The sequence below is a fragment of the Thamnophis sirtalis genome, unplaced genomic scaffold (assembly GCF_051295495.1).
Source record: "Thamnophis sirtalis isolate CommonGarterSnake01/CBP01778 unplaced genomic scaffold, rThaSir2_p1.2 scaffold_3, whole genome shotgun sequence".
NCBI lineage: Eukaryota > Metazoa > Chordata > Lepidosauria > Squamata > Natricidae > Thamnophis > Thamnophis sirtalis.
In genome coordinates this window covers 81,470,351-81,717,218 of record NW_028261383.1, presented here as the reverse complement: position 1 = coordinate 81,717,218, position 246,868 = coordinate 81,470,351, and the positions used below count along the sequence as shown (strand labels likewise).

General features: G+C 40.7%; 6 protein-coding genes across 15 annotated transcripts; 3 read left to right on the top strand and 3 right to left on the bottom strand.

Annotated features, from left to right (window-relative positions):
- The first annotated feature begins 18,631 nt into the window (after positions 1-18,631).
- Positions 18,632-42,895, top strand: FGFR4 (fibroblast growth factor receptor 4). The gene is made up of 18 exons (XM_087709341.1): positions 18,632-18,915; positions 20,349-20,494; positions 26,821-27,087; positions 28,315-28,404; positions 28,853-29,019; positions 29,799-29,922; positions 31,212-31,402; positions 33,229-33,367; positions 35,137-35,330; positions 36,102-36,247; positions 37,453-37,574; positions 37,703-37,813; positions 38,073-38,263; positions 38,849-38,971; positions 40,010-40,080; positions 41,556-41,693; positions 41,816-41,921; positions 42,049-42,895. The coding sequence occupies exons 2-18, from the start codon at positions 20,401-20,403 to the stop codon at positions 42,193-42,195; spliced, it is 2,421 nt and encodes an 806-aa protein (XP_087565467.1). The 5' UTR covers positions 18,632-18,915; positions 20,349-20,400; the 3' UTR covers positions 42,196-42,895.
- A 58,451-nt stretch (positions 42,896-101,346) lies between these two features.
- NSD1 (nuclear receptor binding SET domain protein 1) lies at positions 101,347-172,598 on the top strand. Of its 8 annotated transcripts, none has more exons than XM_087709333.1 (23): positions 101,347-102,021; positions 104,964-105,551; positions 135,568-135,703; positions 139,835-140,007; positions 140,788-142,930; positions 146,741-146,862; positions 148,146-148,437; positions 149,992-150,098; positions 152,173-152,248; positions 153,456-153,574; positions 154,460-154,600; positions 156,739-156,862; positions 157,326-157,526; positions 157,690-157,869; positions 158,806-158,962; positions 160,241-160,446; positions 161,076-161,188; positions 161,905-162,174; positions 163,119-163,235; positions 163,766-163,907; positions 165,664-165,770; positions 166,407-166,608; positions 168,379-172,598. In XM_087709333.1, exons 2-23 carry the CDS (start codon positions 104,973-104,975, stop codon positions 170,193-170,195), a joined length of 7,524 nt encoding a protein of 2,507 aa, XP_087565459.1. In that variant the 5' UTR covers positions 101,347-102,021; positions 104,964-104,972; the 3' UTR covers positions 170,196-172,598. The 8 variants fall into 8 exon arrangements, with proteins under 8 accessions (XP_087565459.1, XP_087565460.1, XP_087565457.1 ...); XM_087709334.1 differs by lacking the exon at positions 101,347-102,021 and adding an exon at positions 103,960-104,049; XM_087709331.1 differs by lacking the exon at positions 101,347-102,021 and adding an exon at positions 103,960-104,049 and having other exon boundaries at positions 104,647-105,551.
- Positions 172,599-176,898: 4,300 nt separating this feature from the next.
- RAB24 (RAB24, member RAS oncogene family) lies at positions 176,899-186,109 on the bottom strand. Its single transcript, XM_014056172.2, has 8 exons — positions 185,975-186,109; positions 184,560-184,628; positions 184,305-184,383; positions 180,960-181,027; positions 178,881-178,980; positions 178,343-178,393; positions 177,772-177,831; positions 176,899-177,379 (listed from the first exon to the last, which is right to left on the bottom strand). Exons 1-8 carry the CDS (start codon positions 186,089-186,091, stop codon positions 177,312-177,314), a joined length of 612 nt encoding a protein of 203 aa, XP_013911647.1. The 5' UTR covers positions 186,092-186,109; the 3' UTR covers positions 176,899-177,311.
- Positions 186,057-199,315, bottom strand: MXD3 (MAX dimerization protein 3). 2 transcript variants are annotated; one of them, XM_087709338.1, is made up of 7 exons: positions 198,988-199,315; positions 198,717-198,816; positions 196,584-196,613; positions 193,564-193,678; positions 192,259-192,427; positions 191,540-191,725; positions 186,057-186,197 (listed from the first exon to the last, which is right to left on the bottom strand). In XM_087709338.1, exons 1-7 carry the CDS (start codon positions 199,055-199,057, stop codon positions 186,184-186,186), a joined length of 684 nt encoding a protein of 227 aa, XP_087565464.1. In that variant the 5' UTR covers positions 199,058-199,315; the 3' UTR covers positions 186,057-186,183. The 2 variants fall into 2 exon arrangements, with proteins under 2 accessions (XP_087565464.1, XP_087565465.1); XM_087709339.1 differs by lacking the exon at positions 186,057-186,197 and having other exon boundaries at positions 190,077-191,725; positions 193,564-193,681.
- PRELID1 (PRELI domain containing 1) lies at positions 187,043-190,527 on the top strand. Of its 2 annotated transcripts, none has more exons than XM_014056170.2 (5): positions 187,043-187,379; positions 188,911-189,136; positions 189,244-189,357; positions 189,534-189,612; positions 190,198-190,527. In XM_014056170.2, the coding sequence occupies exons 1-5, from the start codon at positions 187,288-187,290 to the stop codon at positions 190,314-190,316; spliced, it is 630 nt and encodes a 209-aa protein (XP_013911645.1). In that variant the 5' UTR covers positions 187,043-187,287; the 3' UTR covers positions 190,317-190,527. The 2 variants fall into 2 exon arrangements, with proteins under 2 accessions (XP_013911645.1, XP_087565466.1); XM_087709340.1 differs by lacking the exon at positions 187,043-187,379 and adding an exon at positions 187,535-187,668.
- A 3,411-nt stretch (positions 199,316-202,726) lies between the features above and the next one.
- ZFYVE28 (zinc finger FYVE-type containing 28) lies at positions 202,727-239,629 on the bottom strand. Its single transcript, XM_087709329.1, has 13 exons — positions 239,479-239,629; positions 219,514-219,654; positions 217,949-218,086; positions 216,756-216,958; positions 215,752-215,841; positions 215,243-215,332; positions 211,302-211,403; positions 209,903-210,055; positions 209,259-209,395; positions 208,151-208,264; positions 205,583-205,669; positions 204,744-204,856; positions 202,727-204,258 (listed from the first exon to the last, which is right to left on the bottom strand). Exons 1-13 carry the CDS (start codon positions 239,518-239,520, stop codon positions 204,127-204,129), a joined length of 1,542 nt encoding a protein of 513 aa, XP_087565455.1. The 5' UTR covers positions 239,521-239,629; the 3' UTR covers positions 202,727-204,126.
- Between the last annotated feature and the right edge of the window lie 7,239 nt (positions 239,630-246,868).

Here is a 246,868-nt window from a genome sequence, read left to right as displayed (position 1 = left end):
ACTTTGCCCCCTCTCCTCCCTCCCCAATTGGGGAATCCATTTTTTAAATACTGACGGACTACCAATTAAACCTCATTCCTATTGGATTATCCATCGGGCCCCCGCATTCCATCACATTCCATCACATGCTCTGCATCCTCATCTCCATCCCAACAGAAAAAGGATCAATAGTACGAGGGAGAAAGGTCTTAAAGAGCTCTCTGTGCAAGCCTTTCTGGCCTTTGCCTTCCCTCCCCCTCCTACCAGTTGCCTCCCCTCCCCTAGCTGTTTACTCTGAGCCACCCAAATCAAACAAATTCCACCCTACTTAAGATGTTCTCCTCCCACAGCCTCTCAGCAAACACCAGGGCATGGTTATTCCTCTTGTGTTCCCTGATTAGTAGAGAGACCCACAGCAACTCTAACCAGCTTTGTTTGGCTTTTCAGGGCAAACCATTGGGAAGGACCAGGTCTTCATGGTTGGCTTCACCAAGTTTCGGAATTGACACTCTGGGGAAAATCAGAGCATCATTAGGCTGTTAATTCCAACTCTCCCCAGGAGAAGCCTGAAGTCTGAGTTTACCAATTGGACTGAATGCAAGTCCGCAATGGTGCTTTTAGATGTACAAAAATATTGCTGGATTCAAACATTGCTTTAAAACTTAACAATTATTCAATGCTTTTTGGAAAATCAAGACTACAGCTCTCACAATCCCTTGGTTTTTTGCTCTGAGTGCAGTTCATGGAAGTTGCAGCCCGAAACATATCATGCAACATATCATATTAAGCCATACCATGCAATGAGATGCAGCGTCCTATAACAGAGAATATATTGCACCCTCCTGAATTTTTGCTGTCCGTTCCAAAAAAAAACCTTCCTCATTTGCATGGTTGGATGACACCATGGTTGAGGAATGGAAGAGCAGTCATTTCTCCTTGATTGGCGACTCACAAAAAAAAGGAAAATAGCTGAAGAACATTCAAACTATAGTTTTTACATGCATTCCTGTTCATTTAAAACTTCCTTGTGTGTGGACGATAAAAGCAAGCTTGCCCTGAGATCCCAGGCACAAATATTATCAGCCTTGATTCCATCAGATCTAGGATACAAATGCAACTGTAGTAATCCTCACATCTATATATAGGTCTATAAATAGTATATTTATAAATATAAACCTGGCCTCCAAAATATCTTCTCCAGATTACCCATTCTGCTCATTCTAATAAGCAGCACCACTTTAAGATAAAGGTAAGATAAAGGCTCCCCTCGCACATATGTGCTAGACGTTCCGGATTTTAGGAGGTGGTGCTCATCTCCATCTCAAAGCTGAAGAGCCAGCACTCTCTGAAGACGTATCCATGGTCATGTAGCCGGCATGACTAAACGCTGAATATGCACGGAACGCTGTTACCTTCCCACCAAAGGTGGTCCCTATTTTTTCTATTTGCACTTTTACATGCTTTCGAACTGCTAGGTTGGCAGAATCTGGGACAAGTAACGGGAGCTCACTCCGTTACGCGGCGCTAGGGATTCAAACCTTTCTGATCGACAAGTTCAGCATCTTAGCCACTGAGCCACCACATCCCTAAGCAGCACTGGTTAGACCACAGCAATAACGTTGTGTTCGGTTTGGGGATGCCTTGCTTACTTGAGATTAAAACCCCAATTAAAGAGTATGATAATAAAGAATCTACCAATCACGAAAAGTATGTGAGAGCTACATATATTTAAGGCACATTAACCAAGAAGTACTTTTCTCCCACTGTACAATAATCACTCAAACTCTCTTCTGTTAGAAGGTTGTTGTTTAATTCCTAATATAAGTATAACTTCAGAAGGCCAAAATGTTCGACACTCTTTTCTGACATGGCTGCCCTCCAGAGGTGTGGTCTTCAACTCCTCTAATTCGGAGGATGAAAAATGACCCTACGAGCAAACCGGAAGTCCGGTTTGTCCGTAGGGCCATTTTTAGTCCTCCAGTTTTTTGCGCTCCAGAGGCTTCAGGGAAGCTTCTGAAGCCTCCGGAGGGCCTCCAGGGGAAGGGCGGGAAGGCTGTTTTCGCCCTCCCCAGGTTCCTATAAAGCCTCTGGAGGGAGAAAAATGGCCTAAAAAAAAAGGGCTAAAGTCAGCTGGCCAGCGTGCGAGCTGGCCAGCTGATAGGGCAACGCCTCTCGTGCCCTGACAAATGGCTCCATGTGTCCCCTGTGGCACGCGTGCCATAGGTTCATCATCCTGGGTATAGGGTTTCCTACCTAGACAGAGGGTTGGACTAGAAGACCTCCAAGGTCCCTTCCAACTCTGTCTATTCTATTATGTTCTGTTCCATTCCATTCTTATTCTAGTCTCATTCTATTCTATCATTATTCTATTCTCATTCTCATTCTATTCTATTCTAGGGTAATTTCAAGGTATGTGAAATCTGTTCACATAGGTCCTTCGTTATTTGCAGGGAAATGAAGGGACTGCAGGGGTTTGGGAGAAGCAGAGGCTGTGGAAGAAGCATGGGGACTGAATTGAATTGAATTGAATTTATTATATTTCTATGCCGCCCTATTCCCAGAAGGGACTCGGGGCAGCTCACAAACCAAGTCAGGGTGGGAAGGGAATACAAATAGGAAAAAAAAGACATGGACAAAACAATACCACAATTTAAAAACAATCAACAGCCACACCATTCGAGCAGGGACAAGAACTCATCAGCCCCAGGCCTGTCGGAACAGCCAGGTTTTAAGGGCTTTGCAGAAAGCCTGGAGGGTGGTGAGGGTCCGAATCTCCACGGGGAGCTTGTTCCAGAGGGCCGGAGCAGCCACAGAGAAGGCCCTCCTCCGGGTGGTCGCCAGTTGGCATTAGCCAGTGGATGGAATTTGGAGGAGGCCTAATCTGTGGGATCTAATCAGTCTGTTGGAGATAATTGGCAGCAGGCGGTCTCTCAAGTACCCAGGTCCAATACCATGAAGGGCTTTATAAGTGACGACTAGCACCTTGAAGCGTATCCGAAGACCAATAGGCAGCCAGTGCAGCTCGCGGAGGATAGGTGTAACGTGGGTGTATCGAGGTACACCCACAATCGCTCGCGTGGCTGCATTCTGGACAAGCTGAAGTCTCCGAATGCTCTTCAAGGGCTGCGAGAGGGAAAGCAAACATGCTGACGTATCATCTTCTACTGACCCATAGATATTTCAACTCTGTAGAAGGACCAAAGGGCTTTGAAAAGAGAAGCCCATGGGCCTCCTCAGGGGCTACGCTTCTAGAAAAGAAGAGGCCACAGCCCAGTGGCAAGACACCTGCTTTCATGAAGAAAATCCCAACTGAGTCTGCAGCATTTCAAGGTAGGAAAGCAAGCAGGTACCAAGTTGAAGAGCCGAGGTGGTGCAGTGGTTAGGGTGCAGTACTGCAGGCCACTTCAGCTGACTGTTATCTGCAGTTCAGCGGTTCTAATCTCACCAGCTCAAGGTTGACTCAGCCTTCCATCCTTCTGAGGTGGGTGAAATGAGGACCCAGACTGTGGGGGCAATATGCTGACTCTGTAAACCGCTTAGAGAGGGCTGAAAGCCCTATGAAGCGGTATATAAGTCTAACTGCTATTGCTAAGTGATGCTAAATACTAACCTTCAGTCCCTGCAGAGCTGCTGCCAGCTGCAGGAAGGGCCCCTATGGGCAAATATCCTGACCAGCTATCAGGTGATTTCCTGTCCTTCAACAAATAAGAAGATGTTTCCCCCCACCTCTCCCTCCCTCCCTTTCTCTCATTCTCCTCTAGAAAGGAATGTGTGAGAGAATAGCTAAATGTGTTTTTCTGCTGTGTCGCATGTTGGATTCATGCAATGCAACACCCAGAAAAGAGGTCCGCCTGTCTGTCTCTTAGAGGTCTGTGCAAAACTACTCAATCAGGGCTCATTCTGAAACTCCGGGTTGAGCGAAATCTTGGCTTTGCATGCCCCATAAACAGAGCTGTAGCATCTTGGCGCAGAGTTTCATTCACCTTGGCATGAAGGCTGCAGGGCTGCTGCTGTACTATTTCATATGTTCCAGAACAAATACATAATTTATTCTTATTTGCTGTCCAGACTCCTACTCTTACTACCTGTCCTGTTGATAGATCGGAGAATGTTCAGCGTAAGATTTCAGGGATTTTTTTTGATTTTAATTTGATTTTATTTAACATTTATAGGCCGCCCTTTTCCCTGAGGGGACTCAGGGCGGCTTACAATAGTAAGGGAAGGGGAGTGAAAGACAAATACAGGAAAAAAAAATGTGAGATAACAAAAAGTACTAAAACACAACATTCACTCAGCATTCGGGAGGGGCAAGAAAATTTATCCCCAGGCCTGACGGGCTAGCCAGATCTTAAGGGCTGTGCGGAAGGCCTGGACTGTGGTCAGGGTACGAATCTCCATGGGGAGATTGTTCCATAGCGTCGGAGCAGCAACTGAGAAGGCTCTCCTCCGGGTGGTCGCCAGTCGGCACTGACTGGCAGATGGAATACGGAGGAGGCCCGCTCTATGCGATCTGATGGGACGCAGGGAGGTTATTGGCAGGAGGCGGTCTCTCAGATAGTCAGATCCACTACCATGGAGCGCTTTATGGGTGGTAAGTAAGACCTTGAATTGCACCCGGAGATCTACAGGCAGCCAGCGCAGCTCGCGGGAGACTGCCTGTCCCAGGTGATTGCTTCCAGATAAGTTAGATTCAGCTCCCTTCATCCATTGTTGGCTAGGAATGATGTGTGCTGACACCCAACACATTTAAGAGCATTTGTTAAATCTTCAAGCCCCATCCTGCTACTTTTAACAAAATAATGCCTTTTTCCTAGTCTGCAGAAAAGTGTAGTTAAAGGAGCCACCAGAAACAATTCATCCCCTCACACCTCCATTGATGTCATATATATGTATCTTGGATATGCAGTGGCATTTATAGAGGCAAGCAAGCAATAGTCTTGAATTTCAGTGCTATCTCAAAGAGGCCACTGTTGGAAAAATTTTAGTAACACAAGTTTTCCGGTCATCTAGAACATTTTTTTTCTTTGTGGGTCCTAACCCACAAATATCTATTAAGGCCACAAAAATAATAGTCCAGTTTGAAAAGAATATTTATGGATCTTAAAGAGGACAAACCTTTATGTATGAAGATACATGATACAGAGTAATCCAAAGTTTATTTTTAGGACCAGAAACATATAACCTTCAAAATACTTAATTGCGGCCACTCATTCAGCTCTGTTTCAAATTTTAAGAGTTATTTGAACTTTTGACTTCTAAATCCTGCATTGTAACTGCTACTACACATACTGGGTTAATCTTACTGAGGGAGAGAGCAAGATTAAGTTCACATCCTGTGCTTAGCTATGGTTTGCTCAGCCATGATTTGTTGAATAAACCATAATTTATGTTAAATTATTAATTGAAACCCATAAACATAAGGTTCAGTCAATAAGATAAATGAAAACCGAATCAGTCATATTGTGGCTTAAAGCAAACCTGTGATCTAAATTATGAGTGAATTTCATTCTTTCTCTACTGGCAACTCAACCTGCATTCCATTTGTTTTGCCTGCAGAATTCCAGAGATAAAACTTAGCAGAGCAATTGTGAACTTGGAAACTCAAAGAAGCAGAGAAGGCAGGAAATATTTAAAGAAAAGCAATAACAACCAACAGTTAAGCTCAGACTTTTTTCTCCAAATGCTTCATTTGGGAGATATTTTTGGGAGGAGGAAGAGGAAGAGGAGGAGGACAAGGAGTGAGGAGAAAGATCTGCTATCTGTAAAGATCTATGTATAAAATGTACCATAGTTTGATCCTGGGTGATTAATCCCAAAAGAGTAACTCAAGTTGGCATTTTTTCAGGAAAAATAAAGAAAAGTATTTCCAGAATTCTGAATGCTAATGATTGCCTTGACACAAGAAGGCTATATTTATGTTCTCTGTTATTATGTAATTCTTACTTTTCAACATTTGTCTTATATCAGATTTGTTTTTATATCCCAAATGATCTGAGCAGCTTTATTAAAACTATACACAAACACTTCAGTTATATGAATATTAAACAATTGGGCTGTACAAACTTAGCCAAACTACCAACTAAGTTTTGTTCTTAAGTCCTTCCAATGTTTCAAATCAAATAAATCAAGTGAATGAATCAAAACAGTGTATTATAGCATTAAGACCAGACAGTAAAATACCTAAGACTAGAACTATTGCAGATATACATGTGTACATACATATATAAAGCAGAAATGAATGAATAAATAGGGTCTAAAAACAAAAACATATATAATAAAATAAAATAAATATAATAAAACTGTTGAACAAATGCATAATTAAACATAATTAATGATGCAAAATATTGTGTAGATGGTAGCACAAAACTGGAGGATTTGAGAGGATATTTTGAGTCCTTGTCCATAAGAAATGCTACTAAGTAGAAATCATTCTTCCTGCTTGAAAATTTTAAGACTGGATAAATGAAAGTCTGTCTAGAGCAGTGTTTCTCAACCTTGGGGACTTTAAGTCCTATGGATTTCAACTCCCAGAATCCCCCAGCCACTGGCTGGGGAATTCTGGGAGTTGAAGTCCACAGGACCTAAAGTTGCCAAGGTCGAGAAACACTACTCTAGAGTCCTTATACACAGAGTACAGTAACATATACATAGAGCAGCAGAATTCCAATTGAACTGTTACCACATGGACATAATTGAAGAGACACGGGAGTATTCTTAAAAACATCCCAAAAGGACTGCTAAGGATAATGAATCTGGTCTTGCTAAAAGTGAAGGCTTTATGAAATTTTAGAATTACGTGGATGATAAATAAGAAACTGGAGCAAACCCTTTTGGTAGAATCTGGCAAATAATGAGATCTCCATTCCCACCCAGCTCCAGGGGAAGGTTACTGCAAAATCTCCACTCCCACCCCACTCCAGGGGAAGGTTATTGCAAAATCTCCATTCCCACCCTGCTCCAAGGGAAGGATACTGCAAAATCTCCATTCCTACCCCGCTCCAAGGGAAGGATACTGCAAAATCTCCATTCCCACCCAGCTCCAGGGGAAGGATACTGCAAAATCTCCATTCCCACCCCGCTCCAGGGGAACGATACTGCAAAATCTCCATTCCCACCCCACTCCAGGGGAAGGTTATTGCAAAATCTCCATTCCCACCCCGCTCCAAGGGAAGGATACTGCAAAATCTCCATTCCCACCCAGCTCCAGGGGAAGGATACTACAAAATCTCCATTCCCACCCCACTCCAGGGGAAGGATATTGCAAAATCTCCATTCCCACCCCACTCCAGGGGAAGGTTACTGCAAAATCCCCATTCCCTTCTGATCAGCTGGGACTCGGGAGACAGAGAATAGATGGGGCGGGGCCAGTCAGAGGTGGTATTTACTGGTTCTCTGAACTACTCAAAGTTTCCACTAATAGTTCTCTAGAACTGGTCAGAACCTGCTGAATACCACCTCTCATATGAACAAATAAGTACTAAATGGGCCAAACCTATAGGATTAACTTTAGCCAAGAGTTTATTAGAAACTATGCTGTAGCATCCAATAAGACTATACCTGTCTTTACATGTATGAGAGTATTTTTGATACTTTTTGGAACCATCCCTATGGCACTAATAAATTTATTTTGAATAGTTTCAAGACTATTAAGCTTTCTTGAAAATTTCAAGAATATTAAAGTATCTGATCTGTTTTTAATATCCTAACTGGGCAGTTTTATTAAAACTGCACTTAAAAACTTCAGTTGGATGTAGTGGGTATTAAACAAGTGAACAAGAACTAGCTAGGCTTCTGATTCTTCTTAAGCCCTTCCAAAGTTTCAGGGCAGAGACAAAGCAGCTCCCTGGGGAGCACAGGAATAACAATTCCAGGATATTTCCTTGCAGTTTAGACGCTGCTGGGAATAGAGATCTTGATACTGAGCCAAGAGCCTACAAGATCTTGGTCCTTTGGGATCAGAAAGGATACCATTATTAATTCATACCCCATATCATTGGTTAAACCAGGAAAAGTTTGAAGAGATTGGATGAAGATTATACATAAAGCAGCAACATTTGGAGGAAAAAACCCCACATAATTTATATTTATTCACTGACAGATGTCAGGAATAAATATCTCCAGTTTGGAACAGCTGAATAAAAGCGAAGCCTGCTAGGAGAAAACAAAATTTGCGTTGCATTCCAATATTTATCTCTGCATTTAACATCATGTATTTTTAATGTAACAGCTGCTGATTTCATGGCAAGCCAAATTCAAAGTAGAACATTAAAAATGAGACTGATTTCAGATCAAACCACTGGTTTCAATATTATCGTCACTGAACACCAATCTAAAACAGAGATTTCAGCTCATACAAAGCATAAAATCTTTCACTGAGCTATGGTCCTTTTCCCAGGCAATGGTTATCAGCTTCAAGCCAACTGTTCCCTGCCCAAGAAGATTAATTCCAATATCATCACACACCTACACATTGATACTGTACATAGAGTTGTCTTCCAGTAAGACAACTTTATTAACCAGCTAAGTTGCTGATTTAGTACCAAAGTGCCAAACGGAGCAAATTCACAATCATACAGCAATCTTCCCTACTATGGCAAATTGTATTTTTTTTCTTAAATTACAATAATTATGAATCAGCATGCATGGATCTGTCTCTTCTTTCCTATAAGTGCAATGTGTTCTTTTCAGGCAACGGGAAAATAGTCCATCAGCACACAAGAAATACTGCTATCTCTAGTCATGAAATTATATTCGGACAAACTAGAGTGGGAAAACAATTCTCTTATTTCAGCACTCACATTCCACCAAACCAGTGGTGGGTTTCAATTTATTTTACTACTGGTATGGTCATGCACGCGCATGCGCAGAAGCGTCCGGGTGGGTGGGCGGAGCCTACTGCCGGTGCCACTACTGGTTCACCTGATCTGGGTTGAACCAGCAGAAACCCAGAGCCAAGGTGGCGCAGTGGTTAAATGCAGCACTGCAGGCTGACTGCTAGATCAGCAGTTCAGCGGTTCAAATCTCACCGGCTCAGGGTTGACTCAGCCTTCCATCCTTCCGAGGTGGGTAAAATGAGGACCCGGATTGTTGTTGGGGGCAATATGCTGACTCTGTAAACCGCTTAGAGAGGGCTGAAAGCCCTATGAAGCGGTATATAAAAATCTGCTATTGCTATTGCTATTAAACCCACCTCTGCACCAAACATTTACCAATTTAAGTTAATCTTCGTCATGCTGCATTCTCTTATCCTCACAGAGCCTCTTTGATTGCCACGTAAAGAGCAAAAAAAATAAATTTCTCAATAGCACAAAATTCAACTCATTGACACCTATCCAAAAAGTCAACGAAACCCAAGATAATGAATTTATTTACAAAGAATGGGGAGGAAGTTAGTTAATCCAAAGTTCAGATTTAAAAAAAAATTAAAACCCCACCTCTCCTAAGGACTAATCAATAGAATGTTTTATACCTGGATGAACTTTCCTGTTTATTCAAAACGAACTTTGTTGTTTTCCTTGAAAAAGATTGAGAATAAAAAGATAAAGATGCCCTTGAATCAAGCTTATCTAATTGATAACTACAGAGAAAAGTGTCAGTCCCATTGTATAGATCAAATCAGCTTAGCTATAATAATAGAATCTTGCAAGTTAAGAACCTTCTCTCTCTTTTTATACACTAGTAAATCAGGCAGTGGCTATCCAAACCACTTCCAAATATTATCTAATTTCTCTGAACCTAAAACCTGTTCCAGCTCCTTTTGCTTGGAAGTTAAAATGGTTATTGTATATTGCTTTGAATATCATTTTCTTTACTCTCTTCAAAACTGCCCATACAGTTTTCCTGACAACATATAAAAGGGATCCCACCTTTCCACCATTTTTTTAAAAATTGTTTTTGAGCCTGGAATTTGCTACTGTTCTGCCACCCAAAAACTTGACCCAATTTAGTTTCCAAGACCAGACAAGCCAACCATGTGCTCTGCTTTTATATTTCTGGATCTTACATATTACAGAATTTCAAGGGATTCCAGCGTGAAACCTTGCTTTTGCACAGCAAACCGGTTTCCCCCTCTCCTCTAGCTATTTGTGCCTTTGCTCCTATTCAAGGATGGGCTTCAAAAATTTCAGCAATGGGTTCTCTGCCCAGTTTCTGTGTGGGTGTGGCCATGGTGGGCATGGCCTAGTCGGCCTCCTGCACCATGGTGGGGGGGCATTTTTGCCCTCCCCAGGCTCCAGAAGCTTTCCTTGAACCTCTGGGAAAGCAAAAACTACCTCTCCTGGGCTCCGGAGGCCTTCCAAAAGCCGGAAACAGGGCCATTTTGGGCATTCTGCAACTTCTGGGAGGCCTGTTTCTCCCTCCTCCTTGAGCCTCTGCATTGTCCCTACACTTAATTTGCATCCAAAACAGGCTACGTGGAGACTCCTGGGAGGGGATGGGTGGGAGGAGCCAGCCAGGAGTGGGATTCGGAGATTTTCCGAACCTGCCATAACGTTAACTATGGTTTCTTCTGAACCTGGTCAAACCTGTAACCCCCTTCTCCTATTAAACTACGGATGCTATTTCTGCGGAACACTAAGAACAGTTTACCAGCCAGACTTGACAAGATAAAAGGTAATATAGAACGTAAGGAAGATGAACCTTGTCACAGATATGCAGGAACTGTTACTCAGGCAAAAGGGGCTGATGTATTTTTTAGGTCCAGAATGAGATAACATTTGGAAGCAGCTTAGGAAGAGGCCTCCTAATTGAAGGAACCAGAAGAAGGGGGAGGACAATCCAGCACAATCTGATTTGCAATTTTTTTTTTTGTTATTATAGCCAATCTCAATAAAAGTAGTTCTAGGCTTCCTTCGGAGATGGAAGTCTCATCTACTTAATGGAGCTGATATGTAAACAGCTTGATTTGTTCAGACTATAATTCTGTGAGATGTGCATTATGCTTCAACAGTACTATTTCTTGACCAAAGTGAGACTCTCTGGAAGAAAATGTATGCTTCAGTTCAGCTTTCCTAGACTCGGGAAACTTGAAACATCTACTCCCGCCATTTGCTGAGGTAGTGAATGAGCCCGTCTCATTGATTTTCCTTATTGGATCCTTCCCTAGCCTCGCCCTCTCCAACCACATTCAAGTACAACCACTCTCTGAAGTGGTTGAGGATGGGAGTAGTTGTAGTCTTAAGCATCTGCTGGGCGAGAGAGGAAGAAAAACTGTTTTGTGACATGCAAAGCCAGTGCAGAGGAGACTGAACCATGGGCTTCAAGGGTCGAAGCCCATGGTTTCAAGGGTAAAAGGCTCCAAGGCCATACTCTTATCCAATTAACCCAAGCAGGGAGTGCTAGCACTAGGTGCAGGGACAGCAAATCGGCAGTGAAGTGTTGAGCGTGTGGGGGAACTAGAGGTTCTTAACCTCAGGATTCCACATTTGCCTGTTTTTTTTATGGCAGCCTTTAAAGGGCTCTAATGAGGATTGCAGCCATTTTATGATCTTGCTGGTGCTGATAACCCTCAGCTAATTACAGCGGCAATTTGCAAGCAAGCTGGCAAGGACACTCAGTTAAGGACAGGCAGGCAGGCGATAGCTGTATCCAGCACAGGAGACCTTGAACCAGATCAAATGAGCAGGGGAGTGAGGGGACAGTCTGCTCTACCAAAATCATGCCTCCTGCTCTTGTTTCCTTCCTCTTCCTTGACAAAACCGGGATGAATTATATTGGTTCTGAAGTAAAATTTAGAACACAGCTAAATTTGGATTGTAGCTTGGCCCCACAACTTGATCTCAAAGCCAGGCTGTACCCCAGCCATATCTAGATGGAACTCAATTAAGCATGCAAAATTCAGAGTGACTATCCCTGGCCTTTACTTTTGTTGGGCTGCTTCACCTAAGCTGTCCTCATTTAAAGGCCTTTGATACGTTTCTAATAATCCACCTTGACATTCAAGCCGTTTTGCTGGCCTGATCCATTTTCAAGAAATGTTGTGTATGCCTACGGGGGGGGGGGGGGGACCGTAGCACTTTACTCTGGTGGACAAAGATGCCTCTGCACCTCTCAGCTTTATAGTACCTGTCTATCAGGTGGCTCATTTTATCTAAAATAGTGTTTATTCTACTGTATTATTCAAGCTATTTCTTTTTAGATTTTCCCATCAATGCCAGAACTTACATTATGGATTTTTGGAAGCATGCTGGTTTCACCTACTTCTTGACTATATCACATCCTCATAAATAATTTGTCAGTCCTCAAATTTTCCTCATTTTTGGATTATTTCATTCCATAAGGGCTGGGCAACTTCGAAAAGGATTAGGGACTGCAAAAGTATCCAGACGTTTGGCTGCAAAAATGCTATACAGCATGGCTGAATTTTTCCAAATAATTTGGAAGGGGAATGTGAGGAATTTAAAAGTGGGTCTCTCAAAGGGCCGCTGAAAGGCAAATTGCAACCATCACCCCCCAACCTTCGCAAACAGGACAAACTCACCCTATCGAAATCACGTGGCTGAAATGGGACTGTTTGCCACTCAATGATTGGCATGACTTCAATGTGCTGGGCCACAAACGTGAAGGTGGGGCCAGTGGTGAAATTCAATTATTTTTACTACCAGTTCTGTGGGCTTGGCTTGGTGGGTGTGGTGTGGCTTGGTGGATGTGGCTTGGTGGGCGTGGTGTGGCTTGGTGGGCATGGCTTGGTGGGCATGGCTTGGTGGGCGTGGCAGGGAAAGAATACTGCCAAATCTCCATTCCCATCCCATTCCAGGGGAATGATATTGCAAAATCTCCATTCCCATCCCACTCTGGGGCCAGCCAGTGGTGGCATTTGCTGGTTCTCCAAACTACTCAAAATTTCCACTAGCGGTTCTCCAGAACCTGTCAGAACCTGCTGGATTTCACCCCTGGGTGGGGCCCACGGGTTGCTCACAATTTCTCTAAAATAAACTGCACTGAAGGGGTAGCCAGTCTGGTGTCCTACAGGAGCTCTGAACCAGGATAGTGTGGTGGTTAAAGCATAGGACTTAAGTTTATGGTTCGCTGTGTGATTTAGGCTATTCACTGATTTAGGCTATTCACTGATTTGGGCTATTCACTGGTAAGCTCTCAGAGCTCTGCACATAATTTCCTGGAAATTCAGGAGTCACACAGCACTTCAGATCTGATTCTTAGGTAGAAACTGCTAACACCAGCAAATGTATAGAGCAAAAACTGCAGTGGTGATTTGAGCAATATCCTATAACATTATTTACACTGAAAAGTTTATTTTGTTTTGTCCTGGATATGGACAATGCATTGCAGGAGCCAAATGAAGCCGGGTTCCAAAAATGTGTTTGCTGACATTTTTGCCCTCCCATTATCTATATGAAGAGGACCCACCAGAGGCACTGGCAGATGATCAAGCTCAGATAGTCCCTTTAAACATCTGTACCTTTACATGCCTGATAACAATAACAAAACACTGACTGTATCTGACAGGGCTTCCTGTGTGCAGGTCAGCCTGCTTTTAAAGATCACACAGCCTTGCCTGCCAGCAGAGAGCTTGCCTAGATAAGGCTCCCAACTCCGGGGCCCTGCCTGGAACATTTCCCTAAATAGTGCTTCTATTCTGGAGGGAGCAAAGCTTGCAAGCAGCACGCCTGAAATCTGCATGCGAGTAAGAGGTGCTTAATTTCAAAGTAATTATAGCACTCCATATAAATGTTTGCTCAGGAATATGCATTTGCTGATGTGTTGCCTCGCTCCAATGTCAAACAGTTTGTGCACTTAGGATTTTCCACCCTAATTACCTAGCAAGTAGCGGGAAGCCTGGTCTTCCTGCGATACAGCAATTGCCATTGCAATTCTCTTTGGAGCCCATCCTTCCCTTTCTGTGCTGTCTGACATTGATCCATTCAATCCCTCCTCTGAATTAATGTTCAGACCAGTGGTGGGTTCCTATTGGTTCGGCCCGGTTCGGCTGAACTGGTAGTAGTTTGGCAGCCTGGGTAGCTAGAACCGGCAGAGACCCACGCCTGCGACATCCCCAAACCGGTTCTCCGGGTAGCACTATAAGCACTGCCATATTGTTTTTTGTTTCTACGCATGCGCAGAACAATCTTTATTGCACTGTGCATGCACGCACAGCGCATGGCGCGCCCATGACCGAACCAGCAGTAGTGACTGCCGGAACCCACCCCTAGTTCAAACCCACCATATTTGTCTTTTTTCTGCCCTGTTTTGATTTGATCTGATCGCTCTATTGCTGTTCTCCATGCTTTTAGAGTTCAGTGCTGTGCCAGTCTTGGGAGAAGCCCCCAAAGTTGCCACTATGTTTGCATGTCATCATAAAAACTATCCTTGAGCTGGACCAATTACCCAGTGCCAGGCCCAGACTGGCCAAGTAGCACTTCTGATGAAGTCCAGGTGGCGTGTGCTTCCAGGAACACCATTTCCATGAACTGCAAGGTGATTTACATGGTAAATTCCGGTGGCCTTGGGGGCAACTAGCCCAAAGTGACATTGCACCAAAGGAACTGGAGCTGTCCTGGGTTTCAGATGCCAACTCAAACAGCAAAACGGAAGAGTTTTGCTCTCCTGATGCAATGGAAGTTTTTGAAGCAAACAAGTCCTGGTGAAGAATATGAGCACGTTATACGCTTCTCTGCCTCCGTTATTTCTCTGCCTAATTACACCATTGCCCTGGCCTAGGATCCCTGTTCGTCAGGCAGCTGCTGTAGTTAAAGACTCATATAGAGAAGGTTTCTCCCTCCCAGAAAATGGGAGACTTTTGTTCTTTTGGGGGAAGTGAGCATCGAAATCTGCTAGAAGCAGTTCCCCTTCCCCAAAGTGGTGCTTAAGGAATGAAATGATGCATCGGATGGAATCCAAATTTGGCCCCTGAAACCCTGTTTTAAAAGAGCAATTCGTACAAAAGGTATGAAGTCTTTTGCTTGGTGATCCCTAGACAGTTAAAATAAAGTAAAATCTACAGAAAAAGCCAATAGCAGGAATACATGCACTCCTAGGGAAATACAAGCAAAGGGGCTTAAAAAGTTATCATTAAACACATAATGCTTTATCTACAAATTTGTCCAATGTTAGCATGCTTGAATCTGCACCCTTAATCTGTTCTTATTTACTAACTGGTGAAAGAAGGCAAGAGTGACAACCTGGAAGTTGCAAGTACTACAGGAAGAGCCTCATATGCAAAGTTGCCAATGCAGGCATACAGGTAGTCCTCGACTTATGACCACAATTGAGCCCAAAACCTATGTTGTTTAAGTGAAAAATGTGTTAAGTGAGTTTTGCCCCATTTTTCAACTTTTCTTGTCACGTTTGTTAACTGAATCACTGCAGTTGTTAAATAGGTCACACGGTTGTTAAGCAGATCTGGTTTCCCCATTGAGTTTGTTGGTCAGAAAGTCTACAAATGGGATCACATGACCCAGGGGCATTGCAAATGTCAAAAATGTGAGTCAGCTGTCAAGCAAATGACATGACTATGGAGATGCTGCAATGGTCATCAGTGTGAAAAATGGACAAGTCACTTTTTTCAGTGCCATTATAATTTCGAATAGTCACTAAATGAACTGTTGTAAATTGAGGACTACCTAGATATGATGAAAAACACAGTGGCCTTTTCTGTTTCAGGGCATCTGTTTCACCCCAAATATGCTATGTCAAAAGACAGCAACAACCTGCTGGTAAACTGAGAATTTATTAAATCTATGTGTTTCGTGCTAATACACACTCCGAAGGCACCTTCTATTAATACAGTAGCCTCATCCAAATATTGCCTGAGAATTTAGGAGTGTATGAAGCAGAAAGAAAGAAAAAAAATCTTTTCTTCCATATTATTTTCAGTTAAAAGTTATCGCTCTGTTTTAGAAACAAGAAATCTAATCCGTGAGGCAAGTTTGATTCCTGGTAATTTAAGGGACATTGTTGTTTTCTCATCAAGGCTACAGAAATGGTTTGCCATTGCCTTCTTCTTCCAGGATGTTTGCCTACACATTTTATTTCTTAATATTTATTTTCTGCCTTTGGTTCAGTTGAGACTGTATTCCCTCCTCTTCTCCACAGCTAGCACTTCATGACCTGATTGTGCTGAGAGAGAGTGACTGGGCCAGTGAGCTCTTGTTGGAGCAGAACCTCCAGCTTAAGATATTAACTGGTCTTAGTCCAATATCGTAACCAACATACCACGTTGGGTCCCATCTTTGCTTTTCATCTTCCCGATCTGATCTGGGGATTCCCATTGGCTGGAGCGCTCTGCTTGTAACGTTTACCAGCTCTGATTATTTTAACTTCTAAGCCTACAAAGGAGAAAAACAAGATGAGATATGTCTTAGTAGAAAGAGGAGGATCCTGCAGCTTCAGGAGGAGAAAAACAGGATATGAACAGAGAAGACCACAGTTACCTGGAGACAGAGCCAAAGCTAATCCCCCATTCTGGGAGCCTATTGATATGGAGAGTTTTATCTGAAAGGAAGATACTCCACTGTGGAGGCTCAGGCTTGGTGGAGGGGTGAGGCTGTGCTTGCTTTGGAATGTGAGTTTGTTTGGATGCAGTTTCATTTGAAGGAGGAGGTTTTAATCAGCAGGGTTCAATAGCCCCCGTTCAGCATGGAAAATTGGCTTGGGAGGTGCCTGCCATCCATTAATTAGCCCTTTTTGGAGCCTCTCTGTAGATTTTTCCTTGATCAATTGGCGTGCCCTTCCTGGTTCACCATCCACATCTTGATTGCATCCACATCTGTTCATGCAGGGCCATGAGACCATATTAGAAAGAAACCCAAGAAGATAGCTCTCTTGTAGCTAGCTTAAAAAGATTGGCCATTGTCAGGGCCTAAATGTTTTCTTCCCAAGATCGAACCCATCCGTTCCATCTTGCAGAGGAAAATAAATCACGGAGCACTAAAATAAAAAAAGCTTGTTGCTGGATGGTATGGAAAGAGAGAGAAGCCCAATGTGGATAACCTTCCACAAGTCCTGATAACATGCGCAGACAGTGTGGCTCCTCGGAAGATTGTTGGGTGTGACAGAGCCTGAGGGAAAACTTCTGCTATTGTTCTTGGTTTTTTTCAGTGGGCAGAATAAGGAGGAATGACCATCCCCACTATCTCACTATCTCCTTCAGCAAGCTTACATCTGTTTCTCTTAGCCACTTTCCTAGACTCTCTTTTCCCAGTTGCCAGAACTGGCATACTGCTTAAGAACAATGAGGGGGAGGGGAGGTTGGTGGGGAGATGTCTGTAGGCAGAAGAAAAGGTTTCCAGAGAGGTTTTCCAGTAAAAACAAACCAAAGTTCCTGGGATTCTCTAAATTTTCTCTTCTATTTTGATAGTTGGGGAGGGTGTGAACCTCAGCACCCAGGTTTATCTTGTGCATATGGTTAAAGCATGCTCATAAAAAAATTCTTGAAAAATATACAGTATAGAGGTAATCTTCCTTAAATAACTTTACTTAGAATTTGCATGCGGTTTTTAAAAGGGGGGGGGGAGGGAGATGAAAAACCAACATATATTCTGATTTTATCTCGGTTGCATGTCTTGTTATTAGATCTTATTAGAACACCATCTTGAAAATGCTGACTTTCCCACGTGCGTGTACGCACACACCCCTGAAAGCTTCTTTCACACATTCGCCTTACATTCTACCCACTTCCTTACCATCTTTTTCTCTCGCAGCTCTTTTATCTTGTATAATCTAGACCAGTGGTCACCAACTGGTAAGCTACTGGTGGTCCATAAGAAAATTTTGGTGGTCCGCAGAAAAATTATTTCCATTTTTATATTGCTCTAAATAGTATTTATCTTTTTAAAATATATATATATGATATTAGTGGTCCGCAGGATTTAAAAATTTGAATTTAGTGGTCCCTGAGGTTCGAAAGGTTGGTGACCCCTGATCTAGACATGTATCATAAATCTGTATTTCTGATACATGTTCTGTGACAAGTCTTCTGAGTGTGATGCAGTAAATCAGACCCACTTTTTTTTTGGTCCTTTTTCTGCCTTTTCCTGGAATAACATTTAGAAGTCTCAGTCGGATTGCAGACATTAGTGGATCACGCTATTTCCCAAATTACCTATTATTAAAATGAAGTTTCCTTATTGGATTATAGAAACTGATATACCTAAAGAATAATGAAGCAAGCTAATTTCAAACCCACCCACCCTTTATCGGAAGCACTTCATGCAGCCGTGGGTTTGGCAGGTGCAAAATCATGCCTTTTTACATGAATATTCATTTTGTCAGATGCACTCAAATAAATTAAAAATCTGCATAATTTGGATTAAAGTGTTCCTCCTCTTTCTCCTTCCGCGGGCTTTTAATTTCCCCCCACCGGCTCACTTTTTGTCTTCGGATGAAAAGTTCTCCTTGAGCCGAAGTTTAATGAGTCGTATCTCTAGTTGCCATTATAAGCAGAGAGGAAGCAAAAGGCTGGGCGAGATTGAACTCTGTTTAATCCCCTTTGCCGAAGCTTTGGGGGAGAGAATTTAGCTAATGTGAGTGTAAAAAGGCCCCGGCGCTGGCGAGGGAAGCGGCAGAAGGAGGGGACGGGGCGGGGGCGGGGCAGGCCCCTCTGATCCTCCCCCTCCGGCCTGGCTCTTTTCGCGGCCCATTGTTGGCTCGGAGCGGGCCGGCTGTGCGCTTCGCGGGGGTGTAACTTGAGAGCTTTCGCTACAAAGTCCCAGCGCCTATTGCAGAAGCCGACAGAAAGCTCACGAAGTGGAATCCGGCTCTGGACGCGGCCGCGTTTTTCGCTTGGGGAAGATCCAGAGAAGAACGCTGAAGGTTGGCGGCGGCGGCGGCGCCTTGCCGGATTTATGCTTGCGCGGGACGAAGCGCCGCGGCCAAAGACCGGGACCCTGGCGCATCCTTTTCTTCCTACCCTCCGAGGGACGGAGCCCGGGAAGACGGAGTAGTTGGGGACAGCTTTTAAAGCCGGCTGGAGGAGGAAAGGTAGGTGCCTGGTTGGTTGCCTTGAGGCACCGAGGATGGAGAGGATCGGCGCTCTTCTCTCCGAAAGCGGACGGCGGGGCGAGAGGCAGGCGCGGAATGCCGAGGTCTTGCCCACGGGAATCCGGAGACCTTCCGGGGTGGCTAATGTAGCCGACTTTGACCCGGAGAGTCTGTAAATCTGTTACTAAACCGTCCGGCTGCTTAGAAACTTTTTTTTCCCGTCTCCCCGGTTTAAAAATTAAACTGTTCTCGGGAGGACATCGGTAAGCGCAACTTGTTCCCTTGCCTCACGTCCACACCGTGGGCTGCGAACGTGCATCGTGCCCACCCGCGCCGCGCGTAAGTGACAAGGCAGATCCGCGCTCCTTCCACTCTAATCATCCTCTTCACCTGCGGCTAGGCGAAACTTTTTCATAAACACAACCCAAAACCGTGCTTAAGCGAAACGGGGTTTGGGTTCTCACATGCCACTTAAATCCATTCATTTCAATAGCAGTAAACCTGCGTTATTGGAGCGCGCGCGGAGGACGGGGGGGTGGGTGTTATTTGCGAATGCACACGTGTGCTTTCTTTGGACAAGTAGTTTAAATCCTCGCAGTTGGATGAAACTTCGCCCGTGTTTCTTCCATTTACAACCCGAACATTGTCTGAGATAATTTATGAGGCCCATATTTTCTTTCAATGGCATGGGCCAGTTTCCCAAGATCCGTTCAGCACAACTTCTGGGGAGCCACATGAAAATGAAGCATTGTGGTGATGTGCGAAGGAGGAGAATTAGGTGGAAGTGTTCAGTGTGTTGCAGGATGATTGCCAACGGTGATCTTAGGGGATCGATTCCTTTGTCTCTTGAACTTTGAGCTCAAAAAAGTACAGCTTGGAGTGACACCTTAAACCTTGTGTTGGCTGTCTTTGCAAGACAGAATGAACTGTAAACAAACTACACCCTCCCCCCCACCCATGTTAGTTTACTAGGTGAAGCCAGCCTGATTACTTTATGGTTGTTGTGTCAGATAATTATCTCAGATAATGGATTAATTGCATTTACCAAGGTTCAGTTAAGCATAGATAATTGTACAGTGAAAACACGATTGCTGGGAACTTTCAAAGTGAGTACTGTGTTTCAAAACTGTAATAAGCTAAAGACCATTAGTTACTAAAAGGATTTCACTTCTTTGGTGGCATTTCATAAATAGGTTGGTTGTATCTAGTGTTGAGAATGTTTGAATATTTGGATTGTCAAATGAATGTATTCCGTTCCCTGCCACTTCTTTCTTTTGAGATAATGCGAAGTAATACTTGCACAGTCTAAAGCTTTAATAATTGTATCTGTACACTGTCCTACTGACCTTCTAAATGTTTGGATAGTTACAGACACATATCGATAATGTGTTACAGGACAAAAGAGTGACTTTTATTTTTTCTCTTTAATCAAGTATCTGAGCGTTCAGTTGGGAGCCAGAGTGAAGAAGAAGAAAAGGCAACAGGATGAGAGCTCTGTGGTGTGATCTTCTTAGGGTTCTGGTGGTCGCAACAATATGTCCTAGGATATCTGCTTCCCCAGAAGGATCCAGGGATCCAGGTGAGAGTTACTGGGAACTATTGCTATTGATAGAATTAGGAAAAGTGTGCCTGAATATGAAAAGTGGTATTAATATGCTTTCTGTGGCAAAAGAAGACACTCTGATCTTTTGAGGAGTATGCCTTACAAGCCTCAGCCATCATGGCAAGTGATGAGGTATTTCAGATTTGCTCTCCAAACTAGTGGACAGCAGGAGACTTTTGCTGCTCACTTTTAATCACTCCTACTTTATTGAAGATTTCCCATGTCCTCAGCAGTCTTTTTGACAAGAAAAATATGTGATGGAAAACAGAAAGCTATCACTAATACAGTTTGTCAAAGGCATGTAGTAAGTCAGTGGCAAGAAATGGAATATCTAAGATCCAAGCCCAACTCTTTGCCTAACCAAGGTTAGTTCTGAATATTTTGTGCAATAAGAGCTTGGGTATAAATCATTTGGAATTTAAAATAAATAAGTGGTGTAGCAGTTAAGTAAAGAGTTGGACTACAGGACCAGGGGGATGAAAATTTGAGTACACATCCCCAGGCATGGAAACACTGAGTAACCTTGGACCAGTTGCTAACTCTTAGCCCAACCTGTCAGGGTTGTTGTGCAGAAAAATTGTCATAGGGAATGCTATGTATACTCCTTTTGTCCCTTAAGGAATGGTAAAATATAAAGCTATCTGTTTATAAACTTTGAGTGATTAGACTTCCAAAGGCCATTGACTCCCATCTTTTAATCTAAAAAGCCTATTAACATGAAAGAAAATGCAAAAGAAACAGATGGAGTGTATTTCTGCATAACTAAACTATAAGCTGGTACCAAAAGCACATTGCTTTGAGGCATGGCATTCCTACTGTATATTTCAAAAAGATGTTCTTCACTCACTCTCTTAAGATTACTTTCCATCTGTTCCAGCTGGTAGATCTCAACTTCCAGTTAAAAAATAAAAAAGGAAAAGTAAAATGCCATAAGTCTAAAAAGTCTTCCCATTCCCTGGAATTTAAGAATCACAAAGGTACTTTCTGCCCATAGGAAATTCCTAATTCTGACTGCAAGTGTAAAATTTACAGGCGGATTTTCTACAGTCAGCATACAATTATACCTCTTTAAATACTGTGCTAAAGTACTTTTGTTCACAAGCAAGATCTTGATAGTGTCAAATTTCTGCTTCTTTGTCATGGAGATATTGTTAATCTTCTTTCCCATTTTACAATAGGGATAGTTATCTTTTAATCTAGTTCTCACTTTTGCCTCTTAATTATCTTAATTCTTGACTGTGAAAGAGCTACATATTTTAATTGTGTGTAATGTAGGAGAGAACTAAGCACACTTGAATCATGGAAAGATGTAGATCTCTCTGAAAACATTGCAACATTACACCACTCCTATCATATTAATAAAATGTAATGCACATTGAAATGCACATTGTAAGTTTGGTTGTGGACCGATAGCTTATGCAGATACATTTTAAAATTTGTCCCATGTATCTCATATATGTCTATATCTGTATCACTATATCTATAGTACTTTCTCTGTACCTATACCTGTCTGTACTGTATTATGTATATGTTTATATATTGCTATAGTTTGACATTTTTTGAGTTGCTTCTACAGCTAGCATCCTTGCAGATTGTCTTACTGACCTCACTGAATAATCTAATTCATTTAAGTTTGCATTTCTGGGATTCCTTAGTGGAATAAGAGTAAAGAGCCCTGCCAGGTGCTTGGCACTATCACTCATGCTTGAAAAAAGATGCTTCTTCCCTGACTGGCCCATCCATGAAACAGATGGGATAATTGTTTTTTTGTGCCAACCAGCTGCCTGAGTGCCTCTGAGCCTACTGTCACATCATGCTAGCCATAGCGCTTTGCTGCTATCCAACAACCTGCATTAATGGACTGAGAAAGCAATGTGATGGTAGATATATAGAGTTTCTGCTTTGCTATCTCTTCTGAGATTGGCACCATAAGCCCCCCAAGGAAAAAAAGATCAAGAGAATAAGGGGTAAAGTTTGCAGTTTCTGCCTTTAAAGTCCGGCTTAATGAAATTACCTAGTTTTGTAATCAATGCTGCTTGTGAAGAAGAATAAAATTAATGTTTGTTAGAACCTACTGACAAACTCGGTGTTTCTGAATAAGTCGTCTCACAGTAAATGTGAACTTTACTCCCAAGTAGAAAGTATTTGTATAGCACTGATTCCGCTTGTCAAAGTCCATTGCTTGGGTGGCAAGATGACAGGACAGCTTCACCGGTCCCAGGAGCGACATTGTTAAGAGTTGTCAGCGTCACCAGATTTCATATTAAGTTTCAAATTATTTTCTTGCTCAGTAGAAGCATTTTGAATTACTTGGAAAGATCTTGAATGCCAATCTGAAATGGTCAGGAATTGGAAAACAAGGTGATAAAGAAGAGCAACTTGAGAATAGAGTCTTCAAGTGGACTTTTCTAGATTTGCGGGAGGTCCAAATTACACAATTTGTACATTGTTTTTCAACATTTGAAATCCCTCTCTGGATAGTCACTGCTTGCTGTGAATTGGTCACCGAGGCCCCTTATCAAGCTGACTTCATCATGTTCCTCTAAAGCAGTGGTCCCCAACCTTTTTATCGCCGCGGACCAGTCAGCCTTTGATAATTTTACCGTGGCCCGCTGAGCGCGTCGATGACCAGCGCTAGTAGCGTAGCCTTGTGCAGGAGCAGTTCAGTATGGCTAGCGTAGATAGCGTAGCACAAACTGCGCCTACGCAAGGCTACGCTACTAGCGCTGTCTACGCTAGCCCTACGTAGCTGCGCAGGCGCTCTTAGGTTTTTTTCAGGAATCGGCCGGCCGCTGCAGCGATCATGGCCCCCGGCCGCTGCAGCGATCATGGCCCCCGGCCGCTGCGCGGCCCGGTGCCAGGTACTCCACGGCCCGGCACCGGTCCGCGGACCGGGGGTTGGGGATCACTGCTCTAAAGGATTGGAAAGGTTTTCTTCCTTTCCAATCAGAATGGTTTCCTCAGTCAGGAGTATTTATAGCAAATAATTTAATTACCTCGGAAATTACATTAAATGATTTTTTTTAAAGTAAAGAACAGCTGCAAGGGAATATTCCCTTCTGCACAAAACCAGATTGCTACATTGTGGGTAAAGGCCAGCAGTTGATTTATACAGGCATGCTCTTTAATTGGCAATTCATTAACATTCATCTTAGCTTAATAGACTTAGACTTTAACATGGACCATCTATCTAATGAATGTGAAGCAAATCACATTCAACAATGTGATTATTGCATTCAGTTGTAATTCTTACTTCCCAGTTTGTAAGGCTTTTGATCTCGGGGCATTGATATAATATAGATCACTTTACCCTTTGCAAAGGAACAGAAGGCCCCAGTGGCCATTCTGCCTCAGGCGGGAAAAGTCTCAGGGCTCATCCTGAAGTTCAGATGGGAGGGAGAATGAACTGGACATTCCTGCAATTCACACCATTTGCAGGAATTCCTTCCCCTTGTCAGCTAAGGTACTAGGAGGGAAGGGAACCAGTGGGCTATCTAGAATGGAAAGCAGCAGGCTTCCGCTGCTGCTACTACTGGTGGAGCAGGCTGGGACACATTGCTTTGTGGTGGGTCACCCCTGGAGCACAGTCCTCTCGGAAAAAGAGGGGAGCAACGTTATCAGCTAAGTGGGTTGGCATTAACCAGGTTTCATTGAGGGAGAGCCGGCTTGCTTCAGGAGTGAGTTGGTAGAAGGGGTTGCTGGCAGTGCTCCTACAATTGGAGCTAATGTTAGAGGAGGATGGGTCACCAAAGCAATTATAGTTCAAATCCAGGTTAGACAAACAGGGAGGCGGGAAGCTGTGGAGTCAACTGAGTGTGAAACCTCTCACTCCCGCTCACGCAACGGAAGAAAGGAGGGAAGCCTCTGGGCTGAGGGAAAGCTGGGTGGGAGGGAGCTAAAGGGGAAGGGAGGGGCCAGGAGAGGACGGGTGCAGCTGGGGACAAAGTTGCCTCCTTGGGTCTCACAGGCAGGCATGTGCCCAACTAGGAGTAATGGGGAAGGCTTTCTGTCTCATTTCTTCTCCCCACCCCCGCCCCATCCTGGGATGTAGAAGCAGAGGAAGAGCTAAGAAGAGAGCCAGAGTCCTTTGCTGAAAAAGGGGCTGGCCCCTATTGTGAGCCGGGGCAAGGAGAGCGCGGGAAAGGAGCTGTGGGGCCAGGACAATGGGGGAAGGGGCAGTGGTCCCGGGCTTCCTGACATGTTCATTTTGGAATCTGTCAAAACAGTCACCTTGGGCTCAGGGACTGATCACTCAATTGAGAGCTCCCACAGAGAGAATTTAGGAGGGGGGGATGTGAGCTGGAAAGTCATGCTTCAGTGTTCCTGTGGATCCTTTCTCCAGCCCAGGACTGGCAGGAAAGGGGCTTTGATGACATCATTGCCGGGGCAAGGGAGGGAATGCAGAACAAAAGGGATTATGGACAGGATTTGGAGAATCCCAAAGTGGAAAGAGTGGAATTGGGCAACTCTTTTCCACAACTCTATTACTTTAAAGTCCTGTTTAGCCTGTGAGCATAAAAAACAACAGTAAAACACCCAGTAAGCCTTCAGCTTTTATATGTGTTTACCTGATACTGTTTTCTCCTTCCAAATGACAGATTTGCAGAAACCTGTGCACAAACACAGGCTTGTGCGCTTAATTCATAGTCAAAAGAGAAGAGACAATTTTTCCAATGTAACTTAACATTTTGGCAAACTGTACCCTGTGGTTTGCTGTAGAGCAAGCCAGTAATTGAGTGTGTGCCTCTAAAGTTAGAGCGACTGCGAAGATTCCTGAATATCTTGCATATTTGTCTGCTCCCCACATCCCAAATTTTATCTTCCAGATCTGTTAGAAATGTTCTAAATTAAAGTTTTAAAACAAATCAAGATTCTCAAAAATGTTTATGCACTTGGGTGGGAACCTATTTGAATAGAAGATTCTGAAGAAAACGGAATGTAAGAATGCAAAATATGAATGAAATTTAGCATGTAAACAATATTGCCAGATTAATGCTTTTATTAAAACAATACTTACAAATATGTACCAAGTTTAAGCTGTTACACCCTAAGAAACCAAGCACATCTTTAATACCCATTTTTTAAAAAAGAATAAAAATAAATTCAGTTCAGTTCAGTTCTTTTATTTATATGCTGCCCTTTTCCCTGAGGGGACTCAGGGCGGCTCACAAGTCAGGGGAGGGGAGGACAAACAAGTCATGAACAAGATACAATACATTGTTAAAAGATAACCCAACAGTCATACCATTCGGGTGGGGGTTAGGTCCTTAGCCTAGAAGGTATGAAGAGGTCTCTCTAGTCACGTAATGTATTTTGCGCTTTTGCTCTGAGCTCTGTGGATTTCAGAAGATGAAAGGTTTACATGAATTGAAAATAGTAGATTGACACCACTCGCTACTTTTGAAATCTTTGTACTTTGCTTAGTTTTCAAACATTCATCGGATTATTCCTCAGCACAGAAGACAGGAATCTCTGAAGGCAGTGGTGTCAAAGGCTAAATTGTGAAACAATTTTGCTCTGAGGTTAGGAGTGATATGTTGGGCAACTTCTCAGATTGGACTGAACTCCTTGATCAAACTGCTCCTTCTCCGTTCCAGAGCAGAATCTTACTCTGTTGATCAGTTTCACTCAGGGAGGTCCTCGCGGAACTCTGAGCTTTACAACTAGCAAACTGCATTTTAACATAGGCTGCTGTGTGAACCCAGCTCATTTTGCTAGTTCATGGTTCAGAATGTTCTGAGGGCACTTGAGTAAATCCCAGTTCAGTTATGCCTGGACAAGCGTGACATACTAACACAACCAGTTGAAACTTTTTTTTCTGTACCAAGTTAAATCTGGGACACGGACATATTTATAAGTTGCTGTTTTAAGTGCAGCTATACTTAAGATCTTCCATCACTCCTAAAGTTGGAATTGGTGATATAACAAAAAGTGAGTAGCTAAGCGGAGTTTCTCCAGCCTGCAGCTTTCCTAGTGTGTTGAGACTGTAGCAATTCAAATTTCCACCTTGAGCTTTTTGGTCGCACTATTTGAAGATGGTTATGAGAACAATATTTCAGGTTAAACACGTCTGAAGGGTACCTGCCTGAAGAAGTCTGGCATATATAATGGAAAATCTTGCTACACAACTATTGTGCCTTAATACACTAGGGATGTAAGATTTGGATGCTGGGATAAAAATAGCTTTGCTTTGTAGAGTTTGTTAAATGGCTCATTCCATTGCTCAAAGTATTTGTAAGATAGCAGGGAGAGCAGGGAAAACTTATCATTTGTATTGATCATTCATTCTTTATATTGGGCAGAGATATTTGACAGTCACATGCTTGAGACAGAAGAGGAGCATCTGGTTTTGGATCCTGGAAGCCAGCTGAAGCTCTACTGCAGCACCAATCACAGTCTTGCTGTCACGTGGTATAAGGAAAACAAGCAACTTTCCCCTAGTGAGCGCGTCCACATTCAGCAAAATTTGCTGGAGATCCCTGAAGCCACCTATGAAGATTCAGGATTATACTCATGCCATGCGTGGAATACTGGGAAAAGTCTGCGTAACTTTACTATCTCTGTTGTAGGTAAGAGCATAAGACTAGGAAGGATTGCAGTGGTCTAACTGGTTTCAAAATATCCAAAGAGATTTACTGTTTTCAAAGAAACACAGGGAGCAGCTTGAGGTATGCTGAATCAGATCACATGATCCACTGAGCTCAGGATATCAGCAGCAGACATGGTGCAATTTTAAACCAGAGCCTTTCTTACTCTTGCTTAGAGGTGCTTAGGGGTTGAGATTGTGCCCTGTCACACATCATACCATTTAACCAGAGGTGGATTCTTACCAGTTCGCACCTATTCGGTAGAACCGGTTCATCAAATCTACCTAACTGGTTAGAAGAGGTTCCACCAGTGGACCCAGAAAGCAGGCCACACCTACAGAAGAGGTTCCAAAATTTTTTGAAACCCACCACTGGTCCTTGGATATGATTATTCTACACTATCATGCTCATATTTATAAAACTCAGTGCCTCTGTGAAAGGTAAGGATGACTACTGCGTTTGTGATGCAATCAGAACATTGTGTGTGTTGAAGTTGTTTTAACGCAAACCAAAGATGCCTTTTAAAAAACAAGTTTACATCATATTCTTATGCATGCCAGTGCTGTGTGTGAGGTAATTTAAGGTGGTTCTGACAAGTGTCGTCGGCATCTTCACATCCAGTCACATGGGCGGCAAGCCACTCCCATCTGATCACATGGGCGGCAAGCCACTCCCACAAAGGAAGCCACACCCACAGAGTAGGTTCAAACAATTTTTGAAACCCACCACTGCATTTAACAATCATAGTGTCTCAGATTTTTGGGTATTAATTTATTAAATTTGTTATGGCTGCCCAATCTGGGCAGTTTATAATATTGAATTACAAAATTAAAAACACGATAACAAAGTAATAACCGCTCAGATTAGAAAATGACCATAACTAAAGAAAATGCCACAGGGCCTCCACAATCAAACTAATTCCAGGCCTTTGGAAGACATCTTCCAAAACACAAGGATGGCTATAAAAGTGGAGCTTCCTTTGCAAAACAACATCTACAGTGTAAACCCTGGAGTAAAAATCTAGCGCTGCAGTGCCAACTCTCTTTATTTGCTGTTTGTAAATGCCCTTCCGCCTAACATTTTGCCTCTTCTCGGAGAGTATAACAGTAAAAAAACCAAACCTCTTAACATGTGGCATCTATCCACTGTCCCATAATTACTTGGGGGAGTTTTAGTACAAAGCGTCATCTGTGCTCATTTTGCTTTTAGATTCATTGGGTTCAGGAGATGATGATGAAGACAGTGATGTGGAGAATGCTGCTATTGAATCTAATGAGGAGCCTGTACACGCCCGTCGAGGTTAGTATTGGGGTCATTAATCTATACTTATTCAATCTTGTGGACTGTGGCCTTTTAGGAGCAAAGACAAGGAAAACAATAGCCAGATATCTTCCCTCCATTGTAAATATCTCAAGGAACTCCAAAGTGTTGGTCAATTATTACCACCACTCTGCTACCAAGGATGGCGCATAACTTGGCCTACAATTAGTGTCTTTCAGAATGTTGTGTATTCCGGGCAGAATGAATGCAGTGCTGTCATTCATTTTGGCACACCGTTGAGTGCCCGTGTAACATTTTCTCTTCCTTAAACTCTTGTATTTTGTTTTTTTCTCTTCTTGGAAGCCAGTTCAAGGTTCATCTCCTCCCTGCCTCAGTTATAGCACAAAATCCACCTTTGTTCCCAAGAAGAGAACACTTGTGAAGCCTTCGCTAAAACCTGAATGGATCATGTCATATTTTTTTTTAGCACCCTATTGGACACATCCTCATCGAATGGAGAAAAAGCTGCATGCGGTCCCAGCAGGAAATACGGTTAAGTTCCGCTGTCCAGCTTCAGGAAATCCCACCCCTTCAATAATCTGGCTGAGGAATGGGCGGGAATTCCGTGGGGAGCATCGTATTGGAGGAATTCGGGTAAGACCTAGATGGATTGGATTGTTCTTTCCTCCCCTACCTTCTCTTTCCATTCTCTTGGTTAGCCCACCAGGTTTTGTGAATTAGGGCTTTGGGTAGAGAGAACTATAGAAACATGTAATGTAGAGGAAATGGAAGTCAAACTATTCATGATGAAAGCCATGTGCAGAGCTACCAAAGCCTTAAATACTAGCTATAGCCCTGGTCTCTTTTTAACTCTCCCTGTCCTAAATCACCCAGAACAATACAGGTAGTCCTCAATTTACAACAGTTCATTTAGTGACAGTTCAAAGTTACAATAGCATTGAAAAAAGTGACTTACAACCCTTAACAACTGTTGCAACATCCATGTGGTCACATGATCAAAAGCAGATGCTTGACAACTGACTGGTATTTATGATGGTTTCTGTGTCCCGGGGTGTGTCTGTGTGTGTCATGTGATCCTCTTTTGCGACCATCTGACAAGCAAAGTCAGTGGGAAAGCAAGACTCACTAATTTTAACATCTGCAGAGATTCACTTAACCACTGGAGCAAGAAAGGTTGTAAAAGGAGCTAAATTCATTTAACAAATGTTTCACTTAGCAACAGAAATGTTGGGCTCAATTTGTGGTCGTAAGTCGAGGGCTACCTGTATTTCCTAAGTTTGCCCCAAGCTTGAAGTAGCCATGTTTGAGATATGAGATTCTGTTAGACTTACGCTTAGGAAAAATTGACAGCTCTGAAAAGCAAAAGATGCTCCAGTGATAATGGTAGCTTGCATCACTTTTTCTGTTCCCAGCTCAGGCATCAACACTGGAGTTTGGTCATGGAGAGTGTGGTACCTTCCGATCGAGGCAACTATACTTGCTTGGTGGAGAATAAATTTGGCAGCATTCGCTACAGCTACACTCTGGATGTGCTGGGTGAGAAGGCCTTCCTTTGCCAAACCTTGAATGGGACCCTAGTATTCTTTAATGGAAAGCAAACACAAAGCAAGGGGGAACATGTCGGCCATAAGAACACAGTCAGACTCTGTATTAAGGAGAACAATTCAAAGATATAAAATGGAACACAGTTGAAAATGAAATGGACCATTTCCATTTTCAGAAGTTCCTAATTCCTGTTCTGATGAATGCTTGTGAGTTGAGGGCGGGAGGGGCAAAAACTCCAGGTATTGGCAGCCTGCCATTTTCCTTAGGAAGGCAGAGGCACCGCCCTGACCTCAGACTCCCCAGATTGGTGGGGGGAGCCCGAATCCTCTGCTAGCTTCAAAGGAAGGCAAAGATCTCTTGGGCCATAAAGTCAGATGAAATTAATTAACCCTGCCTGAATCACTAGACAGGGCATTAAGCACTTGCTTTCTTATCTCTACATTCTTTATTATCAGTCTCCTCTGGGGTTACTCTTAATCGGCCCAGAGTCTCTGGAGCCAGCCCTGGCTGGGAGGTCTTCCTGTGGTATTATGAAATATCAGAAGGATAGCAAGTTCTGCTGATCTATGGGTGGGGAAGAAATTATGAGTCCCCAAAGTTTTGTGGCAAGGCCATTAATAGTGCTGTGTTAAGAAAATTGCAAACTGCTTACTATTAGAGGGCGTATTTTAGCTGATTTTGCTTTGTGCTGTTGGCCTGCTCTGAATCACGTTGAGTGATTGGCAATAGCAGTTAGACTTATATACCGCTTCATAGGGCTTTCAGCCCTCTCTAAGTGGTTTACAGAGTCAGCATATCGCCCCCACAGTCTGGGTCCTCATTTTACCCACCTCGGAAGAGTGGAAGGCTGAGTCAACCCTGAGCCGGTGAGATTTGAACCGCTGAACTGCTGAACTAGCAGTCAGCTGAAGTGGCCTGCAGTACTGCACTCTACCCACTGCGCCACCTCGGCTCACTTGATGTACATGGTGGCTAAGTGTTTAGAATGCAGTACTGCAGGCTCCTTCTGCTGATCACAGGCTGCCAGCAGTTCAAGTCTCACCGGCTCAAGGTTGACTCAGCCTTCCATCCTTCCGTGGTCGGGAAAATGATGACCCATATTGTTGAGGGCAATCTGTTGACTGTAAACCGCTTAGTGAGGGCTGTAAAGCACTGTGAAGCAGTATATAAGTCTAAGTGCTATTGGTACTGGAGACTCCAACAGTAACCTGTCTTGAGAGTTATGGTGCCGTTCAGCTGTGCTGGACAATTGAACATTTTTCCTATTTGTTTCTTGACAGAGAGGTCTCCACACAGACCTATCTTGCAAGCAGGGTTGCCTGCCAATACGACAGCAGTGATGGGCAGTGATGTAGAGTTCTTTTGCAAAGTATACAGTGACGCACAGCCCCACATACAGTGGCTTAAACACATCAAAGTGAATGGCAGCAGTTTTGGTCCAGATGGAGTCCCCTATGTTCAGATCCTTAAGGTAAGCAGATCTAGTTTTAAAAAAAAAATGGGAGTGGAACAGAATAAGTCATGTTGCTCAGTGATATTTATATTTATAACACGGCAGGGCTATAGAGACCCCACCATCTTCACTATTTAGATGTTAATCAGCAATTGGTCTTCCTCAAGAGGAAGATGAGAAAGAAATGAGGGGTTGAAGGCAAGGATCTTACTGTCTATCCATGCTGAAGAATTCTGTTAACACCCAGGTCACTTTCTAAACATCCCTTTCAGTTCAAGGGTGGACATGGGTGTTTTTGCTTTCAGTGGTTTTAGTTTGTAAATGGTTGCTGAGCTATGACCTTGCAAATTAAGGCATGCTCAAATGAAGACGGCACCTGGTAAACATACAGCCAATGCAATACAGTGACTTTTTAAAAAAAGAAAGATATTATAGCTTTGTTGGTCCCCCAAAAGAAAGATGAGGCCCAAACATAATGATATTTTCATTTTTATCAACTGTTGGTAGAGTGTATTGAAAAATGTAAACTCACCAGTGGTGGGCTGCTCCCGGACCAGTTTGGCCCAGGTTGGTTGAACCTGTAGTAGCGGCAGCGGGAGGCTCCACCCACCCACCCAGATGCTTCTGTGCATGTGCAGAAGTGTGGCGCATGTCCTCAATCACGCACAGCAGCGCGATCGAACCAGTAGTGAAATAATTGGAAACCCACCACTGAAACAAACCCTTTAATGGCCAAAAAAAACCCACCGTTAGTTTAACACTTTTCCAGCTAGAAACTTGAATCTCATAGGGTTTTTAATTTTAAAAAAAAATCAATTATAAGCAATAAAAGTTAGCAACAAGTATAATGAATGTATAGCATACCTTCCTCAGAAATGTGGACCTTTGCATACATACGATAAGTTTTGTTTATCAAATTTTAAAACTGCCCATCTCACTCACGGAGGGACTCTTGAGTGGTGTGCAGATAAAATACTAAAACATAAAAAGTATATGATATTTAAAAGAGGAAGGTTTATTAAAATTTAATAGTAAAAATTAATTATTTTTTTAAAAATTAAAAGGTGAAGGGAGGGGTTTCAGAGAGCTAACCCAGCTGACAGCTCTGTGCTCCTCTATGCAACCCACCCAAGGTGGGTTCATGTCTTTTCCAGAAGGGCTGGAAATGGGGACTCACCTCACCTCTGGGGGGAAATGTTCCAGAGGACAGGGGCAACGGCAGAGAAGTCTGTCTTCCTGGATCCTGCCAGTTGGAATTCTTTGATTGATTGTTTGTTTGTTTGTTTATTATATTTATATGCTGCCCTTTTCCCCCGAAGGGGACTCAGGGCGGCTCACAACTCAAACCAGGGAAGGGGGATACAGACAAAAAATTAAAAAATGAAACATAACAATGCATAATTTAAAACACACAACAGTCATACCATTCGAGACGGGGGCAACAGCTCTTTAGCCCCAGGCCTGTCGGAACAGCCAGGTTTTAAGGGCTTTGCAGAAGGCCTGGGGGGTGGTGAGGGTTCAAATCTCCACAGGGAGTTCGTTTCAGAGGGTCGGAGCAGCCACAGAGAAGGCTCTCCTCCGGGTAGTCGCCAGTCGACACTGGCCGGCGGATGGAATTCGGAGGAGGCCTAATCTGTGGGATCTAATCGGTCTAGTGGAGGTAATTGGCAGGGTCTTCTCTGCCTGACCAAGTGGGAAGAATTGAAGTAATATTAGATCATTATTACATATTAATAGTAGAAGCAAGCAAATGATTCCTCAACCAAAGAGATGCTTGGACACCTCCTTGTGTTGCCCACAATTAATGATTATCTTTTGCCCTTGTTTGGCATTTACCCTGGTAGACAGCAGATATTAACAGCTCAGAAGTGGAAGTCCTCTACTTACAGAATGTCACCATGGAGGATGCTGGTGAATACACCTGTCTGGCTGGAAATTCTATCGGCTTGTCCTACCAATCCGCCTGGCTGACCGTGCTTCCAGGTGAGAAAGAGCAGGGGTGGCACATTTCAAGGCTTGTAAGAAAGCTGTTTGTGGTTGCTTCGTTAAAACTAAACTCTTGATAGGAACAGAGTACAAAATACACACAGACACAGACATACACACACTCAACTTTAGATAACCCCAAGACCACTTTACCAGTTCTACCTCAAGCTATTACTGCTCAGGAAAACAGTTTGCTCTGCTTTCAGCAAGGCAGTGCACAGATAGCCTTCTGAAAAAAGAAATCTGATTAATTCTTTTTGTGCCCTGTCAGAATAAGCTGATATCATTAAAAAAAATTGAGAGAAATTCTAGTGGCAACACATTGAAGTAGCAGACTTCTAATTGATTTAGTTTTACCAACTACCCAAGGCAGTTGCTATCACTTTAAGCAGGGGTGGGGAATGGTGGCCCTTTTATGACTTGTGGACTTCAATTCCCAGAATTCCTGAGGCAACCAAGAGTTGAAGTCCACAAGTCATAAAGGGACCATCGTTCCCCACCTTTGCTTTAATGAAAGATCTGTTGGCATGACAGCTCCTTCCTCTGACCTATGGAAATATGCAGATTATCAATGCAGAGTCCTCTGGAGCAGATCCAAATTCCTTCCCTCATCCTTGTCAAAATAGCACAACATATAGAAAGTTAAAAGAATAAAAAGCTGGATGCTGCTGATAGACAGGAGGGAGGTTTTGTCTGCCTAAAACCTTGGGAACCATAATAGGAGCCAGATGGTTGACCACACCAAGAACATTGCTCACAGCGAGATGGGCAGAAAACAAATAAATAAAAAGAGAGAGGGGAGGGAGGAAAGAAAAAAAGAAAGAAAAAGAGAAAGAGAGAGAGAAAGAAAGAAAGAAAAAGAGAAAGAAAGAAAGAAAGAAAGAAAGAAAAATAAAAAGTAATGGACATTTGCAGCTTAACATATCCAATAGCGGTCACATGCTCCAGCCTTCCAAGCAAACCTTTGTCTCAGGAATCCCAGGAAATCATGAAAATGGCAGCCCCAGAGGCAGGAGACATCACCATCCAGTGCAAACCAACCCTCTAACAAATTATAGTGACATGAAACAACAACCAGCGAATATTCACCATGTTCAATACAAACTACCACAAAATTTATCTGACTCCATACAGGAGCACGAGAACATCAAAGACAGGCCAAATTACAATCAGTGTGTCTTTGAAGCAACTTTTGAACTCATTTCAACTCTAGGAGGAGGCATGAGTCATATCATTCATTCATAGACTATAATACATTGCCAAGCACCCCTCTGATTGAAAAACAGTATGACAACAAAGGAAATGGGATAAAACATGGTGTTATTCTATGAATAAATAATGTTTTTTTAAATAATGTGAAAAAAAGTACAGATAGTTATGGGTTGTTGTTGTTGTTTTTTGCCAGTTTCATTCCTCAAACTGAAATGAATAACATCTGAATGTTAACATATATCAGGGGCCTTTTAGAATACATTTGCCGAGAAATGATTGGTAGCAATAATAAATGTTATATGTGAATATGTGCACATTTTGGAGTTTTTCTTAAAATGTAGATTTGTAAATAATTTATTATGTAAGATCACATTCTTAACAGAAAAAGAGAATTATAAGTGGCTTCCGGATAGCTGCCTTTGAAGAAGACCAACCACGCACTAAACAATTCAATATTTTCCCCTCTGCTTTAACATCTCCATAAACATCTTCAGGTATTGACAGTTAGTTTAATTATAGAATTAATTAACTGAAGATTTATTTGCTATTTGCAGATGAAGAAGAAGTTGAAGAAGCATATGCTCCTGAAATCAAATACACTGATATAATTATCTACACTTCAGGGTCTTTAGCTATTGTTATGGCTATTGTCATTGTTGTCTTATGCCGCATGCAAAGTCAGTCAAGCAAGCAACCTTTAGAACCAATCGCTGTGCACAAACTCTCCAAATTTCCTCTGATCCGACAGGTATGTTGTAAAAACATTGACTTACTGAAATAACAGGACAATTAATCACTGGATTAATTATAAAGCTCCCCAATCATGAGTAAAGCTATCTGCAGGTAGCCCTTGACGTACAACCACAATTGAGCCCAAACTTTCTGTTGTTAGGTAAGACATTTGTTCATGAGTTTCACTCCATTTTATGACTTTTCTTGCCACTGTTGTTAAGTGAATCACTGCAGTGGATCGGCTAGGGTAAGGTTGCAAAATGAAAATGTGATCACATGACCCTGTGACACTGCGACCATCATGAATATGAGCCAGCTGCCAAGTCTCCAAATTTTGATCACTTGAGCATGGGGGGGGGGGAATGCTGCAAAGGTCATAACTACAGTCATAAGTCACATTATTCAGTGCTGTTGTAACTTTGAACAGTCACTAAATGGAATGTTGTAAGTCGAGGCCTACCTGTGTAGCATGGAACAAATGTCGGTTGTAAACAATAGGGATCTGTGGTGCACCAATGATTGCAAAGTACAAGCTCCCTACATCGTTAAGGGCTCCAAAAGAACTCTCGATATCTACTAAGGTGGATCTGCTACATTTCCCATATGTAGATGAGTCAGACCAGTTATGGAAAGACAGAATATTACCAGATGCACCTTGGATAGTGTATTAGAGACCTGTGGCATTTTGTCTCTTGAAACCAGCAGATTTAGACCCCGTCTCTTGCTGCTCTGGAACAGAACAACATTCGGGGAGAAATCTAATGTGTGTCTTCGGTTTACCTCACAGTTCTCCTTGGAATCGAGCTCCTCAGGGAAGTCCACAACGTCACTAATGCGTGTTACTCGCCTCTCCTCAAGCTGTACTCCCATGCTAGCTGGAGTGATGGAAGTGGAACTGCCACTGGACTCCAAGTGGGAATTCCCACGAGACAGGTAGGCATATAAGGAAGTGGTTGTTTTTTTATTGCATTTGATACTGAAAAAGCACAGCTACTTTTACAATATCTTAACCAACTGAAGCTGTTAAAAGATGAAAAATAGGGGGGAAAATGCTTATAATTTCTTATTGAGGTCTCTGCTTATTATACTACAAGGAGCTGGTTCCCACACTTTCTGCTGTTACCGAGTTTTTTACATCCACACACTAATGTTTTCTGAGTCTGTACAGAGATGGAACTTAGTAAATACTGGTAATATGATAGTTCCAAAACGGCAACCCCATTCAGAAAAAACAAAGAAGGAATATGACACATGTACCTTGTTATACATCTGCGAGGCTTCCATCTTCATTTTACAACAAACCTCCACAGGCTAAGGCCTCCCAGATGTGTAGGTTTACAGCTGGATGTTGTGAAACACTGCTCCACAAAGAAGTGTGCAGCAGACAAAAAAATCAAAGTATCACAGTTACCCTCAGGCCAGTCAAATATGCCATATTTGTCTGTGTCAAAAATGCCCTTCTGGCATCCTTTCTGGCATATAGGACTATCTGCTAATTGAAAGGTATGGAAAAGGAATTGCTATAGGTAGTCCTCGACTTACGCCCACAACTGAACCCAAAAGTTACGTTGCTAAACATAACAGTTGTTAAGTGAGTCTTCCCCATTTTACAACCTTTCTTGCCACAGTTAAATGAATCACTGCAGTTGTTAAATTAGTAACCCGGTTGTTAAGTGAACCTGGCTTCCCCATTGACTTTGTTTGTCAGAAGGTCACAAAGGGGGTCACATGACTCCAAGATGCAACCACCATAAATATGAGTCAGTTGCCAATGGTCTGAATTTTGACCACATGACCATGGGGATGCTGCAATGGTCATAAGTATGAAAAATGGTCATAAGTCCCTTTTTCAGTGACAGTAACTTTGAGCGGTCACTAAATGAACTGTTGTAAGTTGAGGACTACCTGTAAATGTTATTGAAAGCTAATCAATATCCACACTAGTCTGACCTCTGGAAGAATAATATTCCACTGCTAAGAGGATCCATTGTGACTTTAGTAATGCATAGAGCAGCCTAAGACACAACGCTCAGAATCTATTTAGGGATGTTTTTTTTAAATCAAGGTTGCAGCCCTGCAGCACATTATTAATTTTGGCACATCTTCCCAATTCTGAAGTTGTCCTTTTTTGTTCCTAGGCTGGTGCTAGGCAAGCCCTTAGGTGAGGGCTGTTTCGGGCAGGTGGTGAGAGCAGAAGCCTATGGGATTGATCCTGAACGGCCAGAACGGCCTCTCACTGTGGCTGTCAAAATGCTGAAAGGTAAATTGTATTTTATAGGGCCCAAAAACTCATCCTTCTGAATTTTCTCATTATTGGTGGTATTCTTAAAAAATGGGTCTTCATATCATTTCAGGAATCATTATAAGCTTATTTCTTTGCCTTATTAGATAATGCTACAGATAAAGACCTGGCTGACCTCATCTCAGAAATGGAGATGATGAAACGAATGGACCAACACAAGAATATCATAAACCTATTGGGTGTCTGTACCCAAGATGGTGAGTGACTTCATTTCTGGCCAGGAAGCAGTGGGCATTGGGGGAAAGGAGAGGATGTTTGGGAGGCAAAAGATTGAGAAATGACGACTCAGAATGGAATGGAAGCAGAACTCATCGGGAGGGGGGGGGGGTTGGGTATTGCTGGATCTGTCAGGATACTGAACTTAAATATGGGCATTTGTGGAATTGGGCCAGAAGTTAGGACATTTTGGAAGCATTTTCTGAGGCCAAGTGTGATTCATAATATCTGACTATATAGGTCCTCTCTATGTGATTGTGGAGTTTGCTGCCAAGGGGAATTTGCGAGAGTATCTGCGAGCTCGCCGACCTCCGACACCTGATTACACATTTGACATTACCAAGATGCCAGAGGAGCAGCTTTCCTTCAAAGACTTGGTTTCTTGTGTTTACCAGGTGGCCCGTGGCATGGAGTATCTGGAGTCCAAAAGGGTAAGAGGGATCTGGGCCAAACAGTGTCCACTGCTGTCTGCCATGATGGTGCCCCGAGAAACCCTCTTGGGTGCATTAGTCAGCTCTGATTCAGAAATAATTTGAGTTCAAAGCTTTAGATTGGGCCCACAATACTTTTCTCAAAATGGTGACTAAATTATCATTTTTATTGTGACAGGAGAAATTTAAAATCATAGGGTAGTGTTATTTAGTTCTGATTAATTTAAGATATTTAAGATCAATTAAATTATCATGTCCAGCCACTTTGGGGAATGAGACCACTTCTTAGAATAAGACTCAGACCAAATATGTTCTTTGGTCCAGAAAAAAAATATATTGATTGATTGATTGATATAGATTGATGCTCTGGCATCTTCATTCGATTCCGTATTAAGTTTGTTATTGAATTGCCTGAGATCCAACAACAGAATGCTGTATATATCAGGCCTGACAAAAAGAAAATTAGAAAGATGTAAAAAGTCCCTGCTTCTATTTATGTTAGAAGGAGTAATAAGATAATCTATGGTGACATCAAGGTTGTAGCAGAGTCCTTGGAGCTTGATGCAACTCTTGTTTTTCTTCCAGTGCATTCATCGGGACCTGGCCGCTCGCAATGTTCTTGTTACTGAAGAGAATGTGATGAAAATTGCTGATTTTGGTTTGGCCCGTGGAGTTCATGACATAGACTACTATAAGAAAACCAGCAATGTGAGTGAAAAGATCATTTGATGGCCACAAGGTTGCGAGTGGATCTAATGTTGCTCAGGTGCTTTGGAAATGCAAAGCATCACGGGGGGGGGCATGGGTAAATTAAGAATATTGTCCCCAAAACAGCCAGAATAGCAAGAAGGGATCCGTTGATCTAGTCATCTAAACCCAAGGGATTTATTCTAGATTTATTTCTTTTGAAACAAGCCAGTTTTGCATAAGATTAAACCAATTCCATCCAGTCACTCCTCATTAGAACATTAAACCCAGCAAATCACCCAATTCTGCCTAATAGCCCTGCAAAGAAAGAAACAGAGTGTTGCTGAATAAGTAAGCTTTTCCATTACACAACTCACCATCAAGGCCCAGCAGCACGGAATGCTCTCAGACATTGACTGTGCCATGCCCATTGGCTCCTGCCTAACCAATGGAGTCAAGGGTAGTGATGCAATGGAACCCCTCCAGCACTCTGTTGATGCAAAGAACTGTGTATTGTGATGCCTTTATGATGGCCTTGTAGAAGACAATGGGTGGGGCCTATTCTGACTATTATGGCTGTTAATGTGACTGTCTACTGCCAGGACCACCCATAAGATCTAGCTGTCTAGGCAACTGACAGTATTTTTAAGAGGAACAGGACCAATGGTAGGGTAACAAAGTCATACGGTATCTATCATTTAACGACTCCCTCCTTTAGCAACCGTTCACAATTACAACGATGATAAAGTAACTTTACAACCAGCTCTCATATTTATCATTTTCACTATCTATAAAGGAAAGGAAAGCTGAACTAAGTTCATAAGCCCTTAGGGAACCACTTGACTTGACAATGGAGTTGCTGGTTCCAATTGTTGCTAAATAAGGACCACCTGTACTTTTGAAGTATAGAGAGTGATTTAGAAAATAAAGATTTGATAGGGTTGTGGTACCAATACTATTCATTGGAAGGAGAAGGAGAGAACTTGTCAGAGGCTGTTTGTCACCTCCCCCCCCAAAAAAAGCATCAATGAACTGACAGCTTCTCATGTTTACCTGCAGGGTCGCTTACCTGTAAAATGGATGGCACCAGAAGCTCTGTTTGACAGAGTGTATACACACCAAAGTGATGTGTAAGTATGACTGTGCAAGATTAGATGGTTCTTACTATCTAATCACCCTATAGAAACATGCCTGGTAAAATAACTTGAGTAATGTTCTGTAGTATTTTGGATCTGCTTCCAAAAGTGTTTTGGAATCTAAACGTGCCTGCTACATCTTTAAAAAGGCATCTAGGATATTGCAGCTTCTGCCATACAGTCCCAGGAAAAGAGGCATAGCTGTTTAGGGTGTTGAACATAGATTTTACGGTGGTGTTCCCATCAAATTGTGTGGATCAAATCTAAAGTTTTCACACCTACAGATAAATATTGCAAAATGTTTCAGATGCATCTTTTTCACCTATTAAAAAAACAGAGGAAATCTGCCTTATTTTTTGGGGGGGGGAAACCTGTTGGTCTACCTAAATCCACAATATCTACACTGGCTGTAACCCACTTTTGAGTCCCAGACAAGGATCCCTCCCAGCTGTCCATGGAAATGGTTGAGGCGTGGACCTTTTGCACATTAGCTGTGTTTCTAATACAGCATATTGCAACTCTTCCCCAAGTATTTTAGAAATATGGAGAATAACTGGAATCTATTATATATCACTTCCTTAATGTTCCTAGTGCATGAATCAAAGTTTTCATTGCAAAGCCAGAGCAATGTTTCTATCCAACTGTCTGTAATTGATTTATTCAGTAGTTAGTTCCTTCCTGAAATAGATGTTTATTTTCATCCTGGTTTTTGCATACTGGATACTTAATATTTACCGTGCTCTGCCATTTGTGGTCACAAATAATTTTGGTAAATACCTGTAATAATTTTCATTCACATTTCATTGTGAAGGACCTCTTCTGAGGTTTGCTTGCCACATGGATTGGGTCTTTTCCTGTGTAAGATTGAGATTGTCTTGGCAACGTTTTGGCAAGGTCCCACTCGCCATCTTCAGGCTGGTGTTTTCGGCTTCGTGTTTGTGCGAGTAAAGCGTGGTCGGAGCTGCCGTCTCTCTATAAATCTTGGTGGGAGGGGGGAGGTTTACCCACACAAGCACGAAGCCAAAAACACCACCCTGAAGATGGCGAGTGGGACCTCGCCAAAACATTGCCAAGACAATCTCAATCTTACACAGGAAAAGACCCGAATGCAACAAGACAAGCATACCAACACCCGTGAAATCTACGAAAACATACATATATATATGTATATGTATATAGATCTTTATATTTAAAGTAAATATGATAAGGAGTCCTGATAAGGAGTCGAGTTCTGTAGCTCAGTGGTTAACACATCTGCCTAAGAGGCAATACAGCACAGGTTCGATTCCCAACAAGGGTGTGGCTAGCTGATGAGAGCTAAATAGCTTGAAATAGATCTATACTAGTCTCCCTTTATTTATTTATCAGCACAAATACAACATATAGATCTTTTTATATATATTTGGAATATATATTCTGAAGATCTTTATAGCCTTCTTACTTTCCCCCTGCCTCTTGCTCACTTTAAGGTGGTCCTTTGGTATTCTCATGTGGGAAATTTTTACATTGGGTGGCTCTCCCTATCCTGGCATCCCAGTGGAAGAACTTTTCAAACTCCTGAAAGAAGGTCATCGAATGGACAAGCCCTCCAACTGCACCCATGAACTGTGAGTAGCAGCCTAAAGCCACATTTCCCAGCCTCCTTGTCTTCCAAAGGCATTGCGTCCATGTCCATAGGCTACAGTCCAGTGGAAAATAGATGCCTGAAGCTTCTCTTTTCCCCAAATAGGTACATGATGATGAGAGAGTGCTGGCATGCTGTACCTTCCCAACGACCCACCTTTAAGCAGTTAGTGGAGGGATTGGATAAAGTCCTGGTTGCTGTCTCGGAGGAGGTAGGTTTGAACTCCCAGGGGATGGTTCCACTGAAGATATCTAAACAGCTGGTTGTTGGTAACAAAATGTAAGGATTTTGCCTTTATCCCTATGAATGCTGATTATGTATTTTTCCCCCCTTTTCAGTATCTGGACCTGTCAATGCCTTTTGAACAGTATTCCCCATCCTGTGAAGACACAACCAGCACCTGTTCCTCTGATGATTCAGTCTTCACTCATGATCCTTTGCCAATCACCCCTTGCCTTTTTCCTTATCATAATGTAAGGACATGAAGAGAGAGACAGGCCGTGGACACTAGGGAAGGTGGCATTTTGGGGATTCCCCCCCACCTCCATTCCTAAAGGATTACCTAATTTGAGAACCGAAGTCCTCAGAATGTCCCTGGTGGAAGAAACTGCCTGGAGCTATATTAGCAAGAACTAAAAGTCGCATCAAGCTTCTGGAATCTGCTGGACATCTGCTGCCCAAAGTTCACCAACAAGGACCAGATGGTTTCCTTACATCTGTCTGCCGATGCTCCGGGCACTAATACTGATGCTTCAATACCTTGTAATCTCAGGTCCCCTCAAAGATGTTGTTCTAGCTGAGCCTTCAGTGCAGCCAGCTGACTGAAGACAAGTAAGACCAGATTAATAGGAAGTAACTTAGTCCTGAAAAGAAGGACACTCTGTAACGGCAGGAGCTCTTGGGAGCATCACAGGGTATCCTGCTTATTTTTCTGATACCATTCCCAATTTAATTATACTTTAAAGAGACTTCATGATTTTGGCAGGAGTCAGCCAGCCAGCTTTCTCAGGCTGTCCCATCCTTATCTGGACATACAATCCCAAGGATGTCCTATCTGGGACACGGACCTTTCCTTCTGGCTCCTGATGTCCTCTGTACATAACCCTAGAGATAAATATTTATGTACATATCACTTCTAATGCACATGAATGACCCACACCCATAAATTATTTTTTTGGAGTAGAACCTCTGCCTGGAGGTGTTTTTTTCCCCCCTGCATCTCTGTTTGGAATGATTGTTAGACTAGTCTGGCCTCAGTTGGTATGCCTAAATCTCTGTGTTTGGTTCTTGTGTAAGTGAATATCTGTGGGGCTTTAGAAAGGAAGGAACTGTGTGTCTAAACTCCCTTTTTAACAGCTAGTCATAATCTGCCTCCCCAATGATCTGTAGGAGAGAAGTTGATTTGATTTTTCAAGTCGGGACACTGATACTCTAATGCAGCTAAAGCAACATAGGATCTGCTGGCACTTCGAATTCCAATATATTTATTATAACATTTGTGAATGTAACCCATCTCATCCAATGAAAGAATTGTTATCTTCAGCTATTTAACTGAGGAAGTAGAGCATCATTCCTCAAATCTTTTGCTCCAACAATTTTGTGATTCTTAAAGGCCATAAGACCCTTTGTCTCTGGCCTGATGTCATGTCCGGCAGGGTCCTTGCTTCACATTTCCCATCCAAGTCAGATGTTTTGTCAGGACATCCCTAAGCACAGTATTCCTAAATTTTGCAATTTTCCCCAAAGTTCCCAAAAGTTCGTCATTTATTGAAAAACGTGAAAGGAGAATAGAAGGACGTTTCAGGTGTAGTATACTCAACCCATTCAGTAATACTGTAACTTTACCCAACTTGGCACTCTCCAGATGTGAAGCTCCCTGCAATATCCAGTATCTATGGGCAATGCAATTGTGCTGAGAGTTGCCATCCGGAGTGTACCAGGTTGTGAGACGCTGGATGCATAGGTGCCATAGTGAGAGCCATGGAAGAATTTTACATGCTTTGTTTTGCTGGACACACACTGCTAGGCAAATTTCAGTTTAGGGATAAAAATTAAGGAGACCAGCCCTTAGAAATGTAGTTGTTTTTGTGTTTTATAAAGAAATAGATTTTGAGCGCAGAAAGGACTAAACACACTCACATGCACCTGTGTGACTTGCTTGCACGCACAACATGTGCACCTGTGTATTCCAACATCGTATGGGAAGGCTAGCGGTGGAGTGTCCATTCTTCCGAGGTTTGCTCATGCACAACATCTGTTCTGCATTAGCTGCTGTTCCATTTAAGCCACCATGAACTCCACTACCAACATCTCCCTGAAATTGATCTAGCAACTGGCCACTCTTTCAGAGCCTGGGAATCTATCTCAGGATATTGCAAAGCCCAGTGGGACTATTCCACCCCCACCCGCCGAGCAGCCACCCTATTTTCTTCCTAGCAATTGGTCGAAGCCCCTCAAATGTCAAAAGGAGTCCCTTTCCCTGCTTACAATTCCAGAGGATCTAACATACCAAGAAATAGAACAAAGATATTCTGGGGAAAGATTAAAGCGTGCATTCCTTCTGGTTGTGTCCCCTTTCTCCGGTTAAATATTATAATTGCCTCCTCCCCCTTCCACCACTGAACTATGGCAGAAAACACACACGGGATCATCCCCAGGAGGTAACTGCAGCTGTCTCTCTCCTTCCTCCCCAGCCCCCTCCCCCTCCCAGCCATCTACTGGGTTTAAAGTTTCACAAGAGATCTTGTGAAGGAATTGTAGCCCCTGCCACCCCACTGGGGATAGGGTTTCAGTGGGCCATTTTCCCCAGTGGTGCTTCCTCTCTTCCCAGCTGTAGCCCATTCCAATCCAGCTGGGTGAAGGGATAAAAAAGAAGGCCTCTTCCACCCACCACCCACCCAAGAAATTGTTTGTGCTTCTGCATTTCCTTTTTCTGCAAAGTAATATATAGCAATGACATGGGGCAAGTGGTTATAGGCTGCAGCCAGTGTGGTGTGCAGCTGGTGAGAAGGATTTTTTTTTATTATTATTATCTTAGTGTGCAAGAGTTTTCCAAGGACAGAAGAGATGTTGCAACAGGTGCAATAGACACGAGTTGTTGCTAATCCTTTTGGTTCCCTCTGTTATCCGCTTAAAACTCAGTTCTGCACGTTCATCAGTATAGACCACTTGCACTTTTAAGATAATATAACCCAGGCTTCTCTTATTAGCAGCTTCCAGAATCACATTAATCCAAGGATTCTTTTAGCCCATTCATGGAGACTGATATTGCGGATGTTTCAGCTTATTCTATTCCATTTTCCAAGAGCACAACACTGCAGAGCCAACTTTTATCAATGGATCAGAGGGCAGCATAGAAGTCTGCATAACAAATACTGTCCTTCATACATGGTTGCAGCAATATTATATGCAGACGTCTGTGAATGTTTACATTTAATTAGAAAAATGCTTATTCCGTAGTAGAGGAATGTTTTTATTCCCCTATAGGAGACAGGGTTTTGTAAAACATATTCAGCCAGATTTCTATGACATTCTCCTGCCTTCCAGTCATTTACCCTGTACAATGATCCTCTCATTTACTTTTGCCCAGTCTTAAAATCAGAAAAATTCTCAGTATTATGATCAGAATAAATGAAGTACTTTTGTAATTGACTGTGCTTCTATCATTCCAGTTGCAACATTTCATAAAAATAAAATTGAATTGCTTAGTTTATTCTGGGGAAAATATTGGGGATTTTTTTCTGATGGCTGATTGTACCTATAGCGGTCCAGTTGCAGGCCTTTAATTTACTCTGGATAATACGTTCTCACACAAACATCCCAGTTTCTATCATCATCATCTCGGGGTTTTGTGGGGGCTTTTTGTTCTGTTTTTCAGTCAGTGTGGACTCCTAGCAACTTCCTGGAGCAGTCCCTGTAGTTTTATTAGCAAAACCTTCGAAGTGGTTTACCAGTACCTTCTTCTTCGGCTGAGAGAAAATGATTGGCCAAAAATCAGCCAGCTGGCTTTTTGCTTAAGGCAGAACCAGAATTCAGTTTCCTGGATTATCCAAATATTTGCTTTGCTTGTCCATTTGCAGCAGCATGAATACTTAGCACCCATCAATAAGCAGTGGTCCAGAATACTAGAATGGCCTTACTTAACCAAGACAGCTAGTCCACAATAGAGTAATATCACACATCTGCCTTCTTGTGCTACAGAGATTTGACACTTCTAAATCATTGAGGTCAGTATAGGATTTGAACAGAGGATGACCCAAATGTCAAGCATTGCTGTTCCTGTGACTTCTCCTGCCATTCATTAGGGATCTAGTTTCTACTGTTCCTTGGAAGCCTTTTCTTCAGATGTCAACATCTCTTACATAGTTTTTTCCACCAAAGCATTGTAATTAATCTATAATATAACCGACTTCTGAAAGATGAGCTTCCTTCCCTGCTCTCTTGGGGCAAGAGCCTGAAAACTAATGTAGAGAAGCAAGTCTAGCATCCTGTGCTTGATCAATGCCAATCCTTTAAGACCACAAAGCCATTCCAAAGGCCATCTGGGACTCATAGGTTATGGTAGGTTGTCAACCTGCCAGCAAGCAGTGGGTGTTTCAGATGACACAAGGGCTTTGGTTTGGGGCCAATACTTAAAATTGGCAGCTGAATGCTAAATCAGGACCACAATATATTGATGGGTTTCCTTGGCTAAAAGCCTGGGAATCATTGGCATTGGAAGACATTATTATTATTGGAAGGGATGGGACCTAAAATAGAATGGCACAAAATCATCAAAGATGTGAGCACAACAAAACTGATTCATACAACCCACACGTTAATACCACCCACCAGGAATTTTGAACCTGTGTGGCTGGGTGGCATCCAGGTTGAGTGTTTGCCAACAGGTTTCAATACTCAAAGCAAGATATAGCAATATGCTAAGTCAGTCAGTCACATGGTACAAATTTCCAATTGGAAAATCTCACCGTAAATGAGCAAAGCTAATAGGCTCCTACACAAACATTCCACATTAGTTTTCTTTCCACTTAGTCGTAGACCCATGCATCCAACTTGGAAGATGTAAAGAGCTTACATCTTCCAAGCACATTAAATGTTCTTAAAAACAGATATATACTTCATGTGCTTTGTTCATTTGTTTGGTGTTTATCTTGACAGAATCCTTTCCAGAATCTGCGTATTCCAAGCTCCACAATAAAAATTCTGATGGGTTGTAAGCCTTTTACTGTATTGATGCTGCAAGAAGCAACTGCATGCATGCATGCATTGCATCACGTTCTGCAGAGTGGACGTACAATACAACCTAGTAATTCCTATTGAATCCCTGTGTTGGAAAAACAAAGTGTAGAGCAGATTTCTGGATTCTAGAGTTTTGCCAACAGTACGGAAGGTGATGCTACTACTATCAGTAACAATAAAGCTTTGTAAATAGCTACCAGAATAAAACTCTGCCTGATTTCAGATTCCCAGAAAAATACTAACCTTGTGGACAGACTAGTACATAGACAAAAGGCAGGAAGGAACAGCTTGGAGCATCTGTATCTGTAGGACCATTCTGACTTAGGAATGGATCCATAATATGGGTCCTTGTGGATTAAAGAGTGTCCCCTCTGGACCCAAAAGTCCTTCCCCTACTGCCTCTTATAAGCAAATAGGCCACCAGCAGGTGTGAATCCTACCATGCTCCAGAAGTCTTAGTGGCCCACTGAAAAAGGCCAGCTGCCTGCTAATATGCCAGAACCAATGAATTCATCACAGCTAGTGAATGAGCCCATTGAGCAGAATTGGAGACCCTGTTTGCCAGTAGGGGCTTTCTCGATCCATACCAAACAGCTTGCTCCAAACTCAGGCACTCAGAATTGTAGGAAGGGAGTTGGGGCTTTCTGTCTCATTTCTGTATAAATAAACTAATGCACGGAGAGGAAAGAGGCAGTGGGGAGGGAGGCAGCTTGGTATGCATCTCACTCAGCACTTCATCTTTGCAGAAAATCCCATCCTAGTCCCAGGGCTATTCACCTAGTCCCACACCTTCCCTGGTGCCACAAAATACCGGTAACACACACACACACCCCAGTGCCTTTGGCCTCTGTGCCGTAATGGTGCCTTGTCCAGCCTTGCGTGGGTCCAGCTGAATGAATGATCTCTATTTCAGGGAAGGATGTGGTTTCAGAAGCTTGTTCCTCTCACCCTGTTGGTTTGTGTTATTGCTTTCTTTTCCCTGTCTCCCCTACCCCCACCCTGCACATTCCCTTTCTCTCTGCCTTGCCAAAATTCCTTGAAAACAGCGCCACAGTCAATTACAGAGGCAAGGAGGAGTTCATTAATATTGAACACAAGCTCTGAGCCAGGTGGAGAAAGACAAGGAGGAGATTGTATGTGAGAAAACTTGTAGGCCACCTAAACTGAGCAATTGGACTTGTGTGTTTACACTTCTCCATTCACCCTCTTAGCCCTCACAGCCAGGCCTTTCAAGAACTGCATTGACGAAAGAGCTCCACTGAATATGGTGGAGCCACCCGGCCCACCCAGGCCTCAGGCAGCCATTTGAGACTGAAATGGAACCTGTGTGCTTGCGGGACCCGGAATAGAAGGCAGTTTGTCACCGGCCCAGGAATAGAAATACTATCAAAGCTCCTGCCGGCGCCATGAAACCTGCCCCCTGTGCACAGATGTGAAGTATTGACTTTGGCAACGGAGATCCTTTGCCTTGTCGTGCTTGCAAAGAGTGAAATGGAACAGAGAGACCAGTGTGGCCCTTTGGCATGATAAAACAGGACATAAAACCTTAGCATTCGACCCCCAAAAATAGATAAAGTTAAGAAAAAAGAATCCATGGAGAAGGAAGAAAAATCCCAATGACACAACGCTCAAAATGTCTTGGCATTTTGAATATTTGTTTTCTCTCAGTATACAAAACAGAGGCTCGCTTTTTATTCTTATTAAATCAGATTTTCTTTTATCCCTCTCCACCCCTGAATTTTTTAACTGTTAAAAACCAAAGGGCGTTTGAAGCATCACCCAACCATTACCAAAGAGATCTGATTCAATCCCTAAGTGAATGTGAGTCCTAATCCAAATATTGAAGCCACGTGCCAATATCACCTGGCATTAGGTAAAAATTCCATCAGTTTGTTCTTTCATTAAGAAAACGGTCCCCTTAGAGAGGATATGTTACTTTAGTTGTTAGAGTTCTCTGAGATAGGAAAGAGCTCTTCCTGATCTCAGCAGGGCAGGATTGGTGCTCACAGAAATGGAGCAGATGTTCCTTCCTTGAATTCTTGACCCTGGGCCACATCTAGAGCAGAGGAGAGGGAGCCCCAGCTGCTCTAAGCTGGGCATCGAATTAGCTTCCTTGTTCAAAGTACCTTTGCCTTTGTTTCTGCACCAAGGCAACACTTAGCTCGTTTGGAATATTAATGAAGTGTGAAAAGTAATTTCTATAAATAAAAGTAGTACTCACATAAGGGGGAGGAGACAGGGGATGGATTGAAGAGCTAATTACAGAATTACCAACATATTGCTTACTTTTTAAGAGTTTGGCAAATTCAGTGTGAGAAAGGACACCGTTTCAAAGGCTATAGCTGTATGCATGGAAGATAAGATACAGTATCTCTGCAGAAAAAGTGTCCAATTTCTGGAAGCCAGGTACTAAGAGCAAAGGTACCAAATTACTCTACCCCTTTCATCAAATGATGTTGGTGTAACATTCAGCCAATTTTGCGATTTTGTCTTCCTTGTAGAATGGGAGCCTTCAGTGCGCCAGAACACTTGCTCAAAACACTTCATATTCTACAGAACCTAGTCTAAAAAAATCAGTTGATGTGGTTTCTGCCTATTCCACTAATGCCCTTAGCCAACACTATTTTTGTTGAGGGGTCCTTGGTGCTCTCTGAGCTTGGTTGTTTTCTTTGCAGAGGTTTCATTACCCAAAGTAGGTAACACTATCAGTGCTCTGAAGATGATGACTGCTTATGTTACCTAGTTTGGGTAATGAAACCTGTGCAAGAAAATAACCAAGCTCAGAGAGCACCAAGGACCCTTCATTTCAACCCTGAACTATAGATTTCCCCTCTCTCTCCTCCACAAATTTTCTCCTCTATCCGTAATATTTTTGTTTTTAGAAAATTACAGGCTTCGGTAGAGCTATATAAGTCTAAGACTGGAAAAGTTTGCCAAGTTATTCAGTTCCTTCTTGAAATAGAACCGCTTGCAATTCTGCTACTCCTAAATTCTCCCTAGAAGCAAGGAGGAGAAATAATGCCAGAAGACACCAGGCTGAAACTACAAATGATTAATGACTAGCTGGTATGAAAGACGGCTAGAAAAACTCAGCCTCAACACAGCTGGAATTTCTTCCCATGAAACCACTGACTCCAAACAGACCTAACTTGTTACAGTCCACAAATAATTTACTAGTGAGGGCACAATTATCTCCCAGTCCAAGGGTGTATTATCTGTTACTCACAATTTGGGAGGCTAATATATCTTCTTGATTTGTCTTGGCTGTGAATAAGTTCTAGGGTACTATTAGGTATCCATTTCAACTGAGGAAATATAACATGAATTGTTAAGTCAATAATTTCATTCAATTACTATATTGATGCTTTTAAAGCTGTATTACAGTTTTGTATTATTTTACCAATATGCTCAAAGCTCATCACTCCAAGTTGAACAACTAGCTAGGAATCAAGAAGAAAATGACTCTTTATAAAGGCAACTAAAATTTTCTTGAATACATAATGCTGCCAAATTTTGAAGAGGATCTAATCTATTCATTTGTGAGTTTTCACTAGTAGGCAAACAGATGCTCACAGCGGTATACTCTCCATATTCATAAAAAGCATAAAACAGGCCACCAAAGGTTTATCAGGTCTAACTTTCTCTACCACTATGGTCGAATCAATTCTTTAGGAAGCCTGCAAGAATGACAGAAGAATAGTAGCTCTCCAAACCCCATTGCTCAGCATCCACTGCTAAGAGACACATTATCTTTGATATTGAAGGTAAAATATAGTTATCATGACCAGCAGCTGTTGACAACTTCATTCTCTATTATTTTGTATCACCTTCTTTTAAGGAAATCCATAGCGATTGTCATCATTACATCTTATGGAAGCGAATTCTACAAGCAAACTACATTTTATGTAGCATTCCTTTTCATCATTTCAATACAGGTGCCACTTTTAGAGCCAGAGGGTTTAAGGCTACAGTTGCTTAGTGAGATAATCCATCTTTTAAGATATGTTTTCTCACTGTCACGATAGCTTCTACGCTCCCTCAGTGTGTTTCAGTAATGGTTTATTACAGTGGTGGCTCTCAACCTGTGGCCTCTGTGATGTCATTAGAGGGAGTCTGTGAAGGCTTCAAAAAATGCTGTGATTTAAGTCTTGAGTAAAGCATTGGGAGTCCGTGGCCAAAAATGATATTTAAAGGGAGGCCGTGGTGAAGAAAAAGTTGAGAACCACTGGTTTATTGAATAAACCAAAATTGAATGGGCTCATACGGCTAAGCTGCAACTACAGATATTTTGTTTGACAAACTGCATGACCCTAATCCCAGTGAGCCACTTTATTGTAACTTCAATTCAACATTGCACTCCTGTGGTTATGAGTGCCTTAAATAGACACCAACATTGTCCATTTCCATGATAGGCTTATTTGGGTTAAGGGAGGTGGGATTAATGTGCTGTGAAAACCTCCAAAGGAGTCAACCGACACAATCTGCAACTCCTGAGTGGTTTAGATCTAGCTCAAGAAACCCTATCTTGCACAATCTTCCAAATTACTCCTGGTAAGTTGTATCGTGGGAACACCAACAGCAAGTACATTGCTCTGTTTTGCCTATCTATTCTTCCAAGAAAAGGAATTGATTAGAAGAAGGAGCAGTTAAAAAAAAAATGAAACTTCCCAATTCAGGTCTCAATGGCAGCAGAGAACACCTTCCCAAACAGTGACTGATGGCAGTGTCTATACGGCACCTTCTGCTGCTGGCCTGCAGGGATGTTATCAATATTAGGCAAGTAGCATTTCCAACAATTGCTCCCTGCTTCTCTTCTTTTCCTCCCCCTTCTAGTTTGCAAGGCGACCACAGTACTTTGCTGAAGTGTACATCTCCATGCCTCTTTAAAGGAAATAAACCCTCCTGGGGCCTCATCTCTCCCCCAACCATCTATGAGCACAGAAAGCCAACAACATTGCTTATTCATCCTACCCCACCCTGCCCCACACTTAACTAGGAAGCATTTGAAAATTCTTTTGTAAACCTAATGAAAGCATAGTTGCTCCAGGCCTTCTATCACAAAGGATCTTCCTGCAAGAAGCAGAAGAGACATCCCAAGTGCTCAGGCTGCCTTGAGTGCAGATGGAGGCTCATGCCAAGGACCCAGCATGGTACCTCTTGGGGAAAACCGGAACAAAAGTAGCAGCTGGTTTTCGGGAGTCAGACCAAAGCAGCTAGGTCACACTTCTGCAATCCTGGCTAATAGGAAGGGGTTAAGGATGCAAGGTGGATGGATTGAGTTATAGTGGCAATGAGTGCCTTTGTTGGGAGATTTTTGGGGGCAAGGAACAGTTTAGGGATAAATCACCATGCAGAAAAGCTATCTACTGGTATGTGGTTTGAAAATGACTTCATGATGCCTAATCGATCAATCAGTCAAAAGGGAGGCCTCGAGGGAAGGACTCCAGGGTTAGCAGCAGTGGTGAAATGCATTTTTTTACTACTAGTTCTGTGGGTGTGGCTGGGGAAGGATACTGCAAAATCTCCATCCCCACCCCACTCTGGGGCCAGCCAGAGGTAGTATTTGCCGGTTCTCCGAAGTACTCCAAATTTCCGCTATCGGTTCTCCAGAGCCTGTCAGAACCTGTTGAATTTCACCCCTGGTTAGCAGGCACTTCTCAAAGGGAGTGAGTGGAGTCTTTGCCTTCCACAAATGGCGATCTTTGATCTAGTTAATAAGATTGTATGCTCCTGCAGGCCCCAGTAAGGAGGTCTGACTGGGTTAATGATTGAAGTTGTGGAAACAAAGCAAGAAAGTTGATGATTACAAAGCAGAAAGGGAGATCTCTGCTGCTTCTTTTTCCCAAGACTGGAACCGGGATTTTTGAGGCTATTGGTGCAAATTATACTCAAAATAGGAAGTCCAAATAACTGTTCATATTTTTTTGAATAATTCATGTTTGCAGAACTTCTGAATGCAAAGCACACTGTTATATTTTGAAGCAATAGCATTATTAGCACCATCCTAGGGACTGTATTATTTTGGCTGATAATATGCATCTTGTAACTTTGGCATCGCTTTCACAATTTTGTACCGACTCTTAAAAACTAACATATTAAACAGAACATATTGATATTTTTCATCTCTGAGCATTTTTTAAATTCATGACTGTGTAGAAGAGCTATGTACGATGTAAAGGACAAGTATTGCTTCCTTGAATTAGGAAAAAATCCTAAAAATTAACATTTTAAAATTATATTTTGGAAAGCGGCTCCCAATATATTGATTATTTATACTTTGAGTCCATGCTTTAACATGAAAACAAACTTATTTTTCAGTCAGTTTCAGAAAATATGTCTTCTGATTCAGGGAGAAAATTTGATTTGTTCTCATCAAACCTTTTCTACAAATTAGTAGGAAATCTCCTTTTTCATCAAGTTTTTCATCAAGAGGAACTTTGGTATGCAGCAACAGCCTTTGTTCCATCCTTTGCAAAAGAATATACTGATTTATTGGAGGCTAACCATCAAATGGTTAGTGTGGCAGCCCCATAATCTACAAAATAATCGGGTAAACTAAAAGGAATGAATGCAGCCCCGCTTTCGGAGAGAGAAAACTCTTAACTAGAGGCACATGTGGAGCCTGAGGTGGGGGGAGCCCTCCTCCAAGCCCACAACAACTGGAGGCCGTTTTATTGTTTAACATTCCTGATATTTTCTGTCAGGGCTGAACCAATTGTCCCTAATCCACCCAGCTCTACTGGCCAAACAAATGCAGCTGAATCCTGTTCCCACTGAACAGGCATCTTTTGTGAGGGGGGATTTAGAGAGTAGCCCAGTAAATCCATCTAGTTTCCTGAGTTGGGGTTCCCACACACACACTCTCTCCCAGCTGCTAGCCCTTCCCACCCCTTTGGGTTATGAAGATGCCCTCTCCTCCTGCCCTACTGGGCAGTATCCATGGACCCCATGTACGAAATGTAAGTCTTTCTCTCTTTCCTTCAGTTGCTCCTTCTTATATCTGTTCCCCTTGAAAGCAACTGCCATTCTTTTTAAAGTACCCTGCCTTGGAGAAATGGCCAGGAAGCCATTTTAGACCCATAGAAGACTTGTTCGTTGTATATGACAAACTTAATTTGACAGTTCCAAAGGGCTTATGAAAGTTTCTCTAAATGGAGAAAAGAGGAAAATCTTGGGATTCAAGGGCTAATTTCTATTGTCGTTCTGTTCAGTCAAGGTTGTTCCCTTGTCATCAGAAACAGAGGATCAATCTCCTTGGCGGAAGCTTGCTTGGCCAAGATCTCGTTCCAAAATATTGCCAAGGAAAATCACTCCGAAGCTTGCAAAACCATAGGATGATATTAATACAAATAATGTATTTTGATAGTTGTATAAGAAAAATGCATTTGTATTCACTTTGTCTGGTTATTTGTCTCTGTTTTTCCCTATAAGTCATTAGGAGAAAATAAACATGTCCAGTCCACACATGGAAAGCCACTGTATTATGAAAAGTAGCATTTGTGAAGGGTCTGTACAGGAGGCTTAGACAAAAACTTTGGGTCATGTCAGTGTCTCATATCTTCTTCCCTACTTTGAAGGAAAGAAATTACAGAAATCTGATAAATAATTCTGCATGTTGGCACAGGCAAAAAAAACACCAATAATGTATTCTATTTCAATTGTATTTATACTGCCCTTCAGCAGAGCCTGCAAAATAATTTATAATTTATAATACATGGGCAGGGGAAAAGCTGACTAGATTACAATTTTTACATCCGTTCTTCTTTGCACAATCAACAATTTAAAATCTACACACATGTATGCTTGTATAAATTACATGGTGGTATGTAAGAGGGCAACAGCCATTTAATGCTCAGTAGACAGGGTATTTGTTCTCCTCCTTATGGAAGAAAGGGATAACTAAACTATCCACCCTTCTAGAACAAGAACACATTTTTACCCTGGTTTAGAATAAAGGTAATTGATCTACCTATCAGTATCACTTGTGATCATCTTATTTTCTGTCTCTTCTCCCGCTTTGTGCCCCTTTTCTCCCTTTTCCAGTTCTGTCTGTGCTCTTCCTTTAAAGAAGAAAATGATTTTTTTTTAAAAAGTAGGCAGGAAATGTTATTACGCCAATGCCACCATGATTTGTCACTGAGCTAAATGGCAGCATTTCTCAGTTTAGTGTCTTCAATCCCAACATATAGAAGGAGCCGCTGAACAGAAATGAAGGGTCTTTTCCTGATCTGAATTATAGACAAAGATGGGACTTTGGGATGCAGCCTGAGTTATTCTCATCAAATCCTAGCTGAATCATACCAAGCCTTTTACCATCTACACTGAATAATTCTTTTTCAGAAAAAAGAATACAGGGAATAGCATTAAGGACCCAGCCTCATTCATTCATTCCTTCATTTATTCATTCATTCATCATTCATTCATTCACTCAGTCATGCATTCATTCATTCAACTTTTATCCTGCTTTTATTACTTCATAAATAACTTAAAGCAGCAAACATACATCATACTTCTTCCTCTCCTATTTGCCCCACATCGAGAGAGTGACTGTCCCAAAATCACCCAGCCAACTTTTAAGGTAGGAAACTCGACAACTATTACAAGTAAAAGCAGGTAAAACCTGTGTGGAGGCCAACTTCTCATTCACTGAGCAAGCTTCCTCTGGCTCCTTTCTGTCAATTTATCTGAGGTAAAAGTGCAATTTGGGGACAAAGAATGGTATAGTGGACGCCTCAATGAGATTGTTTAGATCAGGGCTGTCAAACTCGCAGCCTGTGGTCTGGATGCATCAAGTGCTGGCCATGCCCACACCCGTTTTAGTGAAGGGGGGGGAAAGTCCTGATAGGTCACGTGACGCCGCCATGACAACACGAGTTTGACACCCCTAGTTTAGATACACAATTCCATAGAACTTTTTGGTCACCGAACAGGTCTATTGTTCTGAGAACTCTGCATTTCACATCATTCTCTCTGCCATGTAACTAGCCTAAGCATGGGCCTAAAGCCATTCCCCTTTCCTATCCCAGAGCTCTGCCTTTTGCCTTGCACCATTGAAGGCGGTGACTTGCACCAACTTCTGAGGCAGTCAACCCTAAAGAGTCCCCGTGTCTGCGCGGGGGGGCGGGGGGATTAAACTGAATCCCAAGGAATCTATCTTGCAAGGGAGGAAGGGGCGCAATTCCCAAACGGGGGGGGGGGGAGGAGGAACAGGACCATTAATCTAAGGAAATAATGCTTTATTTTCCCAGTGTAGAAATTTGAACTCAGGCAGCACCTGGGACAACAGGCTGTTGATTGCTTCAGTTCTGCTTCTGACGCCCCTCCTGTCCCTTTGCTTCAGCAATAGAGCATTAGTTAATCCCACTTCAGTGCTCAATAGGGAGGAGAGAGGTGGGCTATTAAATAATTAAATTCTGAAACATGAGTGAAAGCTTGCTGACCTCTTTTGGGCAGGTAACCCCCAGTCCAATTCCCAGGACTTACCCCTCAGTCAAAACACTGGGGTTTCATACTTTTGTTTTCTTAGCTGGAGGGGCTGTAGTGGAACCACCACCACCCTGAAAAAGCCTTTAACCACTTCTCTCAGTTCCTTCTAAATGGCCTTTCCATAGTTCATGGCTACAGTGATGTACATAGCATGTTAGCTATGCTAGCTGGAGATATTAGGAATTGTAGCCCAACAGATTTGGTGGAATCAGATCAATACTGTGTTGAGATGGCTGGCTTTATAGATGGCCAAATAGAGGCATTTGATTATAATGAACATAGAACAAATATATGAGCACAAACTCATTTCCCAAGGTTTCTTATGTTTCCTTCTTCATGCTAAATTCTATAATGAAATACTCCTTTAATCATTTGTTCTCTCCTCCTCTGTGTTAACATTGATCCAGAGTCATTCTATATTATTCTAAGTTACTTTGTCTTTGAACCTTGAATGCAATTGAATGACCCCCATTACTCTCAGTCTTTCTTTCTTGCCATTGCAGAGAATATTTTATCTCCCCCACATAGTTCCCAGTCCCTTTTAAAAATAACAAATAGATGGAAGCAAAATACCTGTAACTGAAACAATTGACTGAATCAGCTCATCTTGCATCGTGAACAATTTAAACTGTAATAAAACACTAGTATTGTTGGATCGCCCTGACTTCAATGTTCATATACATTTGTAAGAATACATCTATCTTTATATGCATACATACCAGTACTCATACACACAAACACATATACCAGATCTTTTACCAGAGGTTCAATAGGAATCCTAATTTTTAAAATAAAAACAATAGTATACATTTATAGGCTTCTACATCTAATTTCCCCTTGTTGTCTCTCCCTCTTGATATTGATGGATAAGCAGTAGGAAAAAAGTCACAAACATCATTTTTATATGTGACAACTGCAACAAATTATTGTAAACACAAAGATAGAATGATTTTAATGTGTATTTTAAACATTATTGTGTTTAAAATTTTCAATAAAATTATATACATAAAAAAGCTGACCCAAACTGTCTTTGCATGGCACATTGAACTGCATACTGGTGGCTGCATTTCTGACAAATGATTGGGTTAAGTCTAGTTCTTGCAATGTGTTTGGTGTACATTGTAAAAGTCCGGAAAACCGGGTTGGAGAAACTTCAAGTAAGGATAGCCTAATGGTGGGAATATAAAATTACAAAGTTGGAATAGGCTGTTTTTAAGTGAAGTACTTTTTATCCGTCTCCATTAAATATCATCCTGTGATTTTTTTAATCTATCAAATTGGTTTTGAACATTACATCTGTTTTCTACCATATTATTCTTATTTTGAATCTGGTGAATATCCATTTAAAGAGACTCAGAACCATAAATAACACATCATCTTAGAAATGTTCATACTTGATGAGAAAATTAGAAATCACCAGTCCCTTCTTAAAATGCACACTGTGGTAAAGAATGGTAAATAACACTCTTTCAGGAATCCTAAGCTACCTCATGACAGCCATTTAAAATGGATTTCTTATTTTGATTGGGACAGAGCACAGTTGCATCAGGTTTATTCATAGGGACTGGAGATCCTCCATATTTTAATATCATTTGATTTCAAGCTATGTCATAAGCAAACATCTAGAACAAGCATGTAACCCTGCTAAAAAACTTTGGGATTCTATTTTATTGTATTACTCATATTGCAAGAGTTTATAAGGTACTGATGGGATTCCTACTTCATATTCATTCATAATTTGCCTGATTACATTTTAATGAATAAACGACAGTGGCTGGATTCACACAATATGGTAAAACATTTAAAAAAAAAAAAAACAGGCAAGGAGGCATTGAAAGCCAAAAGGGGAGGTGGGGCAGGGGAGAGAATGTGCAAAATATGAATAAGAAAAATACTGATTGCATGAAACTCAGATGCATTTCAAGGACACTACAAAGTAAAAGGCATATTGTACAAGCATCTTGTACAATATAAAAATGATTGTGTAAGATTTAAAAAAGCAATATTAATCACATCAGATTGTGTGGAATTATCAAACTTGAAGAAATATTTTTAAAGTGATAAATTAAACCCAAACATGTATTTAATACTAAAATCAAATTGGTGAAGACATGCTAAGCAATATCATATCTTTTGAGAGATACCAAGACCAAGCAATTTATAGAATGAAAGATTTCATTTTTGAAGATTTCACTGATTAAATAGAAAATTAAAAGGTGCTTATCCTCCTTAATTATTTTTATACTTTACATTCCCTCATAAAAAACATTATACCATATACCGTAAGTTTTTGAAAATATCTACATTTTTACTATTTTTTGTTATTATTAACAAAGCTGGATTCAGATTTTTTTTAAAAAAATTAATATATAGGAAAAACAATGAAGCCACAAAAGGAAAGGTTTTTATGTCTTCTTACTAGCTAAAATATTTCAGCTAAAGGACACTAGAAAACTATATGTGGAGAGAATGCAGCTGTTTTATCTTTTGGCATTAACAAAGGAGGGAGTTTTTTTCTCTTCAGTCTACAAAAATGTTATTCTTTTCTTAAAGAGAAGTTGACTGGAAATATCTAGCTGAACAAAATAATAAAGTCAGTAAGAAAATGAATGTATTTTGTTAATGTTGTAAAAGAAAAATATTTTTGATAAAAGATTTGAGGAAAAAGGGGGTGAGTGGAGTAAAGCTTTCAAGGATCAAATAATAATAAATATTGGGTGTCCTGATGTGTACATTGAACTAATTATTAACAACATTGATTTCATTTCTCCCTAAAATTTTCATTATTACTTTGTTGAATAGCCCAAAAATGTAGTCCTGAAATTTTATTAGTTTTTTTTCCTATAAAATGCTTTACTAAAGACACTCCTGTTATTTTAAAAAAACTAATTTTCCCTCAGTCTAAACTTTAAGGGGCCTAATAATCCTAGCCACATAAATTTGTGATATAGACATTCTACTATATATACAATTTCACATAATAAATCTCCATAAGTGAAGGCTGTGACTATCCCCTGAATGAAATACTGTGGCTGTCACAAAAAAAACATTTTTATGGATTGTAAAATGTTATAATAGTTTGATTTTGCGATAGAAAATGAATATTCTCAAACAACATTTTTTTCACCTAACAGTGGCAAAAAACTGAAAAAATAAACAAGTCTTCAATTCATTTTTAAAATCACGATAATTTATTCAATATTTTTTTGGAAAACAACTATTATAGCAAAATCTAAAGAATAGCTACAGGCTTTACTTGCTTCGCTTTTGAAATAGATGATTTATATATTTGCTCCTTCAAAGAAGTGTATAAATCTGCCACCAATCCCTAAGGAATGCTTTTGGCAGGTTGGTGAAATAGTATTGATGAAAGTTTTCCTATTGGAAAAAATAAATTTGAAATGTGAAGATATTATATGGTTGAAGAGTTTACACACACACACACACACACACACACACACACACACACACGTCCATTAATCTGGTTCTCATCCTATTATTTATACGTATGTATATATTTATTTATATGTATATATAAACACATATACATATACATAAATATATACATACATATAAATAATAGGATGAGAACCAGATTGATGAAATCTAAGAATGTTTAGGGAAACAAGGATATTTAAGGGCAACAAGGATTAATTATAGTTCGCTATTTAGACAATATTTTAAGAATCGAACACAACTGCTCCTTAGAGGAAAATCTTCAATTGCAATCTAAGACTCTAAAGAAACCATTAAGGAAGGATGAATGCCAATTTTGAAAAGCGAATAGTTCACACGAAGAACTTCTTATAACAAAAACAGGAGAACCACATATCACATACAGAGTGTACAGACATCAGCCATGTTTTGCAGGCTAGCACAGTATAGAGAGATATTGCCCACTGCTTAGACCTTTACACTAGGATTTGACACACTACCATATTCTACATATAAAAGAACTAAGAACCTGTAGGGTATACTATTAGAAATAATTTTTGTTCAAGCAATGTGCCCCACAAAATAGAACTGATAAAACCTTTTCCTTTCTCACCTTTTCCCCTAGGCATTTACCAAGAATTTTTTTTTTCATTATCCTCCCTGCCCCCAGCAATAATTTTATTTCCCAATCTTATTTCCTTTTCTCAGCTAGACTAGTGTTTCTCAATCAGTTGGCTGGGTAATTTTGGGAATTGAAGTCCATGCATCTTAAATTAGCCAAGTTGAGAAACATTGAGCTCGACTTATGAAATTAATAAAACCTCAGTGCTAGAAGATAAAACAGCTGTATTATTTCTCAAAGTAACTATTAGTATCCTTTAATTTACTTGTTTTAACTGATAACCACAGATAAAGGTAGATGATAGACAGACAGACAGATGTACTGTATATAGAGATACTCTTCTGAGTTTTTGAACTTGTCTTTTTGTCTAACTAATATCATTTTTTCTGACTCTTCTATCTCTACTCTCTTGAATATGATTCTAAAGCTACTATAAATTCTCTTGGTGTGGCATCTCACACGTTAAATCTCTCATGATGTTCAAGTATTTGTAATTCCTGCTGGCTTCATTGTTTGTTCAATAAATTGTAGAGCGAGTTCACACAGGTTTCAGAGCATTGCTTTAATTTTTGGATATTATCCTCCAACTCTTTCCTTTTTCTCACCTGTTTTTCTTTGACCAGGGTCCTAATAACATTTTCTAGGTGGGTGGCTAGTTCTTCTTCAAGTTGTGATGGCCCTTATGTATATTGAAAGCTGTTTCATACTTGCCCAATCTTAAATGGCAATCATTGATTAAGACTTCTAACATACATTTGCTGAATGCTTTTGCCATACATCTGTCCATCTCCGAGTTGACCGGTGGTCAATATCATAGAATGACCCTTTCCCAAGTGCATTGGTATAGGAAGCTTTCATAAGTGGACGGCTCATCTGATGTGAAGGATTCATAAAGCCGAACTGTTCCAAGAACTATGTAGCTGCCCATATCTCTCATGAATGAAGGCATTTATTTGTTCTGTAGTATGCTAAACGCTGCAGTATGCTAAACACTGTTTTTTATATTTTTTTATTTTATAGTGTCCTTGTCAAAGGAATTTTCCAAAATGCATTGCTCTTAAACCATGAATATACAAACAAATCACATATTTTAACATGATGAGTGAATCCAGCTATTACTAGGTTCGTACGTCATGCTTAGCTATGGTTTGTTGAATAAACCAGAACTTGCTAGGTTTTGTCGTATGTGAAAACTAAAGAAACTGGAAATCTTAACCAATGCACTTTTACACGCTCAGGAGCTCCACCACAGAGACATCCTCTTAATGAAGAATGAAGCAGTTCAATCTGCAGAAGAAATAGAATGGATTCATCTAAATCAAAGCAATCTTACATCACTAATCACCATGAAATGAAACCTATTTAAATAATTGATTGAACTAAAGTACGCTAATTTTCATGCATTTCCTAAACCAGCATGCATTAGTTACTATGGCAATCAGCCTGCAATGCATTTCAGGACTTTGATCATGCAGCCAGCCCATATGCTGTTTGCACTATTGAATTGTATTTAATCATGATGAGGAACATAGGACTCCAAAATCAGTGAATGCCTGTTGGGCTTTCTATATTCATTGAGGAACTTAAACCTTGAGAAGAATTATAAATTGCATCTCTTTTCCTTTAATTAATGGATTTCTTCTTGTTTCTTTTTATACAATGATGCCATTAAAAAAATCTTCTTACGGTTTTCTTTTTCTTTTTTTTCCCTTCTAAAAATTATTCCTTGCAGCTCCCATGGGACAAAAATATAGAACAACAAAATCTTTTCTCCAAGGGAGTAATTTTCAGCAAGAAGAGACTGTTTCACCTGTCAGGCTAAGCCAGCATTTGTTTAATCTACATTTATTGAATAGATCAGAAATGGCTGGGTTCATACAACATATTATAACGTAAACTATTTTATCAACCACACTGTCTTATATATGTGCAGGAAACACCTTAAATCAAAACCAATGAACTTCATTATGATTGAGTGGTTCTCTCCAGGCTCAGGTGAGAGGCAGAGAATTAGAAATCCACGTCAAACGATGACTACCTGCAATTAGAAAGGTCACCTTATATATATTTCAGGGTTCACTGCTTTGCTGTGCATTGTTGTATTTGTATCAGTTTGTGAGGGATTGTAGGGAGGCTTGGAAAAGAATAGATGAGAACACAGACATAAACAGTCAAGAGGTAGAAGTAGGTGAGTTGCATCCTGCCTTCCTTCTGTCTGCCATCACCTCTACTAGGGCACCTCCCTTGCCCACAGCCATTCTCCCAAGACCTGTCAGGCTTTCCTCTCAGCAGTCATACTATGCTCATTAGTTCCTAATAGAAAAAGGAACCCAATACATATAACCTGCTATCTCAATTATGGAAACCCCGATCCTGTTCAAGGCATCGATAACCACTTACTTCTCCTTGATTTAAGCAAGCTAATCCAAAGGTCCCAAAGAAACTCTTGCCTTTATTCCAAAATTCCTTCCAGTGCCTAAACTAAAGCATTAAAGCAACTTCCAAAGGAGTGACCATAAGGCAAGGCAGCCTACTAGCAGCAGGCATCACACGATGTATCCAGTCTCTAGGTCAGTAATGGCTAACCTTTTTCTTGTTGTGTGCCGAAAGCACGCATGCGCACGCACTCATAATGCAATGCACGTGCGAATACGTGTGTGATCCCCCCAGCCCCCCACGCAGGTGTGCGTGTGTCCCACATGTGCTCCGCCCCTGCGCATGCATGGTAGAGACCCAAAAAACAGCTGGCCGGCGACAGAGGCGCGCGCATGTGCGGTGGAGATGAGCTGGGACAACAGCTTGTGTGCCTGCAGAGGGGGCTCTGGGTGTTACCTGTGGCACACATGCCATAGGTTCGCCATCACGGCTCTAGGCCAATAATTAAGACTAGGCCTTACAGAATGTTGTGTTGTAGCTATCGATGGGAACAGATTATTTCAATCCTCCCCCCCCCAAAAAAAAATGTAAGTCTCTTTTAGAGTTGAGATTGATTTTTGGTGGGTTCAGGGACACAGACCTAAAGTTTACTTGACAACTGTATGGAATAGTTTGCTATTGCCTTCTCTCGGGGGCATTTGTGTTTTACTTATCACCAATCTACATACTATTTATTGATAGTGTCCCAACCATTTCCTTAAACCTAAGCACTTAGCTTTCTGAGATCAGCCAAGTTACTAGATGCTACCACTTAGGTGGACATATTCTAAAGAGGAAAAAATAGGAGGGTGAGTGTTCTCCATTAATGATGCTGGGGTGTAATCATATAATTATCCCTTCTGAAAGGTATGTCCTGTATCTATATAGCGTTCAGATCCTACCTCATGCATTGTTTTTTCTGCAATATATTTCCAGAGAAATATATTGCATGCTTACTCATTTGGCAATCACTTCCAGCTTCCTCATGCTTTTGGAGTGACAAAGGTTTGGGAATCAGTGGGTTTTAAGTTCTTTTACTCCAGACCAGCTGTTAAAGCCTCCAGGGAGGGGAGGGTCATCAGGAGACATGTTGTGGCCTAGGAAGCCAAGCCAGCTGGCTTGTGTCATTCCAACATCCCGATCCCATCAAATGCAGGCTGTCACCAGAGATGTAGTCCTCACCACACACTCAGCAGAGAAATCAGACCATCCACTCACACCCCACAGAACTGCTCTGTAATGGAAGGGGAGGCACAGCCTAGTCATTTAGTAATGTCAAGATAGAAGAGAGCTGGCATGTCAACAAATAACATGATTTCCCAGGCTGGGTTCAACCATTCAATTCCAGAACCACAGGATGTGAACAGTTTCACAATTCAGTGACTCAAAGTTGATCCACCCAATTTCTTGAGCAAGAGGTGGCTGCTTGTTAAGGATAATATGCACTTACTGTTGCCCATCTGCCCCGGGGGTGCTGTTGGGAGCTAAAAAGAATTGAAGGTGACCTTATGTCAAGTCTGACAGTCTTACTGCTCCCAGAATAATTAAGGAATTCTGAAACAGATATATAACCCTAGGCTGCCTCTATTTCCATCTTGGTAGTATATGAATATAGTAAACCACCCAGACGTACCTGTGGTAAGATGGGTGGCCAATAAATTTAATAAATAAATAATATAAGTGGGTTCTATATGCCATCACAAAGCAAACATAGAAGCTGTGCATGTCACATAGATCACTATTGTTGGTTTCCACAAATCTTGACAGGTGTTGTGGGTTTGAGGACAATATGTAGCCTCAGGTAAGCTTTTCAGTTAAACGAAGAATGCACATATGCATTTTGGAGAAGGGCTGATAAAATGTAAGCCCACAAAGTCCCCATTAACTTAAGAGTAGAAACCCAGCAGTTGTGTTCTCATGACACACCTAATTGGCTCACCGGCAAGGTTATGGTGTCATGTGAACAGTTAAACCCAGTCAGCTGTTAGGTTAGAGAGGGTCAGTTTTAATCCAAAACAGCCTAAGTAAATAAACATCCTCTGTTCAACTGGGAAGAGAAGAATAACACTCTCTCAGCACAAAATCAAACACCTAAAGCAGCACCCCACCCCTTCACCCCAAAGTGGGTTTCTCTCTTTGTCTGTTTTCCTTTACACCCTGTACTCCCCTCCCCCGCCCCCAACCCCCCCCCACACACACACACTAGAAACAAGAGCAGAAAGCGGGTGTAGCAGGATGGATAAAGCTCTCATGCTAAGGTCACCATGGATTAACAGGAACTAAGATAAGGACTCCCAGGTCCAGAATGCCAACATCCGGATAACCACTAGTGTTTGTCTGCATTTGGCTACTCCTGGTAGCAGCCCTGAACAAGATGGTTGCTCCTCCCTTGCCTGAGGCATCCTCATAGCAGCTGTTTTTAAAATCATTTTTACTGAACTACTCAGAACTGGCTGCATGTGTATAATCTAATAAGATATATAGTTTACAAAACACAGTTTGTACTGAGATGGAATGGAGTGGAAAAATAGAAGAGATCAGGTTTATTGCCTTTGTGGTTCAGAGTTTACATGCTACTAACTACAGGATGGTAACAATGCAAGCTGGATCCAAAGCTACTATACAGAAAGAAAGTTACTTGTTAGCTTGCTAGGAAAAAAAAATTTAAAAATATATCTGGGCTTCCCTAGTTAAATGGGGAGCAATCCAGAGGTCGTATTCAGCCGGTTCTGACCAGTTCTGGAGAACTGCTAGCGGAAATTTTGAATAGTTCGGAGAACCGGTAAATACCACCTCTGACTGGCCCTGCCCCCATCTATTCTCTGCCTCCCGAGTCCCAGCTGATCAGGAGGATATGGGGATTTTACAATAACCTTCCGCTGCCATGCCCACCAAGCCACGCCCACAGAGCTGGTAGTAAAAAATCTTGAATCCCACCACTGGAGCAATCATCTTACCTGGTATCTCAGTTTTGTTTGCAAACGGCAGCTATTCTCCCTTGGCACTTTTAGGAAAACATTCCTTTAAACATGCCTGGTGACCCAACAAGGATTGGAGCTACTGCTGACTGGAGGGAGAGGTATTAGCTTGCCTCCTTTGTATACACAAGCCATCCCACAGGATAAGGAGATTAATTTAAATACACCACCTACTGTAGTACTCGTGTTTTGAAAGGCAAATTTGAAGCTGGCTAGATCTTTATCTGATCTGGATAGGCATATTATGTGGACAGATTCTTAACTGAGCTGGGTAAGTTAATACAGGTTACACCATTTTTTGAAAACTGAATTTTCAAAAGACATTTTCAAAAAGTCCACTATTTACTTTATGTACATCAATGTAGCATCATGCTTACTATTAATGAGTGAAATGTTTATGCCCCTGAATCATTAAGACTCACGGCAGATTATAACAACATAAAATTACAATAGAATATCTGTAGGAATAAAATTAATATAAATATAAAAATAATATCAGAAAACATCCACACTCACAAAAGTTCAGTTTTTAATAACAATGAAGAATGCCAGTTTAGCTTTTAGAGGGAGGCTTTTCCATTGTGATGGTGCCATGAGTCTTGGCCACTTCATCCTCTAGAATTTAGACACCATTGTCTACCATCATTTTTTCCTGATTAGACCAAGGTCAATCAAGGAGATAATATTAAAATGGTGAATGGACATAATTCACTGATCAAGGCTGCCCTTTTTGGCTTCATCGCATGCAAATAGGCAAGTAAAAATGAGTGGATCTTTAATAGTTTGGTCCATTATTTTGATGTTATTCTCTCTCTCTCTCTCTCTCTCTCTCTCTCTCTCTCTCTCTCTCTCTCTCTCTCTCTCTCTCTCCCTCCCTCCCTCCCTCCCTCCCTCCCTCCCTCCCTCCCCCCTCTCTCACACACACACCTATCCATTGGAAGAACTCTGATTTGGAAACACAAACCTCCAGATTCTTTGATGCCAAATTATAAAGTCTGACCTTATAAATCCCAATCAGCCTTTCCAATTGCACAGTCAGTCGTTATCATAACCACTAGCACCAGGCAACAAGTAAGCCACTATGTTTTGGACTAGTTTTCAAGAGGTCTTCAAGGGCACAAGTAGAACAGGTTGTTGTTGTTAGTTGCGAAGTCATGTCCAACCTATTGCAACCCCATAGACAACGTTCCTCCAGGCCTTCCTGTCCTCTACCATGCCCCAAAGTCCACTTAAGCGCACGCCTCTGCTTTGGTGACTCCATCCAGCCACCTCATTCTCTGTTGTCCCCTTCTTCTTTTGCCCTCAATCGTTCCCAGCATTAGACTCTTCTCCAGTGAGTCCTTCCTTCTCATTGGGTGGCCAAAGTATTTGATTTTCATCTTCAGGATCCTAAAGAGCATTCAGGGTTGATCTCCTCTAGGACTGGCTGGTTTGATCGCCTTGCAGTCCAAGGGACTCGAGGAGTCTTCTCCAGAACTATAGTTCAAAGGCCTAAATTCTTTGGCACTCAGCCTTTCTTCTGGTCCAACTTTCACAGCCATACATTGCAACTAGGAAAATCATAGCCTTGACTATATGTACTTTTGTTGGCAGGATGATGTCTCTGCTTTTTAGTATGCTGTCTTGATTTGCCCTAGCTTTCCTCCCCAGGAGCAAGCGTCTTTTAATTTCTTGGCTGTAGCCCCCATCTGCAGTGATCTTGCAGCCCAGGAAAATAAAGTCTACCTAATCTAAAAATACCTCCATTTCTTCCCCAACTATTTCCCAGGAACTGAGAGGGCTGGATGCTATGATCTTAAGTGAGCAGTTTGCACCAGTCTAACAAATGATAAGGGTATGAGTTATTATAACCAGCTCCACCTTTATATGATTTTCACGTAAAGTTATCTATTTAAGGCTACAGTATTTATCCAGAGATGTGACACTACCTTCCTTTCTACAAAAAGCCTTTAAATTAGCTCCTGTTATTATCAATGGAAGCTATTTTAAAGTCACTGGGCAAAGATTGTGACAAGGAGAAAATCAGGAGCTCGTTTACACACGACCTAGAGTTTGTGTGTGTTGGTAGGACATTGGAGGCAGGATCCTTGCAGTAAGATGTTATAATCTCTTCAATATGCTTGCTCAGAGTTAGCCTTTGGTCCAAGAGAAATGCCCTATTCCTGCCTTACATTCGTAATATATATTTAAGCATTTGAACCATTGTATTACCAGGCTCTGTTTGATGAATGGGTTCTAGTCAAAGGGAATTCCACAAGTTTATCCACCACTGCTCAGCAAATGCTATGCCATGCATAACTGCCAGGGAATAAGCCCCAGTGAAAATTTAGTTACTACTTTGGAAGAAAAATACATAGGGTTGTGCCATAAATCTTTTAAATGACCTATGGCCTTGGAGGCTGAACTTGCAATAGATAAATAGGACTGGGGAAAAGTGGCCAAAGTAAATTATGAAGTACAATTCCAATTTATATAATTCCGTTTCATGGGATAAATATAGTCTCCTAAATCTGTTTCATTTCAACTCCTCTTGGACTCGGTCTTGTGTGGTTTTTCAAGGGGAATCAGGCAGGCTGGCCAGGCTGCTGCTGCTGCTGCTGCTGCTGCCTTGGTACAAAAGCCACATCAAGAGGAGGAGGAGGAGGAGGAGGAGGAGGAGGAGGAGGAGGAGGAGGAGGAGGAGGAGGAGGAGGAGGAGGAGAATCACTGAGGTCGCAGCATCCAGAGCAGAGATGGGCAACTTTACGACCTGTGGACTTCAACTCCCAAAATTCCTGAGCCAGCATGATGTCCATGCTTCAAAGAAGTTTGGGTCTAGACCAGAGCACAGATTCTCATTAGCTCCTTCTAAAGCCAAAGTAATGATTTTAAACTCTGTTGGTGTTTTTTTTTTAAATAAACTCAACCAAAATGGACCAAATAATTTTTTGAACTAAACTTTTGTCCCTTAGTGATGGTTGGCTAGAAGCTTCCTATTACCCTTCTCTCCAGCAACTGCCTGCCTTCTTAATGAGCTGATCAAAGAGGGACATTAATAGATAAACAGTAATAAATAGATTCAAGGAACCCCTGATACACTCCAGTGTCTGGTCAGGGTCTCAGGAAACAGGTTAATTGCAGGTCAAAGAAAAAAAATGAGGTGTTTTTTTTTAACAGGAGTTCCCTTCCTTCATCAATTCCACACTTGCAATTTCGACAATTCTTCCATAAGAATCACAATGAACAGGGAGAAAGGCAGTGGTGGGATTCAGCCAGTTCGCACCTATTTGGGAGAACCGGTTGTTAACTTTCTAAGCAGTTCGGAGAACCAGTTGTTGGAAGAAATCTCATTTTGTTTTTTTCCACTTTACAGGGATAATCCTGTAAGGAAGGCAGGAAGGAAACATTCTGGTGTTATTTCTAGCCTAATCTTTATTGCCCTGCTTACAGAAACTGCCTCTCCGGTTAACCTTTATTATAAGTTTAAGTTTAAGTTTTATTTTATTTATATGCCGCTCTATTCCCTAAAAGGGACTCAGGGCGATGAACAACTTAAACGGGAAGGGGAAACATACAAGTACAAAATAGACATTTAAAATGATATTGTAACAGCTAAGGTGAAGAGCCCATCAATGTGAGTGACGTTGAGTTGGCCATGCCCACTCTGTCACATGAACACTGCCTACCCTGTTGGTCATTAGGGCAGAGAACTGGTTGTTGAATTATTTGAATGCCACCACTGGAGAAAGGTCTCTTCCACACAGTCCCGACATCAAAATTGCTGCAACTCCCTTCTCTGCTTACTGGAAAGCAACAGTGCTGTTCCGATCCAGCAAACAGGCACCTCAGAGGGCCCACATTTTGGCCCTTGAAACTAGAGGCATTTTTTTCCCAGCAAGCGCAGAGGGAAGGGAAGGCGCAGGGCGGAGCTGAGCCAGATGGCAGACTGCTTCCGGTTCCTTTGATAGACACAGTGGCTTTGCCTGAGTGCTAATCAGTGGGGCGGTTGAGTGTCTCCATGAAGCTGTTATGGGAAAAATAACAATCTTGGGGAAGGGTTCCGCAAAGTCAATATTCCTTGTGGCCCAAGGAAGGTTTTGCTCTCTCTGACGGCCAAAGCAAAAAAGAGCCATGGAGGCCCAGAGATTGGTTGCTTGCTGCACGGGAAGGGATGCTCCTACTCCAGGCCGATCCAAACCTGCTTATTCGGAAGTTGCGTCATGTATTTCCTTAGACTTTGACTCGGAAGTCTGTATTACAGGAGCGATGATGTCGGACTCTGTTTACTCCAGAATCAGCCTGGGAATCGAGAGAGATGCCTCTTTGCCCATCTTGTCGCGTGTGTAGCGGGGGGGACAACTCCCCCAAGATCTCTCACGCAGATCTTTGCCATTGCCTCTTGCCTAGAAACGCCAAAGTTTGAACTTGCAGCTTTTGGCATGTAGAGTATTCAGGTTCCACTGCCTTAACAGAGTCAGCTAATTCAAGGCAACGTGTTGACTGATAAGTTCTGTGTACATTGAACTAATTATTAACCACATCCATTTTATGTCTTCATTTTGACTGTATTGAATGGCTTTCCTTGAAGATGAGGGGACTTGAGAAGAGTAGGGTGATGATATGCCCAGGTGGTTTCCTAAGGGTAAAAATCATGCTGAGAAAGGGGTGCAACAGTACCGCCCCAACCCAACAAACAAGCCCCTTGGAAAGTCATGTTCTGGCAGCTGCACATAAAATGATTCAAAATATAAAGTGATTTGAAAGTTGATAGAAATATATTACAAATCCCAACATAATATTTTAAAGACTATTCAAAGCAACACCCATGTCCAAATAGCAGTACAAATCATTGAAACAGGAAAAAAACCAACCCCAACCTACCAGACTTTCAAAGCTCCAACTTCCATAAAAGTCAGGGTTTTCCATCAGGTTGCTAATTAGAAATGTATAGTAGGAATCCGGGAAATTCCAGGCTGTTGACTAGATAGTGGGGTCAAAAGCATCCTGGAAAAAGACAGTGCCAAACCATTTATTACTGTGACCAGAAAAATACACTATGTTTTTGCTCCACACTGTATGAAAATTTAGCTATTGCGGTGCCAGCAATAAGTGCAACCTATGCTTGTCACTCCAGGACTGGGGATTAACAGGTCAAGTTGTTACCAACCGGAGCTTTCCTGAATCACATCTCTGACTTTTGTAGCCTGGAGTGCTGCTAGGGTGTCATTGAACTGACCCTTAGCAGAATTGCATTAACAGCCATTTTTCTAGAATTTTGCAATTTAACACGGGTTATGATCTGATGTTTAATTGCTTCCACCTCTATGTTCCCTCATCGATCGTGGTACACAGTGGTGGGATTTAAAAAATGTTACCACCGGTTCTGTGGGAGTGGCTTGGTGGGCGTGGCAGGGGAAAGTTACTCTAAATTCCCCATTTCCTCCCAATCAGCTGGGACTCGGGAGGCAGAGAATAGATGGGGACGGGGCCAGTCAGAGGTGGTACTTACCGGTTCTCCGAACTACTCAAAATTTCCGCTACCGGGTCTCTAGAACTGGTTAGAACCTGCTGAATACGACCTCTGGTGGTACATCGGAATTTAATCAATGGGGCCAAATTCAGAGAATTCAATTATGTCACTATTTGGTGTATATTGCCGAATCAGTCGTAGCTTATGGCAGTTTACCATCCACAGCACTTAGTACATCTACAATAAACATAGCTAAATTAAAACAGCCAATAACTGATCAAAGTTAGAACAATACAAAAGTAAATTATAATAACAGTTATAATGAAGAATCAAATCAAATCAATGTTGCCATCTGCTGGCCAAAATCTAAAACAGAAATAAAAAAACGAAGTCGGACTTCCATCTAAAAAAACTGCCTCACATTTCATCTATGGGGTTCACTAACACATCATCATCACCATCCCCTCTAATTTTGGTATCCTGGGTCCCTCATCGCCATCCATCTCACATCCACTGATACGGGTAAGGCTGTATGGTTTACAGAAAACCCGGCCAAAAATTTCTGAAATTGCTGGCATCCTTTCCCAAGCTTGCTTGCGCATGCGATAAACTCAAAATCTCATCTGCTTCACGGCCAGGGATGATGAGAATTGAACCTGACCAAAAGATATGATTGAGGGCTGGAAAAGGCTGCTTTCAAGTGAAGAAAACCTTATTTGTTGCATGAATTTCCGGCACCTGCAGTTTGCCTCACTCAACAACATAGGATCCTGAATGTCGCTGTGGGAAATAGAGAGTTAGTACCTATTTGATCAGAAAAAAATGCGGTCCCGTCTCTGGCAGGAGCCATTCTGATTCCCCTGCCTAAGTGCTGCTTCCTGAGACATGCAGTTATCTTCTTTCATTAGCGAAGTCCGCCAGTCCTTTCCAAACAGGAAAGTTCTCCTTTCCATAGCTGGGGGTGGGGGTGAGGGGGCAGCGTGAGGATTTTGTGTCCCAAAGATGATAGCCTGCAATAGCTTTGCCATCTGTTGATTTAAAAGGTCAGCAAGTCAAAACCTGGCAACATCCTGAACGAAAACAGAAAATGAAAACAAGGACTGAACTTGGTGCTGGAGGTCATTGGGGTCAGGGCTACAAATAATAACTTCCTGCACCCTGTGTGGATCAGGAAGCATGCTGGCCAGCACATTGATGGGCCAATGACACTATCCTTTGTGTTCTGCACAAGCGGCAAGCAATCGAACCATTGGCTCAGGGTGGAAGGCTTGTCACTTTCTCCTGGAATCCTTGCTGCCTATCCGGCCAACATTGCAAGCCCTCATGCTTCTTTCATTGAAGGAAGCCCCAAATAAAAGACCCTTATACAAGCTGGGTTCACCTATCATATTAAGCCATGGTTTGTTCTGCAATTTCTCAAACCACAAAATGTACTTCGTTTGCAAAACATACTGAGCCATAAAATGTGCCCTGCTTGGTTTTATATACACAACCCAGCCGCATCATGGCTTAGACTGAGTTTGGGTTGCCTCTTCACTGGCAAGCAGAAGCTCTACAAAAATTAAATCTAACATTGTTCCTAGCCCATCAGTACTGGACAGAGATTGAATTGGGGATGTTTTGCATGTAAAGCCTTATTGCCTACCATCCTATTTCTGTGTTAGACATCTCCAGTTGACCAACACGAGGCAGGTTTACCAGTGTAATTGGAAGGTGTGTGGTCAGGTAAGGGTTTGGGTTTTTTTTAAGGATAATATTGGAGTAGGCAATGCTAGGCATACTGTTCTGACCCCCTTCTCCGTCCAGTAATGACTACCGAGACAAGCTTAACTGGAATGTACTTTAATAGCAAGAAACCAAAACCTCGGTGGCTGAAAGCCAAGCATAACAAACAGATAAGGACCTTGGCAGCAACTCAGACAAACTCAGGCAGCAATAAACACAGATAAGGCTTGGCAGCAATCCAGCTTGCCAAGCTCACAGTAACGTCCTCTGACATTCAATCCTGCATTGACTTCTGCAAAGAGGGGCGTGTGTTCAAGTAGCTTTTTATAGTCTGTAGAGGAGCCTAATGACCACCAGCTGAGTGCAATTACCTCCTGTAATTGCATAATTGTTCCTGACACCTAGTAGCTCTTCGATGGCGTGTATCCAGAAACAACTCACTACTGGCCTCCGGCTCACTCTCCCTTGTCTCCTCCCCACTGGTCCAAGGCTCAGGTGTCTCCTGGTGGCCAACCAGCCTCTCTGAGCCCTGCTCGGAGTCGGAACCCTGTCCAGGGACCTCCACATCCTCCAGAGCCGACTCAGAGGGCCCCTCGCTGTTGGAGTCTGGTGGCAGCTCCAACGGCACCTGCTGGGCCACAACAGCATACTGTCCAGAATTCTTGGAGAAAAAGAGAACATAAATTAATAAATAACAATAAATGGGCTCTTGTAATCATTAAATCTTCATTCAGTTTGAATTTATTGTCTCAATTTATTATTCCTTGAATTTTTTTTCATGAAAGCATATAGATTTAGGATTCTAAATAATTGGACAGAGAAAAACACATTAGCTGTTTATCTGCAAGTAGCCTTGCGTTTTATAGAAATGACATTCTCTGAGGTCCCACATCATCCTTTCCATTAAGAAAACAGCATCTTCAATGAATAAGTAAGCAACTATGAAGCACAGATGCCAGTTCCTGATAAGCAACCCATTCTCTTGCAGATACCATTCCTTGAACAAAAATGACTAATTTTTTACAGCTCAGATTCTAGAGCTGAGATTTGACGGCTCATGGATGGGACAGATCAATAAGGCAGTGGTCCCAAACCTTTCTGGCTTGGTGGACTGACGGGGGGAAAGAGGGGATGGTTCTATGTGTGTGGCGGGTGCCCGCATGTTCCATTTGTGCAATCAAGCTTTCTGTGCATAATTTGCATAATTTGTGATATACTCAAAACATATCATAATGCACATGATGTCACTTGCCTTCCTTTGCTCCACACTGGTGGATGTCTGTGCTGCATTGTGGTACATGTTTGTCTATCAGGCAGCAGACTTTCCTGCCTAAAAACATCTTAAAATTGAGATGATAATTTGGGGAGACCAGAAACCCCAAAACAGACAATCACTATTTCATTATTTTTGTACCCTTGTTTGCCTTCAATCCCACTTTAGCCTGCCTTAGTGGGGTCCAAACAGCTCTCAAAGGGGCCACTTCCCTTAAGCAGCTTTGATAACTTACTAAGTTTTGAACTTTACTACTGTGTTTCCCTGAAAATAAGACAGAATCTTATTTTCTTTTGACCCCCAAAATAAGCGCTTGGCCTTATTTTTGGGAAGGTCTTATTATTTTTGAGGTGCAGGAGGTGGCGAGTGTGGCCAACTCATGGTTGCTGCTGTGTTGCAATATTTTTGGGGAGGGCTTATTTTTGAGAGAGGGCTTATTTTAGCGCATGCGCTCAAAAGCCCAATTGGGCTTATTATCTGGAGAGGTCTTGTTTTCAGGAAAACAGGGTATTATGCTTCTTTTTTAAAAAATATGTCTTAACATTGTATAGGAACCAGCCAATAAATGGAGTGGCTTGCTACTAAGAGCAAACCACTTAAACGAATGACTTTCAGCAAAAAAATAATTCATAGATAAATAAATAACAAGACAAAGGGGTTTAAAATATATGTAGTAATGGTTCACTGACAAAAGGGCGAACGACAAAATCGTGCCCGACTAAACCGCGGTGACAAAACCGCAAGTTCTAAAGCACGCCGATGAATGAGCGCTGAAGCGCGGCGACAGCGCGGTGACAGAAGCACGCTGTAAACCTAACCCTAACCCTAAGAGCCAAGGTGGCGCAGTGATTAGAGTGCAGCACTGCAGGCTACTTCAGCTGACTGTTAGCTGCAGTTCGGCTGTTCAAATCTCACCGGTTCAGGGTTGACTCAGCCTTCCATCCTTCCGAGGTGGGTAAAATGAGGACCCAGATTGTTGGGGGCGATATGCTGACTCTGTAAACCGCTTACAGAGGGCTGAAAGCCCTATGAAGCGGTATAAAAGTCTAACTGCTATTGCTATTGCTATTGCTATTGCTATTGCTATTGCTATTGCTATTGCTATTGCTAACCCTAAACCTAAACTAAACCTAAACCTAACCCTTACCTTAACTTAAATCGCGCTTCTGTCAGCGTGCTGTTGTCGCCGCGTTGATGACGTCGCGTTGATGGCGTCGCGGTTTTAGCACCGCGGTTTTGTCAGCGCGCTTTTGTCGTGCGTGCATTTGTCGGGTCACGATAGTAATCAAAGCTACTAAAGTTTTTTCCTCTGAATAAGAAAGAAAACTCTCCCAAACAGTTTACAAAGGAAAGAGGTGACCCACAGAGAATATCCTAAATCAGGAAATGAAATTAATTTTAATGCCTGTAGCTGCTGAAGTTTAAGCACAAAGGAAAGACTCTTAACAGGCTTCTTTTTTGTCCTGGGAAAGAGTGTGGTGAAATGCTGCCCTCTACCGGATTTGGTTTAGTTAATTTTATGTAGTGCAGGCAAAATACATGAAAACATCCCTCCCCTGAATTTCATGAGCCGCTTTTTGGGCTGCAGGCAGGGTCTCCCTAAAGCTACCTTCACCCCCTCATTGGCCTATGGAGAAGACAGCTTTAAGTTATCCTTAGTTGTATGAGAATATATTTTTCCTTATAATTCCAATGCTGCCCAAGAGCAGCTTTGATATATAAAACCTGTTAGGTTTTGCCACCCTTTAGCCTGGAAAGGAGTCAGAAGACTAGTAGGACCAAGGGACAGGGCAGAGGTGGTATTCAGCCGGTTCTCTCTGGTTCGTCCAAACCAGTAGCGGCAGCTGCAGGAGGCTCCGCCCACCCACATATGCAGGCTCACATTTGTGAACCAGTAGGGAAGGTAAGTGAATCCCACCGGTGGAACAGAGGCAGTAAAGACAGGATGGCAGGATGTGTTGCTTTGTTGCTCCTGTTTCTATCTGTTGTTTCCAGATTTAGGGGGTGTTCAGGGATGGGTAACACCTCTGGTGGAAGGACCTGCCACGCTCTTTTTAGGGCTCCTTGTTTAGTGACACTCAGCTCTCACTTGTGGCTCCAAGCAGCTGTAACACATGCAGAAGCCACATCCAAGTAAACTATCTTGGAGGGGCCCCAAACAGTTGAGGGCAGCTGATGAATCTTCGACTCACTGTGAGGTGATGGATTTGTAAATCCGGTGTGTGAAGACTGGCTCTGGCAGACTGAGCAGAGGAAACGGGTCAATTGTCCAGGGGTCAAAAAGGCAGGCCCAGCAGGAGCTGTGGAGCATGGCAAGACACTTAGATTTCCTATTGCAGCAGGAGAAGTCTCCAGCTGTTCTCTAGGCCACTGGACTGCCGAGAGAGCGTGACTGCCCTTGTGCAATGGCCGTCCCACTTAAAACTCCATCATGTACAGGTTTCTATTGTGCAATTTATTGTGTAGCGGGCTTCAGTAGGCAAGAACCAGACCAGCATAGCTGCAACAGCATTTATTGGCTCAAAATTGGAACCGAGGCAAATGCCTGTGATTTATACTCTAGGCTTATGATGGCAAACCTATACATGCCATAGGTGGAACGCGGAGCCCTCTCTGCGGGCACACCAACGGTTGGCCCAGCTCCACCGCGCATGCGTGCACATCTCCCACCGGCCAGCTAATCTTTGGGTCTCTGCCACACATGCGCAGGGGGTGGGGTGCATGCACAGGGGGATTGCATTGCATTTTGGGGCCTTGCACAGCACCCCCGCACCCCGTTTTGGCTTCTAGGTTGATGCAGGAGGCCTTCCAGGTCCAAAATGGGGGAGCAGCCCCTCACTCCATTTTGGGTTCTAGGTTGGTGCAGAAGGCCTTTCAGGCCCAAAATGGAGCAGGGGGGGAGATGCACATGCATGCATGGGGGGGTCATGTGTGTATGCGCAAAGGTCACGCACACATTGCATTATGGGTGTGGGCATGCACGTGCACTGATGCACACGAATGTTTTCGCCAAACCTAATTTGATGAGTTTCCTGCAGCGGTGGGGGAGTGGCGAATCAATAGGTGGAGATGTCCACTGGTAGCTGTGTTCACAAACCTGCATGGGGGTAACACCTGGGCCAGTGGTTGCTTGTCTGTGTACTGTAAAGCTGTTTGGCAGCATCCAGGGTAACTGAGCAGTCCTTCTAGGATAGCAAGCCCACCCTTGCATGAGGAAGTTAAAAAACTAAAAATTGCCTGTCCCATAATATCTGGCTAGTTAATTGCAGCCAGAAGATCATCTCCTTAGTGGTTGAGAATCAAGAGTGGGGGGGGGGAAGAATCAAAGAAAATTCATGTTTGGGAACTTGGAACATCCATACCTGGCTGGATAGAGACAACATGTCAACGTCTGGAAGATGAACAGCCAACTCAGAAAGCTCAAACTGCCCCAAAAGCTGCTGATTCTGTTCTACAGAGGAATTATTGAGTCTGTCATCTGCACCTCTATAACTGTCTGGTTTGGCTCTGCAACCAAGCAAGACAGACATGGACTTCAACAGATAATTAGAACTGCAGAAAAAAACAATTGCTACCAATTCCATTGAGGACCTGTATACTGTACAAGTCAAAAAGAGGGCTGTGAAAATAACTACAGATGCCTCACATCCTCGACATAAATTGTTTCAACTCCTACCCTCAAAACGACGCTATAGGGCACTGCACACCAGAACAACTAGACACAAGGACAGTTTTGTCCCGAATGCCATCACTCGACTTAACAACTAATTCCCACAACAAGGTTAAAAGTTTACTAAGAATATATTACTATTCTTCTCTTCCTTCCTAATATCTATCTCTCCCCAGTTATGACTATAACCATGTTGCTTGTATCTTTCAATTTATATTGTTTTTATTTGTTTCCTAGTATAATTTGATTGTTTATTAGTAACCTTGACTATCACTAAGTGTTGTATTTTTTATTCTTGATGAATGTATTTTATTCTCCTTATGTACACTGAGAGCATATGCACCAAAGACAAATTCCTTATGTCCAATCACAGTCAATAAAGAATTCTATTCTACTCTACTCTACTCTACTCTACTCTACTCTACTCTACTCTACTCTACTCTACTCTACTCTAGCCTAGCCTAGCCTAGCCTAGCCTAGCCTAGCCTAGCCTAGCCTAGCCTAGCCTAGCCTAGCCTAGCCTAGCCTAGCCTAGCCTAGCCTAGCCTAGCCTAGCCAAACTTTGTTGTCATAGTATTGGCATTGCTAGACTCAGTGAGATACCAGGCTGGCAGACAAGAGTTCTCTGCAGGAAATAGTAAGTAGATATAGAGTTTTTTGGAAAGGAAAACCACAGACGGACCACAGGACTTACAGGGTAGGTTTTGCAATCAAAACTGCTCTGCTGAAGAGCATTTCTATTGTGCCCGCTGGAATAAATGAACGCATCACGAAGTTCCACTTTCCTCTTAGCAAGTCTCAATAGATCACCAATCAACACTTATACACCAACTCTCAGGAGTCCAGATGAAGACAAGGAAGCTTTCAACAAGGACCGGACAAAAGTATTCAAATAATCCCCGTCAGTGACCAATTCATCATTCCAGGCAATTTCATTGCCAGGTTGGGGACAGACAGCAAAACTGGGATGGAGTCCTTGGGGAACATGGGGTGGAGAACAAAATAGCAGTGGCCTGCTGCTTCTGAGAAAATCCACTGAGCACAACTTGTGCATCATTAGCACTATGTTCACACTAGTGGTGGGATTCACTAACCTTCGCTATGAGCATGCTTGCACACACGTATGCTTCGCTTACATGCGCCACCTTCTGTGCACCGCATTACGGTGCACATGTGCACCGCTTTACGTCAGGGCGGTTGGGCGGAGCCTCCAGCAGCCGCCGCTACCAATTTGCTCGCACCGGTAAGAACTAGAAGAAAACCACCTCTGGTTCAGACTTGCAAACAAATGCAAAACTACCTAGATCAGGGGTGTCAAACTGGCGGCTCACGGGCCAGATGGATCACACTCAGGCAATGCCCCCCATTACCTCCGCAAAGGCAAAAAAATAGAATAGAATAGAATAACAGAGTTGGAAGGGACCTTGGAGGTTTTCTAGTCCAACCACCAGCTTAAGCAGGAAACCCTACATCACTACATCATGATTCGTCATGTGACATCATGGGCCGTGATCGAGTTTGACACCCGTGACCTAGATGCATCCCAGATCCAAATACTAGCACCTGCTTGACTATTTCATTGTATTCAGCACAGTCTTAAAGATGTCCCTATCACCCGTTACCATGCAAGGTGTTGAGTGATGGACAGATCACAGGCTGGTCCGGTCAGCCCCTTTACATTGTAAGCAACCAAGGTGTGTCAGAATGTCATTTAACATCTGCAGACTACAAGACTCAGACCAAGTCCAAAGCTTAGATATGCTCAATAAAAAAAAAACCTCTCTACAGTTTACCGCTTGTAGGCATCTGTTCTGAAAAGTGGACACAGTTTAAAGATGTCATCACACAGATTGCAACATCCGTACTCCGAAAATCCAGGTGCATCAAGAACTGGTTTGATGAAAAACACAAAACCATTTCAACAGCCTCCGGGTGAAAAGCAAGGCCTACGCAGACTTGCAAAATGATCTATCATGTGTCTCAAAGAAAGACAAGCTTAAGTACCTGCAATCCAAAGTATAGACAGAACTGTGAGAAATGCAGGAGGGATGGGAGCAGAAGAAGGCTGATCAGGTGGCACCTATGCTGACATGCATGCCACCCAAGAGTTCTTCAGTGGAATAAAGTCAGCTTATGGTCCTTCTAAATCGGGATGATGCCCCCTGGCTGTCAGGTGATGAGTCAAAGCTGATCAGGAAGGACTGAAAAAATGGCTGGGCTGAACACTTTTCCAACTTACTCATTAGGCCAGGGGTGTCAAACTCGTGGAGTCACGTTGCCATCACATGATGTTTCACAACATTTTTCCCATTTGCAGAACTGGGGTGGGCATGACCTGCACCTGACACATCCGGCCCAAGGGCCACCAGTTTTGTGACCCGACAAAAGCGTGCACGACAAAAACGCACCGACAAAACTGCATCGCTAAAACCGTGATGTCATCAACGCACCGACAACAACACATCGACAACAGCGCGTCGACAGAAGGGCGTCGACAGAAAGGCGATTTAAGTTAAGGTAAGTGCGTCGACAGAAGGGCGATTTAAGGGCGATTTCAGTTAAGGTAACGGTTAGGTTTAGGGTTAGGGTTAGGGTTAGGGTTAGGGTTAGGTTTAGGTTTAGGTTTAGGGTTAGGGTTAGGGTTAGGGTTAGGGTTAGGGTTAGGGTTAGGGTTAGGGTTAGGGTTAGGGTTAGGGTTAGGGTTAGGGTTAGGATTAGGGTTACGTTTAGGGTTAGGATTAGCGTTATGTTTAGGGTTAGGGTTAGCGTTACAGTTAGGGTTAGGATTAGCGTTAGGTTTAGGGTTAGGGTTAGGTTTAGGGTTAAGGTTAGGGTTAGGTTCACAGTGCACTTCTGTCGCCGCGCTGTTGTCGGCGCGATTCAGCGCTCATTCGTCGGCACGGTTTAGAACTCGCGGTTTTGTCACTGCGGTTTAGTCGGGCAGGTTTTGTCGGTCGCCCTTTTGTCGGTGAACCCACCAGTTTGACACCCCTGCACATGGACATTTGCCATATCTGTCAGCAGACTCCTCAGTTGTCAGTCTTGTATGTCCTAGACCTGCCTCCTTCTAAAGATAAGATCAAAAAAGCAATCTTGCAGATGAGCTCAAATACAGCAACAGGACAGGATGGCATTCCTGCTAAAATCTACAAAGCACTAGACTCAAAGACATCTTGAAAAACATTTAGTCCACAGATGAGATGTCTGATAATTTCCATGATGCCTTTATAGTGATTCTCTATAAAAATAGGGGAAATAAATGATATGGTGGGAACTAGAGAGGTATCTCACTGCTGTCCATTGCAGGGAAGACCTTTTCCCGCATTCTCCTTAACAGAATCGTCCCTGCCTCAGAAAGGAACCTCCCAGAGGCCCAGTGTGGATTTTGGGCAGAATGACAGACATGATACTTGCTACGAGGCAAGTTCAGGAGAAATGCAGCAAGCAGAAAGAATGAGCCTCTTTACTCTGTCTTCATTGACCTGACAAAGGCATTTGACCCTGTAAACAGGGAGACTCTCTGAATCATCCTGAGATATAATGGGTGCTTGAGGAAACTTGCGAAACTCTTTCATAATGAAATGACATGGCAGGTTCTTTGCAACGGTGATATGTCAGCTGCATTTGCCATTTCCAGTGGGGTAAAACAAGGTTGTGTATTAGTCCCAGTCCTATTTTATCTGGTCTTCACTTGCATGTGGTCACATGCTGTCCAGGGTCTTAAAGAGGGAAATTACATCAGGTACTAATTGGATGACTCTCCTTTTGGACTTTGCCTGACTGCATGGCAAAGTGTCTCCCTACAGTCAATCAAAAAGCTCTCTTTATTGATAGGACAAAGTGGCACATGAAGACAGTGACCTAGAATTTATGCTGAACAAATTCTCAGAGGATGCTATGCTCAGGGGCCTGATTCAGCCTGAAATACTTTACCAGTCCATGCCAAATACCGAGTCCATAGAACCCAAAATCACCATTGATGACACTCAGCTGTCAAATGTAAACAGCTTCAAATACATGGGAAGCATCATCTTGAGTGATGGGACTGTGAACAAAGAAATTGATCAACAAGGACAGCCAGGCACTGGGGCAAACTAGAGTGCTCAGTCAATGTAGGATCTAGAGCTCCATAAAGCTAAAAGTCTACAGAGCTGTGGTTACCCCTTCTTTCTTCTATGAAGGCGAGTCCTGGGCTCATCAATGCCAAAGGCACGTCGAGCAACTGAAGAAACTTCACATGTGTGTGCTCCACGACATTCTCAGCATTTATTGGCAAGACTGTGTCTCCAACTTGGAGGTCTGCAAAGTCCACCAGCATTGAGTCTCTACTTATATCAGATCCCAGATGAGATGGGTGGGAAATGTCATCACAGCTGATGACTGTTATATGCCTTGCCAGTTGCTCTGTGGTAAACTGGAGACTGGCAAGAGTCCTCGGGGTCATCCATGCAAGTGCTACAAAGATGCAGTGAAGGAAACTTATGCCCTTGTGACATCCAACCAACAGAACTAGAAGCTGTGGCTGCTGTTAAGATTCACTGGCAAGCCCTGTGCTATGAAAGCTTTGCTGGCTTTGAAGACAGGCTCCAACAAAAACTGATGGAAAAATGTGAGCGGTATTACAGAATACACCCACAGTTATTGAAACTAACAATGGACTTCTAGTGGCCCTATTGTGATAGACTCAAAGCTTCCAGATTGGGACCGCAGAGCCACCCATGTGTTCACAAATGAACTGCACAACAGCATGTCTTCTTCAAACCCAAAGGGCTGCTTATCCATCCATCCATCCATCCATCAATTTATTCTTCAGCTTGGCATGGTTGGCACAATCAATGACCTTTCTAAAAGCAATGAAGCAGATACTGTATTGACTTCTTTTTTATATTCTTTGGCTTTCTCAGTTAAACAGCATACATACCTCTTAATCTTTCATGTATATGCAAAGCTAAGTTACCATACTGTTGCCTGTAATCAATTAGGTTTGAGGGGGAAATTTATTTAATGCAGGCAAAAGCCAAAAGAATGTGTGCATCACGCAAAGAAAGGGGTTTATACTGTATATGTACCATATATAACCTTAGCCTTTCTAAAGCCTCATCTTGGTCTTACTCTTTCAGTATTGTGCAGCAATGAATTTACCATAGACCATTTGAGGATAACGCAAAGGTAGAAGAATTCTGTTCCTCCTCAAGGGGTGGGAAGAAGCTTTCTTGAAAGGAAGATGCAGTTGCTTACTAGCAAGAGAGAAAAAGAAGAATCGTGCCAAAATGGGAAGCAAAGACAATAGCATGTTGGAGGCCTGACAAAAACAAAAGTAAAGGAGGCTTCAGCAGAACCACTTTCCCACTTTGAGACGCAACAGGAACTAATAACCAATGAAATCCTGTGGTGCGTGTTCCAATTTCTTTTAACAAAATCTTTTGCAAAATCCAGGAGGTGCAGTTTCCTTTTGACTAAAACCAAACACCATTTGGCTTTACTTGAGTAGCAGCATTGCTGAGAATCCTGGTTATCTAGGATGGCCCAAGCTACTCCAGCCTGGTACCCCAACTGATAAGGCAGGGCTGTCAAACTTGTGGCCTGCAGGCCAGATGCATCATGCGCTGGCCACACGCATGCTTGATTTAGCGAAGGGAGTGTGAAATCACAATATGTCACGTGACACTGCCATGATGATGTAGGTTTGACACTTATGGGCTATGGTGAAAGACTAGTAGGGAATAATGGGAGTTACCGGTAAATTCCCCAACATCTGAGAAGTCCTTTTGTTCTTCCCTGCCTTATGACAATCAAGACAAGGCCGCAACCTCTGGCATTCTGGACATTTAAGGGCACAGAAGCATGGCCAGTGGAGGAAAATACTTCCCTGATTCAAACATTTTCCTTATTTGAAATAAGCACGTGTTTTTCAGGTTTGAGGACCATTCACTTGGCTGGTAGAGAATGCTTGCTCACTTTCACTCTCTCTTAGCCAAACTTCTTCTCTAGTGTTTGTGAAAATCAATGAGAAAAGGCCCATTTCAATCACCCCTTTTTTAAAGGAAAAAAAGTTAATTATAAAAGTAATAGCAAATATAGCTAAATGGGATATTTCACAGGCATGTAACACAGCTATATACACAATATATCTAGCATGTGTGTGTATATGTATGTGTGTGTGTGTATATATATGTGTGTGTGTGTGTTGCATTTGTGCTGATAAATAAATAAAGGGAGACTAGTATAGATCTATTTCAAGCTATTTAGCTCTCATCAGCTAGCCGTTGTATTAGGCAGTTGTATTAGCCACTAAGCCATAGGCTCTCCTCCTTTATCAGCTAAGCCACACACACACACACACACGCATGCACGCACGCACGAACCATATTTTTGGAGTATAAGATACACCTTTTTCCCTCAAAAAAGAGGCTGAAAATCTGGGTGCGTCTTTTACACCGCCCCTTCACCAAAATGGCCATGAATAGCCTTTAGGAAACTTTCAGAGTGTTCCTGGGGGCTGGGGAGGGCAGAAATGAACGAAAAATGGGCCATTTTTGGCTCAATTTTGCCAGCCCTCAGGAGAACTCTAATAGCCTCCAAAAGGCTATACCGTTTTAAAAAAAAATATTTTGGGGAGGTCTGCAGAGAGCAAAATCTTTTTTAAAAATTTGCTTCTTCAAAATCTTAGTGCATCTTATACTCCCATGCATCTTATACACTGAAAAATATGGTGTTGTATGTGTATATATGTATATGTGTATGTATGTATGTATGTGTATATATGTGTGTGTGTGTGTGTGTGTGTGTGTGTTTATTTGTGCTGATAAATAAATAAAGGGAGACTAGTATAGATCTATTTCAAGCTATTTAGCTCTCATCAGCTAGCCATACCCTTACTGGGATTCGAACCTGTGCTGTATTGCATCTTAGGCAAACATCTTAGCCATTAAGCCACAGGTCTCCTCCTTATCAGCTGAATATATATATATTTATATATAATATATATAATTTATATATATATATATATATATATATATATATATATATATATATATATATATATATATATATATATATATATATATATATATATATAAATTTCGAATCCCAGTAAGGGTATGGCTAGCTGATTATATATATATATGTATGTATGTATGTATGTGTATATATATATATATATATATATATATATATATATATATATATATATACACATACACATACACATACACATACACATACACATACACATACACATACACACATACACACATACACACATACACACACACACACACACATACACATATACACACACACAAACACATATATATATATATATATATATATATATATATATATATATATATATATATATATATATATATATATATATTCTAGTTTTCTGTTCTAGTTTTTGCTTACTTTTAAGCACTTATCTTTTTTCTATAAAGTATATGTGTTTTGTTCCTTTGTTCTTTTTTCTGTTATTATTTTAAAAGCAACAAACTTTTTATTAAAAAAAAACCTTAACCACTTTAAGTTGAGTGGCCTTCAGTTCAATGCTGGCTGGAGAATTCTGGGAGTTGGAGTCCACCCATCTTATAGCAGTCAAAGTTGAGAAACTCCGTTAAACTAACACTTTGCTGACATCTGGCTCTCTGGATTTTTTTCTCAGAATATAGCAGCCCTAGCACAATATCTTGATTTTTTTTTAATGCTTTACAATTCTTATATAGATAATTTCTTGTTGCCAATTGATGATTGATTATAAATAGCTTATTTTAAATATGTTATTTATCTCATAGTTCCAGGAATGATCTCTTGAGTTCCCCAAGATTGTCCTGTTGAAATTAGAAGGCTGATTTTTGAGAGTATGATATTTTAATTTTAGTATGATTAAGTAAAATGGTTGGGTTAAGATTCTGCAAATCATAATGCCCCCATTTCCCTTTTAATTAATTTGATTTTTTTTTCTTTTAAAAACAAAATATCCTTCTCACTGAAATTTCAACCCTCTCCTTGGGTGATATCAATAAGTTGGATTTTCTTTAAAAATGCTTGTGTGTGACAAAGCAGTAATTGAAAAATAGTAGACTGTTCTTTCTCCCAGCCCAAATTAGAAATATAATGCATACCATATCATATTAAGACTGCAGATAAGCAGAGGAGCACCAGATGGCAGCAGAGAGATTGTCTTGTATCTTGTATCTTGTGCACCTCCTTGCTGCCATCTAGTGATCCTCTTGTGTTTCTGCAGACCAGATGTGCCACAGCAAATGTTTATTCTATGGTCTCTCTTTTTCCCAGATTATGCAGTAGTCTGGTTTCCCAGCAGAGACAATTTATTTTAATGTCCTTTTACTTTTGATAGTAAGGTGTTTTAAAATTAGATGAAATTGGTAATCAAAACTTCTGCAGAGGTGGAGATTGGCATGAGGGCAATTAAGAAAGGCCACTCATGGCTAATACTCTGGTCACAATTTCTTTTTAAATTAAAGGCACAAGACCTTGCAAACGTTTGAAAAATATTTTGCCATGAATAACACTATGCTGTTGCAATTGTATTCTACTGTAAAAACAAACACACAAACAAACATATAGTGCTATATTGGCCTAGCTTGGGAAGCTGAGAAAAGTTCCTGAAAAGAAACATGTTGAAATGACTTCTGTGATATAGTCAAAAAATTGCATGGAAGTGTCTGTGAAGTCACCAGAAATCAAACTCAATTGAAGAGATATTTTAACCATTATATGTCAGTGTCCTCTTCCTAATAAAGGCAAGCTGGCTTATAGGTGATTGTCCTATAAATATTACAAACAAATTATTATAAAAAGTTGGGCCTATGTAATCTTCATTTTCCTCTGGTTTGAAGAACAAAGTAAATGAGTAATACTATTTTGCTATCTTTTGGGATCAGTAAGAGCCAAGGTGGTACAGTGGTTAGAGTACAGTACTGCAGGCTACTTCAGCTGACTGCTAGCTGTAGTTCGACAGTTCAAATCTCACAGGCTCAAGGTTGACTTAGCCTTCCATCCTTCTGAGGTCAGTAAAATGAGGACTGAAATTGTTAGGGGCAATATGCTGATTCTGTAAACTGCTTAGAGAGTGCTTTAAAAGCACTATGAAGCAGTATATAAGTCTAAGTGCTATTGCTATCACAAGAGGTTTTTCTTAAGCCCATGGCTGGCAAATCAAGAAATGTGGCATGGTTTTTCTCTCATGTAACCTTGGAAGAAAACACCAGAGCCACTTATAGAATAATCTGAATTTCATTCAGTTAATATGAGATAAGATGCATTTTTGAAACCATGAGTCTGGATGACCAAAAGAGGGGAAAAATTGCAGCCAAGGAGGCAAAAATAGTTCAAATGGTTTAACAAGTTTTATTTTCCTTTTACACATATAAGCTGTGGATATCCTCTGAAGATAGCTAATAACCAAATGGAATATTATACATGGGCATTGTCAGCTCTTCAGGGTGAGCCAGGTCAGTAATTCCACGGTCATTGAACCAGGTTTTGGTGCTTTTGGCAAAAGTTGCTCTCATCAGAAAAGAAGACTTTGGACCACTGTGCTTCATTAACACCAGGGCCAAAACAGCTGTCTACCAGGAGATTTTGGAGCCCTTCATGCTTCCTTCCGCAGACGAGCTTTATGGGGATGCTGACTTCATTTTCCAGCTGCCCACACTGCCAAAAGCACCAAAATCTGGTTCAATGACTCTGGGATTACTGTGCTTGATTGGCCAGCAAACTCGCCTGACCTGAACCCCATAGAGAATCTATGGGGCATTGCCAAGAGAAAGATGAGAGACATGAGACCGAACAATGCAGAAGAGCTGAAGGCCGCTATTGAAGCATCCTGGTCTTCCATAACACCTCAACAGTACCACAGGCTGATAGCTTCCATGCCACGCCGCATTGAGGCAGTAATTGCTGCAAAAGGGGCCCAAACCAAGTACTGAGTAGATATGCATGCTTAAATGTTTCAGAGGTCCGATATTGTTCTATGTACAAACCTTGTTTTATTGATTGCATGTAATATTCTAATTTTCTGAGATGGCGGATTTGGGGTTTTCATGAGCTGTACGCCATAATCATCACAATTATGACAAATCACGGCATGAACTATCTTGCTTTGCATATAATGAGTCTGTCTCATATATTAGTTTCACCTTTTAAGTTGCATTACTGAAATAAATGAACTTTTGCACAATATTCTTAATTTTTTGAGTTTCACCTGTACTAGATGGGATTCTAGCACAGAGCCTGCCCAAATCCTCTGCCTTCTCCAGTTGGTTTCAAGACAAAAGAGACTTTCCCCATTGTGATTAGGCTGAGGCCTCATTGGTGGAATTGAGCTAAGATAAATGACTGTTGCTTGAGATGAGAAAATATACTGCATCCTGTTCCCAGTGACATCTTGCCCAGCCAGCTGATCCTATGAGGAAGAGAAAATGGAAACCAGCAAAACATTTGTCTATTCCACTCCTGTTTACTTTGCCTGGCTAGCTGAGGGGAAGTTGCAAAACCAACCAGCTAGTGTTTCTCTTACAATCCCATAATTTTTCATTGCAGTTGGTGGCAGCACCTGATTCACTTTGTGAATCAGCTAAGCAGGGTCAGACCTGGTTAGGACTTGGATGGGGGCCTTCAGGAAATACCAGTGTTGTAGTTAGACTGGGAAGTTTTAAAATAAGGTTCAGAAGAAGACAACAGTGACAGATTGCTTCTATACAATTTCCTTTCATATTTGCAGTACATGTCCAGAAAATCATTGGAAGTTGAGCTCTTCACACTGTAGGTTTAGGAGCTGGTAGTAGAGGTGAATCAAGAGATCCCCCTCCCATAGAGAAGCATTTGAAATATATCTAGACCTCCACCCAAAACCCAGCTTTGCAGTATTTTAAACTCCTAAATTGTGGGAGAAAAATCAAAGAGCCATAGCAGCTTTCAGCCTGCCACAGAATTCTTGAATGGATGTGCCCCAAGCTACTTGGCTCAAAGTAGAATTTCTTTATAATGGATAAGGGAAGTTAATTATGTGCCATCAAGTGTGTTTTTTATTCCCAGGGATGGGTAAAGGCATACTATCTTGACCTATTTTTGGCAACAATTCATATGCCTTTCAAGTGATTTATTTCATCCATTCATCCACTTTATCCATTGTGTTCCCCAAAACTTGCCAAGCATAATAATTTTTTGATCCATTGTCTGCCTAAATTATGTGCCTGAATTTTATGAGTTTCTGCTGGCTGATCATCACCTCAAGGGAGCCATCAGTTTGGTTCAGGGCCAATTTATTAGTTGTTCTTACTCTCTATGGTTCCTTTCCAAATGCATAATTCTCAGTGGCCAACTTTTGCTTTTCAACCTGGTCACTGAAAACTACTGCTTTAATCATTCTGATTGTTCTTGTGATGTCCTTTATCCATTATTATCTTAGTTTCTCATTGTCTTTGTCCTTCAGCACAATGTTTATCTTTTCTTCAGCCCCCCAAAATCAAAACTGTTTACCATCTTTACTCTTTCATTCTGCTGCTTTCCATGCCAAAGCTACCATTTCACTTTGATAATTCAGTTCTGGCTACTTTACTTGCAGATATTTTTGTGTGACAAAGATACTAGAATTCTAAAAGTATTCTAGAATGTTAATTTACATTAGCTACAGCAAAACAAAGATTAAAGTACTGAAATAATTCGATTATCCTATATTTGACCAGAGGTGAGTCCCATTTATTTTATATCATCTTCCATGTGTTTACCTACTCTTCGTAGTTTTATTTAAATGTGCATACTTTGAGAGTGAGTAAAATGTGAGTTTTAAAGTTTAAAGTTATGTGATTGTTATACTCAGGATAAAGTATTTTCTACATGATTAAAATAAGGATCAATTTCAAAACTTAAATTGTTTTCAGATTCATTAGATGTTTTAAACCACAAGAGAACAGAACAGAATAGAACTACAATCAACATGACATCCTTTTAATTCAAAACCTAGAGTAGTAAAGAAACAAGAGGTAAAAGTAGTATCAAAAGTGTTTGAAATATTGCTGGACTTGGGAGCAAAAAAAGGGGGGAGGAAAGGAAAGGATTGAACCAAACCAGTGGTGACATTCAATTTTTTCCTACCATTTCTGTAGGCGTGGCTGGCTGGGTGTGGCTTGGTGGTCATATGACTGGGTGGGTGTGGCTTGGTGGTCATATGATTGGGCAGGCGTGGCTGCACAACTGACTCACACACAATGTAAAAGCAACTGGACTTCACACAAAATGTCCCCTGCAACAAGCAGGAACCTCACAGTCACAGAGAGTTCAAAAACCAACTATCACACTTTACACAAAAATAACACAAAAGCTGCACAACTGACTCACACACAATGTAAAAGCAGCTGGACAAAATGGGCCCTGTAACAAGCAGAAACCTACAGACAATCAGGCACAGCTGATTATCACACAGCTGATAGTTGGAACTTAAAAAAAAAAAAGCATTTTTTACTACCCATTCAGGTGAATAGGTAGTAAAAAAATGCTTAATAAAGTTTTTAAAAACTATCGAGTGGCATAGCTGATTGTAACACAGCTGATCATCAGAACTTTTTTTTTTACTTTTGGAAGTATTTTTTTTTTACTACTGTTTTAGGTGAACTGGCTGTAATTGGTAGCATTTCACTCCTGAACCAAACTCAAAACCAAAACCAAAACCTTAAAACCTAGGAAAGAATGGGCTCAGTTACCCACATGTTTGATTTGCAAGGTCAGAATCTCCTGTTCTACCCCCAACATCCTGAGATTATTTTGAATGTTACAAATTTGCCCACCCTTATAATTCAACAATATAAACATTTTTTTCCTACTTCTATAGCGGAATTTTCATATTTTATACATTTTGGTTCATTGTGGGCCCTGGCTTATGGTGATGCCCTGTTCCTAATCAATGAATTTTAAATGAGATCGTTTTAATGGATCGATGGTTTCTGACTTGCCCAAGAGTAAGGGATTACATGCGGAAAGGAACAGTGATTTGAACATGATTGACACATCTAAATCTTCAAAAGTTTAAGTAAAAGTACTCACCAATATATGATATATGTTAGCAAGATTTAGAATAAAGGTAGGAATCAGAAAGAGGGAAATGTACACTCCTATATCATGGGAAGGATTAGAAGTTGAAAAATGAGAGTATTATATACCCTCAAATAACATTTTTATGGTTACCATGGTTATTAGCATTGAATAAGATAAAATAATATTGAATAATTAAATTATGAGGGATTATGTATAAGGTGGAGTAAATATGCTAATACGTTTAATTGCATATTTATAATGTTATAATGATGTGAGTATGACTACTGTAAGAAATATAACTACAATGAGATGAAGGATAGAAATAGAATACTGATTAATATAAGATTGGTGTTATCAAGATAGGAAATAGAGGCAGAAATTAGACAGGGGTAAATAATACAATGAATGTTTTTATATAACATGCTAAAAATCAGCAGATAGATGAAAGGATAAGAAGTTGAAAGATGATTGTATTTTATATAATGTGATCAGAAAGATGTGAGTATGATTAATGTAGCTGATCAAAATTGTCAATTCTATTATTGTTGTTGGGTATCAAAACCAATACACAGAAGTCACACTGTCCATGTGTTTAATATTCATACACATTTAAAAATAAAAATAAAAACTTTTTTTAAAAAAAGTCTAGGTAAAAGTTAAATATGAGAGGCTGCCAACAGGAAATTCTTAAATTTTCTTTTGAAGACTTCCTCCTGCATCTTCTAAGAAAAGTTTAGTTTAGTTTAGTTTCACTTTATTTGTATGCCGCCCTTTTCCCTGGGGGGACTCAGGGCGGCTCACAATTCAAAGGGGGGGGAAGGACAAACAATTTACAACATAAAAGCACTACATCATTTAAGAACTCAACAGTCATACAATTCGAGTAGGGGTTAGAGTCTTTAACCCCAGGCCAGCCGGGATAGCCAGATTTTAAGCGCGGCGCGGAAGGTCTGGAGGGTGGTGAGGGTCCGGATCTCCACGGGGAGTTCGTTCCAGAGGGTCGGAGCAGCCACCGAGAAGGCTCTCCTCTGGGTAGTTGCCAGTCTACACTGGCTGGCTGATGGAATTCGGAGGAGGCCTAATCTATGCGATCTTATCGGTCTAGTGGAGGTAATTGGCAAAAGACCAAAAATATAGCATTAACAAAACCTTATGAAATAGAAGAGATGCAATTTTACATATAGGGATATTTTTCCTTCCTTCCTTCCTTCCTTCCTTCCTTCCTTCCTTCCTTCCTTCCTTCCTTCCTTCCTCCCCCCCCCTCTCTCTCTCACACACACACAGTCTCAAGCCTAATCCTATCCCAATGCTATGCTTTTAAAGCAATGAACCAAATCTCCACATATTTTTAAAAAGTTTATTGAGAAAGAGACAATGCAGAAAAAATAAATAAAAGAAGACCACAGAATTCCAACTAACAACATTAAATTAGTTAACTTACATATTGTCTGTTCAAGTAAGATCTTGCTTTTAAGAATATGTTTGGAGTTCACTGAGAGTTGATGGCTTGAGTTAAATTATCTGGAATTGTTTTGTTTCTTACTGTTCCTCTGGCCCCACCCACCTGTTTTATATAATGCAAAGAATAAATGAAAGACAGCCTCTGGACATATGCTTTGCCCAACCAGACAAAATGCTTTAGTGTTGATGTTGTGAATGTAACTAATAAAATGAAAAATTGCCTGATTGCTGAAATGACCATCGTAATAACTCCATGAATGAATTATAAAAGATGCCAACTAGTTTACAGTAATTATGTGTTTTATTTAAAAGATTACTGTACATAGGTTATCTTTTTGCAAAAAAAGAAAAAGATGGACCCTGTCTATTCTGGCCAGTCAGCATGGAAATCAACCACTGTATTGAACTCTGAAAAAACTAGAGATGTCCTATGTCTCATCCTCTAAGTGCATTGAACAGCCAGACAAATTCTTACACAATTAGCAATAGCAATAGCAATAGCAGTAGACTTATATACCGCTTCATAGGCCTTTCAGGCCTCTCTAAGCGGTTTACAGAGAGTCAGCATATTGCCCCCAACAATCTGGGTCCTCATTTTACCCACCTCGGAAGGATGGAAGGCTGAGTCAACCCTGAGCCGGTGAGATTTGAACCGCTGACCTGCTGATCTAGCAGTAGCCTGCAGTGCTGCATTTAACCACTGCGCCACCTTGGCTCTTTTAATTAATTAATACTGTGAAAGAATGGTTTCTTGCCAGCTGATCTTGATTGCTGCTGAGAAAATGTGTACAGCAAAATGCATGCCATACACAAGATGTCCTTTTGGTAAAGGACATCTTTACCAAAAACAGGTGTCACATTTTAAAAATCTATGAAGTATACTATGTAATTACACTTCTACCTTTGTGTTTTCTTTAAGATACATATTATAACTCAAATTAATTACAAGTGTAAAAATAACGAACCACGCTATTGATGACTCTGTAATATAATTTCAGGATATTTTCAATGGTAGAGAAAAAGAGTTCCACTGACTGTACTGGCTGCTGGCTACTTCCAAATATTGCCCTAGTAAAGGTGATTTGGAGAGGCTGCCATCAGACAGGTTCAACCACTTGACATACCCCTAACCTGTGCAGTTGGGGAATCCTTAGCTCTTCTTCCAAAGAAAGCCAGTCCCATCAGCCTAGCTCCAGGAAAAACAAAAAAGGAGTTGGTTTGGATCTTCCTATCCAAAGCCTACAACTGCAGAACTTAACTAAACCTTGTAAAAGTTGTACAATTATTTAGTCTTGCATGTAGCAAAAATTCTAAGAGATTTCATTTTAAACCAATTAAGCTAAAATTACTAATGTAAAAAGACATTTATTGAAAACGTAGAATACGGATAGACCCTATCATCTGGTTTACTGCAGTTGCCACCCTAGCCACCATATATATAATAACAGTATCTATATACTGTTACTGTTATACTATATACCCCCAATTCTCTTACACTCAAGGCCTCATTATCCAGACTTCCATTATCTGTGATTTAACACTGCAATGTAATCCTGGCAAATGCCAAGGTCTGGATGTATAGGTAAAAAAGGGAAAGGATAAATATTCTTTCTGCCTTTCTTTCAGGTTGTTTTTACAGGTAAGGGCCAAAATGCCTATAACCTTGATACACGTTTTTCCAAACATTTTATACTTTAATATATGAATGGGTGTAGGAATATGGGCATGTAAATTCATTCTGTAAATGAATTTTTACATTCCTGTTTGCAAGAAAAACTAGAACTATCAGGAAAAGAGTTGGATGAATCTGATTTTTTGGCACATACTATCTATACATACCATATCTATACATATATTGTCCGTAAGCTAGCTTGGCATATTGGAGAGGCAGTTTGGTCTAGTGGTTAAGGCAGCAGATAGAAATCAGGAGAGTGTGAATTCTAATCCTGTTTTAGGCATGAAAGCTGATTGAGTGATTTCTCAGCCCAACTCACCTCATAGGGATGTTGTGAAGAAAATAGGAGGAAGAAGCTGCCTTAGGTTATTTATAAAATAATAAAAGTAGGATTAAAAAATATTTTAAATAGGCATCAAGCGAGAAACTGGGAAACCCTGAGTTCTACTCCCACCTTAAGCATGAAGCCAGCTGAGTGATCTTGGTCAACTATTCTCTCTCAGCCCTAGAAAATAGGCAATGGCAAATCACTTAAATCTTACCAAGTAAATTGCAGAAACTTGTCCAGGCAGTCCCCAAGCCTGACCTGAAGGTAATACACCTACGTACAAACAAACACAGACACACATACATGTATAGTAGGGTTCTTAAAGCAGGATGCTACGCAGGTTTCTAAGATACAGTTCTAGATTTACTTTTTACTTTTATAACTCAACTCCTAATAACTTAATTCAATGAACTTTACTACAATTCATTTGAATTGCTCTAAATCATGGGTCGTCAACCTGGTCCCTACTGCCCACTAGTGGGCGTTTTGGGATTCCAGGTGGGCGGTAGGGACTTTGGAGGTTAAAACCTCCTTTTGAGCGAGTGGGCAGTTGCAAAATAGGAGAAGCAAACATGTGGGAAGGGGGGAGGGGATAGCAGGGACAGGCAGAAGCCAAACAGAGCAGTTGCAAAATAGGAGAAAGAAAAGTTATAGGCAGGAGAGAATTGTTGGCTAATAATAATAAGTGGACTAACTAGCTCAGCCTTACTTTTGTACGTTGCCCTAAGGAAGGTAAAAAAAAAAGGAGATAAAAAGGAAAAGATAAAAAAAATTAACAAAAAAAAGGGAATAAAAATAGAGAAAAGGGGATAAAATAAAGGAGGAGAGTAAGCAGTGTTTAGTCTGGCTCATAAAGTTAAAAACATTATAAAGATGCATAAAGTAGAAATAAAAAGATAAATGTGTGTACATTTCTTTTTTTAAAAAAAAACACACCCTCCTTTCTAAAAAATATTCCACACTTGCGCAAAAACTGGTGGGCGGCAAGGAAATTTTTCCATCAAGAAAGATCCATTCGTGGGCGGTAGGTAGAAAAAGGTTGACTACCACTGCTCTAAGTAATACGGCTTATGTAACATTCTTCAAGTGTTGCACAGTGGTTAGAGTGTAGTACTGCAGGCTACTTCAGCTGACAGCTAGCTGCAGTTCAGCAGTTCAAATCTCACCAGGCTCAAGGTTGACTCAGCCTTCCATCCTTCCCAGGTGGGTTAAATGAGGAGCCAGATTGTTGGGGGCCAATATGCTGACCCTGTAAACAGCGTAGTTAGAGAGGGCTGTAAAAGCACTATGAAGCAGTATATAAGTCTAAGTGCTATTGCTATTCAAAACTCTTGATTCCATTTTTCAGATAATTCCTCTATAGATAATTGTTATTTCTCTTCTATAGGCTGGATTAAGCAGGGTTTATGCACTATGTCTTTGGGTTGATATTCTGTTCTCAGGCTTCTTTCTTCCTCTGGTAAGATCCATATTAGAAGATGAGATCCAGTTCATTGGCAACTTCAGAGGACTTTTAGTAGCAAAAATCTTTTCCCCATTCCACAGCCTCACGTGTCTGACTGCACAACCTGGAAAATGCAAATGGTAGGTAGGAATTTTTGGAGAGGAACGGTATCCCCATTTTAGTGAAGGCCATATCACCAGTTTCACATATTATTGTAAGTCATAATTGCTAAATCATGTTTTATTAAACACACTACTTGGGGGGCGGATTGGTGTGTCATGGTAAGCCATGAACTATGGCTTTCAAACCAAAATGTGCTAGGCTTCAGACCTCATGTTGGTTTTATGGGTTCACTGACAAAACCGCGCTCGACTAAACCGCGCCTGACTAAACCGCGTCGCTGACGTCATCAATAGGGCGACAACAGCATGGAGACAGAAGCACGCTGTAAACCCTAAACCTAAAATTAACCCCTAAACCTAAACCTAACCCCCCTAAACCTAATCCTAAACCTAACACTTAACCTAACTCTTAACCTAACCCTAAACCTAATCCTAACCCTTAACCTAACCCTAACCCTTAACCTAACCTAAACCTAACCCTAACCCTTAATCTAACCCTAAAGCTAACCCTAAACCTAACCCTTACCTTAAGTTGAATCGGCTTGCTTTCAAAGCGCTATTTAAAGCGCCCTTCTTTCTCCGCACTGGCTGTTGTCGCCCTGTTGATGATGTCAGTGACGCGGTTTAGTCGGGCGCGGTTTTGATGGGTCACGGGTTTTATGTAAACCCAGCCTATCTTCTATCTGACTTTTTATACAACAGGCTACCTCAAACCTCAAGTACTTAACAAAAACACATAGAACCAGAATTAAAATCAGATACATTGACATTAACAGCGTTTAAAAGCTTATTTTATAAAGTGTGTTTTAGAGCTTTTTACAAATCAGACAAAGAAGCCAATCTCAAATTAATAGAAAATGCATTCCAGAGACTTGGGAAGTTAATTTCCATTTCTGAATTTAGAAATTGGGGACTCCCATAATATTTGTCTACTAACCAGATATCAGGCTAGGTTTCTTATGTCCAGGAATAATCCCCTCCCTCCCTCCTTCCCTTCCTATCAGTTTTCAACCCATCTTGTAAACTACAACTCTGGACAGTTCATAGCAGTAAAAACTAAAACCAAAAAAAGCCCAAATGCCTGACCTATCATCCCTAATTCCACCAATCCATATGATCTTCAGGCTCCTTTCCTAGGGGGAAGCCATCTTTTTATAGCTTTCCTGAAAGCTAAAAGGGTGAGGTTCTCCTGGACCTCTTAGGGGAGGGTGTTCCATAGGGCAGGGGCTGCTACAGAAAAGACATGATTCCTAAGTCCTATTAGATAGTAAGAATTAAGGGGTGGGAGCTGTTATATACCCACCCTATGTGCAGCAGGCAGACCATCTCAGACAGAGATGGTCCCTCAAATAAACCTGACCCCATGCTACATAGGGCTTTCAAGGTAATAACCAGCACCTTGGGGGTAGGGGACTGAGAACCAGTGCAGCTCACACAGCAATGGTGTAACATGGGCAAACAAAGGGACAGCCAGCACTGTGCATGCTATCATGACCTGGACCAGTTGTAACTTCCAGATAGTCTTCAAGGGCAGCCCCTTGTAAAGTTCAAGGCAATGGTCTAACCAGGAATGACCAAAGAGTGAGTGACCATGAGTATGCTTCCCAGTCCAAAAATGGATGCAACTGGTGCATGATTTATATGCAAAGATCTCTTTAGCGAGAGCTGCCACATGCTTTCAAGCAGGAGCTGCAAGTCTGGAGGGACTTCCAAATTGTGTACCAGCTCTGTTTGAGAAAAGTCTAACCTACTAAGTGTGAAAGGTAAACACATCACCAGACCCTGAAGAGGAGCAAAAATCAAAGCTACTTTATCTTGCTAGGCTAGAGTTAAAGTTGGTTCCTACCCATCCAGTCCCTCATAGTCTCAGGGCACCAGGTCAGCACTAAAACAATGTCAATGGACAGATCAAGGGTGGATGAATATATTTTATTTATTTGTCAACATGTACAAGGTAACAAGTATTAGTATAGACATGGATATTATTGCATAAGATTGGTACAAATAGATGGATATAAATAAGTATAACATGGCCATGAAATGAGTAGATATCAATGGGGACAGTAGGACAGGGATGGTAGGTAGGCACGCTGGTGCGCTTTTGCACATCCCCTTAGGGACCTCTTAGGAAACATGTGAGGTCCCCAGTGGACAAGTTTAAGGTTAAAGATATGGGGGTTTGAAGAACTAACAATGGAATCAGGTAGAATGTTCCAGGCATTGGCCAACTTCAGTTGCTGAAGTTATTTAATTGTTATTTAAGTTATGTTTAAAAGTTATTTAAGTTATATAATTGTGTATCTTCACATCCTGATGATATTGTAAATTGTGCCATCGAAGAACTTCACCCAGCAGTTTCATACAGATGTTAGAGGAGCAATGAGAGGCCCAAGACCTGTTTACCCCACTTTGCAAGGGCCTAGGCCTTGATCAATCCCCACCCCCAATGCTGAGTGAAATTGGCCAGTGAAAAAGGAGAAGAACTACTGCAAAACAATGCTTCCTTGTCTCAATCCCTGAAGATGGGTGAGAAGAACACTGATGGCATCAAAAGCTGCAGAGAGATCCAGGAGGACCATAACGGTCCACATTATGACTTTGGGACTGATAAATAACCAATGGAATTATTGCCTACCCATATGTCTATGTTTCAAGCATCTTCCTTGAACCTCTTCACATTATCAAGCCGACAGTGAACTAGTCACGTGAACATGATTTCCCCAAGTGAGGTTTGGGGAACTGAAAATGAAACACAATTTACACACCATGGCTCTGTGGTACCTTAAGCAGAAAAATGGAAATGAAGAAAGGCCCCAAAGCTGGTTAGTATGCAGACGTTCTGAATTATTTCGTTCTGTTTACATTCCATATTCCTATTCAAGAGAATGCTCAGGGTTGCTAACCAATTAACAAAAAAGGAGATTCCAAAACTAAAAACGTGTTAATATGAATTTTAATTTAATATTAAAAGCCTGGTGAAAAAGAAGCCTCTTTACGTATTTTTAAAATGTTGATAGTGGTTAGCATAAGTTCTGAGGAAGCATATTTCACCACTTGGGAGTAATGCAGAAGAAGAGCTTTTCCCCAATAGAAGGCCTCTGACAGCAGGAACTTCTTCAGAAAGGCTTGTCCTGCAGTTCTTAGCTGCTGGGCAGGACACGAATAAACTCTCCTGGGCCTTAAGCCATAACCAGTGCAGATCATCTAGTACAGAGATCAGGGATCCAATATGTTACAAATATCCCATAGTTTGGTCTACGTTTAGAAACATTAAGAAGAAAAAAGCAATAAGGTTGCCATTGGAACTGCTCCAGAATACATTGTTTCAGATAATTTACTTACGTTTATTGAGAAATTTAAAACAATATTTTCCCTCTTATATTTCAATTAGAATATTTTATATCAGTCAGGTTGCAGATTCCCAGCTACCAACTGACAAAAAATTATCTTCTTTTGGGTAAGATGGATCCAAAAATGATGGACTGTTATTTCTGTAAAATAAGAGAAAGGTCAATTTGAGCTGGAAGGAAATGCATGTCTAAGGCCTGCAGACAAAAGGAACTGTAGCCAAGATTTTGGGGTAGGTGGGAATTTGAAGTGGATAAAGATGCTGGAAGCTAGTCCGAGGAAACTGGGAGTAGCCATGGTTGAGGCCTAAACAGAAAGGTATAAGAGTCGGGTTGGCTAAAGGAAGTATTCGTTGAAACAATATTTTTACTGTTTTTACCCAGTGAATTCAAGGCAACAACTTTGAGGTTCAATGAATGCTGTCAACTGATTGACCGTGGTTAAAAGAACAATAGCCAGCACACCACTCCTATGGGAGAGAACAGGTAGAAAAAGAGAATCTGAGAGAAGAAAATCAAACTGTGGAAAGAAGAGGTGAAGGAAAAGAGATAGTGAAATCCCAGAGAAAGAAGAAACACCAGCTTGTTGATATGCTTGTGTGTTTTATTAACTCAGCCTTTGCAATCGTTCTGTTGTATTAAAGAGGGAATTGTGTTGAATTGTGGATAACTCAGTCCTAATATTCCTGACTATTGCTGGTCATAATATTGAGCCTGCTGGGTTTTGTGGAGGACAACAGCTAACCTCCACTCTCCCACCTTTCTTTCCGTCTTTCCCTGGGCAGCTTTCCTGGGAATAATCAGGGTCACTTTTGATTGCCTGTCCCAGATGTGCAAACTTAATCTGAACTGCAACTGACAAAGGGATCCTCTTCAGTTATTCTAATAAGCAGCAGAGATACTCATGGATGAACCAGGTTTCCCGAAAGACAGTGATCACCGGAGAACTGCAAATGTTCCTACCTTCTATCTCTCCTGTTAAAAGGACTATTTTCAATTTGGGAATGGTTTTGTTTGCATGATACATCAGTTGCAACTGTGACAACCAGGTTTTAAGCAAGCACCTTCTATGAACTGCCAAAAATTTACAAATTATCCTTAGACCATGATTATAAACAGTTTGGTCTAGAGGTTAAAACACCAGACTAAAAAGTCGGAGACTCTGAGTTCAGGGCCCACCTTAGCTATGAAAGCCAGTTGGGTATCTTTGAGCCAGTCTCTCAGCTCATCCCACCTCATGGGGTTGTTGTTGTGGGGAAAATAGGAGAAAGGAGTGTGGTATATGTTCACTGCCTTGCGCTATTTGTAAAAACAATAAAGATGGGATACAAATAAAATAAACAACCATGGGTAAGCATGTAAGTAAACAAGGCCTATGTAAAGCAGTATAAGCATTCAAAAGCATGAGTATTATTATTACAGTGACCAGGTAAAAAAGCCACTTTTACTACACAAAGACTGGGGAGGAGAGAGTGATAGCTCTTTTTATTCTGTGTGGACCATTCTTTCCCAATTTCTTGCTCTCCAGATACCAATTTCCATTATACTCTTCAGAATCTGGTTCAGGACAGCTTGTAATCAGTAACTACTTCAAAGAACAATACTGTCAATTTCTATTTCATACAGGAATATTTGTGGAAGAGGAGGATTAAAATATTTGTTTTATTTAGATCAGTTTGCATTCTGGCCAAAAATATATAACAGGAAAGGGTGGTTGGTATATTACTGGTATTAGGAAATACAAAACTTCCTTAATCAGATCATTAGTTTATTTAGACCAACTTCCTGCAACTGGATACATCTTCTGCTGGTCCAAACTTTATTGGGGCTGCAACTTTCCAAATTCTAGTTGGTGAGGCATTCTTTGCACTGCAGTCCTGATGTTTCGGGGGGGGGGGTCAGTTTGGAGAAGACTGACCTGGACCACTAGGGCACATTCTAGTTTGTCTATTCTGAGGCCTCATCAGCTGCAATTTAAACAAAATGATGCTCAGCAATGATAAAAGTAGGAAAACATCCTCTTTTAGAACTTTATTTGTGCCAAGGTTCCATGCACAAGTTCCATCTGAGGTGGTAGTTTCAGAATAAAAGTTGGTGATTTGCCCAGGCTTGTTCAAATTGTCAGTGGCAAAATTAAATCTGTTTGTGCAATCTGCGCTGTGCTTCGCTTTTAGTGGGGATATTTTAAAAAGCCCGATCCAAGATGTCAGAATGTAGCAGGTTCGTCCACTGTGGGCATACCCCATCTCCCCCATGCCAGCCTATCCTTGAATGGCAACTCCCCCACACAAGAGTTTTTCCTCTGGAAAACTAGCACTAAGAGCAAGCAAGCTCTTTCAAGACAGCAAAGAGCAGAAGCTGGAAGATGGCCTTGGACACAATCGCCTCCCCTGTTTGCTTGACTGGGGGTTGCTTCTGCCTGCTCACTCTCAGCAAAGGATGAGAATTTCGCTGAAGCCGATTCCATTTAAATATATAAATGAACATATCAAATAGAAATAAGGATTGATAAGAAACCGGAGGTCCCGGTTCCCTCTTCAGCAAGGCTGCTTTGCTTCCTGCGGACGAAATTCGGCGGCGAGGATTTCAGGTAGACCGAACGAGCCAATCCACCCCTCCCGCTTCAGCCCGTCTGGAGGGGCTTGGGAGCCGCAGGGGGGGCTGCCAAGAGTGTGTGCGTTGAGTGCGAGTGCCCTGGGAAGGTATGCCTCGGCTTGGCTCGCAACTCCAATGGCTGCTGTACAAAGCAGGTGGGGGGTGGGTGGGGTGGGGGTGCCGGGCGGGGGCGACTGCATTCTGCTCCCAGGCGAAGCCGGGGCTGCACGCGGAAACGGGAAGGGAGAACCACACGGTCAAGGCCCGCCGCTCTTGACCGATGTCAAGGAGCTGCAGCGGCCGCGAAGGAGCGGGGAAGACGGAGCCTGGGTAACTCTGGGCCGTCGTTCGGGATCTGCACCGCACCACCTCCCGCCGGAGTTTGGGGATTCGGCCGTGGTGGCTGAGCTGCGGTGGGTCCCCTGCGAGGCTCCCCGCCCGCCTTCGCCCCACATAAGGAAGAAGCAGCGCTGCCCAAGGCAACAGGCACGCGACGTTCTCGCTGGCCCCGGAGACCAGCTGCGGCAGCGGGGGTGGCCCTTTCAGCGCCCGCAGCGGTAGAGCGGGCTTCTCTCCCCAAGTCAGGCGGGAGACGCTTCATCCAATCTGTGGGGAGGAAGGAGGACAGCCACCCAACCTCACTGCTGGGCAAGCCATTGGCTGGGGAGTGGATCTCCCCCCCTCCCCCCTTGAGGGTTTGGGGAGCGGCCTGGTTTCGTTCTGTAGATGAGATCCTAGCCTCGTCTTCCTCTGCCCCCCCCCCCCACGGTTCTCGGGGGCAGTGTGGCCCTGCTCTCGTGTCTGGGAGAACAGGATCCCTTTAGAATTTGGCGGGGGCCAAAAGGCAGCCAGCTCTCTCGCCACAGCCCAGCCATTTATTTAAGGAGAGACGGCTCCCCTCCCTTAATCGGCGAAGGAGGTGGGGCGGGGGGGGGAGAGAAAAGAATAGCGACGGAGCTTTTCTTCACTCGCCACCCCATTGTTGGCCGCGATGAGGGAACAAGTTGACCTGCTCAATTTCCCTCATTGTTTGGGCGCGAATATGGGGGCGGCCTTGGCTACGTCCTGCTCCTAATCTCAGGGGCAGAAAGCCCACCCGGTTTTCCTCTCCCCCTCCCCCTCCCGAAGCGGAATAGGTTTACGAGGTCGGCCAGGCGCCCTGGTCAACCCCATGGATGTGGCGAAGGGCACTCAGACTCGGCGGCACCACGTGCCCCGGAGAGAACCCCGGGACGGCACTAAGCCCGGTTGGCTGGTGGTCACGGGGCGTCAGGAGGACTCCCCCCTCCCCTTATTTCAGGCTGGCGAGGAAAGCGGCGGCTGCCCAGCGGATGGGTGGACGAGCTGAACAGCCACCATCTTTGCTCGCTCGTGCTCTCTCCCGCACCGCTTGGCGGGGGAGCTAGCAAAGGCCTGGCCTCGCAGGCGGCGCCCTGCCTGGGGTGGCTTGGTACGAAACGACTCGTTTAGGCTGCGTGGAAGGACGGGTGCTGGCGCTGGGCGCGAGAAAGGCAGGGTTTGTCCAGCGCGGGCAGAGAGGAGAGCTGCGGCGCCATGTGCCGTGGGAAGGAAGGGAGGGAGGCCGAGGTTAGGCCGGGCAGAATTGCTCGGCCACAACCAGCCCTCGGGAGCAGGCTAAGGAGATAGTCAGTGGAAGGAGCAAGAAGTGGGGCAGGAGGGGCTGCAGCAGTGAGCACTAGGGGGCAGCGACAAGCACACAGGGCCGTGTGGTGCCCAAAGGGGACAGGAGCGGGCGCGCCCGCTCTGATTGGACAGCGCCGCGTTTGCAGCTGCTGAACCCCAAGAGTCAGTCAGGGGGCGCGCGCGAGCGCGCACGGGGGGACAGCAGTGGCGGCGGCGGCGGCGCGCCTGCAGCGGGGGCGCGCCTGAGCGGAAAAGAGCGAGCGAGCAAGCAAGCTAAGCGCAAGAGGCCGGCAGGCTGCTGTGCTGGAGTCGGAGCGGGTAGGGGCCGGAGGAGCCAAGTCGGCTCTTCGTTTTGGCCCCGCACTGAGGGAGGGGGCAGGTAAATTTCAGGAACGACTTCCCCGTTCTCCAAAAAAGGCTTTAAAGCGTTTTCTTCAGCCAAATTCCATCCGGACATGGCAAGGGCGCTGCAGCCCACTCCAGATGGGCCTTTGCAAAGGGGAGGGGGGGCAATCCTTGCTCGCTTCTGTCGGGCCTAGTAGGGAAGCCGGGCGGTAGGAAAAGGAGGAGGGATGAAAAGTCCAGAAGCCTTTGCTCGACCGTTCACTGTGTAGCAGCTGGAGCTTTCGGGGAGGTGGGGCGGGGAGTGCGGCAAGGCCAGGCCAGGCCTGCTCTGCTCTGCGGTGCTCCCGGCAAGCAACAGCAGGATGGATGCTGCCCTTGTTATGAAGGCAACGTCAGGTTGTGGCGATTAGGAGGCAGCGTTGCTGGGAGTGGAGAGTCGGGGGAAGGAGCCCGCACCCGGCTTGTTAGACGTTCTGCGGCCTCCGGGCCAGAGCAGAAGGCGGCTGTCGGGCCTCTGCCGCGGCAGCGGCCGCCGAGAAAAGGAGGAGGAGCAGGAGGAATGGCTGCCATTTTGGAGAACAAGGCCATGGAGGGCTTGGCTGACCCCATTGTTGCTGTGTTTACTTCACAGGTTGATGCCCGCCTCGCAGAATGGATCAGGCCTGCGAAGTGAGCAGGAGGGGCTGCCTGCTCTCTCTCGCCACTCCTTTGGGGCTAGACGCGCTGGAGGAGGACGGGGACAGCAGCCCCTACGTGGGGGAGGGTCGGAGTGGTAGCCCCGAGCTCCCTAATGGGTGCCCCGTGGGGGTTCCTCCAGCAGCGTCCGAGGCTGCATTCGGTCAAGAGCCTTCCTCCTTTTATATCCCGCTGCGCAAGCTGCAGGATTTGGCCTCCATGGGCAATGCTGAATATTTCAATAGCTCAAAAGATGGCTCTGATTCCTTGCAGGAGCTGGAAATGAACGACTCCAGCCGGGACTCCCTGGAACTTTGCAGTTCGTCGTTGTCGTTAGATGGCTCCAGAGACTACCATCTGCAGGATTCTGCCAGGACTCTGGATTTTGACTCTTTTTCTTCATCCGAGGAAGACAAGGAGGAGGATTCAGAAGCCTCCTTCATCACAGCTGAGGAAAATCCAGAGGAAGAAATTCTCTTGAGGATGGCAAATAGAGCTACAGCCACCTGCAGTAAGGAAACCGACTCTGAGAACAGGGCAGACCTCCCTCTAGGAGACTGTGTAGAAATTAGACCCAATGAGACCATTTCTGCCCTCTTATCAACTCCACTTTGTTCTCCAAAGCATGTACAAAATAATTCTTACCAAGAGTCGGCTATAGGGAGCAGGACTGAGAAAACGGATCTACCCTCAATGCCTTATTTACCTGGAGATGCTGATCTGAGGAAAGAAAACCAATTCAGTCTCATGAAAGTATCTGAAAAGGAAGATCCAAATCCAACTCCCATCAACTTAGGAAACTTGATAGAAAGGCTTGAATCTTCAATTACTGCAAATCCACCAACTCCAGGATTACCATCTGTAAGCAGCCTTGGGGTACCAAATAAGTTTTCTGGAAATTTATTTTACTGTGGGCCACCTGCTGCTTTAGAGGAGCACAAATAGAGGGGAGGAAGGTCAGTCAGTTAAGGGGCAGCCTTCTGCAACCTGGTGCACTCCAGATAATCTTGTTCTTAGAACCATTAACTGTCTGAACTAGGATGCTAAAATTTAATTCCATCTGGAAGACATTAGGCTGAAGGAAGTTGTTGTGGGGCAGATTTTTTCCATATATCTGCTTATGTGTTTCAGATGAAAATTGAAATGGGAATGATTTAGTAAAGTGAATAGTACAAATGTAGCTTATTCTGCCTGGCACATAATCATCAAAGTTGGCATATTGAAAAGTAACTTATTGCAGAAGCAGGATTGAATCTGTTATTTTTTTTCTTTTATAGGAATTCCCAACTTTCCTTGCTTCTTATTGACAACCATTTGCCAGAATTGGGATGTAATATTTTATTGATTTAATTATATATATATATATATTTCGTTTACAACATTTTTTTTCTTCCTGCTTACGGTTTCAATTATTAGTATAAATCTGGAATTTTAAAACTACTTTGAAGCCAAAATATTCTTTGGATAGAACATTTGTCTATAGAATTAATTTCTACAGTTCATTGTCATTTGTGAGTGTAGGTTATCTTTACATCAGTGAAAGATAAACCAGTTCTACGAGATGAAAGGTTATTCGTGCATTTCTAATTTGATTTGCAAGGTTGGTACAACCGTTTCACATAAAAGTCACTGCAAGAGTAATAGCAAAAATATGAAAATAAGTGTAATTTTGAGCATTTCTTTTGCATAGAAACACATTTCAGATACTTGCTGTCAGTTTTGTCTTTTTAGTGCATGTACATATGATACAACAAACTGATATTGTGTGGTATACTATACATTGTATAGTATACATTGATGTCAACAAGTGTCACATGCCAGGTAGGCATGCAAATATATCAGGATAAAATAACATGAAGCAGGGGGAAATATACTATTTTAGTAAAACTAGAAAGATTTAACTAAAAATATAGGTTTGAAGATTACATTGTTTTATAGTTATAAGAAGTTGATCAGTTCATGGGCCCGGAATTGATTGGGAATGACAACCATGATACTGGTAATACCTGGAATCAAAAGTTTACTTTTCAGGAGTAATTTTGCAAATAATTATGTTTTGCTGTGGCCCTATATTCATTGTTGTGAGTGGAAGTATTAAAGAATAAACACAGGGATTGGCTTAAGAATTTTCATTGTGGTTGGTTTGTAAAGGTTGTGCTGTGGTAGTAAATAAATAGAAAAAAGAGTGTGATATAAGAGTAATAGAACAGTTCTGCATTTGCCCATTCAGAAGTACATTCCATGTAATTAAATGGAACCTATTTCTTGATAAATGAGAAAAGGATTACGAACAGTTGTCTGGTGCACACATGTATACACATACACTCCACCTCTAAGTTTGGACATATGGCGGGATTTTTTTGAGTTTGCTTGTTATGTGAACCAAGCTATTATGAGTTTTTGTGGGATGCAAGCAATGTATTTGTACGAAGTGCTGCTATAAGAATTGTTTTATCTTTAACTGTAGCATTGACATATTGTTCATATTTATTGTTACTTTATTGAAGGCTAGGTAATTCAGGGGAAAAGTTGTTACATCTAAAAACAGCAGCCAACCCAATAATATTTTTGCAGCAGGATTTATACCTCATTGCATGAAGTGGTTATTTCAACTATTAAGTGCACATATAGATATGTGAAGTTCTTAAAGCAGGCATCCAATATGAATTGAGTAATTTATTATATTTGTGGATAGGTAAAATTGATCTGACTAAAGGACCTTATTTATTGTTTTAAATAAAGCAAGCATAATCCTACAAGAGACATTCTCTGCAAGGCCAAATAAGAATATCTCTGAAGTGGTTATTTTATGAGGTTGCTGCTATTTGTAACTGCTTGCATTAAAATGTTTGGCTTTTTGTTAAAGTGAGGTGCAAAGGACAAGCAATGCAAGACTTAGTCATAGGAATATTACTGTCCTGAATATAATTACGAGTTTCATTTCCAAATTGCTTTGTATCTACTGTTTTGAGTTAGAATCTCTGTTCTCTTGAGCCTTCTAAGTCTTGAGTGTCCATGATTAGGTCCTGTGGTGGTTAAGAAGCCTATTTGGCTTGCTTGTGTGGGATGTTGTTAAGATAAAGAAAAATAAGAAATCTTTTTTAAAAAAAAGAGTTTTGTCTTTTGGAATTCAGTATTACAATTCTCTTTTAAAATGTTTTGCCTAAAGTTAAATCAGACTAAAAGTATGTTAGCTTACTGGATCACTTTTGTGAGTTTATACGTATATTAAGAATAATAAACCAAGTAAATTCTAGGCAGTTATTAACAATCTGTAACAAAGGGTAGTTTCCTTTTTCATTCAATTGAAAGTATTATTTTGTCTAAGAAGAGTTAATAAGGATTAAATTATAGTTTATGGTGTGAGTTCTCATACTTGAAGAAAGTGGAAACCTTTATAGGTATTCCTTGACTTACCACCATTTCTTTGTAAGTTTTTTTAGTGACTATTTGAAGTTATGATGAGCCCTCACACTTATGACTGTCTTAGTGTTCCTGCAGTTACATGATTTCAGTCTGGATGCTTGGCAACCAACTTACATTTACAACAGTTTTTTAGTCATGTGATTCATGTGGGTCACATGATTGCCATTTGTGACCAACAAAATTAGTTGCGGTCATGATGCTTTGCTTAATGACCAAACTGCTTAACAACATATTTTCCAGTTCCAGTTATGGTCATAAGACGAGGACTACTTATAGCCTGTGACTACACTTGTATGGAGCTTAGGTGAGTGCAGAAGCATGTGGCCTCTAGTGTTTCACTGGGATACTAAAGATCGCTATTACTTCAATCTGGAATTCCTTGTAGTAAACTCATAGGTAGAACTGTTGCTTTTCTGTGTAGAATAATAGTGGATATTATTTTTTGCTGCAAATTAGAAAAAATAATTGGATGGTTTATGAACCTTATGATTGGAAAGGGTAGATTATGGAAAGAAAGAAACTTTGATATAACCTTAGTAAAAAGGGTAAAATACAAATATTCTTATAATTGCTATTAAGTAGATTAAAAACCACTTCTTTATTATCTCTTTTTCATTAAATTCAACTTCATTTCTTTTTTCTTTCCTATTATTTTTCTCTATTTCTCTTTAAGTAAGAATTTGTAATGTTTTTATTCGGAGGAAAATTATCTATCTATCTATCTATCTATCTATCTATCTATCTATCTATCTATCTATCTATCTATCTATCTATCTATCTATCTATCTATCTATCTTCTAATACCAGTAATGGGGATCTGGCATATTCTTGTGGCTGGGGGGGATCTGTAGTCTGTGCCCCTGGGAGATCCCATCTCAGATTTCTATGCAAAAATTTCACTTAGGTCATCTTTTCTGCATCTGTTTCTGTATTTACTACCACTCAAATTATGAAGGGCTTTCTAAAAATAAATTGTTTCCATTCTATCCTATGTACTCTGCCCATAACTAATGAGACCTTCTGACAAACATAATGGACAGGTAAAAATAATTTTGGAGGTTCATGCTAAATATATTAATACCACACTTATTAAGTTTTAGTTGTTCAGAATTAATCAGCTTATTTACAAAATGTTTGTTGTAGAAATAGCCTTTTAGCATATTTTTCAGAGTATAAGATGCACCAAGATTTTGAAGAGGCAAATTAAAAAAAGTTTTTGCACTCTGCAGACCACCCAAAAAATCCATTTTTTTGCAAAAACGGGCCTGTTTTTGTCAAAAAAAAGGGCAGGCACAGCCTTTAGGAGGCATATAGAGTATTCCTAGGGGCTAGAGAGCAAAAACGAGAAAAAATGGCCCATTTTTTGCTCATTTCTGTCCTCCAGCACCCTGGAGCACTCTAGAGGCCTCCTAAAGGCTATGCACAGCCATTTTGGTGAAGCGGGTGGGGTTTTGGGAGGCAAAAAAAGCTGTATTCAGTGTATAAGATGCACTCAGATTTTCACCATCTTTTCTGAGGCAAAAAGTTTTATACTCTGAAAAATACGGTAATTAATTTAAACCAATATTATTTATTATTTTATCTTAAAATGTGATTCTCGGACCCGTGAGTGTCCCCTTAAGACCTCTTAAGGGTCCGCAAAATAAAATTTGCCAGACTATGTTGAAAAATAATATCTGAGGAAGCATCCCAATTTCATCACCCCATTGCATCAGGTCAGGCACGGAAGGTATGTTACCTGCTCAATTGGTTAGGTAGTTTTGACTGGCAGGACCTAGATAAAGAGCCTCCTCTGCCATTGCCATCACCCTATAAAATATTTTGCCTCCAGAGGTGAGATTGTGCCCAGCTCTTTTGGCCTTCCAGAAGAGTATAAAGACCTGGATTTGCCAACTGGCATGGGGATTGAAGAGTCACAGGTGACCAATGGTGGGTTTCAAATTTTTTTAGAACCTCTTCTGTAGGTGTGGCCTGCTTTGTGGGAGTGGCTTGTCGGCCATGTGACTTGGTGGGCGTGGCCAACTTGTAAAATGTGGTGAAACTCACTTAACAACGCTCTTGCTTAGCAATCAAAATGTTGGCTCAGAAACTCTTGCATTTGAAGCACGCAAGTCTTAAAGCTGTCAAGTTACAAGACCCTTGCACCCCTAAGCCTTTAGAAAAAAAAACCAGAGTTGTTCAAACTTGACAGCTTTAAGACTTGTGGACTTCAACTCCCAGAATTGATGTAGGAAGGTGGAACCGTTCTAAATGGCACTGTAGATTTGTGGAACCTCTTCTATAGAAGAGGTTAGAACTGGCAGGAACCCACTCCTGCAGGTGACCCTGAGATTGGTTGGTGGTTTGAGGAGCTCCCTCTGACTTTTAAGTTGCCTTTTAAACTTTGTTCTTATTTTATTTTCTGCTTTGTTTCCATTCTGGTTTTCAATTAAGTCTCTTTTACATAGTTTTATGGTTTGTATCTGTAAACCACCCAGAGTCACTTGGGTAGTGAGATGGGCAGTATCTAAATTTGATAAATTAATAATGCAATATTAAAATCCCATCAAACAATCATAAGAAGTGGCAGTGTGAAAGCAAATGTGTCGGTTTTAATTTTTAATATGATAAATAAAGATAAAAGTAACCCATACAAACAAAAGCTCTTTTGGGAATCATCCATAAATTTTAGAAGGGAACTGAGAGCACAAACATTAAGAAACACTGATAGTGTTTTGCATCATTGATTGTACCTAATAAAGCAGTTTGCCCATTATATCAATATAGAGGAAGAATGTTTCAGGTAGTCTGGCCTGTGGGTGGAAGAGTTTTCACTCAGAGAGAAATAAATCTATCTGCTAAACGCTCCCTTGATCATGTCTTTGCTCTGGGGCGCTTCCTGATGTGTTGGATTAAAAGGATCCTCTGCCCCATTGCTGTCCAAAGGTGTCAGTCTTACCTAGATTCTAGTGCAGTGGTGGCAAACTTTTTCAGCAACAAATGCCCAAACAGTAACGTGCTGGAGCCCCACAAACTCAAAGACCAGCTGCCCAGTGCGCATGCACATGCCAGCCACTCGGCCTCTGGGTTTCTGGCGCACGCATGCATTCTGGCCAGCTGGTCTTCAAGTGGCAGAAACCAGAAGAGCAGGTGGCAACAGCGCACATGCCCACAGAGAGGGCTCTGTGTGCCACCTCTGGTATGCATGCCATAGATTCGCCATCATGGTTCTAAGTGTATTCTTTTTTTTTTGAATATATTTTTATTATTTTTACATTTAAAACAATGCAGTACCGCGAAGTCAAAGTGACCATACATTCACATTATATAAAGCTAGTCTCAACCATTAACATTTAGCCTACTTAATACATTGTCTATCCTTCTGTCCAATCACAATATATACAATTTGTTCCAGTCTTGTCACCTTGTCTTATACCAATCATAACATCTGTTCCAGACTTCAAAATATTCTGATTCCCCTTTATTTTTAAGTTCAAGAGTGCGCCTATCTGCTTTCGCGCAGGCCAACACTTTTCTGATTATATCTAGCTCTGATGGTGTATTTTCTTTTTTCCAATATTGTGCATAAGTTATGTGCAGCACAGTTAGTACATGTATAATTAGATAAAGTGTATCTTTCTTAAACCCCTCCGGTATTATACCTAGGAGAAAAATTTCTGGTTTAAACAAGATTTGGTTTTCCACCATTTGTTCTAACCACAATTGAATCATTTTCCAATATTTTTTTGCCTCATTGCACGTCCACCACATATGATAAAAAGTGCCTGGTTCTAAGCCTATTCTTATAGTGGCCTGAGAGCCTTTTAAGAATGAAATGTTTTGAAAGAGGTAGTAAGAAACTGGCCGTGTTCCCCAAGACCAAACTAAAGCGACCAAACCCTAGTGAAGCTCCTCCACCCATTACTGGAGGACTCTCCTTGGGCAGTCAGCTTCTTTTTGTTATTGCAAACTGTGCAATAACACACACACACACAACTCATCTTTATGGCTTAGGAAATGTTGGAATCACAGAAGAGAAGTTGTACCTTGACTTGACTTTCTGGTGGTTTTCCCAATAAGTGTGTTGGTTCCCATAATTCTCGGCCAGCCTGGTATTAGACTGAGAATTAAGTCTAATGCATCTGGAGAGGTTCTTGGGAGAATTTGCTCTTCCTGTGGAAGTTTGCGAAAACTAACTTTTATCTTTGGGGGGGGGGGGTTGATGCTGTATAATACTGTGTAACCTTCAGAGAGATTGTCTTCATTGTTTTCAGAGGAAAAACAATGTATCTTTATAGCAATATTCCTTATGATAAAATTGAACAATCCAGGCTAGGCCTGGAAAACATAATGAATTTAGGGATTGATCCAGACGTTCCTTTCATGCAGATCTCTGCTGAAAATAATGGGGGAGGCAGTTTCTTTCCCACACCCAACCCAGGCTCCAGTGGCGCAATATCTTCAATTCTGAAACATTTGTAGTCCTCCATAGCTGTGTTTTCTGGGGATGCTAAAATGGGCAAAAAATTAGATCAGGGGTATCAAACTCGCATTGTCACAGTGTCATCATATGATGTATCACAGATTTTTTCCCTTTTACTAAACCGGGGGTGGCCGTGACCAGTGTGTGACGTATCCGGGCCGTGAGTTTGACACCCCTGCTTCAGATTATTATTTCATAAATTAGATGCATGAAGCCTTTTATTTTGTGGTTGTACACCAATTGCTTAACAGCTTTGTTTATTGTGTTTCTGTTCAGAAGTATGTAAAATGGCTTTTTAAGTTCATAAGACACATGTTTAATTCCTCCATTTTCAGTGGCTATTTTTAGTTTACTTATCACAATTAATTTGTGGAAAATCATAAAAATCGGTGAAGTGAGGCGTAATCTATTATTAAACATTATGCTGTTTCTTATGTCTTGTTCTGCAAGTGACCTTTCTATCAGTCAATAGTAATTTTTGCTAAAGTAAGTAATAATATGCTTTCCTCATTGTGTTAAATGAGGATGAGAAGAAATATGGCAGTTGGATCAGTTAAGAAAGTTAAAAGATCTGTGTCAAAATATCAGTTTAGCTGCACTGAGCTGAGGATCATTTCAACCAGTTAGTTGTTGATTAAAGACCTTCATTTGAGAGTAACCAGGCAAAAGTATTGATAGTAGGCATGGATTTCTGCTTCACATTAGTATCATTAAACATCTATGATATGGACAATACCGTGTTTCCTCGAAAATAGGAAATGGTCTTATTTTCTTTTGAACCCTGCAATAAGCACTTGGCTTTATTTTCAGGGAGGTCTTGTTATTTTTGAGGTGCAGGAGGTGGTGAGCGTGGTCACCTCATGACTGCTACTGTGTTGCAATATTTTGGGGGAGGGCTTATTTTAGCGCATGCACTCAAAAGCCCAATTGGGCTTATTATCCGGGGAGGTCTTATTTTCAAGTAAATGGTATATATTCATGCACAATTTTTGGACCCCATGAATGTACAACACAAACAATGTTTGTTAGAGGTAGGCAAATGTTTATATTCAGAAAATACAGGGTATTTCTTGGGGTTTTTTGTGGGGGTAGCACAGTACTTTTGGTCATAGGGCATTTAATAATTGGAATATATTATGGTGACTATTAAGATAAAACTATTTCTTACAGAGCTCAAGTTATACTTAAAGTTAGATGTACTGAAATATTACTTCCTTTCTCATATTTAAAGAAGCAATATGTTTCAATAAATTAGCTCCTAACCCTAACCCTACTCAAAATTCAGTAAAGTATATTTTTTTTCAGAAAGTGGAGTAGTTGAAGTGCCAGCCTAGAAACTGGGAGACTATAATAATTTCTAGTGTCCCCTCAACCAACTGGGTGATCTTAGGCCAGTCACTTTCTTTCAGTCCTAAGGAAGCAAGAAATAGTAAAGCATCCCAAAAGATTGTGCCAAGAAAATTGCAAGAACCTCTCTCGGCAGTCACTAGGAGTTGAGACTGACTCAAAGGTACCAAATAATCATTTTCTTCGTGCCTAAAATGGGCTCTATAATTAGGGTAAGACAGATTTAATTGTGCAGTTACAGAAAGAAATGGCTCATTGTTTAACAGGCCAAACTCCAAACTGGAAGTAAGTGCTGGAAACTGGCAAAAAACATTACAAAATGCAATCATGTGACTGCGGAGACACTGCAAATGTCTGTAAAAGGAAACTGGGTGACAAATGCCCAAAATGTGATCACATGACCCACAGGATGTGTATAGCTGTAATAATTCAAAAAATGGTTGTAAGTAACTTGGGGGGAGATCCATCGTAACTCTTGTCATTAAGTGACTGCTTGTCTGTCTGGTATACTAGAGTGACTTTCTGCTCTGTTTCTGGCTTATGTAGGGTTACAAAAAAAAAACCTAGAATTTGATAACTTTAAAATAATATAAAGCACTGAACTAAAGGATAGCTAATTGTAACAAGCTAATACTTATTCCTAATATAGAAAACGTGCTTAATGTATATTTCTATTTTTTCCCCCCAAAAGAACAAAAATTTAATGTTCTACTCCTCAGACTTCTTTTTTCTTGTGATACATTTTACATTGTTGCAAGTTTTCTAAAACTATGAACAAAAATTAGTAACATCTCTAAGTAACCTGGAATATTTTTTTTTCTTTGCCTATTAGTATTGGAATGTCTACTGAGAAAAATTCTGGCCCAGAAGATTACCTAATTGCATATGTATACTAAATTACTAAATTAATTGCATTTTTTTCTTCTGTTAGTAAAGTCAGAATGAATGGATTAATTTGAAGACAAAAGGTTGCTTTTTATTGCTTTTGGAAACCAGGTATCAGCCCTTGTTAGTATTTGAATGGGAGACCACAGGGAAATTTCAGGGTTTTAGACTAGATTAAGACATTGGGGAAAAAAAACTGAAAGAAGGCAGCAGGCACTCACTTCTGTGTGGTTGCTAGCAAAACTGTATATTGTCTAGGAGTCAAACTCAATTTGAAAGAAAAATTTACATGTAAATGAGGTAGTACTTAAGGAAACAGTTATTTAAATATTATGTGTTTTCCTTTCTAAAACTTCCTTTGAATAGTGGTATTTCTTTCACAGATGCATGTATCAGTTTGTAAGCAGCAGTATTTTGGGATATAAAAATATTAGAGTTTTGAAGTATCTTGCAGGCTCAGTTAAAGGATAATTCAGAAAATAAATTTGTTAGCCTTTTTTGTCCAATGCCTTTTATAAAGTCTTTTTCTCCATTCTAAGGTGCTGAAGTTTTTAAGATATTTTCCTTTTAATTCATCTAAATGTTACTTTAAGAAAGTTCTAGTATTTCTGTAGAAAAACATGGAGTCTTTTCCAAGGCAGTGGTGTTGCATAGAAATAGTATTTATAATGAGACGTCAACTTCTGCCTTAACTTCTCTCTCTTGTTTTGGTGATAAAGACTCTTGAGTTTGATTCCCATAAAGAAATCTATCTTTATGTTTCTGGTGCTTCTGCTGAACAACCATAAAATGTTGGTTTTTGGTTTTTTTAAAAAGCATTAATTGAGCTGATATATAGATCCTAAAGCAGGTGCTGCACAGTTAATTTTTGAATCCCTATATGTAGCTATGTCATCTCGCACAGCACTGGCAACTAGGGAAGTAATAACTATGCTAAGATTCTTTATATGGGGCATCAGTAAGTTGGGTACAACTATATATGTTATATTCCGTTTTGTTAGTGTTGAATATTAGCTTTTTCTCTCTGCAACGAGAACTGTTATTGTGCCTATAGCTTTTTAAATATCATGGGGGGGGGGGGACTCCTTGGAATTGAATCACCAGTAGGCATGTTAAATAATGAATGGAGTTGAAGAAAGGTCCTAAAGTTATAAAAGGAGAACGACAAACCATTACTATGTTACTATATTATTAATGATTGAAACAAGATTACCATTTCCTGTTTTTTTCATTTGTGTTGTTTCAATTTAATTATAAGTTAGGCCAAAATCTTAAATTCTTTGCTCTTTAGAAACAATGCATTACACCACTATGGCAACATGCAGTTTTTCTTTTATAAAGGAACACATTTTATACAGTTTTTTAATTTTATTGTAATTTAGTTTAACCTTAAATCAGTTGTAGTTTTTGTCTCTCTCTTCTTCCCTTTCTTATTCTGGCCTCCCAACATTCTACTCAAAACTTAAGAGTGGTGCTCCATCCAAGAGAATACATCATTATCACATTGTACTATGTCTGAACCATGTTAAAATACATTTTCTAGGTAAATAAAATTGCATAAATTTTAAATAATGAAACAAAGCCATTGGGGGTTTGAGACAAAACATCCTCTGGCAAGATGTTTTCATACCATTCTTTACTTTTATAATGTTGACCCCCAAAGTCCAGCAAATGAGAAAATGAAGAAAATGGTCCAGATTAGATTAAAATTGTTTTGACGTCTTTGAACTTTTGAAATATCAGAGTTGCTCACAGTATAAATCAAATTAACATGAATTTAATGCAAGCCAGAGTTCCCATAAAAAGTATAAAAGAACTAGCTGCCTAGTCTTGTGAAGGATCACAGAAGGTAAAATTCTGCCATGTTTTCTTTTTAGAAAACTCCTTTCCTCTCCTTTCTACCTTATCTTTTGGGAAGGATAATAGGGGATATCTTAAAACAAGTAGGACATTTAAAATTTTCTTCTGTATGTAAGAGCATTTTGCACGCTGTAAGATATATATAATAAAGCAAATGCAGGATTTAAAAAACATAGTTACCTGACTGAAATAAACCATAGTTATCTGATTTACATGCAATACATTACAGCTAGGACATAAGGTTTGCGAAGTACCCGTGGTTCACCCATGAGGCCAATGTTGAGAAAAGACACGGACACGAGCTTTCTCGGGATGGAGCAACCCAGATTGGGGTCTGGTAGCCCCTTTTATTGAGATAGGACAAAGGCAGGAGGAGCAATCAGCATGTGATTTAAGATAGCCTGTCAAACTACAATTGCTAATCTACTACTCAGGGAAGTTCTGTCTATATATGGTCAAATCCTGGGCATCGTTGGGTAAGGCACATCTAGAGCGAACTATCAGGATGTTATGTTATGCACTATCAGGATGTTATGTTATGGAGTTTGTTTTTTCCTGTGTGGTTCAGCGTGGCTGCGCATGCCCTGTTATGCACTGGGCCATGGGTGACCGCTACACCTACACAAGGAGTTATATGACAACAAAGGCTGACTTTATATAATCACAATAAATCAATAGCAAAGAAAGCTTAGCTTGGAACTATGCTTTTTATACATTCCTGATATAGTCAGTAGGTCAGTGGGACTTTGGAGAATCAAATCTAAATCTACATACTTTGTCTCTCCAGTCTACTAGTATATATTTGTTATGTTAAGGGTTCTATTTATTTGTCACTTTCATAGTGCCCCTCATTTCCTAATACTGTTAAATATAATGTTTCAATGTTTATAGATAAAAGGAAATGGCATTAGAACATGTAAATTAACGAGGTGGCCTTTTGAACATGTAGGTTGTCTGTTTTCTAGAACTTGTTCGTGATGATAAGAACATCATTGCTGAAATGCATCTCTGCTTAGTAACCAGTATGTTCTCTTTGAAAATTGTCTTAATGACAAATATGTTCCATTTGGAGATGTTCTGTCTGTACCCAATAGGCGTCTGTCTGCTACTTTCTCCTTTCTTGATTGTTTTCTTTGTTTTTCCTTTGTGCAGGACTTTGATATGCTTCAGATGTGTATTGGATAAAGCTATAGTATTAATATTTATGGTTGTTTTATGTGTATGCCAAATCGTAACTTGATACTTAGTACTCCTACTTACTTAAATGCACTGCTCCCTACTAATATTGTCCTGGATCCTAAATAATGCTTAGTCAGTGGAAGCTTCTTCTCAGTGGGTTACCAGATTGGCTACAAACATCTAAATGACCATCAGATAGCAAGAATGGTTTAGATCAGTGCTGTCAAACTCTTGGCCCGCAGGCCAGATCCATCACACACTGGCCACGGCCACACATGGATTAGTGAAGGGGGGAAAGTCTTGATACATCATGTGAAGCTGCTGTGACGATGTGAGTTCCACATCTCTGGTTTAGAACTTTCTTTACTACAATCTAATGGTCATCTGGAGTTTTTGTTTCCTGTATCTACTTCTCGACCTCTCTGTACATGCACAAAAATGTATCCATATGCACTTTGCTCATGTCATACTTTCTTCAGTATTATTAACTGCTTTCTCAAAAAAATGTTTGTTAGCAGTATGAGTTGAATTTTTATCACCAGTGACATCTAGATTATAAGAAAATTACACATTTCTTTAGGATAAACATCTCTTCGCTGCTTGGACCCCTCTTATTTCCATAGCCATGAGAATATCAAGTAACAGAATTTAAGTTTGGAGGATATCTATGAGTTATTCAAGTGGCTACAACTTATAATTGCTTCTTAGAGCAAAATAATAGGGAGGGTAGTATGGAAGTTCAGAACAGAGATCAAGCAAAGGTCAGCACTTTGCCTGTCAAATGAGTAGGTTTGAGATAGCATATTTTATGGAGTATAAGATGCTCTGAAGTATGACACACCTAGCTTTTGGGGGGGAACACCAGAAAAAAAAAATCTGCCTCTGACTCCCAACAATTTGTCATCTTGTAGCAAACAGCCAGTTTCAGTTTCAGCACAACCTGATTAGCATAAGCAGCTGATTGTCGAGCCTCCCCACAATCAGCTGTTTCAGGCTGCAGGGGATTGCTATAGCCTATTGCCACCACTGCAGGCCCCATTTTTGGCCTTTGCATCCTGTTTTCAGCCTCCGCGTGCCCTGTTTTCCGCCCATTCTGGGCGGCAGGGATCGAAATGGGCAGAAAATGGGGCACTCGGAGGCCAAAAATGGGCACACAGGGACCAAAAATGGGGCATGTGAGGCGGCAATAGGCAATGGCAATCCCTGCAACCTGAAACAGCTGATGATCAGGAGGATGATCCAACCAACAGTTAGCTGCTTTTGCTAATCAGGCTGCGGTGAAGCTGAAACTAAAACAGGCTGTTCACTGTTTGCTGCAAGAAGGCAAATTGCTGGGAGGCCGAGGCCAAAGAGTGGTGGGTGGGGCTACATTTGGTGTATAAGATGCACCCAAACTTTCAACCTCTTTTATGGGGGGAAAGTGTGTCTTATACTCCAAAAAATATGGTACATTTATAGAATACGGAGATGAGAGTCAAGAAGCTAGAGGTTTGGTTGGATAAAGCAGTTTCCTTTTTGGAGCATTCCTCCTAGCAAAAAAAGGAAGAGCCATCTTTGCCAGCCATCCCTTTCAGAACTGAGCCCAATGTTCTGATGAGTTCTCTAATTTGTGAAAATAACTTTGAGAACCACAGAGGCTCTAAGTTAGTCCAAGACCCTATGAAGCCCTTGTTTTTTTCCAGCTTCCAATAAAATTGCCCACTGAATTAAAAGCTGATTAAAAATGGTCCTGGTCCAATCTATAAAGTTAATGTTTGAACAATTTAAAACACTAAAGAAATGCTACTATTGCAGAAGAAACGGTTTCTGACTGATTTGTAGCCATATTCCCATTTTTTAAAAACACAATTAAAATCCTTTCATCCACATTAATAAATATAACCGAGCAGGGGGCACCATTGCAACCATTGAATGCCAAATCAGTTCATTGGTGGACTACAGAGTATAATATTTCCTCCCCTTTCTAATGAGTAAGGAAAATCAGTTAATAAAAAAAAGAGAAAACTGCAGAAATAATATCCCCTGTAGATAACACACACAGTGTTAATTTATGCAAACATGAATTATTCTGGTGTTTTCAATAAGCTCAGCGGAGCTGAAAACCAGTTTAAAGTACATTATGAAAAAGCACTTATTGGACATGTGGAATAATTATAGCTATGGATAGGTGGATTATTTAAAAAAAGGTTTTGGCTAGGCTTGATTTGTTAGTTTCTGCCATGTGCATATTTTAATCTTGTATTAATATCAAAATTTATTCAGTTCTTAGTACAGGAGAATTCCAAACACATTAGAATGGTACCTATGTTGATTTTTAAGTGAATATATTTTCAAGTGAGAATAAGCGCTTGTAAATTGAATATATAATGGAGCTTGTAGGGTAGCGTGTGTGTATTAAATTCAGGAATATATATAGCTAATTCTCAACTGTGATATAATTGCTATAGGGAATTACATTTTGGATCATTGCTTCTGCAATAAAGTCTGTAGATATTTGGGGACTTGAAATGCTTTCACCATCATTAAGCACCTTTTAAATGCAATTCAAGCAATAAATATTGCATATATATTGTCAGAAAAACCCATATCCAGTATATTAAATACGGACCTTTGATGGGAAGTGGGCTAGATATAGTTTAAATAATGAAATCATGTTCAGAAAGCTCACTTCTGTACTTCTGTGGACATTCCCTTCATAAATAGCAGAAGCCTTTCAAATCCTTTTGAAACATCTGCAGAATCTTAATGTTCAAGACAAGGGGACAGTAGTTTGACTCAGCAGTCCCCAATCTTTTTGACTCCATGGACTGGCAGCGGTTCCACCACAAAACCGCGGTAGACTAAAACGCGTGTGACTAAAGCGCGGTGACAAAACCGCACCGTCAAAACCACGCGACAACAGCGCGCTGACAACAGCGCGCCGACAGAAGCGCACTGTAACATAACCCTAAAAATAACCCTAAACCTAACGCTAAACCTAACGCTAAACCTACCCTAAACCTAACCCTAAACCTAACCCTAAACCTAAACCTAACCCTAAACCTAACCCTAAACCTTACCTTAAGTTAAATTGCGCTTCTGTCGGCGCGGTGTTGTCGGCGCGCTTTTGACATTGCGGTTTTAGCGCCGCGGTGTTGTCGGCGCGCTTTTGACGTTCGCGGTTATGTCATGCCACGACTGGCAGCAGCAGTGGCAGTGGCAGCGAGGGTCGAATGGCTAGTTTTGCATGCACAACCTACCTCCTGCTCATGCACAAATGAAGCTTTGCGAGTTTGCCCCTTACTTGTGCAGTACAGTTCCCAATGGGCCACAGACGGGTTGGGGTCCCATGTTCCAACTGAAATAGGTCTTTCTGCTACATCCATAATGAAGTGGTTAGGACACATTCTTTTGAAGGAAATTCGTTTTAGACAATTTAGTAACTCACAGTGAAGAATTGCTTCCGCAAGAGATATGGCAGATGTGTCCTCCAAAAAGTTGATGCTGCTGTTGTGAAGGTCATACACCCATGGATTTTGCAAGCACAGGAGGCATTTCCACCAGGGCTATTTGCAGCTGCTTTGTTTCGCCACTAGCCCTGCTTAGAAGAGCCTATGCATGCAGATATATATCCACTTGGCAGTGGAAGGCCTTCACAGCAGCTGTACCAAATTGTTGGGAAACTCTGATCATTTGGACACTTGAAGAGATGCTTTCTTCAAAAGGCTATGCAAAAAAAAAATACATGATTTATACAATGCTCATGGATAGTTGGTTACTGGGATCCAAACTGGATCACTCCAAATGGAAAGAACAACTTGTCCTGAAACCCTCGGTAGCAGATGCATCACCAGATTTTTGGTTCACATTGTCCATTACCTCCAGCTGGGGACTCTGTAGGTGACATGGCTATGTGGCATCTTTCCACAGAGGAAGGAGACATCCTCATTACCTATCTTGCCGAACAAAAGTATATGATGCTCAGATTATTTGAGTGGCACAGCCAGCAATGACCCACATATGGCTGGCCTACAGATGCGCTTTGAAGTTTCTTAGGCCCCTATTTTGGAGCCCTAAGTTGGAGGTTGTGCAACCAGGGTTATAGTTTTTTAGGTGAAATTTACATACTAGGATCCTGGTGTGATTGGTGCTGAGTTATAGTGAATCTTGATGCTCTCTTTTGACAGAGTTTGCATATAGTTACTAACTGATAGTAGTTGAAAAAGAATTCTCCCCCAACTTCTCATTACCCTAAAACTGCATTTCTTTAATGGAATATTGATTGTTCATGGTTTATGTACAGAGAATTTGGTCTGTGAATTTTTGACACCAGTTGGCTTGCTTTTAAAAATGTATATCTTTTCTTCATAAAGGAGATAGAAAAACAAGAGAGATAGAAAAAGGAAAATATTGTGAGAAACTGTCATAAAGAAGCACTTACTGATAGTAATATTATGATACAATGCATTGGAATGTTGGGGTTTGTGAATAATTTTCTGTGCTATCAAAGGAATATTATATTTATGCAAATTATTATAATTCATTTTTTAAAATCATAGTTGAACCTAGAATATCCTTTTCTTGAATGTAAGTATATATGGGGAGTGCATCTTTCATACAATGGGAGACACAAGTAGTTTCCATAGTGCAAAATGATTTCAGATTTGCATATTTCCAGTTCAGAAAAGGTAATAAATTGTGATTCTTATTATATTTCAGAGTCAATGTGATGTTTTTGAGATGAAAAATCTTGATGGGAGTAAAGTTATTTGAAAAGAGAAGTAGGAAAAGGATTTTCTGAGCACTTTTAGTGTATCCAAATTTATTATTTCTCATGCGTAGGGAAAGAAATAAGGTTTGTCCCTACATTCTTCAACTTATTTTCAGTTTTTTAGACCATCATTTGAAGTGTAGCTAAAATTTCTTTTTGAACAATTAGTGATTGTATCTATATTCTTTAATATGACTTGTCTCAGGCTTAATAAAAGGTTACCCTGTAAATAGTAGAACTTTAATTGGTTATCAGCTGAATTAATTCCATAAACTTTTTTACAAAATGTCTTTAAGTCTTCTGAAGCCACAAATTACATAAAGATGCTGCAGAAGAATGTTCTTGTTTATAGATGGGTGCAGAGATCAGCAAATTATTTACAGAGATGTGCATAGATAGATTCTGTTCAAAAATCGCATCTAACCAAGGAAGATTGCTGAGTATTGTGTTATTTATATGGTTCATTTGCTCTGGAATTTGAGGTGAGGCCATAATTAATATATTTTCAATCTTGGCTTAGCAATTATAGTCAAATTTATGTCCAATATCAGTGGCCCCCAAACTTTTGGACAGTCGGGAACAATTCCTTGGACAGGTTTTTCCGCAGACCAGAGCGGGCATGGTTTTTTGTGCTGCCTGCATCCCGCAGATGGGGCTTTGCTTGTTTGCACAGACCGGTTTCTGGCATGACACAGACCAGTGCCAGTCCACGGACTGAGGCTTGGGGCCCCTTTTCTATATAATAACTGCTGTAAAATTCCAAGTAACATTTAGCTTGGGAAGGCATAAAAGAGAAAACTATTCTCCCATGGAAAGTCAAAACTTAAGAACTATAATCTCATATGAACAAGCAAGCCTATTGGTAACACATTGCTTAATTGCTCCCAATTAGCTTTTCTTGGCATTTGATGATTCTAACCAACTTGGGAGAACTAAAGAAATATTAGAAAAGTGTTAGGTAAGCTCCCCGTTGGGAGAGCAAGTACGTTCAGCGAAGCGTTGTGAGAGTTGTGTTGGAGAACACACAAACCAGCATACAGAGACACTGCAGTTTAAATAGGCTTTTACTTTTGTGGAAATAGAGGTATCAGAGTCCATCAAACAGTCCCAAGTCATACACGGATAAGACAGTTAGCCATCAATGTCTTTCAGTTAAGGGATAATCCAAATAACATAGTCCAGTATCATATAATCAGTCCCGTATTCAAAGTTTGCTAGCAGTTGCAAAAACTTGCAATGGCTCACGGCACTCAGATCAGATCAGCCCAGCATCTAACGAACAGAGAGAGAGCTAACAGTCATTCTGGCTCCCTCTTATGGCCGATTGAGGAAAACAGCAACCAATCACATTTTACAGTATGCTTTAAAGAAACAGGTACAACATTGTTACATGATTTATATATTGCCAACCCAACCGTTAGATTATATTCCTAACAAAAGGAAACAATAGATAAGCAATCAAGAAGCTGACTAATTGGAAATTAAGTGTACAGTTCTCTGTCAAGAATTGAAATGGGATCTAGAAGTATTTATAGGCAGTTAAGGTCATCAAGAAGCAATGAATAACATAGTAGTTCAAGTATGATGAAAATTAAGATAGGGGATAATCCTACACTTTCACAAATCCAAAAAAATTAAAGCAATAGGCCCTATATCTGTGATGGCGAACCTATGGCATGTCACCAGCTGCTCTTCTGGTTTCTTGCACACTGATCTTTGCAGGCACCAGAGTGTTGGAAAATGGCCTGAAAATGGCCAAAACCCAGGCAGTTTTCTGGGCCATTTTCCAGCGCTCCAATTCCTGCAAAGACCACTTTGCGCCCACGAAGACCATTACAAAAACAGTCTGAAAATGGCTGAAAAAACGGCCTGAAAATGCCTCTAAAGAGCCCGAAAAACAGGCATGTGCATGCTGGCCACCTGATCTTCGGGTTTCCAGTGCTCTGGCACATACATGATCCGATTTGGGCCCTTGGTGCCGAAAAGGTTCGCCATCACTGCCCTATATCATTACCTATTGAATAAAAGTGGTAACAACAGAGTTAATCGGATTCAAAAGATACAGAGATAAGAGAAGGGCTTTTAATCAATTGTTTTGTGTTGCGGGTAGATGTTTGGTGCCTGTATGTTGGTCATTAAACAAAGAAGTCACTAAGTGAAACAGCAAATGTGCCTATGATCTTACTTCAGCATTCCTTTGCTTTACAGACCTGTGAAGGTCATAAGTGCAAAGATTAGTTGTAAAGTTACTTTTTCATTATAGCCATAATTCCAAACAGTTGCTGAACAAGGATTATCTCTACTCAACAGAACAAACCAGAGGAAATGGTCAGTGAAATGTGATCTTTTGGGTTGTGCATAATTTCTTACTTAGTGATTCTTGCAATCTCTAAGAAATGTTAAAATTGGGAAAGGTTTTTCCCCTGTGAAAAGCTATATATATATATATATATATATGATTTTAAAAGGAAAAGAATCATTGGTAGATATCTTGCATAAGTTTCCACTCGGGGCTAGCTATTTAAGTAGGAACTCCTGTTTTCAATTGTTTGTATTTCTAATTAAAACTCAAGTACTATAATTCAATTGGTGAGGAAGAACTATTATGTAAAAAAATTCTATTAAAAATTCCAAATTGTAGCTGTTTGTTAACTATTTCCTACAGTATGCTGGGTTACAACTCCCCAGCCAGCATAATCATTTAGCAATCAAAGATGATAAGAGTTGTTGGCCAGTGCTGGCTAGTAGAATGTTCGAATCAGCCATAATTTCTGAATCCTAAGCAGTTTTTATCTTTGGAGATAGCATGCTTTGTCCTCTACAAGATTAGAGAAAAAAATGAGTGACTCAGAATTAGCTCCATTAAAATTCATTGTTTACTCTTAGCCTTGTATACATAGAATTGCAGCTGAATACTCACATGATCTTCATATTAGAATAGGATGAGCAGATACAAAAGAAGTTTGAGCTTCAGTTATCCTTTGCAAATTTAATCTTCTGAAATTTCCTCTACACAACTCTTAAAGAAGAAACCTAGTGCTCCTTTACTATAATTTAGCTACCTGAATATAAGTAATTTCTATGAGGGATATGAGTTCTAATTTTTCTACTTGACAGAATGGCTGGACTTAGATGTCTCACTAACCCATTATATGACCATTATATTTTCAAGCTATGATTAAAACAAGCCACAACTCCACATAACATAGCAAGCCATAGTGACCTGGTTCACAAAATACTGAGAGGGAATGGCCTTGTTTTTAGCTTGTGGCCCCTGAGAATTCTGAAAGCATATTGTGGATCATATCCTAAAATTTGACTTTGTAATAAAAGATAGTTTATTCAAGAATGGCTGCTCCACTGGCTCTGTTAGTCATAAATATTTGTTTATTAGATAATAAACTGATGAAGTTATTCTTCATGATCTATGTTGTTAGATGCATATACATTTATCATAGTGTTCCTTTCTGGAATAAGCCATGCACAAAAAATAAGTGAGAAATAATGAACAAAAGAAATTAAAACATTAGATTAAACATTGACATTAGAATTTTAAAATGAAAGTATAGCTAAATCTTGTTTATACTGGTTCTACTATCTATATTTCTCCAAAACCTTCTATCCTTTTTATCTTTATATCATCACTTTGAGGTCTCTTCAACTGGAACCCAGAACTCAATAGTGTGGGCAGTGGTGATTATGCCTCAGTATGCCCATATAACATCTCTGCTTCAGGAACTGCATTGATTGCCACCTTGTTTCCAAGTAAACAATTCAAAGTGCTGGTTGCAACCTTTAAAAACCTATATGGCACAGGGCTCAGTTACTGAAAGGACCACTTGCCTCCCATAGAGAATCTACCCAGATGATCTGATCTGGCAGTGTTGGCACACTCCAAGTTCCTTTCATTAAACAATGCAGTCTATCAAGGTTCCACCACAAAACCGCGGACGACAAAATCGCAGTCGAGGAAAGCGCGTATGTGACGTCATCACAGCGCGACGAAAAAGATCGAAAAATGTAAAAATAAAGCGAAAACCTTACCCTAACCCCCCCAAACCTAGCCCTAAACCTAACCCTTAACCTAACCCTAAACCTAACCCTTAACCTAACGAAAAACCTAACGCTAACCCTTAACCTAACGCTAAACGTAACGCTAAAGCTCTAACCCTTAACCTAACCCTAACCCTAACCCTTAACCTAACCCTTACCTTTATGTGAATCGGCTTGCTGTAATTTAATTTTTATTTCAATTTTTCGATCTTTTTCGTCGCGTTGTAATGACGTCACATACGCGATTTCGTCGACCGCGCTTTTGTGGAACGCGGTTTTGACGGGTCACGGTCTATCAAGACCCTAGAAGTATGTCATCTTGATAACACCAGACCTCTGGAATGAGGTTTTCTTCAATATTTGAATGCCCTCCAACCTACTGTTGTTTCAAAGGACCTCAAGGGCCTGGCTCTTTATCTAGACTTTTAGTGGGTGTGACTGAAGAGTCCCTTCTTCTTTTTCCCCCCCCCGTTTGGGTTTATTATCTCTGCCAACTTTACTCGTTTTTCTGTGTAGTTTTCTTAACTTAAATGTACTTAATGTTTAAAATGATCAGAGTTGCTGGGAGTTGGGCAGCATTTAAATTTAATATATTATTGTTAGTCATATAGTGAGCCCAATGTTTAGACTGGATTTGGCATTTTTACCACCTATTGAGTCCTTCCCAAGGGCCTGTGATAGTCAGATGTGTTTCATGATATTAAAGGTATCATCTCAGGATGTAAGTTGCTTAAAGTAATTTATTGTTCATGATGATTTTCTCACTTGGTGATCAGTGGTGCTGCAGTTGTTTTGGGATTGCACCCAAGGTGCCTATTGCTATTTGGTACTATCTTTGCTTTATTTTCCAATAGAGTCATTTTACCTCTATTTGCAAGTCTTTGCATTTTGTGATTTTTCCAATGGTTTCTCTTCTGTTTTGCTGTTTTTAGGTACTGTAGTATCCACATCCAGACTTTTTTGTGTTTCTTAACTATTATTAATTAAGATGGCAGTGTGCTTATCTGTTTGAATTCTAAAGTCCAAGAACACTTTAGCTTCTTCATTTTCTTTTATTTTCTCTACGTTATGGTTCTACCAGTTCTTGGTAAATGGTGATTCTTGCAGATACTCCAGTGCAGCATTGTTGGTATTTTGTCATGCCATTATCTGTGTGATCTTGTAGCATCTAACTAGCTGATCCATTGTTTCTTCAGCTTCTTTGCAGAGGTGGCATTTGCTGTCTGGCTATCTTCTCAATTCTGGCTTTGCCTGCTTTTGTTCTTAATTTGTTCTTGTGCAGCCAGAATTAGCTCCTCTGAATTTTCTTCAATTTTCCTGCTCCTAGCCATTGCTAGATCTTCTATTCTGTCTTTCTTGTATACCAGTTCGGTCTCTCCAGTTCTCAGTTAAGACTTCATGAGATTGTAGCTTCAGTGCGTCTTCGTTGTCCTTCAGATATTATTCCAAATCACTTTCTTCTTCTTCAGCTGTCTGGTGTACTTGTAACATTCCACTCCCACCTATGCTGCTTGGTAAATAATACCTTTCCATATTGCTGCATGGATGAAGGGCATTATTCATTGTAATTCTTTTTCTGATCTTACTCTCCATGGTTTTTAGTTCTATTTGAGCCCAGACATTCCAGATGTGTATCTAATGACTGGAATTGCCCAGGTGTCAATTTCCTTGATGCTATTTCCTTCATTGAGTTTAGACTTTACAATCGTCTTCATTCTCATCCTGCATTTTAGCCATTAGCCACTGTAGTTCTATTTTCTAAGAATGGCTACAAATAGCTTTATATATCCTGGGGGTATTCTTGGAAATAATTGTAAAAATAAAGCTGGACTATTTTCTGTTTCTGCATTGTGCCATGCCAGATTCCTAATCACTTTTTTAAATTAAAAGAATCTTTTAAAAATGAGTGGAACTTAGAGCCTGTTGAATCCCAAGAGAGATATTTGTAGATACATCATTGCTTATTGAGATTGCATTGCAAATTTGAAGAATCTTATATTAAATTATGCATTATGAATTTTAAAACACAATAGATACATTCATATATAGCTCCAAGCCAAAATAGGCAAATAACATCAATAGTATAGGACCGTGATGGTGAAACTATGGCACGAGTGCCGCAGGTGGCATGTAGAGCCCTCTCTGCGGGCATGTGAGCTGTCGCCCCAGCTTAGCTCCACCACGCATGCAGGCATGCCTCCCGTCGGCAAGCTGGTTTCCGGGTGTCTGCCGTGCATGCATGGGGGATGGGATGCATACAAGGGAGCCGTGTGCGCATACGCAGGGGGGCAGAGGGAGCGCAGGGAGTTGCATGCATGGAGGTTGTGCACGCATTCACAGAGGGGAGCAAAGGGGATCACATGCACATGCGTGGGCCCCCCCACACGCATTGCACTATGGGTGCACACGCACGCGCTTTCGACACACAGCAACAAAAAGATTAGCCATCACTGGTATATGACAAAAACAAATTATGTCATGTAGATATCTATATACGTATGTACCAGTATGTATGTATACACAAACACATACACACACATTTGTGGGTTTGTGTGCACCAAAAACATATTCATGGAAATATTGTATGCATAATTGTATGCAAACATTGCTATTTCATAATTACTTGAAATCAAGATTTGTAACAGTGGTCTCTTGAATAAGCCATGTTAGCTGAATTTGCTCATGAATGGCAGGATTATGCAAAGCCATGATAGAGTTGACTAATGTTTTACTTAGTATATTATGAGAATCTTTGCAAACTAGGCTATTATGGATTGTTCAGTGTTTATGATGCAAAGTCATTTTTTAGCTTTATAGGAATTCTAGTCTCATGTGGAATATACTGTACAATTTTTAGGAACAGGTATTTATGAAACCGAAAGAAACAGAAATCCAGACAGCTGCAGAAAGGATATGGTGCAGAAATAAATGTGGTGGGAGTCATAGGAAAACTTGAAATTCATCTACATGGGACAGATCCTAATTCTATAAATAAATAATTTTATTATTATTAAGTTTTGTATCTAAGAGAATTCAGACTTACATTTAGCATTTGTGGCACTATTGTATGCAAATGCAATCTAAGAAAGTTTGTTGTTGAAATAACATTTTATCAGTCTGTTTGATTTAAAACAATCTTCCAAAGGAATTAAGTATTGATCTACATGATAAAGCCCCCAAAGGTCTTTCTCAAGACATATTTTATCTTATTCCTGACATATATTATACCTTGCGCCTGATTTTGCTTCAAATCTTAGTTCTTAAATTTTTAATTCTTTTACACAGATGTATCAGATCATACTAGCATACATTAGCTCAAATATGTTATGCCTCCTATAGTCATTCCTTAGTTGGTATTTCCTGTTCCAAAAATTTCCTATGTTCCACTAGGAATATCCAACATTTGTTATTTTTCTCTTTTCCTTCCTACCAAGCAAGAGCAGAGACTGATTTTTCTTGTTGCCGAACAAATAGTTTATAAAACTCTGCATTGGAAGGGGGAGGGGGGTAACTGTATATTTACACAATCCTAACAATAGAGTCAAATGAACATCCTTGTTAGGAATATAATCTAATGGTTGGGTTGGCAATATATAAATCATGTAACAATGTTGTACCTGTTTCTTTAAATCATACTGTAAAATGTGATTGGTTGCTGTTTTCCTCAATCGGCCATAAGAGGGAACCAGAATGACTGTTAGCTCTCTGTTCGTTAGATGCTGGGCTGATCTGATCTGAGTGTTTTGGAAGCTGGCTGTTAGAAAGTGCCGTGAGCTATTGTAAGTTTTGCAACTGCTAGCAAACTTTGAATACGGGACTGATTATATGATACTGGACTATGTTATTTGGATTATCCCTTAACTGAAAGACATTGATGACTGACTGTCTTATCCGGGTATGACTTGGACTGTTTGATGGACTCTGATACCTCTATTTCCACAAAAGTAAAAGCCTATTTAAACTGCAGTGTCTCTGTATGCTGGTTTGTGTGCTCTCCAACACAACTCTCACAACGCTTCTCTGAACGTACTCACTGTCCCAACTGGGAGCTTTCCTAACACTGGTTATGGGCCCAGTTTGGGAGGTGCCTGTTATACTTTGAGTATCATGGATCATTATTCCCGACACGATTATAATACTGTTAAGGACGAAGTTCAGTATAAAACATCTCAGTGAGATTAGGCAACATCTGGTTTACAAATAGATAAAACAAGGAGGGTACAAAATCTCACAAACCGAGAAGATTAACCAGCTTCTTAGAATGTTTAGGATGGAACTGTGTAAACCAGCTAAAACTCCAATGGGTCAGGAATTTAGCCATGATGATGTAAAAAGCCCTGTGTTTGATAAAGGTATTTATCAATCATTGATTGGTAGCTTATCGTATCTGATTAATTGGTCAAGGCCCGAGATAGCATATAGTGTAAATCAATTAGCCAGGTTTAATGCTGAACCTACTGACTGGCAAGCTGCTAAGAGGATATTAAGATATCTTAAGCAGACGATGCATTATAAATTGTATTTAGAGCCTAGAGATGATCTGAGATTAATTGCATATGCTGATGCAAGTTTTGCTACAGATGTGTCTACACAGAAATCAACATCAGGATTTGTTGTATTTCTGGGAAAAGCACTAATTGGATGGTGGTCTATTAGACAAAAACATTTAAGTCTATCGACTATGGAGGCTGAGTTCTCATGTCTGTCATTATTATGTACAGATGTAGTTTGTTACAAACAACTCCTACTGGACATGGGAATTGACATACGAGAGTCTATTGTTGTTTATGAAGACAATCAAGCAGCAATTCAGATGGTATCCAATATTGCTGTAAAAACTAGGTCAAAACACACTGATATAAGATATCTGAACATAAGGCAAAGTGTGAATAGTAAATTAGTTTCACTGGAGTATTATATGTCTGAAGATAACATTGCAGATCATTTTACTAAGGCCCAAGGTAATATAAAGCATAAATGTTGTTGCGAGGAATACGGATTAAGATTGTAAGATTTATATATTGTCCTACCCAAAGGGGAGAACATTAGGAATATAATCTAACAGTTGGGTTGGCAATATATAAACCATGTAACAATGTTGTACCTGTTTCTTTAAATCATACTGTAAACTGTGATTGGTTGCTGTTTTCCTCAATCGGCCATAGGGAGCCAGAAAGCTCTCTGTTCGTTAGATGCTGGGTTGATCTGATCTGAGTGTTTTGGAAGTTGGCTGTTAGAAAGTGCCGTGTCTCTGTATGCTGGTTTGTGTGTTCTCCAATACAACTCTCACAATGCTTCTCTGAACGTACTCGCTCTCCCAACGGGGAGCTTTCCTAACAATCCTTAACAGAAGAAATGTCTAGAATTGAAAGCAACAAGCTTCCTTTGATATGCCAGTAGGAACAAGAAGATTGCCAGTAATGCTTGTGAACTTGTAAACAATAATTAAAATGTATGTACATGCTGACAGTGGTTGCATAATATGCCAATGTTGGTGAATTATTTTTCTAATGCTTTTCAACAAATAAATGCATTCCAGACTAGCAATTACTATCCTGCTAGGATTTCCCAGTAAAAAACAAAACAAAATCCTTATGTTGAATTAATTATATATAAGCCTGGTCATAAACATAGAAAATATATTATGTAAGGCAAAAGTGAAGACGTCTCTTTCTCCAGATATTGATCAGAGGCACCGTCTGGTTGCTAGAGTCAACCTTGACCATTGCTGAGGGATTCTGATACCTCTAATTCTTCATTCTGGAAGCCAAAATACGTTCCCATGCTTACTACAAACAGGATATAATACGGTCTCATTTTCTAATTCAGATTTTGCTTATTTATTTGAAGCATAAATTCTTTTGGAACTTAGGATAATTTATTTTTTTACATGCCGATCTCTGCTTTATGGCTATATCTTTATTAAGCCTTTAAGGCTTTAGAAATATTTCGATCTCTTCCGTGGCACACAGGATTTCAAAATTGGAGAAGGAAAGAAGAAGAAGGCAAAAAGCTTGAAGTCAATGCCTGCAGATGAAGTCTAGTTAGAGGCAGAGGCTACACATAATACTGTACTGATAACGGTTAATATAAAACGGCTTTTAAGGTTTCTGGAATTAAGAAGTAGTAAAGAAGTAGATTATTCCTGAAAATAGGAAGTCTGATTGTATAGAAATCACTTTATTCTTATACAAAAGACAATGTTCCTTAGTAGTAGAAAACAGAAGGAGGGAGTAGTAGTGAACAGTTTTGTGGTTATAAAGTTGGACCCTGGGAATAATTTTGCCTAATAGGTACAGGGCTTGTTGCTATTTTTACTATTATTATTTTACATTCATTGGTCACCCAACTCCAATGGGCTCTTGGTTTATACCTCTTTAGAGAATGTAGCATTATTCCTGCTTCAGATGGCATGACATTCTTTTTTTCCTATATAATTTCTCTGCAATTATGACTACCATTAAAAATATTAATTATAGTTCAGAAATCCATATGAGTAAACTAATCATGGTCTCATGGTAATATCCTAAAATGATGATTAAACTTCAAGGTTTATTATTTGCAGCCCAAGATCAAACCCAGAAAAAAGACCCAATCCCACAATAAATATAATAAAAAAAATTTAAAGAAAGAAAATCCTGAGATAATGAACAGTTAACAACAGAATTTGAAAGGAATCAGATGGTTTCTAAGAGCTGTTGGATAAAAATGTTGCAATTTAAGTTTGTGAAAACTTAAGAAGTTTGTGGCATTCAAAAAAAAGGATAATGGTATTCTGGTCACAATGACAATATTAAGTGGATAGCAATTGGGAAAAATAAGTAAGTTCAATTGCCAGTGGGATATTTTAATAGCACATGTGAAATAGATTCTATCTCCATGACTGTGTAGAAGCAAGCATGGTTTTTGTATTATTTCTACCAGTTGTTGCCATAATAGGTAATACACCAATTGGGCCAGTGCAAAGGAGGGTAGTATAGAATATTGGGGAAAAATGCAGGGACAGTCCAGGGAGGGGAGGAAATTATACAATAGAATAGCAGAGTTGGAAGGGTCCTTGGAGATCTTCTAGGCAGGAAACCTGTACTGTTCCAGACAAATGGCTATCCAACATCTTCTTAAAGACTTCCAGTGTTGGGACATTCAAAACGTCTGGAGGCAAGCTATTCCACTGATTAATTGTTCTAACTGTCAGGAAATTTCTCCTCAGTTCTAAATTGCTTCTCTCCTTGATTAGTTTCCACCCATTGCTTCTTGTTCTACCCTCAGGTGCCTTGGAGAATAGTTTGACTCCCTCTTCTTTGTGGCAACCCCTGAGATATTCAAAATGCCTTAACCTTTTGGCAAGTCCACCATATGTGGAAATATGTAGCATCAAGAGAACCACATCTCCAACATTTGGGTTGTAAATTTGGATACATAGAAACCAACTTTTTAGGATCTAAATGCCATCTATAGAACATCTTGTAAAAATTTTCTCTCAGGTTTTGGGCTTGTGTAAACTTTACATTTCTTACCCAAATTTTTTCCCATGTATCCAACATTATTGGTTCTTCAATATTTTGAGCCCACTTTATCATACAATCTTTAACTAGTTCTGTTTCAGAATCCATCTGTACTAATACATTGTATATCCTCTTTATATGCATTAAACTTTGATCGCAAACCCCTGAGATATTGAAACACTGCTATCATGTCTCTCCTAGTCCTTCTTTTCAATAAACTAGACCTACCCAGTTCCTGCAACCGTTCTTCATGTGTTTTAGTCTCCAGTCCCCTAATCATCCTTGTTGCTCTTCTCTGCACTCTTTCCAGAGTCTCCACATCTTTTCTACATTGTGGTGACCAAAACTGAATGCAGTATTGCAAGTGTGGCCTTACCAAGGCATTATGTTATAAAAGAGGTTGCATATCTAGATTGAGCATCTAATTTAACAGAAAAACACAACCACTAATTTAGTAGGTTAAGATGGAAGCTGTTGAGATTACTGAACAGTGCAATCATGTGCACATCTTCTCAGAAGCAAAGAACATTGGATTCGTTACTCTTTGAATGGGTGAATATATGATATAAGGCTAAAATGGTAAAACAAAATCTATATCGGCACTATCGGCCTTGCAGCAGGATGGGCAACAAACAAATTTAATAAATAAATGTATTTCTTTTCATGTGTTGCACTTATGCTGAATTCTTCATAGCGACATCCTTAGTTTCCTAAAGGCAAAAGGCCATTGATCATGGTTTGTTTAAGTGGAAGAAATTTATGCTTGGATAGATTATTTTGGATGTCTGCCATTTTGCTACCTCCCTTTGCAATATTGTTGTGGCAAATTTTTAATACTTGAGCTGCGTTCTGGTTTGTGTGTGCTGTGATCTGTGGAGAGGGAAAGCCCTACTAAAAAAAGCAGATACAGGATCCCAGTTCTTCCTTTCATGCAAATAAAAGTTGTTTTATTTGTCTTAAAGAAGCTGCTACTAATAGAGCCCTAACAAGGTACAAAGTATCTCAGTGATCAAATATTGTGTTAGTAATATAAATTCCTTTCCCCATTTTTATTGGCGATATTGTTAAGACCAGAGCTCTTTCCTTTCAGAAGAGAGCAGAAATACTAGTTAGGGTTTGTTCACAGATTTTAAAGTTGATAAATTTGTTTACCAAAATATCAATATTGGTGCCTTCTTTGATTTTCTTCTTCTTTTATTTTATTTTCTGAAATAAAATCTTGCAGTGTATGATTTATAAATGTTCAAAACAGTGACTTTATACAAAAGTTTGTGATTAGATTTGCCTTGAAGTGAAATACTCTTTTGACTATTTTAATTTCCAATATATATATGGTGCACTTTTACAGTGGGGAAGGATGGGAACTAATTTAGCAACTGATTTATTGTGATTTCTTGTTTTATTTCAAAGGGTCGAACCAAGAAGAAACCTGCTCCAGTGAAATATGAAGCTGGAGATCTTGTATGGGCCAAGCTCAGCAGACGTCCGTGGTGGCCCTGTAAAGTTTGTCATGATCCTGTATTAGATACTCATTCAAAAATGAATGGTAATCTACTCATCCTGCATTATATAAGTTTTGAGTTTTATCATTGAACATCATTAAGTACATGTAACATTTTGTAAATGATTTATTTGCATTGTGTGGATTAATCATGATCAATTGATAGGGAAGAAATAGAAATGATTCCTAAGCTAGTCCTAAGCTAATCATATTTGTAATGAGTGAGATTTTCTTAATGGGGAGATGGGAAGTACAGAATATTTGTTGCATAGTTGCTTGAGTATGGAACAAGTTCAGGACAGTCCAAATTTTCAAAGCACCCGAAGGTCAGACAAGGAACAATGGATGGAAACTGATCAAGGAGAGGTTCAACCTAGAAATAAGGAGAAATTTTCTGACAATGAGAACAATTAACCAGTGGAACAGAAGTTGCCTTCAGAAGCTGTGGGTGCTTCATCACTGGAGGCTTTCAAGAAGAGACTGGACAGCCACTTGTCTGAAATGGTATTTCAGCAGGGAGTTAAACTAGATGACCTACAAATGTTCCTTCCGATTCTGTTATTCTGTATTTCGAATGACTGTTTTAAGGTCAGAATATTCTTGAATGGAATATTTTGATCTTCCTGAGTATTATCCACATAAATGCTGTCATGCAGTAAAATTCTAAACTGGTATTTTTGAAGTTAGCTGTTTATGAATTGGATTTTTAAAAAATGCAGGTAAAGATTTTTATAATTATAATCCTATGCAGAATAATTTATTCAGTTCTTAAGAAATCTTCAAATGCAACTACTTAGGCATTTTTAAAGTGCATATCTTTAAGAAATAAACTTTACCATAGAAGGGGGCAGCAGAACAATCATATTTTAAAAAATAATTGCAGGACAGAGTATGTATAGTCCTCAACTATTTATTATAGCAATAGCAGTAGACTTATATACCGCTTCATAGGCCTTTCAGGCCTCTCTAAGCGGTTTACAGAGAGTCAGCATATTGCCCCCAACAATCTGGGTCCTCATTTTACCCACCTCGGAAGGATGGAAGGCTGAGTCAACCCTGAGCCGGTGAGATTTGAACCGCTGACCTGCTGATCTAGCAGTAGCCTGCAGTGCTGCATTTAACCACTGCGCCACCTTGGCTCTTATTTGTTTAGCAACTGTTTGATGTTACAATCAAACTATAAAAAAGCAACCTATGACAGGTTCTCCCACTTGCAACCATCATAGCATCCCTGTAGTCATATGATCAAAATTTGGGTGCTTGGCAGATGGCAAGTATTTATAAAAATTGTGATATCCCAGGATTACATGATTGACATTTGTTGCCTTCCCATTTGCTGTCTTCTGACAAGCAAAATCAGTGAGGGAAGCCAGATTTGCTTAATAATCATGTGATTCACTTAACCAATGAGGTGATTCATTAACGGTAGGAAAAAAAGGTTATAAAATCGAGCATGATACATTTAACAACCACCTTGTAGCTAAGGGTTGAAAGGAAGGGTTCTTGATGCTCTCTGAGCTTGGTTGCTTTCTTGCAGATGTTTCATTACCCAAACTAGGTAATGTCATCAGTGCAAATGATGAACATCACTAATGATTTTACCTTCATTTGGGTAAATGTCTATGGAGATTCTCAATAATCCAGGTCATGGTTGCCCCAAAGGTGCTTTCTCCATTAGGCAACTGGACTTTCTTGGGTTTTGTTCTCTTTGAAAACATTTCACTGAACATTTCTTCAGTTCTGAAGAAGCTTCTTGGATGAGAAGCAAAATGTTTTCAAAGAAAAATCCAAAGAAAGTCCAGTTGCCTATTGGAGAAAGCACCTTTGGGACTTCATTTGGTTAATGTCTGCAAGAAAACAACCATGCTCAGCTTAACAGCAGAATTTCCAGTCCCAATTCTGGTCTTTAATTTGAGGAGTACCTCAATTGGAGTAAAGGAGATAGGGGGAAAAGTTATCTCTTTACTCCTAGTTCAATGTTGTTAAAGAATAATGCTAGGAAGAAGAAGAAAGAAGACATACAGTATAGCTATCTCATAATAATGAAAAGGGGAGTGGGAAGGATAGATTCCTGGGAATGGAAAAGAAGACTGTTTCCATTGGAAGACTTAAAAAAAATGGCCAAAAGGAAAGAGCAATTTTCAAGGTCTCTTGTTGGAGAACGTGGCACGACAAAACCGCGCTACGCAAAATAGCGGAGATTAAATCGCGTCGCTAAAGTCGCGACGTCATCACCGCGCATCATCACCGCGGGGACAACAGCGCGGCGACAGAAGGGCGTTCTACATACTTCGTTCTTTGCCTCCAAAGGTAGCCCTCCTCCTCCAGCTGACAGCGGCAGCGGGCACGGGGCAAAGCGGGCTGCCCAGCAGCAGCAGCCTGCGGGAAGGGTCCAGCACAGCCACGGGGGGCAGCAGGAAGCCCGCGGGGGACCCAAGCAGGGCTGCCAACGCTGGCGGCGGCGGAGGACGCGGCGGCGGCGGCTGAGGCTCTCCCAGGCCGGCGAAGCAGGCTTGCCCGGCAGAGGCAGGCCGCCCTCTTCTTCCTCAACAACATCTCCTTGGATGGGCGGCCGCCGCCACCAGGCAAGCCCGCTTCGCCGGCCCCGGGAGAGCCTCAGCCGCCGCCGCTGCCGCGTCCTCCTCCGCTTCCTGCTGCCCCCCGCGGCTGAGCTGGACCCTTCCCGGGGGCTGCTGCTGCTGGGCAGCCCGCTTTGCCCCGTGCCCGCTGCCGCTGTCAGCTGGAGGAGGAGGGCTACCTTTGGAGGCAAAGAATGAAGCATGTAGAACGCCCTTCTGTCACCGCGCTGTTGTCGCGGCGGTAGGGTCGTTTTTTTCTTAGCGCTTCGGACGCCGCGGATTTGCCTCCGCACTTATGTCGGCGCGGATAAGGGCATCGCGGTTTTGTGGTGGAACCGTTGGAGAAGGAGAAAAGGGTTAACTTTGTCTTGCCTCTTGTCCCCAAAATGTCTTGCTATGCTGCAGGTAGGAATTGGAGATCCTCCAGTGTTGCTGAATACTGCTCTGTAGTCCACCTCATTGGCCATGTTGTGGGCCAGGAATTGCGGTTTAGCAATTTCTGACCCTGCATGGATTCACCACTTCTGGCTAATAGGGGTAGTTGAAGCTTAATATGGAGAAAAAGAAACCTCAGATGACCTGTGAATTAACTACCATAGACTGACTGCATCCTGCTAATAAAATAAAGCAGTAGCTGTAGAGATATATTTATTTATTATATTTATTCTGCCTTTATTATTTTACAAATAACTCAAGGCAACAAACACATGCAATACTCCTGCCTCCAACAATTTTCTCCATAACAACAGGCCATGTGATGCGGGTTGGATTGAAAGGAAATGACTGGTCCAAAGTCACCCAGCTGGCTTTCATGCTTAAAGCAAGACTAGAGCTCCTGTTTTTAGGCCAGCACCTTAACCACTAGGTCAAATTGACTCTTTTAATTTTAGAGATAAGCAGCGCCTATTAAAATAAAGCCTCTAGCAACATTGGGATTGCTTTGGAGCAATTCTTACGATATTTAAAGAAAGAAAGGCTTATTTGTTTGGTTTACGTCTTTTAATAGTGAACTTTGATGCTATTAGGGAGCAAGTTGAAAGGTATCAAAAAGTGCTGAGAATGGTGAAGTTTATTGAAACACATCTTTAAATATAAGGAGGGTGATATGGTTTCTTACATCCCACATGGGTGGAGATGGGGGTTATGGGTTCTTATGTTGTGAAATTTTCATTTTGCAAATTACCTAGTGTCATTGTACATGAGTTTATTTTATTTATTTATTAAATATGTTTGTTGCCCATCTTGCTGCGAGGTGACTGAGCAGATTACAGCAATTAGGAGTTAGGTTGCCATATACACTTATTTAATAAATAAATATTATATTTAATAAATAAAATCACAGGTAGAAAAGAACATTCTTACTTGTCATGAAATGTTCTGGGGATGTGCATTTGGAAAGTCTAATGTATTTCCCTTGAGCTCTTGATTCTAAAAGAAAGCTAACAGAAATCGTGCAAAGGACTCTCCTATAATAAAGTGAACATGTGTTTCAGTAACTTATTTTAGGCTCCATTTGCTAATTCTAAATTGGCAGTTTCAGGCCGTTCTTTTCTGAACTTAGTACAAAATGTAAATACAACTAATTTTATTTCAATAGTTACTAACCGCAAGCCATATCGAGAGTATCATGTGGAAGTATTGGGCGATCCATCTGAAAGAGCCTGGGTGATGGGAAAATGTATTGTGATTTTTGAAGGAAGACATCAGTTTGAAGAACTACCTATCCTTCGGAAAAGAGGGAAACAGAAAGAGAAAGATTACAAGCACAAGGTAAATCTCTTGTTCTCATGCATGTACTGTGTTTAGGATTCTTGCTGAAATATAACACATAAGTAAGGATCCAGCCAAAAGGAACTATTATTGAAAGAAGCATAGATTGCAGTTGGAATGAAATCACTTGCGTAAATACCTCATTGAAATTAGTAGGATGTCAGTTTTGTTTTGATTATGGCCATAACATTTTCAAGCTGTAATCATTTATATAATTTGAGACTTGAAACTTGTTACTAGAATAATGTTATATGTATTGGTATATTCACAGAGCCGCCTAAAATAAATTAGAAAATGGCATTTTTTTCATTTTCTTTTTTAATAAAACAGTAGAACTGATAATTTTGAGAAGAAGTCACAATATTTCTAATGATGAAGCATTTGCCTTGGAAGTGCACGTATAGGATAAGATGACCAGGATGGGGCTTATTTTAGAATAATGGGTCCAGTAAGAACTTGTCTATTTCTAGTTCCTAGCCCTGCATTCCTTTTTCCAGTCCAGAAGTGGTAGTATTAACTGTCCAGGGGATTGTTTCACTTGAAGTACTCCAGGCTGACCAATGGAATTCTTAACAATTCCATTAGGCTTCATTAAGGATCAGTATTTGTCAAGTTATCTGAATGTAATAATGCTGCTCAAATCTGAGTTGTATATTTTGTTATACATTGCAAATAAACTTTGTGAAGGAAAGTATGATAATCTCTTAGTGTGATACTATCATTTGCATATAAGTATTTATTTTCTAATTTCCTCTTGTCCTGTCTCCATTCATTTTTAAGGTTCCTAAGAAATTAATGGCTAAATGGGAGATCAGTGTCGGCCTTATTACTGAATATCTTAAGCAGAATGGCATGAAAAAATGTATCCGGACTTCTAGCAAATTGGAGAGTATTCATTTAATGGGATCATGTAAAAAGGATTCCTTAAACGAGCAGAGCAGGCATCAGAATGGATATTTGAAACCATTAGCATTTGATTCTAAACATTTGTCCCATGATAAAGGAAAAATATTCACTAAATCACAAATGAGGAAGAACTCTGATGCAAGGAAGGGGAATAGAATTAAGAAATGTAACATTAAGAGAGAGTGTGAAGGGGAAGTGCCAATGAGCAAAGTTAAAAATACAATTTCTGAAAACATGCCAGATAAACAGGCATCTCATGAACTTTGCAGAGCAGCAGAAAGCCTTATGGGTTCCAAATGTACAGTGGAAAACTATTTGCTCTCTTCTTTTGGAGAAAGACAATTTGAAAATAAATCTATAAAACCAGAATATGATGTCTCTCAAAGAGACTGCCAACTTGAACCCCCCAAAATAGATTTGAAGAAAATGAAAAGCCCCTCAGGCTTCATGTCCAGTTCAACACAACAGCAGCCATATTCTGGAACTGAAGGTGGAAATGAGATAAAAAAAGAAATGGACTCTGATGGTATCTGCGATCTAGAGCCTCTTGACCAAAGTATTGCAGCAGCATATAGAGATCTAAAAATTTGTGACTCTATAAACAAAGGAGGAAAGGAACTGTCTTTGGGACAGAGAAGCATTAAACGTCCTGTACCTCTCTCCAAAAGTAGTAGTAGAAATCAGAAACCTCTGGAAGGCTCTTTAGATAGGAATGCCAATGTTGAAGCAGGAGACAAGCAATTCCAGCAGCCATCCTTTGAAGCTGAGAGGAAGGCATCTGCTTACAGGAAGGACAATCTTACCATGGTAGATAAGCACACTACACTCCAAAGTAAAGGGTTTACAAGTCACATGGATATTGAACAGCTTCAATTCAGAACTACAAAATGCAAACACAAAGGATCTGCTGCTGCTACCACCCCCACAGAATCATCTCTTAAGAAAGAGGAATGTATCCCTGACAGCTGCTTTTCTACTACCAAAGGTGCTTCTGGGTTTCAACTAGATACACCTGCCAAAAGTGGGAAGCTTGATGGCTCTCAACTGCCAAACAGCACCAGAGAGAAATCTCATGATTCTGCTGAAATAGAAACAGCTGTTGTGAAACATGTACTTTCTGAGCTGAAAGAGCTGTCCTATAGGTCCATGAATGATAAAGCTAAAGACTGTGGGCCGCCTAAGACTACGGTGCCCCTACTATTTTCATCTGTCTCTGGGCAAAATCACTTGCCTATTGAGCCTGATTACAAATTCAGCACCTTATTAATGATGTTGAAAGATATGCATGACAGTAAGACAAAAGAGAAACAGATCATGACTTCGCAGAACATTGTCTCCTACAGAGGTTCTAGCAATGGGGAAAGTGCTGGAAGTAATACTCCGAGTGATTTGACACCTTTGACTACAATGGGAGCAACTCCTAAAATAGAAAAAAATCAAGAAAGTGCTCAAGAACCAGAATGTCTTAAACCCAAAGAAGGTCAGTCCTCTTTTTCACATGATATCACAACCAAGTTGATCAATCCTGGTGCTAAAAAAAGGGAACTCGCAAATACGGCTGTAGCTGATACACACTGCACCGCAAGGCGCAGCTATCCAAAATCTAAGCAACTATCTAAACTAATAGTTAACACAACATCAAAGAGCAAATCATTAAAACATTTATTCAGTGCAGCAAGGAGAGTGTCCCACCAGCATAGAGCTACCCTAAGCTCAGTTGCTAGATCTCTAGACAAAACCCAGGAAGATTTTGCAAGGAAAGTACCTTGGGAGTTGATCCAACATTCTCCTGGTGAAGACTCTTCGAGTTCCTCTGATGGCAGTTTAGTTCATGTAAAAATGAAGTCAGAATCTGGTAAAAAGAAAGAGAGCTACAGGCCCTTTGAAAATGGGGAGTGCCTAGAGTTGGAAACAGGACTGAATAGAGAAGGCTCCTTGGGGGATGAGTCTAAAGATGTAAGCCACGTAGCACCCAAAAAGCGATGGAAGCGTTTTAACCAAAGCAGTTCTAAAGCTGGTAAGCACATCGGTAGTTCTAGGGAAACAGGAGGGAAAATATTTTGTTCATCTTTGGCTGGTACTGAACGAAACAATTTTGATTGAGTGGAGATCTGCCCTTGCTTTTCAGCGTGATTAAATAAGACAGGCAAAGTTTGTGAAAACTTTTTAGCTGAGTAATGTTTTCTTGTTTATAATAAGAACTGCAAGTGGGTTGTTTTGATTTCCTATAGCTGCAGGTGGAAAGTACTGTGAAATCCTGTAGATAAAAAAAATCATTTTTAAAAAGGTGGGCTAGAACTTGGTTCTTTGACATCTAATTTTCCAGGATAATTTTCTGTTTGTTAATACAAGGATCATGTAGTAAAAATGTGTGCCTGTACCTGTAGTTTGAAGTGGTACAGCTGTTAAATTACTTATTGTCTCATTTGTAGGTTGTGAGAGCTAAGTGTTGCAAAGATATAGAAGCAAGCTACCTCTGATAGGAGAGAAAAATCTTAGAGAATAGCCTGGCATATATTATGTTGTATTGAATTTTTTGAACACTTCTCCTCTTTTGAGGTTAATTTAGGCTTCTAGTTTTTAGAAGTCAAATCAACAGCTGTCCAAATAAGAAAAGAAATAAATGTATGTAGGTTTGTTTTTTTACTTTGCAAAAAGGATATTCTTTTCAAATGAATACTGTGGAATCAAGCCCAGCTGTACTATAAGCAATTCAAAATGGCAGAAATTTTAGTGTGTCTGTTGTAAATGTTAAGAAGTATAAGATGTAGAATGTACTGAATTTGGGCTGCACATACCCAGATGACAATATAGGCAATAATTCTGAATCTCTTTGCTGCTATCTAGTGTTGCCTCAATTTTTGCAGCCCAGGGATAATACGCCTAGTCTGTATCATTTCAATCCATGACTGTAGATTGTATTTTTAATTGTTCACTTATATCATTCATGTGCAGCCTTGGGGTTGCCTGTTATGCTGTACCCCAAATCTTAAATAGTTGCTTGAGTTCTGCCAGACTATAATAATCAATATGACAAAAAATAAGTATTATTTAATGCATAAGGAATTAATTTATTAACTATAGTTTATATGAATATCTTTACTTGAAGAACCTCTGCAAATACGCAAACAGAACTGAAAACATTGGGTTAAACTACAGCTCTCCTCTTCTCATATAGTAGAATGTATTTTATGTTTTGCTTTGTTTTTTAACTGAGGCAGCATTGAAAAGAATATCTCCACAGGAGGTTAAAATATTCCCATTTCAGTAATGGGTCATGTGGAGGTAGGTTGAGATCTGAAGGTGCAGAAAGCAGGATAAAGGTCAGTTATAGTTTGATAGTGCCATAGATATTAATTTGTACATTCTTCATATATGAAATGTATATTCACACATATGTGCTTGTATGAATAAGGTTAGGAGTTAATAGGCTGCTATCACAAACTGCATCTCTACCTGCTGTTTTATAAAAAGTAAATTAAACACATTCATAATTAGGTTGCTCCCAAAAATGACCTCAGTTTTAGTCTAGTAATTCTACTTCATGTTGAAAATAGACCTTGCAATATGCATTGCAAGATATATTTGATTTAAAATTTCATCATATAGGCCATTGTTTTAGTAGAACAAGGTAATATTGCAAGAAGCTGATCCTGCCTAACAATAGGTTTCTGCACTTTTTTACCTAATGTAGTGTTTGGAGGTAGCTACTTGCACATTATATTGGTTTTGTGGGCTCAGCATTAATTACAGTACCAGTAGATTTCTAGGTGAATTTAAGTGTTGATTTTAACTTATAAAATCCATATAGCTTGGGACTTGGATACCTGCAGAATCAACTACTTCATATGGAGGCTATTGATCCAGTGTGCACATCCTGTGTAGGAACCTTAAAGGGAGACAGGAGAATTTCAATACTTCTAAGAGGGTTGAAAGGTTCTCCATAGGCTGTGGGGTTGACCTTTGCCGAGAAGTCTAAAACGGTGAAGAGGGACACAATTTCCCCCATCCAGATTCCTTTGTAGATCATCCCATGAAATTTCTGCTGCTTGCTGAGACCTGAATTCTGACTGAAAGAAATCAGATAACCCAATTTGTCTTGGACACTTTGCAGTTGCTATCATAACCTTCCCCAGAATTGGGACATTTGAAAATGGATAACAGTTTTCTAACATGGCAAAATCAAGGGAGGGGTTCTTTGTGAGCAGGGGCACTTTTTCAAGGAGGATAATACTAATCTTCCACCAACTTTGGCTTTACCTTCCTGACACAGCTGATAACCCCTTACTTTCTTCCTGAAGGGGCCAGGTCAGGCAGGATTTCCATTCACATGTGGGAGAACTGATACTCTCCACTTCCCCAGAGTGCTCAGAATGAAATGAAACTATATATAACATTGCAGGATGCTTACCTCTGTTACCTCCATTGATTCTATCCTTTGGCATCTAGTTTTGAGTGAGTTTAATTTTATAGGCAAAATGTTTTGAGCTTGTGGGCAGTTTTTCCTCACTCTTGCTAGACAAAAGGAAATGCGTCATCCTGAACAATACTGCTGGGACCCAGCCTGCCAGCACAATAAAGACAGATAAGAATACTTCACCACACTTAATCACTATAGTATAGACTCAAATATGAGCTTGTACCAGGTTTGTTTAAGCCCACTTCTATGTTTCTTCACCAATGGTCCTGGTGTTTCATTTCCCAGAACTTCTTAGTAAATTACTGGGTACCTTGGGATGAATGAACAGGGAGAGAGAGCACTCAAAAGCCATCTTATCAATCACCATGGTCAGTTGAAATCCATGCAAATCCGTAAAATGTTAAGGGTTCTCCTTCTCTGCAGAATTTTTAGGTGATGACTAACATTAGGCAAACCAGTAAGTGATCTAGCCATGGCAAATACTACCAGTCCCATCCTCAAGCATAGATTACCAGCAGCTGATCCAAGGTGAATACTTAGTATGATGGGTGACTGCTTACATACAATACAATAATACAATAGCAGAGTTGGAAGGGACCTTGAAGGTCTTCTAGTCCAACCCCCTGCCTAGGTAGGAAACCCTATACCATTTCAGACAAATGGCTATCCAACATCTTCTTAAAGACTTCCAGGGTTGGAGCATTCACAACTTCTGGAGGCAAGCTGTTCCACTGATTAATTGTTCAGACCAGACATTTATGTTAATGCAAATATTCTCAACTGTTTTCTTTATGTCGCCACTACATCATCATCAAAAGCTTTACCCTATAATGTAGAGTTCAGTAGCATGGCCATTGTGGATACCATAGCATATGAGATTCTGGCCAGGTGTAAGAGTAACTCCAAAAAGGCAAACTTGAAGACAGGATGATAAAGCTACTGGCTCAATCCTATTTGTTTTCCAGACTTGTGGGACTAAAAGAAATGAGGATGGCATCCTCTCTGAAGAAATAAAATTGATGTTTAGAGGGCAAAGCAGGGGTGAAATTCAGCAGGTTCTGACAGGCTCTGGGGAACTGGTAGCGGAAATTTTGAGTAGTTCAGAGAAATGGCAAATACCACCTCTGACTGACCCCAGAGTGGGGAGGGAATGGGAATTTTGAAGCATCCTTCCCCTGGAGTGGGGAAGGAATGGAGATTTTGCAGTATCCTTCCCCTGCCACGCCCACAGAACTGGTAGTAAAAAAGATGAATTTCACCACTGGGGCAAAGATACATAAAAATAATTTTAAAAAGAGTTTGCAATGATGATGAAGAAGACAATGGTGATATTTTACAATGGAAGATTCTTTCCCACCTCCATTGTTCCTTGTTGAAGTCTATGAAGCTGTTTCTCTCTTCTCTCAGTTGTAAATGCAGAGAAGAAGCGCCTTAGAAAACCAAGTAAGAGGCTTCTAGAATATGCGGAAGAATATGATCACATATTTGCATCAAAGAAGAAAAAAAAGAGTCAAGAATCATTTCAAAAGGTGGGTGTTGAATCAAACTAAGAATTTATTAAAAAAGGAGAAAACTCTTTATGGCTAAAGAATTAGGACTAGAATTCAAAATAGGAATAAGTGTATAGAGTGGGGAGAAGCATTTTCTTCTTTTGACTATAGTTTTTGTTGTTATAATGTGTGAATATACAGGTAGTAATTTGGTGACTGTCTCATTTAGTGACTATTCACAGGACAATAATGAAAAAATAACTTTACAACCAGTCCTTGCATTTAACAACTTTTGCAGGTCTGTAAAACAAAGAAAAGCTGAAGTAAGATTGTAAGATCACTCTTGGCTTTACTTAGTGATGGCTTTGCTTAACAACTGAATTGGTGGTCCAAATTGCACTAGGAATGAGGAAGAATGGACGTTAAATAACAAGTGACACAAACACCCCAAAATATTTGACTCCTTCTGTAAAGGAAGTTTTTTTTAAAACAACTATAAACAACTTCTATAACATGTTTGTTTCGTATGAAGGAATAGGATTTGAGTATATTACCAGTCAGAAAATTGTTCACAGAAATATTATAGTACTTGCCTATCTATTTTGAGTACATCAAGTTTAATCTCTAAACTACAGTCAGATTACTGTAGTTCTTTAAATTATAATTAGGGATGAGAGGAATACATCTGGTCATGAATGACTAAAGTATTAATTAGTTGTTTTAATATCTTTGGTTTTTTCCCCAATACATAACTTTTTAAAATCATCATTAAAACAATAAAATAAACCAATTGTATTTTTAAAATTATACATCTTATTTTTTTAAGCATGTATCTTAAGGAACATAGGGATTTGCTTCTGCAAATAGCATCACCATGATTCCTTTTTTCCTTCATTCTTAGAAATGTCTATTGGCTCTCCATGACCCAAAGCCATCAACTTATTGCTTCCTTCGTTCCCACTTAATGGTTATTGTGGACAGAGAAGAAAGTTAGAGAAACCTCTAGCCTAACGATACTGTATCATGGGGTGTAATTTATAGGGGGAGCGAAGGAATATTAGTTATGGAAGTACCAAATAGTGGCAATACTGTGCCTTTCTTATTTCTCATTTTAATCTTATATTGTTGTTGTTGTTTTAAAAAAGAAGAGTTTATTGTATACCTGCATAACTTCTTCCACTAGTAGAGCCAAAATAAAGCATTATTTTCATTGACTATTATCTAAAATATGCTGAAATATGGTAATCTCTTATGTAACTTTGCTCATGATTAGCAGTGATTCCTGCTCTGACCACTATCTCTTTGTTGGTCACTGCTAATAGACCAGTTCTCTGGAGAAGTCTGAAGCCAAACAGAAAAGCAGCATTGAGAAACAAGCATGTAATAAACCTCTTGAGAAGAAGCCCTTGGATTCCGTTTCATCCTCTTCTTCATTAAAAGAATCTCCTCCCATCCTTGAAGCCGAGCGTCCTCTGTCAGAGGAGTCTGATGTCCAGTCCAGGGAACCCAGATTAGAAATGCCAGTTTTGACGTTATCTTCAGCAGATGTGTTGGAATCTGTTGCCTCTGCTCCAGATTCTCACGCACAGGGAGAAGAACCAATAGTCAAACCAGGTATCAAGATACGTTTTCTGTGTAACTCCATTTGGAAACCCAAGATATTGCATGCAGTATTTATTGGATGGATTTCATTTATACCTTGCCTTTCCACCCAAGCAAATACTGAAGTAGCATAATTTAAACAAACAAACAAAAATCCCATCCCAGGTTAAAATCAGCATCAAAACAGGTACCATAAACATTTAAAAATTAAAGGTTTCGAGAAAGGTAAACTTTTATAAGCTGTGTAAATTATTCTCTTGGAAGCATTCCACTTCACAATTTTATTTGTTCAAAAATACTACTTATGTATATAATTCTGTCTGCCTCAATGTTTATAACCTTTTTAACTCTGACAAAATGCATAAACACAATTTTCAGACTTGTCGCTTATAAAGTAAAATGTCAGTTTATAACAGGTTTTTTTTTGTAATGTTTTACATTAATTACTATGTGAACATTGCAAAACATTTTAATGTGTATATGGAATGCATTATGCATAAGAAAATCACTGTAGTACTCTTACATTTTCTAACTTGCTAGTTAGACTAGTTATGGTAAAACAACCTGTTAAGAAGACCATGAATCCAGGCAGATCTGTAATTTTTCATGTTGGACTTGGCTTTAGTTTTTCTTACATCTTGCCTTTTTCCAAGAGCCATTAATCCACAGATAAAGACCCTTTAGGTCATGGGTATCAAACTTGCAATGTCATATTGCCATCATGTGAAATTTTGTGATGTTTTTCCCATTCGTGGAGGTGGGGTGGGCATGGCCTTCATGTGTTCATGTGACACATGTGGCCCGTGGGCCGCCAGTTTGACACTCCTGCTTTAGGTCCATAAAATAAGTGCTTAGGAGCCCAGTTTGCAGTATATTAAGAGTATAGAGCTTTACCACTGTATAGGAGGGATCCCTAAATGTTTTGCCATTGAACATCACTTTAGCATAATCTTAATGTACACAAGTCCCCATAAAATCCAAACACCAAAATGAATACAAATTAACAATGAAAACAATACAATGAGATTTATTTGCAATGAATTTATTATTGGAGTTTTTTCCCCATTCAATCCTGTCCAATTCTGAAAGGCTGCCTGAGCCTGCAGTTTTCTTGGCAAGGTTTTTCAGAAGTGGTTTGCCATTATCTTTTTCCTAGGGCTGAGAGGAAGTGAATCTCCAAGGTCATACGTGGTAGAAGAGAATGTAAATTATCCAGTTCTCTGCAGCCCAAGGGCATTAACCCATTCATTGCTCGAACTGGACCTTGCATAACAGCACTTCGCTCAAAAATGGATTGTGCAAGTGGAAATGCTGCCATTTTTACTTGTTTTAGATTTTATAATAGAGAAACAGGAAAGCACGGGGATTGGGCTTCAAGGAGTTCATTCACCAGTAATTACCAGAGTTGCAGCTGCAGTTGAATAATTTGGGATATCTTATTTATTCTTGCTTTTCTTCCTTCTGTTATGAAGAAGCTTAATAAATGATGCCATTGTTCTTAGTTGTTTGATGCTGCTTTTTTTTAATCCAGTGAAGTCACTGCTTTATATATACATTTTTTTGTAGGAAGCTTTGAGAGTAAGCGCCAGCGAAAGCCAACAAAAAAGCTCTTAGAATCCAATGATTTGGATACAACATTTATACCAAAGAGAGAGTGGACCTCTATAAAGAAGGTAAGTTGATATTTCTTTCAGCTTAAAAATAATTCTTAAAATATTATCATTTACTCTGAAAATCAGTTACTTTCAAAACCTGGCTATGTGACCAGGCTTGGGGTTTCCATGGAACCAGAGAGTTCTGTAGATGGCTCCATTGTTAAGGAGCTGTTTTTTAATTCTCCTTCACTTATCTTTTTAGTTGTTATGATATTTATTATTGTTGTTTTTATACCTGTACTTTCTGTTTTCTATGTTCTGTTGTAAGCTATTGTGCATAACCCATAGTTGCCTTATGCACCTATATAAATTTGATCAATCAATAAGACTCCTTGTTTGCGACTCTGTAATCCCTTAATTAGGAATAAGAGTTGGGGCAACTGGATGGAACTGAGCCTGATGCCCTTCCTGGTGCCACACAGAGTGTGCAGCTGATATAGCTATAGGACTTAGATTTATATACTGCTTCATAGTGCTTTACAGCCCTCTCTAAGCAGTTTACAGAGTCAGCATATTTCCCCCAACAATCTGGATCCTCATTTTACCCACCTCGGAAGGATGGAAAGCTGAGTCAACTGCCTGGTGAGCTTTGAACCACCAAATTGCAGGCAGCTGGCAGTCAGCAGAAGTAACTGCAGTACTGCACTCTAACCATTGCGCCACTGAGGCTCATATTTTCTTTGTGCCCTAGAAGAAAAATATATGCCACTACCTAAGATTAAACTCTCAATCTTTTGAGTGAGAGCCAAGACTTCATCACTAGGCCACCATGCCACTCAAAAAATAATAATAATAACTAAATAAATTTCAGAAGTATGACATTTTAGACAGCATATGTTTAATTAACGCATAAGAGCAGAGGGGGAAAATCCATGTAATGTATTTCAGGAGATGATCTATAGCGTTTCCATTGCGTATTCTTTAAAACACACATGTATACACAGACAGAGGTTACATTATGACATGGTGATCTGAATTGTGAACTATTTGGTAAAGAAACCTGGATTGGAACTGAACTGTTTTGTGAATTGTGCCCACTCTTAGGCGGAGTCAGATATCAGTGATTGGGCATTCGCAATGAAATCTGAGTCTAGAGGGGAGGGGTGTGAGTGGAAAAAGCATCCCAGAAAGGACCATTCCTAGTTTTTGGGTGAGAGTAAAAGTAAGGGAGGGAAGAGATACTTTTAGTATAGAATTGTTGGTGCTCTCTGAACTTGGATGCTTGCTGGCAGAAATTTCAGTACTAGAAGAAAGTGGAGTTTTGCTCTGTTATATATATACTGCTAGACAGTGGTTTTCCCTGTCAATGTTAGTGGGGGTGCTATTTTCTTTTTGCTAGTGCTTTGATTAGGCTCTTGTTTGCGCCTTGTTTTTCTAAGTTGCTAGTTCCTTGATTAGGGCATTTTTACTGCTTGATTATTTGTCTGGTGTTACTCCTGATGTTAATATCTATTTATCTGGATATTGATTGGGGAGATATTCTGGTCTGATTTTTCTTTTTAGTTTTTGAATGGTGTGTAATATTGTTTATTTCTATGTGCCTGTTGACTAAATACCAAGCTTCCAGGAATTCTGTCATGTTTTTGGATTTACCTTGGTCTAGAAGGCTGACAAACCATTGTTGAGTCTATCTATATGTTGTAAGTTTAAGGAACTTTTAATCTGTCTTCTTACTGCTAGTTGGTATTCGTGGATGCACTCTGCTAGTGTTCTGCCTATCTTTCCTGCGTAGTGATTATTACAGTTCTTTTACTATTGTATGTTGAACAGGTAGTCCCTTACTTATGACCACAACTGGGACTGGAATCTCGGTTATTGAGCATAATGGTCATTTAGCCCATGTGACTGAATTACTCTGACCGGCTGCAGGAATGGAGCTGGGATTTTAGGATCTGACCTTTCAATATTTGGGAAATTAATAATACATTATGTATTATATATCCATGGCATCCCACTGTCCAGCCCCACTCCTGCATCTTTCTCATTTAAAAAAATGTGTAACGTGTCAACTGGAATTGCTTTTTTAGACAAACTTAGTAAAGTAGAACAATGTATTTTCATGTTCTAAATTATCAATGGTGCTTATCCACAGTGTTCTGAGGCTGGTCCTTTGGATACTGAAATGCCTGAGCTTTATTCCACATCTCGGCTTTCAAATGCTGTCGAAGGTAAGAAATGCATACATAAGTAAATAATATTAAAGTGAGCCAGGGTTTGGGATTGCATCTCAGAATCCATCATCTATGGTGAACGTAAGTATCTTCATATGAACCAAGTATAAACCGAGATCAATAAAAAGAACATTATTTTTATCTCATTAGACTGAACTGATTTAAATGAAATATTGGGTCTACCTGGAATTCCTCAAGAACATTCTGAGGAATAATTCAGGAACATTCAAAAACATGAACAAAACATGAACATAGGAAGAATATGAATAGAAGTCATCCTGAGAAGAATGTTGTGTGAGAATTAGAAGTCTTCTTTGACTTAACTTTGAGAGATTCTGTTCCAAACTAGACTATTTTTGGTTATGTTCTAAAGGATGAGACATCCACAGTCAATTGAGGTGATTCCTTAATTCTGATATGTAGTTTCCAAAGAGATTCTTAAACCACTGCATTTATCTAGACATAAACTGCGTTAAAAACGAACATTCACCACAAAGGAAGAATAGGTAGGAAAAATATAATTCCACATTTGTTTGATTATTTGCTTTCATACATAGAAATGGTCCGGTATTCTCATGTTCTCTCTCCTTCCAGCAAAAACAGAAAGGAGGAGGAGAAAGGTGATGGAAGGACAATTGCATTAAGAATGGAAGCAGAAAAAAGGAACATCAAAATACTATAGAGATAATACTATAGAGAAAAGAGGTTACTAGGCAGAGAAGAGGTCTGCTAAAAGAGTTAAATTTTCCAAGCAAATAGTGTGTACCAAGCAATGACTTCAAAGTCACATCTTTTCAGCAGCATTATTTGTAACTTCTGTCCATTTGCTTATTTAAAACACTGCCCCGCTATTGTTCTCTGAATATAAAGATCGGTTTTTAGGTAATTATTTCACAGTAATAAACAGATAAATTGTTTGTTGCACAATGGTCCTACAGAATAAGTAGGGTGTGCTGTTTGCAAATGGACAGACTCGTTTTTCAAACTGTTAAAACCAAAATATGGAATACATATACATTGTCATTACACTGTCTATATATAGTCAATGAAGGGGAATCGAAATTTGTAGAAGTTTTTGCTCCATTAGCAGAAGGTGCCCAAGGTTGGATTATGGTATTCAGTTCTGAGGACCAGGGATGCCAGAATTGTATTGGGGGGAAGTTAATTCCATACAGTTCCAGGTGTGTGGTCTTCCTTGCTGCAGCTCCTGAAAAAGTTCCTGGGAAACAGAGGAAGAGAAAACGTCAGCGACGCAGCTTGGCAGTAACTTCCTGTAAAAAAGAAAAGAGTGACAATACCCAGGAGGAAACTCTGAACACAGAGGTACTACTAAGCTCTGTATGAAGTGACTTTGCAATTTTGATTGCTTTTGCATTGAGGAATAAATTTTTGTTATATTTATAACAACAACACATAAGAAGGGACATTTTAATAAATACTGTTTTGCCAACAAATATTTCCCTGCTAAAGTAGACACTTGCTTTAAAAATCCTAATCATGTTAATTTTAAAAGATATTGTTGAGAGTCACATGACCAGGGTAAGCTAGGGGTTTCTGGGTAATTTTGTTCTGAAATTTGAGTGGTGTCTAATAGTATCTGTAGTTGTTCAGTCGCTGAGTTACGTCCAATTCTTTGCAACCCTGTGGATCGCAAAAAACCACACACACACGGTCTTCCACTGTCTTTCGCAGTTTGCCCAAACTCATGTTCATTGTGTTGATGACACTTTCTAACCATCTCATCCTCTGCTGTCCCCTTCTCCCTTTCCCTTCAATCTCTCCCAACCTCAGAGTCTTTTCCAATGAGTCCTCTCTTCTCATTTGGTGGCCAAAATATTTGACCTTCAGCTTTAGTGCCTGTCCTTCCAAAGAACAGGATGGGTTTCCTATAGGATTGTCTGATTTGATCTCCTTGCAGTCCAAGACACTTTCAAGATTCTTTACAGTGTCTCAGTTTTTTTTACTATATATTGGTATAAAAATCATATACTTTATAAAATGTTTTCTCCCGCTTTTATGCTCTGAATGGTTGTTTTCATTTACTTGGTTTTATTTTTAAAATGAAAGTGTTCAGATGAGTGGAAGAATTAAACTCATTTATTAAACTTTCATGTGTGTAATGGCCAATGGAACATCTGGAAACCACTAGGGATATATTAAATATGGGATTGGATTGTTTAAAATCTCTTATTTTTCTTCTTTTTAAAGGGTGACAGATCTCATGGAATAGCTGGAAGCCCTAAGGAAACTACTGAGGAAGGTTCTGAAAATGATCCTGGGTTGCCTTCATCCAAAAAGATGCAGGGGGAGCGAGGTGGAGGAGCTGCTCTCAAGGAGAATGTGTGTCAGGTAGTAGCCTCCAATATTTGTCCTATCACAGTAACTGTAAGGATGGCTTGAAACAATTAGACAACCAGAAACACTCCACGTTCTTCAATTCTTTAGAGAGAGTTTGTATAGTGACTGCTTTTGTTCGCATTGCTCTTTTCCCCCTAGGTACACTTTTACAAATAAAACTTATTTGTACTTGGCAAACTGCCCAGAATTATTTGAAGTCGTCATCATAATCATCATTATTCACATGATCTTTTATTCTTGAAAGTTGCTTTGTTGCGTTCAGCTTCCCTTACAAGCTTGTTCCGTTTGCATGTTAATGTTTCTAATATTCTTTCTGCCTTTGTTGATTATCTCCTTGCTGATTTCTCCTCTTCTGTTTCTCCTTTATCTTGTTAGTTTTAACTCCTGACTGAGTTAAAAGCTCCCTATGTATTCATAATGATTTCTTAAGCTTCCTGCTCCCATTCCCCCTGCCCTCATGGAATAGTGTGCAGTAGTACTTCCAGAATCACTTTTGAGAAAGCCCAAACCTTTCTGCGCTGCCTTTGATCTAAGGATTTCTGTCAATGAGATCCATTTTACTGCTACTGAGTTGTTCATTATTGAGTACCTGCATATTCCTCTTGGTCTCAATACATGGCATCATGCTATTTTCTGGGATCCCTGGTAAGTTTCAGTCTAAAGCTCTCCAGATGAGGGTTGCAAAGTGATTTGTAAACACTTTCTTCCCCATTCATACGTGAATGAATGTGTCATTTACCTTGGAAGTATCAAAAATTGCTTCCATTCCACACTATCTGCATTACAAATTGAGGTGAAGAAAACACCTGTTTCTTCACTCCCTTCACTCAACCTATCAATATAGCATAGCACCTTATAGTGTCTTCAAGGCTCTGACAGGTTGTATCATGGGTTCCTATGTAGATTGTTAGGAAGGGATATTTTTCAGCAGGTATACAGGTAATCCTCTGCATACAACTGTAATGGAATCTGTCCATCACAGTCATATGCCACGATGGTCAAAAGGCAGTTTGCCCATACTATAAAATGCAGTCGTGTGATTGTAGGATGCTGCAAACTGCTGTAAAGGGGGGCTGGTTGCTGGATACCCAAAATATGGTCACCATGGGTGAGGCGATGTTGCAACTTCAGAACTAGGTTGTAAGATCCCTTGGGAGGTCTCTTATAACTTTGAATCATCACTAAGTGACTGGTCATAAGTCAAGGACTTATAAAAATTTGGGGGAATTGTTTCATTATTTCTCCTCTTTCAGTAAGCTGTTTCTGGGAGTCTCCTTGATGCTGCAGTCCCAGCATCTATTTCCTGTGCCTGATTTAAAAGTTCTCCATCTTCCCTGATAATCCAAGTGAGATATAATTTATCCTTCTCTTCCAAAGGAGCAGTGATCTTACAATTATAGCATGTACGTGTTTTCAAGGAGAGAAAAAAAAGCCCAAATATGACACATCCCCTACAGGTTATGAGAGCAGGTTCCTCACTATCTCTATGTTCCAATAAGCCACAAACAATTTCAAAAGTTGGTTTCTGAGTAACTGGCTTCCTTGTATGTCCTATGAAGATGCCCTGCCTATACCCGCAGCAAACAGAATTCCAGCTTCACCCCAACATTACTCAGGAAACATTAAGCAAGCAAACACAGGAACATCCAGGAAGCAGCCAGCAGCAGAAGCTGCAATCAATCACCAGTCACTCCTGTTTTTCTGCTTTTCCACTTTTCCCTTCCCTCTTTTCTGCCTCTTTCCTCCTCTCTTTTGAATTCCTCTGCCTAATAACTGTCTGCTCTTCTTATTTATTTGCTTAGTGACCTCTCTGTTTGGGAGCTAGCTCCCTTATATTTCAGTGTATAAGATGTTTTCCCATTGACTTTATGGTAGATAAGAAATGCACGTAAACACATTTGCCAGGGGAAGGGGATAGAGGAATTGAGCTAAATTTTGCCTTGTAGGATGAACTTAAATTTAACTTTTGAAATAGTCTAAATTGCTTATATTTCTACAAAAGAATCTGTATACTTAAGGAAAAAAAAGTATTGTTGAATGTTTCCAAATGAAGTTTCAACTGGGGTTTTGTATATTATTGTACATAAAAAACAACAGCTTATGGTGACATACTGTTCATTTACATGCAGATCTGTGAAAAGCCAGGTGAATTGTTGCTGTGTGAAGCTCAGTGCTGTGGTGCTTTCCACCTGCAGTGCCTCGGGCTCTCAGAAATGCCGAAGGGCAAGTTTATCTGCACTGAGTGTTCCACAGGTACAGTACTGGGTGGATGGAAAGAACTTACTATCAAGTGGTGCTGTCTGTCAGCTTGGCAGCCTTCGAAAAAGGGTTGGACCAATTAATGGAAAGCATGGGGAACAATGGCTGTTAGCCTTGATGGCATTGTGACTGCCCCTGAAGAGCATCTGCTGGAGGCTACTTAGCTTCCTTGTAAAGTTGGCTGGCCACTATGACAACAGCTGCTGGACTAGATAGTCCAGGGGTCTATTCCAGCAGGGCATTGCTTAGGTTCTTATATATTTAGGTAAGTGTTTGAACTTGTTGCAAACAAGTGGTTTTTCCTATGGGGAATGGATGGCCTTGTGGTCGGCTGATTTAGAACATATCTGAGCTCTTTTGAGACCTTCTCTCTAGACGACTACTTAATTATAAATTTTTGTTGTTGTTGCTTCTGTATTTGAATGCCCCTATCTCTTGTTCTTGATTTCTCCTTTAGGAGTTCACACGTGTTTTGTATGCAAGAATAGTGGGGAGAATGCAAAGCGTTGTTTACTTCCTCTGTGTGGCAAATACTATCATGAAGAATGTATACAGAAATATCCTCCCACAGTCATGCAGAACAAGGGCTTTCGCTGCTCACTGCATATCTGCATGACATGCCATGCTGCTAACCCAGCTAATATTTCTGCATCTAAAGGTACATACAGGCGACCTGGAGCAAATTTGGAGCAAGATGTGGGTTTTATTTGTAGACATTTAAGGACTCAATGGACTTTTTTAAAATTGAAATTTGAATTTTATTATTATTATTTCCCAGACATATTAATTTTTGAACTGCAATTCAATATATTTCTTTGTAGGTCGCCTGATGCGTTGTGTGCGGTGCCCTGTTGCATACCACTCAAATGATTTCTGCCTTGCTGCTGGGACAGTGATTCTTGCTTCCAACAGCATTATCTGCCCCAATCATTTTACCCCGCGAAGGGGCTGTAGAAACCATGAACATGTAAATGTCAGCTGGTGTTTTGTTTGCTCAGAAGGTAAGGCATTGTTTGCTGGATGTGATGCATTGTATGTATTTTAATGAAAGCTCCTTTGCTGTTGTATTGGGAAGACACCTCTGAAGATAGGAGAGGGAATTTCTGGTGTGTGTATCAGAAGAATAAAGCAAAAATATCCTAAATATTATCCTCATGCAAAGTCTGGTAAAACTAAACCTCAGCGTAAGATGTTAAGATGAGTTAGAGCTTGATTGCTCAGAAGCTTCATTTATATATCAGTTAAGTTTTACTCTGCATCTTTCCTGAAAAGTATAGGGATGATTCCTCCTTGACTCCTTTATTATCTTGTGAACTACCCCGTTTCCCTGAAAATAAGACTTTCCTGGATAATAAGCCCAATCGGTCTTTTGAGCGCAAGCGCTAAAATAAGCCCTCCCCCCAAAATAAGCCCTCCCCTAAAATATTTAACCACATGCACAGCAGGTCCCTGCCATTTCCTGGGGGGGGGAAGGGGAAACATGCCCCACACACCCCATATGCACCTTCCATCCATGTGGAACGACCTTGAGGAGGCTGCTTCTGCAAATCCTAGCTACCGCGCCCTTTCTCTTAATGGCGGACGCAAAAAGAGCAGCAGGCCCAGCGACACTAGGGTTGGCAAGAGTGTGCTAGAAACACAGACAGAACTTCTGGCCCTCCCTGGATCAGCCACGAGCCATGGGCCGAGGTTAAGAAGCCACCTGCACTTCAAAAATAATAAAGTATAGCCAAGCGCTTATTTCGGGGAGAGTCAAAAGAAAATAAGACCCTGACTAAAAAGCAATCCAAGCCCTGCAAGGGCATCTTTGCACAAATAGTTGTTGTAGCATTAAGTACCTGCATGCTACATTGGCTGTAAGGCCTCTAATTATAAATCCTATTTCTGATGGTAACTTGCTTCTGACGACTGTGATAACGCACCGTTCGTCCTTATAGGTGGCAGCCTTTTGTGCTGTGAGTCGTGCCCTGCTGCATTCCATCGGGAGTGCCTGAGCATTGACATGCCGGAGGGGAGCTGGTACTGCAATGAGTGCAAGGCTGGCAAGAAGCCACACTATAAGGAAGTGGTCTGGGTGAAAGTGGGGCGCTACAGGTGAGTGAAAGAGACTATTCATGCTACACCTAAATTACTAATTTTGTCTCCACTAGCAATAGCAATAGCAGTTAGACTTATATACCACTTCATAGGGCTTTCAGCCCTCTCTAAGCGGTTTACAGAGAGTCAGCATATCGCCCCCACAGTCTGGGTCCTCATTTCACCCACCTCGGAAGGATGGAAGGCTGAGTCAACCTTGAGCCGGTGAGATTAGAACCGCTGAACTGCAGATAACAGTCAGCTGAAGTGGCCTGCAGTACTGCACCCTAACCACTGCGCCACCTTGGCTCTTATAATCTGAGTCTGTCCATTAGAAGAAGATGTCATCTTTATGGTTCAGTTGACTTACAACAGTTCATTTAGTGACTGTTCGAAGTTACAACACCACGGAAAAAAGTTACCTATGACTTTTTTTCACTCTTAACAACTGTTGCAGCATCTCCATTGTCATGTGATCAAAATTCAGACACTTGGCAGCTGACTCATATTTATGACAGTTGTAGTGTCTAGGGGGGGTCATGTGATCTCCTTTTGCGAGCTTCTGACAAGCAAAGTCAATGGGGAAGCCAGGTTCACTTAACAACCAGGTTACTCATTTATCAACTGCAGTGATTCACTGAGGCAAGAAAGGTTGTAAAGTGGAGCAAAACTCACTGAACAGATTTCTCACTTAAGGACAGAAATGTTGGGCTCAATTGAGGTTGTAAGTCGAGAACTACCTGAAATGACAATTAAGCTACCTTAACAAACGTGTGTGTCTTATCCTCACTTTTTCCTGCTGAGGCTTTCGCATTGTGAAGAGAACATGAAAAGCAGGGGTGTCAAACTCAAGGCCTGTGGGCCAGATGCGGCCCAAGGGGTGCTTACTTCTGGCCCGCAGGGCCACCCTGTAAACAGCAAAGGATCGGCCCACTGTGCCTCTGCCAGCAAAAAATGGGCTCCCATTTTTGGCTGCGATGGCTTCCTGCAACCCTCTGCCAGTGAAAAGAGCTCGGGAGGGCCGCCTGTGGCCATCGCAGAAAAAATGGAATTCAGGAGCCCGTTTTCACTGGCAGAGCACTCAGGCCACCACAGGCACCCACGCCCACCCCGGTCCCCCAAGGTCAAACACAGCCTTGATGTGGCCCTCAATGAAATCGAGTTTGACACCTCTGATGTAAAGCACCTGGTCTTGTCCTGTCGTGACTGAGTTAGCAAAGGTGATTCATATCTGAGAGGAGAAGTTGCAGGGGATGCATCTCTTCATTACTTTACCCTTGTGTTCTTTATCACCAGGTGGTGGCCGGCTGAGGTTTGCCACCCTAGGACCATTCCTGTCAACATTCAGAAGATGAAACATGTCATTGGTGAATTCCCTGTTCTTTTTTTCGGATCAAATGATTACCTTTGGACTCACCAGGCTCGAGTGTTTCCTTATATGGAAGGAGATGTGAGCAGCAAGGATAAGATGGCAAAGGGAGTGGATGGCATTTATAAGAAGGGTAACTTACTTTAATTTAATCCAATCTGAGAAAGTGCGTAACGATCATAAAATAAAAAAAATACTTGGTTTATACTGTGATATATCAATTTACTTTATTATTTGTGGTCTCGGAGCAAAGGTAAGCTAAAACATTGACAATCAGATATTTGCATTTTTATCACAGTTAATGAATCTGCCTTTGGGTTACTTATATAATATGTCAATTTTGGGCAGGAATTCAGGATGTTATATTTGCTTTGATTTTGTTGACATGAAGCCACCATAATAGTCTATAGATAAGTGTCTCCGTCTTGAAGTCTTGTCATTGATTTGGGTCTCTAGCCACTAACCATACAAAGCAAACTTTACACCTTCATTCAGCCTAACTTCCTCCTTGATTCAGACAGAGCACGCTTCATTTCCCTAACTTCCCTGATCTACATATCTCATTGCTGATGCTGGAAAGATGAATTTGAGTTGAAACTTTGCATAGCTTAGGGTATGTCCTCCTTCTTATTTTGGGGGCCTATTGCACATTTATTCACATATGATTCTTCATACAGAAATCTTGGGAAACAATCCAGATTGCCAGAAAGGTATATAAAAGTGTCTGTTCAAATATAATAAAAAGAGCAATTCTCAACTTAGCTTTACAGGAAGCTGCTGTAAGATTTGAAGAATTAAAGGCACAGAAAGAACTGCGTCAGCTACAAGAAGACAAAAAGAATGATAAGAAACCTCCACCATACAAACACATTAAGGTCAGAATGCACAACATAAGAGATCTGATAATACTTTAAATGTAATTGAGTGGTTAATGAGGTTGATTGTATGTGACTTTTGCAAGCCCTTAATTGTATATTAAGCTTTAGTTTTAATCGGGAATTGTTGTCAACTAGTACATACATTACTTGCTTAGCTTGAATTTAAATTTATATGTTTCCTAATATCCAACTACTCTATAGAAAGTCGATACTGGATATAAATTTAAGGAAGGAAGGAAATTCTTTGCTATCATACCCTACTAGCAGTGTTAAACAAACCACACAAGTAGATTCCCAAACTTTTTATCCCATCCCATCCCATCGTATGTAAATTAGCTGTTAGGTACACTGAGTTGAACTTGGTGCTCACCTGCAATAAATTTGTATAAGGGAGTCTCCTGGTTATATTTATATTTATATATAAATATTATTGGAAAGCCAACCCATCTGACAGCCATTATATAGTCACATAGAGGAAGTGAAATATGTACTATTTCTTCTGGTAGTGGTAGTAATAAAATACCCTCTGCAACTGTAAAAAAAAAAAGAAGTAACTATTCCAATATTGTTTCCTCATCATTTATGCTGCCAAAAGTTATTTATCTTTCAATGAATGTCAGCGTACTGCCAGACAGTGCATCTGAGTGGTGTTTTCAAAATGTAGACTTCCTAAGACAATGGGTTCACTTCAAATTGTCTCTTTCTGCTGGTAGGTAAACAGGTCTGTGGGCAAAGTGCAGATCTTCACAGCAGATTTGTCTGAAATACCACGCTGCAACTGCAAGCCTACAGATGAAAACCCCTGCGGCTTGGATTCAGAGTGTATTAACCGCATGCTGCTCTACGAATGTCACCCTGCGGTTTGCCTAGCTGGAGAACGCTGCCAAAACCAGTGTTTCACCAAGAGACAGTATCCAGAAGTAGAAATTGTCCGTACTTTAGCACGTGGATGGGGTTTGCAAGCTAAGAGAGACATTAAAAAGGTACTTTTGCTTTTTTTTAATTTTCATTATAGTTACCACATGCCTAAAAACAAAGAAAAAGCCAGTTTTCCTGTTCTCATATACATCATAAAGACATAGTAGAAGTTTTATTTCTCATGGTACATTTTCTACCTACATAGAGGTTGGATTATGCAACAATGGAATCTTAAATTGCATCCCTCAAATCAGTGTAGGTCAACAATTCCTTATACTGATTGCTTTTCCATGTCAAGTATTTCTTTTTTCAGTGTCAATTATTTGTCATACAAATTCTGATTTAAAAGACACAAATTGTCTATGGCAGCTCACTTGTTTCTGATACCCATGTTGTTACATCAAATTACTACTGAATATTCATAATATTCTTAAACTGTACTATAAATAACATGATCCTAAATTATTGTATCAGGAAGTAATTGAACAAATGTTCCTTAAAATATTTGCCAGTTTTAGTCTAACAGCTTTTAGTGTACAGCTGCTTCAATAGTCAGGTTTTTGTAACAACAACCCTGGAGACTGTAATCTGTAAGGCCTTGTAGGCTTCTTAGATTTTGAGTGGAATATAAATACATATGAATATATAATCTTCAGGTAGCCCAATCCCAAATTGTTAAGAGCTCTAAAGTTCAAAAGCAGTTATTTTTTTTACTGATTATATAAATAAGTTGGTTATATTTCACCTATGTTGGTTATATATAGGCTGCTTCTCTCTAGCAGCTTCATAGCTTCTGGATTTTCGAAAGTAACCCCATGTAGGCTTATTCTTATTGTAAGAGTGAGAACATTATTGAACATGAAACAGATTGGTTTCATGTTCGTGTTCCATGTTCCTTAGACTTTTCTCAAAAAAGTAGCTTGGAATATTGACATTAATGAAGAACTTTTTGTTTTCCTAGTTTTGTAATCAGAGTACTTACTTGTTCTTCCATTCCTGGGAATTTCAGGGTGAGTTTGTGAATGAGTATGTGGGAGAATTGATAGATGAAGAAGAATGTCGGGCCAGAATCCGCTATGCTCAAGAACATGATATTACCAACTTTTACATGCTGACCTTGGACAAGGTGGGCTAAAAACTTTTTTGTTTGCTGTAGATTGAATGACAGGAGACTATATAGAAACAATGTCAAAACCCTTGAAAAAACAAATGCTGATAGGTTTGTGTGCACTATTCTTTCTGAACTGTTCAATTTGTCCACCTTTGTATTTTTTAAAGTGCTCTACATATAAGCTTTTAAATACTGAAATTTAAATACTAAAAATTTAAATATTAAATAATGAAACTTAAATACTTTGGTCACCTAATGAGAAGAAAAGAATCATTGGAGAAGAGCCTAATGCTGGGAACGATTGAGGGCAAAAGATGAAAGGGACAACAGAGGTAGCTGGATGGAGTAACCAAAGCAGTAGGCAAGAGCTTGAATGGACTCCAGAGGATGGTAGAGGACAGGAAGGCCTGGAGGAACGTTGTCCATGGGGTCGCGATGGGTCGGACACGAGTTCGCAACTAACAATAACAACATATAAGCTAGTCTCAGCTAAAAAAGATTAAAGCTATGTTTTTAAAAGATGTTATTTCATTTGGTGATTTTAGGATCGAATAATTGATGCTGGACCAAAGGGCAATTATGCTCGATTCATGAATCATTGTTGCCAGCCAAATTGTGAGACACAGAAGTGGTCAGTGAATGGAGATACGCGTGTTGGGCTGTTTGCCCTTGTAAATATTAAGGCAGGTCAGTATGTCTCATTAAAGCTCTCTTTAGAAACATTTGGGGTGACTTAAATGCTTAGCTTTTGCTATCTGTTGACGATTATAAAACTCATTACAAATATTTTAGTGTTTAGGAGATAAGTTGTTCAGGTGGATAGTTTGTTCCATGAGTAGGTGGACAATCTGCTAGCCAGAACTGACTCATCCTGATTCCATCTGCAATTTGTCTTTTTCCTTTATATTTTCTTGGCTCATTTATTTCCTGAAAGTTGACAGAGGACTGTCTGCTGTAGATGCATGGTTCTTCATTTCTTTTCTCTAAACACCCCACAGTGAAGTTTTTTTAACCTCATGTCTTCTTTTCCCACTTCTCTGCTACTTTCCTGCATAGTTTTTGATACCAAGGTTTCTTTCATTTGCTTGGTTACCTTCCTTGTCAGCATTAGTAATATTACACTTCTATAAGAGCCTATAGAAGTCTTGTAGCTGCTGAAAGAGTTCTGAAAGAAGGGGGAGAAATGGTATTAAAGGGACAGTGAAGAAACACCCATGTTTTATTTAGTGGGATTAGGTTCCACAAAGGGGTTAATCTCTAATAATTGCTATTACTTACCCATGGATACTGCTCTGTGTTGCAGTCATTCTGTTAGAAAAAACATGTCACAGCTATACTTCAGAAACAGTACTGAGATATAGGCAAGTACAGGGGTCAGCAACCTTAAACACTCAAGGAGGCATAAAGATGGTAGCTGAAAGCCCCCCCCCCCCCCGGTTCAATTCTGAAGCTGACCATAAGCCCGGTTCACCCACTATAGAATCTCCTCCTAGCATGGCATCCTTTTTCCTCTACCTGTCCTAACCGAAAGCCCTATCAATTGTGCAGCCAACCAGCGACAGAGCCGCATCAGAGGGATGAAAGAACCACATGCAGCTCCAGAGCCGCAGGTTGCTGTCCCCTGGTGTGAGATACTAGTAGATACTGTCTAACACAATAGAAATAGATTCCCCTCAGCACTTTTAATTTTTCTTCTGGCTTTATTTATTTATTAAATTTATTGGCCACCTATCTTACCACAGGGTAACTCTGGATGGCTTACAATATTAAAAGATAAAACTAATGAATGAAATACTCCAAAAAATATAAAAGTACAAAATACAATACCTAGGGTGCGAGGGATAGGATGAGCATGGGGGAGGGGGAAAATTGTGATGTGATATTAATCTATCAACCAATCTCAACATGAAGCCCCTCCTTTAGAACCGACGCTTACTGGTAGAGCCAGGTCTTTAACTCATGTGGTAGGTCAGGAGGGCTGGAAGTGATCTCATTCCAGGGGCGCTGGGGGCAAGGCAGAGAAGACTCTTCTCCTGGACCTTGCCAGCCAGAATATTGTGGCCATCCCTGGTCTGGGTGGGGTGGGCCAATCCCAGTGGGATAAGATGGTCCCTCAAGTAACCTGGACGCATGCCATGAAGGCTTTAAAAGTGATTACCAACACCTCAAATTGGACCACTGTAGCTTCCAAATGCTCTTCAAGAGTAATCCAATGTAGTGTGTGTTGCAGTAGTCCAACTTGAGATGATTGGGGCTTGAATGGCTGAGCACACAGACTCCTGATTCAGGAGACACCGCAACTGATGCACAACTCTAAAGTTGCACAAATGGTCTTGTTTCATTAACATTTGATCTTTCATTCTTTTATGAAATACTGAATCTCATGCTCTAAAACCTGTATGTCATCATCCAGGTGGGTCTTACTGATTTCTTTCATTACCAGGGACTGAGCTGACTTTTAACTACAACCTGGAATGTTTGGGGAATGGGAAAACAGTTTGCAAGTGTGGAGCACCAAATTGCAGTGGCTTCCTTGGAGTACGACCAAAGGTATAACAATCTATCTTTGGATACTTTTCATTAAATGCAGCTATATTAACCTTATATATACTGGATACACAGGAATTGTTTATACTACTGTGGTCTTCTACTATTAGTGTAATTTGCTCCTGTTGATAAAAGTAGCATCCCTGGTTGTCTATTCTGCATTATTTAAACTGAGAGCTGAGAGTACAAATTAAAAAGAAAAAGAAGAGCAGTTCTTGTGTTCTTTGTAGTTCTATTAGAACACCTACTAATGGAACATCTAGGATTAGACATTTCATTATGTGCCATGTTTCCCTGAAAATAAGACAGGGTCTTATTTGCTTTTGACCCCTGAGATAAGTGCTTGGCCTTATTTTCAGGGAGGTCTTATTATTTTTGAGGTGCAGGAGGTGGCAAACACGGTCACCTTATGGCTGCTGCTGTGTTGCAATATTTTCAGGGAGGGCTTATTTTGGGGGGAGGGCTTATTTTAGTGCATACGCTCAAAAGCCTGATTGGGCTTATTATCTGGAGAGGTCTTATTTTGGGGAAAACACGGTACCTTACTTAAACAAGTTAAATAAAACTAGTTATACGAGAACATGGACTTTTTTTTTCCATCCTGAAGAATTGCTCACTGGAATTTTTTTCTGTCTTCAGAATCAGCCCCCTGCTACAGAAGAGAAATCTAAGAAATGTAAGAGGCGGCACGGGAAGCGCAAGTCACAGACAGAAGTCACAAAAGAGCGGGAAGATGAGTGTTTCAGTTGTGGAGATGGTGGGCAGCTGGTTTCCTGTAAGAGACCAGGCTGCCCCAAAGTCTACCATGCTGACTGCCTCAATCTGACTAGGCGACCTGCAGGTCAGTCATGCATTCTCATATTTTGTTACTGCAGAAAGTATTTCCAGGATGAAAACAGTAGCTCATATGCATGTAGGGAAGACAAAAGAACATATTGCTACATATTGGCTAAAGTTCTGTTCTTTAGCCAATATCGAGGTGCAATTCAGCAGTTCGGCTGTTCAAATCTCACCGGCTCAGGGTTGACTCAGCCTTCCATCCTTCCGAGGTGGGTGAAATGAGGACCCAGACTGTGGGGGCAATATGCTGACTCTGTAAACCGCTTAGAGAGGGCTGAAAGCCCTATGAAACGGTATATAAGTCTAACTGCTATTGCTATTGCTATTAACTATAAACGTAGTTTTCTTTTAAGGTGTTCTGTGTTTTTCTTCTCCTAGAAACATCGTGTGTTAATGAATCAAAATCTAGGACAAAGTTAGAAAATGAAATTCTTTCCTTCATACATTAAGTGTAGTACTAATAGAAAAAAGCAACCTTTTGGATGAATTGGAATCAGTTATCTCTCCTATATCTTTTTTCCCTCATTAAAGTATTCCACTTTAACAAGCTTTTAAATACCAGCTGTTAAATGATTTAGTTACAACTTCTGTCTATCTAATTTGATTTTCTTGTAAATGGTTCCTAGAGTTTGAATTAAGTAATTTAATTGTTACCTGAAGCAGCATTTATCATTAGAGTGAACGAGGAAGAAAGTCAGATCAAAAGAAATGAAAAAAGGAGCCCAGGGGAACCAGACATATGCTTATGAGATGTTAAACAGCAATTAGTTGAAACTCACAGGAGGTTATACACCTCTAACGTTTTTTTCTGGAGGTGGGAGAAGTGGAATTTTTTATGTCTCTAGTTAAATTCTGTCTTCCTTAAATTCCCTTTAGACTATCCCTAGTCCTATAGGGTGTAAACTGTTTTAGTGAAAAAGCACATGTGTTCCATTAGAATGCAGTGGCTGTTTGTGTGCTAATGTTCCCTTGAAGCGCCAGCTCTCTAGTGGCAATATACCTTTACAAAGTGTTTTCCCCCACAGTGCTCCCCCCCTTGCAGTACTAAGCACAAATACTTTAGATAAAGCAAATGCATTTTATTAAGGGGGGAGTCTTGATAAAGGGGACAGAACAAACAATATATTTGATATTTATAAGGTGACAGCAACAAACCAAACAATAAAAGACATTGATTAGATGCAGGGAAAGATAAACACCCTTACAATATGTGGCATCTTCTCCTTTCCTATCTGGGTTTTTTTCTTTAGCACTTGCAGCACTTGAGGATTTCAGAATACAGTCCTGTTGTTAAGTTTCTGAACAGGTTAGTTTTGCAGATCAAAGGAAATGACTTTGGCTAAAGGAAAAACAAGATTTCCTACACTTCAAAAGGAGGCATGGTTGCCATGTTAAAATGCTAATATCACTTTAATTAAAAATGTAATCATGAAGCCTAACATTCCAGGCAACACTAAGGCCCTGTTTATTTCTGATCATAGGTATCTTTTCTTGTTCTATAGATGGAGGTTCCTGCAGTTTGAGCCAGGGCAAAGTTGAAACACAATAATAGTTATACAACAGTAGAATGAAACCTTCGTATATAATGAATTGGCCTTTGCGGGTTATATCCTCTGTGGGCAATTTAATACCAGCATCTGGGAATCTGGAGCTGAATTTAGCAATTTACCCTGAACAGCTTTCAGCAGTCAGGCTTTCCTTGCATCTTGATTTCAGGGACTTTCAGAAACTACCATCACTCATTTCAGTCATGCTTTTTCCTCTGCTGCAGGAAAGTGGGAATGTCCTTGGCATCAGTGTGATGTGTGTAACAAAGATTCAGCCTCCTTCTGCGAGATGTGTCCCCGATCATTCTGCAAACAGCATCGGGAAGGCATGCTGTTCATCTCCAAACTGGATGGACGCCTGTCATGCACAGAACACGATCCTTGTGGACCTAACCCTCTAGAGCCAGGAGAGATTCGTGAGTATGCGCCTTCCACAGAATCAGCAGCTGGCTGCCAAAACACTCAGCCATCAGACCAGCAGCCTGCAGCTACAGGCCCGAAATCTCAGTCCTCAGAGAGGCTTCCTCTGACTGTGTCTCTGAGGCTGCAATCCTCAGATAAACCACCTTCCTCTTCATTGGCTCTGAGGCTACAGTCCTCAGACAAGCCGCCTTCCTCGGTGGCCCTGAAGCTACAGCCCTCAGATAAACCACCCTCTACAATGGCACTGCGGCTTCAACCAGCAGACAAACTGCCCTCCACCCTGGCCCTGAGTTTAAAGCCCTCTGACAAATTGCCCTCCACCCTGGCCTTGAGGTTCAAGCCTTCAGACAAACTATCCTCTGCCCTGGCCCTTAGATTGCAATCATCAGACAAGCCACTTTCGGCAGTGGCTCTTAGGCTACACCCCTCAGAGAAGTCAGCGCCCACGGTGGCCCTCAGGCTGCGGGCCTCAGAAAAGCTAGCTTCCCCTGGGGCCCGGAAGGGGCAACCCCCTGAGAAGCTGTCCCCCGCCATAGTTCGGGAGGAACAGTCCTCTGTCACCACTGAGGAAAAGCTACCTGGATCTGAGACAGCAGCCGACTGCTCGGCCCTAGAGGCACCCAGGAATTCAGACCCATCTCCGATGGGTACTTCCCAGCCCCTATTGCTAGATAAGCGCCCCACCACCCCACCGCCCCATGGGCAGGTAGTGGACAGAGCTGCAGAACCTGACTCTCTCAGGTCTGAGCCGCAGGGCAGGGCCATTTCTGTAGGGCAGCTGCCTCAGCCTTCAGGGAAGGCAGCCCCTTCACTGAGCCTGAAGCCGCAGCCGCCAGTTAGACCTGTCACCCCAGTAGCCCTGAGGTCTAAGCCGTCAGAGAAGCTAGTCGCTCCGACCGGCTCACCGCCTCAGACGCCCAGCAGGCTGCCTACCCCTGTGGACATTCGGCCTGTACCATCTGACGAGCCTTCTACCGCCGCGGGCCTGAGGCCTCAGCTCTCAGACAGGCTTCCTGCCCCACTAAACCCCAGGCCTTTGCTTTCAGAGAAAGCACTGCGGCCAGTCGACCAGAATGCTCAACCCAAAGAAAGAGGCTTTGTGACTGTGGAGCAGAACCCTCAGCCGAAAGAACGGACATCTGTATCTGGCGAGCAGTCTTGTCGGCCAACGGGGAAATGTCCACCCTTCCCAGGGCAAACCTCCTGTCCGCTAGAGAACTTGCAAATGCACGAAAAGACCTCTTGGCTTAGTGCAAAAGGGCTGCCATCCATGGAGCAATCTTTTTGGACAGCTGAGAAACTGCAGTCTCCTGAGCACAGTCTCTGTCCAGGCCAAGAAGCAATATCTGCACCCTCCACGGAGCAGACATTTTGGTCAACAGAGAGATTGTCTGCATTTGAACAACCCCCTTGGCCTGGAAGGGAAGCTCCACTACCTTCTGGGCAAACCTCATGGCTGACCAGAAACATTCAGACATTGGAGCAGATCTCTCGGCTCTCTGGGAAAACACAAACGCCTGTGGGGCAGGGCATCTTGCCTTTGTCTGAGCAAAATGCGGTGCTAGGACTGGACCAGGACTCCCCTGGCCACGAACCTCCTGAGTCTAAATCTAAGTGAAGCCAGTTTGAGGCCAGACGGGTCACCTATTTGTTTTTATTGGTTTTTTAATTGTATGGGAAAGGATTGTTTTGGTTTGTTGTTTTCTTTTTAATCCACTTCCCCAGTTTCTTAACCTTCAGCAACATCCTGCTCAAGCTATTCAGACGTATTTTAACTAAATCTCTATGATGCCCAACCAAGGAGCAAGAATGTAGGTGGTCTTTACCTTCATTTCGCAGACAATAATGCTGATATAAAGGAATCCGCTTGGGATAAAATATTTAATTCCATTAATCAGAGTTTACTAATTTTGTGAGTCTGAATCTAGGAACAGACTTGTGTTCCTAGATTATTCCCATGTAGCTCCAAAGAAATAGTTGTTATCATGACAAACTTCCTCACTGGCCCCTCGTATTTCCAAAATGTTTAACTAATGAACCCAGATATTGAGGGCACGCAAGGAAATGCAGCAGGTTTTTAGTCCTTAATTTTCATTCCTTGCAGTCTAACTGCTGTCAGGTTGGAGCTTTTCAAATGCAGGTGCTTTAAAAAAATACTTGAAGTTAGTTGAGGACGTCAGTTCTGCAAAACAGAAGAACTTGTGCCTCAGTGAACCTAGGTCTTACAGTGGGAGTATTCAGAAATACTATCTGTTCGATTCTTTGGGACTTAGACCTTTAGTGCAATGGCACCGGAGCTCCCTTTTCAACAGAATTTTGGCCACTAAAGACACGAGCAGGTTAGAAAAATAAGTACATTATTCATCTAGCTTTTCAGTGCAGCATTGTTGTGTTGGATTTTGTTTTGTTTTTACAATTTGTTCACTAAAGTCATCTTGTAGTCAAAGCTGATAGTCAGTGTGGACAAATACAACTAACTTTCCTCTTTTCCATGGCAAATCTGCTTAAAAATAATGTTTGCATTATGTATGGGTGCTTTTCTAAATTATAAGCTAATTCAGAAAACTAAGCAGTTGATGACCTATATGAGAATAAATGTTCAAGGTGAAAAGTGAATATTACTATTCTGATTAGTATCTAGCTTAGCAAGCCTTTCATATTGTCTCCTGCAACACTCCCACACCCCACCTACAGAAAATTGACTTGAATTTAGTGGGACAGCCCCAAGGTGTCTTGTTGTTTAAAGAGAGAGAGAGAGATAGCTAAGGTCATAGTTCTCACACTGGAACATGAAGAGCTCTAGCACTTGCCTGAGGTTCTCGTTCTTTTTTCTTTATTTTTCCAGTTAATGCAGCATTTTAGTCTTGACTGGTTGCTAGATTGATAATACTGTCTTTCCGTTAAGGAGAAGCATTTAGTATTACATAAGGAGGCAGATATATTATCTGCACCACAGAAATATAACTTGCGATGGTAGTGATGGTGGTTTCTTTAAACTGTAGCTGGGGAATCAAATTATTACTTCACCGTGTATATGACGATATAATTCACTCTGCAGGGCCTTCACATATATAATATGGCTTACACTTCATACTACAAAATCAGCAAACTATTTGACCATTTTTAGATTGCCACCTTATTCTATTTGCCTGGGCATTCTGAACTCTCACAGACTATAAAGCTCCAGTTTGAAGCAAAAAAACTTTTGAATAGCTCCCATTTGGTCCTCTTTAGATGTTCACATTTTGGCACAGAGCAGAAATTCTAACTCTGTCCCAATCTAGAGCCTCTCATCTTGGAATAGATAACTGGGGTATTCAGGGCCTGTAGGCAATCATCAATGTTGCAGTGGCAGTTCAAATTCAGATCCATTACTTTTTTCAATGTTGGCTTTCCACAATGACAGTATCTACTCGGCACTGCGAAATATTCCCTACCTGGTTGTGCATCTCATCCTCTTCTCTGATTCATTTCATTCTCTCCAAGTGCAGCTAATGACTTTGTAAAAAGCATTATGACTAAATGGAACCTTAGTGCTTAAAGTTGGTTTTCCTTGAACACCTGCAGGCCGAGCGCTGCTAATTGCTGAAAATGGCGAAATGCAAACACCTTTTGTTTCTGCGTGACTCCTGCCCAAAAGGAAACAGGACAGTTCTTCTGAATGAGACAGATACAAGAAACCAAGGGCATTTTACCAAAACTTTTTAAAATGAAAAGATCCACCTTTTTGAACAATCAAGCAAGTCAAGCCAATCATGAGGCTCAGCATATTAAACATTTCTCATGTGGAAACAAAACGAGGCTCTAAATTTCTCTAGGCCTTCCCGTGAACTGGACTTTATCATATAGATTGTGTGTTTAGGGCTTCCTTTGTGCCAGCCCCTGCCCTCCCTTCACAGCTGTACTTGTAAGAAGAGAGATATCTGCACTGCTTTATCCAACTTGGTTCTTGCAATGTCATGTGTTTTAACTAGGTATTTGTTTCATGGAAAAAAAATAAACTGTGAATATTTTTGGTGGAGGCTATTTTAAATCTTTAAAACTCAGAATTTTTTATTTTGAAATCTTTTGTTCAGATTCCTAGGGATCATGTAGGTGACTGTAAGAACTGGGATTTATGTAGCAGCACATTCTGAATCTTTGGCTAGGAACTCACGATTGAACCAATTTAAATCTTTCAAGTGGTATTTCAAAACAATTGCCCAATGACTTATTTAATATTACGCCTTTCATCTTTTCAGTGTCCTTAAACTGAATTTGTTTAAAGTCCAAAGCTGTTAACTGAACTAAGTAATGAAATAGAAAACATTGCAAAAGTATAGCTGGAGCAACTTGAATATTTTATCAAACACAACAGACTTCTCCAAGTCCAGGGTTAATTGTCCAGGTCATTAAGCTAAGTAAATAAACTACAAGGTGTAACTTCAGGAAAATATGAGGCATAAGGAGGAATCACCACCCAGGTCTCAGTTAGCATAAGGTAAGTTGCAGTCTCTATAACCAGATGACCACGAGGCAGGAAATTCTTCATTAGAAGGGACACTGGTCAAATAGAGAATGCCATCAGTCCAAAAGAAAAGAGCAAATGAGGGTTGGAGAACATAGTTAATAAAAGTTGAATTTCTAGGGGCTAAAATAGTCTTGAATTTAAAGTTGTTTGGGCATATTTACTCTACTCTGCTGTTGAGTAGTGGTATCTTGCTGGAATTGTGGATTCGCCTATGTGCAAATATTTTACTTTGCTATCATGTTTATTTTAGACAGAAAAAGAAATGGTCTATAACTAAGAGTCTGGTCTAGGGTCGTGCAATTTTGGTAGATGTGGGTCTGAGATCATATTTTGTCTTTGAAAAATGGGCCAAGAAGGCACATTCCAAAAATTAAACAGATTGGAGAATTGAGAACAATCTGGGCTAGAATTTAATGTAAATACATACATACATACACACATACATGCAGTGTGCATTTTACAGTTTGGGTGACTGTATAAAACTGTAAAGAATACAATTTGTGCCTCTCCTTTTTCCAAACATTTTATCTAAGCTTTTGAGAAGGGAGAAGTGAACCTTAAAGCCTGCAGGTGCCTAGATCTGTTCAGAAACACATGAAGCTGTTAAAAAGGTTTATTTTTAATATATAGGCTACTTGTGGGATGTGTACAGTGTAAAACTAAATTGAGGGCACTCATTGGTCAGTCTTGTAATAGTTACAAGTTAAACATATGTTTATTTCCCAGAGGCTTGAATGGGGCTTGTTTATACATGATCATGATAATATTGAAGTATATGGAGAATTCTGGCCAGAACGGTTCAGTAATGTGCTGCTAACCATTCCATATTTCATGCTTCTCTGTACCAGTTTTCTGCATTTTCCTGCAGATGGTAAATTGACTGCAAGTTCTTTCATTTAGGATGTATAGTTTTAAAATGTGGGCGTATTTTTAATTAAAAATGGGAATTTAGAATTATATGTAATATTCTGCAGCATTCATATGCTTATGTTCAATTTTTTAAAAAGTCTTTCCTCCAAATACACGTAATTACTAATGAGCTACATAAAAAGAATTTATTACCCCTTGTGTTGCTATATGAGATTTTACAGTGTGGTTGAATTCCTTGGAATGTACAAAGCTGTTGAAACTAATTTGACCATTTAAGAACATTGCATTACAGGAATTGAGATAACATTCACATCCAAGATCAAGATGCACTGGCTTATTCAAATATTGATAGAAAGTTACACTAAATAATGGACACATCTCTGTCTCCTTTTCTAGATTTGCAATTGTTAGTATGTTCAAGGTGGTAGGGAACAATTTATATGACAGCCACTTGAATGCGCTAGTCCTTTTGGACTTCAGGTTGTTGTAGGCTTTGTGCTTCTGCAGGGCAACATCTTGAAAAGTTGTAGTAAGTGCAGCTCAAATTCATCCTGCACTCTTGACTAGATAAATCCCTGAAGCTGTGCATTCTGCTCATCACCACATAAGCCAGATTACAGAAAGCATTTTGGTTGTAAAGTTGAAAAAACCCTGAGGCAGCAGGATATCCCATTGATCATTTTTTGATACTGTACTTTACGGTGTGATGATTTTACATTTGCTGGGTCTAGGTGTGTCATCTGAAGAGAGATGCTTTTGCAAGAGCCTAAGAGCTTATCCTAGTATGTGGTCAAAAGTATTAAGAGAGGCTTGCTTACATTTGAGGGCTCAAAACAAAAGTAATGTTGATTCAGGAGAGGGGGAGATGGTGGAAGAGGATCTTGTATTTTATCTGTTGCGGCAAAAGCAAATTCCTTGCAGCATTTTAGAGACTAACAAATTTATGACAAGTTTGGGGGGTTGCAGTTCTTAAAACAGCTGCAGAACTATTGTTCATACTTTTGCTCATTTATAACAGTGATTTTAAAGTTTTAAAAAAATCATATGTTGTCTTTATGAAACCAAAATAAAAATGAGTCAGATAAGGTAATTAGCACTTAGTAATGCTAACATGATGGGAGGGGTGGGGGAGAGAATTGTTTCTCCAATATGCATTGTTTCATTCTCAGGCATGTTGGTTACTGATTGTGGAGAGGGCATCAGTGGGAATTATGGCTAAGCAGAGCTGTTTGCAGGAGATCTAAACAGTATATGCTGCCATATCCCTCCAGTGCTTAATTTTACCTGCATGGATGATGAAAAGGAGTCAACAAAGCAAATGCCTATATTTGTGGAAAAAACCAGCCCTATATGGCTATGCAGAGCTGCCCAATTCAGAGAGCTGGCTGTCAGAAGAAATTTTTGGAATAGCTACATTGGAAGAAGATAAAGTGTCTTTGGATTATTATTTTCATTTTGCTTCCCATACCTAGTTGACTGTATGTGAAATTTATAATAATTGGGGGAGGGGGGGAGGAGGTTGCCCTACCTGGCGTTCCCAAAATATGTACTGTAATTCTTTGTATATAAAAGAACGTAATTACTGTAAAGTAAAGTTTAACTTTACTCTTATCTGTGTGCATTGTCTCATTAAGGTCTGGCAGAACATTAAAATCTACTTTAAAGGAAAGCTACTTTCACAGCAGTTAACCCCTCCAAACAGTTAATGGGCCCAACAGTGCTTAGCTTCCAAGAGAGCACAATGTTGTTTGTCTGCCTCTCAGGCAAAGTCAAGTCATGCCATGCTCATTTCTGGTGACTTTTAAAACTGTCCAGACTAAACTGTTGAAAGTGTGCTGCAAAATTAAAATGTGATTTTTACTGGATCCTTAACATGTGGCATTTTAACTTCTATCTTACTATAGCTAGAAACGTAGATAATTATTATTTATTCACCATCCTGAATTGATGGAGCTTCTTTCTGTCTGTCATTGACCAAAACATTGTGCAGCTTTCTTTTTAGTGTCTTAGTAGAAGATTCAGTCCTATTTTTAAAAGTCCAAAGGGAGAAAAAACATTTTCCAGTGACAAATTAACAGGTAACGAAGTGTAATATATCCAACACCTTGATACTGCTAGTGTTTATAAAAGAAAACATTACTACCCTTCCCTGTCAGGAAAGGAAAAGCATTTTCATGATTACATCTGTGATCTCGCTCTACAGCCTTGTGCCATTCTCTAGCTCCCATATTCCACCACTGTAACTGCATTGGAACTCCAGTATCCTAATACTATCTACTGTATGTAGTTCTATGCATTGTTGTATTAAATTACTTTGGCCAACTCTGATTAAGCTATCTCAATAGAGACCCCTATTTGAAAGAAGGGTTGTTTCTGTTGCTACATTGACAGCCGCTGATTGGCAGAAACTGATGGTCATCCCTAGAACCACTCTGAGATGACTTGCAGGTAAGAAAGTTTCCTCATATGGCCCCTACGGATAGCTCTCATTTAACAACAGTAACCGATACCATCATTTCTATCTCTAAGCACTGCAGTTGTAAAGTGTGGGGTTATGTAACCATGTCACTTTATGACAGAAATTCCTACATTTTCAGTTGCCATCATTAAACAAGAATATCACACCATCACTATTTGCAACCTATACATTTCCCTATTGACTTTGGTTATAGGAAACTGACAAAAGGAGGTCACAAATGGCAATCGTGACCTAAGTATCAAGAGAGGTAAGTATCATGCCTTCAGCTCCATCATAAGTAGGGTCACTGAACAAGTGGTTAAGTAAGGACCACCTGTATATAACATAGTAAAACCAGGACATGGGTTCTTCTCCTAACTTTATGAAGTTCTGGACATACTGTAATTGCAGATAAATTCTCATCCCCAAGTGCTGCTCCAAATAATCTGAAACTCAGCAGAAATAGAAAGCTGACCATATCCCTCACACAAGACCACACTGCGTTTTATTTACATGTAGATAACTTAATTGGAATCCATTTAAATAAGCTTAAGAATCAGGCAACATCTTCAAAATAGCAGAAACAACCCTAGTCAGCATAAGGTCTCTTGTGCATAGTGATGAAAAATAATTCTTGACACAGTTCAATAATTTAGTCAATATCTGTGGGGAAGGGAGCACAAGGCAATCAAATCTTCCACTCAACAAGGCAGCACATTTTGCAGCATATTCATATCCTTGATCTCTTCTGTTTCCTTGGATAGCGGCCAACAAATGATGTTCTACATATCCAAAGGGCAAGGCATTCCAACTAGCAAGTAGAAGATGTGACCCACCATAAAAAGCATGAATTGCAATCTCTGGTGGAAAATGTTACTTTTGGCAAAATAAAGAATTCAGTGATGACAACAGCTGTAAAAATAGGTGGTAGTGTTCTTTTGATTCAGATCAACTCCTTTGTCCTCTGAAAGTAAACACATATAGGTTATACAAGTTGTACAGATTTCAAACAAATCATAGTTAAGGCTCCATTAAAATTTCTGTGGAAAAATTTGGCAGTCACAATTCACTTAAATGTGGGTAATGCATAAAAGCCAATACCTTTCCTCTGTTCTCGTCATTCCCAATCCTCCCTGTTACTGATAAGACAGGAGTGTGAAAAGATGCTTATTGATTCTGCTGCCTTCCATGCTTCTCAGGACACAGTCACAACTATTCTCCTAAATTCAGTTAAAGGTCTCCAGGTCTCAGTTTCACAGGGAATAATATGCTGGATATATGTTTTAATTCAGGAATACAACAAACGATTTAGAAGTGGATATAGATGCTTAGAACACGCCTGGTTCAGCAACTCACCTGTTAAGTCAAAATCAGTAAAATGCGCATAATCTTCAGCCACTTTCTGGAATAGCTCATCTTAAAAAATAGAGATAATAAAATCACACAGAGCAATGAAACACTCAAAATACAGCAAATAATGAAAATCCCTTTGTTAAACTGCTGAGTACTTTTGTAGTTTTTGTGTTTTTCCCTTCCCCTCCTTCGGGTTTGTGCGCCGCCCTGAGTCCCGCAGGGAATAGGGCGGCATATAAATAAAATGAAACTCAAACTCAAACTGAGGCAGCCAAAAATGTAACCCTTTTAATCTATTTGTATACTTGCAGTGGGATAGTTAATTTAACTAAGTATAACTTTTTTTAACAGATCTGCTAGAATTATATTGTAGTTCTAATTGAAGTGGAGGTAAAAATAGTTGAAGAAAAGATAAAATAACTCCATTCACATTATCCTCTCTCCAACACTAGGAGAGAAAAATAGGGGAATGAACATATGATTAAACATTCTGCCTATTCTGGAATTCGGTTGTTCCAAGAATGCCAGGCATGTTTAGCATAATGTATGTACTGCACACAAACAAGATACATACCTACATTCTGTCCAGTCTTGCTTGAGGTTTCAAACAGCTCAGCTTTGATCTCTGGAATGATGTGTCAGAAGGCAAGGATAAATGTTTTGTTTTGTACTAGTAACCGATAATATATCAACTATTACAACTCTCAGCCTCTGGGCTAGATCTAGAGCAGGAGCAATCTATACAAAATCACAGCCATTTGGAATCAGATCATTTCCCCTCTCTCCCCCCCCAACCCCTTCAACAAACATGAATATTCCAGCCAATGACATTGCTCCAAAAAGGTGGATGCAAATTATTTTCCCTGAAGGGCAACACCTAAGTCACATAATTGCAATAAACTGCTGTTTTAGAAGACGACAGTAGAACTGTTTGCCCTCCTTTCAAAACTGAGCAATTGTCAGCAGTGTCCCTTTCATGAGGAATTATAACCAATAAACAAACATGGTTTGCCTTTCCAAAGACATGGTCAATGGAACATTTGGACTGCCTATGAATGACTGACAGGGACAAGAAGGACCCTGATATACAACAGAATAAAATAAAAACACACCATCTGCATAGTCCTGTACATCATGGAAGTCAATTTCTCGTCTTCTCTTATCCTCTTCCAGCAAGTCACTTTTGGTGCCACACAAATAGATCCTGCAGTTCTACAAAGAAAGAAAACAAAGCTAGTACTTTCAACATATGAGGAGTCCACTGACACTTTGCTCCTCACAGGAATCGTTATAGAACAGGGGTGTCAAACTCAAGGCCCGTGGGCCGAATTCAGCCCACAGGGGGTGTAGATCTGGCCTGCGGGGCTAGCCTGGAAATAATAAAGGCCTGTGGTGCCTCCGCTACTGAAAATGGGGTGCAGGGGGGACCATGTGCCCCCCCAGCCCCCGGTTATGGGCCTGGACAGCCTCCTGCAACACTCTGAGAGCCAAAATGCGCCCCCAAATTTGGCCTGTTTTGGCTGCCAGAGTGCTGCAGGAGACCGTCCTTGATTATATAGCCCCGATTAGAACATATGTGTGTTGTGAATTTTAAACTATTTTTTTACTTATTTTGCTTTTCTTTTTTTCTTCTTTCGCTGTAAGCCGCCCGGAGTCCTCCGGGATTGGGCGGCCTATAAATTTAATTAATGAATGAAATGAATGAATTCGTAAGCTTATAAAAGGGAAGAAAGGTAAAATATTTTACCTTTCATGCTTGCAGGATTCTGCTACTATAGCCTATGTCAACGATGGCGAACCTTTTTTGGCTCGCGTGCCATAAGTGGGGGGAGTGCAGGAGGGTCATGCGTGGGCATGCCGCACCCATAATGCAATGTGTGACCCCCCCAGTGCGCATGCGTGCATGAGAGGCACTCCGCCCCCCATTTTTTGCAGGGTTTTTTTGCCCTCCCCAGGCTCCAGAGACTTTATAGGAGGCTGGGGAGGACAAACACAGCCTCCCCTGCCCCCACCCCGGAGGCCCTCTGGAGGTTCAGGGACCTTCAGGAGGCTTCCCTGAAGCCTCCGAAGGGCAAAAAACGCCCCTATGAGCAAAACGGAAGTCACTTCCAGTTTGCTCATAGGGTCGGTTTAAGACCTCAGGAGGCTTCAGGGAAGCCTCCTGAATCCTCCGGAAGGCTTAAACCAACCCTATGAGCAAACCGGAAGTCCATTCCCGAACTTCCTGTTTGCCCATAGGGCCTGTTTTTTGCGCTCTGGAGACTTCAGGGAAGCTCCTGAAGCCTCCGGAGAGCCTCTCGGGGGGGGGGGGGGGAGAAGGCTCTTTTCGCCCTCCCCAGACTCCTATAAAGCCTCTGGAGCCTGGGGAGGGTGAAAAATGGCTTTAAAAAAGGCTGAACTCAGCTGACAGGGCAACGCCTCGTGTGCCCTGACAAATGGCTCCGTGTGCCACCTGTGGCACACGTGCCATAGGTTCGCCATCCCAGGCCTATGTCAATAATTTATAGTTCTAGTCTTCCTATGGATCTGGTCTCTCTCTCATAGGGCGTTCAAGTATATATTAAAAAAGCAAAATCACAGAAGTGTACATCTATCTATTTCTATAAGTGTATAAAACCATGTGTGCGGAGGTGTGGTCCCGTGCCATGCTCACCATGGCCACGCCCACTCTAGCCACACCCTATACTCCCTCCCCCCACCCTCCGAGGTCAAACATGCAGCCCTCAATGAAATCGAGTTTGACCACCACCACCCGTGCTATACAGAGTTCATACTTATACTGTGAAATCTAGTTAAGTCTTCATTCTGTTTAGTATTTCGCCAAGAAAGATCTCAGAAGGTCCCCTAAAGCAGTTTTGAACTTAATAAACACCGGGGGATTAATTTGATAATGACCAAGTCAAGCTTCCCAAAATATACTTCCAGTGTCTCAATTCCCTACATTAGTGCCTACCATAAGCATCTCCTATGGGGGTGAGGGAATTTATTCTCTGTAAAAACTAGTAGCAGTATTTAAACAACAGAAAAACAATAAACAGATCATCTGAACCATCCAAACAACTATAACCCATATATTATAAAAAGAGACCACTGATAGGACCCCATAAACATCATCCCAGAGTTTTCCTTGATGTTGTCCTGGAAAAGCCAACTATCCCATTTTCTCTGCCTACAAATAGAGATCAACGTACTTCCTCAAAGTTCTGTAGTTCATTCACCCAGAATTTTGCTCTCTGGAAACTGCTTCTGTCAGTGAGATCTGTGGAAAGAGGAAGTGTCAGGACTAGATCCCATCCCTGGAATTAAATAAAGCAGTTCCATTCATCCCTGCATAAGTGAACTATGTCAAGAAACTAGAAGGAGTAATTCAGTTGAGAAAGTAGAAGTATCTTCCTCAAGGGCTCTTAATAAAGCCACTATAGTCATTTGGGCTACTTTATGTGCATGTTAAGCAAGGTTATCGGATACCTGTCATTTTTATTGGCTCAATTTCCCAAAGAGACCCGGTTCATTAAATCACAACAAAATCTGAGTACCAAAGTACAATTCCAATTCTGTATACAGTAGCGCTTAAAAATGTGTGGTTCTTTTTGAATTTTCAGTATTTCTGCAAAAATATGTGGCATGTTTTCCACACAAGTTATTACTAGATAGACAAACCCAATTAAATAAATTAGAAAAGTCTATTTATATTTATTCATTTTATTTACTTATTTGAGGAAAACTGAGGTAAAGGAACATATTTGTATACGACAAAAAATAAGCCAACCTTTATTTTCGGTAACTAGTGAACTCCCTTTGAGCAGCAGTAACTGCAACTAAACATTTCCAATAACTATTGATCGGTCCTGCACATCAGCTAGAGGAATTTTAGGTCATTCCTCCTTACAGAACAGCTTTCAGAAATCTTCAGAAATATCCCTTTGTCAAATTGTGACAGACTTCCACAACATTCATGTTTTGTGAAGATCAGACTTGAGAGTGAATATCCAGAATTCTGTTGTTTATATAAGGTAGGATCTTCCACATTCACATCTAATTATCAGCCCATTGATTGAACCAGCTGACAATTTCCCTGAACTGCTAATCCTAAAGGTTCACATAATTTTACAGTACAGAAATGTGTTGCTTTAGATAATTTTCTTTAATAAACCAATGAGCTAGAACAGATAGTCCTCACTTCACAACTGTAATTGGGACAAGCAGCTGTGGTGCTAAGCAATGCAGCCAAGTGAAACATCATGTGGCTAAACTCAAGACTCATGACTGCTGCAGTCATTAAGCAAATCATCCACAGTCACTGACGTCATTTGACCACAACTTGTAGCTCAGCTTTCCCATTGAGTTGTTGGAAGCCAACAATGAAGCTCGTAAATAGGGATCATGTGACCATGGGATTGTTCTGACCCAGGTTGCCTAGGCAGAGGCAGGCTTCCCTAGAGTCCTTTATTGCTCTGCTAATTCCACAACAAATGGCCCTGCACGCCGGTAAAGTTCCACCCCAAACTTCCCCGAAAGCAGCGACCCACAGTTCCATAAACAAAGCCAATAACCATGAGCCGGATCGCAGAAGCAGAGAGGAAGTCCAAAAATAAAGTGCAAGTTTATAAAGCAAGATCCATAAGTTGTACACAAGATTCCAGATCCCTAAGGCAAGGCCAGAGTCCGCACGCAAGAGTCGAATTCCACAGCAGAAACACAATACAAGCCAGAGTTTTCCCAAGGCCAGGGAAATGCATGCCAAAGCAAAGCAGGGAGACCTTCGTCCAAGCAGCCTCTCAGACCTCCTTTCAGCTTGCCTCCACTCTACTCTCTATGCCATTGGATCGAATGGGGAAGGCTGCTGTTCCTCAACAGAGGGGATATGCTGCCTCTCAATCGTACCACCACCCGTCTGCAGGTCATCCCCCCATGTGTCAGTGAGGGGAGGCAGCTCCCCATCTGGTTGACCACCTCCCCCAATGCCTGAAGAGCCTAGGACATCATCATCCTCAGCTCCTGACCTCTCCAAACATTCCAGGGGAGCCTGTGGTGGTCTGCTGGCAGCGTGTGGAGCTGGCAGCAGAGTCGGACAGTGAGGAGTTTGGGTAGGAACATGGGCCAGTTCTGGAGTCTGGGGAAGACTTGGACAAGGGCTCTGCATCGAAGGAAGAGAGGTGGCCAGGGCCATCTGGTAGTTAAGTGCTAACTCCGGAGCCTGGCATCAACGAGGCAGAAGAACAGGGGGAGCCTGTTCCTAGTGCACGCATCTGCAGAGCTGCCAAGAACAGTTAAGACAAAAGGGGGGACTTGGGAATAAGGCTTGGAGATGATTGGCCCCTCCAATAAGACATAAAAGAGGAGCAAAGGGACTTGAGCCTTTGCAGGTAGCAATTTTGTTCATTCTGCTCTGTTTAAACTCTGAAGCTCTGTTTGACTGTGCTCTGTTTGGCCTTGCAAAACTAATTGGCAATTAGGTCTCTGGCAGTGTTTCAAGGAATATAAAGGTGGTGTTTATCAGCCTTATCCTGAAAGACTGTGGCAGATTTCTGTCGGACTCTTCAAGACTGGTTGTGAATCGTTACGGACTGTGAATGAACATAATTCACATCTAAATAAAAAGAGGGGTTTTGGGACTAAATGTGTGATTTTTACTGTCTCAGAAAGCCTAGATCAGACCAGAGCCATGCCATCCCTGTCAGATGATCCTAGTTCTAATTCCTCTTCCTCCTCCAAACTGGGATCCAAAGGGGACATGACAGGGACAATATGATGGTCATAAATACCCTCCAGTTGTGAAGTTTCCAAATCTTAATCACATAACTGTGAGGCTACTTCAAAGACACTGCAATGGCCTTGTTTGAAGACCAGTCGTAAATTTACTTTTTCAATACCATAAGCAATGCAGTCATCAACTGAAGAGGACCTGTACAACTTATTTAATGGAGCTCTCTTTATCTAGTTTTAGGACTTTTGTGGACAATAGAGAATATTTTAGGTCTTACTTATGCAGAAATATTGAAAATTTAAAAAGTTTCACAAATGTTTAAGCACTACTGTATATGAAATTATTTGATTATAAAGTGAGATTTTTCCCCACTGATAATATTTCCTGACCAGGACGAGTCTCATAATGCTGTATTAGATTTAAGTATATAACATTTGCTGTCAAGCAGCTCAACTATGATTGCTGGGTGATCCAACAGAAGAATAGTTTGTATAGCACTGCCCTCAAACCCAGCTGTATCATAGATGTAGTTCTTCCTTCCATTCTGCCCTTTGTAGCAACAGATTTTAGCTAGAGCCGATTACAAGATATTTCAGGGTGAAATGACTTTCTTCAAGTGGCAACATGGGATGGGAGAGCTAGATGAAAGTAGCAGTTGATGTCTGAACACTACAAAAAATATTGCCTTTTCCAACTGGCATCTTCTAATTGCAGTTTCCCCGATGTTCCAAGCTAAGACGGTCAGCTTGGCTCTAGAAATCTGCCAACATGCAAATACATGCATGTTTACCAAATGAATGCTTACCATAACATACAAATGAATGCTTACCATAACATACAATGGCAGCTTTCGCTCCACGATAGTATATTCGGCTCATAGCTTCATACCTCTCTGAGCCGGCTGTATCCTAGAGAAAGGTAATGGAGAAGAGTCAGATTTCCACTTAGTGGGAAAGTATGGTTCTACTTTACATAGTACTATGCATAATGCAATGCAAACATTGATTAAACATACCTGCTGTCAGTACTGCGAAATAAAATAAAAAAACTTTCTCACATATCTATTATTTCAACCGTGACTTACCCAGATACCCAAGGTTACTGTGCGGCCTCCCACTGCCATTACTTTAGCCACGAATGCAGCACCTATTGTCTAAAATAAGAAAGATAGATGTGAACACAGATATAGTATCCCCGTCAGTTTTGGAAAGCAAACATATAGTCAATTTACAACCAGAATTACAGCTATGTTGCTGCAATCCTAACTTAAGGCATCATGTGAATGGATCCATTTTTAAAAATATTTTTATAGTGGTTGCTAAGCAAATTTATTTCATCCAAAGGACTCCCCCCCCCCCTGCCCCCCAAACCAGAAGTAAATACCATAAGCAGCAAAAATGTAATTGCAGTCACTTGACTGTGGGAAGTTGCAAAGACCCTATTGCCAAGTGCCCAAAATGCGATCATATTGGTGGGGTGGGGTGGGGAGAAGCTACCTCCATATCTTTGAAAACATGTCATAAGCAACTCTGGAGAAGTCCGTCTTAATTTCAAACCAGTCATTAAACAACTGATCATAAATGAAATACTTTTTTTAGAGGCAAATGTATCATATCCAAGCAACAGTGGCATAAATAATTTGTAAACAGGAAAAACAACTGTTTTAACATTTTCTTAGTGTGCATTACTGAGTGAAACACCTGCTGGCAGATAAGACACTATATATTGAGGATCAGTAACTTCTCAGAAAACATTTGCAAAGCTCTCTTAAACGGAAAGTAGACTTCTCTGCCCCAGTTAAAATGGCTCCTTTTTGAAATAGTTTCACTTCAGTTTATCAGCCACTCCCCATTTCACAATAAGTAATGTAAAAACCTTCTCAAATTCAAATCCTGATGACTAGAGCCACAGGGCTGTCATTTATCTATTTATTCACTCTCAGCTTCTGAAATCCAATAGAACTATAACAGCAGTTCTATAATAGTAACAGAAGAATATTTAAAAAGATCATCGGGAACAATAACATCCAGGCCCAACCCGGAGTGGGGCTTTCCTCTTGTACCAGATCTCCTTTTTCAGGATTTTCTTCAATAGCTATGTTTTATAGCACTCCTTAACACTCAGCAAGATAGGGGATAGTCTGAACTTAAGAAATAAACTATTTCAATTCTGCACCAGGGAAACACAACTCTGTAAATAAACAAGGAGCTCTTGGCAGCATTTAGCAAAATGGTTTCCTCCGGGATGTTTGGGGACTATCCAATCTAGCCAATGGCCCTGGGATTTCCCAGGCAATTTCTTATCTGACTGTCAATCAAGACCAACTGTGCTTAGCTGAAAAGATCAGCTAATATTGATTAAAGTTGCTTATAACATTAAAATAAAATCAAGCCTGAGAATCCTAACTTAGTGAAATGTGGGGGAAGAAATGGATGGACTTGTGAAGGATTCAGTACAAATGAGTGGACAATCTTTCAGCACAAAAAAGACAAAACTCACATTTTGATAAGGTCCTACTAGGAAGCGGTTGTGAACATATCGCTCCACCAAGCTGGTCTTGCCTACATACTCTTTGCCCAGCATCACAACTTTGGCATCCACACGCTGCCCGCTCATTCTCCTGCCCTCGCAGCCGAGTGTTGCCCTCCAGAGGGATCCTAAGCTCCCCCAACTCAGTCAGGTGGAGCAGCCAAAGAGGTGCAGCTCAATTAGGCAAGTTCACCTGAAGGAAGGAAGGAAGAGGAAGTGCAGTGATTCATCACAACAGAGAAGATATCTGACCAAACGCTAAGGCATCCTTCTCTTCTGTTCTCTTTCTGTATTTGGCAACCAAGAGTGATGGCACCTTGGATTAAGAACCATGGCATCCATTTTCTTATGCTAAATACTCCTACCTGTGAGAAGACAAAGTCACCAGACTAGAAGCACAAGCTTTTTTACTCTTCCAGTTCAGAGACTTCGCCTAATATCAGTAGGTAACATCAGAATCAGAATAGAGCTGGAAAGTACCCTTAGAGGTCATCTAGTCCAACCCCCTGCTCAAGCAGGAGACCCTACCGTTCCAGACAAGTGGCTGCCCAGTCTCTTCTTAAAGGCCTCCAGTGATGAAACACCCACAACGTCTGAAGGGAAGCTGTTCCGCTGGTAGGCAGCTCGAGAGGCAGGAATCGACCTCGGGGAAATCCCCGGCGCAGAAAGGAAGACCTGACTTGGACTGGAGGAACGGTTGCCCGGTGCATTTAGCATGACATCGGAGCACGCCGGGTACGGACCGCTTGGTCCCAAGGACCAAGCACGGGCAGCAGCGCCGAACGAGGCCCGGCAGATACTGTGGGAGACGCTACAACGATACTCACCCCGGCCTCATGTCGCTGGAACCGGCCAGCCACCGCTACTGGAGACGAGGCGAAGAGAAGCAGCGGCCTCCTTCCGGGCCGCCTGGGCCGAGCAGTTTCCCAGGACATCCCCGGGGAAAGGGGCGGGGCTTCCATTCGGGAGCGGAAGCGCGCTGGAGGGCGGGGGCGGGGCCTGGGCTGAAAGCAGGGAAGGGAGGAGGCAGCGGCGGAAGAAGCGCTGCCGTCGCCCCGCGGAAGTCGTTACTCCTCTCCTGTTTCTGCATGGCGGCTGCGGTGTCCCTGCAGCTGCTGCTCCCGCCGCCATCTTTACCACTGGCCGCTCTGCGTGGACGGGACGGCGGGAGAGCGTGAGCCCGGGTCGGAGCAAGCCGGGCCGGGTGACGCCTCCCGCGCTCTCCGCCGGCTCCTTCTTCCGCCTCCTTCTCCTCTCCCGTCGGATCGGTGACCGCGGAGCCGATGGGGAAGTACTTCCTGACCCTGAGCGTCCTGAAAGGGCCTTGGGACCAAGTCTTCACCGCCTTTTGGCAGCGCTACCCGAACCCTTACAGGTCAGGGGGAGCGAGCAGGGACGGGGCGCTTCTCCGTCCTGTCGGGCGGGCGGGACTGGCGCTAAGCTGCCCTCGTCTCCTGGCCGAGGGGCTCAGAGAGGCATGGGGGGGTGGGCGGGCGGAGAGGGACCGTAGTTACACGGAGCGGGTTCTTCTTTCGGGGCAAGACGCCAAAGGGCTGCTGTTTGCGAACCTCCTCTCATTCGTCCTGCTCGCTACTACGGGTGTGGCTCCGGCTGCTGTGTCGATCGGGGGAAGCTCTGCGCCGACCCGGGATTCCGCCCCAGAGGTAAACCTGGGAAGCCCACGGACAGCCGATGAAGCCAAAGGGGAGAAAACGGAGGGATTGTGAATCTCAACCTTTTTTTTCCTTCCCTCCTAATGGCGAAAGCCGCTGTGTGACCCTTTAGTGCAGTGTTTCTCAACCTTGGCGACTTTTAAGTCCTATGGACTTCAACTTCCAGAATCCCCCAGCTGGCTGGGGAATTCTGGGAGTTGAAGTCCACAGGACTTAAAGTCACCAAGGAATTCTGGGAGTTGAAGTCCACAGGACTTAAAGTCACCAAGGTTGAGAAACACTGCACTAAAGGGAGGAAGGGAGCCAGTGGAGCTGAGCTGGTTGGTTTGAGCGTCACCTTACAATGGGTTAAAGGAAGCTTTTACTACTGTGAGTGGAAGCTGAAATAATAGGAAGTTGGGGTAGTATTTTAGAAATTCAAAGATTCCTGTGGAAAAAGAATGATCAATAATGGTTTGACTCAGTTTAACTGGTGCTAGAAGAAACTGTTGTCAAAATGAGCCCCTTAGGGAAAGACCCCAATAGTGTAGATTAAAATAATACTCCTGAGGTAAGTTTAGTTAGCAACTGCTTATCTTCTCAAGCCTCTTTTATCCTGATCTCATTAATTTATAAGGTTAATCTTGGTCATTGTGTACTGTCCTATTTAACTTACTTTCCCTACTTTAACACCTATATTTGGCTGAAATAATTAAAAGGTGGTCAACCTAATTAAACATAAGACCACTTCTCTTGCCCATTGGACTCTGAAATAAAATAAATGCATGCTAGTAGAACTGTGAAAAATACAGCATCGTTCAGTTAATCCTCCAGGGAAAGATTGAAGGCAAGCGGGGTCCAGGCAGAAGAAGAATATCATGGCTTCAAAAGCGAAGGGGCTGGTTTGGACAAAACTCAGCAGCACTTTTTCATGCAGCTGTTGACGAAAATAGGATTGCCAACATGATTGCCAACGTCCGATGATGGATATGGCACAAGAAGAGGAAATACAACTGTAATTCTGTCAAAAGTAAACCTGAAAGCAATGCTTCTCCATTTCTCCTTCCCAATCAGGATAGGTGTGGTTTTGACAAAAGATTCTAGATATGAAAATAGGGTAGCTAAGACAGAAATAGTATTATTTGACTCCACTGAATTGTGTGACTAGATAAGTAGGGAGTGTTATGCTGCTATTTAATTATAGTTGCACAACATAGGGTAATATCTTAAAATTCTCTTGTCTTTTTTACCCAGCAAGCATGTCCTAACAGAAGATATCTTGCACCGAGAGGTGACTGATGACCAGAAACTGCTTTCCAGGAGGCTCCTAACCAAAACCAACCGGATGCCACGCTGGGCAGAGCATTTCTTTCCACCTAATGTTGGCCGCCATGTCTATATCCTAGAAGATTCCATTGTGGACCTACAGAATCGAACCATGACCACATTCACCTGGAACATTAATCATGCACGTCTGATGGTAACAGTAAAATGTTTTACATTTACTTGCCGCCACTCCGGCAACATAAAATGACTCAGAAGGTTTGAGGAAGTGATTCTTACTTTGGAATGCTGTCTCCCTTGCAGGTAGTGGAGGAGCGATGTGTTTACAGAGAGAACCCAGAAAACAGTAGCTGGACAGAAGTCAAGCGGGAAGCTTGGGTCTCCTCCCGTCTCTTTGGCGTTTCCCGTGCTATCCAGGTAAGGGAGCTACAGGTGTATGCATGACAAAGAAGAGACTGCCTGTAATAAACAATCTGGGACTACTGGTATCTAGCTAAAAAACCAGGCTGATTGCTCAATATTTCAGCTCTCCTAATAAATAGAGAAGAGGCTATTTTTATCTCTTTGCTCAACTGGCTGTTCTCTTGTTTTAGGAATTTGGCTTGGCTAGATTCAAGAGCAATGTGACCAATACTACTAAAGGTTTTGAGTATGTGCTGAGCAAAATGCAAGGTGGGTACATCTGTAATAGCAACTAAAAACGCATACATAAAATGTAGATTAAGAACATTCTTTTTGGACTTGTTCTAAGTACCACAGGTATTCCTCAACTTAAAATCACAATTGAGCCCAGTTTCTGCTGCTAAGTGAGACAGTTATATCCCATTTTACAACCTACTTTGCCACAGCTAAGTGAATCTGTTTATTAAGTTATTAAAACAGTTGTTAAGTGAATCTGGTTTCCCCACTGTCAGAACGTCGCAAAAATGATCATATGAACCCAGGATATAGCAACTGTCATAAATATAAGCCACTTGCCAAGTATTTGATTGTGATCATGGGGATGCTGCAAGATCATAAAGTGTAAAAAACTGTCGTAAGTCACTTTTTTCAGTGCCATTGTAACTTTGGTCGCCAAACAAATGATTATAAGTTGAGAACTACCTGTATTAAAAATTAAAATCACTCTTCATAGGTAATGACTTAAAATTTTATACAATATTTTCCAAAATCGGAACAAACTAGAGTTTTACAGAAAAACTAGGTACAGTGGATATATTTACTTACTCCTGGACTTTTGGCTTATTGATTTTACAGGTGAAGCACCATCTAAAACACTAGTGGAAACCGCCAAGGAGACTGCCTTGGCGGTTACTGAGAAGGCAAAGGACTTTGCTGGCAAGGCAGCTACTACAAAAAAGCAACAGTATGTGTGAGAAAACAGTTTTTCCACTGAAGGAACTAAATGCCACTGGCAGAGTGATACAATAATACTGGAAGGTTCATTTTAACTTAAGCTTCCCTTCCTTTGGAAGTTGACCAGAATGTCTGTAGATTTTATGTTTTTTTAATTAAGACTGTACAAATCTGACAATCATCTTCTTTCTTAAAGGTGTAATTATCATTAAAAGAATAGACTTCAATTTATTTCAGGATCTGTTTTTCATCAATCATTTAATTATCTTCCTATTTACACTTGCCTCTTATGCAACTCAAAAGTAAGCCTTTGTATATGAGACTTCAGAGAGTTTGTAGCTATTGGTGAATAAATGTTACAAATTACTGAGGTTAGGTTAAGGTAAAGGTTCCCCGCACATGCATGCTAGTTGTTTCCAGCTCTAGGGATGATGCTCATCTCCGTTTCTAAGCCCAAGAGCCAGCACTGTCCGAAGACTTCTCCGTGGTCATGTGGCGGGCATGACTCAACGCCGAAGGCACACAGTGCTGTTACCTTCTCACAAAAGCGGTCCCTATTTTTCTACCTGCATTTTTACATGCTTTCGAACTGCTATGTTGACAGAAGCTGGGACAAGTAACAGGAGCTCACCCAGTTATGCAGCACTAGGGATTCAAACCGCTAAACTGCTGACCTTCTGATCTACAAGCTCAGCGTTTAAGCCACTGAGCCACTGCATCCTTTTAGGAGGTTAGGTTAGGTTACAATTAAAAATAGTTATCAAAATCCCACTGAGTACATCTTAAGGTGGTTCACTTTCAGTCAAAAAAGGTCAGAAAAACCTAGATTTTGCAATGGCAAAAGGTCTCTTGAAGCAAAATTTTACTATTAGTCCATTCAACAACAGCATATTTCATATTTAAAAAAAACCTGAGCACAGCATTTACCTGTTATGATATGGATTTTTAAAATCCTCCCTGTAGATAAGAGCTAAGTTTATATTTTGTTTAAAATACCTAGGGTTCCTCACCAGCCCAAGTCTCTGCAGAATGGACTTGCCTGTTCCACAAACCTTAACTAGGATGACATGTAAGATGCATATGTTATGTATAGTCAGCTTCTAACAATTGTCCTAGTTGGTTTTGTGAAGAAGGTGGAGATGCAAGACTTGATTTGATGAGGTGGTGCATAGTCTTTTTTGTTAAGAAAGGAGGGGTTCTTCTTTACTTACAGAAAACAGTCTTATAACCATGTATCAGTTACCCTGCCACGAAGTAATTTCTGAAAAGCTTGAAGCCTGTCTAGATGAATGCTGTCCTCCTAACTGAACTTCTGTCCATAACCAGAGGTTGCTGATATTGGAATAGCTGTGCTCCTGCTGAGTACTGAAAGCAGTCACGACATCTCCAATGCTAGCAGATGCCAGGCCTTCTACGTCCACTTCATTTTCTGCAACAGAAAAAAAAAAACCCCACCTTAGCATTATGCTTTATTCAAATGGAATGCAGTATCTCTTATACAAGCTTCATTTTCAACATAGGCATAGCTAGCTTTCCTAGGGACCACTTATTTCCTTTGCCTGTGCCTGTCCAGTTCAATCCAGCAGGATTTATTCTGGGTCCTGTCGATTAAAGTCATTTTATAGGACACAGAAAGCCTACATACTGTTACAATTCTTGCCCTCTGGAATGATCTCCCCTGCTCTGAGATTTTATAAGCCTCCCATCTTCGCCTCCCTTCTTTTGTTTCAGTAAGTTATTTTTTAGTTTTAGGCTGCCCAGGATTGCTTGGGAGCCATGTGACCTATAAAATGAAAACAAACATAGATCTGGCTCAGTTATTCTCCAAATTTACCATGCCTTTTTATCATTTAACACTATAGCCAGTGACTTTCTGCTTATCAGACTCTGCATTTTTTTTGCTGCATAACTTGTCAGTATCATGAAAATGTAGCACTAGAATCATTACTGGGCATTGCCCACCTGAGTCAGAATGCTCAGAGGAGAACCGAGAAGAATCCAGGCTATCTGCTTCTGCCCGTTCCATATTCAGATGGGCTTGCAATTCTTCTAAGCGCTGGTGCAAATTCTGCTGCTCACAATGTAGCCTCTCTTTCACTTGTTGAGCTTTCTGTTCCTGGTATTCTAGCTTCTGGGAGTGAAAGAAGGATGGAAAATAATATTTGGAATTGCAATTGAAATGCTTCCATATCTCGTAGGAACATCACATTGGCTACTATTGGGAACAAAAAATAGCACAACCACTTTCTCAAATTCAGCTGGAAGCATTTGCTAGGTAGTTCACCCTAAACAAAAAACTGAAGGAATTATAAAAAGTTATTCTTGGCTGGATTTAAGATTTCTCCCTTTGTTTTTATTGGTTCTTAAACTTACTTGAAGGCTGGCAGTAGTTTTTTCTTTTTTAATACAAAATTTATTAAAAGTTTAAAAGAAAACACAAAAAACAAATACAGAATAAAGGAAACAAAACGGGTGCAGAAAAAAAGCTGCTGGTTTTCTTTGTAGCAGATATGTAATGTTACGTAAGTCTTATTCTATGATTACAAAAAAAAGCTCACTTTTTTCTACTCAATTTTTTTTCAAATCCTCAAACCTAGGTATGTGATAGGTATAATTTTTTTTCCATTTGATGGAAAAGTCTACAAGGCATTTCCAGTAATCAAGGAAGTCAATTTAGCCATCTCTGCAAGTTCCATCATCTTCACCAACCATTCCTCTATTGTGGGGAGTATCAATTTTTTCCTCTTGAATTTTTTTGAATACGCTGCAAATGTCGTACATAAAAGCACAAGTTCTATGTTTTTTTTCTAGCTATCCATTAATCCCAAATGAGAAAGTTCTGGTTTCAATTGTACATTTGTCTTTAAAATCTTCTGAATTAATGTATTTATTTGTACCCAATTTTTTTTTGGGGGGGGGGGGGGCTTTTACACCATATATGATAAAACGTCCCTTCATATTGTTCACATTTCCAACAGAGATTCGAAATTCCTTTATGCATGCTAGACAGTTTCTCTGATGACAAATTGGTTTTTCCTTCTTTATTTATTTCCATTTATTGACTTGATCATGCTTAAACCTCTTTTTTTAAAACTATTTTTCAGTTTTAAAGGCCATGGGTCATTTCTAATAAAATATTAAAACTAGAAACCTCAATACCATTTGCAAATTACTAACAACTAAAGCAGTCAAGAAAGGCAGTCTCTAGTTATTCCCAATATTATTACAGCTTCCTGGTAAAAGGTAAAAGTGAGGTACATTACTTACTTTAATATGCAATCTGGCACAATGCAGGAGACTAAGTATTGTGTAACGAGAATGTTCTGTATTTGTGGGGATCTGCTGCTTCAACTGTTCTAAACACTGCCGTAGCTGGGCCCTTCTGCTGGGAAGAAACAGACTGTGGACAATCACATTTTAGGTAAAGCCTTAATTGAATTCTAGACTCAGAAAACGGGTGTCCAACCCGTGGCGTCACGTTGCCATCATGTGACGTTTCACCTCTTTGCGGAGCTAGGGTGGACGTCGCCTGCGCATGATGCATCTGGCCCATGGGCCGCCAATTTGACACCCCTGCTCCAGAACAAGGCAGAACCACATTTTCCAAAGAGTAAATAATTAATATATGGCTGAACTCAATAATTCCTTAATTCAGAGATTTCTGTATTGAGTCACCACTTTCTGGGTGAAATCAATTCAGAGGAGATAGGATTTTTAAAACTAATTGGACCTGAGAATGGTGTCATTGTCAAGACTGATTCTCAGGGATGTAGAAAACTAAACCAATGAGCTTAGCCATCTGCTGCTCACGATAAATTCATTGGGTGGATAGGTTATCTACATTAATGTATGATTTTATAGCACTACAGTAATGAAAATCTAAGAATTGTTGTTTTACTGGGCACAATACTGTATAACACGGATTTCTAATCTTTTATGCTCCCTTGCTGATAAGAATGTAACAAACTCCAGTCATTGAGATGTTATGAAAGGGTTAATGGTCTTGGACTACATTTCAACTTGAAAGTACTTACATAGAAAATACTATCTACCATCTGCTGCATTCCCAGTTCAGTTTCATTGACCTGAAATGAGAACAGCCAGTAATAACAGGCTAATGGAGAACCAGCTATCTGCACTTGAGGAAGCCTGAAATGGGTGCTTAAAATATTTAGGAAAAATAAATCAACGGGAAAAGAATTACGAGGAGCATGAATTCATTGCCTTGAATTGATAAAATATTCTTACCAGGGCAATATAAAGACCAAGAAGTTGCATTTTCCCAAAACTAAGTTTGGCCAGTGCTAAGCTCATTCACTTCTTGTTGGTGCTCAGTTTGTTATGCAAATTCACCCTGTTTAATTCATGATATGATACAGGTGAAACTCAAACAATTAGAATATCGTGCAAAGTTCATTTATTTCAGTAATGCAACTTAAAAGGTGAAACTAATATATGAGAGACGCATTACATGCAAAGCAAGATAGTTCAAGTCGTGATTTGTCATAATTGTAATGATTATGGCTTACAGCTCATGGAAACCCGAAATCCACCATCTCAGAAAATTAGAATATTACATGCAATCAATAAAACAAGGATTGTACATAGAACAATATCGGGCCTCTGAAAAGTATAAGCATGCATATGTACTCATTACTTGGTTTGGGCCCCTTTTGCAGCAATTACTGCCTCAATGTGGCGTGGCATGGAAGCTATCAGCCTGTGGCACTGCTGAGGTGTTATGGAAGACCAGGATGCTTCAATAGCAGCCTTCAGCTCTTCTGCATTGTTCAGTCTCATGTCTCTCATCGTTCTCTTGGCAATGACCCATAGATTCTCTATGGGGTTCAGGTCAGGCGAGTTTGTTGGCCAATCAAGCACCGTAATCCCACGGTCATTGAACCATGTTTTGGTGCTTTTGGCAGTGTGAGCAGGTGCCAGGTCCTGCTGGAAAATGAAGTCAGCATCCCCATAAAGCTGGTCTGCGGAAGGAAGCATGAAGTGCTCCAAAATCTCCTGGTAGACGGCTGGACTTAATGAAGCACAGTGGACCAACACCAGCAGATGACATGGCTCCCCAAATCAACACAGACTGTGGAAACTTCACACGACTTCAAGCATCTTGCAGTGTGTGCCTCTCCATTCTTCCTCCATACTCTGGGTCCTTAGTTTCCAAATGAGATGCAAAAGTTGCTCTCATCAGAAAAGAGGACTTTGGACCACTGAGCAACGGACCAGGTCCATTTTTCTTTAGCCCAGGTAAGACGCTTCTGACGTTTGTTCTTCAGGAGTGGCTTGACAAGAGGAATACGACATTTGAAGCCCATGTCCAGGATCCGTCTGTGTGTGGTGGCTCTTGATGCACTGACTCCAGCCTCAGTCCACTCCTTGTGAAAGTCCCCAACACTTTTGAATGGCCTTTTCCTACAATCCTCTCCAGGCTGCGGTCATCACTGCTGCTTGTGCACCTTTTTCTTCCACACTTTCCCCTTCCACATAACTTTTTATTAATGTGCTTTGATACAGCACTTTGGGAACATCCAACTTCTTTTGCAATTACCTTTTGAGGCCTTCCCTCCTTATGGAGGGTGTCAATGATGGTTTTCTGCACAACTGTCAGGTCAGCAGTCTTTCTCATGATTATGATTCCTATTGAACCAGACTGAGAGACCATTTAAAGACTCAGGAACCCTTTGCAGGTGTTATGGCTTAATTAGCTGATTAGAGTGGGACACTTTGAGCCTAGAATATTGTACCTTTTCACAATATTCTAATTTTCTGAGATTGTGGATTTGGGGTTTTCATGAGCTATAAGCCATAATCATCACAATTATGACAAATCACAGCTTGAACTATCTTGCTTTGCATGTAATGAGTCTATCTCATATATTAGCTTCCTTTTAAGTTGCATTACTGAAATAAATGAACTTTTACATGATATTCTAATTTTTCGAGTTTCATCTGTATATTGTGTAAGCTAGAAAATGGTTAACTTGGTAAACAGCTTAAATGTACATGTGAATAGTATGAAATATTGAGAAACATATAAATGGAAGAAAGGACTTAGAAAGGTCATTTCCTGGTTTAGAAAAAGGAAAACATATTTTTAAATGGTGACCCTGGAGCAGAAACTAATCCTCAAAATTAATGGAGGAATTGGTGCTTCCTAGTTATTAACAGAGCTAGGACCAGGCAGAAATGAGTCCATCCTTCTTCCCTAGCCAATAAAATGTGGGAGAGGAGCCTAAAAAAAACCCAATTAGAACAATATTCTTCTTTAAGTGTACCTGTGTTTCTCCAGCTCATTGTGTACAGACCTGAGAAGAAACAGAAACACAAAACAAAAATGATGAACTATATTTAAAATTCCAACAATTGATAGTTATTTTTTATCAACATCATTCAGTGAAGCAAACTAAGCACACATTCAGTCAAACCGAAATCTCTTATGTTCAATTTCAACCTTCCTCATTTGTGCAAAGAAGTAAATCTTTTCCATTCAAAAGAAAACCAAAAATTTGCTGGATTTGCATGAAGACAGAATCTCATGCCTTTGCAATAGTGGCAAAATCAATTTAAAAATATGAATACTAGTAACAAATATTAAGAAGTAATGTTTTCATTCATTGCACAATCTTAAAAGAGATAAACAAATATGAAGTATACTTCATCTTTCAATGTTTTGTTATTAGATAATGAAATTTATAAGACTCAAAGTCAAGTCAAAAGATTTAAACCCAAGTCTGTATACGCTTCAGCACCAAGTGGAAAAGTATTATGAAGCATCATTCTGAAACACTAAAGGAATAACTAGTCAATCTAACTACTAGTTAAAAAAAATACTTCCAACAGCCATCCTTTCAGTTAAATCCTGCTTAAATTTCACACACCTCAGCTTCCTTTTGATTGTATCTTTGTCTTTCAATTGAAAAGGAATTATGAAGCACCTAGGTAATTCAGAAACTTTAAAGGAATTTATCTTGTTTTCTTAAACTAGTCAATCTAATTGCTACTAAAAAAACCACTTCCTGATATTCCAATCCTTGCAGTTAAATCCTGCTTAAATTTCATACCCAGCCTCCACTTCCTTTTGAGTATATCTTGTTCTTTCAATCAGAAAGGCCTGTTTACTACACGCCTGTGTGAATAGTACCTTTCTTCTATACGAGTGCTCTTCCAAGTACTTTTTCTCCTTATAGTGAGAGAAATTTTACACCCCTCAGATAGGGTTCGCAACTTGGGAGTCCTCCTGGACCCACAGCTGACTCTTGATCATCATTTGTCGGCTGTGACCAGGGGGGCGTTTGCCCAGGTTCGCCTGGTGCACCAGTTGCGACCCTACCTGAACCGGGAGGCCCTCACAACAGTCACTCGAGCCCTTGTGATCTCTAGGCTGGAATACTGCAATGTGCTCTACATGGGGCTGCCCTTGAAGAGCATCCGGCGACTTCAGCTAGTCCAGAATGCGGCCGCGCGAGTGATTGTGGGCGCACCGCGGTTCGCCCACATAACACCTATCCTCCGCGAGCTGCGCTGGCTACCTGTTGATCTCCGGGTGCGCTTCAAGGTGCTACTTACCATCCATAAATCTCTCCATGGTAGTGGATCTGAGTACTTGAGAGACCGCCTCCTGCCGATTACCTCCCTTCGACCGATTAGATCGCACAGATTAGGCCTCCTCCGAGTTCCATCCGCCAGTCAGTGCTGACTGGCGACTACGCGGAGGAGAGCCTTCTCAGTAGCAGCGCCGACCCTTTGGAACGATCTCCCCGTGGAGATTCGCACCCTCACCACCGTTCAACTTTCTGCACAGCCCTTAAGAACTGGCTATCCCGTCAGGCCTGGGGATAAGATTCTAATCCGCCCCACCCAAATGCTGAATGAAAGTTGTGTTTTATTGTTTTATTTTTTATTTACGCACTGTCTTATGTTTTATCTTGCACCCCCCTTCCCATGAACTGTAAGCCGCCCTGAGTCCCCTCAGGGAAAAGGGCGGCCTATAAATAACAAATAAATTCTAAATTCTAAATTCTAAAAATGAAACTAAAAGTAGACATAAAAACATAAAAACTTGGTCTAGGATTAGTGGCTCTCAAATTCTGGTCCCAGGACGACCTTTACATTATTAAAAATGACAGAGGACCCCAAAGAGCTTTGGTTTCCATGGGTAAGGTAATGTAATATTTATTAGAAATGAAAACTGAGAAATATTAAAGCATTTGACTTCACAGATCTTTCCCCCCCCCTCCAAAAAAAAGGTCTCCAGACCACACTTTTAAGAACCTCTGGCCTGAAGGAAATGCAACCTTTTTCCAAGACTTGGTTTTCTACATCAGGATAGCGTTCCTCCTTGTCTTAAGTTTTCAGGAAAAAAAAGGAATAAAATCAAACAGCCCGAGGTCTAACCGAAGAAGCCTTACCGGAGGTTTCTCAGGGCCTTTCGCGTTTTCGGCTTCCTCTGCGATTGTAACGCATCTGGTCCGCAGTAAGGCGAGAGAGAAGCATAGCCGTGTTCGGCTTCTGGCGCGTGTGAATATATAGATATAAAGACGTATAAGTATGTTTTAGAGGTTCCAACCTGCCCTCGCTTTCCCACTCGCTCCCTTCCTCCCGAGGAGACCCAGTTCAGCCGCCCTCCGGTTAAGAGCCATATACGCGTCGCCCCTTTTTACCGCCCTTCGAGAATAATACCTCTCTCTCTGCGCTCCAAATAGTCGGCCGCTTGAAGCAACACCTGAATGTTGCTACTCGTGAGCTCCATGACAACAGCGGACCCGCGCAAGTAAGGACTCTGCAGCCCTGGTCACGCAACCGCCCCCACCGCCTTCAGCAACCAACCCCGCCCCTTCGAACGCTCCAGGGTTCTGGTTCCACCCCTTCTCATCCACAGTAGCAGTTCTTCCTTCGTGGATCTCCTTCGGGCAGCGCCAACCAAGAAGGATGAAGCCAAGCGGACTTTTTTTTTTTTTTTGCTTTCGTCTTTCGAACCGCTCAGCCACCCCCACTCCCCACCTCTCCTCGATTTTTAGGTTCGGGGCGTCCTCGCTGCCTTGTTTTGAATCTTAACCTGTGCAGGGCGGGGCTAGAGAAAACAGCGCTGTCATTGGTTGGAGGACGTGACCAGACGTTTATCCGTCACCGCCTCCTTGAAACAAATTCGGGCGGGTAACGATGAAGTCTTATATTTGAACGGAGGGCGGGGCCTGCGCTTCGCTTGTTGTTTGGAGGAAGTAGAACGAGACACATTTTAATGCTGCTTGGGCACAGCTCGGTTTTATAAATTAGATGCTTTCGCTTTCGTAAATTATAGACTTTTATATGTGTACATAGTAAGTGCATGAAAAAAGAGCGTGATAAAATATCCCATGATCGTTGTAGAGTAGAATAGAATAGAACCTGGAAGGGACCTTGGAGGTCTTCTAGTCCAGCCCCCTACTCAAGCAGGAGAACCTATACCATTTCAGATAAGTGACTGTCTAGTCTCTTCTTAATCTCTAGTGATGGAGTGCCTACAACTTCTGAAGACAAGCTGTTCCACTGGTTAATTTTCCTGTTAGGAAGTTTCTTTTTAATTCCAGGTTGTTTCTGTCCTTGATTAGTTTCCAACCATTGTTTCTCATCCTGCCCTCTGGTGGTTTGAAGAATAATTTGATCCACTCTTCTTGTGGCAGTCCCTCAAATATTGGCGTACTGCTATGTTACCCTTAATTCTTTTCTTCAGACTAGCCAAACCCAATTCTGCAGCTGTTCTCCATGTTTTAGTTCTTTGCCTTTGATAATTTTAGTTGCTCTTTTCTGAACTTTTTCCAAATTCTCAACATCTTTTGTAATATGGTGAGCAAAATTGGTTGCAGTATTCCAGGGGTCGTCTTACTAGGGTTTTATTATTTATTTTACCTTTACTAGGGTTTGATCTTGAGTAATTATGTTCTACGTTAACAATGCCCATCAATACATACATTCATGTGTGCTCGCTAATCTGTACCTAGTTAGAAACAAATGATCAGCATATATTTTACTACTTTTAGGGAGAAAAAAATATTTAGAAGGCAAGAGGCATACACATTCCCTTAAGTAATACACATTTATAATCTATTCCATAGAATAATTCAGGCAACGGGGCTGGTGATATATCAGAACAGTAATAGAAACAAACTTCATTTATCCTCAACAAAGCTGGGTGTTGCTATAAAAGCTCCAAAGGTGGGTTGCTATTGGTTTGCAACAGTTCGGGCAAACCAGTAGTGGAAATTGAAACAGGGTTGCGGCACCAGTAAGCCCACGTCCCCGAACCGTTTGCCCGGTTGCCCATGCCATTGCTGGCATGTTTTTTAGTCATTTTATTAATGTTCTGCACATGCAAAGTGAGCACAAAGTGAACCGGCAGTAACACTGGCAGCAACCCACCCCTGAATTAATCTATGTTGAAAAAAAACAACTACCACCCTTCCTGCTACAAATTCACAATGTAGTCTTACCTTCAGATGTAACCCACCCCTTAAATATGCAACCTTAGTTTACGTTTAAGGCATTCCACAGATCATGAGAGTTGCAAGGAATCAAGACAGCTTACACATTTAGTAAATTATTATCATCATCCAAAAACACTTAAGCTTCCTGCATTGAAATGTTTTTTTTAAAATAATTGTAGCATGGAGTTGTATTTACCTTTTATAGAAAAAGCACACATTCCAATTTATACTCACAGGCAGCCCTGCTGATAGACAGAATGAGAAATCACCTTAGGCAACTCATGATAGGAATCATGAAAGGGTATATCTATGACTAGTTATTATTTTTGTATCATTGTTGCCTGAAAGCAGATGTTCTGAAGATATTCTGCCTCAGTTACTACTACCATGGCTCTGTATTTGGGAATGAATGGGTGGAGGAATGTTATTTGTTACAGAACAAAATTGTGTTGGTCTTGCCATAGCTGGCAAGATATGAGGGACAGAAAACAGCAGTCCATTCCAGAAGCAACTTTATTCAGCAGAGAGACAAAACTCTGATGATTAAGATCTAGTGCAAGTAAATATGTCCTAGCCCATGGTCCATATGCAGCACTGGACAGCTAGTAATTCGGCCCCACAAGACCCTCCAAAATAAAGGAAGTTTGTTATTTGTATACATGAATTATATATTTTATATGTGGCTTAAGACAATTCCTCTTCATTCAATGTGGCCCAGGCAAGCCAAAAAGGTTGGATCTGCCTGGTCTAATGTAAAGATATATTAGAAGCCAAATTTATTGTATTTAATTAATGGTAAAGGGAGGGCTGCACTAACACAACTTTTAAACATACAATTGTAAACAGGTTGTGCAATGAACATGTAGAATCAAGTACCTTCTTTTCTTCTCACCTGGACATTGTTTTTCAAAATTTGAATGGGATGAGTTTGCTTATAATATGCCATATTTTTCAGTGAAAAATGTTCTCATGCAGCTGCAGTATGAGAAACTGTAAATCTGAAATAAGATGGTATCTTAATAGATATGCATTTGCATGTCTGAATATTTGGGGGCATATTAAAGTTTATACTCTGTTCCAATGGCATTTTTCTTTTACTGGTTTAAACATAGCCATTATCAGGCCCAAGCCCAAATGTAACATAGCAAAATTTAATCCAATCCAATCTTTTATTTACACCTAATGGACTAAATCTTACCAAATTAAAGCTATAACTCTCTACTTTACTAGATATATCCTAAGAGATTCTAGGTAGGAAGTGGCTACACTGAACTTCTTCCTCCTTCCCCCCATCCAAGGGGCAATTCTGGCCTGTCTGATAAGATTTACTGCCCCTTTCCTGGGAAAGCTGTTTTCCCAAACTCCTATCCGTCAATTCTCCAGATCAGACACTAGCATTTTACTGCTCTGGGCCACATCCGGCCCTTTGCCTGTCTGTTTGGCTTGCATGAGGTCAATTGGAAATTAGAAAATAAAATGTAAATAAGCCAGCTGCAGGAGGTGGGAGAAGCAGCGGACTGCACTCCTTTAATTGGATGGAGAGAGAAAAGCTTTTCTGAGTAGCAGAATGTGGCTGGGTTGAAGCAAAATGAGGCTGTGCACTCCCTTCTGTCAGCGGCAGAATTAAGTTCAACCTATTGATTTGGCCCTTCAGGACAGTCTGTTTCTCATGTGGTGGCCCCTTGCCCATCCCTGCTCCAGGTGCACATCCCATCATAACCTTGCACTCAATGATTTCTAATTTGCGAATGAATTTGTAGATGATGATGGCTTGAATATTTTTAAAGACTTATTTGGACCCCAGTTATAAATTCCATTTTTTTAAAACTGGAGTGACACCACTTTGTTGCATATCAGCAATGCAGTTAGTGGGGTAATCATCAGAAAACAGGGAAATTTTATGATTATTATGAACAAATTGAGCAGATCTTAGGCAAGAAAGACGAGCAAAGGAAAGATTATTGAAATGCTGATTTACATGTTATTGTTAATAGAGATCTATGTATTACTTCAGTCAATAACGTTACATAGTGTTTTTATAATATTCAAGTATGAAAATGTCAAAATCTCTTCCCATGCTAGGCAGGTGGTTTAAGTTCGCCTTTAAGCTTCTCCAGGATGACTCATGGGCTGGAAGGCATGCATACGTCTTGTGTGCAGTTAATAAATGCTGATACTTGCTATTCAACTGACATCAAAGAGATTATCTAGCACATAAAGAACCAGAGCCAAAACCAGTCACCCACATTTACACAAGCTGATAAATACACAAAATCCTCTGGTTGAAATGAGGTGGGAAAAGAAAAAAAGCACAGCAACAAGATTTGTAGGGTCTGTATTTGCAGCAGCAGATTCTGTCTGTCAACACCCAACAGCAACCAAACAGCTAAATCCAGAAAAAAACAATGATTTTGAATTCAGAATACACAAAATGGCAATAGCAACAGACAGCATTTTTCAAGTAAAAAATTAGTTTATTCAAGTCAGACTTGATTTTATGCAGTTTTCTTGGCAGCAGTATGGAAATGATTTGCATTGCCTTCTTTTGGGATGGATGGATATGATAAGTAGGTAAAGAGAGAGGGAGGGAGGGGGAGAGGGAGAGAGAGAGAGAGAATGAATCTTTTAGTGTAGCCAGGTTTGCAGGTAACTAGCTCATAAGTCATTTCAGAAAGAGTTGTATGAATCCCAGGTACTGTAGGTTTCCAAAGCATCTCCCGCAGTGTGGCAGAAGAGTTTACAAGTATACATTGCATACGAACAGTGTTGCAGCCCTTATGCACATCAAGAGCTGAAGAGCAAAAGCTCATGGCTGTTCTCCACAAATTATTGTTGGAAATCCAGGTCCTGCCTTTCCATTCCAACCAGAAGTATCCGAAAGCCCTTATTGCACATGCATCCAAATCTGGTAACACAATCTCATTTTTTGGTTAAAAACTAACCATAAGACTATACATTATTCTTAAGTTTTACCAGAAGTCAGGTAAATAGCACCAAGTAATTTCTACATGGGCCATTATTCCATTATAGAAAAAGCCAGCTTTATTAGCACATAGAAGAGTTTGTTCAGACTTCTTTAATGATAGATTCTAGTTCCCACCCCACAAATCCCAAGTTCTTTATTATAAAAATGCAAGAGTTCATTTCCCCTTTTAAGAACATGGTGCTTCTTCCTCCAACCCAACTCTTGCTTGACAACCAAAAGCCCTTTGTTTCACTCCCTGGAGAATCCTAGTAAGACAAGTGTGATTGCTCCCATAATCCTTTGCTGGTGAGACAAGCTGCAATTGTCTTCCAGTTCTTGGAGTTCCTCAGGCACGAATGGAATTTGATAAAGCCCTCATCCAGAAACTGATGCTCACAGGCAACTGGCATTCTTATTTGTTGAAGGCAAGTGGGTAGTATAGCAGTGTGTACAGATGCGGACTGGCTTCAGATGCCTAAAATGGGGTAGTGCTGCCAAGTGGGATGAGCAACGAGAGCAGAAGATCTGAGAAAAATAAAAATAAAAATGTGTCCATCAAGAGCAATTTGATAACAAGTCTTGTTTGCATGAAAGAAAGTAATAATAAACCTATGTTCATGTATGTATGAACTTGAATAAATGTATGTATAACTAGAAACATCCAATGAAGCAGACTGAAGTAGAAAGGATAATAACCATGGTTTAACACCCAATCGTAATTCAACTTAAGGCCCAACACAGGAATACTCAACAAGCTGCAATTTAATCCTTTCTTTTACACGATAGGCTTCTTTCTTACTGTTCTTAACTGCCTGGTAGCTCAGTCACCAACCCCTGAATGGACTGCCTCTTGTCTCACCTGGAGATCTGCATTTCCGATCCCCCTTCCAAACACAAGAAGGATCTTTTTGGAAAGGAATCTAATTCATGAGTTGAACTACGGCTCCCAGCATTCTTGACTCCTGGTTCATGTTGGGTGGATCTACCCCAAAGTAGCCCTAATCACTTACCTTCCCACAACTCCGGCAGTGGTGCCGTCGCCGAAGAAAAGTGAAAGGCACATGGCAAGCCATACAGTGGCTAGAGGTGCTGTCTGGTACCCAGTCTGGTGGCACCGAAGTATCTGTAAAGAAACAGAAGACTAATTGGCAAGATAGTTGCATATCAGTCTTCTAAAGCCACTCAGAATCATAAACCTCCCTGTCCCCATTTTTCAAGTGTTTAGTGTCTTTATTCAAGAAAATATCCCAGAATAGTCAGGCACAGAGCTCATTAAATGGAAAAAACCCTAAATTAAGGAAGCAAAAACCTACAGAAATCCAGGGAGCTTCAGAATAGGAAATAATAATACAGCCCAGGACATCAGACTGATATGCCTCTATAAGATATCAATAGACTATGAACTATTGACAAGTGAAGCGTCATTTATCAGATAATATATTTCCATGAGTGTGGGTGTGTACACGCATGCCTTTGAGTCAGTCTTGACTCCTGGTTACTGCCTGGACAACTCTGCAGTTTTCATGGCAATGTCTTTCAGAAGTGGTTTGCCATTGCCTGCTCCCTAGGGCTGAGAGAGAGAGAGAGAGACATTGGCCCCAGGTCACCCAATTGGCTTTGTGTCTTAGATGGGACTAGAACTCCCAGTTTCTAGCCTGGTACTTTAACCACTACCCCAAACTGAGCCTCAGTAGTGACCCTAACTATACATAGATTATTCCTAAATATAGGAACATTTTCTCTTGCAAATATTGGTTGCAGCCACTTTGAGAACAAGGTCATCAGAGGCAGAACCCTTGCTTATTATTAGGGGCTTGTAGAGAACCCATTGCACACTTGGAGCTCTTACCTTCTCTCCTCACACCTTCCCTGCTGCTGGAGCAGAGAGCACAGTCTGTCAAGAAAGGCGCTGTTGGTGCCATACAGAGATCCAACTCTGAAAAAGGGAAAGATATTAGCGTACAAGGCTGCTGTCACTTAGCAGAAACATTTCTGTTCCAAATAATGAGCAAATAAAACATAGCCATTCCCAGAACTCTCCCAAACATGCTTTTTCAAGAGGTAACTGGACTTTTTTGTCTTGGATGACTGAGAATCTCCATAGTTATTTAGCTATGCATTTTGGGATGAACACCCTTCGAATGGTATGTATATGTATATGTAATAATTAAAGAAAAATATGCAGAGCAAAGGAAAAATGTAAGAAATAGCAAACCAAATAAATGAAAGGCAAGAAATAAAAAAGAAACATAACTAAAACTATTTTATGTATACTATTCACTATATCTTTCCATATCCTTTTATCTTTGCAAACCCCCTCAATTCTGTGACATTCATACATCCTTTTATAATTGCTTTTTTGTTTTTTTCCATCTCTTTTCTCATCAACCCCATCTGACTATGACTCTCTTCTCCTTCCCCTTCCTTTCAACCTATTCACTTTTCCTACCCTATATTCATTTTGCAATCTGATATTCATTCATTCTATATGACCAAACCAACTCAATGTTCTTCCTTTCCACTGGTGGTTCATGATTGTATACAATCCACATTCATTTATCATTAGTTTAGGGTTTTTGCCCTGTGGTTTTACTATGCACTTAAGTTCAGGCAGTCACTCACTTAATGACCATTCATTCAGCAACAATTTGAAGATACAACAACACAGAACAAATGGTAGTTACTGTATGTCTGTCCTTGAAGTTACAAACATGATTGCACCCTTCTAGTTGCATAGTCAAAATCTGGGTGCTTGGCAGTCTGCCTGCATTTATGAGCACAGTGTGTGCTTCAACTCATGTGGCCTTGTGAAGGGTATTGGGCACATCTTGTCAGCAGTGAAAGAAGACAATAAGATCAGCTGGGGCCAGCAAAGATAGTAGATGGGGGTGGAAGAGGGGTGCAAAGGAGCCAAAAGGGAATAGATGGGAAGGAGATAAATGGATAGGGGAAGCTGAAATGAGCATGCAGGGCAGGAGAAACATGAAGTCCTTGCTAAATGACTGTTGGTCCTCAACTAACAACCACAACCGGGACTCCTGGAACTGCTGTCACTGCATGATGCAGTCACATTATGCTTCGCCTAACAAATGCTTTGCTTACTAATGGAAATTTTGTCCCTGATTAGAGTTGTTAAACGAGGACTACTTATACCCCATTCATTTTTTTTAGCATTCCTAGCTCTTTCTTCCATATAACAAAGTGATAGAAGCATGTTTTTCTTCAGGGTTTTTTTTCTTCTTTCAGCAAACATCCATTCACAATGGATCATATATTGGCCACAGCCTTTCTCCTAGGATTTTCACAGCCGTTCTCCACCCATTTTCTCATCCTTAGGATACATTCCATCAATGTACAGAATTCATATTTGCTCTAGCTTTCCATCATCTATGTAAAATTTGCAAGTTTTCAGTCTGTTTTCCTCTCAAATGCAACTACTACTATACATGCATTCATTTTGATGAAGGAACATGATTGTCCTAACAGGTTAACCAGTTTGAACTGGTTTGGGAGAAATAGAATCATGCTACCTCTGGAGTAATGTGAACTTGATCCAAATGTAAACAAATATGTGCAGTTAATAGAGTTGAGGCTTGTCAGTTGTGGCACCTAAGTGAGAAATAAGTTTCCTTGTTTGAACCATTTAGGGCAGGGGTATCAAGCTCGTGTCTTCACAGCAGCGTCACGTGGCATATCACAACTTTTTCCCCCTTTGCTAAACTGGATGTGGGCGTAGCCAGGGTGTGACGCATCCTACTTGTGGGCCCTAAGTTTCACAGCCCTGTATTAGGGGATTTTATTCTGGCAGATTTTTTTTTTTCATTTAGAATCTCTGATATTTTTATTTTGCTCATGGACATTGTAATGTTTTCCAGTTGAAAGAAAGCAACAAGGGAAGAAGATTAATGAATCACCTGGAGCAAGGGATCCTATCAACTACAGCAGTGGTGGGATTCAAAAATATTTACTACCAGTTCTGTGGGCGTGGCTTGGTTTGGTGGTTGTGGCAGGGGGTAGGATACTGTAAAATCTCCCTTCCCTTCCCGCCCCAGAGGAAAATTACTGCAAAATCCCCATTTCCTCCCGATCAGCTCAGACTCGGGAGGCAGAGAATAGATAGGAGCGGGGCTAGTCAGAGGTGGTTTTCCGAACTACTCAAAATTTCCGCTACCGGTTCTCCAGAAGTGGTCAGAACCTGCTGAATACCACCTCTGAACAACAGCCTTCCTGGTAATTAAATGTAACTGATCTAAATGTTACAGGATCCCGAATCTTGATGCATCACTATTACAGAACCTGGTAATTTTGTGGAACAGCACTGTATGTCCTCGTCATACCATGCCATCTTCTTCTCATGCTGCTTTGCACAAGGTAAGGTGGTTATGGAGCTATAGGTTAGCAAAGGAGATTCACTCACGTCCAGTGTCTGTTACCTCCAATTCTTCCACTTGGGAGGTCACAATTTTAAAGACACTCTTCAGAATGCTGCGCAGGTCACTTGCAAAATTAGTTTGGAGCTGGTCTGCCACTCCTGCCAAAACACAGCATTTTGAGCATTTCACTTGCATATGGGAAGGGGATCATGGCAGACTTTGGTACAAAAGGCTCCTTTCATAATAAAACAAAATACACAATAAGCAAATATTTTTATTTGAATGTTATTGATACAAAATGCTCTGTTTTTATTACATTATCTGAAACAGAGCAGACTTTTTAACATCTAAATAGTTCAGCATGTTAGAAAAGAAAAATGATATACAATGATTTAAATAAATACACTTAAAGATTATTTGGGGGCCAACCAGAAAGTCAGCACGATGCCTAACATTAGCTGAGATGTATCCAATTCTAACATATTAAGCCAGCTATTCTCAACCCCAGTATTGCCATTTAGGAGTAGTACTAGCCATTCTTACAAGATGATTGTAAAAGATTTCTAAACTAAAGTAAAAAATAAAATATAATACTAGTAAGTACAAATGAAACAAATCCCTTTTATAAGCAGCAAGTAACTGGGCACATTGTTCTAACATACCACATATGGATCTGCCCAATTTTATTCTCCTAACATGATTAAGGTTACCTATAGGCTAAGCCTTGGTTTTTTGGAACTTTGCTTCATTTTAGTAGGACTTTCAGTTTTTTTCTTCTCTCCACTAATTTTTGCAAAAAAAGCTACAAAAAGTCATAGGATCTGGAGGCATTAATCTGGTACATTGAACTTGTTCTACTGTACATTTATTTCCAAAAGGAAAAATCTCACCACTTTAATAGGCTGTATACTTGTTCTTAGCATAAATAGTTCCAAGTTACTGATCTTATCAGTAAAAATGGACCATGGTAGTGATGGATGGATTAAAGAAAACCATATCCTTAATTACTACTGACATTTCTATGTTGCTCCACCCTAAATGATTGTGAGTGGCTTACAGCAAAATACCCTTATTTAATCATTACTTTGCAAACTGTTAGACAAAAACTAATAGCTATAGAATGCTATAGAATACAATCAATGGAGCACTCACCAGAAATACAGACAAATAATGTGTGAATCATGTCCTCTATATTGCGGTAACGGCCTCGTAATTCCAACCCTCGAGAGTTCAGTGGAATACCGGTGAACATTCCTCTCTGAGCACTATCAGATTCCTGCACAAAAGGCCTGTTAAGAGGAGAACAAGCCTTTAGAAAAAATGTAAAGAGCTTATTTTTATTATTGCATTTCAACCGTACCCTCCCTTAAAAATCTGTATGCCAATCAAGGAACTACTGAAATAAAGTTATGCACACACAGTGTCTCTGCTTTAGCTTGGGGACAAATGAAAATATCAACTCTTTACATATTTTTTAGGAAAGAGAAACATGTCCACATGAGACTGCAAGATATAAGATTACGGATCAAAGAGGCTTCAGTCTGTGGCTTCTCTCTCTGACAGCTTCTGTTATCCATCTACCCCTTTCATCTCAAGTAGTTAATACTGGACAAAAACTTCCCATTTAATTGCATATTACAAAGTATGTCCTGGTCCTGACCTTTTGATGGCCACAAAAGACCTTCTCAGCAAGCTGTATATGAATATCACTCCCAATTTATAAGCTGAAGATAGGCAACCCCACATTTAAATGGGTGGGTGGAGACTGCAGGGGAGGAGAAAGTTCTTAGTCACACCTTGGTACAGATGGGCAGGCACACTGAGATGCAAAGCCCTGGAGGTCTGGAGAGTCCCTATTACTGCAGGGCTGTGAATCTGCAGTGCATTCATTCAGCACACGTTTCTCCAGCTTGTACAGCTCCTCCTTGGAAAGCACACGCAGCAAATCCCTGTAAGAGGAAGGGTCCATGAAGGAAACATCAGTGGCAACAAAATTAAGTGATTCTAATCTACAGGATGGACAGCTGTGTTGCAACAACACAACACAGGAATGTCCTAAGGCTGCTTTTTCAAGAGGCAACTGGATTGTCTGGTTTTTCTTTGAAGACGTTTTGCTTCTCATCCAAGAAGCTTCTTCAACTCTGACTGGATAGTGGGGAATGGAAGGATTTATAAATGTATAAATGCTTCCATTCCCCACCATCTAGTCAGAGCTCACCCCCAAAACATATTTGGGACAACCATGACCTGGATGACTGGGAATCTCCATAGGCATTGGAAGGAATTGTTGCTCCAAATTGCCCATACCATATGGTATGATGTAAAAAGCAATGCGAGTTCCATCCGCTGGCCAATGCCGACTGGCCACCACGCGGAGGAGAGCCTTCTTGGTGGTAGCCCCGACCCAATGGAATGATCTCCCCGTGGAGATTCGTACCCTCACCACCCTCCAGACCTTCCGCACAGCCTTTAGAATCTGGCTATCCCGTCAGGCCTGGGGCGAAAGATTGTAACCCGCCCGAATGGTATGAATGTTGCGTTTTAATCATGTATTGTCTTATATGTAAAAGTTTGTTTTCCCCCACTTCCTTTTGATTGTGAGCCGCCCTGAGTCCCCCCAGGGAAAAGGGCGGCATACAAATAAACAATCTAAATCTAAAGCTAAGCATGGAAAAAAACAGGGGGGGGGGCATAACATTTCTCCATGATATGCATCATACTTCATTCTCAGAACATCTCATCTTGTCTTCTGCTAACTCTATTTAGAGAAGAAAGTCACTTTCAAAGACATTGCCTCCTACTTTTAAGGATTACCATAAAAGTGGATAATTTTGATTGCAATCTTTTATTTGTTAAAGTGTATTCAGGGTTGCTTTATTTCATTGGAGAGCAACACAAGAAATGAAGTTTAAAAAAATAACCCTATCCCCCCCTTTTAAAAACCCATGGTTATGTTAAACCATTGCATCAGTGAGAACAAGTAAACAAGAAACTATGTCTTTCTCCTGTACTTAATTACTAGCTATAGAGAAGGTTAGTGAAAGATTTTAGTCTGTAATCTGAAGTGCTTTGGTCCAGGAAAAACACACCTAGAGTTCTGTAGAATATACAATTTGGAAGCAAAATCTTCCACTAACCCCCCCCCCCCTTTAATTATTAATTGTATTTCTATACATCAATGCTATACTCACACACCTGATTTTTCTAAGCAAGACATAAAAAGGGCTGAAGACTCGAGAAATCTCCTCTGGTCTCCTCTCCAAATTGAGGGGTCCATCTGGATAGATCAGAAGGCCACTGCATAGAAGGCAATAAAATAAAATGCCAATTAGGGGTACGCAACATTGTCCATTAGAATAAAAGTATTTGACATACTGTATACACACAGAGTCTCATGGAAAGCACAATCTTAGTAAAACCAGATTGTTCATTTTTTTATTCCTTTTAGCAATAATTTTTGAGCATATTAATGGCACCGTCATAAGTGTCATCTTGCTTTCTGGAAGGCCTTGAAGAGCTGGTTCTTCCCTCAAGCATTGGTGTAGGATGAACCCAAGAAGATGATATGTGGATGTGTCCCAGGGGTACCAGAGTTTTTATTATGCTTGTTTGGTTGTTTTTATTGTCTTGTGATTTGCCATCCATAGCTATATAAGCCTTTTAAATAAAATAAGAAAAGATATACAGTACACCAAGTTGTCTAAGCCTTTCATTAATAAGCTTTCATTTTCAACAGCTTTCAGAATTACTTTTCTTAAGCCCTTTCATTTCTTACAGAGGTTATTGTTGACCATCATGCATCTTAAAGAAGTATCGTTACTGCTTTTTGCCAAGATAGGAGACACCATATTTTGAAAGACTATTGCAATTGTAATTTGGCAAAACCAGAAGTGAATAGTGAATAGATTTGCCATTAGCAAATACTATCTTAGTAGTGATCCATAGTAAAATAAAATTTGCTTTTGAAAGACCAACCCAATTAAAGAGTTGCCACTTCTTCCATCCTAACCTCCACCTCAGGAAAGGCAGGCAAGAGGGCTGTTTGAAAAGAAAGCTATCCAGAAAATTTGAATTAACACTCTTAGTTCATGTTCTACACCAGCTACTAAGAATAACTTGATGGCAGTGTTAAGAGATCAGTAGGGTTCCTTTCTATATCAGGAACAAATCTGATATGCTGGCTCCTGTGCTTTAAAAAGCAGAAACAAGTTCATATGCATGATGAAGATCACAAAAACATAAAATGTGATTTTCAGATGAAGAGCTATGCCAGGAAACTAATATGCCACAAGAGAATTTGAAATGAAATTAAATAAAAGTTAGACCTTTTACTATATAAATTCGAACCAGGAAACAGATTCCCAAAGTTTTATACGAAATAATTTTTTTTAGAAATAAATCAGGGTTGCAGTTACGTAGCAAAGAAGGAGAAAGAATTTCATAAATTGCAAAACATTCTTTGGAGGAGCATATTATATTCACCAATGTCAACCATGCAGGAAAGCACAAGAAAAGACACAAATCTGAACCCATAATAATAACTTAATTTACTGAGTAAATGTTATGTCAAATTACTTGTTCCAAATTCTTTTGCTAGGAATATGTGGATCATGCTACTTTTGATAAGAAGTTTAGTTTAGTTTAGTTTAGTTTTAGTTTTATTATTATTTATAGGCCGCCCTTTTCCCTGAGGGGACTCAGGGCGGCTTACAAAATATAGGGAAGGGGGTACAAAACAGTAAACATGAAACAATACATGAGTAAAAATAGTACACAACATACATTCATCATTCGGGTGGGGACAGATTACGATCTTTATCCCCAGGCCTGACGGGATAGCCAGGACTTGAGGGCTGTGCGGAAGGTCTGGACGGTGGTGAGGGTACGAATCTCCATGGGGAGATCGTTCCAAAGGGTCGGAGCTACTACTGAAAAGGGTCTCCTCCGTGTGGTTGCCAGTCGACACTGACTGGCAGATGGAACTCGGAGGAGGCCTAATCTATGCGATCTAATAGGTCGCAGGGAGGTAATTGGCAGGAGGCGGTCTCTCAAGTACGCAGATCCACTACCATGAAGGGCTTTATGGGTGGTAAGTAGCACCTTGAAGCGCACCCGGAGATCAACAGGTAGCCAGCGCAGCTCGCGGAGGATAGGTGTTATGTGGGCGAACCGAGGTGCACCCACAATCACTCGCGCGGCCGCATTCTGGACTAGCTGAAGTCGCCGGATGCTCTTCAAGGGCAGCCCCATGTAGAGCACAAGAAGCCTAATTCTGGATGAGTACCCTCCCCCAATGCTGAGCGCTGACCACCGATGGAGAATGGACTCTAGACTGACCTTGGCCCCGGGCCGGAGAAGGAGATCTGTGACGTCTATTGTCAGAATGGGATCTAGATGTCCTTTGGGAGGACCAGTCCCTTTGGACTAACCCTGAAGTGATGACCCTAGAGATTGCTGAGGTGATGAGCCTTCTGATGCTCTCAGGCAGGAGGTCTAGCTCCTCCAGGTCCTCCTGAGGGTCGCATGGGAGCCGGACCCTGGGGAGCTAGATGAGAGGGAGGTAGATAATCCCCAGATCCCCTATCTGAAGGTTCGCTACCCCCATCCCTAAACGATCTAGGGGAGATGTGAGGTCACCTGCCTGCAAAGTCTAGCCGGAGAAACAGATGGAGAGGGAGGACTGAAACCTCTAGGAGGCGAGGCAAAAGGAGGAGGAATCGGTCTCACCGGAGACCTGGTTCTGTCTGGAGATGCAGGCCTATCATGGTGAAATTGTTTCTCAGCTCTGGCCACTCTCTTCTCCAAAGCCTTCTGTCTGCGGAGTTCATCCCTCACTGTGGCTCTAGAAGGGCGCTAATCTGCAGATGGCTTAGAAGCCACTGCCCTGGGTCGCAACCTTGCCTGGACTTCCTCTCTCTCCTCCCCATTGCTCCCTTCAGGGCCCTGCGCCGACCCGGTGCTTGTAGAGGCCATGCCTCACTCACATGGCTGATCCTCGTGGGGAGTCAAACCGGAGGGCCCCCCACAGCCTCGATATGTGGCCACGATGCGGGCTGAATAGATTTCTGCCAGTCTCGATGACTGGCCATGATGCAGGCCTTAGTTGGAGTTATCAGCCAATGCCATGAGGTTGCTCCAAAATGGCCACCGCGCCTCGTGGTGCACAAAATGTCAGCCGCCCCGTGAGATGGCTCTGAGGTGAAGGCCTCCAGGCGAGCCAAAGCTATTTGCACTGCTCCCTTCTTTAAAACCTTTATTTAGGTCACTGTGAAGGCTTCCGAGCCTCAGGAACCTTAAAGGCCACGGTTGTTTAAAAAGCGGCGAGGCTAGAGTGACATGCCAAAATTTCATCCGCTGTGGCAAGCTGTTAAGAGCGTGGCGGCCTTAAGGCACGTCAGGGATAATCCCGGCAATGCGGGCCACGTTTGCGGCTGTGGCCTCTGCGATCCTACGTCACCTTAGAGCCTCCAGGAATCTCGGCTGTGATGGGACTCCGTCACCCCTGCACACCCAGGAGTCGGGCAAAGCCCCCTCAGGCCCAGAGGCAAGGACCGGGAGCCCTGCCTCCTTATGACAGTGTTTTTCAACCACTGTGCCGCGGCACACTAGTGTGCCGTGACATAGTGTAAGGTGTGCCGTGGGAAAAACACTTTATATATAGTCAATATAGGCACAGAGTTAAATTTTTTTAACATTTTCTAATGGTGGTGTGCCTCGTGATTTTTTTCATGAAAAAAGTGTGCCTTTGCACAAAAAAGGTTGAAAAACACTGCCTTATGAGACTGAGTAGCAGACTCGATGGCCGGCAGTCTGATAATTTAGCAATTTAGAGTATCCAATTAATGGAATTAATATAATAATTATCAGAAGCTCAAGGAGCCAAAACTAGTGCTTGGATCAGAGATTGAGAGGAAACTGGGAGCCAATAGGGAAAGATGGTGTCTTTAAGAAAATTCCCTCAGTCTCTGGACCAATCAGGCTGTAACTAAACCCAGCTATAGCCCCTCCCGCTGAGCTGCAGGAAAACTACTATGTCCAACATTTTAGGAATTCCAAACCTACAGAAGCTTCTATAGTTTCCATCTTGTAGGTGGCTGATTTGGTAGTCAAACACCAGCTGTTTACTAAACACATACCTAATAATAGCTAGGCGGGGAATGGTGAACATCAGCTGGGGTTCATATCCATCAATCATCTCCTGAGTCAAGTAGCCAAGTTTCAAAGCTCTAGGTAAGCAAAGGGAATAAAGAGACAGAGAATTAGATACTAAATCTGTGGACATGTCTATATTCCAATTGATTATTCTGAATGTACATTGGGCCAAGACAGTGGTGCTATTCAGCCGGTTCTATCCGGTCTGGGTGAACCGGTAGCGGCGGTGGCAGGAGGCTCCGTCCACCCATCCGGACACCATCATGTCCTGTTTTTGACACTCTGCACATGCACAGAATGTCCTGTGAACACATTTGCGAACCGGTAGCAAAGGTAAGTGATTACCACCCCTGGGCCAAGATAGTTATCCAAAGGAATGCTTAAAGATTTGCTTACAAAGCCTAGCATCATTGTATTTTATATATATATATAAAATATATATATCTGCTGGCCCAGACTACAGAGAGTGAAGAAGCTGTGTCAGAATGCTTACCTAGCCACTGTTTCACAGAAGAGCACAACAATCTCCTGCTGCCTGTAGATCTCTTCAGGGGATTTAACAGAAACTAAAGACGACACATAGCTGAAAAAGAGACACAGTTTGAAGTCCAAATGAACATACAATGCAACCCCTCTGCATTCAAATCCCAAAATAGTTTCCTTCTTTTTGTTTTTTTTATCAAACACCATTTGGTTATCACTCCTTAATTATAGGTAGTCCTCAATTTACACTCATTCATTTAGTGACTCTTCAAAGTTATAAAGGTACTGAAAAAAGTGACATGATCATTTTTCACACTTATGACCATTGCAGCATCTAGCCAGATGATTAAAATTTGGATGCTTGGCAACTGGCAAGAATTTATGATGGTTGCAATGTCCCCCCAAATCATGTGATCACTTCTTGCAACCTTCTGACAAACAAAATCAATGGGGAAATTAGATTCACTTAAAAGCTATATTACTAACAACTGCAGTGATTCACTTAACAACTATGGCAAGAAAGGTTGTAAAATGGGGCAAAATTCACTTAACAAATATCTTGCTTAACAATTGAAATTTGGGGCATAATTTTGGTAATTGTAAATCAAGAATTACAATTGTAAGTCCAGGATTATGTGTAACTAATTGGATTTATCCAGGAGATTTTTGGCATTGTTTTGTTTATGAACCAAAGAACAGCAATTAGGATTTTTCATCTTTGAGTCCACCTATCACTTATTGCTCCTTAGTCCAGTTCAGTTTATTCAATAAATTACGTAATATACTTTACCAAACCTTGACCCTGTAGCTATCTTTTGTCAATGAGCACCCCCACTCCAAGCAGCTGTTTTCTTCTCAAAAGGTTAGTTCTGCTTATTGCTCTCAAGGTCAGGGACTCGCAGTCCAAACTGTGGTTCCTATTTCTAACTCTGACCAAAGTCCTTTCTAACCCTGATTTCTCGGGGGGATTAACAAGTAGGACATAAACTGATATATAAGTGAATTTCGTCATACCTCAGTTCAAACTCAGCAAAAAGCACATCAAAGCGGATTAATGCTCTCTGGATAGTCTCTGAATAAGGTCCAGGTTGGTTTAAGCTTTGCTCTCGGAGAACCATCCGCACCACCTCTAAGCTGCATAGCAAATCTTTGGCCAAAGGACGCAGCCGTACTCCATCTGCCTCCTCCACATCAATGTAGGTGCGTGCCATAAGACACTAAAGGAGAAAAAAACCAAGAATACAGGAACACTCCTTATCCCTTAGCTGCCTTTCCACAATAGAAGACAAGAAGTTCTAATTCAGCTACGGTGAAGGATGCTGAACCACAAGGCCCTCCCTATTCACCAGGACAATGCACAGCCCACCATAAGATTGAAATCCTATCGGGAGGCTTGGAAAACAGCTATTCACTTAACATCTACCCAGTTTAATCCTGACAATGCATGGAGAGAGGAATAGTCCAAGGTACCTTCTTGTGATCTCTCTACCAAACCACCTGGTTTTGACTTGCCTCACTTTGTCTGGTAGAAATTGAACAGAATTAGGGGTGATACTGGAAGAACTGCAAAGAGGAGGAGGAGGAGGAGAAGGAAGAGGAGGAGGAGAAAGAAAGAAGAAAAAGAAATGATGATGATGATGGGAGGAGGAGGAGAAGAGGAAGAAGAAGAGGAGGGAGGAGGAGGAGGAGGAGGAGGAGAAGAAGAAGAAGAAGAAGAAGAAGAAGAAGGAGAAGGAGAAGGAGAAGAAGGAGAAGAAGCAGCAGCAGAAGCAGCAGCAGCCTTTCCCCAACACAGCATACAAGTTGTTGTAGAGCAATCTTCACAAAGTACTAAGTTTTAATTTCTGAAATAATTGCAGCCTATATACCTCAGTAAAGAAGGAACATTTATGTCCTAAATATTCAGCAACCACCTGGACCATACTAACTAGCTGATTTGTGAGCCACTCAAGAGTTGTGGTGTCAGATGACATACGTATACCGGTAAATGTTTTAAATACATAAATAGCATAAAAAACACAGGAGGTGGATATTGGAACAACAAAATCAGATTATCAGAGAGCATGGCCATGCAAGTGCTTTATATCTGAGTGCAATTCCATTTACACTAGATATTAAACGCAATACAAAAATACAAGACATTTGATTCTACCAGAGCATATTCTGGAGCTATGGCAGCATCTCGGTATCTTCCCTCCATGACTCACCTCAGCAGCAAATAACATATGGTTCCGTAGGTTGTCCACTAGAAGGTCTTCAGGGAATTTGATGACATAGTCACGGCCATGACGTTCCTTGGGGATACATTCCTCCATGATCTGTTCTATGATAGCCAGTAATTCAGCCTGCCGGAAAGAAAAGAAATACTTCTACTTTTTCTAAAAATACACTTGACTTATTCTCAACATATCAATAGATAGTAATCCATTCGTCTCAAATACATCCTGAAGGGCAAATTCATAGCTTTGCATTTGAACTAGAAATGAATAAAACTACAAAGAATCAGCAGGCTATAAGAGAGCACTTGTAACATGCTCTTCTCCAGGGGTGTCAAATCTGCATCATCACAGTGTTGTCACATGACGTATCGTGAACTTTTCCCCTCTTTGCTAAACCAGGCATGGGCGTGGTCAGTTCATGATGCATTTGGCCTGTGGGCTGTCAGTTTGACAGCCCTGCTCTGCACTGAAATCAGTGAAAAGGGGCATATCCAGAATTGAGTTTGAAACATTTGCAAGAATGGGCCACTTTTTTTCCCTTTAGCTGAGGGATAAAATTTTACTTTGGAAATATAAAATTATTTTAAATACTTAGTAAGACACTATACATTGCTGCAAAATGTCCATATTTCTTCTTGCTACTCAGTGCAATACAAACTGCACCACACAACTAGTACTCTGGAAAGAGGGAAAAGCCAGATTAACTTTTAAAGACAGTTTGGTATAATGGTTAAGGCGTCAGTCTAGAAACCAGAAGACATGAGTTCTAGTCTTGTCTTCAATCCAAAGCCAGCTGAGTGACTTTGGACCAGTCACTGTCTTTTCAAACCTAGTAAAAAGGCAGTGACCAATCACTTTGAAATATTGTCAAGAAAACTGCAGGGAGTTGTCCAGGCAGTTGCCCAGAATTAAGACTGACTTGAAGACACCAACAACATCAATATTAGTGCCTCAAATTCAATCCCAAAACATCGGGAGCACCACTTGAAAATCACTCAGTCAATTGCAAAGGGCAGCTTTACTTGGAACAGCTTACATCCTGTGACAATACCTTTAATATCATTAAAAACAACACCTATCTATTCCACGCTCTTGGGAAGGACTCAAAAGGTGGATAAAAATGCCAACTGCAGTCTAAACACCTGGCTGGCTGACTGTGCAGGCAACCATAATAACAATCCTTTAGTTGGTTTCCCCGAGTATGATCAGAACTGTAATTTAACCCATTTGAAGGGCACGAGCTAAGTGGATTAATGAGTCAGGCTACTCAACTATCAGGGTTTACAGTCCAGCTTGAGTGGAAGTATCAGGAAATAGAATGACCATTCATACCATAAACCTCTTACTTGACAGGAATAACCTCTAGTTCTGGAGTTCCATCAGGAAAAAGGTAAATAGAAATCTTTGCAGGGACGCATGTGGCCATACAGGAAAAATGCTAGAAGAAAATTCCACTTCTGTTTGTGAATGCTGCACAGTTACATTCGCCACCTCCTGACTGCTGACCGGCTACCACTTCGTACCTTTTGCTCTCCCTCCAAATAAAATCTTACCTGACTAAGATGCAACTGGTTTAACAGTGTCAGATACTGTTGGGGATCAGTCTCTACATCCAGGCAGTTAATTTCTGTTACCACTTGAGTCACTCGTTCATCAGCATAGAAAAACTGTGACAGCAGTCTTGGATCAGAACGCTGAGGAGAGAGAGAGAAGCCTGGGTTATACACAGCCATACAATATGAGACACTCATGTTCAACAGCACCTTAATTACATGTACACTTTGATATCAACAAGGAAATTCCCTTGATACAGAAAAGGAGTTGCCAGGTGAATTCTAATCTGGCTTTTTCCCCAATGTGCTTGTTTTCTATATCTGGGTAATTTTTTAAATTAAGGTGCACACAGCCCAGCTGCATTTCATTGTGACAAATGAAGCAAAAATTATATCTGTAATCTAGGTATATGTTTATAATATTTTAGATTTTATGTTTCATATTTTGTATTTTTATTCTTTGTGATTTTATCAAAATGTGATGTGAATGTGCCATACGATAAATAACAGTCCAGCCTGCCATCTTACTCCAGAATGGGGACTATATCTACCAATGGGGCTTCAGTCAGAAAAGTGCCACCTCTTTTTAAAAGCCATATTCACAGTTTTATTCTTCTGCCAAGAACTATTGTTTTCCTACAAAGGTCAATTAAGGAAGATTTATAATTCCTCCTAAGTCAGTCAATAGTGTGCAAATAGAGTGAAGTCTACAACTTTATATGATGGGATGTTGGCAGGAGTCTCCGATTCTTATCCCAGAGAAAATGGTTGTATAATTAAGGAACTGAGAATAGGCACCTTCAAGGTTGAGAGTTTACTGGATATATGGCTGCAGACAAACAAGCTGGAGGAAAAGGTTCAGGATTTGGAGGAGGTGGGGTGCAACAAGCCCAGAGAAGTCAGGATTCCAGAGAGTTTCAGACAGAGAAACTTTGTATATGACAGATTTCCTAATTTGTGAAAATCTCCTTGTCTAACATTCTGGTGCTGCTTGGGAATGCAGAGCAGAAAGATTCATTGTTTTGCCTGATATGAAACCCTGCCATTAAGCACAGAAGGGAGAGAATTTTCTTGTTACACACTTTGCAACTATTTCATTGAGCAGAAATTCTCCAAGGGCTGGTTACTCAGCAATATCTCTACTTAATTCAAGAATCAGAAACCAATCTGTTTTCTAATTGAGCTTATCAACACGATAGAAAGATTAAAATGTATACCACAGGAGAACTATGAATGCAATACAAATTAATATATAACTAAAACAAATATAAAGCAAGTGAAATGGACTACAGAACCTTGCAGTATGTACTTGCAAACGGACGTGCAGAATCTAAAAGGGCATGATGTAATTATAACAAAGGTGGAGAACCTTTCTGAAAAAGGGTCCACTGATAGGCATTCACCTGTTTAGGATGACCCACTCCCCTCTTGATACGGAGAGCCCCATAGAACATCTGTGGAGCTGCTGTGAGTATTAATCAGGAAACCTGGCAGATAAAATTGCTCAGATCCATTCTGACTTATCTGGACAGATCAGACTGCAGTGCCTGGGGCGTGGTCTGATCACTGGTGATATGATCTGGGATGAGTTTTAGCCAGTGACTCCTGAAGAAATGACAGGGTTATCTCTGTTGTCAGCTTGACCTCCATTCCTGGGTTGTAAAAATGGCCAGAGAGATGAGCCATGGTTGGGTCCATGCTATGGTATTGGCCTTCTTATATGAAATTGTAGTACCTCTTGCTTTGAGAGAGCTAGTGAGGCTGGGGGAACATTGTTGAGCAGCTGGTCAGTCTGCAGTTGATGAGAACCCTGGAGGGAATGGATTGTGTAGACCTATTTCAGATTGGGATTTTGCACTGACACAGCATAGATCACTGGTGGTAGAGAAGGAAGGGAGATGGTAATGGAGGTGGCCACCCATCCTTGTGCTCTTGATCTCTCAGTAGCTTGAATATCATTGACTGCATAGCTTTCTGAACCAACTCTGCAGGTTGGGTATTGGGGGCATGGTTTATGGGGATTCTCTTTCTCAACAACTAGTTTCAGATGTGTTAGTTGGGTTAGATAAATTGCTCCCTAGGCCATTCCCTCTCTCCCTTCCCCTTTGACAACCACATGAAGCTACTGGATAAGGTTATCCACTGGTTTGGGGTTTGGTATCATTAATATATTGATGACACACAATTACATATTTTGATGGTGGGCTGGTCAAATGGGGCTGCTGAGGTTCTGTCCTAGTGCCTAGAAGCTTTGTGGATATAAATAGGGAAGAACTGTCTCTGACTTAATCCTACCAAGATCAAGTGACTTGAGATGTAGAAATGTTCCACCTACGCTATAATTCTGAATGGAGTAGCACTTCCCCATTCAAGAGTGTCGCACAGTCTGGAGGCCTTCTTAGACCCACAACTACTACTCACTGACCAAATGGAGGTTGTGACAGAAAGGCCTTTGTATCAGTTGTATGAGTTGAAAGCTCTCCTAGATTGGGAAGCCCTTAAGACAATCACTCATGCCTTGGTCAGCTCATGGTTTGATTACTGCATAACACTTTACACAGGGCTGTCCTTGAAGATCATATACAAGCTTAACTGGTCCAGAATGCAGAGGTACAGATAATGATGGGCAAGCCTCAGTATGCCCATGTAACACCTTTACTTTGCAAGTTACATTAGTTATTAGTTTGTTTCTGGATATAATTCAAGATGGTGGTAATTGCCTATACATGGCAAACAGCCTGATTACTTGAAAGAATGCCTTTCATCCATAGTAGCTGCCTGAGATTTGGCAGGGTTGATGTGCTCTATGGATCCTTTGATTAAAACAATGTTAGCTATCAAAAGCAGATATTCTCTGCTATAGCACCTGCCTTCTCGAATAAAGTTTCCCTTGAGATCTAGGAGGGCTCTGCACTGCTGTATTTTGGAGAGCCTTGAAGTCCTGGCTCTTCACTCAGAGCTTTGGCAAAGTAACTGAAGCCTCTTCTGAGTAATGTGAGATTACTTTGCCTCTTATTAGGTTTGTGTCACCTTTGTTCTTTGCTTTTATCATTGCATTATTTTATTGTTCTGAGTGTTTTTACTCTGTGAATTGTTCAGAGGTGCCATAAGTTAGGCAATGTAAAAAACCCAATATAGTCCTGTAAATAAGAACAGGAATAGGAGAAGAGGCAGAAGGAAAAAGATATAAAAATTATTATTATCAGTTTAGTTCATGACAGCAGATTAACTTTGGGATTAAGCTTGAAATTTGAAAAAAACTGAAATCAGGTAGTAACAGCTAGTGTTTGCATCTGTTATCTCTTTGAGCCCATTCCAAAGAAGAGATGCAGTCCAAGTTTCTGACAGAAACGAATCCTAGCCTTTCACTCAGGTTCCACTAACTGGTAGGACTATTAATATGTTATGTTCAAAGGCCTGAATGTTTTCTATCACTGCAATAAACAAAATACAGCCCCATTAGTCAGCTGCTTTGTTCTATTCATATGGGGAGGTTTGGGGTTGTTTGTAATGGTAAAACAGGGTAGAAATTTGGTAAACAAAAACAATAGGTTGTTTCCCAAATTAGGTCATGTCATAATGAATCTTTAAAAATCACAAAACACTTCCTTTTTCTTGCGCCAGACCAACCTAGCTATTTCTCAAGGATTGCTAACTTTTAATCAACTCAGTTATTCATACTAAGCACTATGTTCTTGTTGTTTCTGACTCTTTGTCAGCTGACCGAGATAATTTTGTGAGGATGGTTTCTCAGTAACGCTTCTTTAAGGTATGGTATGCTCATGTTTATGTCACTAGTATTGGTATCTAGTCATCTTTCCCCCCCCCTCAACTTTTTATTTGCATTGTTCTTGATTTTTCAAGCATCAGGGTCTTTCTTGCCTCTGCATTATGTGTCCAACTTTTCAATATTTGGGTTTCCAGTAAGCAATTTGGTTTTACTCCTTCTAATACTAAATTATTTTGTTTCTTCTTGAAATATTGTCAAAAACTGTCTGCAGCATTATAATTCAAAGGAATACATCTTTCTTTGTTCATCTTCTCACAGGGGCTTTCCTAAGTGTTACACAGCTGTAAAATCTAGACCATGTCCTTGATAGTATACAATCTTGTCAGTCTGATGTCTCTAAATATGAATAATTTGTCTCAATCTGACTGTGTTTTTCCCCAAGTAGCAACATGTTTTTCTTTCATGGCTACAATTACTGTGCTTCTGAACATTTGATTTTTACAGAAATAAGATATGTTATTACTTCATCTTCTTTTCCACTGTTTACATTGAGTTGACACTGCTTGTTATTATAATCATGTATTTTTTGTTATTGTTATTTTGTTAGTATTGATAATCATACCAGCTTTTGACCTCCATTTGTTCATCTTCAACAAGAGATTTCACAAGTACTCCTGACATCCAGCCACCAATCTGGGTTGTTGAAGATTCTCCTAGCATTTATAATTCCAGTTTCTATTTCTTGTATATGTTCCACAGGCAAGCCAAACAAATAAACTAATGGTATGTAACCTTAGTTCTTTTCACAATTTTAAAACAATATGAAGTTATTTAATTTCTCCCTTACTCCAATCTAACTGGTCACCACATAAATTCAATAGGCCTGTTTTTCTTATGTTTTTAAAGACTACTGAAAATTTGTTTTGGTCAACTCCACTGAAAGTTTTTTCTATACTAACATCTATGAAGAAAAATGAGCTTTGCTGTTCCCATTATCCTTTGGATTTAGCAATATGATCTCAGGTACTCCTGCATCCTCTGAATCCAACTTGTACTTTGTACCATTTTATTCCACGTACTGTTGAAGTCTAGATTGCAAAAGCTTGAGCATTATCTTACTAGTATGTAAAACTAGCATGTGATATAAACACAATGGTTCAATAAGTTGAACACAACACTGCCCTTTTTTAGTATTGGAATATAAATTATTTTTTCACTTCTTTGTCTGCTGCTGGATTTTCCATATCTGCGTGCAAACTGCAGACACCAATTTAACAGCATGATCTGGTAAAATTTTAAACAGTTCTGTTGGTTTATCATCAACTCTGAAGCATTATTTGCAAAATTTCCTAGAGGGCCTTTAACTTCACTTTCCAGAATGTCTGTTTCTAGTTCAGTTAGATCAACAACTTTAGAAACTTTTTGATGAAGTTCTTCAACACATTTGTACCATCTCTAATTTCTTTCTTCCTTTCACAATACAATTTTGCTTTCATCTTTTATGATGTTCATTTATGCATACGAGCTTACTTAATTTCTGTACTTTTAATACTTTAAGTATTAAACTAAATTAAGTACTTTTAGTACTTCTTGTCCTTCCCATTCACTTTTTTGCACTGTTTATTTAAATACATCATCTTATTCCGTATTTGTCTTCTGTAGCATTCAATGTTTAATTGAACAATTTTTCCTCTGTGTTTGTCTTTTTCTTTCTATATTTTTTCAGTTACTTTTGATGGTTCAGCAGACAGCCATTTTGCTGCTTTTTCTTTTTGCATTTTGGGATATTTTTGTTCATTTCATTTTAATGAAATGCAGAATTGGATCAGATCTGATTAATTTATCTAGAATTCCATTTGAGGTCATTTTATCATTTTTGGGATTGCACTCAATTTTGATCCATTCCTTTTCAACAAAAATAGCAGCTGCATTGTTTCCACGGTTTTCTTGTCCTCAATAGAATTTCTGATATGAAGTGAACCATTCTGGTCTACTTCATTGTCCTGTTTTGTGAATGCTCATTTTGTTTGTTTGGCAGAATACTGGAAGTGTTTCTTCTTTTTGTCTCCAGTAGATCTTTATCCCATCCTGTTTAAAATATGACCAAGTCTTTCTGAATACATTATTAGGCTGGGAAAACCCCTTCACTGTTGCAAGTTAATAATCCATGAAGGAGATTGAGTATCCTAATGGCCATGAAATAAACTTTATTCCTCTTCACTGGAGTAAAGGACAGATATAATATAAATTATAATGGCTTTCTTTAAGAAAATATAACCATTATAATACTTACAGTATAATGTTTTTTCTGCGCATGTAAACAAAGCCCATATATAGTGGTTACTAGATACGGTTTATGGAATCTTTTTTTAAGGATCTTCACCTCCCTGGGAAAAAATAATTCTGATTGTACTTTAACAAGGCCAAAGAGCTGTACAAATAATAACTAAGAAACCTCAGTGAATGGGACTGTGTTCCCTATTTATCCTAAGCACTTCACCATAACTAGTACAGTAAATGTAGTAGAATACTAATTCTTAAATTTCCTTGTAAGCTGTTTGCCTTCTTGTTTTTCATGCTGTACCTCTACCTCTGCAAAACAAATAAGAGGGTGTAGGCCTAATCTTAAAAATATTCTAGGGCCACCAAAACTATTTCTTACTCACCACAAAAAAGTTAATCTTTTTTCAATTTGCAGCATTCTCCAAATGACACTGGGTCAGAACTAACAAAGTCAGCACCACAGAGTTTAAAAGTTTGTCTTTTTTAAAGTGACTGACTAACTTAGACCTAGAGAGATTTTCCCCACTACTAAATTAAAGTGCAACCCATCTGCTAAAGCAAAGAAAAAGAGAAAACTAAACAGTGACTACTTCTACAAATCAGAAATAACAAGAAGTAAACAAACTCAACTGTACAAGAAGAAGAAACAATAAAAATATAACAAATATGATAAATATCACCATTAAACATCAACATCTGCCTATCTCTAGGCCTTGGGAAGGACTCAAATGGTAGATAAAAATGTCAAATCTTGTCTGAACAATTGGCTGACTGTGCGACAAATTATATTTAATAAGAGCAGCTTCATGCAGTGGCTAAGGACCCAGGCTAGAAACCAGGAGACTATGAGTTCTAGTTCCACCTTAATCACAAAGTCAGCTGGGTGATTCTGGTCCAGTCACTCCTTCTCAGACTTAGGAAGGTGGCAAGAGCAAATCACTTCTGAAAATCTTGCCCAGAAAACTGCAGGACTAGTCCAGGCAGTTACCAGGAATCAGCATTGAAGCACAGACTTGAAGGCACACGCATACAAATAATAAGTATGTCATAGAATTAGAATATTTCATAACTATCCTATTCTAAGTGCTGGCAAGTAGTTTCCTTTACTTTTCATAGATTGATCTAAGAAACTATAACAAAATGAAGGAAGAAGGGGCTGACCGGAAAATTGGAACATATCTACAGCAGGCTGAAATAGCTAGTAAGTGCTTCTCTGCTATCGGTCTTCTGAATTTCTTAAGTACTACAGTGACTGAAGTTTAACACAGCATAGCTGTTGTTGAATCAGGGTATGGGAAAAGCACTACTTTAACAAAGATTATGTAAATGTGATATGAACTTACCTAAGAAATTTCTAGGATATGGTGAACTGGGCTTTCTGACTCCCTCAAGGGGTTCTCTAAAACTTTTTACCACAATGTCCTGCTTGCAACAGCTTGAAAGATGTTGCTGTTCCTCCTTTGACAAACAAGGCTAAACAAAGCAAAAAAAAAAAAAAAAGTGGCACCCTGGCTTTGTTAAAGTTCTTGAAATTTGAAGTTTCCTAGGTTTTATTGGTCTCTGTTCATTATCTAGATCAACAGATTGAATTTTATTGACAAATCAAAATAGCAGTAGACTTATATACCGCTTCATAGGCCTTACAGGCCTCTCTAAGCGGTTTACAGAGAGTCAGCATATTGCCCCCAACAATCTGGGTCCTCATTTTACCCACCTCGGAAGGATGGAAGGCTGAGTCAACCCTAAAACAAATAGTTTTACCTTTTACATATCCAAACTTCTTGGTATGAGATTTTCTCCATTAACTAACTTGTTCATAGCCTGGGAAGGAGGTGAAAGCAATTTTTGGAGATTTAGAGGGGATGGGGAGAGAGGGGGGGGTATCCAGAGCATATAGTGATTAGACACAAGTGCAGAAAGGCTCAAGGTCACATAGACAAAATGGCACTATTGTATAGCAAGAATCCTCCCTATAGTATGATTACGAATATCAAAAAGGGATAATAAGGAACTAACTGGGTTGGATTGTAAATTTGCACGGTATAATAATCATTTTCAAATAGTTGACTTGGTAGTGGCATTTTACTGTTAAGATAAATTTTACTGCAATCACAGGATGTGCCCAACCTTTTGGTATAAAGTCATGCCACAATCTTGGGAAGGCAGGAAGCTTTAACCAAAAAAAAAGAGGTTGCTCTTAGAAGTACAAACACTGCACTTGTAGCAATCACTAGCTAGCTATTTCTAATCATTTAGCTGATAATACCCCTTGAGTTCACATAAATATTAAATAAAAACCCAGAGAAATGGTACAGGTTGAAAAGTCAAACATCTAAAATAAGGCTAAGCCTGATTGGACTTCCATTAGGATTTTTACATAGACTTTTGCAATTTAAGATCTGTTACAAGTAACAGACTGCTTAATTCCTCCCTCCCCCCCCAAACTGAGAATAGTTATTTTTGTTTTGTTGATTAAAAAGTCAGCTCCCCAAAAGACATTAGAGTCCATAATAAAAAGTCAAATAAGGGATGTAGCAGTTCTTAGCCAAAAACTCTCATCAGAAAGAAGATGATGCTAAAAGACCTCATAAGACTCCAAGAGAGATTACATCTCCATACTTCTCCAAAGCAACTGACGGTAGAACAAGAAGCAATGGGTGGAAAATAATCAAGGAGAGAAGCAACTTAGAACTAAGGAGAAATTTCCTGACAGTTAGAACAATTAATCAGTGGAAGAACTTGCCTCCAGAAGTTGTAAATGCTCCAACACTGGACGTTTTTAAGATGTTGGATAACCATTTGTCTGAAGTGGTGTAAAATTTCCTGCCTAAGCAGGGGGTTAGACTAGAAGACCTCCAAGGTACCTTCCAACTCTGTTATTCTATTCTACTTAGCCTCTTCCAATAAAACTTCTCTGGGTGGGAAATGTGGACTACTTAAACAGGATTTTTGCTGAGATGTTAAATTTTGGGGCAGTTTTGCTTAGACCTTCACATCTGATTGTTAAACATTTTGAGGATAACACTCACATATGGATTGTCCCATGAATGCAGCTTTAGTTTCAGTGCCTCTGAAATGGGTGTTGTGTGCAGTTCTTGAGGCCACTTAATATCTGTCCACTCGTTTCTCCTCAATCATGACAACAAAATGGGAATGTGTAGACTGGCTAGTTTCCTAAGGTTATAAATATGTCTATGTAGGTGGGAATAATATCTTAACACTCTGATTTAAACTATAATGCCATCATCCAAGCACAAAAACATCTCTTTTGGACAAAATATATGTGTTGCAGCATTGCTAATCAAGATAACTTTGGAGGACTGGGATTCTTTGAATCTATTATAAATTGATTGCTCACTTTTTCTTGACACTGAAATAGCTTCAGTTTAATATGTTGCCTGTTCTGGCATGACAAGATAAATTTGACCCTACTCATTAACCAATATATTTCAACATCTTTCAGCACCAAGGCAGTATTCTAAAGGGTTATCTGACTCTGAGAGAAGTTGTTTTGGAACAGAGAAGTACTGATGGCTCACAACTCCATTTATCTTCCTTAAAATCATGCAAAGTTACAGGAATACTCTGTAGACAGAACACAAGCCAGTAAAATTGAACCTGAATTCAGACAAGGCAGAGGAACTTAAAGCAGTAGTTTGGCCAGAAAGGTAGGATTTAATGCATTCTAGATGAAGGGTTAGTTATATTTAATTCACTGTTTAATTATGGAGTGTTATTTCATTCATTCTTCACTATGGTCTTTAGCTGGCCATAGAGATACAGTAGATATTCTGGTTGGTTGATATTTTGTTTAACTACCAGAATATGTTTTACACGGGACACTAACCTGTTGAGAAAGTCCAGATGCAGATCCCGCTGAAGATGTTAGCTAATTTGTTAATGAAACGTCCAGCAGTTAAATAGAAAGCTCGGAGAACAGACTCTTGCCAAAATCCAGATGGCACACAAATGTAGTCAGATTATACTTAGGGAATAAATATTTGAAATATGAACGCAAAAAATAGAGGCAAATATGTGCTTCATCGATTATAGTAAGATCTTTAATTTGTTGATCATGCAAAGCTGTGGAATGTGCTTAGAAAAATGGGAATTCTGGGATATCACACTCTCCTAATGCAAAACCTGCATTTAAGTTGGTAAACCACAATCTGAAGAGAACATGGAGAAACAGACTGGTTCCAGGATGGCAGATACAAGGCTGTACATTACATTCTGTCTTTGTGTGTTGATTATATACAGTATTGAGGGAACCTGAATTGGAAGATGATAAGCACAGTTTAAAATGGAGGAAGGGACATGCACTATGTTGATAGCAGTAGTCTGATTACTGAAGTGCAAACAATCTGCAACCCTACTGAAAAAGTCAAAGAGCACAGTGACTAAGTTTAAATATAGAAAAGATGATAAGAAATACAGAAACCAGTCTTAGAAGTGACAAATTAAGATATGAAAGAGGTGGATAGCTTCCACCTTTCAATTGTAAAGGAACCAATCATTAGGAAATACTCTGTAGACTAGGACTTGGTCAAATAGCAATGAAAACCTTGAAAAAGTTATTTAGGTGCTGTGAAATATCTAATATCTACAAAGATCAGAATACTGTAGTGCAGGTAATAGCTTAAAGCTTAAAGAGCCAAGGTGGCGCAGTGGTTAAATGCAGCACTGCAGGCTACTGCTAGATCAGCAGTTCAGCGGTTCAAATCTCACCGGCTCAGGGTTGACTCAGCCTTCCATCCTTCCGAGGTGGGTAAAATGAGGACCCAGATTGTTGGGGGCAATATGCTGACTCTCTGTAAACCGCTTAGAGAGGCCTGAAAGGCCTATGAAGCGGTATATAAGTCTACTGCTATTGCTATTGCTATTGCTATTAAAGTATTGAGATACTGTGACACTCTATGGAAATGAGTTTAGGACCTTGAAGAAGGCGGATATAAAGAATATTGACACTTTTGAATTTTGGTGTTGGAATGGACGATGCGGTTTAGAATATCATGGCTAGCCAAGGAAACAAACCAATAAACGATCAAATTAATCCAGAGTTCTCACTAAAGTCTCAAAAGACTAGGCTCAAATTATCCTACTTTGGGCACATTATGTGAAAAAATCACTCTCTGGAGAAAGAGAGAAGGAAAGAGAAGAAGAGGATGACCAGCAACAAGACCCAATTACAGCAGCAATGGATGCATGTCTGAAAACCTGAAGGACCAAGGTGAGGAACAGAATATCTTGGAGAAAATCCATCTATATGATCACTAAGAATCAACATTGATTTGATGGCATATGATCAACCAATTCAATTTCAAATATTCAATTCTAACTTTAAAGCAACTAAAGTAGCACCTATTTTGGTTCTAAGAAAGTTGTAAAGTTTTGGTCTTGATATTGACTGCTTCTCCATGAGCTTCTTTCCATATTCTGATCTTTTAAATCTCTCTACCTCTCCTTCATAAGTAAAAATGGTGCTTATTCAGTAACACAACCTGTCTTTATATTTGTTATAACCTGTTTTCAGGAAACAGGGATGCAAACAGGTAAAGGTTCCCCTTGCACATATGTGCTAGTTGTTCCCAACTCTAGGGGGCAATGCTCATCTCGGTTTCAAAGCTGAAGAGCCAGTGCTGTCCGAAGACGTCTTTGTGGTCATGTGGCCAGCATGACTAAACGCCGAAGGCACAGGGAGCACTGTTTCCTTTCCCAGGAAAGGTGGTCCCTATTTTTATACTTGCTTTTTTATGTACTTTTGAACTGCTAGGTTGGCAGAAGCTGGGACAAGTAACGGGAGGTCACTCCATTATCCGGCACTAAAAATTCGAACTACTGAACTGCCGACCTTTCTGATTGACAAGCTCAGTGTCTTAGCCACTGATCCACCACGTCCCTCATATAACAAGTTTCCCTGAAAATAAGACCACCCTGGATAATAAGCCCAGTTGGTCTTTTGAGCGCATGTGTTAGAATAAGCCCTCCCCCCAAAATAAGCCCTCCCTGAAAATATTGCAACACAGCAGCAGCCATGACCACGCGTGCCCCCTCCTGCACCTAAAAATAATAAGACTTCTCCAAAAATAAGGCCAAGTGCTTATTGTGGGGGGGCCAAAAGAAATTAGGACCCTGTCTTATTTTCAGGGGAAACATGGTAAGTATCTACAAATAAATAGGTATGTACAAATAAATAAATAACAATTTTCTCCTGTCCTGATCCATTTCATGTCTTTTGTACAGCACTCATTCCAAATCCATGGCCTTTTTGAAATAAAAGCTATGCAGAATGCAGTAGGCTGAGCCTTCTATGCAGATTATTACTTTTTGTGTTCAGCTCCAATTTTCCATTTATTGGACTATTTATTGAGCTGTTGTCATAACCACAAATGACGTAATCAGACCTGATTTTACACTGACCTGTATAACAAGACTGTCAGTTTGACCAATACAGCCTGCATACTATTTCTTGAATAACTTGAATTACACACATACATTCTTATGACTGACACAGGAAGCTGGATTTAAGGAGTGATGATCAGAATCTTTTGGCTATCCAGTATAATTAAATCAACCTGCAGTGTCCCCATCTGTACGTCATCAAGACAACAGCATCCAAATACTAAGAATCTGTGCATGACTAGGTTCAGTTTGACTTAAACGTATTATGTGTACTTACCCCTTGTGGTTTGCAAACTATTGTTTACGGTTCTGGTTTATTTGATTGTTAAATAAGTCACAATTACATTTATACAAACTATCATTAATGAAACCATGACTTAGCATATGTGAAACAAGTCTATATACTTTCAAAACAAGTTCCTTTTCTCCAAACATGCACTTCCAACTATTCAGTGTTTTTCAGGATTAATATAGATCGACCATAGATGATTGTAACGAATTATGGCCTCAGTTTATTGATAAATGTAAATATACTTTAATATTTTTTTAGTTTTGCCTCTTTTTATAATTTAGGATATTTTTCCTTTAAAAACAATTATTAATAAAAAATTAAAAAGTTGCTTTCCCTTGAGAAAAATAATGATGCAGGAAAACAACAGCAAGAGACCATGTTTAAAATCTTACAGTCTGCAAAATACAACAGCTACCAGAGTTCAGTACTAAGCTATATGCAAATAGCCTTTTAGCAATGTTGTGTTAACAAATACAAAGCATATTACTGGAAAAACATGATGAAACACTATAATGTGGAAGATACATGCTCAGCTAATTATATATAAATGTTACTTCATCCAGACATCACAATTGTGACCTATTTTCCATTCCTGGTGTTTATACTCAACAAAATTATTAGGCATACTATATTGAAAATATTTGTATCCAGACATTCCTTTAGGTGGAATATTACAGATAATTATTAACATTAAATCTAGGAACATTAGAAAAAGGTGAGACACCATTCAACATGTACTTGGGCTAATATTTGAGGAAAACTGGATAAAAAATAAGGGTTAGTATGTAATTATTTAACTCTAGAATCAATTCAAGAAACAAGTTGCTGAGGGATCCTTTTATTGGAAAGAGCTGAAAGGTTAAATCAATTATTTTCAGAAAGGTCTCCTTGTTAAGCAAACCTTATTTTAACCTTTCAATGACATTATGAGTTTAAAACTGAGCTAAAAGTGTTACGCAATTTATAAAAAATATTGGCTCAGGTCAGTATATTTATAGAGGAGCCCATGATAGTGAAATTCTGAAAAGATCGCCAGAAAATCTGAAGGTCTTTGTCAACTCTGAAGTGAACCCGGCTGAAGCCATCTTGTGCTGCCTCATAGTTGCCACAAAGCCAGGGAGAGAGAAGGGAAGGGGGAAGTAGATAGCCGGGCTCCAGTCAAAACAAAATACTTTCTTGTGGAAACCAAGGTCATTGAAACAGTTGGCCATTGAAAGAGACAATGTGACTGGTGACACCTGGGAGGGAGGAGTTTGATTCTTTTAATTAGGTGAAAACTGTAGAAACTGTCAGAATTGGTTTTCACCAGCTGTGCTGATATGATGTATCCAATAAACATATCTTTTGAGGAATCTACCTTCCTTGGAGTTATGCTTTCAATGGGTGCATTACTCAGAACACTGACATTCTTTGGCTAAAGGTGCTCAGCAATACAAGTAATCCTCAAATTACAAGGGTTCATTTAGTGTCTGTTTGAAGTTACAACATTGAAAAAAGAGACTTATGAACATCTTTCACACTTATGACCATTGCAGCATTTCCAGGGTCTCGTGATGCTTGGCAAATGACTCATATTTATGACAGTTGCAGTGTCCTGGAGTCATGTGATACCCTTTTACGACCTTCTGACAAGCAAAGTCAATGGGGAAGCCAGATTCACTTAACAAACATGTTACTAACTTAACAACTTCAGTGATTCACTTAGCAATTGTGGCAAGAAAGGCTGTAAAATGGGGCAAAATTCACTTAACAACTGTCTTACTTAGCAACCGAAATGTTGGGTTCAATTGTGGTCGTAAGTAGAGGGCTACCTCTATTCTCTCTCTTTCTGAACTTTGCAACTCACTGAAAACTTTTGATCTTTTCAGCTAAAGGTCATTAAAAATGTAGGATGCAGACATCCACAACTGTTTTAAAATAAGTTTCTCTCTTCTGCTCACCTCTTCTGAGTCTTCCGTGATTTGGAAAAGGATGGTATTGCAAAGGTCTTTCACATGGCTTCAGTTTGGACCAAAGCATGGAACAAGAAAACTACTTCATAGTTCCCGTTGAACCGTTCGGCATCAGGATAAGACTTTGGGAAGGGGCTGTAATGATCCCAAACTTGCTTTGGTTACTGGTCAAATAATGTTTTTGTGGGACGCTGCTCACAATACATACAAACAGTGGTGACCACAAGTCTTGAGGAAAGAAGCTGTTTTCTTTGAGTAGAATATAATTCGCAGTGACTTCATGGATGAGCTCATGTGGTTTCTTTATTAATAATGCAGAAGTGGTTTGCCTTCTTCCAGGATGTTTTTCTTCAACTTCCTAGTTTAACCACCAGTCAATGACATAAATCTAATGAAGACCAAGGAAACAGTCACCCTGGCTCCTGCAGGTAAGAAGAATCATGGCTATCCCTATCTGCTGCTCATTCCTTTCCCCAAACAAAAAGGTGTCAAATACCGGGGATGGGGGGGCAGTCAATGTATAGAAGTCCACATATAAGATCTATCAATAGAAGCATCATGTCCTAAAAGGCCTCTCCATCGACAGGTAAGAGCTCTGTGCCTGCTTCCCTGGCATAGGTGGGAGGTGTACAAAAAAAAAAAAAGCAAGGGAATCTACCAATTGGGGACTGTGGAAAGTGTGATGTAGACAGAACATCACTGTGGCTAAAAGGATTGAAATCTAGCAAGTATTGTCTTAAGGTGGTTTCATTTCTAGATATTTAAGTATGGGAATCAAGTAGCTTAAAGCTGCAGTGCAGGAAAGCCCTTACTGATTTCACTATCATTGACATGCTTGCTTTGCACAAGTGACAGTTTTAATTTATTACCATGTAGATTACTCAAAATATTGATAAAGCAGCAGAAAAATCAAGAAAATTGAAACTTTAATGTTTGAACTACTGGAGTACAGTCACGTTGTGACAATTATACCAAATATTTTTCTTCTATGTACCTAGATTGATAATATGGCAATTTAATGCAGGAAAATATGCCTGTCTTAATGGCAGCAATAAGCTACGCTCACTTTAGAACTTGGGACTTGTAGACTTACAATAACTTTGTCACCTTGAATGTACACTAATTGGCATACATTAAAATGAAATTTCATTGCATACAGCTCTCAAAGGGTCACCACCTCCAATATACACTACATAAACATGACAAAATCAATCAATCAATCAATATGCATATACCCACATTTTTATATGACAGGGAGAAACAACACAGTCTAGTTTGGATGTATACATGTACATGGCGAGAAAAACAAACCTTGCAAGTTTACTAGACAGATGACATAGGGAACAAAACTGTTACAGAATCTGGTAGTCCTGCCAGAAATTGAATTGAATTGAATTTCCTTTATTTGTATGCCGCCCTTTTCCCTGGGGGGACTCAGGGCGGCTCACAATTCAAAAAGGGAGGGGGGAAAAGACAAACAGTATTCCAATATGGAAACAATACAACATATTAAAAGAGAGCACAACAGTCACACAATTCGGGTGGGGTTGAAATCTTAACCCCAGGCCAGCCGGGACAGCCAGATCTTTAAAGCGGCGCAGAAGGATTGAAGGGTGGTGAGGGTCCGAATCTCCATGGGGAGTTCGTTCCAGAGGGTCGGAGCAGCCACCGAGAAGGCTCTCCTCCGGGTAGTTGCCAGTTTGCACTGGCTAGTAGATGGAATTCGGAGGAGGCCTAATCGATGCGATCGTATCGGTCTAGTGGAGGTAATTGGCAGTAGGCGGTCTCTCAAATACCCAGGCCCACTACCATGAAGGGCTTTATAGGTGATAAGTAGCACCTTGAAGCACACCCGGAGACCGACAGGCAGCCAGTGCAGCTCGCGGAGGAGGAAATACTTTGAAACCTCCTTGAAATAGGAGGTTTATACTTTTGAATTCCACATGCATTTTAGATTTTAAAAGCCAGACCTATGCCCTTCCCACTTACTGTCTCATAGCTACATAAATAAATGTTACTGCCACAAGAGGGAATCTGAGTATTCTGAGCTTTTTGCAGTCAAGAAATGATTTAAACCACCATCCTCTTTGCAATGGTGCACTGAGTTGAACACTTTTCCTGCTGATTTCTCTTTTCTTCATTTCTTTCGTAGGCATTTCACATTTATTTTTTGATAATGCTGTGAGTTTTATAAGTGAGATATGTTATTTTTACTTACATTGTTTGGAGGGAATAAGTAAATCATTTTTTTAAAAAACAGTTTCCAATTCATAAGTATTATAAAAGGTAAAAGGAGAGGTATTTTAGGTGCATAAATTGAAAAAAAAATTAAGAACTGGATTTTCAGAAATTCAATTTTTGAAAGAGCAAACCCCACATAACTGATATCATTTTTACACTACATATAAACACTGATTTATTTTTTTCAGAACAGGATTGTTTAACACACACCCAATCCCCCAATGGGTTACATGCAGCTTTACTCTCTCAATTTATGACTCCCAAAGCATCCTGAGTTTACCCCACCAAAATTATGAGAGGATGTAAATAAGTTAAAGATTAAAAATGATTTAAACTTCTGTAAGTTCCAAGATGTTAATAAAACAATTAGCTTGTCTAATATGCACAGTAATGTAGTGAAGGTCTAATACAGTACAGTCCTCCATGCCAATAAAATTAAAATCAACACATAAAGAAAAGAAAAACTGAAAGGAAGATGTTAATATATTATGGAAAAACATGCAGCTTCCACGTACATTCAAAGTATAATGCTCAGGCATAGCGTTAATCAGTATTAAACAGTTCTACTTAAGCCACAGCATGGCTAAAACAAATTATAGACCATGTGTGTTCAAAAAACTTCCCCAACACCCTCCTTTGAGCATGCTGCCTAGGAGTTCAGAGACTTGATGTCCCAACAGGTCCAGAAGATACCAAACGGGGAAGAGATTGTGTTGGCACATACAAGAAGTTCAAATGATGCATTCCTTTGATGTCGGGTGAAACCCAGTTATCTTAAATCAAACAATACTTGCATAACTAGTTCCAGCATGAGTGTAAATCAGGAATACAAAGAGAGAAAGTTCTGGTATAAAATCATGCTGCCATGTTACACATTTCTGTACTCCTGGTGGACCTTTAAGATTCCAATGCCATGTGTTGCTATTGTTAGGTTCTATCAAGTCCTACTTTACTCCTGGTAACTCTAAGGATAAAAACTATCTGAGCCATCCTGACTCTTGCAGGTGTATTTATGTGAAGGCCCATAAGCTCCAGAATTGATAGGGATGGTGCAAAAGAAAACTCAGAAAAGAACAAAAATGATTGGTGGGGGGAGGGGGAGGCTATAGGAACCATAGATATATTCAAGGAAGACTGAGATATTTCAATCAAGGCAAAATTTAAGATAGTCAACTCAGCGGAATTCCATTATGATGTTCAGATGTGAGTGATGGGCTCTGTGTAAGAAGAGGAGAGTTAACTCCTTTAACCTAAGGAGAAGATTGCTTCAGATTCATCAGAAACAGTGGCTGAAAAACCAACCATTTGTTACTGGAAGAAATCAAGCCAGAATGCTCACTGAAAATAAGGAACAAAACAAACCTTTATACTTTTGATATGAAGACTGATGCATCTATACAAGAGATGATAATGCTGGGCAAGGTGGGCGGCACACAAGGTGGACAAATTACCATAAGCCACAGAAATGCAATTTACAGTTAACACACCATATGGCAAACTTTGCTGATCTACCAAGTGTACAGTATACTTCTCAAATTATATCTTGCAAAATTGAAGCCTGAGTGGAAAGTGAGTCATAAAATAAATCAGCAGGAAGTCATTCTCTTGCCAACCAATAGTGGGTACTGCTCCCTGTAAAGCCTGTTGCACTCACCTTCATCTAAAGAGGTGATGCAGCAAGACAACTCACACACGAACCTCAACTTCTCAGCTCCACCCAGAGCCAGCCTAGATCTTCCCTCTGTAGGCAACTATTCTGGGACCCTTTTTTTTTTTTTTTTACAAAGGCAGAATGTATGTCTTCTTCTTCCCAGGCAGAATTTTGACAGGTTTAGGCTAAAAATTGTTGATTGATATAATGTTTCTAAACATATCAATTGTTTGGCAGTTGCAATTCATTGTATACTTGGTTCCCTCCTTCCTTTTTTCTTCGCTCAGAATGTAACATATCTTGTTACATACCAGAAAGTCAGATACCGTATAAGTATGAATCACAAGCCTCGCCTCAACGGCTTCCTACAGGATTAGGAATACCGTACCCAGCTCAAAACGCACCGGCTGTGTCTCCTCGAACGGCGACGAAACGTTCGCAACCCAAATGCCAACCTCTTGAGCTCAAACCAACAGCCATACTAGCTATACTCACGTACTATGAGAGCCAAGGTCTTGTTCCCTTCCAAATCTGTTAATCTGAATCCGATGGCACAAAGTTGACAAGACAGGACGGAAAGTTGGAGCTGCAATTGCCACACGCGCTATCCTGGAGCCAAGGCGTAGCTTGAGAGTAGCTTTCTGGAGTATCAACTCATCAACAGACCAAGAAAGAAGCAAGAGCAAGCCAAACAAAAACAAGAGATCCCTACTTAACCCGACACAATTACGGGCGGGAGCGCAGACAGACCGCGCGTCTGGAACTCAGCTACGGCACCGCTGCTCATACTCACAACGGGAGCTCCCGGGTTCACCGTCGCCGCGGCTAAACCGCATGAGGCGGACCAGACAAAGGGGGGAAGGAACACCCGGCCAACCATCCCACACTCGCGTTAACAAGAGTCCATTATTCGAATAGGAATAACCGTCGTTTGTGCCGAAGGAGCCCCTATAGCGCACTCTGACCAAAGCGAACGGTAGCCGCCCTTCCCTCCCTCCCCCACTCCCGGTAGCCGCCGAAAAAGCGGGGCAAGAAAGCAGCGCTCGGTTTACTCAACCCGCCTCAACCCCGGGAGGAGCGAAGTCTTCGCAGACCAGGGGAAACCCTCGCACAAAAGGAGCCCGCTCCTCGCCAAGTCAGAGCCCGAACGGAGACGGTCTTTCGGTTCCTATCTTCCGTCGTCGCCCCCCCCCCCCAAAAAGAGAGAAACGGAATCGCGGCCAGGAGGAGCTGCGGGTTGCGCTCGGGGAAGGAAGACTGCCCGGGGGTGGGGGCGGGATGGGGGTGGTGGGAGGGACAACTCCAGGCCTAGTTCAGCAACTACTAGGCAGAGGGTGGGAGTGGGGGGGGGGCAGAAAGAGGCACCCGGCTTCTGCTCCCCGCCGGGATTGCCGCCAAAGACCTCCAGCCTCACCTTAGGTCTGTGCAGCCACCTTCGGACAACGGCGGGCAGCATGGCTGGAGCCGGGAGCGCAGCGGCTGGAGAAGTCGCCCTCGCCAGTCTACTCGGTACACCTGAGCTAGGCGCTCTCTTCGGCTGAGACTCCCACCGCCTACAGGCGGCTCGGAGGCTTGTCAGCCGGGCCGGGATATTATAGCCCCTGGCCACGCCCAGAGGAGGGCGGGCCTTTGGCCAACAGGAACGTGGCCGCGTAGGGTTACGATTGGGCTCCCTCCGCCGGCGCGCGGCTGATTGACAGAGAGGCCGTTCCCTCCTGGATCAAAGTTACTGAGGGCGGCAGCGGCAGCCAACTCTCCGCGGGACGTGCGAACGAGACGGTAGTCCCCTGGAGGACGGCAGCGGAGGCGGGGCACGACGCCGCTCCGCTCCTGCTGTGGACCTCACTTCATTAGAACGAAAGCAACGGGGAGGGCGGGGGAGATGTCTCGACGGCCTTCTCCGTTCTATCGTGGTTGGGGACGTGCGGTTGACCGGTACCTTGACCGGGTCATCCTGTTACAAGAAACAGAAATCCACAAGGATGGTTGCTTTTGCTTCCTTGTGGGCTTCCACCCCAACTGAACCTCTCCAGGTGCACCGAGTGCCAACTGAGGCAAAGGCTCCGGTGTTGAAGTCCAACCCATCTGAAGGGCGCTAGTTGGGTGCAGCCAGTCCCGAAAGCGATCTTCAGGGCAGGCACTACTAGGGATCCTCCTTGACCAATAAACTCCGCGGGTGAGATGTTGCCTCCCCTGCTGTGCTCACGTTTAGAAAACGGCCCTGCAACTCAGTTTTTGTGTATTTAAGGAAGAGGTTTTATTCCTATTCTTTTTTTTCTATATTGACTATTGCATAAGAAACCTTTAACGGAGCACTCAACTGACCTACTATATAGATTTTTTAAAAAGGGATCTCCCCACTTTGAGATGACTAGCTAGATAAGGAACGAAGAGCAAGGAACTCTTTTTATTTTAAAAGTTACCCAATATAATTCTCAATCAGGAGGAAGAGGCCAAGGCACTTCTAAATATGCACTCACAAGCAGTCTTTCTGACAGCACCTCTGTATTTGAATGCTCTGCTTCTGGCATGGTAACTATGAGGCTGCTGCCCCTCTTAGTGTTGGTCATATAGTGAGGATTGCTAGGAGGCAAGCAGGAAGGAATGGATCCCAAACACAAAATAGGATCAGAGAGAATAAAATCTGAATGGCTCCCTCACTGAGAGTCAGCAAGACGAACCCTGGACATATGGTACAATAGAGATATTAAGTACAGAGTTTCATGTTGAAGAAGAGCACTTTAAGATTTCGCACAGGAGTCCTTCAAAGGCTGATGTAAAGTCAGTCCACAGATCCTTCATGCACTGAGTTCCACATCCTTCCCCATCCCTCTGATTTGTATTGGTGACCCAATAAAAAAGATCTAATCTCAAGAAGAGTGTCAAGATTGTGTAGTTTCAGAGAATCTGAACTGGCATATTTTTATTTTCCTACATTTACACTTTATATTTTCAGGTATAATTATTCCCGGTAGTTATACAATTTCTTCTTAAGGATTTCACAGGTGATTATAATTTACTGACCAGATGAATGTTTCACAGAGGAGATGAACTGTTTCCATCATTATTTGGGATTATAAACACAATCACTCTGCTACTATTGAATTGAACTACTTCTTAGTTAACTGGCTGTAAATCTGTAGCTTGTATAAATGTGCTAATAGCTAATTAAAGGGGAAGGGTGGATTTTCACAAATCTAAATGTGAAATCATTTTCTTTGTCAAATACTCTGGTTTTGCTTTTGAAGAAATGTACAACTCTTTTATCGAGAATTTTGGATAAACCTGTATCTACAATTGCCTATAGTTTGGGAAATTGGCCTTAAGATAGTATATCAAATTAAAAACAACAACAACCCTCATGCTCTCCATATTCCTGAGGTTACTTTCCATGGCCTTTTTCTAAACAAAGGTTGCTGCTGTCGTAGACAAGAAGATTAAGAGATACTATCATTATAAATGAAGTGATGCTTACATAATCCCACAGGGAGGATTAGAGATGACATCACTGAGATACCCAGACACTGACATAAGTACCTGCATAACCTAATGTGACATTTTTTGGTTTAAATGTGGGTATCAAGGTTAACATTTGTTCTTGAATTCCATAGTGTAAGGGAATTAGATCTCTATAGAAAATGATACTTTTAACCTTGACTGACAAGAAGTACTCTTAAGTGACTGTAGGAGTTATAGAAAGGGAAATAAGCTTTTAAGATTAATTCTATATAATTTATAAAAGTTCTGGTTCCAGTAAAAATTACAAATATATTGGTATTAAAATGAATATATTGGTATTAAAATGAATTGATATTCATTTTAAATTGGACCAGAAATCTTGCCTTTATTAAATGTATTAACCTCTCAGGTTAAAGTTATATATATATATATACATACATATATATATACATATATATATATACATACATACATACATACATACATACATACACACACACACACACACACACACACACATATTTGTTGTATTTGTGCTGATAAATAAAGGGAGACTAGTATAGATCTATTTCAAGCTATTTAGCTCTCATCAGCTAGCCATACCCTTGAGAGCTAAATAGCTTGAAATAGATCTATACTAGCCTCCCTTTATTTATTTATCAGCACAAATACAACAAAAAATGTAACAAAAAGGCAACAGTAAAAATATTGGGTTTCTGCCTGGATGGTCTCTTGTGACAAGCCGAAGGACAGAGAATGGAAGTAGTGATCTTCCTCCCATATTTGGGCATACCGGGGGTTGTAAAATCTAATTATATATATATATATACACACACACACACACATATATACATATACATATACATATACATATACATATACATATACATATACATATACATATACATATATATTGCTATATATATATAGCAGAGCCAAGGTGGCGCAGTGGTTAAATGCAGCACTGCAGGCTACTTCAGCTGACTGCAGTTCTGCAGTTCGGCGGTTCAAATCTCACCGGCTCAGGGTTGACTCAGCCTTCCATCCTTCCGAGGTGGGTAAAATGAAGACCCGGATTGTTGTTGGGGGCAATATGCTGACTCTGTAAACCGCTTAGAGAGGGCTGAAAGCCCTATGAAGCGGTATATAAGTCTAACTGCTATTGCTATTGCTATAACAATGAACCAATAAATTTGGCCCCATTGTATAACCTTTGTTGCAACAGTTGTTAAATGAATCTGGCTTCCTCAATGACTTTGCTTGTCAGAGGATGGCAAATGAAGTGATCATATGACCCTGGAACACTGCAATCATCATAAATACATGCCAGTTGCCAAGTGTCCGAATTTTGATCACATGACTATAAAGATGCTGCAAAGTTGTGTGAAAAATGGTGATAAGTCACTTTTTTCAGTCATTAACTTTGGATGGAAATTAAATAAATGGTTGTAAGTCAAGGACTGCCTGTATGACTTTTTAACATTTTATTAAAGGTATTTTGAGCCATAAAACAAGAATAAGTCCAACAGATGAACAAAATAATGAATATATAACACTAGCCATTAATAAAAAATGAAACAAAAACCAAAAAGACTATCAGAATTACATATGCAAATGAAACAAAATGTTAAAAAGTTATATATATGTATGTATGTATGTATGTATGTATGTATGTATGTATGTATATGTATATGTATATGATGTATATGTATATGTATATGTATATGTATCTCTCTCTCTCTCTCTCTCTCTCTCTCTCTCTCTCTCTCTCTCTCTCTATCTATCTATCTATCTATCTATCTATCTATCTATAGTTACTTATCAAGCACATCTAAATTATATTAAACTAACCAAAATATCTTTACAACCCCCAAGGCATGTCACAACTTTTGAGCACCCCTAGTGTTTGGAAATTGAAAGTTGAAAAATTTGACACACCCTAAAACTACCCAGGGACAAATAAAGCTATCAGGTAGTCAACTATTGAGCCTAACATTGCAGAAAAGTTATCCAAATGCTACATGAAGCAAATGTTAGCTTTTCAGAACATCATTTCATCTGGAAGATAAAATAAAGTTGCATCTTATATCAGCAATGCACAATTGTGTGTTTTTTTTAAATTTGTTAATGCAAATGACTTCCTTATATCTAGATATGACAGAGATTCAGCATCTTTTCAATATTTAAGAAAATGAAATCTAATTGTTAAAAGTTATGCGGGTAAAGATTTATTATATTTGGGAGTATGCTCTAGTACAATCACTGTTAAATATCAGAATAATTTAATAGTACATTTTCTAATGTCTTCAGATTCAATTGATTACTAAATCAAATAGAATGTATACCTTTCTGAATACAATAGAATTCTTGCCTAAATTTTTCTTCCTAAATTATTCTTATCTCAGATAGAAAACCTTGGCAAGATAAATTTATAAAAATCAGTAATTGATTGTTTAATTGATTGATGTAATGCCTAATTATAATATATTCAGTGTTGAATAATGTTCTATTTACTACCGATAAGTGATATTGTGGTAAGTGACCAGCTTACCATTAAACTGTTCTTTAAGAAAAAAGTATGTTTTCAATTTCTCACTTAAGATGCCTGAGTCACAAAAATGATTGTATCCCATTTATGGTTATCTGAAGCTGAAAGATGTAATCAAAGGTTTAGAAACATCTAATCATACTGGTTTGTGAGTAACTCAGATATAGCAGACAAAGTCACATTAAAACTGATAGTAGTACCTTGGATAGCACCTGGTAAGTACTGCTGGCTAAAGTCCCTTTATCCTCAATTGATCTTGGAGTTAATCTTGGATTGACATCACACCAATAATCAAGTAAACAATACCCCAATCAAGGAACTGCCAAATAAATAAAAAATAAACATTCCAACCAAAGTACTTCTAAGACCACCCCTACTAACACTGGCAGGGCAAGCCACTGGACTAGAATATAAACAGAGAGTAAGTCCCATTGCTTACTAGCCCTGAGGAGGATGTTATCTAGTTTGGGTAATGAAGCATCTGCAGGAAAACAACCAAGCTCAGAAAGCACTAAGGACCCTGATTTCAACCCTGAGCTGCAAATATTCTCTTTTATTGGTATTAACCAGATTAGTTAAAGACACAGCTGCAATCACACAGCATGCTAAACTGGGCTAATTTTAGCTTGTGTTTATTTGTGTGCTTGCTATATTGTGTGAATCCAGTCTATGAGATTAGTTTATTATTCAATGTCTATGCAAACTCAGAAATAAGTTGATTCAGTAACCAGATGAAGTATGTTGTAAAAAACCCTTTTATTGTAGGATGCATTATCATGGATGGACATCCATTTGTCACCAAAAAAGAGAAATATTGAGTGAAGTCATTGCTAGATTCTTTTTCAAACCGTGTCCTCTAAAAATTGAAAATCTATATAGTAATCATTTGTTTACTGTTTTCAGAACAAAAAGGCTTAAGTTTCCTTGTAGGTCTGGTGGCATTGAGTATGATTAAATGATTAAAAGACATGGTGCTATGAATAAGCAAACAGAGCTAACTGGAAAGACCCTGGAAAGCAGACACTAAAAACATTAGTCTGATAGATAAAAAATAGAAATTACACAAAAAGGGCTTTCTGAAGGAGTAAAAATTCATGCAAATTAACAGAGTTTGGTAGTTGGCCATTTTTTTAAAATGGAAGAGGCAAAGCATTTCTGCTTATGTCCACATTTTAGCTTGTAATTATTAAATTAATGCAGGTTAAAAGATATGTAAGATAATTTGTATTGATGTCTGGAATGAAGGAACAGTGCCCTCTGCTGTAACTGTAAAGGTAGCATATCAAAGTAAAATGAATATCAGGCCCTGTCCTTGAAGACCTATATGTAATCTTCCTAGTCTATTGTCAGTCCAGGTACAAACTGCAAAATGCAGCATGCTTCCGGTAGCAGCTCTAATCCCACCCCCACCCATTTTGTTAAAAGAATGTACATGCTATCTTGCTGTTCTCAAATTTGAAGCCTTGACTTGGATAGATACTCTTTCAGAGGTGGGTTGCTCCCGGTTCGGCCTAGATCGGATGAACCGGTAGTAGTGGCAGTGGGAGGCTCCGCCCACCTGCCTGGACGCTACTGCGCATGCAGAGAAGCTTCGCGCGCCCGAACCGGTAATAGAAAAATTGGCAACCCACCTCTGTTCTCTTTATATATATGTATATCACGAAATAAAGCAAAAGCACAAGTGGCTTCATGGATATAAATACATGTTCATGGATAAATATACAGCCAATATATAAATGTTGTATACATGCAACTCAATAAATAATAGTTTGTTTCTTTATATAACCCAATTGCTAATCTACATCAATGGGTAATTTATTCATAACTTGCTAATATCACTGCAGACTATTGGATAGTAAGGCGGAAAGTATAAAGCATATAAAGTAATTCATCGTATGGAAAATGTGGATAGAGGGAAGTTTTGATCTTTTTCCCATAGAGAGTCATCCACTGAACTTGAATACAAGTAGTCCTTAATTTACAACAGTTCACTTAATGACTGAGATTACGTCAGCACTGAAAAAAGTGACTTACGGCTGTTCTTCACACTTATGATCATTGCAGCGTCCCCATGGCCACATGATCAAAATTTGGATGTTTGGCAAATGCCTCATATTTATGATGGTTGCAGTGTCCTGGGGTCATGTGGTCACCTTTTGCAACCTTCTGCCAAGCAAAGTCAATGGGAAAGTCAGATTGACTTAACAACCAGGTTACTGATTTAACCACAGTGATTCACTTAACTGTAGCAAGAAAGGTTGTAAAATGGGGCAAAACTCATGTAACAAATGTCTCACTTAGCAATAGAAACTTTGGGCTCAATTATGGTGGCAGATCGAGGACTACCTGTATAGGGAGATTTCTTTACTTAATGGATATTTACATGGTAGAATTTGCTGCCATTAGATTGGGAATGGTTAATTTTGACAGGTTAAAATGGACACTGGATAAATTCATGATTAGGCTATTAATATCTGCCAGACTGGATATCTATTTACAGTTTTGCTACAAGAATTACAAGCTGCACATCTGTCTAAATGTGAAAGCTTGCAGAATGTATTTATTTGCCTTATATATCACAGAGAATGCTGGAGTAGATGGGCCATTAGAAAAACTCTTTTAGGTACTGTTTCCAGCATTGATTGAAGACAGATCACTTTACTCAAATCTTTCCCTTTTTCCTGACAAAATATGTGGTGTCATTTTTATGAACACTGTTTTATTGAAATTGTTTTACATTTTACATTGTTTTACTTTATCCATTGCGTAGGGAGTCTTTTTAACAATGTGGTTTAGA

Bases quoted from the DNA above. Each gene is read 5' to 3' on its own strand.
- FGFR4 (XM_087709341.1), top strand. From the start codon at position 20,401: ATGAGAGCTCTGTGGTGTGATCTTCTTAGGGTTCTGGTGGTCGCAACA. The intron at 20,495-26,820 runs GTGAGAGTTACT...TATATTGGGCAG, and splicing joins AGAAGGATCCAGGGATCCAG to AGATATTTGACAGTCACATG. The intron at 29,020-29,798 runs GTAAGACCTAGA...TTCTGTTCCCAG, and splicing joins ATCGTATTGGAGGAATTCGG to CTCAGGCATCAACACTGGAG.
- NSD1 (XM_087709331.1), top strand. From the start codon at position 104,667: ATGGATCAGGCCTGCGAAGTGAGCAGGAGGGGCTGCCTGCTCTCTCTC. The intron at 105,552-135,567 runs GTAAGCAGCCTT...TTTATTTCAAAG, and splicing joins CAACTCCAGGATTACCATCT to GGTCGAACCAAGAAGAAACC. The intron at 165,771-166,406 runs GTATAACAATCT...TTCTGTCTTCAG, and splicing joins TCCTTGGAGTACGACCAAAG to AATCAGCCCCCTGCTACAGA.
- ZFYVE28 (XM_087709329.1), bottom strand. From the start codon at position 239,520: ATGCTGCCCGCCGTTGTCCGAAGGTGGCTGCACAGACCTAAG. The intron at 205,670-208,150 runs GTGAGTGAATCT...TCCCTTTTTCAG, and splicing joins GGAGGTAACAGACACTGGAC to AGTTGGATCTCTGTATGGCA. The intron at 204,259-204,743 runs GTAAGTGATTAG...TATTTTTCTCAG, and splicing joins ACTGCCGGAGTTGTGGGAAG to ATCTTCTGCTCTCGTTGCTC.
- RAB24 (XM_014056172.2), bottom strand. From the start codon at position 186,091: ATGAGCGGGCAGCGTGTGGATGCCAAAGTTGTGATGCTGGGCAAAGAG. The intron at 184,629-185,974 runs GTGAGTTTTGTC...TTCTTATTTTAG, and splicing joins TAGTAGGACCTTATCAAAAT to ACAATAGGTGCTGCATTCGT. The intron at 178,981-180,959 runs GTACGTTGATCT...CTTTCTTTGTAG, and splicing joins AACTACAGAACTTTGAGGAA to AACTGCAGGATCTATTTGTG.
- MXD3 (XM_087709338.1), bottom strand. From the start codon at position 199,057: ATGGAGCTCACGAGTAGCAACATTCAGGTGTTGCTTCAAGCGGCCGAC. The intron at 193,679-196,583 runs GTACACTTAAAG...TCTTCCCAGCAG, and splicing joins AATGAGCTGGAGAAACACAG to AAGGGCCCAGCTACGGCAGT. The intron at 191,726-192,258 runs GTGGGCAATGCC...TTTCTGTTGCAG, and splicing joins CTCTGAGCATTCTGACTCAG to AAAATGAAGTGGACGTAGAA.
- PRELID1 (XM_014056170.2), top strand. From the start codon at position 187,288: ATGGGGAAGTACTTCCTGACCCTGAGCGTCCTGAAAGGGCCTTGGGAC. The intron at 187,380-188,910 runs GTCAGGGGGAGC...TTTTTTACCCAG, and splicing joins CGCTACCCGAACCCTTACAG to CAAGCATGTCCTAACAGAAG. The intron at 189,137-189,243 runs GTAACAGTAAAA...TCTCCCTTGCAG, and splicing joins TTAATCATGCACGTCTGATG to GTAGTGGAGGAGCGATGTGT.